The sequence below is a fragment of the Dendrobates tinctorius genome, unplaced genomic scaffold (assembly GCF_039654945.1).
Source record: "Dendrobates tinctorius isolate UK_male_01 unplaced genomic scaffold, ASM3965494v1 ptg000028l, whole genome shotgun sequence".
NCBI classification, from domain to species: domain Eukaryota; kingdom Metazoa; phylum Chordata; class Amphibia; order Anura; family Dendrobatidae; genus Dendrobates; species Dendrobates tinctorius.
The window spans coordinates 95,933,657-96,177,449 of NW_027361696.1; the positions used below are offsets into that span (position 1 = coordinate 95,933,657).

General features: G+C 45.8%; 1 protein-coding gene across 1 annotated transcript; it reads right to left on the minus strand.

Moving 5' to 3' along the window:
• Nucleotides 1–13,715: 13,715 nt before the first annotated feature.
• On the minus strand, nucleotides 13,716–222,837 carry LOC141085646 (sulfotransferase 2B1-like). The gene is made up of 7 exons (XM_073571188.1): nucleotides 222,699–222,837; nucleotides 143,347–143,488; nucleotides 92,414–92,625; nucleotides 45,947–46,073; nucleotides 45,771–45,865; nucleotides 37,927–38,107; nucleotides 13,716–14,072 (listed from the first exon to the last, which is right to left on the minus strand). The coding sequence occupies exons 2-7, from the start codon at nucleotides 143,480–143,482 to the stop codon at nucleotides 13,948–13,950; spliced, it is 876 nt and encodes a 291-aa protein (XP_073427289.1). The 5' UTR covers nucleotides 143,483–143,488; nucleotides 222,699–222,837; the 3' UTR covers nucleotides 13,716–13,947.
• Nucleotides 222,838–243,793: the final 20,956 nt, after the last annotated feature.

Here is a 243,793-nt window from a genome sequence, read left to right on the forward strand (position 1 = left end):
GTACACATTCAAAATATATGTCTATACAGCATGAGGCAGGCTCAGACGGTGTTAGGCCCAGTATGGATTGCACGTCATTGCACAAAGGTTAGAAGGGGTACCATATCCCCGGATAACATGTATGGATAGCGTACACATTCAAAATATATGTCTATACAGCATGAGGCAGGCTCAGACGGTGTTAGGCCCAGTATGGATTGCACGTCATTGCACAAAGGTTAGAAGGGGTACCATATCCCCGGATAACATATATGGATAGCGTACACATTCAAAATATATGTCTATACAGCATGAGGCAGGCTCAGACGGTGTTAGGCCCAGTATGGATTGCACGTCATTGCACAAAGGTTAGAAGGGGTACCGTATCCCCGGATAACATGTATGGATAGCGTGCACATTCAAAATATATGTCTATACAGCATGAGGCAGGCTCAGACGGTGTTAGGCCCAGTATGGATTGCACGTCATTGCACAAAGGTTAGAAAGGATACCGTATCCCCGGATAACATGTATGGATAGCGTACACATTCAAAATATATGTCTCTACAGCATGAGGCAGGCTCAGACGGTGTTAGGCCCAGTATGGATTGCACGTCATTGCACAAAGGTTAGAAGGGGTACCGTATCCCCGGATAACATGTATGGATAGCGTACACATTCAAAATATATGTCTATACAGCATGAGGCAGGCTCAGACGGTGTTAGGCCCAGTATGGATTGCACGTCATTGCACAAAGGTTAGAAAGGGTACCGTATCCCCGGATAACATGTATGGATAGCGTACACATTCAAAATATATGTCTATACAGCATGAGGCAGGCTCAGACGGTGTTAGGCCCAGTATGGATTGCACGTCATTGCACAAAGGTTAGAAGGGGTACCGTATCCCCGGATAACATGTATGGATAGCGTACACATTCAAAATATATGTCTATACAGCATGAGGCAGGCTCAGACGGTGTTAGGCCCAGTATGGATTGCACGTCATTGCACAAAGGTTAGAAAGGGTACCGTATCCCCGGATAACATGTATGGATAGCGTACACATTCAAAATATATGTCTATACAGCATGAGGCAGGCTCAGACGGTGTTAGGCCCAGTATGGATTGCACGTCATTGCACAAAGGTTAGAAGGGGTACCGTATCCCCGGATAACATGTATGGATAGCGTACACATTCAAAATATATGTCTATACAGCATGAGGCAGGCTCAGACGGTGTTAGGCCCAGTATGGATTGCACGTCATTGCACAAAGGTTAGAAAGGGTACCGTATCCCTGGATAACATGTATGGATAGCGTACACATTCAAAATATATGTCTCAGGAGGCAGGCTCAGACGGTGTCAGGCACAGTATGGATTTGACGGCCCAGATTACACAGCGGAGGAGCAGGGAGAGGTAAAGATTGCAAATGCTGGGGCCCTGGCCAAGCAAGGGGGGCCCACTCGTGGGCGTTGGTACTGGCACTGGGCCCCTCATAGTACAGCGGTGTGTCTGACGGCGGGTGTGCACCACCACCGTCAGAGACACTTGATTGCACTATGAGGGACCCTGTGCCAGTGCCCGCGCCCAAGAGTCGGCCTACCCACCTGTCCAGGGCAACGGCACTCGCACGGTGTCGTGCGCTAGGTGGTGACCCCGGCCATGGGGGGGAGGCAGCACAGTTAGGGAGTTTTAGAAAGTGGCATATGTTGATGTTGGACATTCAGCTGATGCAAAAGGCGAAATAGGTGAAGTACCAGGAAGAGGTGGACCAAAGTAAGCCATTTTTCTGTCACCCTATGTGTCATCAGGGGAAGGTGGGACAAAATCCTTGGAAACCCATGCGTGGTTCATTTTAATGAAGGTTAGATCATCCACATTTTGGGTTGACAGACGGGTCCTTTTTTCTGTCAGGATTGATCCAGCTGCACTGAAGACTCTTTCCGATAGCACACTTGCAGCTGGGCAAGCGAGCTCCTGTAAGGCATATTGGGCCAATTCAGGCCAGGTGTCCAGTTTAGCGGCCCAATAGTCAAAGGGGAATGACCTGTGTGGGAGAACATCGATATGGGAGGAAAAGTAGTTTGTAACCATAGTTGACAACTGCTGTCTCCTGTCACTTTCCATCGATGCAGTATTACCAGTTGTGTGAGCGGTATTTGAAAAATCAGTCCACAACATTGTCATGAAACCCATGTCTCCAATGCCACTTCTGCTGTGTGCACCACGAACACCTCTGCCAAGCTGCCCCCGGCCCGTACGGCTCGTGTGAGAACCATCACCGCTGCTGTGTGCTGGGAATGCCTCAAGCAACCGATTTACCAGAGTTGCTTGTTTATTAGCCAAAATTAGGTCAAGGTTCTCCTGTGGCATGATGTTTTGTAATTTGCCTTTATAGCGTGGATCCAGGATGCTGGCCAACCAGTAGTCGTCATCGTTCATCATTTTGGCAATGCGGGGGTCCCTTTTTAGGATCCGCAAGGCATAATCTGACATGTGGGCCAATGTTCCCGGTGTCAATGATGCACTGCGAGTGCTGGATGGAGGAGCACTTTCTGGCAAATCCACATCCCTCCAGTCACGCACAAACCCTGTACCAGACCTTGCCACGCCAACATTTTCACTTGCCCCACGAGATGCATCCTCCTCCCCTAAGTAATCATCCCCATCATCCTCCTCCTCCTCCTCTTCTTCCTCCACCTCATCCAGGAGAGGTCCCTGAGCAGACAATGGCTGAATGTCATCAAGGATTCCCTCCTCCTCTTCCTCCTCATCAACATTGGCTGCAGACGCCTGCTCCTTAAGGTGCGTCAAAGTTTGCATGAGCAGACGCATAAGTGGGATGCTCATGCTTAGGATGGCGTCGTCTGCGCTTACCAGCTGTGTGCATTCCTCAAAACACTGAAGGACTTTACAAAGGTCTTTCAGCTTCGACCACTGCACGCCTGTCAACTCCATGTCTGCTCTCAAAGTGCCTGGCCGTGTATCCTCCCACAAATGCATTATGGCCTGCCTCTGCTCGCACAGCCGCTCCACCATGTGAAGGGTGGAGTTCCACCTTGTTGCAATGTCGATAATGAGGCGGTGGTTGGGAAGGTGGAGCAATCGCTGCAGCTTCTGCATACGAACGGAGTGTACAGGCGACCGGCGGATGTGCGCGCACAGTCTTCGCACCTTCTGGAGCAGGGCTGTTAACTCCAGATAATTTTTGAGGAAGCACTGCACCACCAGGTTCAAGGTGTGAGCCAAGCAAGGTATGTGGCTGAGTTTTGAAAGGGCTATGAAAGGGCTATGGCTGCCACAAAATTACGGCCGTTATCACTAACTACCTTGCCTGCCTCAAGATGTACACTGCCCAGCCATGACTCAGTTTGTCGCTTCAAGTACTCGGCCAGCACCTCGGCGGTGTGTCTGTCGCCCAAACACATCATCTGCAACACAGCCTGCTGACGCTTTCCACTAGCTGCTCGATAGGGGGACACATCGTGTGCAACAGTGGCAGCTGCAGATGGAGTGCTCGTACGACTGCGCTCTGTGGACGAGCTGTCGCTTCTGGAGGAGGAGGAGGAGGGTCGAACGCCTACAGTCAACTGTTTCCTATACCGTGGGCTAGGCAGCACTGTCCCACCACCGCTGTCCCCTGTGGACCCTGCATCCACCACATTAACCCAGTGTGCAGTGATGGACACGTAACGGCCCTGGCCATGCCGACTGGACCATGCATCAGTTGTGAGGTGCACCTTTCCGCTCACTGACTGCTTGAGTGCATGGACAATGCGGTCTTTCACATGATGGTGGAGGGCTGGGATGGCTTTGCGAAAGAAGAAGTGGCGACTGGGTAGGTCATAGCGTGGTACTGCATAGGCCATGAGTTCGCGGAAAGCTGTGCTTTCCACCAACCGAAAGGGCATCATCTCAAACGAGATTAGTTTGGCAATGTGGGCGTTCAAACCCAGTGTACGCGGATGAGAGACTGAGTACTTTCTTGACCTACTCATAGTGTCTGGGAGGGTGAGCTGGACTTGAGAGCTGCATATGGTGGAAGTAGCAGTGGACAGGGCGGACTGAGAGAGGGTTGATGATGGTGATGGAGTTGGTGTTCTTTCTGATGGCCTAGAATCAGTCTTTCGTTGATATAACAGTGGGATTCCCTGACTGCTGTGGCCTTGCAACGACACCTCAACATTTGCTGCTGTGCTAACCGGTGGGCTTACAGTGGGGGAAACAATGTAGCGTTGCTGACTACCTTCGTTGTGATCAGTTGCACATGTGGCACTTGAGGTTTGGTGTTGTGTCCACGCTTGCAAGTGCATGCTGGTTAAATGTCTAAGCATGCAACTGGTATTCAAATTTTTCAGATTTTTCCCTCGGCTAAAGGTCTTTGCGCACTTCTTACAGATAACCTTGGCCTGATCATGAGGATTTTGTTCAAAAAACTGCCACACTGCACTCTTCCTACTTTGGCAGACATTTTGCGGCCTAGCACGCTGTGATCTTTTGACCCTCTGGACAAGCTGTCCAGCAACTCTTTTGATGTTTGGAACCTGTCTTTGGAGTGCTCCGGGCCTGCTAGATAACAGCTGTTGCGATGTCGATGTCTGCTGTGGATGCTCCTCATCTGAGCTATTGGAAGCAGCACCCTCTTCCCCCAATGGATGCCAATCTGGGTCAACAACTGGGTCATCCATCACCTCCTCTTCTATGTCATGTGCACCTTTCTCTGTGTCACCGTGTATGGTGGTATAGTGTGCGGGAAGGGGCACCTGAGTCTCATCAGGGTCAAAATCTGGCTCTGTACACTGCGAGGACAATGTAGTGCTCTGAGTGAATGTACCAGCAGAATCATCCATCAGCGGCTGTGCATCAGTGCACTCCATGTCAGATTCATCTTGGCCTGGGTAATTCACCATTTCACTTGATAATCCAGGCATGGTATGTGAAAACAGCTCCATGGAGTAATCAGTAGTATGGCCTGCATCATCCTTCAATCTTGGTTGGGGTGAAGGACACAAGGAAAGGTGTGGTTCATGAACATGAGCCTCCAATGACGACTCAGTGCTTTTACTTTTTACAACTGAAGAAGAGGAGGCGATAGAGCTGGAGGCTGAGTCAGCAATGTAAGACAAAACTTTTTCCTGATGCTCTGCCTTTAAAAGCGGTTTGCCAACTCCTAGAAAACTAAGCATTCGAGGCCTTATGTAGCCAGACGATGACGCAGGGTCAGCACCTCCTGCATTCGGTCCTATTTTGCTCTTGCCACTACCATCAGATCCACCACCAACACAAACATTACCAGCTGCCAACCCCCGCCCAATTCCACGGCCTCTTCCACCAGCCTTCCTCATTTTTGGTAGAAATGTAGACAAAATCCAACAAACTATATAGTAATGTAAAACAAGGTACAAGGTGTCTATAGGACAGGGGAGTTTTAGAATTTCTGCACACACTTGTGGACAGTGGACACTTGTGGATTGTGTGCGGCCCACTGATATCTGAGCGCTATGTGACACGCTCGATGGCACAGCTGCCTGTGACCAAAGTGACGAGAGGATAATGGAGATTTTGAATCTCTGCGTACACTTGTGGACAGTGGACACTTGTGGATTGTGTGCGGCCCACTGATATCTGAGCGCTATGTGACACGCTCGATGGCACAGCTGCCTGTGACCAAAGTGACGAGAGGATAATGGAGATTTTGAATCTCTGCATACACTTTTGGACAGTGGACACTTGTGGATTGTGTGCGGCCCACTGATATCTGAGCGCTATGTGACACGCTCGATGGCACAGCTGCCTGTGACCAAAGTGACGAGAGGATAATGGAGATTTTGAATCTTTGCGTACACTTGTGGACAGTGGACACTTGTGGATTGTGTGCGGCCCACTGATATCTGAGCGCTATGTGACACGCTCGATGGCACAGCTGCCTGTGACCAAAGTGACGAGAGGATAATGGAGATTTTGAATCTCTGCATACACTTGTGGACAGTGGACACTTGTGGATTGTGTGCGGCCCACTGATATCTGAGCGCTATGTGACACGCTCGATGGCACAGCTGCCTGTGACCAAAGTGACGAGAGGATAATGGAGATTTTGAATCTCTGCGTACACTTGTGGACAGTGGACACTTGTGGATTGTGTGCGGCCCACTGATATCTGAGCGCTATGTGACACGCTCGATGGCACAGCTGCCTGAGACCAAAGTGATGAGAGGATAATGGAGATTTTGAATCTCTGCGTACACTTTTGGACAGTGGACACTTGTGGATTGTGTGCGGCCCACTGATATCTGAGCGCTATGTGACACGCTCGATGGCACAGCTGCCTGTGACCAAAGTGACGAGAGGATAATGGAGATTTTGAATCTCTGCGTACACTTTTGGACAGTGGACACTTGTGGATTGTGTGCGGCCCACTGATATCTGAGCGCTATGTGACACGCTCGATGGCACAGCTGCCTGTGACCAAAGTGACGAGAGGATAAGGGAGATTGGATTGCTTTTAAAAAAGCAGTTTGCGGAGCAGTGGGTAAACAGCAATGCCAGCGTGTCAGGAAGCCTTAAAAGGCAGCCCAACAACCGACACCACTGATACACCACAATATAGCCTCCCCTTGCACTGCACACACAGTGACTTGTGTGTTGTGCAGGCCAAATCGCTAGCAGCAGAAGCAGTTTTTTTGTCTTCTTCCCTGCCTAATGCTCTCCCTACAGAATCAGCAGCAACCTCTCCCTATACTAAGATCGGCAGAAGTAAGATGGCGGTCGGCGTGCACGCCCTTTTATACCCCCTGTGACGCCCACCAAAGCAAGCCAATCACTTGCATGCCCTTCTGAAAGATGGTGGTGACCCGTGCCTATGTCATCACGTTGCCCACAGTCTCCGTGGATCCTGATTGGCTGAAAAAGAGCACAAAACAAACTTTTGAAATGCGACTTTGGCGCGTAAGTCGCCGACCTCGTGGCCGACCTCATCCTAGGGTCGGGTTTCGTTTCATGAAACCCGACTTTGCCAAAAGTCGGCGACTTTTGAATTTTTTCGACCCGTTTCGCTCAACTCTAGTTATTACCTCATAAAGGGACAATGGTCAGAATTGTAAAAATTGGCCTTGTCATTAACATGCAAACCACCCTTGGGGGTAAAGGGGTTAAAGATTCAAATTCTTTCGCTAATTACAGCCATGTGACTTTGGGTCACTTTCCTTGTTTTAAAAACATGTAAAAAGAGTTTCTGACTCATTTGTTTGATTTGGTTCTATTGCAAAAATAATGAAAATTCTGAAGGGTTTACTGTACATACTTTAAAGCAGCACCATAACTGATCAACTCTGAAAATGCTACAGGCATTGTAGAGAGTAGAGATGAGCGAATAAAAACTAGTGGAATTTAATTTTACTAAAATTTGACAAAAATCTACATTTGGCAGAATTCATATTTTTTGTATTTTGCTTTTGCAAAGTTTCAGCAAAATAGGGACCATGGAAATGTAAGAAAAATTAAAAAATCCTTGTATTCACGTTACCACTCACCTATCAGGCCCCTCTGTGTCGCCCGTCCGGTCTTCATGTAGGCTTGAGCATCTTATTTGGGTGACAAAATCCATGAAGGTGGATTTGAATGTTTGGGAAATGTTTCTTAACTAAAATGGTCATACTTGTCAATCTAACGAAGTATATAATGCCGAATTGGAGCTATTTACTGACTTTGCTGGCTCCGACGGTTTTGGCACTATTTTTGCCCATTGAGTGGTTTGCAGATTTGTAGCCGGAGTCTTGGATCGGCTCCGCTTTGTGCAGCAACATTTCTTTCCTTGAGCTATTTCCCATCGTGTTAGTTGTCGAGCTCTGGGGCTTCAGGCAAATCAATTTCTGTACTGACAATTCTGGTGTAGCAACCATGTTTGAGAAAACCTTTTTGGATATTGGAGCCAAACTAGGTTTTCTCAAACATGGGTTATCACGCCGGTGCACTACCAAACACAATAAAGAATTTTAACATTTGATGATACTCGCCATAGAGCAGATTCCCCCAAATGTTCAGAAACACATTGAGCAGTTAAATTGGAAAGAAATCTTTTGGATCTACAAATTAAATACTCTCACCCCAAATGGACTTAATGAAATTGCAGATATATTCCTGTGTCCATTCTCACAATATCATAAGTTTTATCGTCATATGCATTTGGTATTTCTATTCATTTCGATTTTTAACACTTGCTCTTAGTATATGTAATATATTTTTACCATATCATGTCATGTTTCCCACTTTTTCATATACATAGATATTCTATTTTTTGCTCTTCCACGTCTCTCACCAATTTGTGTTTTTGATTCACCACCTAGTTTTTTTTGGTGTTTTCCTGGCCCGAGCACTCATCCACCTGATCCTCTTTCTGCGTCCTGAGAGATAGCTGAAGTTTCCTTGAGTGTCACATAATTAATTTATTCAATACACGCCTCTTCTCTTTCCCCTCTTCTATCAACTCATTCTGTAGACATGCTTGACTAGATCCCACGCTAGAAGCTTGTCTCAGATATTTGTTCACAAGCTTGTCCCGCATCATTGCAATAGCTGTGATCATGAATCAACATGCACCCTCTCAGTATTTGTAAGGAGGAAGACCGGGCTGCGGGTACCTGTGCTGTGTCAGATCCAGAACTATCAAGGTTGCGTCTTAGGTTGCCCAGGGGAAATGATAGTGAGTGACAAAGACCCAGTGACCTAGAGGCAGAGGGCGCAGCAAAAAAAGTATGCATGGCAGCAGACAGTTTTTGCGGGGACAAGCAGCGCCCAGCAGGCTGAGCAGCGTGCTCCATCCCTTGAGCACCGGCTGTGACAGTTTCTGGAGTGGACCCTCTGTGTTGTGACGCCCACCCACCTAGGGCGAGCTGACCTAGTGAGTACCACCGCCTATACAGGGAATGTCAGGGGCAAGCCCCAGTGGGTAAGCCACCATGACTGCTGGAACCAGGTGGCCGGCTCACAGGAGATATGAGAGAGTGTGTCTAGCAACAGGGTATGTGCAAGGTACAAGCGAGTGCAAAGCATAGTCACAGAGTTTCGCTAGGTACAAGACAGTACAAAACATAGTCACGAGGGCACGGTGGTTACGAAGCAGGGCATGTGCAGGTGGGCACACCAAGGTCCAAGGTATGGTGCGTGCTAGGAGGCATGCCAGGGTCCAAGGTTCAAGGCATAGTGCATGTTAGGAGGCACACCAGGGTTCAAGACATGGTGCATGTTAGGAGGCACACCAGGGTCCAAGGTTCAAGGCATGGTGCATGTTAGGAGGCACACCAGGGTCCAAGGTTCAAGGTATGGTGCGTGTTAGGAGACACGCCACGGTCCAAGGTTCAAGGCATAGTGCGTGTTAGGAGACACGCCAGGTTCCAAGTTTCAAGGCATGGTGCATGTTAGGAGACACGCCAGGGTTCAAGGCAAGGTACTGTGTGTGTTAGGAGGCAAGCCAGGGTTCAAGGCATGGTGCGTGCTAGGACATGTGCTAAGAAGCACAACAGAGCAGAGTGCAAGAATAAAGCTCAAGGCAGAGTACAGGCACAGAGCACAGGACCAAGTACGGTACAGAGCATGAAGCAGAGTATAGGCGCACAAGGCAGGGTACGGTACAGAGCACAAGGCGGAGTTCAGAGCTAAAGCGCGTGCTGGACAGCACGGCGAAGCGTAGTACAGAAACAGAGCTTGTGCAAGAGAGCACAACAGGGAAGAGTATAGAAATGTAGCTCAAGGAAAGGTACAGGCACAGAGCACAGGACCGAGTATGGTACAGTGCACGAAGCAAAGTACAGGCACGAGGCCCAAGGCAGGGTACAGTACAGAGCACAAGGCGGAGTACAGAGCTAAAGCACATGCTAGACAGCATGGTGAAGTGTAGTACAGAAACAGAGCTTGTGCAAGAGAGCACAACAGGGAAGAGTATAGGAAAGCAGAGCTTGTGCTAAAAGAGCACGATAGGGCAGAGTAAAGGAAAGACAGGGCATGTGCTAAGGAGCATGGCTGGACATGTACCAGGAGGAAAGACAGGACATGTGCTAGGAAACATGGCTGGACATGAACCAGGAGGAAAGACAGGACATGGGCTAGGAAGCACGATGGAGCAGAATATAAGAAAGAATCAAAAGGCAAGGTACAGGACACGAGGCAAAGTACAAGCACAGAGCATGTGCGAAGAAGCACAACAGAGCAGAGTGCAGGGGTGCTGAATACAGGGAGCGACCGAGCAGAGACCACACAGGTCTAGCAGGGAAGCACAACAAGATAATCAGGCCCCTCCCATAGGAAGAGGTGGCATTATATAGGGCATGTGCACTTGGACTTCTGGGTCAGGTCCTCCAGGACCATAGAGAGGACTTCCGTATCAGGTCCTCCAGGACCATAGAGAGGACTTCCGGGTCAGGTCCTCCAGAGCCATAGAGAGGACTTCCGGGTCAGGTCCTCCAGGACCATAGAGAGGAACAGCTTCAGGCAGAGCAGAGATGGGCGTGCACGCATGCTGGACATAGGCATCCAGCCAAAGAATCCAGCACAGGAGGTGCACATGCTCACCAGCAACGGCGTGCAGCCATAGGTTGAGATGCACATGCGCACTCGAGAGGGTCCCCGGAGCGGCCGCAGGGAATCGGCTCCGGGGGTCATGCGGTGCAAACGGCATGACAGGCATGACACCGGCGCTGCAAAGTTTTGTGCCCGCCGGATCCCACCGCTATCAGCGGGACCATGAGAGAGTGAGGTGCCGTGTGCTCCATGACCGTGAGTACAGTGCATGTGCAGAGTAGAGAAGGCCAGGTACCGGACATATACCTGCGGGCTTCCTTGCCAGTTAATATTGTCCAATCCATGTTAGACTTGGAGAATGCTGCGGCCTTATTTGCTTTGGCCGCCTCAGTTCATGAACTAGGGGCTCAGTGGAAGATACCAGAGACCGACTGTTGCCACCAGAAGATGGACCATCATTTCCAGGACCCCATCTGAGGACATCTCCCCGGACTCTGACGGCGCTACAAGCCCTGTGGGATCACCTGCTGAGGAGGAGCAAAAAGCACATGTTAAGTTCCTGGACTGCTATTGTTTTACTTCTGTTACCCTTATTATTCATCCTTTAACCACTTATCTCCCTGTGAGGAGTGAATACCCTGTTTGATTAAATTGTTACATTTGGTTAACCCTTGCTCTACCGTCTGTCTGTCACTGCATCCCGCAACCTGCTTACATATTCCCAATAAGCAGAACACAAACTTGTCTATCCAATTGACTAGAGAAAAAATGTTCCATTAGAATGGCACCAGGCGCCGCCACCGCCTACATGATGAATGTAATTTTTTTATTTTTTCAAACAATTACATATACTGTATGTAAATTAAGGGGCAGGTCACAGAGATGACTAACCTTTCATAAACCATAAGATTGAGTATGTAAGCACCACACATAGTCCCACCCACAGCACCACCCACAGGCCCAGAGCACGAGCATATCATTTAACTGAAAACTGCAGATAAAGATTAAACAACAACAACAAGACGGATTTCATCAACCAAGGTATCAATTTAATCAGTATAACGGCTCCAACCTGAAACTGTCTGTAGTTTACTGAGCACAATCCTGATGACAGGTTCACTTTAAATTTTCCTTATTTTATTCTCCCAAACCTGAGTCACAACAACACACCAACCTAACCGCTAAGTTCATTTTTTCACCCTTCCATCTTTCTAATCTTATAATTTCCATTCGTTAGAATGACTTCCTCTCTGTATGAAAAATCTATTCATTTTTCCTTACTTCTTACAGCACCATTCACTGCTCAAAATTCCATCTGAAAATATTTATCACACTCGTGTGCTACGCAAGCTCATCTCACAGCACCTTCACCTGAGTCCTGAAGATCTTCTCTTGAGTTTCTCACATCATTTCACTTGTAATTCTCTACTTATTCATTGCATCATAATTTTATTCTCCTTTTTCTCTTTTATAACTTACCACCATCTCCCAAGATTGCTCTTCTGGCAAATGTTCCTTCTGGCTCCTATTCACTGGCTCATCCTGAGTTCAAATCTTGTTTCTCCTGTACTCTAAATTTTAATCATTTCACTCCTTTCTTTTCAACACTTTTTGTTCTTCATATTTTTTACTTTTATATGTTAATATGTATATGTGGATTTTTTTGTTTTGTTTTTGTGTGTTTAATCTTTTTTGGTGGCTCCTCTGTTTAAAGGCCTCCTTCTGGTTCTTATTCATGGGTTCATCCTGGGTTCTAATCCCATTTCTACTGCACTCATCTTTTCAATACTTTGTCCTTTTATTCATCTATTTATATTTTATCATTTATATGTTTAGTTCCATTTTCTGTATCACCTTTTCCTCATCTATTTAGGTGGCTCCTCCATTAAATTTTCCCTTTCTTAAGGCCCCGTTACACATAACGATGTCCCAGCGATCCCACCAACGATCCGACATGTATGGGATCGCTGGGACATGATAGGCTGATAGCTGGTGAACTGTCACATAGACACAGGACCAGCTCCTAGAAACCCGCTGCTTACCTTGGAAACCAGCGTCACGCTGATATCCAACATACACATCCGGTTTCTAAGACCCCCGCGGCTCTTAGAAACCCGATGTTTACGTTGGATACCAGCGTGCAGCCTCGTTGATCACTGGCTCCCACTGCCACACGCAGCGATGCGCGCTGGCAGCAGGAGACCAACGATGAAAAAACGGCCCAGGACGGTCCAGCATGATCAGCGATACCCGGCAGGAGCGCCGTTCGCAGCTGGATGTCACACACAGCGATATCGCTGGAGAGATCGCTGATGTGTAACGGGGCCTTTACTCCTATTCACTGGCCCATCCTTGGTTTTTATCTTACTTCTACTACATTTCAATCATTTCTCCTCAACTCCTTATCCTCTATTTACATCTTATCACCAATAAGTATGGTCTCTTTTTTTTCTCTCTAACTTTAATCAGTTTGTAATTGAACTTCTCTCCCCTTCCCAATTTCCCTATTGGTTTAAGTGTTCCTGTCTGTGTTCCATATGTAATTGCCATCCATTTTGGCCTTTAAGAATACATCTGTTGTCATGTTTTGCACATTTTTCAACTTGATAGAGACTCCTGTACGGCATTGAAATGCGTTGTGAATAAAAAACCTTATTCTCATCATCATTTCTGAAGAATTGATTCCAGCTGTGCAGTCCACCTACGTGTTAATCCAACTGGATCCAATATCTCTGGAATTTATCTACCAGCCATGGGGCAGCAGAAGCTATCTTCCTTCATGCCTACTTAGGAGTCGTGTCTGTCACCACTCCACCAGATGAGCATAACCAGCCTTCTCCAACTCTCCCTCGAAAGGGTATCACCCTATTGTGCGCTCTGGTTCCCACTTCTGGATTTATTGATAGAAAATACTGAAGCATATGATCATTTCTTTGAAAATAACCTTCCCTGTCACTCATCACCTATTCCTGGCCAACACCTTACAGTTTGAAGCACTTGTCTAAAATAAATTAACACTTTTCATTTTTTACAAAACCAGAACCACATGTGTCTATGAGAAATGTCTGGTATGGTCGATCATCTATAAACAGATGGACTTCCATCAAGAACCTGGATAACAAATAAGAGATATACAAGGACAGTCATTACTAGCCACCAGCTGCAGGAACCAACCTGTTACCTGTAAAGTTTTGCTATATACAGATATGGAAACATGAATTCCACTCAAATGCAATAAATTTATTTAAAATATTGAAATTAACTCAGTACAGGCATAACATTCAGAAAACATCAATATCCTTTACTAGATCATTAATTTTATTCATAAAAAACAATGAATGTGTGAAGCTTTATGTGATCTTGCATAAAAAGTGTTAATTTGTAACCAATAATCATCACCGACTTTTAAATTTACTGCACTGAGAACATTTGGTCAGTTGGCAAAGCGCCATTATTCCGGTACGTTTGTATCCCAAGGAAACTTCACACTGAAGTCTTCTATTTCTGCCTTGTAGATCTTGTCAAAATATTCATTTTGTGCAACTGTAAAATGATTTTTCCAATCTCCGACCACCCCTGTAAATCACAAGTGGTGACAAAATATTTAAATTTATGTTTAAGAGATCTGTTATATGCACATAGTAACCCCTAAAATAGTAAACTTCCCAAAACCCAACACCTAGGAAAAATAAAGAATAAAATATGTAGAGATTGTGGCATAGTCCAGACAAAATTGGATAAGGTCAAAAAGAATTTCAGCAAATAAACATAAACTACATGTTTCTGAATTGTACTGATGCCTTCCACAGATATATCAGAATAAAGGGAGCTATAAGTGGGATAAAAAGATGAGACCACAGTCTAAAGTCTAATCATGAAATCAATAGTAGAACATTTCATACAGACTTAAATTACATCCTTGAAAAACAGTCAATATACAATAAAAAACACATGATCATGTAGAAATAGGCCATCAATATCTGATCAATAGGAGTTCAACAATATGGCCGACCAGCTGTTACTGTCACCGGCTGGAAGTTCTCAAATGATGGCCGGAATAAAGAAGCTCTGTAAAAATTACAGTGGCCACAGTCAGGTACTGCACATTGACCCCCTTTTCATTTAAATAGATGGCAAATCTGCAGTATAGAAATGAAGGAGTGGCTGTGTTTTGGCAGCGTCTGAGAACTTCCATCCACCGCTGATAACAGCTGATCGGTGTGGGTGCCGAGTATGGCACCCCTCAATCAGATATTGATGGCCTATTATAAGGTTAGGTCATCAATAAATAAGTAGTGGCCAACACATTTATTACATTGCAGTGATAGTAACATAGGCTCTACACATAAAAACATACTGAATAAATTCCTAAAAAAAAATCATGCCTTTCACCAAAAATGGGTGCAGGAAAAATTATATACATATAGGTCAGTGCTGGGGTCATAATGTGTGGAAGGGGTTCAAGATCTGAGTCCCTATCCCTGTGGTTATCTATATAGTTGTTGATGTGGATATATGACAGGGGCATTTAAATGAAGAAGTTGCCGGTGCACGTGCACTGCCTCTTGTCATCTCTCTGCAACATGACAGCTAGGGACCTGCTGTAGGTGACATTGCTGACATTTTGGCACTTATGTGAAGATGAGCCACAGGCTGAACTTATTAGGAGACTGCAATTTTCTCTATATACTGTAATTTTGTGGTATTGAAGATATGATATAAGCAATTAGATGACCACAAATTCAAGACCCCTAAGGGGATTAAAAATAGTAAAAAAAAGTTTAAAAATATTAAAATTCCAATCACAATATTTAAATTAAAAATAAACTTATTTGGTATTTCCATGTCCATAAAAGTCTGGTCTATTAAAATATAATCCATATAATCCATGTGGTAAATGCCATAAAGAGGAAAAAAATCAAAAATAATAACAGTTGGGAATACAATCATGGTATACATAATATATGTGGAAACCAAAAACTGGTTATTTACATAGCAAGATGATTAAAAAAATCATAAAGTACAAACCACATATAAATATTAATATTTAGGACTTTTAAGCACAACTGCAATCTTAATGAAGAGCAAACCAACAAACAAGCAGTCAAAGGTCCCATAAAAATAGAATTTTATTAGTAATGCATATAAAACATGGACTGTTATGATTGAGTCACCGTAGGAGGCAGACACAAAAATAGAAGCTACGTCCAGAAAACCAGAGAAGTTGGCAACTATCAGATTGCAGACCCCTGAACCTATCAACACAACTAGCAGTAGCCGTGGGGGGTTCCTATGATGCCCTAGACCCCTCGATCACAGCCGGAGAGGTAAATAGCCTAAAGACAGAAAAGGAAATCTAAACTGCCCCAGAGCAGACCCCAAAGTAAAAGGCAGCCCCCAACATATAATGACGGTGAAGCAAGATGAAAAAACACTCACACAGATAGAAAGATAGGCTGAGCAAACGATGGGGCCCAAGCTAACTAAGCAGAACAGGAAAGGAAGGTTGCTGTCTGCAATCTGCCAAAACCCTATCAAAGACATAAGCCAACAAACTGATATGGAAAAAGACCCTGAAGCAGCTAGGTTTCAAAAACTAAATCAGCACTCTGGTATTTTCAGAAGACAGAGCTAAAGGAATTCAGCTCACCCCAGCAGGGAATGGCAGAAATCCAGAAAAAAAAACAAAACAAAGTCAAAGCACAAATGCAAAAAGCCGAGCAGAAAACTTAACTTTAGAAGAGCAGGAATTCAGACTGGTCTCCAAGGATCCCACAGAGAAATCACCCGCAGGGCAGAAGGGCGTCGGCAGCCTTATATCCAGTCAGTAACTCCACTCAGCCAGTCATAATCAGGCTGAGGTGTTTGATAATCAGGCTCACTACCTTTCTTTACCAGAAGAGGGAGTTCCTCGGGCCTCAGTAGTGAAGGGGAAAATGAACTCACAACAGTACCTCCCCCTTGAGGAGGAGTCACCGAACCCTCAACCACCCCACCAGGGCGATCAGGGTGAGCCCGATGAAAGGCACGCACCAATCTTTTGGCATGAATATCAGAGGCAGAGACCCAGGAATTATCCTCCTGACCATAACCCTTCCACTTAACCAAATACTGGAGTCTCCGTCTAGCCAGACGGGAATCCAGTACTTTCTCTACCTCATATTCCATGTTACTTTCAACCAATACAGGGTCTGGAGGTGCCACTCCCGGAACAACAGGTTCAACAAACTTCTTCAACAAAGATTTATGGAACACATTATGGATTTTAAATGTGACAGGAAGAGCCAAATGAAAAGAGACCGGATTAATAATCTCCAAAATCTTGTAAGGTCCAATAAATCTAGGCTTAAACTTAGGAGAAGCCACCTTCATAGCAATATTTTTTGATGATAACCACACCATATCACCAACCTTAAACTGGGGACCAATGGTCCTATGTCGGTTGGAAAACCGCTGGGCCTTTTCCGGGGAGAGAGATAACTTATCCACCACTTGGTCCCAGATCTGGTGCATTCTCTCCACCACAGTGTCAACACCTGGGCAGGCAGAGGGCTCCACCTGCCCTGAAGAAAATCGAGGATGAAGCCCAAAGTTACAAAAAAAAGGTGACATCAAAGTGGCAGAACTAGCTCTATTATTTAAAGCAAATTCGGCCAAGGGCAAAAATGAAACCCAATCATTCTGATCAGCAGAAAGAAAACATCTCAAATATGACTCCAAGGTCTGGTTTGTTCTCTCTGTCTGCCCATTGGTCTGAGGGTGAAAAGCAGAGGAGAAGGACAAATGAATTCCCAGCTTGGAACAGAAAGTTCTCCAAAATCTAGACACAAACTGGACTCCTCTGTCAGATACAATGTTCTCAGGAATCCCGTGCAAGCGAACCACCTGTTGTAAAAACAGGGGCACTAACTCAGAGGAAGACGGCAACTTAGGGAGTGGTACAAGATGAGCCATCTTAGAGAACCTATCACAAATCACCCAAATAACAGTCATCCTTTGAGAGACAGGCATATCAGAGATGAAATCCATTGAAATATGGGTCCATGGCCTCTTGGGGACAGGCAAAGGCATCAACAACCCACTAGAGCGAGAACACGATTTAGACCAGGAGCACGTCCCACAGGACTGCACAAAATTCCTGACATCACGAGACAAGGAGGGCCACCAAAAAGACTGACTCTCACCAGATCTCTAGTACCAAAAATACCTGGATGACCAGCCAAAGCAGAGCAATGAACTTCAGACATCACTCTCTTCTTCCACTGGTCAGGAACATACAACTTTCCACTGGGACAACGCTCAGGTTTGTCCTCCTGGAACTCTTCCAGAGCACGTCTCAAATCGGGCGAGATGGCAGAAAGAACTACCCCTTCGCCTAAGATGGTAGCAGGCTTGGTCACCACAGGAGAATCAGCAAAGAAGCTCCTAGAGAGGGCGTCTGCCTTGACATTCTTAGTTCCAGGAAGAAAAGAAACCACAAAATCAAAACGTGTAAAAAACAAGGCCCACCTAGCCTGTCTAGGGTTCAAGCGCTTAGCCGACTCTAGGTAAATCAAATTCTTGTGGTCAGTGAGGACCACGACTTGATGCTTAGATCCCTCCAACCAATGTCTCCACTCCTCAAATGCCCATTTCATGGCCAACAGTTCCCGATTCCCCACATCATAGTTACGTTCAGATGGAGAAAACTTTTGGGAAAAGAAAGCACAGGGATTCATTTTAGATGTTACAGGATCCTTTTGGGACAAAACAGCTCCTGCCCCAATCTCAGAAGCATCCACCTCTACCAGGAACGGAAGTGAGACATCAGGTTGCCGCAAAACCGGGGCGGAGGTGAATCTTCGCTTCAGCTCCTGAAAGGAAGAAACAGCCTCCGAAGACCAATTTAACACATCAGCACCCTTCTTAGTCAAATCAGTCAATGGCTTGGCAATACTAGAAAATTTTGCTATAAATTTCCGATAAAAATTAGCAAAACCCAAAAACTTCTGAAGGGCCTTCAAAGAAGTGGGCTGAACCCAATCGTAAATGGCCTGTACCTTGGCCGGGTCCATTTCAATAGTTGACGGGGACAAAATAAATCCCAAAAAAGAAATCCTCTGTACTCCAAAAAGGCATTTAGATCCTTTGACATACAGGGAATTCTCCCTCAAGATCCGGAACACAGTCCGAATATGTTCCACATGAGAATCCCAATCCTTGAAGAAGATCAAAATATCATCCAGATAGATAATCAAAAATTTATCGACAAAATCTCGGAAAATATCGTTCATGAAGCACTGGAAGACAGAAGGGGCATTAGTGAGCCCAAAAGGCATCACCAGGTACTCAAAATGTCCCTCCGGAGTATTAAACGCCGTCTTCCATTCATCCCCATGCTTAATGCGAATAAGATTATACGCCCCCTGAGGTCAAGCTTGGTAAACCAGCAAGCACCTTTAACTCTGGAGAATAGATCAGAAATCAGGGGTAACGGATACTGATATTTAACAGTAATTTTGTTGAGGGCACGATAATCAATACAAGGTCTTAATGATCCATCCTTTTTGGCTACAAAAAAAAAAACGGCACCTAAGGGTGACGAGGATGGTCTAATATGACCCTTCTCCAATGCCTCCTTAATATAGGATCGCATAGCCTCATGCTCGGGTACAGATAAATTGAAGAGCTGACCCTTGGGAAATTTACACCCCGGGCTCAGTTCAATTGCACAGTCATAACTCCTATGAGGAGGCAGAGACGCAGACTCATTCTCACTAAATACATCATAAAAGTCCGCCAAATAATCAGGAACATCATGCGACTGAGGAGAGGTGAAAAACACCGGAGCCTCACTAAAGGCACACCGACAACCCCAACTCACCACAGACACAGATTTCCAATCCAAAACTGGATTATGAATTTGTAACCAGGGAAACCCCAGAACAATAGTATCATGCAGATTATGCAACACCAAAAATCTGCAATTTTCTTGATGGTCTGGGGCAACCCGCATTACCACCTGGGTCCAAAACTGAGGTTTATTTTTAGCCAAAGGAGTAGCATCAATCCCCCTCAAAGGGAAAGGCGTCTGCAGAGGTGTCATCGGAAATCCACAACGTTTAGCAAAATCCAAGTCCATTAGGTTTAGGGCTGCTCCCGAATCCACAAAAGCCTTGGCGGAAAATGTGGACAGGGAGCAGATCAGAGTAATAGCCAGAAGAAACTTAGGTTGAACACCACCAACAGAAAACGTGTGTGCAAAGCGTTTCTCTCGTTTAGGACAGACAGAAATAATATGCGAGGCATCTCCACTAGAGTTGAGCGAAACGGGTCGAACAGTTTCAAAAGTCGCTGACTTTTGGCAAAGTCGGATTTCATGAAACGAAACCCGACCCTAGGATGAGGTCGGCCACGAGGTCGGCGACTTACGCGCCAAAGTCGCGTCTCAAAAGTTTGTTTAGCGCTCTTTTTCAGCCAATCAGGATCCATGGACACTGTGGGCAACGTGATGACATAGGCAGGGGTCGCCACCATCTTTCAGAAGGGCATGCAAGTGATTGGCTTGCTTTGGTGGGCGTCACAGGGGTTATAAAAGGGCGTGCACGCCGACCACCATCTTACTTCTGCCGATCTTAGCATAGGGAGAAGTTGCTGATTCTGTAGGGAGAGCATTAGGCAGGGAAGAAGACAAAAAAACTGCTTCTGCTGCTAGCGATTTTGCCTGTGCAACACACCAGTCACTGTGTGTGCAGTGCAAGGGGAGGCTATATTGTGGTGGATCAGCGGTGTTGGTTGTTAGGCTGCCTTCTAAGGCTTCCTGACAGCTGCATTGCTGTTTCCCCACTGCTCTACAAACTGCTTTTTTAAAAGCAATCCCAATTTTTTTTTTGTCCTGCTAAGGTACTTAGCGTGCATTTATTCACACCATACAGCGGTGTATGCTCCTCACACAGTACCATGTAACGGCTGTTATCACAGCCACAGTGAAGCTATCTGTGTGTCACTGTGGAAGGATAAGTGGAGGACTTGTTCCGTTCTTACAGACCTACACTCTAGGGAGATTCCTACTCTGCCCAATTCTACAATTCACTTTTTTCACACCTGTGCCATCGAGCCTGTGACATAGCGCTCTGATATTCAGTGGGCCTCACACAATCCAAAAGTGTCCAGTGTCCACAAGTGTCTTCAGAAATTCAAAATCTCCCTTATCCTGTAGTCACTTTTTTCACACCTGCTGCATCGAGCCTGTGACATAGCGCTCTGATATTCATTGGGCCTCACACAATCCAAAAGTGTCCAGTGTCTGCAGAAATTCAAAATCTCCCTTATCCTGTAGTCACTTTTTTCACACTTGCTGCATCGATTCTGTGACATAGCGCTCTGATATTCATTGGGCCTCACACAATCCAAAAGTGTCCAGTGTCCACAAGTGTCTGCAGAAATTCAAAATCTCCCTTATCCTGTAGTCACTTTTTCCACACCTGTGCCATCGAGCCTGTGACATAGCGCTGTGATATTCAGTGGGCCTCACACAATCCAAGTGTCCAGTGTCCACAAGTGTCTGCAGAAATTTAAAATCTCCCTTATCCTGTAGTCACTTTTTTCACACCTGTGCCATCGAGCCTGTGACATAGCGCTGTGTTATTCAGTGGGCCTCACACAATCCAAGTGTCCAGTGTCCACAAGTGTCTGCAGAAATTCAAAATCTCCCAGAAATTCAAAATCTCCCTTATCCTGTAGTCACTTTTTTCACACCTGTGCCATCGAGCCTGTGACATAGCACTGTGATATTCAGTGGGCCTCACACAATCCAAGTGTCCAGTGTCCACAAGTGTCTGCAGAAATTCAAAATCTCCCTTATCCTGTAGTCACTTTTTCCACACCTGTGCCATCGAGCCTGTGACATAGCGCTGTGATATTCAGTGGGCCTCACACAATCCAAGTGTCCAGTGTCCACAAGTGTCTGCAGAAATTTAAAATCTTCCTTATCCTGTAGTCACTTTTTTCACACCTATGCCATCGAGCCTGTGACATAGCACTGTGATATTCAGTGGGCCTCACACAATCCAAGTGTCCAGTGTCCACAAGTGTCTGCAGAAATTCAAAATCTCCCAGAAATTCAAAATCTCCCTTATCCTGTAGTCACTTTTTTCACACCTGTGCCATCGAGCCTGTGACATAGCACTGTGATATTCAGTGGGCCTCACACAATCCAAGTGTCCAGTGTCCACAAGTGTCTGCAGAAATTCAAAATCTCCCTTATCCTGTAGTCACTTTTTTCACACCTGTGCCATCGAGCCTGTGACATAGCGCTGTGATATTCAGTGGGCCTCACACAATCCAAGTGTCCAGTGTCCACAAGTGTCTGCAGAAATTCAAAATCTCCCAGAAATTCAAAATCTCCCTTATCCTGTAGTCACTTTTTTCACACCTGTGCCATCGAGCCTGTGACATAGCACTGTGATATTCAGTGGGCCTCACACAATCCAAGTGTCCAGTGTCCACAAGTGTCTGCAGAAATTCAAAATCTCCCTTATCCTGTAGTCACTTTTTTCACACCTGTGCCATCGAGCCTGTGACATAGCGCTGTGATATTCAGTGGGCCTCACACAATCCAAGTGTCCAGTGTCCACAAGTGTCTGCAGAAATTCAAAATCTCCCAGAAATTCAAAATCTCCCTTATCCTGTAGTCACTTTTTTCACACCTGTGCCATCGAGCCTGTGACATAGCGCTGTGATATTCAGTGGGCCTCACACAATCCAAGTGTCCAGTGTCCACAAGTGTCTGCAGAAATTCAAAATCTCCCAGAAATTCAAAATCTCCCTTATCCTGTAGTCACTTTTTTCACACCTGTGCCATCGAGCCTGTGACATAGCGCTGTGATATTCAGTGGGCCTCACACAATCCAAGTGTCCAGTGTCCACAAGTGTCTGCAGAAATTCAAAATCTCCCAGAAATTCAAAATCTCCCTTATCCTGTAGTCACTTTTTCCACACCTGTGCCATCGGGCCTGTGACATAGCACTGTGATATTCAGTGGGCCTCACACAATCCAAGTGTCCAGTGTCCACAAGTGTCTGCAGAAATTCAAAATCTCCCTTATCCTGTAGTCACTTTTTCCACACCTGTGCCATCGAGCCTGTGACATAGCGCTGTGATATTCAGTGGGCCTCACACAATCCAAGTGTCCAGTGTCCACAAGTGTCTGCAGAAATTTAAAATCTTCCTTATCCTGTAGTCACTTTTTTCACACCTATGCCATCGAGCCTGTGACATAGCACTGTGATATTCAGTGGGCCTCACACAATCCAAGTGTCCAGTGTCCACAAGTGTCTGCAGAAATTCAAAATCTCCCAGAAATTCAAAATCTCCCTTATCCTGTAGTCACTTTTTTCACACCTGTGCCATCGAGCCTGTGACATAGCACTGTGATATTCAGTGGGCCTCACACAATCCAAGTGTCCAGTGTCCACAAGTGTCTGCAGAAATTCAAAATCTCCCTTATCCTGTAGTCACTTTTTTCACACCTGTGCCATCGAGCCTGTGACATAGCGCTGTGATATTCAGTGGGCCTCACACAATCCAAGTGTCCAGTGTCCACAAGTGTCTGCAGAAATTCAAAATCTCCCAGAAATTCAAAATCTCCCTTATCCTGTAGTCACTTTTTTCACACCTGTGCCATCGAGCCTGTGACATAGCACTGTGATATTCAGTGGGCCTCACACAATCCAAGTGTCCAGTGTCCACAAGTGTCTGCAGAAATTCAAAATCTCCCTTATCCTGTAGTCACTTTTTTCACACCTGTGCCATCGAGCCTGTGACATAGCACTGTGATATTCAGTGGGCCTCACACAATCCAAGTGTCCAGTGTCCACAAGTGTCTGCAGAAATTCAAAATCTCCCAGAAATTCAAAATCTCCCTTATCCTGTAGTCACTTTTTTCACACCTGTGCCATCGAGCCTGTGACATAGCGCTGTGATATTCAGTGGGCCTCACACAATCCAAGTGTCCAGTGTCCACAAGTGTCTGCAGAAATTCAAAATCTCCCAGAAATTCAAAATCTCCCTTATCCTGTAGTCACTTTTTTCACACCTGTGCCATCGAGCCTGTGACATAGCGCTGTGATATTCAGTGGGCCTCACACAATCCAAGTGTCCAGTGTCCACAAGTGTCTGCAGAAATTCAAAATCCCCCAGAAATTCAAAATCTCCCTTATCCTGTAGTCACTTTTTTCACACCTGTGCCATCGAGCCTGTGACATAGCGCTGTGATATTCAGTGGGCCTCACACAATCCAAGTGTCCAGTGTCCACAAGTGTCTGCAGAAATTCAAAATCTCCCAGAAATTCAAAATCTCCCTTATCCTGTAGTCACTTTTTTCACACCTGTGCCATCGAGCCTGTGACATAGCGCTGTGATATTCAGTGGGCCTCACACAATCCAAGTGTCCAGTGTCCACAAGTGTCTGCAGAAATTCAAAATCTCCCAGAAATTCAAAATCTCCCTTATCCTGTAGTCACTTTTTTCACACCTGTGCCATCGAGCCTGTGACATAGCACTGTGATATTCAGTGGGCCTCACACAATCTAAGTGTCCAGTGTCCACAAGTGTCTGCAGAAATTCAAAATCTCCCTTATCCTGTAGTCACTTTTTTCACACCTGTGCCATCGAGCCTGTGACATAGCACTGTGATATTCAGTGGGCCTCACACAATCCAAGTGTCCAGTGTCCACAAGTGTCTGCAGAAATTCAAAATCTCCCTTATCCTGTAGTCACTTTTTTCACACCTGTGCCATCGAGCCTGTGACATAGCACTGTGATATTCAGTGGGCCTCACACAATCCAAGTGTCCAGTGTCCACAAGTGTCTGCAGAAATTCAAAATCTCCCAGAAATTCAAAATCTCCCTTATCCTGTAGTCACTTTTTTCACACCTGTGCCATCGAGCCTGTGACATAGCGCTGTGATATTCAGTGGGCCTCACACAATCCAAGTGTCCAGTGTCCACAAGTGTCTGCAGAAAATCTAAATCTCCCCTGTCCTATAGACACCTTGTACCTTGTTTTACATTACTATATAGTTTGTAGGATTTTGTCTCCATTTCTACCAAAAATGAGTAAGGCTGGTGGAAGAGGCCGTGGAATTGGGCGGGGGTTGGCAGCTGGTAATGATGGTGTTGGTGGTGGATCTGATGGTAGTGGCAAAAGCAAAATAGGACCGAATGCAGGAGGTGTTGAGCCTGCGTCATCGTCTGGCTCCATAAGGCTTCGAAGGCTTAGTTTTCTAGGAGTTGGCAAACTGCTTTTAACGCCAGAGCATCAGGAAAAAGTTTTGTCTTACATTGCTGACTCAGCCTCCAGCTCTATCGCCTCCTCTTCTTCAGTTGTAAAAAGTAAAAGCACTGAGTCGTCATTGGAGGCTCATGTTCATGAACCACACCTTTCCTTGTGTCCTTCACCACAACCAAGATTGAAGGATGACGCAGGCCATACTACTGATTACTCCATGGAGCTGTTTTCACATACCATGCCTGGATTATCAAGTGAAATGGTGAATTACCCAGGCCAAGATGAATCTGACATGGAGTGCACTGATGCACAGCCGCTGATAGATGATTCTGCTGGTACATTCACTCAGAGCACTACATTGTCCTCGCAGTGTACAGAGCCAGATTCTGACCCTGATGAGACTCAGGTGCCCCTTCCCGCACACTATACCACCATAAACGGTGACACAGAGGAAGGTGCACATGACATTGAAGAGGAGGTGATGGATGACCCAGTTGTTGACCCAGATTGGCATCCATTGGGGGAAGAGGGTGCTGCTTCCAATAGCTCAGATGAGGAGCATCCACAGCAGACATCAACATCGCAACAGCTGTTATCTGGCAGGCCCGGAGCACTCCAAAGACAGGTTCCAAAAATCAAAAGAGTTGCTGGACAGCTTGTCCAGAGGGTCAAAAGATCACAGCGTGCTAGGCCGCAAAATGTCTGCCAAAGTAGGAAGAGTGCAGTGTGGCACTTTTTTGAACAAAATCCTCATGATCAGGCCAAGGTTATCTGTAAGAAGTGCGCAAAGACCTTTAGCCGAGGGAAAAATCTGAAAAATTTGAATACCAGTTGCATGCTTAGACATTTAACCAGCATGCACTTGCAAGCGTGGACACAACACCAAACCTCAAGTGCCACATGTGCAACTGATCACAAAGAAGGTAGTCAGCAACGCTACATTGTTTCCCCCACTGTAAGCCCACCGGTTAGCACAGCAGCAAATGTTGAGGTGTCGTTGCAAGGCCACAACAGTCAGGGAATCCCACTGTTATATCAACGAAATACTGAATCTAGGCCATCAGAAAGAACACCAACTCCATCACCATCATCAACCCTCTCTCAGTCCGCCCTGTCCACTGCTACTTCCACCATATGCAGCTCTCAAGTCCAGCTCACCCTCCCAGACACTATGAGTAGGTCAAGAAAGTACTCAGTCTCTCATCCGCGTACACTGGGTTTGAACGTCCACATTGCCAAACTAATCTCGTTTGAGATGATGCCCTATCGGTTGGTGGAAAGCGCAGCTTTCCGCGAACTCATGGCCTATGCAGTACCACGCTATGACCTACCCAGTCACCACTTCTTCTCTCGCAAAGCCATCCCAGCCCTCCACCATCATGTGAATGACCGCATTGTCCATGCACTCAAGCAGTCAGTGAGTGGAAAGGTGCACCTCACAACTGATGCATGGTCCAGTCGGCATGGCCAGGGCCATTACGTGTCCATCACTGCGCACTGGGTTAATGTGGTGGATGCAGGGTCCACAGGGGACAGCGGTGGTGGGACAGTGCTGCCTAGCCCACGGTATAGGAAACAGTTGGCTGTAGGCGTTCCACCCTCCTCCTCCTCCAGAAGCGAAAGCTCGTCCACAGAGCGCAGTCGTACGAGCACTCCATCTGCAGCTGCCACTGTTGCACACGAGGTGTCCCCCTATCGAGCAGCTAGTGGAAAGCGTCAGCAGGCTGTGTTGCAGATGATGTGTTTGGGCGACAGACACACCGCCGAGGTGCTGGCCGAGTACTTGAAGCGACAAACTGAGTCATGGCTGGGCAGTGTACATCTTGAGGCAGGCAAGGTAGTTAGTGATAATGGCCGTAATTTTGTGGCAGCCATAGCCCTTTCAAAACTCAGCCACATACCTTGCTTGGCTCACACCTTGAACCTGGTGGTGCAGTGCTTCCTCAAAAATTATCCGGAGTTAACAGCCCTGCTCCATAAGGTGCGAAGACTGTGCGCGCACATCCGCCGGTCGCCTGTACACTCCGTTCGTATGCAGAAGATGCAGCGATTGCTCCACCTTCCCAACCACCACCTCATTATCGACATTGCAACAAGGTGGAACTTCACCCTGCACATGGTGGAGCGGCTGTGCGAGCAGATGAAGGCCATTGTGGGAGGATACACGGCCAGGCACTTTGAGAGCAGACATGGAGTTGACAGGTGTGCAGTGGTCGAAGCTGAAAGACCTCTGTAAAGTCCTTCAGTGTTTTGAGGAATGCACACGGCTGGTAAGCGCAGACGACGCCATCCTAAGCATGAGCATCCCACTTATGCGTCTGCTCATGCAAACTTTGACGCACCTTAAGGAGCAGGCGTCTGCAGCCAATGTTGACGAGGAGGAAGAGGTGGAGGGAATCCTTGATGACATTCAGCCATTGTCTGCTCAGGGACCTCTCCTGGACGAGTTGGAGGAAGAAGAGGAGGAGGAGGATGATGATGGGGATGATTACTTAGGGGAGGAGGATGCATCTCATGGGGCAAGTGAAAATGTTGGCGTGGCAAGGTCTGGTACAGGGTTTGTGCGTGACTGGAGGGATGTGGATTTGCCAGAAAGTTCTCCTCCAACCAGCACTCGCAGTGCATCATTGACACCGGGAACATTGGCCCACATGTCAGATTATGCCTTGCGGATCCTAAAAAGGGACCCCCGCATTGCCAAAATGATGAACGATGACGACTACTGGTTGGCCAGCATCCTGGATCCACGCTACAAAGGCAAATTACAAAACATCATGCCACAGGAGAACCTTGACCTAATATTGGCTAATAAACAAGCAACTCTGGTAAATCGGTTGCTTGAGGCATTCCCAGCACACAGCAGCGGTGATGGTTCTCACACGAGCCGTACGGGCCGGGGGCAGCTTGGCAGAGGTGTTCATGGTGCACACAGCAGAAGTGGCGTTGGAGACAGGGGTTTCATGACAATGTTGTGGACTGATTTTTCAAGTACCGCTCACACAACTGGTAATACAGCATCGATCGAAAGTGACAGGAGACAGCAGTTGTCAACTATGGTTACAAACTACTTTTCCTCCCATATCGATGTTCTCCCACACAGGTCATTCCCCTTTGACTATTGGGCTGCTAAACTGGACACCTGGCCGGAATTGGCACAATATGCCTTACAGGAGCTCGCTTGCCCACCTGCAAGTGTGCTATCGGAAAGAGTCTTCACTGCAGCTGGATCAATCCTGACAGAAAAAAGGACCCGTCTGTCAACCCAAAATGTGGATGATCTAACCTTCATTAAAATGAACCATGCATGGGTTTCCAAGGATTTTGTCCCACCTTCCCCTGATGACACATAGGGTGACAGAAAAATGGCTTGCTTTGGTCCACCTCTTCCTGGGACTTGACCTATTTCGCCTTTTGCATCAGCTGAATGTCCAACATCAACATATGCCACTTTCTAAAACTCCCTAACTGTGCTGCTTCCCCCCCCATGGCCGGGGTCACCACCTAGCGCATGACACCGTGCGAGTGCCGTTGCCCTGGACAGGTGGGTAGGCCGACTCTTGGGCGCGGGCACTGGCACAGGGTCCCTAATAGTGCAATCAAGTGTCTCTGACGGTGGTGGTGCACACCCGCCATCAGACACACCGCCGTACTATGAGGGGCCCAGTGCCAGTACCGACGCCCACGAGTGGGCCCCCCTTGCTTGGGCAGGGCCCCAGCATTTGCAATCTTTACCTCTCCCTGCTCCTCCGCTGTGTAGTCTGGGCCTTCAAATCCATACTGTGTCTGACACCTTTTGAGCCTGCCTCCTGATGTATAGACATATCTTTTGAATGTGTACGCTATCCATACATGTTATCCGGAGATACGGTACCCTTTCTCACCTTTGTGCAATCACTTGCAAGCCATACTGGGCCTTACACCATCTGAGCCTGCCTCCTGATGTATAGACATATCTTTTGAATGTGTACGCTATCCATACATGTTATCCGGGGATACGGTACCCTTTCTCACCTTTGTGCAATCACTTGCAAGCCATACTGGGCCTTACACCATCTGAGCCTGCCTCCTGATGTATAGACATATCTTTTGAATGTGTACCCTATCCATACATGTTATCCGGGGATACGGTACCCTTTCTCACCTTTGTGCAATCATGTGTAACCCATACTGGGCGTGAGAACGGCTGGCGAGCTGCTAAGCAAGCTACAGCACCTGTGGTTTGCACACGTAAGTTTTTCATTTTTTTCAGGAATGACGTTAGGCCTAATTCCGGAACTGCGGTTGACCTGCACTTATTGGGAAATCATCGTTCGCGAGTAATAATTGTAATCAGTGATCCCCATCACTAACGTTGTTCAGCGGGTTATCTGCACCTGTAAGCGACAAACGCTGGCCTTTTCAGTGTAGCGCACATGCAGCCACGGACATGTAAGGGCATGACACACCAGTTATTGGCCAATCTCATGTGCCAGAGCCTCATGTGTCCCTCTAGTAAGCCGGACTCGGACCGCGGGGCATGACGGAGTCTCGTTCGTTAACGGAATTAAGCTTGCAATGTGTGCATCTGTTCTGTAGCTGACATGTTTGAGGTTGCCCGTGTTGAGTCAAATTACGCCGTAGGCTCCACTCCTGGTGGTGCCCTTCTGGACATTCCTTTAAGGTTCAGCTTTGCAACCATACTGCCCACGTAAAACAAACACTTTGCCTTCATGAACGCTGTTTGGAGGGTCATGACTCGTGGGAATAACGCCGCCCAATTAGTTAACCTGCTAGAGAGATCCTTCATTGCTCCCAAGCATGACATCACACTCCCTAGGAGGAAGGTAATGCCACTGTGGTGACCGTACTCCTGGGGGCGACACAAGTGCACTGATGCCCAGCCACTGCTCGATGAATCTGCTGGTACATTGAACCAGACCACTACATTCCCCTCGCACGCTACCCGGCCTGAATCTGACCCTGATGAAACTCAGGTTACCCTTCCCATATACAGTTCCATCTTACACGGTGACAAAGAGGAAGCTGCAGATGAAAGTGCAGGTTCGGCCCACCCTCCATCAGACACACCACCGTACTATCAGGGGCCCTGTGCCAGTGCCGTCGCCAACGAGTGGGCCCCCCCTGCTTGCTCAGGATCACAGCACTTGCAAGGTTGAAATACTGTGCAGTGAGATGGAAGATGGGGACGACGAGGAGTCCAGACTAGTACAGGGATTCCCTAACGAGGAGACTTATTTCATTGTTTTCAATGTTGGGACAGCAATTTTTGGGGAGCACTATACTCTGGAGAATGATAGATGGGGCCCACCATACACTGGAACATTCCAAAGGTGGACATCAGACACTGGAGCAGCATTTACAGGGCCCATTATACACTAGAGCATTAGAAATGGGGCCCATTATGTTTGGAGCATTATTTGGGCCCATAAGACAGTGGAGCTTCATCCATGGGGACCAACATATACTGTAGCATTATGTGGAGCTCATCATATACTGTTTCAAACATTATATGGAACCAATGATTCTGTATGGAGAAATAGATGGGCCTCGTCATGAGATGTAAAAAGTGAAGTATTTTTCATTGTACTATACCGCTATTTCTCTGCCGTATCGGAGCATGATGAGTTGTGGTGTTATGTGTTAAAGGGGCGCTCTTTCGCCCAGGGCACATGAAAACCTGGAGCCAGCCCTACCCCCCACAACTTTAGCCAAATAACCCCCATTTTTCAGTGCGTAACTTGTATTATGAAGTTAATTAAGGTTGACCAGCTTAAGTAAGAAGAATTGATGCTTTTGGCATTCAAATGAGCACTGTACGTGTGTTTCCTGTCCTCCTCTCACTGCCGACTTTTCCCCATTGACTTACATTGGGTTTCGTGTTTCGGGATGACCCCGACTTTTCCCTATAATCGGCCGATCTTGCTCGACCCGACTTTTGGAAAAGTCGGGTTTCACGAAACGAAACTCGACCATAAAAAAACAAAAGTCGCTCAACTCTTATCTCCACAGAAAAAACACAACTTATTATGCCTTCTGAACTCCTGACGCTGCTCTCTGGAAAAAACTCTATCACATTGCATAGGTTCAGACATTTGTTCAACAGGTGGCAACACCTCTCGTGCAGCTTTGCGTTCGCACAAACGCCGATCAACCTGAATGGCTAATGACATAGAATCGTCAAGACCAGAGGGAACAGGAAATCCCACCATAGTATATCTGCTATTAGAAGTGGAAAGGAAGAACAAAGACGAAAGAATCTAATTAATAAAAATATTGGAGAAAGAGAAACCAATCACAAACTAAAATGTTTCTATACTAATGCACAAAGCATGGGCAACAAACAAGGAGAATTGGAACTACTAACAAAGGAAAAGAAATATGATGTCATTGGAATCACTGAAACTTGGTGGGACAATACACATGATTGGAATACAAGACTAGAAGGATACAACTTATTTGCAAGAAACAGACTTGATAAACGAGGAGGGGGTGTCACATTGTATGTTAGAAATGCATATATCTGCACAGAGATTGAAGCTTCAGAGACTGGGAGTTCTGTGGAAACTGGGTAAGAATACAAGGACAGAACAATGGAAAGGACACCATTGTAGGCATTTACTACAGGCCGCCTGTGCAAGCTGCAGATATGGATGAACTCTTTATGCATCAAATGGCCAAGTTCTCCAAAAAATATGACATAGTTGTCATGGGAGATTTCAACTATCCAGACATTTGTTGGGAATCTCTCTCAGGCAAAACTAACAGGTCAAGGAAATTCTTATCCTCTCTTGCTGACAACTTTATCTTCCAAAAGGTAAAGGAGAAAACAAGGGGACCTGCTACCTTGCATCTAATCCTTATAAACAGGGAGGAAATGGTTGAGGAGGTAAAAGTGGCTGGGACCCTAGGAGGTAGCGACCATGCTATTTTAGAATTTTGGATAACTAGAGGCGGAAGACCTGTGAAGACTCAGACGTCAAGGTTAGATTTCAGACAGGCAGATTTTAAGGGATTCAGAAAGAGAATTGGAGGGATCCAATGGCTGGATATCCTTAAAGACAAAAATGTCCAGGAAGGATGAGAAATCTTGAAAAATGAAATTCTCAAAGCACAGTTGTTAACAATTCCGAAAAGAGGGAAGAATAGGAAGCATTTAAGGAAACCAGGATGGATGAACACAGAACTTAAGCACAAGCTAAAAAGGAAGAAAAAAGTTTATAAAATGGAAAGAGGGAGGCATATCTAAAGAAGAATATAATGCTGTCTGCAGAACCTGCAGGGCACAAATCAGATTAGCTAAAGTTGAAAATGAATTGAGGCTTGCAAGAGATGTCAAAAGCAATAATAAAGGATTTTGGGGATATGTCAAAAGTAAAAGAAAAGTCAAAAATGCTATAGGATTTTTACAGGATGAAAATGATGAAATGGTAAGACAGGATGTTGAGAAGGCTGAACTTTTAAATTCCTATTTTGCATCTGTTTTCTCTCAGAAAGGAAATGTAACATCAACTGTTATTCACTGTCCTATTAAGGGAATAGAAGAATCCAGGATATCTATAAACAGAAAGATAGTGAGGAAACACTTAGCTAACCTAAATGAATTCAAGTCTCCAGGTCCAGATGAATTACACCCCAGAGTACTGAAGGAGATAGCAGAAGAAATTTTTGAACCCCTCTCCATAATCTTTGAAAATTCTTGGAGAACAGGAGAAGTGCCAGAAGACTGGAGAAGAGCAAATGTTGTTCCTATCTTCAAAAAGGGGAAGAAGGTGGACCCAGGCAACTATAGGCCGGTGAGTCTGACTTCTATACCAGGAAAGATCTTTGAACAAATTATTAAACAACATGTATGTCAATACCTGGATAAGAATGAAGTGATTAAACAGAGTCAGCATGGGTTTGTAACTAATAAGTCATGTCAGACTAATTTAATTTCCTTCTATGACGGTATTACTGATTGGGTGGATCAAGGAAATGCTGTAGATATAGTATATCTTGACTTCAGCAAAGCATTTGACAAAGTCTCTCATACAATCCTTATTGAAAAAATGACTAAGTATGGAATGGACAAGGCAACTGTTAGGTGGATTTATAACTGGCTTAGTGATCGGACCCAAAGAGTGGTCGTAAATGGCTGCACATCCAGTTGGAAGAATGTCTCAAGTGGGGTACCACAGGGCTCTGTCCTGGGCCCTGTATTGTTCAACATCTTTATCAACGATTTAGATGAAGGAATTGAGGGTAAACTGATTAAATTTGCTGATGACACAAAGCTAGGAGGGATAGCTAATACTAGAGAAGAGAGAGAGAGGATTCAAAAAGATTTAAATAAACTGGAGAAGTGGGCAGCAACTAACAGAATGGTTTTTAACAGGGAGAAATGCAAAGTACTACATCTGGGCAATAAAAATGAAAAAAGCATATATAGAATGGGAGGAATAGGGCTAAGTGACAGCACATGTGAAAAAGACTTGGGTATACTAATAGATCACAGACTGAATATGAGTCAACAGTGTGATGCAGCAGCAAAAAAGGCAAATGCAATTCTAGGATGTATTAACAGAAGCATACAGTCTAGTTCACGTGAAGTAATTATTTCCCTCTACTCCTCTTTGGTCAGACCTCATCTGGAATATTGTGTCCAATTTTGGGCACCACATTTTAAAAAAGACATTAACAAACTGGAGCAAGTTCAGAAAAGAAGGACCAGAATGGTGACCGGTCTGCAAACCCTGTCTTATGAGGAAAGGTTGCAGGATTTGGGAATGTTTAGTTTTCAAAAGAGAAGACTGAGAGGAGACTTAATAGCTGTCTACAAATATCTAAAGGGCTGTCACATTGTAGAAGGATCAACTTTATTCTCATTTGCACAAGGAAAGACTAGAACCAATGGGATGAAGCTGAATGGGAGGAGACACAGATTAGATATTAGAAAAAACTTTTTGACAGTTAGAGTGATCAATGAGTGGAACAGGCTGCCACGAGAAGTGGTGAGTTCTCCTTCAATGGAAGTCTTCAAACAGAGGCTGGACAGACATCTAACTGGGATGATTTAGCGAATCCTGCTTTGAGCAGGGGGTTGGACCAGATGGCCCAGGAGGTCCCTTCCAACTCTACGATTCTATGATTCTATGATTCTATGATTCTATGATCTTTTACGGCTTCTAACAACCCCTTCCGAAAGAGAGCAGCCAAGGCATTATCATTCCAGGTAGTAAGTACTGTCCACTTTCGGAATTTTTAACAGTACAATTCTGCAGAATCACGACCCTGGTTCAATGCCAGCAGGGTCTTTTCAGCCTGATCAATGGCATTAGATTCGTCATACAACAACCCCAAGGCCTGAAAAAATGCGTTCACATTAGTCAGAATAGGATCATCTGGTTTCAAAGAAAACGCCCAATCCTGGGGATCGCCACGCAGCAAAGAGATGACAATTTTAACCTGCTGCGCGGAGCTCCCTGACGAGTTAGGCTTCAAGGCAAAAAATAATTTACAATTATTTTTGAAATTCAAAAATTTAGACCGATCCCCAAAAAATACATCAGGTGTAGGAATCTTTGGTTCAGCAGCATGTGAATGAGCAAGGTAGGTGGAAATTCCCCGCACTTCCACAGCGAGCTGCTCCACATGATCAGACAATTGCTTTATCTCCATTGAGAGAAAAAAAAAATTCCCCCTACGGCCTCAGAGATATTGAGGAAAAAATATACACACTTTTTTTTTTTTTTACAATTCTTTCCTGCTATTGAGTACCCTATGATCTGCGGTATGGCGGGTGATTCTGTTATGATTGAGTCACCGTAGGAGGCAGACACAAAAATAGAAGCTACGTCCAGAAAACCAGAGAAGTTGGCAACTATCAGATTGCAGACCCCTGAACCTATCAACACAACTAGCAGTAGCCGTGGGGGGTTCCTACGATGCCCTAAACCCCTCGATCACAGCCGGAGAGGTAAATAGCCTAAAGACAGAAAAGGAAATCTAAACTGCCCCAGAGCAGACCCCAAAGTAAAAGGCAGCCCCCAACATATAATGACGGTGAAGCAAGATGAAAAAACACTCACACAAATAGAAAGATAGGCTGAGCAAACGATGGGGCCCAAGCTAACTAAACAGAACAGGAAAGGAAGGTTGCTGTCTGCAATCTGCCAAAACCCTATCAAAGACATAAGCCAACAAGCTGATATGGAAAAAGACCCTGAAGCAGCTAGGCTTCAAAAACTAAATCGGCACTCTGGTATTTTCAGAAGACAGAGCTAAAGGAATTCAGCTCACCCCAGCAGGGAATGGCAGAAATCCAGAAAAACAAAGCAAAACAAAGTCAAAGCACAAATGCAAAAAGCCGAGCAGAAAACTTAGCTTTAGAAGAGCAGGAATTCAGACTGGTCTCCAAGGATCCCACAGAGAAATCACCCGCAGGGCAGAAGGGTGTCGGCAGCCTTATATCCAGTCAGTAACTCCACTCAGCCAGTCATCATCAGGCTCAGGTGTTTGATAATCAGGCTCACTACCTTTCTTTACCAGAAGAGGCAGTTCCTCGGGCCTCAGTAGTGAAGGGGAAAATGAACTCACAACAATGGACACTACGGTACATGGAAACGGGGAAAAAAGACAAGCATGCACAATGGCATATGGAAGCAGGATACACCACCTGCACAGGCCCAAGTTAGCCAGCCCTATAAAATATCATGGACAGTATTAAGGTAAAAACCTTTATAAGAGGTCCAAGGGCACATATATCAGAAGCCAGTAATTACACAATCTGTATAGCATGTGCCAAAAAGACAGACATAGAGCAAGTGCTCATATTCACAACCGGTAGCTAACAGGACTCTCCAATGTGGCAACAGAGATGCAATCATACAGCAAATGCTCATATCAAAACCAGCAGTTGAAGGATCTTTAGCTTGCAGCATTACCTGGGAGCAGTGAAGGCAGAGTGATGCCGGCATACCCCGGCGCGCGTTTCGGAGCGCTAAGCTCCTTCCTCAGGGGGCGTGGCTAAGGGGCGCATCTTGCATGCATTTATATCGCGCCCACCGGAAGTCCCGTGGACGCGCAAACTGCCAGTCATGCCACAAAGCAGTGCCTCCCCTGTGATGAAGCCGGAAACACACGGCGTCATACAACAGGAGGAGTCCACCGTCGGGCTGAAAGACAGTGCGCGTGCGCATAACCGAGGATGCACCAACAGCCATTTTGGAAAAGGGCAAAATTAAGGGAAATGCACAAATGTAAAAATAATTAAATAAGGTGTTACACTGTATACTCAAATAGGCTAGCCATATATCTGGATGCATAAGAAGCACCACCAATTACCACTTTAACAGAATATATATATATATATATATATATATGCATATGCACATATAGATATATTAAGGATGGCAATATAGAACAAAGAAGATAATACATCAAATGATGATAGGGCAAGCCATATTTATGGATACATATACATACAAATACATGACAAACAGACAACATATAGCAAAAAACAGACAATGTATATATATACACACGTACAACAATCACCATATATAGAAAAATACAACGAATATATTGGCACAATTCCATTTTTTCAAAGCTTAGGAAGCCTTTTTACTAAATCTGAGGAAAATGCCTAACTTGCCAGACCCTTTTCAGAATATTTAAGATTTTCCAGATTTGTCTTTGTCGACACTGGCTAAGAGAAGGGAATTAGAGAATGTAGCTAAAAAGTTATAGATAGTTATATATAGATGGGACTTCCCAGTTAAAATGATGATTCTTTATTCAGGAACAACACATGTATGCCAGTCACTGGCACAAGAGAAACATCTGTTATATAAATGGAACCTACTGTCTTCTATGCCTGAGAATAAAGCCCGAAACAGCGGCAGTCAGAAGAAATTGGACCTGGACTGGCTAAAGATTTAAATATGGAGAGGTCCAGGAGTCTTGCTGGACCTTTAGGTTTTAGTTAGGACTGGGGTTTTCAGCAAGTTCGAAATATGCAACTTGTGCATGACACTTCAGGATTCTCAATCACTTTGCTTGCATCAGGAATGCCTTCAAGTTTTGTGACAAATCTGTGCAGCAAAAACAATGTACTGATTTTGCTGTTATCCTATTTACAATAGATGATTATAGGGTCAGTGTGTTGTACGTTGCACACATGGACAACACAAAGACTGAAAATACAGCAGTTTGAACAGGGCCATATATACCACCTGAATTAGTGTTCGACTAAAGCCCCCATATGCTTCTGATAGCTGTCAGATTGTTCATCTAGCAGTTAGCTTATCTTGCACTATCCCCTCACTTTGTGGAGTGCTCCTCTGTTTTCTTTGAGAGAGCTGCAGGGAACATTTCTAGTGGCAACTTATCTGTTAGAGAATGAAAGGATCTACAATCTGAAATAGGACACACTGGATTCTTATTTCCCCCAACAGTCATCAGACAGAGGCGCCCATATATACTACACTGTCAGCTGAACCTTTTGATATTGGCCGGTTTGGCCACTGTTAGTCTTATGTTAATTTGTGACTTTTAGGGTATCGGCACCATTAGAGTATGTGCACACTATGTCTTTTAAATGTCTGTGAACCCGACAAACTTTTCAGGTGGAAGACGTTTCAGGACATGCCCTGAAGAGTCTTATTTTGCATCTCTTCTTTTTTCATCAGTTTTTCCTCAACATCTTTTGTTTGCCCATTTTGGACCAGTCACTTCTTTTAACCTCTTGACATCTTTAGAAGCCCAAAACAGTTAATCGAAGCTCAACAGCAAACCGTTTCCACATTGCAGTGCATATGTTCAGACCTTTAGAGTTTATTTTTTCAGGCAGTTTATACAGCGTACCAACTGAAAAAGGTAAAAAAAGCTTGGGCCACCTGAATATTGGGCTTTTTCTATCTTTTTGCCACTTCATGGTTACAAATGATGGGACCTATGAACAGCAAGTTATTTTGACATTGCTGCGCATAAGTTAATTTTTTTTTTTCAGGTTTTCAGGCACGTTTCAGGCGGAATCTTCCAGATAAAAAACACTGTGTGCGCATACCTACAAACTGACTTGCCAGGAGAAGGCATGACAGAAAGTGACTAGTGCAGAATGAATGCAAGATATGACCTTGATTATACATATATTTTTTTCTCAATATGGTGTTCAGTTTTTACCTTTTCTCAAGAATGGGCTTTTCTCCTGGTCCATATAAACCGATGGCCACGTACTGTAATTTGCCATATTGTTCTGTTTCATGTTCTTAAAGGAAGCATTTTTCACCACAGAGTCCACTGCTTCATCATCTAACTCCTTTCCAATAAATTTGCAAATCTTAATCACGCTTCCTCGTAGGTCCTGTTGCCAATTAAGAAAATCCAATATTTAGCATAATAAATATGCAGCATGAAATTAAATATTTATGTTTCTACTTTTATGGTGAGACCACACACTGTGACTGGACACATGAGGCTAAAACTCCGCTCATGCTTTTTGCCAATTGCTGCATAATTTTATTTAAAAATAGTGTAGACATTGGCCAACCGGTGCCAGAAGGAGCCTCAATGCATGATGAGCCACAGAGTGTAGCTGCATCCTAAGACTGCACTTACATCTTACAAGTTACTACTTTCATTACTGCATGTTTAGCTTTATTCTTGCTCTGCTCCATGATGGCGTGCTATGATGTAACACATCAGCTATTCAGATTGTCTATCTGAATTTTGAAGAAGTCTAAAAGCTATTTCCATCGTCATTAGGGATAAGTGGATCCATGGAGGTTCAGGTTCTGGTACCCAACTGAACTCCCTCTTTTTCCTCTCTTTCTCACTTTTCCTCTCTTTCTCTCTCTCCAGACTCCCAAAATGTAAAAAAGGAGTTCCAGGAGAAGTCCGTATTCGGAGTTCAGACACTAGTTGTCCAGTAAGAACTCCAAACTTTACTGCTCGAGTTTTCTCATCTCTAATCTTTGTCATCATATGTTCATGCTGCAGCTTTGTTTCTCAATGTTCACATTAGTCACAATTTTACTAGGAATTTGATGCATGGAGATTTTGTTATATTGGATATAGAATGAATCCAACTAGCAAAAAGGACTATCAGCAATAAATATGCATAACTAGAGTTGCATTCACTTTTGACAAATAATCAACAATTTTTTCTTTTGATTATGGTGGCAGAGATCAACGATTATGATTATGGGACAACCTCTTTAACCCCTTCATGACTTTTTTTTTTTGGTTTTGCATTTTTGTTTTTTGCTCCCTTTATCCCCAGAGCCATAACTTTTATATTTTTCTGTCTATATGGCCATGTGAGGACTTGTTTTTTGCGGGATGAGTTGTATTTTTTAAATGACACCATTGGTTTTAACATATCATGTACTAGAAAACATGCAATCCCACAGTTGTTTTTTGTTTTGCTTTTTTACTAGATTCACTAAATGCTAAAACGTCTTGGTTCTTTTTTATCTAAATGGTGAAAAAAAATTCCAAAACCTTGTTTTATATTTTTAAAAACATTTTTTTCTTCACTTTAACATGCTTCAATAGTCTCCATTGGAGACTAGAAGCTGCCATAACCCGATTGGCTCTGATACATACAGGCGATGATCAGATCACCTGTATGTAGCAGAATACCTCACTTGCTACAAGCAGAGAGGCTTTTAATTAGAGATGGACGGACTCCTGGATGTTCGGGTCTGGCAGGCTAATCTTTGCGAATGACGTGTGAATCAAGCCGAATACAAGGTTATCCTGGAAAAACAGTTGTTTCCTTCTGCTCAGGCAATGTTCCCCAACTCTGAGGACTGGTTTTTACTGCAGGACAATGCGCCATGCCACACAGCTAGGTCAATCAATGTGTGGATGAAGGACCACCACATCAAATCCCTGTCATGGCCAGCCCAATCTCCAGACCTGAACCCCATTGAAAACCTCTGGAATGTAATCAAAAGGAAGATGGATAGTCACAAGCCATCAAACAATGAAGAACTGCTTACATTTTTGTACCAGGAGTGGCACAAAGTCACCCAAAAGCAGTGTGAAAGAAATTGTAGAGGCATTAGAGAATTTTTTCCAATGTTCCACATCCAATTTAATATTAAGGTCTGATTCCCATTTCTGTATATAGGCATTTTTAACAAATTCAGTATCATCATTAAAGAAGGAGTAGACATTCTTGAGGCTCCAAATCGTCTTGTGGTTGATATTTGTAAACATGGAGGCAATTATTCCAAGATATAAGGCTCTGCTGTTTAATAGTTTCTGCAGGACTTCTTTCAGGATAAGATAAGATGGGAATTAGGTAAATGGAATGTTAAATTTACTTTTAATCTCACTGAAGGGTAAGACGTGTTGGCCATCACATATATCCCCAATTCTACTAATTCTTGACTGAAACCACATTTCTGGGATTGGACACTTATAAAACATAAGTAGCAATTTTAGAGGAAAATTTTTTATGCTGTTCTGTCTGTTAACGTTCTTTTTTAATTTTGTTATATCCCTCCAAGCGGCGAAAATAGAATTCAGAATTGGATGGTGATGGTCATTAATTGTAGGTGATAAAAAATGTCTGAAAAATATGTCTGAAATAGATTTATCCCCACATTGATCTAATTCTAAATGTAACCAGAGAGGAGATTCATTCTCTCGAAACCATTGATGGCTCTGTATGATGCCTGGAAGTAGGCTCGGATGTTCGGGAGTGCCAGGCCTCCATTACACTTTTCTTTTATAGAGAATTTTTATAGCGACTCTGGGTTTTCCCCCTTTCCATACAAAGGAATTAATTATTTTTTGGATTCTTACTAGGAATGAGGAGTGGGTGGTGAGAGGTATGTTTCTGAATAGAAAAAGTATTTTAGGTAGTATATATGATTTTATCACTAGTATTCTTCTCATCAAGGACAGGTCACACCTGTTGGAGAGATCTTTAGAGAGTACTCCAAAGAGATGTTCTACGTTCTTAAAGGAAATAGATTTTAAGTCTTTAGGAAAAATTATTCCCAGATAATTCAGCTCTTTTTCTTCCCATTGGAAGGTTGTTTATTTTCTAAGAGCTTCGGATTCTAGAGAACTTACATTAAATTGTAATATTTTGGATTTTTGGGCATTTATTTTAAAGTAAGAGACCTTGGAGAAACCTTCTAGTACTGTCATAAGAGCATCAAGAGAGTTTGCAGGGTCGGTGACCGATACAAGGAGATCATCAGCGAACAGGCTCAGTTTATGGTGATATTTCTTAGTTTTGAAGCCCACAATAGAATTGTTCTGTCTAATCTTTTCAGCTAGGGGTTCAATTGCTATGGCGAGCAATAAGGGTGATAGGGGACACCCTTGCCTTGTTCCATTAGCTATGTAAAATTGTTTGGAGAGGTGGTTGTTGATGTAAGTTTTTGCATTAGGGTTGGAATATAACGCAAAAACCGATGAAATAAATTTGTTATCGAACCCAAATTTTAACAAAGTAGTCTTTAGATAGACCCAGTTCACCCTATCAAAGGCTTTCTGGGCATCTAATGAAATAAACAGAGAGGGAGACATAGAAATTTTAGCCATAGTAAATAAGTTCAAGACCCTTCTCGTGCCATCCGTAACCTGTCCACCGCAGATGAAACCTACTTTGTCGTTCTTAATGAGATAAGGTAAAAAGTTCTTTAAGCGGTCTGCCAGGATCTTTGAGTATATATATCAGTGTTTATTAGAGATATCGGACGATAGTTCTAAACCTCTTCTGGGTCTCCACTTTCTTTGGGGATCATTATTATGGAAGCCTCCATCATTTCCTTCGGGAGTGATCCGAGTTGTGAAGCATGGTTGAATAATGACCTTAAATGAGGGGAGATGATATTTGCATATGTTTTAAAATATTCGTTGGTGAACCCATCAGGTCCTGGGGATTTATTTTGTTTAAGTTTATTGATGATTTTTATGATTTCCTCTACTTTAAATGGCTGGTTTAGTAAATTTAAGTCTATATTTTCTATTTGGGGGAGGTTCAGGTCAGAAAAAAAAGGTCACTCTCCTTCCTGCTAAGGGTAGTGGTCGATGGGTCGTTTTTCAGATTATAGAGGTTTTGGAAGTATTCAGCAAAGATTTTCGCGATATTCGAAGGATGATACTTCGTTTCTCCTGAAGGGGATTTGATTTTAACGATCTTCCTGTTTATCCAAGATTGTTTTATTTTGTTTGTCATATATTTAGTGGGTTTATTTATTGAAGCGTAGGTTTTAAATTTTGATGCCCTGATGATAGAGTCATACTCTGATATAATCTCAGATCTCAATTCTTGCCTTAGTCGCAGGATCTCTAAGTGAATCTCCTGTGATGGGACAGATAAGTTATTTTGTTGTTTTTCTTTAGAGGCAATCTGGGTTTGGAGATTGGTTATCTTTTCTCTTTTTTCTTTTTTGTACCTTGCAGATATTTGTATGAGACACCCTCTAAGGACTGCTTTGTGGGCGTTCCATAGGGTGAAGGGGTCGGTCTCCTCCAAAGAGTTCTCGTTAAAGTAGTTGTTAATCATATCTTTTATGATGTCTCTATTAGTGTTGAGCGATACCATCCGATATCGTGAAATATCGGATCGGATTGGATCGGACCGATACCCAAAAAGTATCGGATATCGCCGATTCCGAAACCGGAAACCAATGCAAGTCAATGGGACAGAAATATCGGAATTAAAATAAACCCTTTCTTTCCTTGTAGGTTAATTCTACATGAAGAAAAACAACTAATAATAATATAGAATGTATTGGGGGAGGTGGAGGAGACATTAAAGGCATAGAGGTTTAGCCCAATCAAATGGAATAGCAGGAATACATTTTTTTGTTAAAGACGTTCGGAGTTACAAAGATATTGACTATGTTAACCTTTTTTATATTTTGTCAGATATGTATGTTTCACTACTTCCATGCTCTTCACCTTCTTTTTACTTCTCCCACACTTTCTCCTTCATGATCCTCAGCAGCAGCAGCAGCATCTTTTTCATCAACTTCTTCTTCACCTTATTCATCTTCTTCTTCTTCGCCTTCTTCCTATAATTCTTTTTTTTACATTCTTCATATTCTTCTTATTCAACTATTATTCTTCTTCATATTCCACTTCTTCATCTTCTTCTTATTCTTCTTCTTCATCATATTCTTATTTGTGACAGGCATTCCTGTAGTTGTTATCTATAAAAGTTTGAAGATTACACCTTCCGTTCTGCCTGTCACAAAAGATTTACAACAGGATTTGTACGCGTTCAGTTTGGCCTGCAGCAGCAGGCATTTTCCAGGGGCACCATGAGGAGGAACGGACTCACCCCCATACACTGCTTAGTCTTCTTCTGCTTATAATTTAGATAATATCTTTTGCTCTGATTTTTAGTCTTATGCTTAATGTTCTTCTGCTTTTTGTTCTTCTGCTTCTTGGTCTTCTGCTTCTTGGTCTTCTGTCTCTTGTTGTTCTGTATCTTGGTGGTTGACTTCATGTTCTTTGTCCTCTTGGTCATCTTCTTCAGGGTCATCTTTTTGGTCTTCTTCGGGGTGGTCTTCCGGGTCATCGTCTTCAGAGTTCTCGTTTTCGTGGTCGTTGTCTTCATTGGGGTGGTCTTCAGGGTTGTCGTCTTCAGGGTCGTCGTCAGGGAGATCCAGAGTGATAACCAAAAACCATTTCCAAAAGCTTGAACTTGGAAATGTAGCAGAAGGTACAAGAAGGCTGAGGAACTGCCGAGAACCAGCTGACGGTACTGGAACCCGGATGGGTAGCAGAAGGAACAAGAGCCAATGGAACTACTGAGGACCAGCTGATGGTACTGGAAACCGGTTACTAAGCAGGAGGTACCTGTGCTAGAAAGCACTACCAAGGACCAGCAGACGTTGCTGGAACTCGGATACCGAGAAAGAGGCACCTCAGCCAAAGGCACTGCCGAGAACCAGCTGACGGTGCTGGAACCCGGATGGGTAGCAGAAGGTACCCATGAAAATCAAAGTTGCAAGGCCGCGAGCCGGCCGCAGTTACCGAAACCCACAGACCTACAGGGGGTGCTTGTCCTATTGGCACTACGGAACCAGCCTTTGTTGCCAGATCCCGCAGCCCACATAGGAAGCCCATAAACTGCAGGCACCATAGATTCGGCTAACCTGACCGCAACACGACAGGACAACGTATTGGTGGCAAAGTGACGTTGACACTACCCGGAAACAGCAGGCGTGCTGGAACCAGGCTGGGCAGGAGGGAGTACCCGCGCCAAAGACACTGCCGAGAACCAGCTGACGGTGCTGGAACCCGGATGGGTAGCAGAAGCTACAAGAGTCAATGGAACTACCGAGGACCAGCTGACGGTGCTGGAACCCAGTTACTAAGCAGGAGGTACCTGTGCTAGAAAGCACTACCAAGGACCAGCAGACATTGCTGGAACTTGGATACCGAGAAGGAGGCACCTCAGCCAAAGGCACTGCCGAGAACCAGCTGACAGTGCTGGAACCCGGATGGGTAGCAGAAGGCACCCATGAAAAACAAAGTTGCAAGGCCGCGAGCCGGCCACAGTTACCGAAACCCACAGTCCTACATGGGGTGCTTTTCCTATTGGCACTACGGAACCAGCCTTTGTTGCCAGATCCCACAGCCCACATAGGAAGCCCATAAACTGCAGGCACCATAGACTCGCCTAACCTGACCACAACACGACAGGACAATGTACTGGTGGCAAAGTGACATTGACACTACCCGGAAACAGCAGGCGTGCTGGAACTAGGCTGGGTAGGAGGGAGTACTTGTGCGAAAGACAATGCCGGGAAACAGCTGGCGGTGCTGGAACCCAGGGAAAATACTACAAACAGAGTGGAGGCAGAGGCCTAATTGGAGCAAGTTTAAAATCTGTAGTTGTGTGAGTGTGGACAGAGCAGGAGAAATTGCCGGACACACAGCTGGGGATCAGATGACATTTCTGAACCTCAATAACACTGGAGCATATGTTGACTGTGCAGATGGCACTTCTGAGCAGCAACTTGCAACTAGAAGTGGGAATGTGGACAGAGAAGGAGACATTGCCGGACACACATCAGGGGATCAGCTGATGTTACTGAATCCCAGTAACACAGGAACAAGTGTTGATTGTGCAGACGGCACTCCTGAGCAGCAACTGGCGGTGTTAGAGGTCAGGGAAAATACTAGAGACAGAGTGGAGCCAGAGGCCTAATTGGAGCAAGTTTGAAATCAGTAGTAGTGTGAATGTGGAGGCAGCAGTAGACATTGCCGGACAGACAGCAGGGGAGCAGCTGACGTTACTGAACCCCACTAACACTGGAGCATGTGTTTTTCTGTGTGCAGACGGCACTTCTGAGCAACAACTGGCGGTGTTGGAACCCAGGGATTACAGTTCAGGTGGTAGAAACATGAACACAACAGGAGACCTGGATACTCTTGCCAACCAATTATTTATTCTAGAAGAGGACTGGCAAATTCCGGCGAGATCCAGGCCTTGTTCATTTTCAGAAAAGTTAGCCGGTCAACGTTATCAATTACTTCGATCGCTATGTTTGCGCTTGCACTTGATTTTGTATGATCTAATGTCTGTTGCGTCAATTAATGACTCGATGTTATTGTCTTGTTTTGTTTTGTTTTGAAAAAGAATAAAACTTTGAAAAAGAAACACCACTTCAGAAAGAGGAAGCAAGCAAAGGAGCCAGAGATTCCGACAGTGAGGAGAACATCCATTGCACAGTTCTGTCCCCTGTACAATTGTGATTAAACAAGAAAGTGGATTTCTTGACTAAAGATATTAATGTAATCAGTATTACTGCGCTATTACAGCCATGTATTTACTTTACATTACAAAATCGTGCTAAGAGGTTCTATTTAATCACACATTTGGATGATATAACATCCATTCTACTGATATTTTGGTTTTACAAAGGTGAAATTTAAATCTATTAAATGCTTAACCTTTTTAATGAGGTTTATTTCTATACTTAAAATGGATATTCATAAGATTGTTTCCTCTACATATCAATAAATTCATATTAAAGATTTACCTTCTTAAGATCCTCATAGGTCTGAAACATAAAGTTATCTTTTCCCAGCAATCCCATCCACCCCTTGACGTGATTAAACCAAGATCCATATGGAACTGCAATGGATATAATATGACAGTGGAGAATATGCTTTTAAATGACAATTTTGTAAGTTTAGATTAATTTTAATTACTTACTATTTTCAGTTAAAAATTCTTTTAGAAAAGTATCCATATTTTCTGGATCTTTGAAGTATGTACTCATTATTGAAAAATAATAAAGGGACACGGCGGCATCTTTAGGATTTCTGATTGTATATATGATCTAAAACAAACATTTCAAAAACAAGAAATAAAAAATTAATATTGCAATATGATTGTTTATACAATTTTATGTATGACTACTTACTTTTAAGATGTATTTCCTCTATAAAAGAAGGGATTGGATTTTTTTCAAAATGGTGTCAAAACCAAATTAATCCAGCACAGAGGGTTAGAGTTGTCAGGTGATATAGTAATTCGTCTTGATATTAATAACTGGCTTCCATATAATCTATTATGATGTTTTACCTAATGCAGAACCAAAACGCAACACTGGATCACAACAGTTTAACCCCTTAGTGACGGAGCCAATTTGCAGCTTAATGACCAGGCCAATTTTTACAATTCTGACCACTGTCAATTTATGAGGTTATAACTCTGGAACGCCTTAATGGATCCAACTGATTCTGAGACTGTTGTTGCGTGACATAATTTAACTTCATGGTAGTAGTAAAATTTCTTCAATATGACTTGCGTTTATTTATGAAAAATACGGAAATATGGCAAAAATATTTAACATTTTGCAATTTTCAAAATTTAATTTTTATGCCCTTAAATCAGAGAGATATGTCACAAAAATACTTAATAAATAACATTTCCCACATGTCTGCTTTACATCAGCACAATTTTGGAAACAAATTTTTTTGGGTTAGGAAGATAAGGGTTAAAAGTTGACGAGCGAGTTCTCATTTTTACAAAAAAATTTACAAAACCATTTTTTAGGGATCACTTCACATTTGAAGTCACTTTGAGAGGTCAATATGACAGAAAAAAAACAAAATTGACACCATTATAAAAACTGCACCCCTCAAGGTGTTCAAAAACACATTCAAGAAGTTTATTAACCCTTTATGCGTTTCACAGGAACTGATGCAATGTGGAAGGAAAAAATTTACATCTAACTTTTTTTTGCAAACATTTTATTTCAGAACCATTTTTCTTATTTTCACAAATGTGAAAAGAGAAAATGAACCACAAACTTTTTTGTGCAATTTCTCCTGAATACACCGGTACCCCATATGTGTGAGTAAACCACTGTTTGGGCGCATGGCAGGGCTTGTAACAGAAGCAGCGCCGTTTGACTTTTTCAATGCAGAATTGGCTGGAATTGATATCGGACGCCAGGTTGCATTTGGAGAGCTTCTGATGTGCCTAAACAGTAGAACCCCCCCACAAGTGACACCATTTTGAAAACTAGTCCCTTTAAGGAACTTATCTAGATGTGTGGTGAGCACTTTGAACCTCCATGTGTTTCACAGAAGTTTATAACGTAGAGCCGTGAAAATTAAAAATCATATTTTTTTCCACAAAAATGATTTTTTTGCCCCCAAATTTTTATTTTCCCAAAGGTAACAGGAGAAATTAGACCCCAGAAGTTGTTGTGCAATTTGTCCTGAGTACTCCGATACCCCATATGTGGGGGTAAACCACTGTTTAGGCGCTAGCACAGCTCAGAAGGGAATGAGCGCCGTTTGACTTTTTCAATGCAGAATTGGCTGGAATTGAGATTGGATGTCATGTCACATTTGGAGAGCCCCTGATGCGCCTAAACAGTAGAAATCCCCCCACAAGTGACACCATTTTGGAAACTAGACCCCTTAAGGAACTTATCTAGATGTGTAGTGAGCACTTTGAACCCCCAAGTGCTTCACAGAAGTTTATAACGCAGAGCCGTGAAAAAAAATCATTTTTTTCCACAAAAAAGATTTTTTAGCCCCCAATTTTTTTATTTTCCCAATGGTAACAGGAAAAATTAGACCCCCAAAGTCGGTGTGCAATTTGTCCTGAAAACACTGATGCACCTTATGTTGGGGTAAACCACACTTTGGGCACAAGTCGGTGTGGTCGGAAGGAAGGGAGCACCATTTGACTTTTTGAACTCAAAATTGGCTGGAATAAATGGTGGAGCCATGTCGCATTTGGAGACGTTGATGTGCCTAAATATTGGGAACCCCTCAATTCTAGCTCCAACCGTAAACCAAACACACCCCTAACCCTAATCCCAACCCTAACCCCAACCCTAACCCTAATCCCTAACCCTAATTCTAACCCTAATCTTACTTCATTATTTTCCCCTACCTATGGGAGTGATAAAGGGGGGTATATTTACTATTTTTTTTATTTTGATCACTGTGATAGGATCTGTAATAGTGGCCAAAATTAACCAATAGGAAAAATCTTCCTACTGTTGCCGGATACTGGCCGGCATATCTCCGAAGAAAATGGCGGTGCTCATGGAGGGGAAGCACGCAGACCGAGGACCACTGGGAGGTACTGGGGGGATCGGGGACCCTATTTCTCTCTCCACTGATGTACCAATCACATCAGAGGAGAGAAAAATTAAATGGCACATCGGACTAATAACGGCGGTCACAAAATAATGGCGATTGCAAAAGCGGGGTCAGTAAAAACCGACCCGAATCATGTTCTCTGGGGTCCCGGCTACCCCCGGCAGCCAAGACTCTGGAGAAAATCTGACTCTGGGGAGCGCTATACACTTTCTTCACAGCGCTGTTAATTAATAGCGCTGTGGTTTAAGAACCCTTAACTACCGCCGTTAAAAGGTGTATTGGTCGTTAAGGGGTTAAAAAAGTACAAAACAGGAACTGATGCCAATTATAAAAAAGATGTTGTGATATGATGCACAACTTTAGGCTGGTGTCACACTACTGTAGAATACGGACGAGTACTATGCAAAAAAACATCGCATAGCACTCGGACCAATGTTAATCTATGGGGCAGCACACATTACTGTATTTTTTTCTTGGGCATATTCTATGTGCGTGTAAAATTGCAGCATGCTGCATATATTGCAGATATTCTTTTGTAACCTTGTCCAGATCTGTGCCTTGCCACAATTCTGTCTCTGAGCTCCTTGGCCAGTTCCTTTGACCTCATGATTCTCACTTGGTCTGACATGCACTGTGAGGTCTTAAATAGACAGGTGTGTACCTTTCCAAATTATGTCATATCAGTTTAATTAAACACATTTGGACTCTCATGAAGGAGTAGAACCATCTCAAGGAGGATCAAAAGGAAATGGACAGCATGTGACTTAAATATGAGTGTCTGAGCAAAGGGTCTGACTACTTATGACCATGTGATATTTCAGTTTTTATTTTTTAATACATTTGCAAAAATGTCTACATTTCTGTTTTTTTTTCAGTCAAGATGGGGTGCACAATGTACATTAATGAGAAAAAATGAACTTTAGCCAAGTCTGAGGTCCATAGACGAGGTTTTCATTCAAGATATCTCTGTACATGGCCGCATTCATGTTTCCTTCAATTACAAGCAGTCGTTCTGTCCCTGCAGCTGAAAACACCCCATAGCATGATGCTGCCACCACCATGTTTCACTGTTGGGATTGTATTGGGCAGATGATGAGCAGTGCCTCTTTTTATCCACACATACCGTTTAGAATTATCACCAAAAAGGTCTATCTTAATCTCATCAGACCAGAGAATGTTATTTATCATAGTCTGCGAGTCCTTCATGTGTTTTTTTTTTAGCAAACTCTATGCAGGCTTTCATATGTCTTGCACTGTGGAGAGGCTTCCATTGGGTCACTCGGCCATAAATGCCCAACTAGTGGAGAACTGCAGTGATAGTTGACTTTGTGGAACTTTCTCCATTCTCCCTACTGCATCTCTGGATCTCAGCCACAGTGATCTTGGGATTCTTCTTTACCTCTCTCACAAGGATATTTGTCACGTTACTGCTATGCAGGTAGATGCAGCTCCACTAGATGGCAATAGAGTGGAGGGAGGACTGCACACAACAGGAGCAGACCTGCAGCTCAGCAGCGAGACTACCACCTGGTGGCAGCGGAATAGTAAATCAAGCCGGGTCGATATTAGTCAGTAGCACAGTACCGAAAGGAATAAACAAACACAAAGTCAGAAACAAGCCAAATGGGTCATTATCGGTCAAGAGCAGATATGCTATAAACAGGAGACAAACAGCAGGTCAGGATCCAAGCCAAGTCAAATACCAGGGAGTCAGAACACAAGAAGGGGAACACAGGAGTGCCCGCAGCAGATACTCTTGCCAAGGGATTTTTGCAAATTTGGAAGGAAACCAGGGAGGCGCTCGAGAATGCCAGTGCCCGAATCAAGAAACATGCGGACAAGAGATGGAAGGATGTTCCTCCGTACCATCCTGGTGACAAAGTCTGGCTTTCAACCAAACATATCCGCTTGAAAGTCCCTTCTTACAAGTTAAGCCCCCGGTATATCGGGCCTTTTGAAGTGATTGGACGCATTAATGAAGTGGCTCATAAACTGAGGTTGCCTGCTTCGCTCCAGGTTCCCAACGCCTTCCATGTCTCGCTCCTGAAACCTGTGGTTCTGAATCGGTTCCAACCACCTTCCACTGCCTCTCCTTCACCAATTGGCTTGGACGACATCTTTGAAGTAAAAAACATTTTGGCCATGAAAAGAGTCAGGGGAAAAACCCTTTTTCTTATCGATTGGAGGGGTTTTGGTCCTGAGGAGAGGTCCTGGGAGCCTCGAGAGAATGTCAATGCCCCCCTTATCATGAAAAGATTTCTGGCCAATCTCAGAAGGGGAGGACGTAAGGAGGGGGGTACTGTGACATCGGCGGCCATGACCGCTGATGCCCCTTCAGCGGCGGCGCCCGCCGCAGCATCTCCTCGCCTGCACGTCCGCGTGCACACCCGCTCTGCCTTCTGCCCTGCTTCGGGCACACGCGCCGGCCTTAGGTTGCAGGCGTGCGTCCTCCCGCTCTCTTCCTCTGGTGGGGGGCGTCGCTGAGGGGCGGGGCTGGAGGACGTACTTCCTGCCTCTAGGATATTTCAGGCGTCCTCTCTATGTGGAGGGCGCCTGGTGATCGTGTGGTAACCCTGCACCTTTCTGGCCGCTACAGTTCTCTGTAGTTTACACTTTCCGTGCATTCCTGTCTTCCGTTGGTTCTGCCTCTGTCCCTGTTCTGGTGCCTCCTCTTCCCTGCCTTGCCCTGCTCTGTCCGTGCGTCCCCCAGTGTCCTCCCAGTCTGTCAGCTGTGTTTGTTCCTCTCCGCAAGTCTCTCTATACCTTTCCTGCTGTTATTATTGCTCCTCCTTCCCTGCCCAGGTACTCCTGCTCTGGTTCCTTAAGTTCCGTCTGTCTCCCTCAGCCTTGCTGTCCTCTGAGCCGCCCCTCTTGGTCCCGGCTGTCGCGCTTCTGCCCCCTGTGGTCCTGCCCCTAACGATCCCTGTATAGGGGTCGGTCTTCACCTGGCGTGCTCGCCCCAGGGGCTCCAGATCCGCGATCCAGAGGGTCCACTCTTGGACATAACCTGCTCCTAATTGTCACAGAAGCAAAGCGTGAAAAATTTAAAGGGGTCTGAATACATTATGTACCACTGTATATATTGTAAGGATTGTACTCGCGCAGGTGCAATGTGTGGCAATCAGGAGGCACGTTTCTTTTAAGTTCATGGGGTTTATAGCTTCACAAACCCTCAAAAACAAAAGAGAACAAAAGAAATAGCCTTTAGCTCAGGCAAAGCAAAATACAAATGTCCAGTACTTTAGGCTCAGTCCTGGAGCCTCAACTCATGGCGGCACCCTGGATTGTTTCAGCGGCCTCTTAGCGCTGCAGCCCCTTGCAGACACTGCTCCATACAGCGCTGCCACTCTCTCCCTAAGGCCTGCTTCATCCAATCATATTGTATCCAGCTCCTTTGATAGACTCGAGCTCCTGCTATTACAAAATAAACAGTATTATGGGATTTCATTCCTGCCTTAGGATATCTTTTACCCTACTGTATCTCTTACAGTCTACTCTAAAGAAACAAAAAGACCTTTCTGATGAAGGTCCGTTGTTGGACCGAAAACGTTCATATGATATGAGTCTATTTTTGTCTGGATGCACTATAAAGATAAAATTGCTTCTCTGATTTTGAGTGCCAAGTATTTTTGTATATGTCTATGGGTTGGAAACCTTACTTGAGCACCTATTCTCCACTGTTTTTCTCTGGAGTGCCATGTTTTTTTGTATACTGGAACCTCCCCACATACAGCCCTGTGTTAAGCAGTAGTCTACATTATATAGGTATAGCCGCACCCATGAACCCACCACCTGACTAGTCACGTGACTGTGACATCACTACAGGTCCTAAAACGCATAGAGGTATGGTGATGTCCCTTAGAGCAAGCCATCTCTGAGACATATACCTCCCATCGACTATACAACCCTTAGCCATGCCACATACCTCCCCCCTCTGCCCACAGCCGTGGGGATTGGCACTTTCCCCCACTAGACAAGGGATTCTTGAGAGGGTATCGGCATTACCATGTAGCTTCCCTGCCCTATGTTATACAATGAAGCTGAAGTCTTGCAGGGCTAAGAACCAGCGGGTGACCCTAGCATTTTCACCCCTTGTTTCCCTCATCTATTGAGTGCGGCATGGTTGAATATCAACCTAAACTTACGTCCCACCGGATAGTACCGTAACATATCCACTGCCCCCTTTATGGCCAAGCACTCCTTCTCTATGACTGAGTAATTCCTTTCACATGAAGATAGCTTCCTACTCAGGTAGAGAACACGATACTCTTCCCCATGTATCTTCTGGGAAAGGGCTGGTCCTACCTTGACATCTGAGGTGTCTGTCAGAAGAATAAACTCTTAAAGTCATCAGAATGGGTTGCTTACATAGAGCCCCTTTCATTTCTTGGAAGGCTGACTCTGCCTCTTCGGACCATCTGACCATTACTGATTTTGTCCCCTTAAGATGATCGGTTAGAGGCGCAGCCACCATGGTGAAGTTTGGAATGAACCCACGATCCCCAGGAAGGCTTTAACTTGCTTTTTGGACAAAGGTCTCGGCCATGTTTGAATTGCCTCCACTTCACTGACTTGGGGTTTTATTTTGCCTCAACCCACTACATATCCCAGGTACCTGGCTTCTTCTTTACCCAAGGCAAACTTCTTCGGGTTTATTGTAAACCCCGCCTCCCTTAGAGCATCAAACACTGCTTGGATCTTTTCCAGGTGAGTCTCTGTAGTTCGAATATAAAAATGACTATTTTGAGTCCATATAGAAATATACAGAATGCATTCGCCATTACCATTACATCACCATTACATAGCTGCATTTCTTGTCAAGCATTTAGATAGACAGACAATGCTCACAGTGACACAAGCTTGAGAAATGTTTGTTTATTCACTTCACAAACAGTTCTAAGTTTCTATAGATTTGTTGTTTGTTATTGTGAAACATTAAGGTTTACTTAACCTCTGCCTGTAGTGGTTTTATCTAAATCCTTGTGGCTTTTATATCTAAGGGTCTACAGCCCATTGTCTGATGATTCCATAATATCTCAGTTTCATCCGACCTTGAAAGCTGGCCACTTGAAGGGCAGGGTGAAACTAGAATTACACATAGTGTAAATTACTATATAAGATCAGAGTAGCATGACTAACGCAGAAGCAAAAGCTTGGATACCTGTAGTGTACAGTGTTGATACCTGCATAATTGGGGACGCCCGTGCAGTGTTGTTTGTGAATCTCCCAGGGGTTTGGATATTCCAGACAGATGATGTTTAAAAGCCTCTTGGTGATGATGTGAGTATACTGTATGTAGTTAATCTTTATATGTACTTAATCATTATATGTACTTAATCATTATATGTATTTAATCTTTATATATACTTAACCTTTGTACCTTAAAATATACAAAAGTGTACGCAATCATACTATTCAATCATACTATTCCTTTAATTTTGTACTTTCAAATAAAATTGCGTTATATTGAAAGTAGTGTTGAGCGATACCATCCGATGTCGTGAAATATTCGATCGGATTGGATCGGACCGATACCCAAAAAGTATCGGGTATCGCCGATTCCGATACCGGAAACCCATGCAAGTCAATGGGGTACAAATATCGGAATGAAAATAAACCCTTTCTTTCCTTGCACATCCAGTTCGGGAGGGGGGAGAGTGTGGGCAGTGCGTGGGCGGACACTGTGCGTGTCTGTGTGCGGGCGGGGTCTGTACAGGGCTCGGGGGTCTGTGCGGGCCTCGGGGGTCTGTGCAGGCCTGCTGGGGTCTGTGCGGGCCTGCCGGGGGTCTACGGGCTGCCGGGGCTCTGCGGGCCTGCCGGGGGTCTGTATGGGCCTGCCGGAGGTCTGTGCGGGCTGCTGGGGGGTCTGTACGGGCCTGCCGGGGGTCTGTGCGGGCCTGCCGACGGTCTGTGCGGGCCTGCCGAGGGTCTGTGCGGGCCTGCCGGGGGTCTGTGCGGGCCTGCCGGGGGGTCTGTGCGGGCCTGCCAGGGGTCTGTGCAGGCCTGCCGGGGTTCTGTGCGGGGCTGCCGGGGGTCTGTGTGGGCTGCCAGGGGTCTGTGCTGGCCTCCCGGGGGTTGTGTGTGTGTGCAGGCATCGTCCGATGGGACTACAAGTCCCATCGGGCTATGCCTGCTACAATGACAGTGATTGACACATTAGCCAATGATGGGACAGTAGTAATCCCATCATCCAGCTAATGTGTTGAATGTAAAAAAAAACACCACACATACTACATACATACTACATATATACAACATTCATACAACATACATACATACTACATACATACTTCATATATACAACATTCATACAACATACATACATACTACATACATACTACATTCATACAACATTCATACAACATACATACTACATAATACATACATACTACATATATACTACATTCATACAACATACATACAGTCATGGCCAAAAGTATTGACACCACTGCAATTCTGTCAGATAATATTCAGTTTCTTCCTGAAAATGATTGCAAACACAAATTCTTTGGTATTATTATCTTCATTTAATTTGTCTTAAATGAAAAAACACAAAAGAGAATGAAGCAAAAAGCAAAACATTGATAATTTCACACAAAACTCCAAAAATGGGCCGGACAAAAGTATTGGCACCCTCAGCCTAATACTTGGTTGCACAACCTTTAGCCAAAATAACTGCGACCAACCGCTTCCGGTAACCATCAATGAGTTTCTTACAATGCTCTGCTGGAATTTTAGACCATTCTTCTTTGGCAAACTACTCCAGGTCCCTGATATTTGAAGGGTGCCTTCTCCAAACTGCCATTTTTAGATCTCTCCACAGGTGTTCTATGGGATTCCGGTCTGGACTCATTGCTGGCCACCTTAGAAGTCTCCAGTGCTTTCTCTCAAACCATTTTCTAGTGCTTTTTGAAGTGTGTTTTGGGTTATTGTCCTGCTGGAAGACCCATGACCTCTGAGGTAGACCCAGCTTTCTCACACTGGGCCCTAAATTATGCTGCAAAATTTGTTGGTAGTCTTCTGACTTCATAATGCCATGCACACGGTCAAGCAGTCCAGTGCCAGAGGCAGCAAAGCAACCCCAAAACATCAGGGAACCTCCGCCATGTTTGACTGTAGGGACCGTGTACTTTTCTTTGAATGCCTCTTTTTTCTCCTGTAAACTCTATGTTGATGCTTTTGCCCTAAAAGCTCTACTTTTGTCTCATCTGACCAAAGAACATTCTTCCAAAATGTTTTAGGCTTTTTCAGGTAAGTTTTGGCAAACTCCAGACTGGCTTTTTTATGTCTCGGGGTAAGAAGTGGAGTCTTCCTGGGTCTCCTACCATACAGTCCCTTTTCATTCAGATGCCGACGGATAGAACGGGTTGACACCGTTGTACCCTCGGACTGCAGGGCAGCTTGAACTTGTTTGGATGTTAGTGGAGGTTCTTTATCCAACATCCGCACAATCTTGCGTTGAAATCTCTTGTCAATTTTTCTTTTCCAGCCACATCTAGGGAGGTTAGTCACAGTGCCATGGGCTTTAAACTTCTTGATGACACTGCGCACGGTAGACACAGGAACGTTCAGGTCTTTGGAGATGGACTTGTAGCCTTGAGATTGCTCATGCTTCCTCACAATTTGGTTTCTCAAGTCCTCAGACAGTTCTTTGGTCTTCTTTCTTTTCTCCATGCTCAATGTGGTACACACAAGGACACAGGACAGAGGTTGAGTCAACTTTAATCCATGTCAACTGGCTGCAAGTGTGATTTAGTTATTGCCAACACCTGTTAGGTGCCACAGGTAAGTTATAGGTGCTGTTAATTACACAAATTAGAGAAGCATCACATGATTTTTCGAACAGTGCCAATACTTTTGTCCACCCTCTTTGTTATGTTTGGTGTGGAATTATATCCAATTTGGCTTTAGGACAATTCTTTTTGTGTTTTTTCATTTAAGACAAATTAAATGAAGATAATAATACCAAAGAATTTGTGTTTGCAATCATTTTCAGGAAGAAACTGAGTATTTTCTGACAGAATTGCAGGGGTGTCAATACTTTTGGCCATGACTGTACATACTACATATATACTACATACATACTGTACATACATACTACATACATACTACACATATACTACATTCATACAACATACTACATGTAACGCTCTCGGCCGTGCTCGGCCTCGCCTACGCTCCGGTGGCGCCAGCTGTTACCACCTCCCACCGGCACCCTCGCCGCAGCGCGATCTCTCACCCAGCTCTCTGTCCTCCGACGTCCCTGCGGCACCTCCTTAGGTCGCGGGCGCGCGCCAGCGCTCTCTCTTCTGTCGGTGGTGGGCGGCGCTGAGGGCGGTGCGTACCGCCCACTTCCGGGTCCTATGATATTTCAGGCGTTCTCTCTGTAGAGAGGATGCCTGAGGATAGTGTGTTACCTTACGCTCTGTTCTGGCCCCCTCTGTCTTTACAGGGATCTAGTTTAGGTCCTCTTCCTGTCTCCCTGCTGGTCTCCGTTCTGTCTCGCCCTCTCCTTGTCTCTCCCTCTTCCCGCTCCCTAGGTCTCGTATGTAACCCGTCCCTGTACTTTCATCTGTGTCCTCCTGGTGTGCACTCCCTCTGCTCCGGTGCCTCCTCCTGTGTCCCTACTAGTAGCGGCTGCCTGCCTTCTCCTCATCCTACAACCCTGCTCGGGTTCTCTACACCTCTTTCCAGTGTTCTTGCTCACGCTGTTGCTCCGTGTCCCTGAGCCGTCCCTCCTGGTACCGGCTGTCGCGGTTCTATCCTCTGCGGTTTTGCCCCTAACGATCCCTGTATAGGGGTCGGTCATCACCTGGCGCTCGACCCAGGGGATCCAGATCCGTGACCAGGGGGTCCACTCTCGGACATTGTCCATTCCCTGTCCGTTACAGGATCCTCAGGCCATGGACCCCGCCGGTGCCGCGGCCGCTACGCAGAAGGAACTGCTGTTCCTGCGTGAAAATCAGACCAGGATAATGTCCTTCATGAAGTCCATGGACACCCGGTTGTCTGCTCTGCAAACCTCTGACCCAGGGCACGCCCCCCTTCTAGTCAGCCTTCAGCAGGAGCTCGCGCAGCAGCGCGATGCCCAGTCCCACATTTTGGGGGTTATATGGTGTCCGTTGATGACCGACTGCTTGCCTTGCAGTCCGGCGCGGCCGCCGCTAACCCACCCAGGGACGCAGCCTCGTCTCTGCCCCCCGACTGGGAAAGCCTCCCCGGTATAGCGGAGATCCTAAGCTATGTCGGGGATTTTTAAATCAGTGCAGACTGCACTTTGAGCTCTTGCCCCAACAATACCCCACTGATCGCCCCAAGGTGGCGTTCATTGTTTCCCATCTTGAGGGAGAAGCCCTGGCCTGGGTGAATCCTCTATGGGAGAGGGACGATCCTGTCGTGTCTAGTATTCAAAACTTTCTGGAAACATTCCGCAAAGTTTTTGATGAGCCCGGACGCTTAGCGTCTACTACAGAGGCCCTCTTTAACCTCCGCCAGGGGTCCCTTACGGTGGGACAGTACACCATCCGCTTTCGGACTTTGTCGTCGGAACTTGGATGGAATAATGAGGCACTTGTGGGGGCCTTCTGGAGAGGACTCTCAAGTAAAATTAAGGATGAACTTGCCGGTCGGGATACCCCAACCACCCTGGAGGATCTCATATCCCTGGCCACGCGCATAGACCTGCGGTTTCTGGAGCGCGCTCGAGAATCGGTTAGGGAGCGCAGACCCTTCAGGCTGTATCAAGCGCCCATTCCGCGCTCCTCAGCTCCCTCTACTAGTACTGGTCCCGAGCCTATGCAGGTAGATCGGATTAGGTTGACTGAGCAGCGTCGCAGGGAGAGGATGACGAACGGGCTCTGCCTGTACTGCGGTGGAGCCAATCACTTTGTGCGCACCTGTCCGGAGAGACCGGGAAACGCCTCCACCTAGGTCAGGTAAGAGGGGTCTCCCTAGGTGATCATAATTCCTCTCTGCCCCTTACCCTTTCAGCTTTAATTATTTCAGGTCGGGAGCGCAGATCTGTGGAGGCGTATGTGGACTCGGGTGCGGCAGGTAATTTTATCCGGCAAGATGAGGTGGATAAACTCCAGATTCCGGTGGTCATCTTAAAGGATCCGCGTGCTATCACCTCCGTCGATGGAAAACCTCTTCCCGAGCTCGTCACCATGGTTATGGCCGAAGTAGACCTACAAATTGGAGCGCTTCATGTTGAAAGAATTGCCTTCTATGTCCTGCCTAATTTGTCCCACGCTGTCCTCTTGGGATTACCCTGGCTCCGGCTGCACAAGCCAGTCGTCGACTGGCGATCTGGGGAGATCCTACGCTGGGGTCATTCCTGCCACGCACGATGTTTGCTGCCCATCCTTCTTCCTCGTTCCCTGCCTATGCCAGCCAATCTTCCGGGTCTTCCCGCACCGTACTACGCGTACGCCGACGTTTTTAGTAAAAAAGAAGCCGATTCCCTGCCCCGCATTGGGCCTATGACTGCCCCATCAACCTGATTCCTGGAGCCACGCCGCCCAGAGGGAGAACGTATCCCTTGTCCCCAGCTGAGACCACGGCCATGACTGAGTACATACAAGAGAACTTGGCCAAGGAAATCCGCGTCCCCAGCAGGCGCAGGCTTTTTCTTCTTTCGGAAGAAGGACGGATCCCTCAGACCATGTATCGACTACCGGGGTCTGAACAATATCACGGTTAAGAATCGATACCCGCTCCCGCTGATTCCGGAATTGTTCGACCGGCTGAGAGGGGCTCGGATCTTCACGAAGCTGGATCTACGGGGAGCCTACAATTTGATCCGGATCCGCGCAGGGGATGAGTGGAAGACGGCCTTCAATACCCGTGACGGCCATTATGAGTATTTGGTCATGCCGTTTGGTCTCTGCAATGCTCCAGCCGTGTTCCAGGAGTTCGTTAATGAAGTGTTTCGGGATCTCCTGTATTCGTGCGTAGTAGTGTACCTGGATGATATTCTTATCTTTTCGCCTGACTTATCCTCTCATCGGAGAAGCGTACGCATGGTTCTGCACCGACTCCGGGAGAATCACCTCTACGCCAAAATTGAAAAGTGTCTCTTCGAACAGACCTCGCTACCCTTCTTGGGGTATATTATCACAGACTCCAGTCTAAAGATGGATCCCGAGAAACTCTCTGCGGTACTCAAGTGGCCCCGTCCTGTCGGTATAAAGGCCATCCAGCGTTTCCTTGGATTCGCGAATTATTACCGACAGTTCGTGCCGCATTTTTCCACGGTGACGAAACCCCTCACGGCCCTGACCCGGAAAGCCAAACAGCTGGTCTCCCGAGGCTGAAGACGCTTTTCTGGTGCTAAAACGCTCCTTTGCCTTTGCGCCGGTCTTACATCGGCCAGTGGTCAGTAGGCCTTTTGTTCTAGAAGTGGACGCCTCTTCCACCGGAGCTGGGGCGGTTCTCTCTCAGCAAGCCTCCTCAGGACAACTGGTGCCCTGCGGGTTCTTTTCCAGATCCTTCTCACCTGCAGAGTGCAACTACTCCATTGGAGACTGGGAATTGCTGGCCATTAAGATGGCTCTAGAAGAATGGCGATACTTGCTCGAGGGGGCGGTGCATCCCTTTACTATCTTCACGGACCACAAAAATTTGGCCTATCTGCAGTCCGCACAGAGGCTCAACTCCAGACAGGCCAGATGGGCCTTGTATTTTTCTCGGTTTGATTTCAAGCTGCACTTCCGGGCCGGCGATAAGAACGTCAAGGCGGATGCACTCTCCAGGTCTTTACAGTCGCCTGAGGAGGACGAGGGTCCATCATATATTATTGAGCCTACCAAAATGATCACTGTGGCCCATGTGAACTTTTCTGCCCCTCCACCAGGCAAGACCTTCGTGCCTAGGAATAAGCATCTGGAGGTATTACGCTGGGGGCACTCCTCCAAGGTTGCTGGGCACGTCGGGACCAAGAAGACCCTCTCGCTTCTCGCCCGTTATTACTGGTGGGCCACCCTCCGCCAAGACGTGGTGGATTATGTTGCTTCTTGCACAACCTGTGCTCGGAACAAGGTCCCAAGAACCCTTCCCTCCGGCCTTCTCCATCCGTTGCCTGTTCCAGAGGCTCCATGGCAGCAAATTGCTATGGATTTCGTGACTGACTTGCCTCGCTCAGCCGGTTGCACCACCATCTTAGTCGTAGCGGACCGCTTCTCTAAGATGGCTCATTTTGTCCCCCTGGCCGGATTGCCATCAGCTCCGGAGTTGGCCGAGATCTTCATCCACCAGATCTTCAGGTTACATGGTCTCCCCCTACGGATTGTGTCTGATCATGGGGTTCAGTTTACGGCTCGCTTTTGGAGGGCTCTCTGCCGACTTATGGGTACATCCACCGATTTCTCCTCTGCTTATCATCCACAGACCAACGGGCAAGTGGAACGGATAAATCAGGGCCTGACAACCTATCTGCGTCACTTTTCCAATGCTCATCAGGACAACTGGGTCTCACTTCTACCTTGGGCAGAATTCGCCCATAACAACCACCCCAGTGAGTCGACCACCAAATCTCCGTTCTTTGTGGTCTCTGGCCGCAATCCGGGTGTTCCACTGCCCTTTATCACGTCATCAGGAGTTCCCGCAGCTGATGCTCTCGCCATAGAATTTTCAAAGATTTGGAAGGAGACCAGAGAGTCCCTCGTGAATGCCAGTGCTCGAATCAAGAAACATGCGGACAAGAGACGAAGGGACCTTCCTCCGTACCGTCCTGGCGACAAGGTCTGGCTCTCGACCAAGCACATCCGCTTGAAAGTTCCTTCCTATAAGTTGAGTCCTCGTTACATCGGCCCCTTCGAGGTGCTAAAACGCATCAATGAGGTGGCTTATAAACTGAGATTGCCGGCTTCACTCCGGGTCCCCAACGCCTTTTATGTCTCGCTCCTGAAACCTGTAGTTCTGAATCGGTTCCAACCGGTCTCCATTGCCCCTCCTTCGCCTGTTGGCTCGGATGACATCTTTGAAATAAGGGACATTTTAGCCATGAAAAAGGTCAGGGGGAGATCCCTCTTTCTTATTGATTGGAAGGGGTTTGGCCCTGAGGAGAGGTCCTGGGAGCCTCGAGAAAACATCAACGCCCCCCTAATATTGAAAAGATTTCTGGCCAATCTCAGAAAGGGGGGATGTAAGGGGGGGTACTGTAATGCTCTCGGCCATGCCCGGCCTCGCCTCCGCTCCGGCGGCGCCAGCTGTTACCACCTCCCACCGGCACCCTCCCCGCAGTGCGATCTCTCACCCAGCTCTCTGTCCTCTGACGTCCCTGCGCCCCCTCCTTAGGTCGCGGGCGCGCGCCAGCGCTCTCTCTTCTGTCGGTGGTGGGCGGCGCTGAGGGCGATGCATACCGCCCACTTCCGGGTCCTATGATATTTCAGGCGTTCTCTCTGTAGAGAGGACGCCTGAGGATAGTGTGTTACCTTACGCTCTGTTCTGGCCCCCTCTGTCTTTACAGGGATCTAGTTTAGGTCCTCTTCCCGTCTCCCTGCTGGTCTCCGTTCTGTCTCGCCCTCTCCTTGTCTCTCCCTCTTCCCGCTCCCTAGGTCTCGTATGTAACCCGTCCCTGTACTTTCATCTGTGTCCTCCTGGTGTGCACTCCCTCTGCTCCGGTACCTCCTCCTGTGTCCCTACTAGTAGCGGCTGCCTGCCATCTCCTCATCCTACAACCCTGCTCTGGTTTTCTACACCTCTTTCCAGTGTTCTTGGTCACGCTGTTGCTCCGTGTCCCCGAGCCGTCCCTCCTGGTACCGGCTGTCGCGGTTCTGTCCTCTGCGGTTTTGCCCCTAACTATCCCTGTATAGGGGTCGGTCATCACCTGGCGCTCGACCCAGGGGCTCCAGATCCGTGACCCAGAGGGTCCACTCTCGGACATTGTCCATTCCCTGTCCGTTACACTACATACATACTTCATATATACTACATTCATACAGCATACATACATACTGCATACATACTACATATATACTACATTCATACAACATACATACTACATAATACATACTACATATATACTACATTCATACAACATGCATACATACATACTACATATATACTACATTCATACAACATACATACTACATAATACATACATACTACATATATACTACATTCATACAACATACATACTACATAATACATACATCTAATATATAAAGCTCAAAGTGTGTATGTATGTGTGTATGTATGTGTGTGTGTGTGTGTGTATGTTTGTATGTCCGGGATAGGCATCCGCACCGTCGCAGCTACAGCCACAAAATTTGACACAGTCGCACGTCTGGACCCCGAGAGCTTCTTAAGCTATGTTGTGAGGCGAAATTTTAACCCCGCGCGTTCCAATTCACCAAACAATTTTGCCCCTATCTACATACTGGGGGAAAAAGTGTGTGCGCGTCAAGCCCCGCCCCTCATTGTGATGTCACAATGCCCCTGTTTGCATACTGGGGAAGCAGTGTGCGCGTATCAAGCCCCGCCCCTCATTATGATCTCACAATGGTTGCCATGGCGATGCTCATGTCATGAAAGGTAGCAAGCCCTGCCGCCGCTCATTATGATGTCATAATGGTTGACTATGGAATGGAGGATGTGTGATGAGTATATGGGCACCGGACTATGGGATGGTGGATATGTATGACAGGTATATGGGCACGGGACTATGGGATGGAGGATATGTATATGGGCACGGGACTATGGGATGGAGGATATGTATGATGGGTATATGGGCACGGAACTATGGGATTGCGGTTATGTATATGGGCACGGGAGTATGGGAAGGAGGATGTGTGACAGGTATATGGGCACGGAACTATGGGATGGAGGATATGTATGATGGGTATATGGGCACGGAACTACGGGATGGCGGATATGTATATGGACATGGGACTATGGGATGGAGGATAATTATAATTTTCTATAACTTACCACAGTTAGTTACTATGCCCGGGCAGCGCCGGGCTCTTCAGCTAGTACTACATATATACTACATTCATACAACATACATACATACTACATATAACTACATATATACTACATTCATACAACATACATACTACATAATACATACATACTACATATATACTACATTCATACAACATACATACATACATATATACTACATACATACTGTACATACATACTGCATACATACTACATACAGTATATACTACATTCATGCAACATACTACATACATACTACATTCGTACAGCATACATACATACTGCATACATACTACATATATACTACATTCATACAACATACATACTACATAATACATACATACTACATATATACTACATTCATACAACATACATACTACATAATACATACATACTACATATATACTACATTCATACAACATACATACATACATACATACATACTACATATATACTACATTCATACAACATACATACAACATACATAAAACATGCTACAGACATGCAACATACATACTACACACATACTACATACAATACATTCATACAATACATACATATAGACATACAGTACATATAACATAGAGTACATACTCACCATCACTTGTCACTTTGATCCCCGAAGCCAGTGTCATCTGTAAAAAATATTAAAATAACAAACAACCAATATACTCCCTGATCTGCAGAAATCCATGAGTGTCCCATGATGATCTCCCATGGAGAACAGCCGCATCAGCTGATGTGACCGCTGTCTAGGGGCCCCAGGAATACAATGACAGGAGGTAGGTATCCTTCCGCACTGTATTCCTCCGCCACTGTGAAAAAATAGTCCCTAGTCTCACTTTTGGCATTGTTGTGTGAGAAAGTTCCCATGCAGCTTTTGCCATAAAGTGAGACCAGTGAACTATAGTAACCTCTCAGTGATGCACTGCAGGAGATCATTGTGGGACACTCGTGGATTTCTGCAGATCAGGGAGTATATCGGTTGTTTGTTATTTTAATATTTTTACAGTGAGATGACACTGGCTTCGGGGATCAAAGTGACAAGTGATGGTGAGTATGTACTCTGTTATATGTACTGTATGTCTATATGTATGTATTGTATGAATGTATGAATGTATTGTATGTAGTATGTATGTAGTATGTATGTTGTATGTAGTATGTATGTATGCAGTATGAATGTAGTATGTATGTAGTATGTATGTATGTATGTATGTTGTATGTATGTAGTATATATGTAGTATGTATGTGTTATGTAGTATGTATGTATGCTGTATGAATGTAGTATATATGCGCCACCTATATACCACCACCAGAGTCACCCTACTTCAATCCAGACTGCTTTGAGATCTTACAAAGAGAAGCCACCCACTATCAAGGCCTGGGCAAAGTTCTCATCTTTGAAGATCTCAATGCAAGAACAGGGAGAGAAAACAACTTCCTGACCACGGATGGGAACATCTACATATTTGGATCAGAGAATGATGGCCAAGATTCAGTAGTCACAGAGAGAAACAGCTATGACAGTACAGTCAACAAAAGTGGTAAAAAGCTCCTGAACGTATGCAGAAGATTAAGACTTCATATTCTTAATGGACGAACCAAAGGAGACTCCTTAGGGAGGTGTACACTAAACTCCCATGTAGGGAGAAGTGTAGTAGATTATGCCATTACAGATATGAACCTGGCAAATATCAGCACCTTCATAGTCTCCCCACAAACGCACCTGTCAGACCACAGCCAACAACTTCTGTACTTGAAATCTACAGAGAAACCATCCACTTAAAAGCCACAGCAGAGCGGCCTCTTCACCCGCCCTCCATCCTATAAATGGCACAAAATGTTGGCATTAAAGTATAAAGAGGCTCCCAGCAGACCTGAAATACAGCTGATGCTCCACCACTTCTAAAACTCCGAATACCAGCCTAACCAAAAGGGAGTGAGTCAAGCTGCAAAAGATCTCAACAATATATTCCAAGCAATGGCCAGACTGTCCGACCTTAAAGTCAACTACAAGAGACAAAAAGAAAAACAGATCAACGGATGGTTTGACGAAGAATGTAAAGCCGTACGAAAGACCCTGAGAACAGCCTCAAACAAGAAACATAGAGACCCCAACCACCTGGGTCTGAGGGAAGCCTATGAAACCATACAAAGGCAGTACAAAGCCATCCTCAGGAGGAAGAAGTAGAGTTACATCTCTACCAAGCTTAACCAACTCCAAGATGCCCTCCAAGACAACTCCTTCTGGGAACTATGGAACCACATGGACACAAAAGACAAGAAAAACAACATACATATCCAAAATGGCAACATCTGGCTCCAGTACTTCAGAGACCTCTATAAAGACATTCCAAAGGAAGAACTAAGCCAAGAACAGGAAAGCATAATGGCAAAACTAAAAGCAATGGAGGAAAAAGTAAAAAAATTCCAAAACCCCATGGATGCACCTTTTACATTACAGGAAGTAGCAGAGAGAATCTCTTCCATAAGATGTAGAAAAGCCAGTGGCCTGGACGGAATCCTACCAGAAATGCTGAAGTACAGCCCACCAGAAATACAGGCTGCAATGGTTAAACTCTTCAATGTTGTGCTAAGTGCCGGCTACTTCCCTCGCACCTGGAATCAAGGCCTCATCACACCCATCCACAAGAATGGGGACAGGTATGACCCAGCCAACTACAGAGGCATATGTGTCAGCAGCAACCTGGGAAAACTGTTCAACAGCATCCTGAACAAGAGGATCCTCAGTTTCCTCACTGAGCACAATGTCCTCAGCAAGAGCCAAGCAGGGTTCATGCCAAACCACCGCACTACTGACCACATCTACACCCTGCACAGCCTCATTCAGAGCCACGTGCACAATACAAAGAACGGGAAGATAAACGCCTGTTTCGTGGACTTTAAAAAGGCCTTTGATTCGGTATGGCACCCAGGCTTATTCCTGAAACTGCTGTATAGAGGAATAGGAGGAAAGACCTATGATGTTATCAAAAGCTCCTACACCGAGAACCTCTGCAGTGTGAGTGTGAACGGCAGAAGAACGGCTTATTTCCAGCAGAGCCGAGGAGTCAGACAAGGCTGCAGCCTAAGCCCAACGCTCTTCAGCATTTACATCAACGAGCTGGCTACCGCTCTGGATTCTTCCACAACACCAGGTCTCACCCTCCATGACGTGCAGGTGAAATTCCTGCTGCATGCAGATGACCTGCTGCTTCTGTCACCAACCGAGAAAGGCCTCCAAGACAACCTGAAAATCTTAGAGAAATTCAGCTCCACCTGGGCTCTACCGGTCAACCTAAAGAAAACCAACATCATGGTGTTCCAGAAGAGAAAGAGAAAATCAGACCAGCACCCTTCATTTGTCCTCAACAACTGTGCCCTTACAGGAACGGACAAATATACCTACCTGGGCCTCGAGATTCACCGGTCAGGGAGCTTCTAACAAGCCATAGAGACCCTGAAAGACAAGGCCTGCAAAACCTTCTATGCCATCCAAAGGAAACTGTAGCATCTGAAGCCACCAGTGAGGGTCTGGTTAAAAATCTTCGACTCTATCATTGCCCCAATCCTCCTGTATAGCAGCGAAATCTGGGGTCCTCACACCTACCCAGACTGGTCAAGGTGGGATTCCAGCCCAACAGAAATATTCCACCTGGAATTCTGCCAGCACCTTCTCAAAGTCCATCGGAGCACCTCCAACAGTGCTTGCCGGGCCGAGCTGGGCAGATTCCCTCTTCACCTAATGGTTCTAAAGAGGGCACTGTCATTCCGGGCTCACCTACGTAGGAGCAATCCAAGCTCCTATCACCATAAAGCCCTGACACATGTAGGTGAAACAGAAAAACCAGGTCCCTCGAAACAGCTCACCCAAACCCAACCTGACCAAAACACCAATCACAGCAACCTGACAAAAGCCGGAATCAGGAAGATGGTAGATGAAGGCCAGGAGAGGTACGTAAGTGACTGGAAGAACGACATCATCAGCTCACAGAAACTGACCATGTACCAGAGTCTACAGAGAGACTACAGACTGGCTCCATACCTGGAGAAACTCCTGGACCCCAGAGACCGCAAGATCCTGAGCCGGTATAGACTCAGTGCCCACAGTCTGGCCATCGAGGTCGGCCGACCCAGGCAGAGCTACAAGCCCAGAGAGGAAAGACTGTGCCAACACTGTGACCAGGAGGCCCTGGAGGATGAGACCCACTTCCTGCTACACTGCCCCAAATACTCAGCAGTGAGGGACACTCACTTCAGGAGACTCTCACATCTCTTCCCGGATTTCATCACCATGAAGGAGGAAGAGAAAACATACATCCTGCTGGGGGAAGAAGAGAGAGCAGTGGAGATAGCAGCGCATATGTGAGCTGAGCGCATGCCATAGGCTGCGAGAAAGAGAACTATGATATGCCATGGACTTCTATGGCCCCCACCCTGGATATGCCCCATCCCCCCATCCACCTTCCCTATGCCATGGACTTCTATAGCCCCAACCTGGATCTGCCCCATCCACCTTCCCTATGCCATGGACTTCTATAGCCTCATCCTGGATCTGCCCCCATCCCCCATCCACCTTCCCTATGCCATGGACTTCTATAGCCCCATCCTGGATCTGCCCCATCCACCTTTCCTACAACCCCTACCCAACATCCCTACAGTCCCTAACCCCATTCCCTTCTGTACACTTGCTATGGCAAAACTAATGTGTATTTAGTCCTGCCAATAAAGCTTCTTTGAATTTGAAAAATTTGAATTTATATGTAGTATGTATGTAGTATGTAGTATGTATGTATGTTGTATGAATGTAGTATATATGTAGTATGTATTATGTAGTATGTATGTATGCTGTATGAATGTAGTATACACTCACTGGCCACTTTATTAGGTACACCATGCTAGTAAGGGGTTGGACCCCCTTTTGCCTTCAGAACTGCCTCAATTCTTCGTGGCAGAGATTCAACAAGGTGCTGGAAGCATTCCTCAGAGATTTTGGACCATATTGACATGATGGCATCACACAGTTGGCGCAGATTTGTCGGCTGCACATCCCTGATGCGAATCTCCCGTTCCACCACATCCCAAAGATGCTCTATTGGATTGAGATCTGGTGACTGAGGAGGCCATTTGAGTACAGTAAACTCATTGTCATGTTCAAGAAACCAATCTGAGATGATTCGAGCTTTATGACATGGCGCATTATCCTGCTGAAAGTAGCCATCAGATGTTGGGTACATTGTGGTCATAAAGGGATGGACATGGTCAGCAACAATACTCAGGTAGGCTGTGGCGTTGCAACGATGCTCAATTGGTACCAAGGGGCCCAAAGAGTGCCCAGAAAAAATTCCCCACACCATGACACCACCACCACCAGCCTGAACCGTTGATACAAGGCAGGATGGATCCATGCTTTCATGTTGTTTACGCCAAATTCTGACCCTACCATCCGAATGTCGCAGCAGAAATCGAGACTCATCAGACCAGGCAACGTTTTTCCAATCTTCTACTGTCCAATTTCGATGAGCTTGTGCAAATTGTAGCCTCAGTTTCCTGTTCTTAGCTGAGAGGAGTGGTACCCAGTGTGGTCTTCTGCTGCTGTAGCCCATCTGCCTCAAAGTTCGACGCACTGTGCGTTCAGAGATGCTCTTCTGCCTACCTTGGTTGTAACGGGTGGCAATTTGAGTCACTGTTGCCTTTCTATCAGCTCGAACCAGTCTGCCCATTCTCCTCTGACCTCTGGCATCAACATGGCATTTCCGGCCACAGAACTGCCGCTCACTGGATTTTTTTTCTTTTTCGGACCATTCTCTGTAAACCCTAGAGATGGTTGTGCGTGAAAATCCCAGTAGATCAGCAGTTTCTGAAATTCTCAGACCAGCCCTTCTGGCACCAACAATCATGCCACGTTCAAAGGCACTCAAATCACCTTTCTTCCCCATACTGATGCTCGGTTTGAACTGCAGGAGATTGTCTTGACCATGTCTACATGCCTAAATGCACTGAGTTGCCGCCATGTGATTGGCTGATTAGAAATTAAGTCTTAACACACAGTTGGACAGGTGTACCTAATAAAGTGGCCAGTGAGTGTATATGTAGTATGTATGTAGTATGTATACTGTATGAATGTAGTATATATGCATCACCTATATACCACCACCAGAGTCACCCTACTTCAATCCAGACTGCTTCGAGATCTTACAAAGAGAAGCCACCCATCCACCTTCCCTATGCCATGGACTTCTATAGCCCCAACCTGGATCTGCCCCATCCACCTTCCCTATGCCATGGACTTCTATAGCCTCATCCTGGATCTGCCCCCATCCCCCCATCCACCTTCCCTATGCCATGGACTTCTATAGCCCCATCCTGGATCTGCCCCCATCCCCCATCCACCTTCCCTATGCCATGGACTTCTATAGCCCCATCCTGGATCTGCCCCATCCACCTTTCCTACAACCCCTACCCAACATCCCTACAGTTCCTATCCCCATTCCCTTCTGTACACTTGCTTTGGCAAAACTAATGTTTATTTAGTCCTGCCAATAAAGCTTCTTTGAATTTGAAAAATTTGAATTTATATGTAGTATGTACAGTCATGGCCAAAAGTATTGACACCCCTGCAATTCTGTCAGATAATACTCAGTTTCTTCCTGAAAATGATTGCAAACACAAATTCTTTGGTATTATTATCTTCATTTAATTTGTCTTAAATGAAAAAACACAAAAAGAATTGTCCTAAAGCCAAATTGGATATAATTCCACACCAAACATAACAAAGAGGGTGGACAAAAGTATTAGCACTGTTCGAAAAATCATGTGATGCTTCTCTAATTTGTGTTATTAACAGCACCTATAACTTACCTGTGGCACCTAACAGGTGTTGGCAATAACTAAATCACACTTGCAGCCAGTTGACATGGATTAAAGTTGACTCAACCTCTTGTGTCCTTGTGCGTACCACATTGAGCATGGAGAACAGAAAGAAGACCAAAGAACTGTCTGAGGACTTGAGAAACCAAATTGTGAGGAAGCATGAGCAATCTCAAGGCTACAAGTCCATCTCCAAAGACCTGAATGTTCCTGTGTCTACCGTGCGCAGTGTCATCAAGAAGTTTAAAGCCCATGGCACTGTGGCTAACCTCCCTAGATGTGGCCGGAAAAGAAAAATTGACAAGAGATTTCAACCCAAGATTGTGCGGATGTTGGATAAAGAACCTCCACTAACATCCAAACAAGTTCAAGCTGCCCTGCAGTCCGAGGGTACAACGGTGTCAACCCGTACTATCCGTCAGCATCTGAATGAAAAGGGACTGTATGGTAGGAGACCCAGGAAGACTCCACTTCTTACCCCGAGACATAAAAAAGCCAGGCTGGAGTTTGCCAAAACTTACCTGAAAAAGCCTAAAACATTTTGGAAGAATGTTCTTTGGTCAGATGAGACAAAAGTAGAGCTTTTAGGGCAAAAGCATCAACATAGAGTTTACAGGAGAAAAAAGAGGCATTCAAAGAAAAGTACATGGTCCCTACAGTCAAACATGGCGGAGGTTCCCTGATGTTTTGGGGTTGCTTTGCTGCCACTGGCACTGGACTGCTTGACCGTGTGCATGGCATTATGAAGTCAGAAGACTACCAACAAATTTTGCAGCATAATTTAGGGCCCAGTGTGAGAAAGCTGGGTCTACCTCAGAGGTCATGGGTCTTCCAGCAGGACAATAACCCAAAACACACTTCAAAAAGCACTAGAAAATGGTTTGAGAGAAAGCACTGGAGACTTCTAAGGTGGCCAGCAATGAGTCCAGACCTGAATCCCATAGAACAGCTGTGGAGAGATCTAAAAATGGCAGTTTGGAGAAGGCACCCTTCAAATATCAGGGACCTGAAGTAGTTTGCCAAAGAAGAATGGTCTAAAATTCCAGCAGAGCATTGTAAGAAACTCATTGATGGTTACCGGAAGCAGTTGGTCGCAGTTATTTTGGCTAAAGGTTGTGCAACCAAGTATTAGGCTGAGGGTGCCAATACTTTTGTCCGGCCCATTTTTGGAGTTTTGGGTGAAATGATCAATGTTTTGCTTTTTGCTTCATTCTCTTTTGCGTTTTTTTATTTAAGACAAATTAAATGACGATAATAATACCAAAGAATTTGTGTTTGCAATCATTTTCAGGAAGAAACTGAATATTATCTGACAGAATTGCAGGGGTGTCAATACTTTTGGCCATGACTGTATGTAGTATGTAGTATGTATGTATGTATGTATGTTGTATGAATGTAGTATATATGTAGCATGTATGTATTATGTAGTATGTATGTATGCTGTATGAATGTAGTATATATGTTGTATGTATGTAGTATGTATGTATGTATGTTGTATGAATGTAGCATATATGTAGTATGTATGTAGTATGTATGTATGCTGTATGAATGTAGTGTATATGAAGTATGTATGTAGTATGTATGTATGTTGTATGAATGTTGTATATATGTAGTATGTATGTATTATGTAGTATGTATGTATGCTGTATGAATGTAGTATGTATGTAATATGTATGTAGTATGTATGTATGTTGTATGAATGTAGTATATATGAAGCATGTATGTAGTATGTAGTATGTATGTATGTTGTATGAATGTTGTATATGTGTAGTATGTATGTAGTATGTATGTAGTATGTTTTTTTTTTTTACATTCAACACAGCCGGATGATGGGACTACTACTGTCCCATCATTGGCTAATGTGTCAATCACTGTCATTGTAGCAGGCATAGCCCTATGGGACTTGTAGTCCCATCGGACGATGCCTGTACACACACAACCCCCGGCAGGCCCGCACAGACCCCCGGCAGGCCTGCACAGACCCCCAGCAGGCCCGCACAGACCCCCGGCAGGCCCGCACAGACCGCGCATCATGATGACATCATTTCAGCAGCCAATCACAGCCATGCCATTAGTTAACATGGCTAACACAACTGGCGCATTGCATTATGAGAACTTCCGATTCCGGTATTCAATAATGTAAAAATATCGATACAGCGAATATCGGCCGATACCCAATATTTGCAGTATCGGAATGCTCAACACAAAAGTAGTAGCCTTCTTTAATGCCGTATCTGAACCTTAGTGTTAAAATCTTGGCAATACATAATTTGGTGTAGTCGGCAGGATACGCAGAAGGCTCAGAAGTTTTTATTAATATTAACAGGACTCTGTGCATGCTTACAGAAAATGAAAGTGGAGAAAGGTAAAGAGTTGGTCGCTGTTGGTAGGCGCGGATGGATATTGTTGTTTGCATATAGAAAACAGCATAAGGAAATAATAAGTATGTTAGCAAAAGTACAGGATTTGGAAAAACAAGGCCCAGAATGCATTGGTTATAGCACAATGTCAGAACACGTTATTAATGGAAAGATGTGATGATATCAGCATGTTGCAGAAAAGGCTGCCGTACATATAGCAGAGTATAAGAACATAAGGAGGAAAGGCAAGGTTAATAAAAAGAGAGGAGCTTTGGCCATAGCCAAAGCAGGGATAGTGTGGAACCCTGATCAGTGGGATGGTGATGTGTGGAATTCAACAAACTCCGAAAACATCACCGATCCCGAGTCTGAGGATGAACATTTCCATGGAAAGAGGGAAATTGCTCCTCCTCTTAACCCAGTGAAAGTTCATCCTATATATCGGAGACGGATTGTAGAGACAGCTACAGGTAAACGGAATGAGAATGCGGTAGAGGATTACAGTCAGAAGGATATTAATGATCTTCATGATGGTTATTCTCAAAAGCCAACTGAATCCCTGATAGCTTGGGCTGTCAGATTATGGGAGATGGGAGCTCAGGAAGTACAGGTGGATGGTGTGGATGGCCCAAAATTTGTACAACTCAGTCATGAGCCTGTAGGGAAGGAGGCATTCCATACCTTGATAATCCAGCAACCACATGTGGTGTGTAGTATGCTTGATGTTGTGGCTATGGCACTGCAGCGTAAATGCCCAATGAAAAACCATGGTTTACGTTAAAAGATTGTGCTCAGAGGTTAAAGGAGGAGGTCATGAAAAATGCTATTTCAGCAAACACCTATGATGATTATATGCAAGTTGGTGTAAGTGTATCTGTTAGAAATCGTATCATTATAAATGCCCCTCCAGCTTATTTGTGGTGCCCCTGAGGGTTCAGTCGCCACAGAGGTACCGCACCTCCTCCTGAGATGTGGTACCCCACCATCCAGGTAAGGTGGAGACCCCTGACCACACTCCAACACCTGCATGCCACACAACATAGTAGTGTAGCAAAGCACCCTTTGGTGGCTCGCTGCTTGGAACACGAAGCGTGCTGGGAGGCGGGTGGAGTTTAGTCTGCACCAAAAGAGTGGGAAGAGTTTAGGATTTAGTCAGTCTGACAGAGTCAGTGGAAGAGTGAAGATCCCCTGAGTGGAATGGATGAAGGAAGTGCTGCAGCCGACCTCAGTGACCTGGGTCCGCTGGCACAGGAAGGAGACATTGATGGAAAGCCTGACTCTCTCCATAAGAAGGAAGGATTAGTACGGAACGTAAGGAGAGGAGGACTAAGGATTAGGGTTAGAGCAGAACCCTTCCCAAGTTCACAGCGCAAGGCCGGGGTCCGGTCCCCGAGGTTGTATGGATACTAATGGTCCTGCAGCAGACACCAGAGGAATAGACGTTGTCACCAATTTATTCCCACACAAGACTTGGGGGCACAACAGCAATGATAGTGAGCCGGGACTTGGTAGCAAGGAGTCCCAGAAGCAGGCTACAGCTGTCTGCCGTACAAGTAGAGTTCATAGGAACATCTGACAGGAGGAACTCCAGTGTAACCCAGTACTGAGAGTACTTCACGATAGGCGTAAAAGGGAGACATTCAGAAAAGGCATATATGTTGTCGGAGTGTTGGAACGGAGTGCTTCATCTTGCCTGGAGGTTGACTGAGCTCCTGACCTGGAGGACACGACACGGATGTGGGCACCTGTATGCACAACAGACTGTGGGTAAAGCTTTGGAACTACATGCCCTTGTGTCCTCCACATATTCTTGCGCCAACACATTCACCATTGCTACATCTTGGTGCCAGACACTACACTACCTGTGGAGGGCTACACCATCATTGCTGCACCACACCATCTGTCCCAGAGGATCTGTCTGCAGCGTCGGCTTGGCATCTTCGTTGGCGAACACCACGGGTGGCGTCGCGAATCATTTACTCATAAACTTTGTTCCAACATCACCCTTCACCCCCCTTCTGCAATGGATGCCCAGGGCCACGGACTGGGTCATAGCTGCCGTGACAATTCCCATTGAAATCAACGGGCCCGGCTCCAAGTACCCCGCCTACCCTGGCGAACCCTGGGGGCGATCCATATAAACATATGATGACATTTATGGTAAATCAGACTGGGAAAACAATCGCTAATACATTGGAGGCAATTCGAGAGTTAAGGGATCTGGGAGATTGGGGTCCCAAACAAATGGGTAATTTTCCCTCTGAAGAGCAGCATTACGATGTCAAAAGTCATTGCAATCCTAGATCAGGTATTACCCGGAAATATATTTTTAGGGCCTTAATAAAGGATGGCGTCCACAGGGATAACAGACGGGATTGGTACTGACGACGAAATGTGGAAATTATATCAAAAGAGAGGAATTAATAAAGAGCCAGGTGTTTCACATAATAAAAAGGTTACAGTAAAAGATTCTAAATCTCCATAGCAGAGGCAAGACAGGACATGGGGAGAGAGAGGGCCCACTCCCTTTCTGTCTTCATCAAAGCCCACAGCATCGGGGATTGAGGATCTTTATGCTGAAATGAAATCCTTGATACAGGAATTCAAAGCCCAACTGAAGGGTCTATCATTTTATCTTTCAAAGATGTCATCATCTAAAATGGAGGATCAATGGGGGGGGGGAAGATAAGAGTTATTGACTTGCTGGCCATGCCCCACAAATGGATAGATGCCCCATGTAGATTTGGTGATTAACTGAAAAATAAAAACAGCCAACATGATAAAGCTTTGGTAGATACAAGGGTGGAGGCCAATTTGATTTATGTAAATCCAAACAATTCAGTGGGCGCAAGGCTATAATTACAGGATTAGGAGGAGACCGGTGTGCACGTGCTTACTATTGCTGAATGAAACAATCTGTAATGTTAGGAAAAAAGTTGTGGTAATATATCTGGCAATTGTACAAAGAATTAAAGTGACTGTGTTTAATGTTGATGGTTATTGTTCTTCAGGTACACTGGAAATACTTTTCAACTTATTAGCAGAGGAACATTCCAAAATATCACTCGCTGAATCCAGTTCAAAGACTGACACCACTGGGGGCTGCTCGAATTGACTCAGTGGGCACACCAGAAACATGGACACCTGGGAGAAATAGCTGCTTACCAAAGGGCACAGACCAGAGGATTGCCCATCAAGTTAGATTTGATAAAGGATTTGGATCTTCATATCCTATGAATGATGGTGCAAAAATCTGGAGGGACAAAGGTCATCCAGAACCTGCTAAAATAATTGTTCGTGGAGCAGATAATGCGCTGATAGTTATGAAACCCGGGCAAAAGAAATAGGAACACGTCCCAACTGACAGGTATTATCTCAGAGAATAATATTTTCCCTTTAGATATTTTTCTCTTTAGATCAAAATCTGGAAATGGTGCATCATTGCAGCCACAGTGTCATGGTCCTTTCAACTTCTGCCACTACCTAAGAGATCTTCAGATGAAAAACCGAGAGAACAACCACGGAAAATGGGGCTCTATGGAAAACCAAACAGAATCTAGGGATTTACTTTGCTTAGCCGATGAACACTAGTCATTTTGGTATGACAAAGACTGCTACCAATATATTAGAAACTTGTTTGGTGGTGGTACCAACCTCTTTGCAGTTATGGAGAAAGCTGATAGGGGTATCTATTCAAGATGAAGACATACAAGAAGAAAATATGACCCAGAACTTCACATACAATAGTAATTTTTGCAATAATTTGTGCATGCATTATTTTATGTTGTTGTATACAGTGTACATTTCCATTATTATCCTTATGCCAATCATCCACTAAAACCATCCCCTTAGGATATGGTACCTTGTATAGATAATGTTTAGCTCAAAATAGCCAAGGGTGGATTGTAGTGCGAATATAAAAATGACTATTTTGAGTCCATATTGAAATATACAGAATGCATTCAGACCATTACATAGCTGCATTTCTGGTCAAACATTTATATAGACAGACAATGCTCACAGTGACACAAGCTTGAGAACTGTTTGTTTATTCACTTCACAAACAGTTCTAAGTTTCTATATGTTTGTTGTTTGTTACAATAAAACATTAAGGTTTACTTAACCTCTGCCTGTGGTGGTTTCAGCTAAATCCTTGAGGCTTTTATATCTAAGGATCTACGGCCCATTGTCTGATGATTCCATGATATCACAGTTTCATCCAACCTTGAAAGCTGGCCACTTGAAGGGCAGGGTGAAACTAGAATTACACATAGTGTAAATTATTATATAAGATCAGAGAAACATGACTAAAGCCCCCTTCACACATAGCAAGATCGCTAGCGATATCGCTAAAGCGTCACCGATTTTGTGACGCAATAGCGATATTGGTAGCGATCTCGCTGCATGTGACACTCACCTCCGACCGGCCCCCCAGCTGTATATCTCTGATTGCACGAGATTGGCCTGGTCCATTTCTCGTCGCCGGCTTCCTGCTGGTGCCGACGAGCGACTCCATGGACGCAGGCGGAAGACGTCACCCTCGCTGCTTGTGACAGGTAAGTATCGACCGCCGACCACTGCTGCATCGCTAGTGAGATCTGCCTGTTTGGCAGCTCACTAGCAACCATTTAGCGATGCACCAGCAATCCTGACCGGGTCATATCGTGGTCTGGATCGCTGGTGCATCTCTAAATGTAACGGGGCCTTAAGACAGAAGCAAAAACTTGGTTACCTGTAATGTACAGTGTTGATACCTGCATAATTGGGGACACCCGTGCAGTGTTGTTTGTGAATCTCCCAGGGGTTCTGATATTCCAGACGGATGATGTTTAAAAGTCTCTTGGTGGTGATGTGAGTATACTGTATGTAGTTAATCTTTATATGTACTTAATCATTATATGTATTTAATCTTTAAATGTACTTAACCTTTGTACCTTAAAATATACAAAAGTGTACACAATCGTACTATTCAATCATACTATTCCTTTAATTTTGTACTTTCAAAAAAAATTGTGTTATATCGCAAGTAGTAGCCTTCTCTAAAGCCGTATCTGAACCTTAGTGTTAAAAACTTGGCAATACAGTCTCCCAGTCCAGGCTAAAGATGACGATATCATCCAGGTACGCAATGACGTATAGCTTATGAGGTGCAAGGATTCTATCCATAGCCCTCTGGAAGGTCGCCGGAGCTCCCTGCAGGCCAAACGGCATTCGGACAAACTGGAAGCATCTAGTGTAGAAAATGTAGTCTCCTTGGCTTCCTGTGCCATGGGGATCTGCCAATATCCCTTTGTGAAATCCAAGGTGGTTATGTACCTGGTGGGCCCAAGTCTTTCGATGATCTCATCAACGTGTGGCATGGGATATGCGTCGAACTTGGAGACCTCATTCAACTTCCCATAGTCATTGCAGAATCTCCATTCACCATCAAGTTTTGGGACCAGGACAATCGGGCTCGACCAACCGCTCTTGAATTCCTCAATGACCCCGAGCTTCAACATACACTGCACCTCCTTGGAGATTACTTCTAGACTGGCCACAGGAATTCGATAAGGCTTCACGTTCACCCGCACATGTGGCTCTGTCAGAACTTTGAGCTCAACAACCTTCGTGCACCCTGACAACTCTGAAAACAGGTCCCTATTCTTCTGGGGCAACTCCCGGCACTGCTGATTCTGGGCCTTCGATAGCATCTTCGCTATAGTAACCGCTCCAACCTCACCTTCTGGGTTGCCCAGCAAATATGGAGTTACCGCTGGCTCTCTATGTTGCCTTGGCTTGATGAGATTGACATGGTAAACCTGGTTTGGTTTCCATCTTCCTGGTTGGTGAATCTTATAATTTACCTCACCAAGCTTCGCCACCACCTCATACGGCCCTTGCCATTTGGCCAAGAACATGCTCTCCACCATCGGAATTAGCACGAGAACTCGGTCTCCAGGATTGAACTGCCTCACTCTTGCTGACCAGTTGTAGAACCTGGCCTGAGCCTTTTGTGCCTGGCAGAGGTGTTCTTTCACGATGGGCATCACCTTCACAATCCTCTGCTGCATCAGTGCCACATGCTCAATGACGCTTCTTTGGGGTGTGACCAGCTACACGGGATTCCTTGGCTATAGCCAGGAGACCTCATGGATATCAGCCATACAGAAGCTCGAAGGGCAAGAACCCCGTGGAGGCATGTGGAAAACAGCAAATATGGTAATAGACAGTCCCAGTATCTACCATGTTTCTCTATGTCTTTTCTTAGCATATTCTTCAGTGTCTTGTTAAATCTATCAACCAGGCCATCTGACTGAGGATGGTACACTGAAGTCCTCAAGTGGGAGATTTGCAGGACCTTGCACGACTTCCTCATCACCTTGCTCATAAAAGGTGTCCTGTTATGATTGAGTCACCGAGAAGGAAAAACCAAAAGAAGCTAAGCCACTGAAAACCAGAGAGTTTGGTAACTAAGTGGATTGCAGACCCCAGATCCTATCCACACAACTAGCAGTAGCCATGGAACGTACCTACGATGATCCTAGACACCTCGTCACAGCCGGAGAACTAAAAAAGCCTAAATCAAGAAAAGGGGAAATCTAAACTGCCCCAGAGCAGACCCCAAAGCAATAGACAGCCCCCAAACATGTATTGTCCATGAGACAAGATGAAAACACAAACACGGATAGAAAAATAGGCTGAGCAAACGATGGAGCCCACACTAACTAGAAAGGACAGGAAAGGAAAGATGCTGTCTGTAATCACGCACAAAACCCTGCCAAAAAAGTCCAACACTTTCTGATAACAAAAACCCTGAAGTCACTAGACTTCAATTCCCTATATCAGCACTCTGGTATATTCTGAAGACAGAGCAAAAAGAGACCAATCTGATCAGGGACAAAAAGCAAACTGGCATAAACAGAGACATAAGAATGGAAATTCAGCACAGCCCCAGCAGGGGCTGGCTGACCACAAAAACTGAGTAAACCAGACCAAATCTCATGTGAAAAAATAGCAGAGCACACTTAGCTTGAGAAGGCAGGAACAGAACTGGAAACCAGAACCTCAGGGCAGGAAAAAATCACCAGCACAAAATTAGGGAGTCGGCTGACTTAAATCCAGTCAGAGACTCCTGATGTCCACTCACAGTCCTCCTCCTCAGGTGGCAGGTCTCTGCTGTTTAGATCTGCTTCATTACCTACTGTCACCACTAGAGGGAGCCCAGATGGAGAACTCATGACTCCTCTGTCAACACAGCCAGCTCCACCACCCTCACCAGAAGCCAGAGGTAAACCAGAAAATGAATTCACAACAGTGTCCCCTGGTCGGTCAGGATCTCCTTCAGCAAACCTGTCTGAGAAAACACATGAACCAACTCATGGGCTATACTCTTTGTGAGGGAATTTCTCAGGGGAATTGCCTCAGGATAGCGTGTGGCATAGTCCAGGATGACTAATATACACTGATGGCCCCGGGCTGATTTAATTAGGGGACAGACCAAGTCCATGGCAATTCTCTCAAATGGTACCTCAATAATGGGCAATGGTACAAGGGGGCTCCGTAAGTGAGGAGTCAGGGCAGTTAACTGACATATAGGCATGACCTGCAATAGTTTACTATTTTCCGGTGACACCCAGGCCAATAGAACCTCTGCACCACCCGTTCATGCATTTTTTCCACCCCCAGGTGTCCCCCCAAGACGTGTGAATGGGCCATGGGACATGGGCTCTACCAACTCCACCCTTATTTTCATGACCCGGTATAACAACTCCCCACTCATCATAAAATAGGGACATCTTGTGTCAGCCCCCGGCTCCTGTGCAACCCCATTAATGAGGGTGACATTGTTGAAGGCTTCCCTCAGAGTTGGGTCCCTATGCTGGACAGTCCCAAAATTCCCACTGGCCACCCCTAACTCTGGAATGTCAGATACAGGGGACACTTCCTCCTCATCTCCTACAAGGACACAAAAAGGAAACCCATCTGCCTCTGGTTGTGGCGATACCTTATTAGGATTCATTGGTTCCCTACTCTTGCTAGTGACCTCAGAACCCTTTCCCCACAGATCCCAAAACAAACAGAAATCCCAGCCTCTAATTATAGGATGCAACAAGTCCTGAATGATGCCGACTTCATGGGACTCCATGCCATGCGACGTTTCAATGTCCACGCTGGCCATAGGGTAGTCTGTTGCATCACCATGTATGCACTGAATGCTGACCTTTTTCCCGGGAGTAGATTGAGAGGAAGAGTGGCCCTCACAAGGGTCACCAAACTCCCGGAGTCTAGCAGTGTCATTACTGCTTGACCTTTCACCTTCACAGGACATGATTGAGACCCCTCGTTAGGTGGAGAGTTCACACTGCAGGCCATCTGCTCACTGGTCTGGGGACAACGAGCAGCTATGTCCTGGCCCGTGGCACCTCCAGCAAATAACATCACCTGTGGGGACCTTGGGCACCATCTCCCTGCCTCTTTTGACCTTGGATGCCCCACCTCTATTTATGACTCTGCCCCCTGCTGGGACTTCGAATACGGAATGGGCTGCACAAGGAGCGTTCCATTCCCTGGTATCTCTCGACCTGTACGACCAGTTCATCGGCATTCTGGGGATCACCCTGGGCAACCCAAGTCTGTAGGGGTCTCGGCACAGAATGCACAAACCGATCCATCACTACTCGTTCTACCATCTGTGCAGGTGTAGAAGACTCTGGCTGCAGCCATTTCTGGACCAGGTGCAACAGGTTGAACATTTGGGAGCGAGGCAGTTTGTCCCGGTGATGGGCCCAGCAGTGAACGTGCTGTGCCCGGACAGTCGTTGTCACCCCCAAACGTGTGAGAATCTCAGCTTTTAGTTTGGGACACGCCTTGGCGTCTTGCAAAGTCAAGTCATAGTATGCCTTATGGGGCTTCCCCGTCAGGTATGGCACCAGTACCTCTGCCCACTGCTCTGGCTGAAGTTTTTCCCACTCAGCCACCCTCTCAAACACCATCGGGAAGGCCTCAACATCATTCTCAGGGGTCATTTTCTGTAATGCGCATCTTACCGCCTTCCTGACGTAGGTGTCATCAGCCAGACCTGGGGTTGGGGTGCTCGTCCTGCCCTGGATGGCGGTTGCCAAAAGCTGCATCTGCTGCCATTGCTCCCGATAGCTCTGTTGTATCTGTTGCAACAACAACCTGTTGGTCTGCTGCTTCTGTGACTGTGACTGGACCAAGTGTTTCAGCAGGTCCTCCATTTTTCCCGGCAATGCTTGCTGGCTTGCTACAGACTTGACCCAGGACATGCAGTAACACTCTGATGTCTATGCTGGGAACACTGCCCGCACATCTAGCACCAATTATAGGGAATGTACTCAGGTGCAACGGGTGGCAATCAGGAGGCACATTCCTTTTAAAGTTCATGGGGTTTATTGCTTCACAGACCCACAGAACAAAAGAAATAGCCTTTAGCTTAGGCAAAACAAAGTACAAATTTCCAGTACTTTAGGCTCAGTCTAGGAGCCTCAACACACACAGGAGGCTTCCCCCTCCCCACATACAGCCCTGTGTTAAGCAGTAGCTCACACTATATAGGTATAGCCACCACCTGACTAGTCACGTGACTGTGACATCACCACAGGTCCTAAAACACATATAGAGGTACAGTGATGTCCCTTAGTGCTTATGTGCAGTAAAGAAAACACTCCAGACTACATCACAGAGACAAGCCATCTCTGAGACACACAGTATATAAATATCTGTAATAGGCAGCAGCAGAAAGTACTGGAATGAACCCTCTTGCTATATGCATTGAAGTTTGCCACATACACTGTCTGCCTAGTTTAACAAGGTGACTCGTGGGGTAGCTATGGCCGAGTTGCTTAAAGGCTCAGTCCACAGACAGAGTCCACTAAGCAAACAGTCAGCGAGAACCCCCAGCCCCTTGTACATAAATAGACAAGAATGACACCGCTTCTTCCCACGGTTTGCCTTTTTTTTCTAGCCACTGTAGGCTGGCAGTCAAAATACAGGGTCACCGCTGTGATCCAACAGGGATAACTTTATTTTGTTTTGCAATAGTAACAAAGTAGGAAAAAACATTAGAAAAGAAGATACAGAACTGACTTCCCACTCTTTTCCTGACACTATCCCTACCTACAATGGCCACGGTAGCCAACATCAGGCAATCAGTCTACTCGCTGTAATCTGGACATTTATAGTCCCTTCATCTGGGGCCCATCCGAAGTCCTGGGGCCCATGTTGTGGTCCTTTAGTCCTTAATCCTTAGTCTGGGGCAGCAGATTTCCTTCTTCCTGGGAGTCTGGCAATGCTACGTTGTGTCCTTTGGCCGGGGCAGAAGATCCTCTCCCTCCTGGGAGTCTGCCAGTGCCCCGGCTGCAGCCACACATCTGTTCAGGGCTAACATGCCAGAGCTTCTGACAGGAAGCAGGAGCTCTCTGCTCTCTTGAGGCTGCAAGTACAGCCCACAACATTAGCTAGTTACCTTCCCTAACTCTAACACAAAGGAGACTATGGAAACAGTACTCATGTCATTATACAGCACATACGTTACCTTAATGCACAAAATATAAATAATACAGGCATTTAGCGGTACATTGCAGGTTCACACATTGCAAACACAGCATAATACAACGAAAGCACATTCCAAAAATAACAAGACAAATACATAAGAAGGGTCATATAGGTCTATGGGGAGGGGCAAATGAGGTTTATGCCACCTCCTTACACTAGTACTGATATCTATATAGCCACATACACTGCCTGCTTGCCTAGCACTGATATCTATATACACCTTGGTAAGTTCTTAGAAGGACTGTTGGTTGAGATGGATTTGTGTATTACAGATACTTTACCCACACTTACTAATAAAATTGAAAATTTCTCCCTATCTCAGCAGCAACTCTCCCAACACTGCCTGAGTCTGGAGCAGACTGTGACCAGCAGGGCTGCGGCATTACAGTGTGTGGCAGATAATCCCTGCATGTCAGGTCCCCGCTAAAGAGCGCCAAACATGCAGGGTGGGGACCTGAACTCTGGAAATATTCGGCAAGCACTGCAATGCTCAGGTGCGCACCGAGTAGTGACGAGCATGCTCGCTCATGACTAGTGAACACCATATAAAAATCAGTAAAAACAAACGGTAAATAAAAATGCTTTATCACGATACCACAGAACAAAAAGTGGAATCAAACATGATCAAAAAGGCAAATATAAATAAACATAGCACCTCTTAAAACGGCATCTTGCCCTGCAAAAAACAAGCCATATACAACTCCATTAGCGGAAAGCTATAAAAGTTATAGCTCTCAGAATAAAGTGATGCAAAAATATTTTTTTCTATTAAATAGCTTTTATTGTGTAAAAGCACCAAAACATAAAAAACTATGTAAATGTGGTATCACTGGTATCATACTGACCAGAAGAATAAAATTGCCTTATTAATTTTACCACAAGCAGAACGACATAAAAAAATCCCTAATTTTCTGTTTTTTGTTAATCTGCCTCCAAAAAAATCGGAATTGAAAGCGACAAAAAAGTAATGTGTCTGAAAATGGTATCAAATAAAATCGTCAACTTGTCCTGTAAAAGACAAGCCCTCACATGACTCTGTCAGCCGAAATATGGAAAAATGATAGCTCTCAAAATATGGTGATGCATAAAAGTGGTTTTTAATGTGTGACAGCAGCCAAACATAAAAAAACTATATAAATCTGGTATCACTGTTATCGCACCGACCCAAAGAATAAAGTTGCCCTATCACTTTTACCACAGGAGGAACGGCATAAAAAAATAAAGCCAATTCTTCACTTGCTGTTGATTTGTTCATCTGCCTCCCAAAGGCAGTAAGGCTCGGCGCACATTTATACTGTACCGTGCGCTGAGCACTTATACCGCATTTTCCATGAATCTCTGAAATACATGATTCAGAAGGAAACCCCGTCGGCCACAGTTTTGAGCATTACTGAAAAGAAGGACACCGCTAAACAGAGGCCAGACGGAGTCCAGAGTAACTCTGCTGCCTCATTATAGTGGAAGGATCACGTCACTAAAAGATTTAGGTGGAAATCCCGATGTACATGCTCAGTGTAGAGTGCTGGATAAATGTGATCCCAAATGTTATGTTAATTGTTCCTAACAAAAGATTCAATGCAATCCACAAAAAAAGGAGTCCCCGCTCAGGTCTGTCATCTGTCAACAGAACAATAGGGGCTTCAACGTTAATGGTAGCACAAAGGCTCTAGAAAAGCGAAATGGCTCCTCGCTCCACAAAAGAAAATCAGCAAATTCTGAGCTTGCAAATCCAAATGACTCCTCCCTTCTGAGCCCCAGTGTGTCTAAACCATATTTAGTGTCCACAAGTTTGGCATTTCTGAAGCTATTAGAGCCTGACTAACTTACGGGTGCATGTCTGCAGGAGCATGAGATGGGCATAACGAACTGGTCATTATAAGGTACTGGTCACTCACAAGAGCAGTTTGCAATTTTTACTCGGCAACATTCATTGCTGCTTGTTTCTGGAATACACCCATATAGCCAAAATCGTCACTACACCTGCAGATTAATTCCCAAAGGTGTATAATTCCAAAATGGGGTCACTTGAGGGAGGGACTCTGCTCTTCTAGCAAATAGGAACTCTGTATACGGAGTCCACAAACTATTATAAGAAAATCTGTGCTTCAGGAGGCAAATAGCTTTCCGTCCCTTCTGAGTCTCTCCATACGGCTATGCATTACTGTACAGCCAAATATGGGGTATTGCCACTTCAGTTGAAATTCTGGGACAAATTATGGTGCCATATTTACTCACTAATTTTGTTAAAATGTAAAATCTGGGGATAAAACAAAATTTTGTGGATAAAAGGGAATTTTTTTTTTCTTCTCTGCACAATGGTATAAAATTGTGAGATACAGTCTTGGTGTCAACATGATCACTGCACCCCTTGATGAATTCATTGAGAGGTGTAGTTTGCAAAATGGGGTCACTTTTGAGGGTTTCTACTGTTTTGGCACCTCGGGGGCTTTCCAAGTGGGTCATGGTAACCGCAAACCATAACAGTAAAATCTGCACTATAGTATAGTGCTGTTTCAATTCTGAGCAGTATAAATGTGCCTGAAAAATATTTCCCGATTACATATAGGGTACTGGCGCACTCAGGAAAAAATGGACCTCAGTTTATTGTAAAAAGAAAACTCCTATTAGCCCTTAGAAAAATTAAAAACTTGGTGTCAGGCGTCAAGTTCCCAACACTGCACAGGGTGAATCTCAAGCCATCTCCTCTGCTGTCTCCCATTTTTCTGCAGACGCAGAAGTCCCTGCTCAGCGGAGATGTTGGTCCTAGCATCTTGCTTAGGCTAATGCTATGTGTCTGTTTCCTGCTGCTGCCACAGGTTCAGCTGTAGCCCATCGCTACTACATACTGGGTGGCATCTAACTCACTTGTGTCCAGTGTGATACCGCCATTTATTGTCCGCCATTACCGAGCAGCAGTTAACATATCTGCACTGTGGATGTCAGGCTGCAAATGCACCTTATTACCATCTTTAAATTATTTGGTGCGTTCTGCCAGCCCTAACATTATACTATTGCCAGGGTCTGACTAGTAATGGTGGATGAACAGCGACTACAGAGGTACATCCAGCAGCTGGAGGACAGGTTGTCAGCGCTCAAGCTTACAACCTCAGCCGTGGATGTTACCACAGTAGCTGTTCAGGCTGCTAGTGTGGCTGTAGCTAGCTTGTCCACTGCCACCCCTGTTCCGACCTTATCCCGCCTCCCGCTGCCAGATAAGTTTTCTGGTGATAGCAGGTAATGTAGGGAGCTTGTGAGCCAGTGTGCTATACACCTTGAGCTCCTGGCTGCACGTTTTCCCTCAGAGCAGGCCAAAGTGGGATTCATAATATCCCTCCTGTCGGACAGGGCGTTGAAGTGGGCAATGCCACTGTGGGACCATGACGATCATGTGATGCAGATTGCTCCGCGGTTCATGAGCACTCTGAAGCAAGTCTTTTTTGTGCCTCGAGTCACCCATGATATGGCGCTCCAACTGCTGGCACTGACACAGGGCTCATCCATGGTCAGTCAATTTGCCGTCTACTTCCAAACTTAAGCATCTGAGCTGGAGTGGCCAGACAAAGTCCTTTTCCCTGTATTTTGGAGGGGACTGGCTGACCATGTGAAAGACGTTTTAGCCACTAGGGAGATTCCCGCAACAGTGGAGGAGCTAATAGCGGTATCAACTCGCATCGACCTTCGTTTTAATGAGAGGAGGTTGGAGCGAGCCCAGTGTAGGCAGAGGTTTTGGCTGGCTCCCACCTTTGCCAAACCTCTGAAATCTCTGGGCCAGGCGTCCGAGCCACATGAGGCCATGGAGGTGTCACGAGCGGGATCTAAGTCCCGGACCGCTTGTGCACTCAAGGTCTGTCATGTCTGTCGGAAGTTAGGACATCTTGCCTCCCGATGTCCTCAGTGGTCGGGAGAGCATCCCGGTTTAGTGACTGCAGGAGGTGGTTCACTAAACGCAGGGGCACTTTCCTCCAAACTGTCCTGCAAGGGCACAATTACCATTGGCCCATCCACCCATATGGTAGAGGTTTGTATGGATTCCGGGCGGAGTGCAACTATGTATGTCTTCTGCCTTCGCCCATCGACATGCAATTCCTCTGGTGATGCTCACCAAACCACTGACCATACGGGTGATAAATGGGTCGACACTGTCCTCACAGATAACTCATCAGACCATCCCATTTACTCTATCCATCTCTCCATCCCATCAGGAGATCATCTCCCTGTTAGTCATTCCCAAGGGAATTGATGAGGTCCTCTTAGGGATACCATGGCTACGCTACCACTCCCCTCATATAGAGTGGTCCTCAGGAAGAATTCTGGGATGGAGTAAATTCTGTGAGGGTAGATGTCCGAGAGAGTGCGTTCAGGTTGCTACTACAGAGGTACCCGCAGATCTTTCATCTCTCCCCAAATACTATTGGCCCTATGCCTCACCGCCCCTATAACTTCCCTATTGACCTCTTGCCTGGTGCTGATCCTACCCGGGGTCGAGTTTATCCACTATCTCTCCCAGAGACGGAGGCAATGACTCAGTACATCCAGGAGAATCTGGCAAGAGGATTCATTAGGAAGTCAGTGTCACTTGCAGGGGTGGGGTTCTTCTTCGTGTAGAAGAAGTACAGAGAACTACGTGCATGCATAGATTACAGGGGTCTTAGCACCATCACCGGTAAGAACAAGTACCCTCTGCCCCAGATATCTGAGCTATTTGATAGGTTGCGGGGAGCGAGGGTTTTACTAAATTTGATCTGCGGGGTACTTACAACCTGATTCGCATCCGTGAGGGGGACGAATGAAAGACGGTATTTAACACCAGGGATGGGCACTATGAATACCTGGTGATGCCAGATATAGACTCCCACTGGAGAGATGTTTGCAAAGTCTTTGACCTCCTACAGGCAAACTCCTATGCCAAGTTGGAGAAGTGTGTGTTTGAGCAGGAGTCCTTGCCTTTCCTGGGCTATTTCATTTCCGCTCAGGGATTGGCCATGGATCCTGCCAAGCTACAGGCGGTGATCAATTAGCAGGAGCCCCATTCCCTTAAAGTGGTGCAGCGCTTCATAGTATTCATTAACTATTATTGCCAATTCATTCCCCACTTCTCAACTTTGGTAGCTCCCTTGTTTGCCCTCACCAAGAAGGGAGCAAATCCCAAATTGTGGTCGGAAGAGGTCTCCAAGACCTTCCTCTCTATCAAGTCACACTTTGCTATTGCTCCCATCTTACATAGCCCCGATGTAGATAAACCATTTATTATGGAGGTGGATTCCTCATCCGTCGGTGCTGGAGCAGTCCTGTTCCAAAAGGATACTCAAGGTCGGAAGCATCCTTGCTTCTTCTTTTCTAAGACCATCTCACCAGCAGAGAGGAACTACTCCATTGGGGACAGGGACTTGCTAGCCATGAAGTTGGCCTTTTTCGGAGTGGAGACACCTGGAAGGGGCCGCTATCCCTTCCAAGTGTACAAAAATTTGCTTTATTTGCAAACTGCCCAGTGGGCTAAACTCTCGCCAGGCTAGATGGTCCTTGTTTTTCTCCCGATTCCACATTCATGCCGATGCTCTCTCCCGCTCTGTAGTGTCATCATCATCATCAGAGGAGCATCGGCTAATTGTCCCTTCTGAGAGCCTGAGGACCGTGGCCCCGGTTTCGCTTGAGTCTGTGCCCCCAGGCAAGACTTTTGTGCCACCTAATTTGCAACTGGAGGTTCTCTCTTGGGCTCACTCGTCCAGGGTAAGTGGACATTTTGGGACCAAGAGGATATCTGAGCTTCTGGCATGGATGTTCTTGTTGCTGCATATGGCCCATGATGTCGGAGACTATATTCGGGCATGTGTCTCCTTGGGAAATGGTCAGGATGGACTTTGTGGTGGGCTTACCCAAGTCCCGTAGCTGCACAGTCATCTGGATAGTCACCGACCATTTTTCAAAAATGGTGCACCTGGTGCCCCTTCCGCGGGTACCTTCTGCACGGGTCTTGGTGGCATTGTTCATTAAGCACATTTTTCGCCTGCACAGTATGCTTGACAAAATTGTCAGTGACCGGTGTCCCCAGTTTGCGTCTCCGTTCTGGAGAGAGCTTTGTCACTCACTCAGCATTGAGTTGAATCTCTCCTCAGCTTACCATTCCGAGATGAATGGGTTGGTAGAGAGGGCCAACAAGACCCTGTTCACATATCTGTGACATTTTGTTTCGGCCAGGCAGGATGACTGGGCATCCTTGCTACCGTGGGCAGAGTATGCACTGAACAATGCCGTAGCCAGTTCCACTGGACAAACCCCATTCCTCCTTAAGTATGGCCAGCATCCGAGGGTTCCTGTGCCGATGCCCGTGTCTTCCACCGACTCTAGGGTGGCAGACTGGGCGTTGGAGGCATGTGACATTTGGGACCACACACAGGATGCTATCCGGGCCTCCAAGGAGAGAATGAGGGTTTCCGCTGATGTTCACCGGTGCCCCCGTCCTACCTTTGCTCCTGGTGACTTAGTGTGGCTCTCCACCCAAAATATCAGGCTGCGAGTTGAGTCCAGTAAGTTTGTGCCTCGCTATATGGGTCCCTTGAAGGTCTTGGAACAAGTTAACTAGGTGTTCTATCATTTGGCCCTTCCTCCATGCCTAAGTATCACCGAAACCTTTCATGTGTCCCTCCTAAAACCGGTTCACATGTCTCGGTTTTCCGAGTCATCTGCTGGGACATTGGGCTCATCTATGGACGATTATGAGGTGAACGCTATTGTTGGGTGCAAGGTGGTAAAAAGTACTATCTGGTGGACTGGAAGGGTCATGGCCCAGAAGACAGGACTTGGAAACCTATTGAGCACATTTGTGCTCCTCAGCTCATTGCAACCTTTGAGCGTAGCAAGGCCCAAGGAAGAGGGGTAATGTTAGGTGTTAAATTCCCACCACTGCACAGGGTGAATCTCAAGCCATCTCCTCTGCGATCTCCCATTCTTCTGCAGCCGCAGAGGTTCCTGCTCAGCAGAAACGTCAGTCTTAGCATCTTGCTCAGGCTAATGCCATGCGTCTGGTTGCTGCTGTCACCCCAGGTTCAGCTATAGCATTCAGCATTAGTCAGTGGCGAGCAGACACTCTTGGGACTAAGTCCTGCTTTTCTCCTTCTGAACATGCCCGTGAGATGACCGCTCATTGGTTGTTGGCGGTCACATGCTCAGGTCATCAAGCAGCTCGGATTGTGCCATCAGCAAGGTCCTGGAAGGCTGCGGTTATATAAGGATCGCACAGCTGCATGGCCGTGCGCTAGTATAGTCCATGTGGAGTGAGTGTTGTATGCACGTATGAATGTCTCTGGTGAATGACTCATTATGAAACCCCTACCCTTGGTACGCATGTGTTGTTCAGCCTTGCCAGTTAGTGTCTAGGCTGATAGTGCAGGTAGGAGGCGAGTCAGGGACTAGCTTCATCTCCAAGTAGTGGCTTGCCTGTACGCCACTGTGCACTTGGTCTGCACTCCACAGTAGCCAGCGCCTATTAGTGGCGTTGGCAGGTGCAATGCCGTGCGCTTAGTGGGTCTATAGAGACTCTTACCCAAAGTCCTTGGAGCAGAGTCTTGTGACCATACACTAGCGCTGACTCAGCTGTGCCCTGTCACAGTCAACAGGGTACGGCCTCTGTGTTATGCGGTACTGTGGCTCTGTGAAGCAACATAGACCGTCGCTACTACATACTGGGTGGTGTATAACCCACGTGTGTCCAGTGCGATACCGCCATTTAGTGTCTGCCATTACCGAGCGCAGTTAACATCTCTGCACGGTGGACCCCGCGAACACACCTTATTACCATCTTTATATTATTTGGTGCATTCCGCCAGCCCTAACACTTGGGGCTAAAACAACATATTAGCGGTAAAAATGTAATTTATTCTTTCTGCACCGCTCAGTAGTATAAAATTCTATGAGGCACAAGTGGTGTCAATATGATCACTGCACCCCTAGATGAATTCATTGGGGAGTGTAGTTGGTAAAATGATTTCACATATGGGGGGTTTCTGTTGTTCTGGCACCTCAGGGGTACTGCCAATGTGACATGGCACCCTCAAACCATTGCAGAAAAATCTGAACTCCAATATGGAGGTTTTTCCCCTCTGAGATTTGCATTATGCCTCAAAAGTAATATTTCCCCACATATGTGCTATCAGCATACTCAAGAGAAATTGCACAACGAATTGCATGGTGCAATTTTTCCATTTATCGTTGTGAAAATAAAAAATGGTTCTAAATTAACATTTTTGTGGGAAAATGTGATTTTTTTTATTTTCACAGCTCAACATTATATACGTCTGTGAAGCACATTGAGGTTCAATGTGCTCAACACACATCTAAATATATTCCTTGTGGGGTCAAGCTTCTATAATGGGGTAACTTGTGGGGGTTTTCCATTGTTTAGGTACATTAGGGGCTTTCCAAACTGGACATGGCATCCACTAATGATTCCAGCAAATTTTGCGTTCAAAAAGTCAAATGACACTCCTTCTCTTCCGTGATTTGCTGTGTGCCCTAACATTGGTTTTCCCCACATATGGGGTATTAGCATGCTCAGGAGATATTGCACAGCAAATTTTGTTGAGGGGTGCAGTTTTTAGGATGGTGTCACTCTTGGGTATTTTCTTTCATATAAGTCGCTCAAAGTCACTTCAAATGTGAGGTAGTCCCTAAAATAATAGTTTTGTAAATTTTGTTGGAAAATTGAGAAATCGCTGGTTTAACTTTTTACCCTTATAAGTTCTTAAAAAGAAAAATCTGTTTAAAAAAATTGTTCTGATGTAAAGTAGACGTGTGGGAAATGCTATTTATTAACTATTTTGTGTGACATATCTCTATGATTAAAGGGCATAAGAATTCAAAGTTTGAAAATTGCAAACTTTGCCAAATTTTCGCAAAATTTCTGTTTTTTTTCCACAAATAAATGCAAGTTATATCAAATAAATTTTTCCACTTTCACAAAGTACAAAATGTCACAAACAACCAGTCTCAGTATCAGTGGGATTTGTTGAAGCGTTTCAGAGTTATTACCTCAGAAATTGACAGTGGTCAGAATTGTAAAAATTTGGCTGGTCACTAAAGTGCAAACCACCTTGGAGGTAAAAGGGTTAATGTTTGCACACATTTTAGTACTTACATGGTGCTTCTGCACTCTTTAGTTTGCACTTTTTACATTATATATTTGATCTACCTATTACATCTAGTTGTTATGTACTTCTCATTTTGACACAATAATCGTATTCATAAATATAATATTAACAATACAAACGTGATCACTCTAAAGCATTGCAGAAAGTTTTTGGTGATTTTTTTGTGTAATAATTTACCTTTGCCTTAGAACCATTAAATGATTTCATAAACATGTGTCTGGGCATGTGGCTGGTAATTAGGCGAGGGTGTTCCTCACTTTGTTGTAGCTTTTTGGCATAATCCAACTCTTCAATCCAAGGTACTCTCTCCCAGTTTGGTACAGTATTGCTCCAAGTCGGGTCTCCATTCTTTTGAATGAGGCTTAAAATCTCAATCATCCATGTGGTACCTAATAATGTTATTAAAAGCAAAAAGAAAAAAAAATATAATTTTAACATTTGAGAAATTCTAGGTATTCAAGATGATCTCTGAGCATTTACATTTATGGGGCCAGATCTGAATATATCTTATATGACTCATGCAAAAAATGTATTAAATGACACCAAGAATTACAATAAAACAATACACAACTACAAATAAGATACATGGAAGCAGCCAATTTGAACTCAGGAATGCGTTTTCTTACTTGTAAACCATTTGTGATCTCACATTTTTTTCATTGAGGATGTACAATGTTTGTTGACATCAAAGCTTTATTAAGAACAGAATGATTGGAGCCGAGACAAATTCAAAACCTTAGGCCGGCGTCACACTAGAGAGAAATACGGACGAGTGAGAGGCGCAAAAACAACGCATTGCACTCGGAACAATGTTTCTCTATGGGGCAGCTCCCATCAGCCGTATATTTCTCGGCCGTATTTTACGGGCTGAGAAAATCGCAGCATGCTGCAATTGTCAGCGTATTCCTCCAAAAATACGCCAATGCAAGTCAATGAGGGCGAGAAAAATACGGATTACACATGGACCAGACGTGTGACTTCTGAGAAATACGCACCGGTGTCCTTTAACAAAAGCCGGCAATTCATTTTGCGAAACAGTGAAATCACACTGACATGTTTAATAAAGAATAGAAAGAATAGATATAGACACATTGAATACATATATATATATATATATATATATATATATATATATAAGCTGAAGAGCCCGGCGCTGTATCTATTCCTAGCCTGTGTGATACTGACTGCTGAGCTGTGTATCTAATCCTATCCTGTGTGATACTGACTGCTGAGCTGTGTATCTAATCCTATCCTGTGTGATACTGCCTGCTGATACATGTGTCTAATCCTCTCCTGTGTGATACTGACTGCTGAGCTGTGTATCTAATCCTATCCTGTGTGATAATGACTGCTGAGCCGTGTATCTAATCCTATCCTGTGTGATACTGGGCTCCCCCTGCAGTCTGTGTCAGATGGTGGTCTGTGTTGGCACAGTAATAAATTGTGTTATTTCCAGCTTTACAGAAGGACAATAACACCATAGAAATGATAAGAATAATAGGCCTCAGTTACCACAACTGTCTACAAAGAAAACTGTTGCTGATAGCAACCAATCACAGCTCATTTTTCATCTTTAAAACAGCTCTGGGACAGCGTGGCGAGTTTTGAGTGGCGACTTTTGTGTTTCAACTTTTATGTGGTGAGATTGGTGTATGTGTGGTGAAATGTGTGCTGAGGGTGGTATATGTGTTGAAGCACATGGTAGTGTGTGGCGCATTTTGTGTGTGTGTTCATATCCCTGTTTGTGGTGAGTATCTCATGTCAGGGCCCCACCTTAGCAACTCTACGGTATATACTCTTTGGCGCCATCACTCTCATTCGTTAAGTCCCCCTTGTTCACATCTGGCAGCTGTCAATTTGCCTCCACAACTTTTCCTTTCACTTTTTCCCCATTATGTAGATAGGGGCAAAATTGTTTGGTGAATTGGAACGCGCGGGGTAAAATTTTGCCTCACGACATAGCCTATGACGCTCTCGGGGTCCAGATGTGTGACTGTGCAAAATTTTCTAGCTGTAGCTACAACAGTGCAGATACCAATGCATTCACTTTTTCTCCATTATATAGATAGGGGCAAAATTGTTTGGTGAAATGGAACACGCAGGTTTAAAATTTTGCCTCACAACATAGCCTTTGTTATGAATGAGTCACCGAAGGAGGAAAAAACAAAAATACAAGCTAAGTCCAGAAAACCGGATTGCAGACCCCTGATCCTATTCATCACAACTAACAGTAGCCGTGGGGGGTTCCTACGGTGCCCTAGACCCCTCGTTCACAGCCGGAGAACTAAATAAGCCTAAAGAAAGAAAGGGGAAATCTAAACTCCCCCAGAGCAGACGCCAAAGCAATAGACAGCCCCCAACATGTACTGTTGGTGAAAAGCAGATGAAAACACAAACACAGACAGAAAGACAGGTTGAGCAAACGATGGGGCCCAACTAACTAAATAGGAAAGGACAGAAAAGATGCTGGCTGCAATCCGCAAAAAACCCTACCAAAAATGTCCCAACCGTCTGATAGGGAAAAAGGCCCTGAAGTCGCTAGACTTCAAAATCACTATATAAGCACTCAGTTATATTCTGAAAACAGAGCAAAGAGATAAACTGATCAGAGACAAAAATGGAGCTCAGCCCATCCCAACAAAGGCAGGCTGAACACAAAACACGAAGCAAACAGACAAAATCTCATGGAAAAATAAGAGAGCAAAAACTTAGCTTTCAGTAGACAGGACTAACTGGTTGCAAGAGCTCAGAGCAGAAAGGATCACCAGCACCCCTTTTGGGGCGTCGGCTGCCTTATATCCACTCAGTGATTCCAGGTGTCCAATCAGGCTCCACCTGTTCAGATGACAGGTTCTTCTCTACCCAATCAATTTCACTACCTCTCTTCACCAGCAGAGGGAGTTAATCAGACATCAACTGTGAAGGGGAAAATGAACTCACAACAGCCTTTGACGCTCTCGGGGACCGGATGTGTGACTGTGACAAATTTTGTGGCTGTAGCTGCCACAGTGCGGATGCAAATCCCGGACATACATACATACACACATACACACACACATTGTGTTAGGGCTGGCGGAACGCACCAAATTATAAAATAATAGTAGGTGCGTTTGCAGCCCGGGGTCCACCGTGCAGAGGTGGTACACTGCTGCTAGGTAATGGCGGAAGAATAGAGCGGCGTAAAAACAGTCACACGTGGGTTACGTCACCCAATGTGAGTCGCACAACCGCTGAACGTAGATGCTGGAGCCTGTTTAGCTCACTGTGCCCGGCCAAAACAGTGCACAGTGTACGGCCACAGAACTCTTCCCCAAGGACACAGGGTAAGAGTCCCTCTAGGCCCACTGAGCGCGCGGCGTCGCTGCCGTGAGCGCCGCTATAGACGCTGGCTATGAAGTGGAGCACGTGCACTGAGGCGTGCCGAGTCCATGGTGAGGACTGATGCCTGACTCAACCTCTGTCCTACCTACACCTAAGCCTGGGTGCTAGCAGGCTAGGCTGCACAACACATGCGTACCAAGGGTAGGGGTTTCTAAATGAGTCACCAGAGACATTCATACGTGCATACATCACTCACTCCACATAGTCTGTAAATACAGTCTATCCTAGCGCATGGCCGAGCGGCCATGCGAACCTTTTATAGCCGCGAGCGTCCGGGACTTTCCTGGCTTCTCGGATGGGCCAATATGAACACAAGCAGGACCTGAGCATGTGACCTTCGATCTCCAATGGGAGATCACTCCACGGGCATGCTCAGTGGCCTGACATGGGGACTTAGTCCCTGGAGAATCTCGCTGCTGAGCAGTATGTATTGCCATAAATGTGCCAGAGGTGGCAGCAGCAAGCAAACCCATGGAGCTGGTCTAGGCAGAGCACCCGAACCGATGAGCCTGCCGAGCAGCCTCCTCTGCGGCTGGAGAGGAACGGGAGACCGCTGGAAGCAAGGCTCGGGATTCTCGCTGTGCAGCGACAGAAATCCGACGCCTAACACATTGAGCTTTATATATTAGACTAGCTGAAGAGCCTGGCGTTGCCTGGGCATAGTAACCAACTGTGGTTAGTTATAACAAATTATAATGATTATATTGCACAAAAAACTGTGCATCTAATCCTATCCTGTGTGATACTGACTGCTGAGCCGTGTATCTAATCCTATTCTGTGTGACACTGTCTGCTGAGCCGTGTATCTAATCCTGTTCTGTGTGATACTGCCTGCTGAGCTGTGTATCTAATCCTATGCTGTGTGATACTGCTTACTGAGCCATGTGTCTAATCCTATCCTGTGTGATACTGACTGCTGAACTGTGTATCTAATCCTATCCTGTGTGATACTGGGCTCCCCTTGCAGTCTGTGTCAGAGGGTGGTCTGTGTTGGCACAGTAATAAATTGTGTTATTTCAAGCTTTACAGAAGGACGATAACACCATAGAAGTGATAAGAATAATAGGCTGATAGCAACCAATCACAGCTCATTTTTCATCTTTTAAACAGCTCTGGGACAGCGTGGCTAGCTTTGAGTGGTGACTTTTGTGTTTCGACTTTTATGTGGTGAGGTTGGTGTATGTGTGGTGAAATGTGTGCTGAGGGTGGTATATGTGTTGAAGCACGTGGTAATGTGTGGCGCATTTTGTGTGTGTGTTCATATCCCCGTTTGTGCTGAGTATCCCATGTCAGGGCCCCACCTTAGCATATACTCTTTGGCGCCATCACTCTCATTCTTTAAGTCCCCCTTGTTCACATCTGGCAGCTGTCAATTTGCCTCCAACACTTTTCCTTTCACTTTCTCCCCATTATGGGCAAAATTGTTCGGAGAATTGGAACACGCGGGGTTAAAATTTCGCCTCACAACAAAGCCTATGATGCTCTCGGGGTCCAGACATGTGACTGTGCAAAATTTTGTGGCTGTAGCTACGACGGTGCAGATGCCAATACATACATACACTTTTTCCCCATTATGTAGATAGGGGCAAAATTGTTTGGTGAATTGGAATGCGCAGGGTTAAAATTTCACCTCACAGCATAGCCTATGACGCTCTCGGGGTCCAGACGTGTGACTTTGCATAATTTTGTGGCTGTAGCTGCGACGGTGCAGATGCCAATCCCGGACATACATACATACATACAGTCATATGTTAAAGTTTGGGCACCCCTATTAATGTTAACCTTTTTTCTTTCTAAAATTTTGGTTTTTGCAACAGCTATTTCAGTTTCATATATCTAATAACTGATGTACTCAGTTATATTTCTGGATTCAAATGAGGTTTATTGTACTAACAGAAAATGTGCAATCTGCATTTAAACAAAATTTGACCGGTGCAAAAGTATGGGCGCCTCAACATAAAAGTGACATTATTATTTTGTAGATCCGCCTTTTACAAAAATAACAGCCTCTAGTCGCTTCCTGTACCTATTAATGAGTTCCTGGATCCTGGATGAAGGTATTTGTGACCATTCCTGTTTACAAAACAATTCCAGTTCAGTTAAGTTTGATGGTTGCCGAGCATGGACAGCCCGCTTCAAATCATCCCACAGATGTTCAATGATATTCAGGTCTGGGGACTGGGATGGCCATTCTAGAACATTGTAATTGTTCCTCTGCATGAATGCCTGAGTAGATTTGGAGCGGTGTTTTGGATCATTGTCTTGCTGAAATATCCATCCCCTGCGTAACTTCAACTTCGTCACTGATTCTTGCACATTATTGTCAAGAATCTGCTGATACTGAGTTGAATCCATGCAACCCTCAACTTTAACAAGATTCCCGATGCCGGCATTGGCCACACAGCCACAAAGCATGATGGAACCTCAACCAAATTTTACTGTGGGTAGCAAGTGTTTTTCTTGGAATGCTGTGTTTTTTGCCTTCATGCATAACGCCTTTTTGTATGACCAAACAACTCAATCTTTGTTTAATCAGTCCACAGGACTTTCTTCCAAAATGTAACTGGCTTGTCCAAATGTGCTTTTGCATACCTCAGGCGACTCTGTTTGTGGCGTGCTTGCAGAAACGGCTTCTTTTGCATCACTCTCCCATACAGCTTCTCCTTGTGCAAAGTGCGCTGTATTGTTGACCGATTAACAGTGACACCATCTGCAGCAAGATGATGCTGCAGGTCTTTGGAGGTGGTCTGTGGATTGTCCTTGACTGTTCTCACCATTCTTCTTCTCTGCCTTTCTGATATTTTTCTTGGCCTGCCACTTCTGGGCTTAACAAGAACTGTACCTGTGTTCTTCCATTTCCTTATTATGTTCCTCACAGTGGAAACTGACAGGTTAAATCTCTGAGACAACTTTTTGTATCCTTCCCCTGAAAAGCTATGTTGAATAATCTTTGTTTTCACATCATTTGAGAGTTGTTTTCAGGAGCCCATGATGCCACTCTTCATAGGAGAATCAGATTGAACATTTTCTGTTAGTACAATAAACCTCATTTGAATCCAGAAATATCACTGAGTCCATCAGTTATTAGATATATGAAACTGAAATAGCTGTTGCAAAAACCAAAATTGTTATAAAGAAAAAAGGTTAACATTAATAGGGGTGCCCAAACTTTTACATATGACTGTACATACAAACTCACATTGAGCTTTATACATTAGACTAGCTGAAGAGCCCGGCGTTGCCTGGGCATAGTAACCAACTGTGGTTAGTTATAACAAATTATAATGATTATATTGCACATAAAAACCGTGCATCTAATCATAGAATTCTACATAGCAGAATAGCCACTAAATCAATTGCCGGCTTCTGTAAAATCATTCCAAAACCCAACATGAAATGACACATGGTTTACATACAGTAAACCATTTCATTTCATTTAGTTTTTTTTATATGTCTTTGACTAATAATTAGATTAGTGTATGTGTGTAATATTAGGGACATGTATTCCCATTGCCCTGTAGCAGTGGCTAATGGGTTAATAATAATGGGTTAATGTCACCTTGCTATTGGAAGGTGACATTAAGTCAGGTTAATAATAGAGAGGTGTCAATAAGACACCTCTCCATTATTAACCCTAGAATAGTAAAGGGAATTAACCCTAGAATAGTAAAGGGTTAAAAAAGCACACAGACATTAATTAAAAATTATTTTAATGAAAAAACACACCAAGTTTTTGACCGAATTTATTCATCTTCTAATGAAAAAAAACCAAGGATCTGTAAAAAAAAATAAAATAAAAAAAGCAACAATACACATACCTCTCCGCTGTTCAATCAGGTCCCCCACTGCAATGCATCAGAAGGGGTTAACTGGTTTACAATGGGGACTGATACTAATGCGACCGGCCCTGTTGTAAACCACTGCCGAATAAATTAGCTCATCTCGGCACAGCCTTCCTGGAGATGAATTAATGAGATGAACTAATGACAGGAGATGCACTAATGAGCGTGGGAAAGTTTCTGAACCTTTACTATTCTAGGGTTCCACATGAGAATCCCAATCACTAGAAAAGATTTTTTGATCATCTATCTGGATGATATTTTACTTATCCACAAAGTCACGGAAAATATCATTCATAAAGGACTGGAAGACAGAAGGGGCATTAGTGAGCCCAAAAGGCATCACCAGGTACTCAAAATGTCCCTCCGGAGTATTAAACGCCGTCTTCCATTCATCCCCGTGCTTGATGTGAATAAGATTATACGCCCCCCTGAGGTCAAGCTTAGTAAACCAGCAGGCACTCTTAACTCTGGAGAATAAATCAGACATCAGAGGTAACGGATACTGATATTTAACCGTCATCTTGTTAAGGGAACGATGATCAATACACGGTCTTAATGAACCTTCTTTCTTGGCCACAAAAAAAAAAACAGCGCCTAAAGGTGACGAGGATCGTCTAATATGACCCTTCTCCAATGACTCCTTAATATAGGATCGCATAGCATCATGTTCGGGTACTGATAAGTTGAAAAGCCGACCCTTGGGAAATTTACACCCAGGCATCAACTCAATTGCACAGTCATAACTTCTATGAGGAGGCAAAGACGCAGACTTGCTCTCACTAAATACATCAGAAAAATCGGCTAGATAATCAGGAATATCATGAGACTGGGGAGAGGTGGAGAAAACAGGAGCGTCCCTAAGAACACACTGACAACCCCAACTCACAACAGACCCAGATTTCCAATCCAAAACTGGATTATGAGTTTGCAACCAAGGAAAACCCAGAACAATAGTATCATGCAAATTATGCAGCACCAAAAATTTACAATTTTCTTGGTGGTCTGGGGCAATCCGCATCGTCACCTGGGTCCAAAACTGAGGTTTATTCTCCGCCAAAGGAGTAGCATCAATACCCCTCAAAGGAATAGGCGTCCGCAGAGGCGTCATGGAAAAACCACAACGTTTAGCAAAGTCCAAATCCATCAGATTCAACGCTGCCCCTGAATCCACAAAAGCCTTCGTGGAAAATGTGGATAAGGAGCAGATCAGAGTAATTGCCAAAAGAAGCTTAGGTTGTATACTGCCCACAACAAATGTGTGTGCAAAATGTTTCTCTCGTTTTGGGCAGACAGAAATAATATGAGAGACGTCTCCACAGAAAAAACACAGCTTATTAAGCCTTCTAAACTCCTGATGTTGCGCCCTAGACAAAACTCTATCACATTGCATAGGTTCAGACAATTGTCCAAAAGGTGGCAACTCCTCTCGTGTAGCTTTGCGTTCACGTAAATGCCGATCAATTTGAATGGCTAATGACATAGAATCGTCAAGACCAGAGGGAACAGGAAATTCCACCATAGTATCTTTTACGGTTTCTGACAAACCCTTCCGAAAGAGAGCTGCCAAGGCACCATCATTCCAGGTAGTAAGGACCGCCCACTTTCGGAAATTTTGACAGTATAACTCTGCAGGATCCTGACCCTGGTTCAATGCCAATAGGGCTTTCTCAGCTTGATCAATAGCATTAGGTTCATCATACAACAACCCCAAGGCTTGAAAAAATGCATCCACATTAGTCAGAATAGGATCTTCAGGTGTTAAAGAAAACGCCCAATCCTGGGGATCGCCACGCAGCAAAGAGATGACAATTTTAACCTGCTGCGCAGAGCTCCCCGATGAATTAGGCTTCAAGGCAAGAAATAATTTACAATTATTCTTAAAATTCAAAAATTTAGACCAATCCCCAAAAAACACATCAGGAGTAGGGATCCTTGGTTCAGCAGCATGTGAATGAGCGAGATAGGCGGAAATTCCCCGTACTTCAGCAGTGAGCTGCTCCACACGATCAGACAATTGCTTAATCTCCATTAAAAAAATAACCCTCCTACGGCCCCAAAGAAAAAGAGGAAAAAATATATATATAAAAAAAAAAATTATGACACTTTTTTTTTACAATTCTTTCCTGCTTTTGAGTACCCTAGAATCTGCGGTATGGCTGGTGATTCTGTTATGAATGGGTCACCAAGGAGAGAAAAGCAAAACAAGCTAAGCCACAGAAAACCAGAGTGGTTGGTAATAGGGATGAGCGATATTGCCCGATATCGTATCGGAATTCTGATTTCCGATATTGAAAAAATATCGGATATCGGAATTTCCGATTTCCAATATCAATGCAAGTCAATGGGAGAAAAAAATTGGAATTGCAAAATGACTAATACAGTGCTATATAATGGATAAAATGGAGGGGAAACACCTCAGGATAATGGAGAAGGAGTTTGCTGAGGCAGAGGAGCAAAAAAAATCGCTAGAAAAATGCACAGAGCGAAAGCTGTAGCAGGAAAACTGGTCACCATCTTCTTAACAGTGGTGATTAGAGTTGAGCGATACCGTCCGATACTTCAAAGTATCGTATCGGATGGTATCGGCCGATCTTTAAAAAAAGTATCGGTATCGCCGATTCCGATACCGGAAGTCCCATTCAAGTCTATGGGACTTCCGGTATCGGAATAAGAAAAACCCTTTCCTGCCCTTGTACAGCCTCTCTGGGGTCTGTACGGGCCTTTCGGGGGGCTGTGCCGGCCTGCCAGGGGGTCTGTGCAGGCTCCGGTGGTCTGTGCCGGCCTGCCGGTGGTCTGTGCAGGCTCCGGGGGGCTGTGCCGGCCTGCCGGGGGGCTGTGCCGGCCTGCCGGGGGGCTGTGCAGGCTCCGGGGGGCTGTGCCGGCCTGCCGGGGGGCTGTGCCGGCCTGCCGGGGGGCTGTGCCGGCCTGCCGGGGGGCTGTGCAGGCTCCGGGGGTCTGTGCAGGCATCGTCCGATGGGACTACAAGTCCCATCGGGCGATGCCTGCTACCATGACAGTGATTGACACATTAGCCAATGATGGGACAGTAGTAGTCCCATCATCCGGCTAATGTGTTAAATGTAAAAAAAAAAAAAAAAAAAAAAAATTACATGCTACATACATACAACATGCATACTACATACATGCTACATTCATACTACATACTACATACATGCTACATTCATACTACATAAATACTACATGCAACATACATACTACATATATACTACATGCATGCTACATACATACTGCATGCTACATACATACCACATATATACTACATACATACTACATGCATGCTACATGCATGCTACATGCTACATACATAACACATATATACTACATGCATGCTACATACATACTACATGCTACATACTACATGCATGCTACATACATACTACATGCTACATACTACATATATACTACATGCATGCTACATACATACTACATACATACTACATATATACTACATGCATGCTACATGCTACATACTACATGCATGCTACATACATACTACATGCTACATACTACATATATACTACATGCATGCTACATACATACTACATGCTACATACTACATATATACTACATGCATGCTACATACATACTACATGCTACATACATACTACATATATACTACATGCATGCTACATACTACATGCTACATACATACTACATATATACTACATTCATACTACATACTACATATATACTACATACATACTACATACATACTACATGCATGCTACATGCATGCTACATGCATGCTACATACATACTACATGCATGCTACATACATACTACATACATACTACATGCATACCACATATATACTACATACATACAATACATTCATACAATACATACATAGACATACAGTACATATAACATAGAGTAACATACTTACCAATACTTGTCACATTGTTCCCCGAAGCCATTGTCTATTCCGGGATAAATATTAACATAACAAACCACAAAAATACTCACCCACGATCCGAAGCAGTCCACGAGTGTGTCCCACGACGATCTTGGGTAGAGAACTGCAGCATCAGATGATGCTGCCGTTCTCTACGGGCTGCAGGAATCCAATGACGGAAGGTAGGTATCCTTCCGCACTGTATTCCTCCGCCACTTAAAAAAAAAAAAGTCCCTAGTCTCACTTTATGCCATTGCTGTGTGGGAATTTCCCACACAGCAATGGCATAAAGTGAGACTAGGGACTTTTTTTTTTTTAAGTGGCGGAGGAATACAGTGCGGAAGGATACCTACCTTCCGTCATTGCATTCCTGCAGCCCGTAGAGAACGGCAGCATCAGCTGATGCTGCAGTTCTCTACCCAAGATCGTCGTGGGACACACTCGTGGACTGCTTCGGATCGTGGGTGAGTATTTTTGTGGTTTGTTATGTTAATATTTATCCCGGAATAGACAATGGCTTCGGGGAACAATGTGACAAGTATTGGTAAGTATGTTACTCTATGTTATATGTACTGTATGTCTATGTATGTATTGTATGAATGTATTGTATGTATGTAGTATATATGTGGTATGTATGTAGCATGTGGTATGTATGTAGCATGCATGTAGTATGTATGTAGCATGCATGTAGTATGTATGTAGCATGCAGTATGTATGTAGTATGTATGTAGTATGTATGTAGCATGCATGTAGCATGCATGTAGTATGTATGTAGCATGCAGTATGTATGTAGCATGTATGTAGTATGTATGTAGTATGTATGTAGCATGCAGTATGTATGTGGTATGTATGTAGTATATATGTAGTATGTATGTAGCATGCATGTAGTATGTATGTAGTATGTATGTAGCATGCAGTATGTATGTAGCATGTATGTAGTATATATGTAGTATGTATGTAGCATGCATGTAGTATGTATGTAGCATGCAGTATGTATGTAGTATGTATGTAGTATATATGTAGTATGTATGTAGCATGCATGTAGTATGTATGTAGTATGTATGTAGCATGCAGTATGTATGTAGCATGTATGTAGCATGCATGTAGTATGTATGTAGCATGCATGTAGTATGTATGTAGCATGCAGTATGTATGTAGCATGTATGTAGCATGCATGTAGTATGTATGTAGCATGCATGTAGTATGTATGTAGTATTTTTTTTTTTTTTTTTTTTTTAACATTTAACACATTAGCCGGATGATGGGACTACTACTGTCCCATCATTGGCTAATGTGTCAATCACTGTCATGGTAGCAGGCATCGCCCGATGGGACTTGTAGTCCCATCGGACGATGCTTGCAGAGACCCCCGGACATCAGCACAGCCCCCCGGCAGGCCGGCACAGCCCCCCGGCAGGCCGGTACAGACCCCCACAGGGTGCACAGACCACCGGCAGGCCGGCACAGCCCCCCGGCAGGCCGGTACATACCCCGGGCAGTCCACACAGCCCCCCGGCAGGCCGGCCCAGCCCCCCGGCAGGCCGGCAGAGACCCCCGGAAGGCCCGAAATGACGGCGCATCATGATGCGCACACACCGCGCATCATGATGACGTCAGGCCGTCAATCAACTGAACTTCCGATTCCGATGCCGAATTCCGATATTGAAAAAATATCGGAAGTCGGTATCGGAATTCCGATACAGCAAGTATCGGCCAATACCCGATACTTGCGGTATCGGAATGCTCAACACTAGTGGTGATTTTTCTTTGGGTTAGGATTAGTTGGGGTAGGGTTAGGGTTTATGGTTAGTAGGGTAAGGTTTAGGGTTTAGGGTTAGTAGGGTTAGGGTTAGTTAGGGTTATGGTTAGTGTTAGTAGGGTTAGGGTAAGGGTTAGGGGTTAGGGTTAGTTAGGGTTAGGGTTATGCTTATGGATAGTAGGGTTAGGGTTAGTTAGGGTTAGGGTTATGCTTATGGTTAGTAGGGTTAGGGTTAGTAGGGTTAGGGTTAGGGGTTAAGGTTTAGGGTTAGGGTTAGAGTTAGTGTTAGGGGATAGGGTTAGCTAGGGTTAGGGTTATGCTTATGGTTAGTAGGGTTAGGGTTATTAGGGTTAGGGGTTATGGTTAGTAGGGTTAGGGGCTAGGGTTAATAGGGTTAGGGTTATGCTTATGGTTAGTAGGGTTAGGGTTATTAGGGTTAGGGGTTATGGTTATGGTTAGTAGGGTTAGGGGTTAGGGTTAGTAGGGTTAGGGGTTAGGATTAGTAGGGTTATGGTTAGGGTTCAGAATTAGGGTTAGTAGGGTTAGGGTAAGGGTTAGGGGTTAGGGTTAGTTAGGGTTAGTAGAGTAAGGGTTTACGGTTAGGGTTATGCTTATAGTTAGTAGGGTTAGGGTTAGTAGGGTTAGGGTTTAGGGTTATACTTATGATTAGTAGGGTTAGGGGTTAGGGTTAGTAGGGTTAGGGTTACGGTTATGCTTATGGTCAGCATGGTTAGGGGCTAGGGTTAGGGTTAGTAGGGTTAGGGTAAGGGTTAGGGGTTAGGGTTAGTGGTTAGGGTTAGTTAGGGTTAGTGGTAAGGGTTAAGGGTTAGGGGTTAGGGATAGTTAGGGTAAGGGTTAGTGATTTTACATTATTAAATTAAAACTGCCAGTGGTGGTGTCAATATGCCCTTTGACTGACATGTGTCTGCGTTCAGCTCACCTTTCTTTGCAGGGAGTTTCCAGGAGCACCACGTGGAGGAATAGATACACTCCCTTTAAAGCATGCTTAGTCTTCTGCTTTCCGATTTCCGATGTGAAAAAAATATCGGAATCGGAAATCGCAAATATCGGGCCGATTTCCGATATTTCAATATCGGAAAGCTCATCCCTAGTTGGTAACTATGCAGATTGCAGATCCCTGATCTTACCACACAACTAGCAGTAGCAGTGGAGCGTGCCTACGATGAACCCAGACGCCTCGTCGCGGCCGGAGGACTACATAAGCCTAAAGCAAGAAAAGGGAAAACTAACTGCCCCAGAGCAGACCCCAAAGGAATAGATAGCCCCCACACATGTATTGACGGTGAAACAAGATGAAGGCACAAACACAGGCAGGAAAATAGGCTGAGCAAATGATGGGGCCCAAGCTAACTAGACAGGAAAGGAAAGTGAAGACACTGTCTGCATCCTGCAAAAAACCCTACAAAAATAATGTCCAACACTTCTGATAGCAAAATTAACCCTGAAGTCACTAGACTTCTCCCACTATATCAGCACTCTGAAATATTCTGAGACAGAGCAAAAAGAGACCGTACTAGTAAGGGACAAAAAGCCAATTGGCAAAATACTGATAAATAAGAGTGGAAATTCAGCTCAGCCCCCAGCCGGGGCTGGCAGACCACACAAAAAACTGAATAGACCAACAAAATCAAGTGTGAACATTAGCAGAAAAACTTAGCTTTAGATGACTGGAACAGAGCTGAAAACCAAGAGCTGACAAGCCAGAAGGAATCACCAGCAACTGAATAGGGCGTCGGCTGTCTTAAATCCAATCTGAGAATCCTGAGATCCAATCGTCATCCTCATTCTCAGGTGGCTAATCTCCACCGATCAAACCAGCCGCACCACCTCCCGTCATCACCAGAGGGAGTCCAGAAGAGGAACTCACAACTGGTGAACACGAGAACGAACTCACAACAGATGACATTCTCATTTGTCAATATCAACTATAATCAAACCTTGCAACTGCAATTCTACTCGGCCAATCTTGATGGTCACCTCTTTATATCCCAACTGAGGCAAGGACTGACCATTGCTGGCAAGAATGGCAAGGTCTTTATCTGGGCTATGAGTAATGTCTGAATCAGCCCAGTACTGCTTAAAGAGAACATATGGCATCGTTGTCACCTGGGAGCCGGTGTCCAGTAAAGCATTCATCGGGAAGCCATCAATCACGACGGGCAGGACCGGCCATCCTCCTACATACTTGTCCCGCCAATTTGGGGGGCCTGGTCATCTTACTTCTGAGGGTTGGCCCTTTGCCCCAGGGGTTGCTTGTTTAAATAACAGAATCTTCTCGCCAAGGAACTTGCAGTCCCCTGTACTCCAGATTCGGCTCTCAGGGCATACAGGTCCTCCCAGCCAAGGACTCTGGCATCCCTTTTTATATCAGTGCTTCACTCTGGGGTCTTTTATATGCAATTTTAGTTCCCCCAGAGCCTCTTGTCCCTGCTCCTGTCCCTTCCCTCTTCACAGACCAACTCCCACTCTCTCTAACTGTCTTGTCATGAGCTCAAGCTGCACCCGTTTCCATGACAACTCCCTTGTTTACTCTCTCAGTTAACTTATTACTGGCTCACTAACCCCACCTGCTGGCCAGAATTTATAAAGAAGCTCCCCTTTCTGGCCCGCGCAGGAATTGTCATGTAACCTGTGTTACCTGACAAGGGGACCCCCCTCCTGCCTCTAGGCATGACATCACCCCTTAGAGGGAGGCAATGTCAATATGGCAGCCAGACTCTGGAATGTCACATTTGCCTATGCAGTGAGTGGCCGGGCTGATCAAAAGTTTGATACACTCCAATACACCTTTGACTAGCCGTACAGGAGGGCAGACTTTAATGGAATGGTCTGCGGGCGTCATGTTCCATTTGCAGAGCCCCTGATGTGCCAGGGTAACAGGAGAAATTGGACCCCAAAAGTTGTTGTTCAATTTGTCCTGAGTACGCTGGTACCCCATATGTGGGAGAAAACTACTGTTTGGGCACACATCGGAGCTCGGAAGGGAAGTAGTGATGTTTTGGAATGCAGACTGTGATCGAATGATCTGCGAGCATTATGTACTGTTTTCAGAACACCTGATGTGCCTAAACAGTAGAAACCCCCCACAAGTGACCTCATTTTAGAAACTAGACGCCCTAAGGAACTTATCTAGAGTTGTGGTAAGAACTTTGAACCCACAAGTGTTTCACTAAAGTTTATAATGCCCGGGCGTGAAAATAAAAAATCCTATTTTTTGCCCACAAAAATGATCTTTTAGTCCCCAATTTTTTATTTACTCAAGGGAAACAGCAGAAATCCCCCACAAATGACCCCATTTTGGAAACTAGATGAAGAGATTTTGAATAAATAGAGATCGGGCAGGGATCAGGGATCAACACTTATGGTTGTAGTCTCTCCTTCCTTTTTTATTCTTTCTTCTGTCTTCATTCTTCAGCAGGGATTGTAGTGTCACAGGCTGCTATGGCACCACAAATCCCAGCACAGGAGGAGCTCTGGCAGTGTGACTGCTCTGCAGGAATCCTCAGCTAGTGTAAGGATCCATGCAGAGCAGCAGGTCACATACAGGTGACAGACTGGTCATAGAACGCTCATACCGCAGCTGTGACCTGTCATTGGTGGGATTGATCATAACATCGATCCCACAAATCAGAGCTTTTCTGGTGACGCTGGAAACTGCCCTAGGATCGCTCCAATCCTAGGCAGGTCACAGCCAGGTCACCAGCAGGACACAGTTTGGTCACACCACAGCTGTGCCCTGTGATTTGCATGATCGACGATGACATCGATTTTGCCATTCAGCTCTTGCAGGCCTAGCCAGGCCTGTCTTAGGCACCGGCCTAGGATTGGTGCTATTACAGCACCGATCCAGGCCACTGCTGTGCCCTGCGATTGGCGCAGCATGTTCATTAATTTTGCAGAATCGTGGCGATTCCACCGCCATGAACTTACATTGGAACGATTGAAATGCGCAAATATGAAAAATGTTTGTGGATTTCAAGCGCATTTGCTGCAGTTTTGTAAATCAAAACCGCATCAAATGGTAAGTGACATCATGGGAGGCATTCGTGCCATCCCATGAGCATCCCATAATCCAGGAAGACTATATTGTCCCCTATTTTTTTAATTTTTGGCACATATATTGTTTGTCTATAGATTTTTTTTTAAATAATGCCCCTACATTTTTTTGCTCCCCCTTATTTTTTAAAAATATATTTCCCCTATATTTTTTTTTTGCCTGCCCCAATATTATTATTTTGTCCCTTTTTTATGTCCCCCTTTTTTATTTTTTTTTATTTGTCCCCAGAAATAAATTTCATTGGTGGCCAGTGGTTACCTGTGGAAATAAGTTATACTTACCTGTCCCCACCGATCGCCACCTAAAATAAAATAAATTAAAAAAAAATAGCATATAATCACATAGACGCCTAATTCCCCGAAGCCCCTGAAAAAAGTAAAATAACAAACCACAAAAGATACCTACCCTCCATAGAATCCATTTAATCGAGTGTCTCACAATGATCTAAAGTTTAGAGCAGCCACATTACATGTGGTTGCTCTAAACCGCCGCTGCTGATACAATGAACGGGGCCGTAAAGCCCCATTATGGACCCAAAGACCGTGAGAAATTCTCACGGTACAGCAGGGCCGTGAATGAGGTCACCGAAGCAGCGCAAGTTCAATGCACTCCGGTGACCTAATTCGGAGGCTCACGCTGCCGGGAGCAGATGTGTTCCTGGCAGTGTGAGCATGCAGGAGCCATGACTGCTGCCACATCTGCAGATGTGACAGCTGTCATGGGAGATCATCGCAGGAACGTGGACAGGTAAATTTTTTTTAGTCAATTAAGAATCAAATAAAATATTTTTTTCTGGTTGTTGTGTCTTTTTTAAACTCTTTGTAGGTTAGTAATGGGGGTATCTTATAGATGCCCCTCATTACTAACCTGGGCTTCTTGAAGGCTGGCGCTGCCATGAACCCCACCGCCATTACCCCCTGCCACCGTACCAGGGCAGTGTGGAAGAGAGGGGCTAAGCACCAGATTTGGCGCACAAATATGATGTGCCAAATCTGGGGCAGCTGGTGGCTGATATTATAGCCTGGGGGGGGACTACAACCATGACTCCTCTTTAGGATATTAATATCAGGTTGCAGCTGTCCACTTAGCCTTTGCTGGCTACAATTTATAGGGGGACCCAACATCATTTTTTGGGGGTCTCCCTGTATAGTAGCCATAAAATGCAAAGCAGCTAGCTTTTGCTGGTTTTTAATTTGCAGGGGGATCCCATGTCATTTTTTTGGGGGGGTCCACCTGTAGAATGGCCAACAAAGGCTAAGCTTACTGCTGCGGCCTGGTATTAATAGCCAAGGAAGGGGCCATGGTCATTGGCTGCTTACCAGACTATAATAAAAAATTATTAGTAAAACTGTGTTTGTGGTCATTTTTTCTAAAAAAAAAATGGAGTATATGCTTAACTACAGTTAGGGTACTGCCAATGGAAAATGGGATCATAAAAGTGTGCCCCTGATGCAAAAATCTGCTTATTTTCTTGGCTGAAACGCCGCTAGGGGCTGCACTTGTGGCATCCTGAATACAATAAGAAAAAAAATGGAGAAGAAGGGTTGAACTAGGAAATGACCTCATAGGAGGCTTGTTTTTTTTTGACCCAACTTTATTTGTGCTCATAAACACTTAAAAAAGGTTACAAAATGCTTAGAAAAATGCATGAAAAACGTGTCAAAAACACATCAAAATCTGCATGCGTTTTTCCTGGCAAGGGGGTGCGGATTTGCTGAGGAAAAATCTGCTTCAATTCTGCAACATGGGCACATAGCCTGAAAGTTCTCCTTGTATCGTTGGTCTAAAAGTGTCACCAACCAGTAATGAGTGTCACTGAAAATTTGAAAAGGCGAGGCTCACGGAAAAGGCAACACAACATGAAGTCAGCCATGCGGGCCAGACTGCTAACAAGCAAGACTTCTATGTCCTCACCAAGAGGACGACTGACCATGCTCTCCTCCTCCTTGTCCTTGGCTATCCGCGACTTTTGACTAACCTCTGCACTAGCATTGTAAATACACCCCTGTACTTTGTAAATGCCCCACCACATTGAAGATTGTAAACTCTCACGAGTAGAGTTGAGCGAAACGGGTCGAAAAATTTCAAAAGTCGCTGACTTTTGGCAAAGTCGGGTTTCATGAAACGAAACCCGACCCTAGGATGGGGTCGGCCACGAGGTCGGCGACTTACGCGCCAAAGTCGCGTTTCAAAAGTTTGTTTTGCGCTCTTTTTCAGCCAATCAGGATCCACAGACACTGTGGGCAACGTGATGACATAGGCACGGGTCACCACCATCTTTCAGAAGGGCATGCAAGTGATTGGCTTGCTTTGGTGGGCGTCACAGGGGGTATAAAAGGGCGTGCACGCCGACCGCCATCTTACTTCTGCCAATCTTAGCATAGGGAGAGGTTGCTGCTGATTCTGTAGGGAGAGCGTTAGGCAGGGAAGAAGAAAAAAAAACTGCTTCTGCTGCTAGCGATTGTGCCTGTACAACACACCAGTCACTGTGTGTGCAGTGCAAGGGGAGGCTATATTGTGGTGTATCAGTGGTGTTGGTTGTTGGGCTGCCTTCTAAGGCTTCCTGACAGCTGCATTGCTGTTTACCCACTGCTCTGCAAACTGCTTTTTTAAAAGCAATCCCAATTTTTTTTTTTTGTCCTGCTGAGGTACTGAGCTGCAAACTGCTTTTTTAAAAGCAATCCCAATTTTTTTTTTGTCCTGCTGAGGTACTGAGCGTGCATTTTTTCACACCATACAGCGGTGTACTCTCCTCACACAGTACCGTGTAACGGCTGTTATCACAGCCATAGTGAAGCTATCTGTGTCACTCTGTGAGAATAAGTCGAGGACATGTTCCGTTCTTACAGACCTGCACTCTAGGGAGATTCCTACTCTGCCCAATTCTACATACACATTGTAGTTTGTGATACACTAGCCAATTTCTGCCTGTGACATAGCGCTGTGATATTCAGTGGGCCTCACACAATCCAAAAGTGTCCAGTGTCCACAAGTGTCTGCAGAAATTCAAAATCTCCCTTATCCTCTAGTCACTTTGGTCACAGCTGTGCCATCGAGCCTGTGACATAGCGCTCAGATATTCAGTGGGCCTCACACAATCCAAAAGTGTCCAGTGTCTGCAGAAATTCAAAATCTCACTTATCCTCTAGTCACTTTGGTCACAGCTGTGCCATCGAGCCTGCGACATAGCGCTCAGATATTCAGTGGGCCTCACACAATCCAAAAGTGTCCAGTGTCCACAAGTGTCTGCAGAAATTCAAAATCTCCCTTATCCTCTAGTCACTTTGGTCACAGCTGTGCCATCGAGCCTGTGACATAGCGCTCAGATATTCAGTGGGCCTCACACAATCCAAAAGTGTCCAGTGTCTGCAGAAATTCAAAATCTCCCTTATCCTCTAGTCACTTTGGTCACAGCTGTGACATCAAGCCTGTGACATAGCGCTCAGATATTCAGTGGGCCTCACACAATCCAAAAGTGTCCAGTGTCTGCAGAAATTCAAAATCTCCCTTATCCTCTAGTCACTTTGGTCACAGCTGTGCCATCGAGCCTGTGACATAGCGCTCAGATATTCAGTGGGCCTCACACAATCCAAAAGTGTCCAGTGTCTGCAGAAATTCAAAATCTCCCTTATCCTCTAGTCACTTTGGTCACAGCTGTGCCATCGAGCCTGTGACATAGCGCTCAGATATTCAGTGGGCCTCACACAATCCAAAAGTGTCCAGTGTCTGCAGAAATTCAAAATCTCCCTTATCCTCTAGTCACTTTGGTCACAGCTGTGCCATCGAGCCTGTGACATAGCGCTCAGATATTCAGTGGGCCTCACACAATCCAAAAGTGTCCAGTGTCTGCAGAAATTCAAAATCTCCCTTATCCTCTAGTCACTTTGGTCACAGCTGTGCCATCGAGCCTGTGATATAGCGCTCAGATATTCAGTGGGCCTCACACAATCCAAAAGTGTCCAGTGTCCACAAGTGTCTGCAGAAATTCAAAATCTCCCTTATCCTCTAGTCACTTTGGTCACAGCTGTGCCATCGAGCCTGTGACATAGCGCTCAGATATTCAGTGGGCCTCACACAATCCAAAAGTGTCCAGTGTCTGCAGAAATTCAAAATCTCACTTATCCTCTAGTCACTTTGGTCACAGCTGTGCCATCGAGCCTGTGACATAGCGCTCAGATATTCAGTGGGCCTCACACAATCCAAAAGTGTCCAGTGTCTGCAGAAATTCAAAATCTCCCTTATCCTCTAGTCACTTTGGTCACAGCTGTGCCATCGAGCCTGTGACATAGCGCTCAGATGTTTAGTGGGCCTCACCCAATCCAAAAGTGTCCAGTGTCCACAAGTGTCTGCAGAAATTCAAAATCTCCCTTATCCTCTAGTCACTTTGGTCACAGCTGTGCCATCGAGCCTGTGACATAGCGCTCAGATATTCAGTGGGCCTCACACAATCCAAAAGTATCCAGTGTCTGCAGAAATTCAAAATCTCACTTATCCTCTAGTCACTTTGGTCACAGCTGTTCCATCGAGCCTGTGACATAGCGCTCAGATATTCAGTGGGCCTCACACAATCCAAAAGTGTCCAGTGTCTGCAGAAATTCAAAATCTCACTTATCCTCTAGTCACTTTGGTCACAGCTGTGCCATCGAGCCTGTGACATAGCGCTCAGATAATCAGTGGGCCTCACACAATCCAAAAGTGTCCAGTGTCTGCAGAAATTCAAAATCTCACTTATCCTCTAGTCACTTTGGTCACAGCTGTGCCATCGAGCATGTGACATAGCGCTCAGATATTCAGTGGGCCTCACACAATCCAAAAGTGCCTAGTGTCTGCAGAAATTCAAAATCTCCCTTATCCTCTAGTCACTTTGGTCACAGCTGTGCCATCGAGCCTGTGACATAGCGCTCAGATATTCAGTGGGCCTCACACAATCCAAAAGTGTCCAGTGTCTGCAGAAATTCAAAATCTCCCTTATCCTCTAGTCACTTTGGTCACAGCTGTGCCATCGAGCCTGTGACATAGCGCTCAGATATTCAGTGGGCCTCACACAATCCAAAAGTGTCCAGTGTCTGCAGAAATTCAAAATCTCCCTTATCCTCTAGTCACTTTGGTCACAGCTGTGCCATCGAGCCTGTGACATAGCACTCAGATATTCAGTGGGCCTCACACAATCCAAAAGTGTCCAGTGTCTGCAGAAATTCAAAATCTCCCTTATCCTCTAGTCACTTTGGTCACAGCTGTGCCATCGAGCCTGTGACATAGCGCTCAGATATTCAGTGGGCCTCACCCAATCCAAAAGTGTCCAGTGTCTGCAGAAATTCAAAATCTCACTTATCCTCTAGTCACTTTGGTCACAGCTGTGCCATCGATCCTGTGACATAGCGCTCAGATATTCAGTGGGCCTCACACAATCCAAAAGTGTCCAGTGTCCACAAGTGTCTGCAGAAATTCAAAATCTCCCTTATCCTCTAGTCACTTTGGTCACAGCTGTGCCATCGAGCCTGTGACATAGCGCTCAGATATTCAGTGGGCCTCACACAATCCAAAAGTGTCCAGTGTCTGCAGAAATTCAAAATCTCCCTTATCCTCTAGTCACTTTGGTCACAGCTGTGCCATCGAGCCTGTGACATAGCGCTCAGATATTCAGTGGGCCTCACACAATCCAAAAGTGTCCAGTGTCTGCAGAAATTCAAAATCTCCCTTATCCTCTAGTCACTTTGGTCACAGCTGTGCCATCGAGCCTGTGACATAGCGCTCAGATATTCAGTGGGCCTCACACAATCCAAAAGTGTCCAGTGTCTGCAGAAATTCAAAATCTCACTTATCCTCTAGTCACTTTGGTCACAGCTGTGCCATCGATCCTGTGACATAGCGCTCAGATATTCAGTGGGCCTCACACAATCCAAAAGTGTCCAGTGTCCACAAGTGTCTGCAGAAATTCAAAATCTCCCTTATCCTCTAGTCACTTTGGTCACAGCTGTGCCATCGAGCCTGTGACATAGCGCTCAGATATTCAGTGGGCCTCACACAATCCAAAAGTGTCCAGTGTCTTCAGAAATTCAAAATCTCCCTTATCCTCTAGTCACTTTGGTCACAGCTGTGCCATCGAGCCTGTGTCATAGCGCTCAGATATTCAGTGGGCCTCACACAATCCGAAAGTGTCTAGTGTCTTCAGAAATTCAAAATCTCCCTTATCCTCTAGTCACTTTGGTCACAGCTGTGCCATCGAGCCTGTGACATAGCGCTCAGATATTCAGTGGGCCTCACACAATCCAAAAGTGTCCAGTGTCTGCAGAAATTCAAAATCTCCCTTATCCTCTAGTCACTTTGGTCACAGCTGTGCCATCGAGCCTGTGACATAGCGCTCAGATATTCAGTGGGCCTCACACAATCCAAAAGTGTCCAGTGTCCACTAGTGTGAGCAGAAATTCAAAATCTCCCCTGTCCTATAGACACCTTGTACCTTGTTTTACATTACTATATAGTTTGTTGGATTTTATCTACATTTCTACCAAAAATGAGGAAGGCTGGTGGAAGAGGCCGTGGAATTGGGCCGGGGTTGGCAGCTGGTAATGATGGTGTTGGTGGTGGATCTGATGGTAGTGGCAAGAGCAAAATAGGACCGAATGCAGGAGGTGTTGAGCCTACGTCATCGTCTGGCTCCATAAGGCTTCGAAGGCTTAGTTTTCTAGGAGTTGGCAAACCGCTTTTAAAGCCAGAGCATCAGGAAAAAGTTTTGTCTTACATTGCTGACTCAGCCTCCAGCTCTATCGCCTCCTCTTCTTCAGTTGTAAAAAGTAAAAGCACTGAGTCGTCATTGGAGGCTCATGTTCATGAACCACACCTTTCCTTGTGTCCTTCACCCCAACCAAGATTGAAGGATGACGTAGGCCATACTACTGATTACTCCATGGAGCTGTTTTCACATACCATGCCTGGATTATCAAGTCAAATGGTGAATTACCCAGGCCAAGATGAATCTGACATGGAGTGCACTGATGCACAGCCGCTGATAGATGATTCTGCTGGTACATTCACTCAGAGCACTACATTGTCCTCGCAGTGTACAGAGCCAGATTCTGACCCTGATGAGACTCAGGTGCCCCTTCCCGCACACTATACCACCATACACGGTGACACAGAGGAAGGTGCACATGACATTGAAGAGGAGGTGATGGATGACCCAGTTGTTGACCCAGATTGGCATCCATTGGGGGAAGAGGGTGCTGCTTACAATAGCTCAGATGAGGAGCATCCACAGCAGACATCGACATCGCAACAGCTGTTATCTGGCAGGCCCGGAGCACTCCAAAGACAGGTTCCAAAAATCAAAAGAGTTGCTGGACAGCTTGTGCAGAGGGTCAAAACATCACAGCGTGCTAGGCCGCAAAATGTCTGCCAAAGTAGGAAGAGTGCAGTGTGGCACTTTTTTGAACAAAATCCTCATGATCAGGCCAAGGTTATCTGTAAGAAGTGCGCAAAGACCTTTAGCCGAGGGAAAAATCTGAAAAATTTGAATACCAGTTGCATGCTTAGACATTTAAACACCATGCACTTGCAAGCGTGGACACAACACCAAACCTCAAGTGCCACATGTGCAACTGATCACAACGAAGGTAGTCAGCAACGCTACATTGTTTCCCCCACTGTAAGCCCACCGGTTAGCACAGCAGCAAATGTTGAGGTGTCGTTGCAAGGCCACAGCAGTCAGGGAATCCCACTGTTATATCAACGAAAGACTGATTCTAGGCCATCAGAAAGAACACCAACTCCATCACCATCATCAACCCTCTCTCAGTCCGCCCTGTCCACCGCTACTTCCACCATATGCAGCTCTCAATTCCAGCTCACCCTCCCAGACACTATGAGTAGGTCAAGAAAGTACTCAGTCTCTCATCCGCGTACACTGAGTTTGAACGCCCACATTGCCAAACTAATCTCGTTTGAGATGATGCCCTTTCGGTTGGTGGAAAGCGCAGCTTTCTGCGAACTCATGGCCTATGCAGTACCACGCTATAACCTACCCAGTCGCCACTTCTTCTCTCGCAAAGCTATCCCAGCCCTTCACCATCATGTGAAAGACCGCATTGTCCATGCACTCAAGCAGTCAGTGAGCGGAAAGGTGCACCTCACAACTGATGCATGGTCCAGTCGGCATGGCCAGGGCCGTTACGTGTCCATCACTGCGCACTGGGTTAATGTGGTGGATGCAGGGTCCACAGGGGACAGCGGTGGTGGGACAGTGCTGCCTAGCCCACGGTATAGGAAACAGTTGGCTGTAGGCGTTCGACCCTCCTCCTCCTCCTCCTCCTCCAGAAGCGAAAGCTCGTCCACAGAGCGCAGTCGTACGAGCACTCCATCTGCAGCTGCCACTGTTGCACACGAGGTGTCCCCCTATCGAGCAGCTAGTGGAAAGCGTCAGCAGGCTGTGTTGCAGATGATGTGTTTGGGCGACAGACACACCGCCGAGGTGCTGGCCGAGTACTTGAAGCGACAAACTGAGTCATGGCTGGGCAGTGTACATCTTGAGGCAGGCAAGGTAGTTAGTGATAACGGCCGTAATTTTGTGGCAGCCATAGCCCTTTCAAAACTCAGCCACATACCTTGCTTGGCTCACACCTTGAACCTGGTGGTGCAGTGCTTCCTCAAAAATTATCCGGAGTTAACAGCCCTGCTCCAGAAGGTGCGAAGACTGTGCGCGCACATCCGCCGGTCGCCTGTACACTCCGTTCGTATGCAGAAGCTGCAGCGATTGCTCCACCTTCCCAACCACCGCCTCATTATCGACATTGCAACAAGGTGGAACTCCACCCTGCACATGGTGGAGCGGCTGTGCGAGCAGAGGCAGGCCATAATGCATTTGTGGGAGGATACACGGCCAGGCACTTTGAGAGCAGACATGGAGTTGACAGGTGTGCAGTGGTCGAAGCTGAAAGACCTCTGTAAAGTCCTTCAGTGTTTTGAGGAATGCACGCGGCTGGTAAGCGCAGACGACGCCATCCTAAGCATGAGCATCCCACTTATGCGTCTGCTCATGCAAACTTTGACGCACCTTAAGGAGCAGGCTTCTGCAGCCAATGTTGATGAGGAGGAAGAGGAGGAGGGAATCCTTGATGACATTCAGCCATTGTCTGCTCAGGGACCTCTCCTGGACGAGGTGGAGGAAGAAGAGGAGGAGGAGGAGGAGGATGATGGGGATGATTACTTAGGGGAGGAGGATGCATCTCGTGGGGCAAGTGAAAATGTTGGCGTGGCAAGGTCTGGTACAGGGTTTGTGCGTGACTGGAGGGATGTGGATTTGCCAGAAAGTGCTCCTCCAACCAGCACTCGCAGTGCATCATTGACACCGGGAACATTGGCCCACATGTCAGATTATGCCTTGCTGATCCAAAAAAGGGACCCCCACATTGCCAAAATGATGAACGATGACGACTACTGGTTGGCCAGCATCCTGGATCCACGCTATAAAGGCAAATTACAAAACATCATGCCACAGGAGAACCTTGACCTAATATTGGCTAATAAACAAGCAACACTGGTAAATCGGTTGCTTGAGGCATTCCCAGCACACAGCCGCGGTGATGGTTCTCACACGAGCCTTACGGGCCGGGGGCAGCTTGCCAGAGGTGTTCGTGGTGCACACAGCAGAAGTGGCGTTGGAGACAGGGGTTTCATGACAATGTTGTGGACTGATTTTTCAAGTACCGCTCACACAACTGGTAATACTGCATCGATGGAAAGTGACAGGAGACAGCAGTTGTCAACTATGGTTACAAACTACTTTTCCTCCCATATCGATGTTCTCCCACACAGGTCATTCCCCTTTGACTATTGGGCCGCTAAACTGGACACCTGGCCTGAATTGGCACAATATGCCTTACAGGAGCTTGCTTGCCCAGCTGCAAGTGTGCTATCGGAAAGAGTCTTCAGTGCAGCTGAATCAATCCTGACAGAAAAAAGGACCCGTCTGTCAACCCAAAATGTGGATGATCTAACCTTCATTAAAATGAACCACGCATGGGTTTCCAAGGATTTTGTCCCACCTTCCCCTGATGACACATAGGGTGACAGAAAAATGGCTTGCTTTGGTCCACCTCTTCCTGGGACTTGACCTATTTCACCTTTTGCATCAGCTGAATGTCCAACATCAACATATGCCACTTTCTAAAACTCCCTAACTGTGCTGCCTCCCCCCATGGCCGGGGTCACCACCTAGCGCACGACACCGTGCGAGTGCCGTTGCCCTGGACAGGTGGGTAGGCCGACTCTTGGGCACGGGCACTGGCACAGGGTCCCTCATAGTGCAATCAAGTGTCTCTGACGGTGGTGGTGCACACCCGCCGTCAGACACACCGCCGTACTATGAGGGGCCCAGTGCCAGTACCGACGCCCACGAGTGGGCCCCCCTTGCTTGGGCAGGGCCCCAGCATTTGCAATCTTTACCTCTCCCTGCTCCTCCGCTGTGTAGTCTGGGCCGTTAAATCCATACTGTGCCTGACACCGTTTGAGCCTGCCTCCTGATGTATAGACATATATTTTGAATGTGTACGCTATCCATACATGTTATCCGGGGATACGGTACCCTTTCTAACCTTTGTGCAATCACGTGCAATCCATACTGGGCCTAACACCGTCTGAGCCTGCCTCCTGATGTATAGACATATATTTTGAATGTGTACGCTATCCATACATGTTATCTGGGGATACGGTACCCTTTCTAACCTTTGTGCAATCATGTGCAATCCATACTGGGCCTAACACCGTCTGAGCCTGCCTCCTGATGTATAGACATATATTTTGAATGTGTACGCTATCCATACATGTTATCCGGGGATACGGTACCCTTTCTAACCTTTGTGCAATCACGTGCAATCCATACTGGGCCTAACACCGTCTGAGCCTGCCTCCTGATGTATAGACATATATTTTGAATGTGTACGCTATCCATACATGTTATCTGGGGATACGGTACCCTTTCTAACCTTTGTGCAATCATGTGCAATCCATACTGGGCCTAAAACCGTCTGAGCCTGCCTCCTAATGTATAGACATATACTGTATTTTGAATGTGTACGCTATCCATACATGTTATCTGGGGATACGGTACCCTTTCTAACCTTTGTGCAATCATGTGCAATCCATACTGGGCCTAACACCGTCTGAGCCTGCCTCCTGATGTATAGACATATATTTTGAATGTGTACGCTATCCATACATGTTATCCGGGGATACGGTACCCTTTCTAACCTTTGTGCAATCACGTGCAATCCATACTGGGCCTGACACTGTTTGAGCCTGCCTCCTGATGTATAGACATATATTTTGAATGTGTACGCTATCCATACATGTTATCTGGGGATATGGTACCCTTTCTCACCTTTGTGCAATCACGTGTAATCCATACTGGGCGTGAGAACGGCTGGCGAGCTGTTAAGCAAGCTACAGCACCTGTGGTTTGCACACGTAAGTTTTTCATTTTTTCAGGAATGACGGTTAGGCCTAATTCCGGAACTGCGGTTGACCTGCACTTACTGGGAAATCATTGTTCGCGGGTAATAATTGTAATCAGTGATCCCTATCACTAACGTTGTTCAGCGGGTTATCTGCACCTGTAAGCGACAAACGCTGGCCTTTTCAGTGTAGCACACATGCAGCCACGGACATGTAAGGGCATGACACACCAGTTATTGGCCAATCTCATGTGCCAGAGCCTCACGTGTCCCTCTAGTAAGCTGGACTCGGACCGCGGGGCATGACGGAGTCTCGTTCGTTAACAGAATTAAGCTTGCAATGTGTGCATCTGTTCTGTAGCTGGCATGTTTGAGGTTTCCCAGGTGGAGTCGAATTTAACCTTAGGCTCCACTCCTGGTGGTGCCCTTCTGGACATTCCTTTAAGGTTCAGCTTTGCAACCATACTGCCCACGTAAAACAAACACTTTGCCTTCATGAACGCTGTTTGGAGGGTCATGACTCGTGGGAATAACGCCGCCCAATCAGTTAACCTGCTAGAGAGATCGTTCGTTGCTCCCAAGCATGACATCACACTCCCTAGGAGGAAGGTAATGCCACTGTGGATGGGGCCCACCATACACTGGAACATTCCAAAGGTGGACATCAGACACTGGAGCAGCATTTTCAGGGCCCATTATACACTAGAGCATTAGAAATGGGGCCCATTATGTTTGGAGCATTATTTGGGCCCATAAGACAGTGGAGCTTCATCCATGGGGACCAACATGTACTGTAGCATTATGTGGAGCTCATCATATACTGTTTCAAACATTATATGGGCCAATGATTCTGTATGGAGAAATAGATGGGCCTCGTCATGAGATGTAAAAAGTGAAGTATTTTTCATTGTACTATACCGCTATTTCTCTGCCATATCGGAGCATGATGAGTTGTGGTATGTGTTAAAGGGGCGCTCTTTCGCCCAGCGCACATGAAAACCTGGAGCCAGCCCTCCCCCCCACAACTGTAGCCAAATAACCCCCATTTTTCAGTGCGTAACTTGTATTATGAAGTTAATTAAGGTTGACAAGCTTAAGTAAGAAGAATTGATGCTTTTGGCATTCAAATGGGCACTGTAGGTGTGTTTCCTGTCCTCCTCTCATTGCCGACTTTTATTCCCCATTGACTTACATTGGGTTTCGTGTTTCGGGATGACCCCGACTTTTCCCTATAATCGGACGATCTTGCTCGACCCGACTTTTGGAAAAGTCGGGTTTCACGAAACGAAACGCGACCCTAAAAAAACAAAAGTCGCTCAACTCTACTCACGAGCAGTGTCATTATCATTATCTTTTGATTTAATTATTGTATTATTGTTAACTGTGTTATTGTTACTTTGGAATGCTGTGTTTGAAAATGTTAAACTGTAAATATGTTTGCGCTGTATAAATAACGATTAGTAGTATTATTAGAACACAAAGAAGCAGGATGGTGGATACCTCAAAGTTTTAGAGGATGGTACATATGTATGTCTGACATACATGTCCACTCCTTCGATCTTATGTTTAAAGTCTGAACTGAATACTGACGGTCTTGTTGATGCTGGTAGGCAACAACTGCCCTCTTCTGCTCACAAATCGTTTACAACATCTGCAGTGAAGAGTTCCAATGTGTGAGGACATCACACATCAGTCTATGAGCCGGAAGCTGCAAACGCTGCTGAAGCACGTCAAGGGCGGATGAGGCTGTAGCTGACTTTCTGAACTGGGCATGCATGGCGGCGTACTTTCACAAGCAGATCCGGCAGCTCCGAGTCGCTTTTCAGAAACCCTTGAACAACGAGTTTAAACACATGTACCAGGCATCGTATGTGTGTGAGCTCGCCTCAGAGCTGCCACCAGGTTCCGGCTATTGTCACATGCTACCATGCCTGGCTGTAGATTCATCGGTGTCAGCCACAGATCTGCCTGCTCTTTCAGAGCTGTCCACAACTTTTGAGCATTGTGTGGTTTCTCATCTAAGCATATTAGCTTCAGTACAGCCTGTTGACGCTTGGCTGAGACAGTGCTGCAGTGCTTCCAGCTTGTGACTGATGTGGTCATTTTGGAGATGGAGGCTGAAGAGGAGGAGGAGGATGAGGTGTATGAGCTGTAGACTGTGGTTTTAACCCTGATTGACGTAGGGCCCGCAATTCAAGGTCCGTCTGGGTCCCGGCTTCCACTATGCTAACCCAGTGTGCCATCAGCGAGATGTACAAACCCTGCCCACAAGCACTTGTTCACATATCCATGGCTAGGCGGAAACAGAAGAGAAATGTGTGAATTTATTACTGGGTTCTTTGGGGCTGGATATTTCCGCTTGCGTTCCAAGGACTGGGGTATGGACAACAGACCACTGCGCTGGGACAAGGACATGGACATGCTTGTTGATGGTGCTATTTGAGTGAGTTTGTGTGCAACGACAGATGCAGGGCAGGAGGCATCTTCGCATGCACTATGGACAGGGGATTTGCTTGCACACACAACAGTGGAAGACACAGTGGTATCACCCACAGACACTGTTCCTGGATCCTGGTGTTCGGCCCACAAAGTCGGGTGCTTTGCTGCCATGTGCCTGATCATGCTGGTGGTGGACAAGCTGGTATTTTCGCTACCACTGCTGATGCGGGCATTGCCAGTGGTGCAAATGGCCTGTTTGAGGTTATTGGCAGAGTCTTTAAGAAAAACACGAGACTCGGGAACACCTAACAGTTGTACTGGCAACTTCTGTCTTGTTGGTGTTACGGGGACATTCAGTGTCTCACTCTCCCACACCACCTCCTCACCTCACTCCCTGTGTTTTGGGGTTCTCCAAGGCTCAGTTCTAGGACCCCTACTCTTCTCCATCTCCACCTTCAGCCTGGGACAGCTCATAGAATCCCACGGTTTGCAATATCATCTCTACGATGATGACACGCAGATCTGCCTATCTCGACCTGACATCACCTCCTTACTGACCAAAATCACACAATGTCTGTCCGCAATTTCATCATTATTTTCTGCTTTTTCTAAAAGTGAACATGGACAAAACAGAATTCATCATCATCTTTCAACCATCTCACTGTACCCCTCTACCAGAACTAAACATCAATGTTAATGGCTGATCACTTTCCTCAGTCCCGCATGACCGGTGCCTCGGGGTAATCCTCAACTCTGCCCTTTCTTTCAAGCCACATATCCAAGCCCTTGCCTCCTCCTGCCGACTCCAACTCAAAAAACATTTCCCAAATCCTTACATTCCTTGACCAAGAAACTGCACAAACGATTTTGCACGCCCCCATCATCTCCTGCCTCAACAATTGCAACCTTCTACTCTCTGGCCTCCCCTATAGCACTCTTGCACCACTTCAATCAATCCTAAACTATGCTGCCCGACTAATCCACCTGTCTCCCAGTTATTCCCCAGGCTTTTCTCTGTAAGCCCTAAAACTATGACATACAAAGCCATCCACAACCTGTCCTACATAAATCTGTCACATGATCTCATTGGACTTACCTACATGCAACCTTCAAACCTCTCAACATATTCTTCTATACTCCCCTCTTATCTCTTCTTCCCCCAACTGCATAGAAGACTTCTCCCATGCTTCACCCATACTCTGTAACTCTCTATCCCAACAAATCAGACTACCGCCTACCATCGACACGAACCTGAAGAACAACCTCTTCCGACAAGCCTACAACCTCCAGTGATCCTCAGTCTACTGAACCGCATGACCAGCTCTATCCTCTCCTACTGTATCTACACCCATCCCCTGTAGACTGAGCCCTCGCGGGAAGAGTCCTCTTTCCTTCTATACTTGCGTGTGCCTTTTATTGCTCAAGTTTAGTGTATTTGTCTATGTCTGCCCCTTTTTAACATGTACAGCGCCATGGAATAAATGGCGCTATACAGATGATTAATAATAAAAATATCATCCACCAACTCGTCTTCCACTTCCGCACCCTGGTCCTCCTCTTAACTTTCTGGCAATTGTGTCACATCATCGTCCACCTCTTGTGACACGTTTCCACCATCACCTTTGTGTGACCGAGGCTGCTCAAATATTTGGGCAGTACTACATGCGATATCATCTTGACCTGCTTCAAGTGTACCGTGCGAGAGGCCCGAATCTATAAATGGTAAAGTGAACAGCTCTTGGGAGTGTCCAAGTGTGAGATCAGTTGTCTACAGGCAATCAGCATGGTGGGAGGAAGGAGGATCAGGGTGAGGAATATGCGGTCGAGACTCACGGTTACTCAAACTTGACCGTGTGGAAGACAAGGTGCCGGTGGTGGTGGCAAAGTGACTAGTCATGGCAAAGTGACTGGAAGCATTATCCGTTATCCAACCAACAACCTTTTGACGCTGCTGTGGGTTCAATACGTGGTGTGCTGATGCATTCCCCTCGTAATTGTGACAGGAAGGTCGAGCGAGAAAATGTGGGTGTTTGTTGTGGCCCAAATTCAGCTTGCCAACAGCCTCAGCCTCTTCATGCACCATCATCATCACGCCCACTTCCCTGTCCCTTGCCATACACTTTGCCCCTTTTAAATGTACTACATTATTTTCCACGTTCACTCCAAATTGCATAATTTTTAGTGAACTTATATGTTATGCGTGTGTGTGAAACCCACAGTTTAAAATATCTGGCCTGTAGTTAAAAAAAATTTTGGCATCAAACTGTTGTCAATAACTTTAGTAAGAGACAGGAAAAACAGTTCGATGGAGGGCTCAAATTCCACAATTTGTTGCACACAGATAGATGAGGCATCTGATGGAGACAGTCCACTCTCAAATATCTTGCCTGTATTTTGTTATTTTTGTGACAGAAAAATTTTGGGAATAAATAGGCTAAGAGTGACACAGCCAAAATCTAGGCCTCATACCTTATGCATATTAAAACAGAGCTGGGTCACCTGATAAAGCCAGGGAGAAGATTAACCCTTTTTGTGCTGCTTGTCAGCAGGTCTCTTAATGTTTCTAAAATTACCCGTCCACATAAAAATGTAGAGCATTTATATGAAAACGCACAATATATACAGTATCCCATAGAAATGGCTTCTTAGTGGGATAACATACATCCTCCACATCTCTTCAGACATCACCAGTAGAACACCAGGGTGAACGTGTTCCGTTATGCCACAGCCACATTATTGTTTGCAAAGGGATGTATGTGGTCTTAGCAGAGTTCACCTATCGTTTCTTGTATGTCCCCCCACTCCCAATGACAGCTAACTATCAATTATGAAAAAATGATAGGGTTGTACAGGAAGAGCAAATAGATAGTCGTGGTATTGCACTGCGCCCTGTCAACACTAGAGCACCTTTCGTTTAATTACCAGCATTACATAAAAATTTTCAAATGCAGATGAAGTTGCTAGAAAACCACAATCTATGTCCTTCCAGCATTCCCCTGCACACATCTCAGTATTTTGATCACTATTAGCGTGATCTATGTCCCTTTAACATTTCTCGGTCTTCAGATCAGATCAGCAGAACATGCTTCAGCCGCAGGTCAACGAGTCTGGCCTATGATAGAACAGTCCTGGATGACATTTTTACAGTGTGAAACATTAATTAGTCCTAAATAAAATTATTTCTCTAGAACACAGTCAGTGGACACTTATTAATTCCTCCCCCCCTCCCATTTAGTGGGATATGAAGGTCTTGCGATCCATTTGTAAGAATCCAGACATTAAAGGTACCAAACAACAAACATTATCTTTTAAGTTTAAACAGATTATTGAGGACATTTCAACAAGTTAATCAACATTTATTAGCCTCCCTTGACAGAACAGTAGAACCATAATTGTGCTGTATCACAATACTAGATCAAGGGGAAAAAAGAAATTCTTGATGCAATAACGCAACTGCCCCACAACAAAGGTGAACTTGTACTACAATGCTGTAAAAAGGATAAATTGTCCAATGTCTGATGCCACACTGCTTGAAACATCAAGTACCTGCCAGTGTTCATCACCAGCGTTAAACTAAAACACAAAACAATTTATTTTTTTTTTAAAGGAGTCTCTGGGCCCATGTGTGAAGTGTGAATCTCTGTTATTACAGTCTCCAAGTTGTGTTTGTGTCCTCAGAACTTAATCTTAAATGCAGGTGGTTGGATGATTGCTGATTACCCTGAGGATTTAAAGAGTGCTTTTAAGATAGTATCAGGATCAACTTCAGCTGGAGGATTTTAAGTAACACAGAAGGATGAATAGGTTGTGTTTCTCCGACATTTACTTTCCTTCTTTGATGGGTTGTCACTTAATCTTAGAAGTATGGGGTGGTCTGATGTTATCACACTACCATTCAAAGGAAGTATTAGGGCTGGCGGAATGCACTAAATAATAAAGATGGTAATAAGGTGCGTTCGCAGCCCGGGGTCCACCGTGCAGGGGTGGTAAGCTGCTGCTCAGTAATGGCGGATGCTATATGGCGGTATACTAAAGAAACACATGCGAGTTAACATCACCCGGTGGGTACAGGGGCGGACACTTGCTTCACAGAGCCGCACTACCGCTGAACATAAATGCCGGAGCCTGTATGTGCTCACAGAGCTGGGCTATAGGAGCACTAGTGTATGGCCACAGGACTCGACCTCCGAGACGCTGGGAGGAGTCCGTCTAGAGCCACGAGTGCTCGACACTGCAACTGCGGAGTCAGGAAATTAATATTAATTGCACCAGGTGTGCACTGCACCGCCTCGGCGGACGCCACTAACCTCCAGAGCGGGGGGAAAGCACTTAACTTGCGCACGGCGCCGCTATAAGGAACGCGGCTGCTAGAGCGGTGCAAAGGTGCCTTGTGCTGAATGGCACTATGACGCTAACGCTCTTATGGAGAGCGGGGTGTTCCGTGGCACATGGACTAGGCCACTGCTGGCGCTGACTTTAACTACTAATTCCCTAACCACATTCATAATATCCAAGGGAGGGGAATCATAATAAGTCAGTCACCAGTCTCATGCATCCATCTTCACTCACACACATAATAACAAGAGTCTATACTAGCGCATGGCCGGGCGGCCATGCAAACCTTTTGTAGCCGAGACCTTCCAGAAGCTTCCAGATCCCTGTGATGGTCCAATCAGATCTGGAGAAGGACCTGTGCATGTGACTCCCGATCCCCAATGGGAGATCGTCCCCTGAGCATGCTCAGTAGAGTGACGGAACGACTTAGACTCTGGCCCAGAGGTGGCAGCAGCAACCAGACCCACAGAGCTGGTCTGAGCAGAGCGCCGGGAACGACGAGTTTGCTGTGCAGGCTCCACTGCGGCCGGAGGAGAATGGGAGTCCGACGAGTGCAAGGCTCTAGATTCCTGCTGTGCAGTGGCAGGAACCCGACGCCTAACAGGAAGATTGCATTTCATTGGTTGTCCATCTAGGTATCCGTTGTATTTGTTGTAGGCACCAACTGCATCTTCCTTTCTTACAAACACAACCTCTGCAACTCCGGAACTCAACAAGCAGGTGCATTTCAAGGCACCGCATACACAGAAAAGCTCCACGCTTATCTTCCTCGGTGACTCTTGAATGCAAATTATTAATGGTAATTTCTGTGCCTTCTAGAGAGTAAAAGACAGATTTTTTATGAGTGGGCCCTACTGATGAACTGGCCTCCTTTGTCACAAGTGTCTGTGAAACGTTGGTTACAGTCTTTGAGTGCAATAAAGGTGGCGATTGGCGAAGTGTCATGCTGAGTAGACATGGGAGCTGTGTATGCCTCATTGTGTAACACTTTAGTAAAAGGCAAAGTTTGCCCCAGAGAAAATGAATTTCCAGACAATCACGGCCTTTTTTTTAACTTTGTTTGCAGCTGTGATCTTCATCTTCTTGGTGGGGTTGTGTTAAAGTTCCAAGTCATCATCAATACCATAATCATCCATATCTTGTAAAGAGGAAATCAGTTGTTTCGCAGGTTCATGGTTAACTACATTTATTGGTATTCCTTTAACAGTGTTCGTTACATTGGAACAAATATTTATCGGCTGTGACATATGGATATTATTTGTAATATGTATGGGTGAAGATGAAGAAACTTGTGCCAGGGGTGTGTGTTGTGAGTTAATTTTCCCCTTCGTCACTGAGGTCTGGTGAACTCCCTATTCTGGTAAAGGAAGGTAATGAGCCTGATTATCAGGCACCTGAGACTAATGAGGATGACTGGCTGAGTGGAGTCACTGACTGGATATAAGGCTGCCGACGCCCTTCTGCCCTGCAGGTGATTTCTCTGTGGACTTCTAGGACACCAGTCTGATTCCTGCTTCCCTAAAGCTAAGTTTTCTGCTTTGCCTGTTTGCATTTATGTTTAGTTTTTGTTTTCCTTGCTTGTCTGGATTCTGCCATTCCCTGCTGGGGTGAGCTGAATCTCCTTTTGCCTGTTGCTCTGTCTTCAGAATATTCCTGAGTACTGACATAGCTTTTTTGAAGCCTAGCGTCTTCAGGGCCTTTTTCACTGTCAGTCTGTTGGCTCTTATTTTCATAGGGTTTTTCACGGATTGCAGACAGCAGCCTTCCTGTCCTTTCCTATCTAGGTAGTTTGGGCCCCGTCTTTGCTCAGTCTATCTTTCTGTCTGTGTTAGTGTTTTCATCACCGTCATTATATGTTGGGGGCTGCCTATTGCTTTGGGGTCTGCTCTGGGGCAGTTTAGATTTCCCCTTTCTTTCTGTAGGCCTATTTAATTCTCCGGCTGTGATCGAGGGGTCTAGGGCATCGTAGGAACCCCCCACGGCTACTGTTAGTTGTTGTGATAGGATCAGGGGTCTGTGTTGTGAGTTCATTTTCCCCTTCATTACTGAGGCCCGAGGAACTCCCTCTTCTGGTAAAGAAAGGTAGTGAGCCTGATTATCAAACACCAGAGGCTGATGATGATGACTGGCTGAGTGGAGTTACTGACTGGATATAAGGCTGCCGACGCCCTTCTGCCCTGCAGGTGATTTCTCTGTGGGATCCTTGGAGACCAGTCTGAATTCCTGCTCCTCTAAAGCTAAGCTTGCTGCTCGGCCTTTTACTTTGGTGCTTTGACTTTGTTTTGCTTTGTTTTTCTGGATTTCTGCCATTCCCTGCTGGGGTGTGCTGAATTCATTTAGCTCTGTCTTCTGAAAATACCTGAGGGCTGATTTAGTTTTTGAAGCCTAGCTGTTTCAGGGCCTTTTTCATATCAGCTTGTTGGCTTATGTCTTTGATAGGGTTTTTGCAGATTGCAGACAGCAGCCTTCCTGTCCTTTCCTATATAGGTAGTTTGGGCCCCGTCTTTGCTCAGTCTATCTTTCTGTCTGTGTTATTATTTTCATCTTGCTTCACCGTCATTATATGTTGGGGGCTGCCTATTGCTTTGGGGTCTGCTCTGGGGCAGTTTAGATTTCCCCTTTCTTTCTTTAGGCCTATGTAATTCTCCGGCTGTGATCGAGGGGTCTAGGGCATCGTAGGAACCCCCCACGGCTACTGCTAGTTGTGTTGATAGGTTCAGGGGTCTGCAATCTGATAGTTGCCAACTTCTCTGGTTTTCTGGACTTAGCTTGTATTTCTGCTTTTGCCTCCTACGGTGACTCATTCATAACAGAATCACCCGCCATACCGCAGATCCTAGGGTACTCAATAGCAGGAAAGAATTGTAAAAAAAAACAAAAAACCAAAAAAAGGGTGTATATTTTTTCCTCTATATCTCTGAGGCCGTAGGGGGATTTTTTTTTTTTCTCTCAATGGAGATAAAGCAATTGTCTGATCGTGTGGAGCAGCTCGCTGCGGAAGTGCGGGGAATTTCCGCCTACCTTGCTCATTCACATGCTGCTGAACCAAAGATTCCTACACCTGATGTATTTTTTGGGGATCGGTCTAAATTTTTGAATTTCAAAAATAATTGTAAATTATTTTTTGCCTTGAAGCCTAACTCGTCAGGGAGCTCCGCGCAGCAGGTTAAAATTGTCATCTCTTTGCTGCGTGGCGATCCCCAGGATTGGGCGTTTTCTTTGAAACCAGATGATCCTATTCTGACTAATGTGAACGCATTCTTTCAAGCTTTGGGGTTGTTGTATGACGAATCTAATGCCATTGATCAGGCTGAAAAGACCCTGCTGGCATTGAACCAGGGTCGTGATTCTGCAGAATTGTACTGTCAAAAATTCCGAAAGTGGGCAGTACTTACTACCTGGAATGATAATGCCTTGGCTGCTCTCTTTCGGAAGGGGTTGTCAGAAGCCGTAAAAGATACTATGGTGGGATTTCCTGTTCCCTCTGGTCTTGACGATTCTATGTCATTAGCCATTCAGGTTGATCGGCGTTTGCGCGAACGCAAAGCTGCACAAGAGGTGTTGCCACCTGTTGAACAAATGTCTGAACCTATGCGATGTGATAGAGTTTTTTCCAGAGAACAGCGTCAGGAGTTCAGAAGGCGTAATAAGTTGTGTTTTTTCTGTGGAGATGCCTCGCATATTATTTCTGTCTGTCCTAAACGAGAGAAACGCTTTGCACACACGTTTTCTGTTGGGGATGTTCAACCTAAGTTTCTTCTGGCTATTACTCTGATCTGCTCCCTGTCCACATTTTCCGCCAAGGCTTTTGTGGATTCGGGAGCAGCCCTAAACCTAATGGACTTAGATTTTGCTAAACGTTGTGGATTTCCGATGACACCTCTGCAGACGCCTATCCCTTTGAGGGGCATTGATGCTACTCCTTTGGCTAAAAATAAACCCCAGTTTTGGACCCAGGTGGTAATGCGGGTCGCCCCAGACCATCAAGAAAATTGCAGATTTTTGGTGTTGCATAATCTGCATGATACTATTGTTCTGGGGTTTCCCTGGTTACAGATTCATAATCCAGTTTTGGATTGGAAATCTGTGTCTGTGGTGAGTTGGGGTTGTCGGTGTGCCTTTAGTGAGGCTCCGGTGTTTTCAACCTCTCCTCAGTCGCATGATGTTCCTGATTATTTGGCGGACTTTTATGATGTATTTAGTGAGAATGAGTCTGCCTCTCTGCCTCCTCATAGGAGTTATGACTGTGCAATTGAACTGAGCCCGGGCTGTAAATTTCCCAAGGGTCGGCTCTTCAATTTATCTGTACCCGAGCACGAGGCTATGCGACCCTATATTAAGGAGGCGTTGGAGAAGGGTCATATTAGACCATCCTCATCACCCTTAGGTGCCGGTTTTTTTTTTGTAGCCAAAAAGGATGGATCATTAAGACCTTGTATTGATTATCGTGCCCTCAACAAAATTACTGTTAAATATCAGTATCCGTTACCCCTGATTTCTGATCTATTCTCCAGAGTTAAAGGTGCTTGCTGGTTTACCAAGCTTGACCTCAGGGGGGCGTATAATCTTATTCGCATTAAGCATGGGGATGAATGGAAGACGGCGTTTAATACTCCGGAGGGACATTTTGAGTACCTGGTGATGCCTTTTGGGCTCACTAATGCCCCTTCTGTCTTCCAGTGCTTCATGAACGATATTTTCCGAGATTTTGTCGATAAATTTTTGATTATCTATCTGGATGATATTTTGATCTTCTCCAAGGATTGGGATTCTCATGTGGAACATATTCGGACTGTGTTCCGGATCTTGAGGGAGAATTCCCTGTATGTCAAAGGATCTAAATGCCTTTTTGGAGTACAGAGGATTTCTTTTTTGGGATTTATTTTGTCCCCGTCAACTATTGAAATGGACCCGGCCAAGGTACAGGCCATTCACGATTGGGTTCAGCCCACTTCTTTGAAGGCCCTCCAGAAGTTTTTGGGTTTTGCTAATTTTTATTGGAAATTTATAGCAAAATTTTCTAGTATTGCCAAGCCATTGACTGATTTGACTAAAAAGGGTGCTGATGTGTTAAATTGGTCTCCGGAGGCTGTTTCTTCCTTTCAGGAGCTGAAGCGAAGATTCACCTCCGACCCGGTTTTGCGGCAACCTGATGTCTCACTTCCATTCCAGGTAGAGGTGGATGCTTCTGAGATTGGTGCAGGAGCTGTTTTGTCCCAAAAGGATCCTGTAACATCTAAAATGAATCCCTGTGCTTTCTTTTCCCGAAAGTTCTCTCCATCTGAACGTAACTATGATGTGGGGAATAGGGAACTGTTGGCCATGAAATGGGCATTTGAGGAGTGGAGACATTGGTTGGAGGGAGCTCAGCATCAAGTCGTGGTCCTCACTGACCACAAGAATTTGATTTACCTAAAGTCGGCTAAGCGCTTGAACCCTAGACAGGCTAGGTGGGCCTTGTTTTTTACACGTTTTGATTTTGTGGTTTCTTTTCTTCCTGGAACAAAGAATGTCAAGGCAGACGCCCTCTCTAGGAGCTTCTTTGCTGATTCTCCTGTGGTGACCAAGCCTGCTACCATCTTAGGCGAATGGGTAGTTCTTTCTGCCATCTCGCCCGATTTGAGACGTGCTCTGGAAGAGTTCCAGGAGGACAAACCTGAGCGTTGTCCCAGTGGAAAGTTGTATGTTCCTGACCAGTGGAAGAAGAGAGTGATGTCTGAAGTTCATTGCTCTGCTTTGGCTGGTCATCCAGGTATTTTTGGTACTAGAGATCTGGTGAGTCGTTTTTTTTGGAGGCCCTCCTTGTCTCGTGATGTCAGGAATTTTGTGCAGTCCTGTGGGACGTGCTCCCGGTCTAAATCGTGTTCTCGCTCTAGTGGGTTGTTGATGCCTTTGCCTGTCCCCAAGAGGCCATGGACCCATATTTCAATGGATTTCATCTCTGATATGCCTGTCTCTCAGAGGATGACTGTTATTTGGGTGATTTGTGATAGGTTCTCTAAGATGGTTCATCTTGTACCACTCCCTAAGTTGCCGTCTTCTTCTGAGTTGGTGCCGCTGTTTTTACAACAGGTGGTTCGTTTGCACGGGATTCCTGAGAACATTGTATCTGACAGAGGAGTCCAGTTTGTGTCTAGATTTTGGAGAACTTTCTGTTCCAGGCTGGGAATTCAGTTGTCCTTCTCCTCTGCTTTTTACCCTCAGACCAATGGGCAGACAGAGAGAACAAACCAGACCTTGGAGTCATATTTGAGATGTTTTATTTCTGCTGATCAGGATGATTGGGTTTCATTTTTGCCCCTGGCCGAATTTGCTTTAAATAATAGAGCTAGTTCTGCCACTTTGATTTCACCTTTTTTTTGTAACTTTGGGTTTCATCCTCGATTTTCTTCAGGGCAGGTGGAGCCCTCTGCCTGCCCAGGTGTTGACACTGTGGTGGAGAGAATGCACCAGATCTGGGACCAAGTGGTGGATAAGTTATCTCTCTCCCAGGAAAAGGCCCAGCGGTTTTCCAACCGACATAGGACCATTGGTCCCCAGTTTAAGGTTGGTGATATGGTGTGGTTATCATCAAAAAATATTGCTATGAAGGTGGCTTCTCCTAAGTTTAAGCCTAGATTTATTAGACCTTACAAGATTGTGGAGATTATTAATCCGGTCTCTTTTCATTTGGCTCTTCCTGTCACATTTAAAATCCATAATGTGTTCCATAAATCTTTGTTGAAGAGGTTTGTTGAACCTGTTGTTCCGGGGGTGGCACCTCCAGACCCTGTATTGGTTGAAGGTAACATGGAATATGAGGTAGAGAAAGTACTGGATTCCCATCTGGTTAGACGGAGACTCCAGTATTTGGTTAAGTGGAAGGGTTATGGTCAGGAGGATAATTCCTGGGTCTCTGCCTCTGATATTCATGCCAAAAGATTGGTGCGTGCCTTTCATCGGGCTCACCCTGATCGCCCTGGTGGCGTAGTTGAGGGTTCGGTGACCCCTCCTCAAGGGGGAGGTACTGTTGTGAGTTCATTATCCCCTTCATTACTGAGGCCCGAGGAACTCCGTCTTCTGGTAAAGAAAGGTAGTGAGCCTGATTATCAAACACCTGAGGCTGATGATGATGACTGGCTGAGTGGAGTTACTGACTGGATATAAGGCTGCCGACGCCCTTCTGCCCTGCGGGTGATTTCTCTGTGGGATCCTTGGAGACAAGTCTGAATTCCTGCTCCTCTAAAGCTAAGTTTGCTGCTCGGCCTTTTACTTTGGTGCTTTGACTTTGTTTTGCTTTGTTTTTCTGGATTTCTGCCATTCCCTGCTGGGGTGTGCTGAATTCATTTAGCTCTGTCTTCTGAAAATACCTGAGGGCTGATTTAGTTTTTGAAGCCTAGCTGCTTCAGGGCCTTTTTCATATCAGCTTGTTGGCTTATGTCTTTGATAGGGTTTTTCACGGATTGCAGACAGCAGCCTTCCTGTCCTTTCCTATCTAGGTAGTTTGGGCCCCGTCTTTGCTCAGTCTATCTTTCTGTCTGTGTTAGTGTTTTCATCTTGCTTCACCGTCATTATATGTTGGGGGCTGCCTATTGCTTTGGGGTCTGCTCTGGGGCAGTTTAGATTTCCCCTTTCTTTCTGTAGGCCTATTTAATTCTCTGGCTGTGATCGAGGGGTCTAGGGCATCGTAGGAACCCCCACGGCTACTGTTAGTTGTTGTGATAGGATCAGGGGTCTGCAATCCGATAGCTGCCAACTGCTCTGGTTTTCTGGACTTAGCTAGCATTTCTGTTTTTGCCTCCTACAGTGACTCAATCATAACAGGTGTGTTGATAGTTACGGCCGGTGCACTGCTCTTTAAATTTAGTTTTCCATGAGCATCCATCAGTTTGTTTGGTTTCCCTCCAAAACTGATCTGCTTTGTATAATTCTGTAACTCACGAGCATGTTGCACTTTTCTCTTTATACGGACACGTGCGTATTTGGCAACGTAGTTCTTACGGGCATCTTTTATGCACAGCTTCAGACACGCATCTGTTACACCGATCTTCTGACAGGCATGAAAGGCATTCTGCTAATTGGTGGTGGGTGGCTACACGACTAATCATTGTAGGCTGTATCCTGGATTTCATACCTCCCATAGCCACCGCTGTTATTAATCCTGTACGTTCCCATTCCTGCCGTCACCATGCCCCTTTTCCTGATCACTTTATCCAACAATTAGTCTGACATATTTTTGCTAAAAACCTTCACCTTCCCAGCAGCAACTGTAGGAAACCATGTTACTGTTTTTCAGGGTGTTTATGATGCCCGTTAAAGTAAAAAGTTTACACACTATGTTGATTTTCGGGGGGAAATGTTTGTCAGCCCAAACAATTAGTGTATGGGCAGTCCAAGTATAGGAGACACACTCCTTTGTAATGGGAAAAAATGTTTCTGCGGACCTCCTACATGTAAATTCCAAGGGGGATTGGGATGCATGCAAATGTGCGCCAGGCCTTGCATTCGCTTCATGGGCAAACTTTATAGTATAAAAAAAAGAATAATGGGAACTTGTTTCATGTAGCCACCCAGTACCTCATTTCAAAGAGTTATTGGGGTGCGTGTAACTTTGTGGCAAGGCAGGCCTTGCATTCCATGCATAGGCTAACAGTATGGCATTACCAAAAGAATAATGTGAACTGGGTTTTCCTGTGTCCATCCAGTACCTGGGTTCAAAAGCTTATTGGATGCATGTAACATTGGTGAAGGACGGGCCTTGCATTCAACGCATAGGCTAACAGTATGGCAGTACCAAAAGAATAATGTGAACTTGGTTTTCCTGTGGCCTTCCAGTTCATGGGTTCAAAGGCTTAAAGGGATGCATGTAACTTTGGTGCAGGGCAGGCCTTGCATTCAATGCATAGGCTAACAGTATGGCAGTGCCAAAAGAATAATGTGAACTTGGTTTTCCTGTGGCCTTCCTGTTCGTGTGTTCAAAGGCTTATTGGTCTACATGGGACTTTGTGGCAGGACGGGCCTTGCATTCGATGCATAGGCTAACAGTATGGCAGTACCAAAGTAATAATGTAAACTTGGTTTTCCTGTGGCCTTCCAGTACGTGGGTTCAAAGGCTTATTGGGGTGCATGTGACTTTGTGGCAGGACAGACCTTGCATTCGATGCATAGGCTAACAGTATGGCAGTACCAAATGAAAAATAATGGAAACTTTTGTTTCATGTGGCCAGCCAGGACGTCTGTTCCAACGGTTATTGGAGTGCGTGTAACTTTGGGGAAAGGCAGCCCTTGCATTCAATGCATAGGCAAACACTATGGGAGACCCACTTTCTTATAATGGGAATATTTTTTCAGGAGGCCCTCCTGTACGTCTCAAGAAAGGGATATTGGGGTGCGTTCTAATTTTTGGCAGCCCAGCCACTCAATGCATAGGCAATAACAGTACAGGACACCCACTGTTTTATAATGGCCCTTTAAGAACAGTAATGCCGACTGATGCCCCTATAAAAATAGGCTTTGTGAATTTAAGAGTCACTCCTTCATAAATTAAACAAGATGTGTCTGATGATGTATCACACACCACATGGCCAGCTAAGGTTGTTAAATTCTACAATGGCATTTCCCAGTAAATACATTAGTTTTGGTTGAAAGCAATGGTAACGTTGAAAAACGCATCAAAAACGCTACATGTGAACACAGCCAAAGTGGTGGAGGAGCATTTTTTTGGGGGGTTATTTTTTTGGCTTACATACTAGTTATTACCCTGGAAAGGATGTTCCTTAACATATTTCCCTGTAAAATCCATTTTGGTTTCGTTTTTGCATGTTTTACTGAGCACCTGTAAAAGTGGCGTCACACTCTGACACCTTTGGTCACAGCAGTGACCTAGGAGTCAGAAATGCTTCCAGTGGCATTCCCCATGGTGTTCTCATGTCATTTGTGCACTGTCCCCATACATTTCCAAAGTTTTGATACCCTAGAAAGACCTCCGGGGGGCTCATTGCTCGGGTCGAGTACCCGAGTATTCCAATTTGCTCGACCTGAGCAACGAGCACCCGAGCATTTTAGTGCTCGCTCATCACTTATAAACACCCTTTAAAAAAATGATGTGGGTGTTGCATCACGTACCACGGTCACCCTGGTGATATGGTGGTGGAGGATGAGGATGAGGAGAAGATGGAGGACAACAGCAAATGGCCATAATCAGGAAGTGTATACCCATGTGTGGGTGTGAAGAGGTGCATGGGAATAAACTTCCCAAAAAAAGCCACTGGATTCGAGTTTATGTTATGCTGCTATCACTCGGTGGTGTTGAGAAGTCTGGCCCAATCCAAGTGTCAGCCTGTCAGCATTTTCAGTTGACAGGCGGATGCGCTTATCAGTTATAATTCCACCAGCAGCACTAAAAACCTGCTGTGACAAAACGCGAGTGGCTGGGTCGGCCAGGTACTCCAATAATTATAAGGCACAGAGGAATCACGGGGGATGTTGGTACGGTCAGCAAGATACTCCCTCAGCATCTTCCAAAACTTTGCACTCCTTGTGAGAGTACCCCAGAACTTTGACAGTGTCCTCCTGCCTCTGCTCAATTGGAGTTGTGTCTCTCTCGCCTGTACTCCTTGGTTGTCCAATGAACTGTGACTTCTGCTGCCACTGTTTTCAGATGGGAATTTTTTTAATAATTCCGCAACAAGGGCCTTCTGGTACTGCCCCATTTTAGTAGACCTGTTCGCCTCAGGAATAAGAGATAGAAGGTTCTCTTTGTAGCATGGGACTAGAAGTGTCAGCAACCAGTAATGACTGTCACTCAAAGTTTTGAGAACGTGAGGGTCACGAAAATGGCAGCATAACATACTGTAAACTCAGCCATGTTCACCTCCTCCTCCTTCTCCCTGTCCTCAGGCCATCCATGCTGAACAGACGGTATGACAGTTGTGCACGTAGTACCGCCTATAGCGCATGAAACTAGCGCCTGTTCTTCATCCTCTTCCTCATTGTCACCCAATACAAGTTGGAATGAGATGAGGCTGGGCTGTGTGTAATCGTCCTGTATGGTTCCTTGCTCCATCTCATTGTGCTCCTCCTGCAATGCATCCTTTTTGATTGTGAGCAGAGAGCATTGCAGAACACATAGAAGCGGGATGGTGATGCTAATTATGGTGTCATCGCTGCTCACCATCTTGGTGGAGTCCTCAAAGTAGGAAGGTACATTTGTCTGACATCAATGTCCACTCCTGAGGTCTTATGTGTGGAGTCTGAAACTGAATACCGATGGCCTTGTTGATGTTGGTAGTGAACAACTGCCCTCTTCTGCTCACAAATCCTTTCCAACATCTGCATTGTAGAGTTCCAAAGTATGGGGACATCACAGTCGGTGAGACGGTGAGGCGAAAGCTGCAAACGATGCTGAAACACTGCAAGGGCGGTGGAAGCTGTAGCTGTCTTTCTAAAATGGATATACAGGTGACGTACTTTGACAAGCAGATCTGACAGCTTCGGGTAGGTTTTGAGAAACCTCTGAACCATGAGGTTAAGCACATGGGCAAGGCATGGTACATGTGTGAGCTTGCCTTGCCTCAGAGCCACCACCAGGTTCCGGCCATTGTCACACACAACCATGCCTGGCTGTTGGTTCAGCAGTGTCAGCCACAGATCTCCCTGCTCTTTCAGAGCTGTCCACATCTCTTCAGCATTGTGCGGTTTGTCACCTAAGCATATTAGCTTCAGCACAGCCTGAGGCAGTGCTGCAGTGCTTCCAGCTTGTGACTGATGTGGTCATTTCAGAGATGGAGGCTGAAGAGGAGGAGAATGAGCTGTAGACTTTAGGGGCAACCCTGATTGAACTAGGGACTGCAATCTTCGGCGTCGCGAGGACTTGTTCCATCCCAAGGTCCGACTGGGTCCGGGCTTCCCTATGTTAACATAGTGTGCCGTCAGCGAGTTGTACCATACCTTCCATCAAGCACTTGTCCACATATCCATGGTTAGGTGGACTTTCCCAGTAACTGCATTGTTGAGGGCATGGCTAATGTTGTTGGACACGTGCTTGTGTAATGTGTGAACGGCACACCGGGAGAAATATTGGCGGCTGGGGACCGAGTACCGAGGGACGGCCGCCGCCATCAGCTTCAGTCTCCACGAGCCTAAAAGGCAACATTTCGAGTGCAAGCAGTCGCGAAATGTGGGAATTTAGTAGTGTGGCCTGTGGGGTGTTAGCTGCGTATATGGGTTTGTGCTCCAAGGACTGGGAAATGGACAACTGAACGCTGCTCTGGGACATGGACATGAACGTGCTTGCTGATGGTGCTAGTTGAGCTTGTGCAATGACAGGTGCATGGCAGGAGGCATCTTCGCATGAACCATGGACAGGGGATTGGCTTTCACGCACAACAGCAGAAGAAGCAGTGGTGTCACCCACAGACACTGCTCATGGACCCTAGGGTTCGACCCACAAAGTCGGGTGCTTTTCTGACATGTGCCTGATCATGCTGGTGGTGTTCAAGCTGGTAGTTTTGCTACCCCTGTTGATGCTGGCCTGGCAGGCAGTGCAAATGGCCTTTTTGGGGTTATCGGCAGAGTCTTTAAAAAATAACCAAACTGAGGATGACCTAACAGCTGGACTGGAAACTTCCGTCATGTTTGTGCTACGGGGAAAGGATGACCGCCTTGTGTCTGTGGCCACCACACTGCTTCCTTCTTCCCACCTCATATTCCACTTCCTCATCCTGGTCCTCCTATTGACTTTCTGGCAATTGTCATCATTGTCCACCTCTTGTGACACTTTCCCATCATCGCCTTCATGTTACCGTGGCTGCTCAAATATTTGGGCATCGCTACATGTGATTGCCTCTTGCCTTGCTTCAAGTGGACAGGGCAAGTGGCCCGAATCAATAAATGGAAAAGTGAACAGCTCTTTGAGGCTACTTTCACACTTGCTATTTTTTGCAGCGCGTTTTTCCCACAAAAAAACGCATGGAAAAAACGCATACAAACGCATACAAATGCTGCGCTTTTTTCAAGCATTTTTATGCGCATGCATGAAAGAAACGGAGCGTTTTTATGCGTTTGTTTGTGTTTTTAGTGCGTTTTTACCGCGTTTGCATTTTTTTCCAACATTAGATGACCGCACCAAAAAAATCAAGATAGGGTTAGGATTAACACTAACCCAAACCATGACTTTACTAACCCTAACCCTTAACCAAACCATACTAACCCTAACCCTTAACCAAACCCTACTAACCCTAACCCAAACCCTAACCCTAAACCCCCTTAACTAACCCTAACTCTAACCCAAACCCCTTATTTCCATTGTCTAACCAATGGTCAACAAAAAAACGCATGTGCAAAAAAACACATACATGAGCATGCCAATGCGCGCCCATAGACTTACAATGGGTGTCTTGCTGTAAAAAAAACGCATTGCGCGCGCATGCGTTTTTTTGAGGCAAGTCGGACACCCAAAAAATGCAACAGGATGCATTTTGTGTGCCCGAGCGCACACCACAAAAAAACGCATGCGCGTAAAAACGCATACAAACGCATGTGTATGCGCACATAAGCGCATCCCATGCAAAATATAGGAAAAAAGCACATGCGTTTTTTAGCGCTAAAATACAGCACAAAAAAACGCAAGTGTGAAACCAGCCTGAGTGTCCAAGTGTGAGATCAGTTGTCTCCAGGCACTCAGCATGGTGGGAGGGAGGAGGATCAGGGTGAGAAATATGCGGCCCAGGTTCACGGCTACTGAGACTTGACAGTGTGGCAAAGTGACTGGAAGCATTATCCGCTATCCAACCAACAACTTTTGACACTTCTCTGAGTTCAATAGTGGTGTGCTGCGGTCCTCTAGTAATTCGGGCAGGAACGTCAGGTGAGAAGATGTGGGTGTTTGTTGTGGCACAATTTCAGCATACCCACGGCCACTGCCTCGGCCTCTGCATGCAACATCACCTCCAGTTCCCCGTCCCTTGTCACGCACCTTGCCCATTTTAAAAGGATAATATTTTCCACGTTCACTACAATTGGCTGAATTTGGAGCAAGCTTATATGTGATCCGTATGACGGACAAACCACAATTTGAAATAGCTGACCTGTAGATAACTATTTTTACCAGCAAACTTTTGTCAATAACTTCGCTAATACACTGCAACAAAAATTAAATGGAGGGCAGAAATGTCAGAATTTTGAGCGCAGTTATATGTGATACATGTTTCGGACAAATCACAGTTTGAAATAGCTGGCCTGTAGGTAACTATTTTTACCAGCAAACTGGTGTCAATAACTTCAGTAACACACTGCAACTAAATTTAATGGGAGGCCAGAAATGGCAGAATTTTGAGTGCGCTTTTTATCTCTGATCCATGTGACAGACAAACCACAGTTGTAAATAGCTGGCCTGTAAAAAAAAAAAATATTCCTGGCCCCTGATGCCTGGGGCTATGTCCAGGAATATCTTTAACAGCAGTAACAACAGACAGAACTGGAATGGACCCTCTTGCTTTATGCACTGCAGTCTGCCACATACACTGCCTGCCTGCCTAGCACTGATATCTATGCAGCTTTATTAGTCCTCAGAAGGGCTGTTAGTTGAGATGGATATGTGTACTATATATGGTGTACCCACACTAAGAACCAAGCAAATCTATCCCTAGCTCAGCAGAAACTCTCCCTACACTGCCTGATTACAGAGCAGACTGTGACGAGCATGGCGATGCCAGGTCTGATATAGACCTGATGATGCTTTGCAGCCAGCCAATCACTGTAATGCCACAACCAACATGGCTGCAGCATTACATTGTGTGGCAGACAATCCCTGCATGTTCATTGGCTCTCTAAAGAGCACCAAACATGCAGGGCGGGGACTGAGTATCTTGAGCAGTGAGATGCTCGAGCGAGCACCGAGTAGTGGCAAGCATGCTTGCTCATCACTACTCCTGATGTCTTTCTCTCTGAAGAGGTTCTTTTCATTGACTGCTATTACACAAAGACAAAAACAGGTTTTAATCAGTTGTAAAACATGAATGCTCCGCATTCAAAATAATTCTGTATTTTGGGCCTGACACCTTTATTAATTGATCCTTAGATGTTTTTATTTGTTTACCAATTTGTTGTTTGCCAATTGTTGCCCTTGTTTTTTGATTAATAGAGTTAATTTTAGGCCGGAGTCACACTTGCGAGAAACTCACATGAGTCTCGCATCTCAATACTCGTCACTGGCAGTCGGGACCAGAGTGTGCGGCTGAATGTACAGTATTGCTATGCAGCTGAGCAATCCAGTCCGAGTGCTTGTGGTAGTGCCTGGTATTGAGACTTGAGACTCGTGCGAGTTTCTAGCAAGTGTGACCCCGGCCTTAACACACATATCAGCATTATTTTTCTCACTTTGTTGTCTCATATTCATAATCTCTCCATTTGATGCCTCCAAGTTAAGCACCAAGATTTATTTCACAAGCCAACGGTTTTAAACAGGCTTGAACTGGCCAGCAAGGAAACAGGATAATTCTCTGGTAGGCCCTGCTGAATAAGTACTGATGAGCACTTGACTCACTACTAGTTATAGAAAAAAAGACATCATCTAATCATTCAGTAAATGGTCTAGTCAAATTAATATTATATAGAAGCAAAAGTAAATTTGCATGCTAGGGTCAGGTCAATTTTGCACGTGGCTGAACAGTGGGGCCAAATGGTCAATGTTATTGGTCGGCCTTTGTCAACCCAGTCTGACACTAGTTTTAAATATTTGTGGAAATGTTGTCAAAGTCAGAACCACACATTAGCCTGTAAATGAAATACAATTCCTTAATTTGTAGATAAAATATAGCATAAGAAAAAGAGAAAACATAAAAACAAAGTGAAAAAAACACTGACAATGCAGAAGAACCGTATTATTTAAAATGAAATGATTTGTATTCAAACTTTGACTTTAATAATCCTTTACCTGATTTCGGATACGTTATACTAAAGATGTCATCATCTCTAACTTGAAATTCATTTTCCGCAAACTCCAGACCTTCAACAGAGGCTGCATCCTTAGGGAAAAGGACTCCCTTGTATTCAAAGTAAGGATCCGACATGTTTTACTTTAAAAGAGATAAAAGATGAGGTCACAATAAGGTATTATGCATACTTCGAGATACTGAAAAGGAACACAACGTTCACAGAGTAATTTCCTTTAGACTTTAGAATAGAAACTGTCAGTTACCATACCCCAACTTAATTGCTAACATCAGTTACTGGGTGTAAAATGCAAATATGATCAATATTTATCGGTTGCACAATTCGCTTACTGGGCATGAGAGGCTAGATTACTAAACAGGCATCTTGTCAGGTACCATGAAGATATCATTGGCTGGTACTTATGTCTTACCTGAAGCTGGTATGAGTGTTTTTTACCACCATAAATTTATTACTGGTTAATTTTAAGTCACTTTATTTGAGTTTTCAGTCAAAGCCATCTGTTCCTGAGGCACTTTGAAACTATATCTTAGGCCTTCTTCACATATCTGTTTTGTATGTCCGTATGCAGTCCGTTTTTTAAGGACCGCAAATAGGACATACGCACACCCATTGTATTTAATGGTGGTGTGAACATGTCAGATTTTTCACACAGACCACATATCTGCATCGAAAATCTGCAGAAATGACATTTTCCTCTGCGCACCACAGACAATATGTGTGCTGCACACGTGCACTTTGATAACACATGGATGATAGATCAGCGTAACCATGAGACAATGATGGAAGTTGTATTCAGCAGCTGGCGCCTGAGAGAAAAGGTACAGTTCACGCTGATCCTAGGCATCGGCAGCTGCTGAAGGCAGCATTTATCATTGTCTCCTATCCATAACAAAATTCGGTGATTGTGGTGATCTCCTTGAGGTCACCACAGTTCATCGGGCCACTCACAGTGAAGTGTGGGAACTCTATGACATCACCAATCATCAATAAAGCTGCGCTTGCAGCATCTCATTGTATCCTGCTCCTCAGCCTGAACGGTCGCATCTTGGCACAGTCGAGGTTGTAAAGCACTTATCGCTGAGAGCTGAGATGGTATACGGTGTGGAACAGTATGTCGGACAGGTGAGAGATATGGTGTTTTATTATTTTTCTGTTTCTACAGAAGACAAGGGCTTCAATGGAATGGGCATAAGGTGAATATATGTTGATTTCTTTTTTCTGCTTTTTACAGGAGACGAGGATTTCAATGGAATAAGCGTAGGGTGAGTATAAATCTGTTTTTTTAATTTTTAAATACATATGTTAAACAGGGTGTTTTGTATTCTTTTAAACAAAGGATTTTAATCTTGCTGGGTCTTCATTTACAATATGAATATGGGGTTAGTAATGGAGAGGCATCTGATACACACCTCTCCATTACTAATTACTGGGCTTGATGTCACCTGACAATACAAAGGCGACATCAACCCCCCAACCCTACTACCCCACTTGCTACCACCATAGGGCAAGTGGGAAGGTCGAGGATAAGGGCCAGATTTTGTGCATCTTGTGGGTGTGACATTTCTGAGGTGACAGAGGGCTGAGGTTGGTAGCTTGGGGGAGCAATATCTCTGACCTCTTCCCAGGCTTCTAATATCAAGCCACAGCTGTCATAGAATCATAAAATTATGGAATCATAGAATAGTAGAGTTGGAAGGTACCTTCTGGGTCATTTGGTCAATCCTCCTGCTCATAGCAGGAATCACTAAATCATCCCAGATGTCTGTCCAGCACCTGTTTGAAGACTTCCATTGAAGGAGAACTCACCACGTCTCGTGGCTCCTGTTCAACTCACTAACTGTCTGTTTAGCATTTGCTGGTCCGAATTTATAGAGGGACCCTATGTCTTTTTTTCTGGGGTCCGCCCATAAATTTACCAGGAAATGCTGAGGAAACATCTGTGAGCTGTTATTAATAGCCTGGGAACCTTATGGGATATTGTCCCTTGTCCCAGGTTATTAACATAAGGAGCCCACACCATTTTTCTTTTTAACTATTTATTTTACACAGGAGGTACACAACGGGGCCAGAATATAACTTTCAGCATTTTCTCCTGGTCGCGCTGATATCAGTGCGAGCTGGAGACAATGATGACAGCAGCCTTCAGCAACAGCCGGCGCTTGTCAAATGGATGTGACACACAGACACACGGTCATACGGACAGCAAACACAGACACACGGATGGCACATGGATGCACACAGATGTCACATACGTAGACATGAACGCAGACCATAGATCTCACCAGCACTGTTTTTTTCTGTACAGGATTCATCAGGATGTGTGAAGGTAGCCTTACAAGCAGTACTGCACGAATCTGAGGAAGCTCTGGGGCTATGAGAGGGACTAAATTGCATGATTGCAGCAGGGTACTGAATCTATCCAATCTCACTGATCCACAAATTTCAACATTTGCTATTCAACTAATTGCAGTTACAGCTACTTTTACTTAGCAGAAGGTTAATGGCATCATCAAGATTTAAAATCTGTACGTTGGCCAGAAGCAGATTGAAGGAGCAATCATTCCTGACTGCTGCAAACTTTCTTGTCTTTTCTTGATACACTGCAAACTAAAGTAGTGCCATGCTGCTGATAATCCACATTGCAAATCTGTCTCTTACATTATCCCAGAACAAGGTAAAATATTATATGGTCTAAGTCAGGGTAGGCAATTAATTTTCCAGAAGTACCATAATAGAGACCATGACTGTTGAGGAGGGCCAAACTAATAGGCCATCTGCTCAATAGTAGTATGAATATATTAATTATAATTATTTTATATTAATATTAATTGAATCACATAAAACTGAGCAGAATTAAGTATGCTGACACCTCCCTATATATGGTATGAGCTTGTGTACAGTCCCCTATATAGTGTATGAGCCGACACACAGCCCCTATGTACAGTATGATACCCCACATAGCTCCCTACATGCAGTTGCTTGCAAAAATATTCTCCCCCTTGGCTTTTTACCTATTTTGTTAAATAACAACCTGTGTTTAAATATTTTTGTAATCTGATCTGCGTGATACATCAGCACTAAATAGTCGAAGTTGGTGAAGTGAAGTGAGAAAAATATAGGCATAAATGACATTTATTTGAGGAAATAACTAAAAATTAGTATGTGCATATGTATTCACTCCTTTTGCTATTAAGCCCCTAAAGATTTCTGATACTCATACAATTAATTACCTTCATAAGTCACATGCTCAGTTAAAGGAGATCCATCTCTGTGCAATCTACAGTAAATGTCACATGGTCTGTCAGCATACACACACTTGTTCAGAAAGACCACAGAAGCTGCAACACCATAAGGCCTCATCATGGTGCTCTCGGTGATCTCATTGAGGTCACCACAGTTCATCGAGCCGCTCACAATGAAATGTGAGAACGCAGCTTTAATGACCAGCGGTAACCTCTATGATGTCACCGCTCATCACTGAATCTGTGCTCACAGCATCTCATTGTATCCTGGTGTCATGATCCGGACTAGGTTTTGAGTCCTGTCTTTCCATGTTCCCGGTCTGGTCATTTCAGGGGTTAACCTTTCTCAGGTTCTATTTCCCAATCTGTCAATCAAAAATTATAAGTTAAACCGCACCTCATATAGCCAGAGTCCTACAGGACACTAAGTAAGACACACGTCATATCCAGGGAGTTCATCCCGGAAAAAAGTCCATACCAAATAGTAGAAAAGACAGCGCCTCAAACGTTGGTGAAAAGAATTCACATTTTATTCTGCCTCCGGTGGCAACGTTTCGATCCAAAGATCTTTCTCAAGCACAGTACAGGAGTGTTTCAACCCAAACTATATAGTGCAAACCCCTCCCCTCACAAAGTTCAGAAAAAATTCCATTAAGAAATTGATGGAAAGCATCCAGGTCTTCCCTGCTACCATCCCATAAAAGAATATCGTCGATGTAACACCGCCAGCCCCTAACATGGCACCAATAGGCAGACCTGTACACATGTTCACCCTCTAGGACAGCCATGTAGACGTTAGCATATGTAGGGGCCACATTGGATCACAGGGCTGTCCCACGACGCTGCAGGTAAAAATCATCCCCAAAGAGAAAAAATTCCTCCTCAGGATGAATTCCAACAGCGTCAGGGCGAACCGTACACAGTTTGGCACCATGTTGGAGCTGGACAGCATCACACCGACCGCTTGTAGTCCCCTGGAATGTTCAATTGAAGTATATAATGATGTTACATCAAAGGAAATTAAAAAAGTGGACTCCTCCACCTGTACACCCTCCAAAGACTTAATAAAATCACCAGTATCTCTAACGTATGATGGTGTCTCCATAGCAAATCTACGTAACAGGAGATCCCGAAAAATCGACACTTTGTTGAATAGAGAACCTCTTCCTGAGACGATTGGACGTCCAGGTGGGTTATATAGGTCTTTATGGATCTTAGGGAGGGTGTACAAAATAGGAACAATGGGATGCTCAACTTTCAGATAACTGACCAGCTTCGTGTCTATTAATCCACTACATAAGGCATCACTGATAATACCCTCCAATTCCACTTTAAATTTCTGAGTAGGGTTAACAGTTTCTCATACACATCAAGATCAGACAATTGTCTCATAATTTCATTACGATAAAGGAGAGTGTCCATCACCACCACAGCCCCGCCTTTGTCGGCGGGCTTGATGGTGATGGACTTATCCTCCTTCAACATTTTCACCGCCTCTCTCTCAGAAGCATTCAAATTAGGCCTTCCACCCCTCAGATTACTCTTTCTTAATTTTGCTACATCATTTTTAACAAATCTAGAAAACATTTCAATAATGGGATCATATTCAGGGGGGACAAAGTCGCTCCTGTTATATAATCCCAAACCATCGAGAGAAAGACCACTTCCCATTGTTACAACCATGGATCTAACTTTGTCTGAAAAGAATGTAGTTAGCCGTAAATGTCTACAAACCTTAAGAGATCATTATCGAGGTTAAACCAATCAATCTTACTCGAGGGGCAAAACGACAGTCCTTTTGATAATACTTGTATTTGGATATCAGACAAAGAAGCAGAGGAGATATTTACCACCAAAGAAATAGACTCCATCACTTCTTCTTCATCTTGGACCTTGTCGTCCAACCATGGTTCCCTTCTTTGCTTCCTACCACCTCTGTGTCCTGTCCGTCTCCTCGGGTTCCACCCCCACGGGGTCTGGCTAAAAAATTAGAGGTACCAGGGAGCACTCTACTGCCGTCATCTGTGGAATCTGATTCACCACCTGTAAAGCCAAAATTTGAATGTGCAGCAGGTGGCTTCTGGGGTCTCTTAAATCTCTTATACTTCTCCTTAGAGCGGCTGGAGCCTGAGGTAGGGTTATATGGCGGCACTGTGGAGTTTCTGAATTGACAACTGAACACTCTACCATTATTATAGTCCTCTTGGTCCCTTAACCATTTGGATCATTTGGTATCCTCAAGATCACCTTAATATTTTCGAAGATTCTCATCAATCTTGGAATCAATCACACAATTCCTCCTCAAAGGCAATGTTGACAAGCAGACCTCTGGTATCACTCTGTTTTACTTTCAAGGTGTCCATTTCTCTCTTCAAAAATTCTATATTTAGCAACATCACATCAAATGCATATTTGTTACTAATAACAGAATATTATAGGTAGATGGTTGACCCAGCTTAGGGGAAGGAATTTTTTTTCCCTATGGAGAAAATTGGTTTCTACTCTGTGGGTTTTTTGCCTTCCCCAGGATCAACAATGCAGAACAGCTGCACTAAAAATAGGCTGAACTAGATGGACATAGGGTCTTCCATCAGCCTTCAAAACTATGTTACCACTCTGTTAGCCTCAAATTTTGCACAAAATTGAGCATTGTTTGGTAAGAGCGTTGGACGTCAATTCAGCCTTAATCCTCGAGGGATCCTCTTGGCCTTATAATATTCCACCAGTGTCCCAGCATGCAGCTCTAATGAAATTAATTTCCTTCTTTCAGACTCCCATCTTGTTTTAAGCATCTCAATTGATGGTTGATTCAAAATGGTATTATCAGTCCCAGCATCAGAAATAATCCTCGCAGCATCCTCAAAGGTATGATAAAAAAAGGCAGATACTGGTTCACCAACATCCTTACCAGTAAAAATTTCCATAGTAGTAAGGCAGAGATGCCGGTAAAACAAAAAACTCCCAAACAGTCAATCAAAAATTATAAGTTAAACCGCACCTCATATAGCCAGAGTCCTACAGGACACTAAGTAAGACGCACGTCACATCCAGGAAGTTCATCCTGGAAAAAAGTCCATACCAAATAGTAGAAAAGACAGCGCCACAAACGTTGGTGAAAAAGAATTCACATTTTATTCTGCCTCCTGTGGCAATGTTTCGATTCAAAGATCTTTCTCAAGCACAGTACAGGAGTGTTTCAACCCAAACTATATAGTGCAAACCCCTCCCCTCACTTTAACATGCACCAATGAAAACTAGACGTAATAAGCCTCTATACACATATAGACATTCAACAGTTAAAAATAGCCCCACATTTCTCCAGACTGCCTGCTAACAAATCACCAGAAAATACACCAACCCAGATTGCTAATATACAAACAGGCAGATAATATAACTGCAGATCAGTAGCGTAGCTACCGGGGGGCAGAGGGGGCGGTCACCCCGGGCCCCGAGCTCTGAAGGGGCCCACCAGAGCTACGCTACTGTAACTGTATCAGCGTGCACAGCGCGCCCATAGAGTTAAATTCTGCGGCAGAGCAGGGAGAATCGATCTCCCTACTCTGCCGCCCATTCGCTATGGGCCTCTGAGAAGGCAGTGGGGAGCCCCTGTGCCAGCAGTGGGCCCCCCACCTCACAGCCAGCAATGTCGTCCTGAGCTTTTCTGTGCGCACAGGACCTGTGATGAGGTCACAGGAGGGGCGGAGTCAGGGGGTCACATGATCAGGGGCTTCAGCACAGGGCTCTGCTGTGCTGGTTGTCATGGTGCTGGATGAGGTGAAGTAAGTTTCTGTGTGGGGTCAGGATTGGTTTACAGGGTAGATGTAGCAGAGCTGTGTGTGTATGAGGTGTACAGAGCGGAGCCGTGTGTGTAGAAGGTGTATGGAGCAGAGATATGCATGTATGAGGTGTAGAGAGCCGTGTGTGTATGGAGTGAGCAGAGCTGTTTGTGTATGGAGCGGAGCCAAGTGTGTACGGGGTGTACAGAGCAGAGCCGTGTGTGTACGGGATGTACAGAGCAGAGCCGTGTGTGTACGGGGTGTACAGGGCAGAGCCGTGTGTGTGCGGCATGTACGGAGTAGAGCCGTGTGTGTACAAGGTGTACGGAGCGCAGCCAGGTATGTACAAGGTGTACGGAGCGGAGCTGTTTGTGTACAAGGTGTACAGAGCAGAGCCAGGTGTGTACAAGGTGTATGGAGCAGAGCCGCATGTGTACAGCATGTACGGAGCAGAGCCGTGTGTGTATAGGGGGTGTGGAGCAGAGCCGTGTGTGTATAGGGGGTATCAGGTGCAGTAATAGGGACACATACGGCAGCAGTGGCTCAGTATTGGGGCATCAGGTGCAGTAATAGGGACACATATGGCAGCAGTGGCTCAGCATTGGGGTATCAGGTGCAGTAATGGGGACACATACGGCTGCAGCGGCTCAGTATTGGGGTATCAGGTGCAGTAATAGGGACACGTATGGCAGCAGAGGCTCAGTATTGGGGTATAGAGTGCAGTAATGGGAACACATACGGCAGCAGTGGCTCAGTATTGGGTATCAAGTGCAGCAATAGGGACATATATGGCAGCAGCGGCTCAGCATTGGAGTATCAGTTGCAGTAATAGGGACACATACGGCAGCAGCAGCTCAGTATTGGGGTTTCAGGTGCAGTAATAGGGACACATACGGCAGCAGAGGCTCAGTATTGGGGTATCAAGTGCAGTAATAGGAACACATACGGCAGCAGCGGCTCAGTATTGAGGTATCAGGTGCAGTAATAAGGGCACATACGGCAGCAGAGGCTCAGTATTGGGGTATCAGGTACAATAGTAGGGACACATACGGCAGCAGCAGCTCAGTATTGGGGTATCAAGTGCAGTAATAGGGACACATATGGCAGCAGAGGCTCAGTATTGGGGTATCAAGTGCAGTAATAGGGACACATATGGCAGCAGCAGCTCAGTATTGGGGTATCAGGTGCAGTAATAGGGACACATACGGCAGCAGCGGCTCAGTATTGGGGTATCAGGTGCAGTAATAAGGACACATACGGCAGCAGAGGCTCATTATTGGGGTTTCAGGTGCAGTAATAGGGGCTCATACGGCAGCAGCGGCTCAGTATTGGGGTATCAGGTGCAGTTAAAGGACACATACGGCAGCAGAGGCTCAGTATTGGGGTATCAGGTGCAGTAATAGGAACACATATGGCAGCAGCGGCTCAGCATTGGGGTATCAGGTGCTGTAATAGGGACACATACGGCAGCAGCGGCTCAGCATTGGGGTATCAGCAGGATGAGGGGTTTGTGCAGGTTGGGGATACATGGTGATGGGGCTGGAATATGAGAAGTGAAACGTGTCATTGTTGTTTTCTCTATAGCCGAATCATTGCTGGAGGAGTTGTCATATCGGTCTGGGCCAGATGAAAAGACGTGAAAAGTGACCGATTCCATCAGAAAGAACGTCAGAGGTAAGACACCAACTATACCTGTGCAGTAATCACATATGTTTGTAGGACTGGTATTTACCACTGACCATATTGCGGTAATATCCATGTTGGTCTTTATATAGGGATTATTTTCAGTAACAGCACAGTCATCTCCTACATCCACTATTAGGGTGTGTAACCGAGTTGTAATCAAAGTTACCTAGTTAGGGGCCCACTCAGAAGTTTCGCCCCCCCGAACCGAAACCCCAGCTACACCTCTGCTGCAGATATATGTCACCATGAAAAACGTTTGTAAACATTAGCAGCACCAATCAGCACGCAGCTCCTTCGTTGCCATAGCATCCACATTCTGACGTGGGCAAAAGGCACTCCTCCAAATGGCTCTGGGCCAATCCAGTCTCCTTCCATCTGAGCATGCTCCGGCGTCTGGATGTCATTGGACACCACATCTCTCCAAACACAGGCTCCTACAGCTTAGATCATTAGTGGGAACACGGGCTGACACACAGTGGGCCGTGCATATTCTAATCAAACAAATTGCTCAATGCGGCTGTGCTTTTACAAAAGGAGCCGACACACAGTAACAAACACCTCATAAATGACAAGAATTATACACATAGAAAAAAACATCCACAGTGCAAAAAAATCAAAGGGGAATACACCAACATATTAGCAGGCAATCAGGATCATCCATGGTACAATATAATAGGTGGATAATAGGCAATATAGATCACAAAAGCATCTTTAGGGAATAATGAACCCTGGGTAATCCTATAAAGTTAACCAGTAACCCAGATTATAAACAATATCAACCAATGCACAGATTGGATACTCCAAGGTGCATACATCCGTACAGTGCAGCACAGTACATACAATAAATATAAATGCACATATAGGATCCAAGCCGCAAGATGCCAGAGGAGGAAAACACAGTAAGTAGAGGCTATACTAAAAGTTCGAAACTCTGCCTTGGTCCCTGAAGGGATTAGAATAGCAGGAAGCTTACACCGAGTCACAGCAGAGGGAAGGATAACTCCCATTTTTCAAAGCAGACTGTAACCTGGTGAGAGTTGTAATATCTCCTCTGAACTGCATCTGAACTACAGTAAATGATAAAGTGACTGTCCTTGTCTCCTGCCTTATTACTTAGTGCCTTCTACTTCCATCATAATCTCTGGGGGTCAGCCCTGGTTGGAGAGGGTTTAACATCTGCACTGCCATCACCCTCTACTCCCCCAGGGATCATCTGCAGTGCCGGCTATACTGCAGTCGAACACTCCAACTGGCTTCATGAATCACTATATAAACTTTATTCCCTAATCAATACACCCCATTTACATGACTGCTTGGGCCCACGGACCGGGTCACTGCCACTGTGACATATCCCTTTAAGATGACTGGCCCGGTACCGAGTATCCCACAACCCCTGGGGCACGTCATTTTGGCATCATGAACAGGATTCGAACAGGATACTGTGCATGCCTAAAGTCCTACAGGAGCAACAACCTGCAGCAACTGAAGCGGTGAGTCTCACCCCTGCAAGGGTTAACTAGGGAGGAAGATGTCTAATCCCAGTTACACTCAGGGTGCAGCAGCTGCAGCTCCCATATTGCCTCTTACCATGCCTTATATACCGGGTGCTACATGGCTGCCACAGTATACTGGCGAATCGCACACCTTAAAGGGAACCTGTCACTGCCCCCCCCGGTCAAACTTCAGGTATGTTTGACCAATTTTAAAAACGATTATTTCTGAGGTGGAAGGGACGCTAAATAAAAGAGCCACCTTGAAAAAATGCAGCATTAGTGCTGCACAAGGTGGCTCTTTAACTTAACAATACCTGGGGGGTGTCAGGTTCCCTTTAAGTGACTTCAGAGGGAAGCTGCGCAGCATGTTTAAAATTTACCATATGTCAAAGGAGCAGAAAGTCAGTATACTTACAAGTCAGCTCAGTGGCGCTGCTCAGAGAGAAGTTCAATCTTGGCCAGCAACTGATAAAAAGACTGTAAAAGACATTTTTGCTAAATTAAAGGATACTTTTGACACCCGTACTGCTTCAGAAATAAAAATGTGATTTTTCAGCTGCAGACAGAAATCACAGGACACTATTAGAGACTATGCCTTAAACCTGCAAGAGGCGCTGCGCGCCATTAAACAAATTGATCCAGACAGTGTAAGAGATGAGAACAAAATGCTGAAAGAGCAGTTCATTGAAGGTCTTTTGTCTGATTCCAGTAAGGCACAACTGCGCATGATGTCATTGCAGAACCCTGACATGAACTTTGTTCAGTTTAAGGACAGATCCATCCGTATCTTAAGAGAATCTACCTATGTCTGCACTGAGCCAGATAAACAACCGGCAGTTACATACCACCAGGGTGCAGTATCCTCACCCCAGGTGCCTGCAGTACAGCATGTGCAGATTCCAGTTGATGATTCTACTGCAGATTTATGGCTGCAACTACAGGAATTGACTAAAATATGGCTGCTCTATGTAAAACTGTTCAGACTTGTTCCCCCACAGAGAGGATCCAACAAGCATCAAGCCTGGATGATCTCCCATGGCGACGGCCAAAGAGGATGCTGCAACATCAGCGACGACTGACTCGCTCCGGCAGGAGAACATCGGACCGATTTGACTCTTCTGTGAGACCCATCTGTAGATGGTGCCATAGGATTGATCATATTGAAAGAGAGTGTCCTTTAAATGGGCAACCCCGGGGGCCGAGGACCAACCCCCAGGAGTAAGACAATCTGGTCCAACTAACTGGAGAAACAGGTATGTTGGAGGACGTCCACTTATACCCGTGGTAGTGGATGGTATCCCCTTCACCGCCCTCGTGGACACTGGATCACAGGTAACCACATTGCCTCACACACTGTACCAGAGATATTGGACTGATGCTGATTTCACCCAACTTCCTGATGGTAACTTGTCCTTAATAGCAAGTAATGGTCAACCTCTGACACAGGTGGGGTTGAAAGAGGTTGTCATTAAAGTGGGAAAGGTGGAGCTCAAAGCTCAAGGTCTCATGGTGGTAGAGGTGGACAGAGCAGAGTGTCAATCTATCATAACATTGGGCACCAATGTGATTGAAAATTCCTTAAGTGAGGTCATCACCATTTTGAAAGACATAGCCGAGTCGGCCCCATACAAAGAACAGCATGCTCTCAATAAAGATATCAAGGCCCTTGTGCAGCAACAGCAGGTGGTGTTAACTGGTGGAGAGATTGGTAGCGTAAGGGTGAGTGATCTGTGGCGCCCCTGAGGGTTCAGTCACCACAGAGGTGCTGCACCTCCTCCTGAGGTGTGGTGCCCCATCATCCAGGTAAGGTGGAGACACCTGACCACACTCCAACACTTGCATCCCACACAACATAGTAGTGTAGCAAAGCACCTTTGGTGGCTCCCTGCTTGGAACACGAAGAGTGCTGGGAGGTGGGTGGAGCTTAGTTGCACAAGTGAGCGGGAGATGATTAGGACTAGGTCAGTCGGTGAGAGAAGATCCCCTGAGTGGGATGGATGGAGGGAGGTGCTGCAGCAGTCTCATGTGACCTGGAGCTGCTGGCACTGGAAAGAGATATAGAAAGCCTGATTCTCCATAAGGAAGAAAGTTTTGTACGGAACATAAGGAGAAGAAGAGAACTAAGGACTAGGGTCAGAGTAGAACCCTTCCTCAAGTTCTAAGCGCATGGCTGGGGTCAGGTCCCCGAGGTTGTATGGATACTAATGGTCCTGCAGCAGACACCAGAGGAATAGAAGTTGTCACCACTTTATTCCCCACAAGACTTGGGGGCACAACAGCAACGTGAGTGAGCCAGGACTTGGTAGTAAGGGGTTCCCGAAGCAGGCTACAGCTGTCTGCCGTACAAGTAGAGTTCAAAGGAACATCTTAAAGGAGGAACTTGGGTTTAACACACAACCACAAGTACTTCACTACAAGCGCTAGAAAGGAGACGTTCAGAGAAGGCATATGTTGGCGGAGTGTTGGAATGGAGTACTTCATCTTGCCTGGAGGTTGGCTGAGCCCCTGACCTGGAGGACACAGCACCGAGGTGGGCACCTGTATGCACAACAGACTGTGAGTAAAGCTTTGGAACTACATGCCCTGGTGTCCTCCGCTTATTCCTGCATCAACCCACTCAGCACTGATACATCTCTGAGCTTAACACTGCACCGTTACGCTCTCCTCACCATCTCCCCATTTACACTGCCCTGGGACTACAGCCCTACCTGTGGAGGGCTACAACATCATTGCTGCACCACACCATCTGTCCCAGAGAAGCAACCCGGCAGTGCTGGTCAAATTGACCAGAAACCACAGGTGGCGTCACGAATCATGCACTTATAAACTTTAATCAGCCATGCTTAACACCATCCCCTTTCACATGGACGCCCAGGGCCACTGACCGGGTCGCTGCTACTGTGACACTTCCCTCTGAGATACCGGCTCGGTACCGAGTACTCCACGGCCCTGGTGGGCGATCCAGATCCCTACTCCATTATGCTTCCCCCTAGGAGTGAGACTCTCATCTGATGCAGAGCAGCCATAGGAATCAGAGGACGGGACTACCAAACTCTCCTTGAACCAGTCTACTCAGATAGCAGATCTACTGTGCTGAAAGCCAGGGGAATTGTTGATGTTAAAAGGGGCAGGGTCCCGGTACATGTTCTGAACTGTGGAGAGGAGGAAGCTTGCTTGCCCCGTTATGCAACCGTAGCCAAACTATTCACAACAACAATGATATTCAGGCTGTAGAACCTTTGGATCCATCAGAAGCGACGGATGGCAATGGCTCTTTTGTTCAGACAGAGGAATGGTTCCAAAAGATACATGTTGGCACCGACTCCACTCCTGTACATCAGAAAAAAGGAGTGCGGCGGGTGGTACAAGAATGCGAGAGGATTTTCAGTAAGTATCCCTTGGATTTTGGGTAGGTAAAAGGGTTTCAACATAACATCCCCACAGGAGATCACCCACCTATCAAAGAAAGGTATCGTCCTGTACCTCCAGCTCATTATCAGTGTGCAAAAGGTATGCTAAGAGAAATGAAACAAGCAGTGGTAATTAGGGATACCTACAGTCCTTGGGCAGCTCCCCTGGTGTTAGTCAAAAAGAAAGATGGTACAATGCGCATGTGTATAGATTACAGCCAACTTAATAACATTACTCACAAAGATGCATACCCCTTGCCGCGCATAGAGGAGTCTCTAGCAGTGTTAATATCAGCTAGGTACTTCTCCCCTTTGGACTTAACCAGTGGGTACTGGCAGGTTCCTCTTGGTGAGGCAGACAAAGAAAAAACTGCGTTCACTACTTCTATGGGCTATGTTAATTTAATTACATGCCGTTCGGATTGAGCAGTGCTCCTGGGACCTTTCAGAGAATTATGGAATGTTGCCTGGGACAGATGAACTTTGAGACTGTGCTATCATACTTGAACGATGTGATTGTATATTCCAGGACCTATGAGGAACATCTGCAACACCTGGCAGAGGTCTTGGAGGCATTGTCCAACTTCGGTCTAAAGGTAAAACCATCTAAGTGTCATCTCCTAAAGCCCAAAGTGCAGTATTTAGGCCATGTCGTGAGTTCAGAAGGAGTAGCACCCGACCCAGACAAAGTGACTGTCATCAGAGACTGGCTGGTAACCACCAACATCCAAGAGGTCAAACAATTCATAGGCCTAGTGGGATACTACAGACGTTTTATCAAAGACTTTACTAAATTGGCAGCCACCCTTCAAGATCTCCTAGTTGGTCAACCCAAAAAGGCCAGATGCAAGAGCCCCCTGATTGAGTGGAATGCTAGGTTGGATGAGAAATTCAACAGCCTTAAGCAAGCGCTTACTGGAGAAGAGATCTTAGCGTATCCAGACTATGATCAGCCATTTATCCTGCACATTGATGCCAGCAATGTTGGGTTAGGAGCTGTCCTATTTCAAGGGCAGCAGGGTAAGGAGAAAGTCATTGCTTATGCCAGTCGGAACCTTCGTCCTACTGAGAGGAACTTCACCAACTATAGCTCCTTCAAGCTAGAATTCTTGGCTATCGTTTGGGCAGTGATCGAGAGGTTAAAGCACTATTTGGCCTCATCCAAATTTACCATCTATACGGACAACAATCCTTTAGCCCATCTGGAGACCGCCAGGCTTGGTGCCTTGGAACAAACATGGATGGCTCGGTTGTCCAATTCTGAGTTCGTCATTAAATACCGAGCTGGCACTAAAAACGCCAATGCTGATGCCTTGTCCCGTATGCCAAATGCTCCTGATCCAGCAGAAGATCTAGAAGACCTGGAAGAAATAGAGACGCCGGCATTCCACCAACACAGTGCCTCCCAAGACTCTAAGCACGTGACAGGGAGAAGTATTGCTATTCATGAAGTTTCCCTTAATCCACTACCTCACCATGGTTGGGCAGAGATGCAGAGCAGTGACCCGGCTATAGGTATGGTCAAAGAACTCCTTGGAGAAGCAGATTCATCTCCAGCTCCTGATGCACCTGCAGATGTCCAACAGTTGTGGAAAGAGAGAAAGAAGCTGTTCCTTTATGAAGGCAAGTTGATATGAAGAGCTATTAACCCACGCATGCATGAACTGGTAAGGCAGATCATGGTCCCCAAAAAAGATGTGCCCATGGTCTTGGAAGCTTACCACAATCAAGCGGGACACTTTGGTTGGAAAAAGCTGGAAGTAGTCATACGCGACCGCTTCTTCTGGACAGGTATGAGACAGTCCATTGAAGAGTGGTGTAGGGAATGCGGCCCATGTAATCTCAGAAGAAAGAATTCTGCCAATCAAAGGGCCCCCCTGAAGCCCATCATCACTAAACAACCTTTGGAACTGGTGGCCTTAGATCACATGCAAGTAACCCCAAGCCGATCAGGGTATACCTATGCCTTAACAATAGTAGATCACTATTCCTGCTTCTTAGTGGTCGTTCCGGTGAAAGACCAAACAGCAAGAACAGCTGCAAAGGTATTCCAAGAATATTTCTGCAGACCCCATGGCTACCCAGAGCAAGTGCTGAGAGAGATCCAGCCTTCGAAGCAGAAGTCTTCCAAGAATTTTGCTCCCTCTATCGATGTAAAAAGATCAGGACTACACCATACCATCCACAAGGCAATGGTCGTTGCGAAAAACAGAACCATCTGGTATTCAATTTATTACAGATCCTACCACTGGAAGAAAGGAACCAATGGCCTTAGAAATTGCCTGATTTGATTGAAATGTACAATCATATGCCAACCAGTGCAACAGGATATGCTCCAGCTTACTTGATGAATGCACGTCCAGGTAAACTCCCCATCAACCTGGAAATGGGAGTCCTAACTCCTGAAAGCATATCTGTTACGAATGGGTCACCGAGGAGGATGGCAGAAACAGGCTAAGCCACCAGGAATCCAGAGAGCATGAGGTACCAGCACAAAAACAGCAAAATTTCACGTATACAAACTCAGGAATACATAACAAAAGATACGGAGAAAGAATGAGTTTACCATATACAATGAAAGTATTTATTAATACAAAAAGTCCTACAATTACATAAGCAGTGAAATATACAGTAAAATATATTATATATCAATTAATATGTATGGATATAAATGATCCACAAGACTACTGGCCACAGACTGCAAGCATAGTAGCAGAACAGAGCAGAAAATAATTATGTCTGACCAATGGCAACTGAAAGGGTTAATTTACACACATCAAACAGCTGATCTACTCAGTGTAAGGTGGCACACATAGCCAACCATATAAACATGAGCTAAAATGAGTGTCCTTGAATAATGAACCCCACCATGGTGTCAATAGTGAATATATATGCACATATGCAAAGACCGCTACATAAAGAGAATAGAAATAAAAGGTTAACTACCCATAGTAATTGCCCGTGCTATGATCGTGTTCCCCGATGTGCGTTTCGCAAGATATTTTGTTGCTTCCTCAGGGGGCTTGGCCTCCGAGAGGCAGAAGTGAGCTATAAGTACAGGACCTTCCAGCTCACATGACCGCGGAAGGCCAATAGCTTGTATTGTTTTTCGCACATGCGCTCTGAAGCGCCAGAAAGGTCCTTCTACAAGCGGTCTCTCTCCCTCACACATACATAGCTACGGAGAGGCGGATGGCGCCAAACTGCACTGTCTGCAGCCACAATGGGGAGTAGAAAGAGAACGCTGGAAGGCCAAAGGTGCTGAAGAAACGCATAGCAAAATAAAATCATGAAATGGAAGGCAGGGGAATATGTTAAATGTAAATGTGAATAAAATAAAAGTGGGATATATTAAGTATGAATGAAGTGACTGAGTGAAATAAATACTGGATATATAATATTAATTAATGATAAGACGTCCGTGTACTGATGGTAGGATTTAGGAAGCGCGGAGAGATCCGCAGGCACTTCAGTGGAAGCCACCTGAAGACTGCCCTTCTGACACCTTCCTTCACAATCCTTGCTCCAAGCCAATATTTTCCCTGATGCCCACTCGATATGAGGAGAGTGGCCACGGAGCCAGGGAAGACCAAGTAGCACCTGGTCAATACCATCAGGAAAAATGAGCAGGGACAAGATCTTGATGGGAGGGAGAGATAGAAAGTCCGAGTGGAACTGTCTGATGGGTTACCTGAGTGGGCAAATGCACCCCATTAACCACCATGATGGTCAGTGGTTGAGGCAGCAACACCTGAGGGATAGCGTATTTCTGGGCGAAGGTTGAGGACCTAAAATTCCCTTCGGCCCTGGAATCCACGATAAGCTATGCCTCCCAGGTGAAGGGACCTCTGTCTAAGGTACCCCGGAATACCGGTTTGGGTGAGAAGGGTTTCATGTTGGGCTGACGACTTCATATGACGACAAGACATAGGCATTTTTTTCACCCGCAATGGACACGTGCTAGTCGAGTGACCAAATTGTCGGCACTGATAGCAGCGTATATAGCTTCGCACCGGTGGTGGCTTGGAGTCGGTGCGAGATACCTCCATAGGTTCAGAGGGTACGAGCTCCTGTGCAGGATAACTCAGCGGCTCAGTGAAAGTGGGAGCCAAATTAACCCTTCATCTGGATTGTGCACGTTCCAGCCCGCGCTCCGTAAACCGGAGGTCAATGCGGGTGGAAACTGCAATCAATTCCTCCAGACTTGTGGGAACTTCTCTAGTAGCTAGAGCATCTTTTACATGCGCAGCCAACCCTCTCCAAAACACCGGGACTAATGCTTTGTCCGGCCACTCTAATTCGGAAGCAAATGTCAAGAACCGGATGGCATAATGGCTGACCGAGAGTGACCCCTGTGTTAGGGACAGAAGTTGAAGAGAGGTGTCGTGGGTGATTCGTGGTCCCAAAAAGACCTGCTTCAGGGCCGCGAGGAACTGAGCAGCACCCTGAACCACAGGATCATCACGTTCCTACAACGATGTAGCCCACTGTAATGCCCGGCCAGACAAGAGTGACACAATAAAGCCCACCTTAGCCCGCTCTGTAGGAAACCGTGCAGCCAGTAACTCGAGCTGAATTGAGCACTGGCTCACGAATCCCCTACAGGTGGCGCTATCACCCGAAAACTTGTCAGGAAGCGGGAGGCGAGCAATTCTCGGCATGGGCAAAAGTGCGGGCACACGTGTGACAGCCTCAGCAACTGTCTGAGCAGCAGCTAGTGCAGTATTCGCAGCTGAGTTGGCGCTCTCAATAGCCGCCAACCTGCTCTCCAGGTGCTGAATATAGCGCTGCAACTGCTGCACGTCTGCCATTACCAGCCAGACCCTGGCGCTAGTGTAATGTTAGGGTCAGCAGAACGCACCAGATATAAATAATAGGAGGTGCATTCGCCGCCCGGGGTCCACCGTGCGGTAGATGGTAAGACCGCTGCTGGACAATGGCAGATGCACCAAAAGGTAAAGTACTGCGCTCGGGTTAACGTCACCCGAATGCTAAGAGCGGCTCTGTTAAGACACAGAGTCGCCTCACAATAAAGAATGTAAGGACGCTGGCCCTGTTAGCCTCACAGGATGACCAGCGAGTGGCGTTGCAGCCGCAACCGCCAATGGACGCTGCTACCGCGGCGTGGCAGTAACTATAGCCGTTGCACGACGGCGCCGGAAGACTGTACACCGTCGGACACTAGTGTGCAGTGCAGGAGGCACAGTGGCGTGTAGCTTGCCACAATCTGGCACTGACTAACCAACACTCTGTCACCATTCGTATTATCAGAGGGAAGGGGCTTCTTAATAAGTCAGTCACCAGTCCATGCATCCATCACCATACACACACAGCATAATATGCTACACTAGCGCATGGCCGAGCCGCCATGCTGGCTTTTTATAGCCATGCGCTTCCGGGACCTTCCAGTACCCTGGAAGGACCAATCAGATTCGACGCAGGACCTGAGCATGTGACCCCTTCTCTCCAGTGAGAGGTCACCTTGCGGGCATGCCCAGTAGCACAGCACAAGGACTTAGCCTCTGGAGCGGTTCCCTGCAGAGCAGGTTGCGCTACCATTGCTGCACCAGAGGTGGCAGCAACATCCAGGCTGTCAGAACAAGTCTGAGCAGCACCCAGAGCGGTCGGAGGAGAATGGGAGACCGCTGGACGTCTGGCACTGGATTCCTGCTGTGCAGTGTCAGGAATCCGACGCCTAACAGGTTCAGTATTATGGTATTCGTTTTGATGCCTATTTTGCATCTGGCTTTTATCTTTGATCTGTTACGTGCAGGAAGCGTATCCTATATCCCATCTATGGATCTCCTTTTGGAGATACCAATTTACTAGGTTACTTGTCCTAGCTTGTATAAGCCTAGAATCTAGTCCATGTGTGCATATTAGCATTCTATCTTTTTATTGCATGTGGGTTTTGGATGGCGCATGCACATATGTATCTATCTATTGTTCATCATTTCTTTTCTCGAGAAGCCATCCCTGCCCTCCACCTGCATGTGAAAGACCGCATTGTCCATGCACTAAAACAGTCAGTGAGTGGAAAGGTGCACCTCACAACATATGCATGGACCAGTAGGCATGGCCAGGGCCGTTACGTGTCCGTCACTGTGCACTGGATTAATGTGGTGGATGCAGGCTCCATAGGGGACAGCGGTGGTGGAACAGTGCTGCCTAGCCCACGGTATAGGAAACAGTTGGCTGTAGGCATTCGACCCTCCTCCTCCTGCAGAAGCGAAAGCTCATCGACAGAGCGCAGTCGCATGAGCACTCCATCCACATCTGTCAGTGTTGCACACGAGGTGTCCCACTATCAAAGAGCTAGTGCTAAGCGGCAGCAGGCTGTTTTAAAAATGATGTCTTTGGGCGACAGTAGACACACCGCGGAGGTACTGGCCAACTACTTGCATCGACAAACTGAGTCATGGCTAGGCAGTCTACATCTTGAGCCAGGCAAGGTAGTCAGTGATAATGGGCAGAATTTTGTGGCAGCCATAACCCTTTCAAAACTCACACACATACCTTGCCTGGCTCACACCTTGAACCTGGTGGTGCAGTGCTTCCTAAATCATTATCCTGAGTTAACAGCCCTACTCCATAAGGTACGAAGACTGTGCTTGCACATCTGTCGCTCAAATGTCCACTCCAGTCGTATGCAGAAGCTGCAGCGATAACTCAACCTCCCCAAGCACCGCCTAATCATAGACGTTGCTACAAGATGGAACTCCACCATGCACATGGTTGAGAGGCTGTGCGAACAGAGGCAGGCTGTAATGCATTTGTGGGAGGATACATGTGCAGGCAGTTTGAGGGCAGACATGGAATTGTCGGGTGTGCAGTGGTCAAAGCTGAAAGACCTCTGTAAAGTCCTTCAGTGTTTTGAGGAATGCACACGGCTGGTAAGCGCAGACGACGCCATCATAAGCATGAGCATACCACTTATGCGTCTGCTCATGCAAACTTTGACGCACATTAAGGATCAGGCGTCTGCAGCTGAGGAGCAACAGGAGGAAGAGGAGGAGGGAAGCCTTGATGACAGTCAGCCATTGTCTGGTCAGGGAACTGTCGTGGACGAGGTGGAGGAAGAAGAGGAAGATGAAGAGGAGGATGAGGGGGATGATTTTTTTGGTGGAGGAGGATGCCTCTCAGGGGGCAAGAGAACATGTTGGCGTGCCAAGGTCAGGTACAGGGTTTGAGCGTGACAGGAGCTAATATTGGCTAACAAATAAGCAACTCTGGTAAACAGGTTGTTTGAGGCATTCCCAGCACACAGCAGCGGAGTTGGTTCTCCCACAAGCCGTTGTGGGCAAAATGGAAGAGGTGTTCGTGGTGCACACAGCCGAACTGGCGTTGGAGACAGGGGTTTCCTGACCATGTTGTGGTCTGATTTCTCAAGTCCCGCGCACACAACAGCTAATACAGAATCAATTGCAAGTGACAGGAGACAGCAGTTGTCAACTATGATTACAAAACTACTTCTCCCATATCGAGGTTCTCCCTCACAGGTCATTCCCCTTTGATTATTGGGCCTCAAAACTGGACGCATGGCCTGAATTCGCACAATATGCCTTACAGGAGCTCACTTGCCCTGCTGGCAGTGTGTTATCTGAAAGAGTCTTCAGTGCTGCTGGATCAATCCTGACAGAAAAAATAACCTGTCTGTTGACCCAAAATGTTGATGATCTAACCTTCATTAAAATGAACCATGCATGAGTTTCAAAAGATTTTGTCCCACCCTCCCCTGATAACACATAGGTTGCCAGAGAAAAGGCTCGCTTTTGTCCTCCTCTTCCTCTGACTTCTCCAGTTCATCCATTTGCAGCAGCTGAAAGTCCAGCCTACACATCAACATCTGCCATTTTTTAAAACACCCTAAAAGGGCTGCCCCCCCCCCCCCAGGCCCGGGGTCAACACCTGCTGCACCCGGGCAAGTGCTGTTGCTCTGAACAGGTGTGTGGGCCCACCCTTGGGTGATGGCGTTGGCACAGGGCCTCTCATAGTACAATAAAGAGTCTCTGACGGTGGGGGGACCCACTCACCGTCAGACATACCGTCGTACTATGAGGGGCCCTTTGCCAGTGCCGTCGCCCATGAGTGGGCCCCCCATGCTTGCTCAGGGCCACAGCACTTGAAATACTTACCTCTCCCTGCTCCACCGCCGTGACGTCTTCCGCCTTTCCTGACAGTGACATTCAGGTTACAGAGCGCGATGACATCTCGTCTGTATGCCCTCTACCAAAACAGTACAAGTGCAGAGAGCTTTAAAATGGCAATGCTGAGGAGTCCAGAGTAGAGCAGCGACCAGCGAGGAGATGTATTTAATTTTTTTAAATGTTGGGAGCATTTTTTAGGGAGCAATAAACACTGGAGAATGATATATGGGGCCCATCATACACTGGAGCATCATCCATTTGGCCCATCATATACTGGAGCATTCCAAATGGGGGACATCAGACACTGGAGCAGCATTTATGGGGCCCATTATACTCTGGAGCATTAGAAATGGGTCCCATTATATATGGAGCATAATTTGGGCCCATAACACACTGGAGCATCGTTCATGGGGGCCAACATACACTGGAGTATTCCAAATGGGGGACATCAGACACTGGAGAAGCATTTACAGGGCACAGTATACACTGGAGCATTAAGAAATGGGGCCCATTATATATGGAGCATAATTTGGGCCCATAACACACTGGAGGATTGTTCATGCGGACCATCATATACTGGAGCATTCCAAATGGGGGACATCAGACACTGGAGCAGCATTTACGGGGCCCATTATACACTGGAGCATTAGAAATATGGCCCATTATATATGGAGCATAATTTGGGCCCATAACACTCTGGAGCATCGTCCATGGGGACCAACATATACTGGAGCATTCCAAATGGGGGACATTAGACACTGGAGCAGCATTTACAGGGCCCATATACACGAGCATTAGAAATGGGACCCATTATATATGGACTCTATGGAGCATTATTTGGGCCCATAAGACAGTTGAGCATCATCCATGGGGACCAAAATATACTGTAGCATTATGTGGAGCTCATCATATACTGTATGGAACACTATATGGGACCAATTATTCTGTATGGAGAAATATATGGGGCTCATTATTCTGTATGGCGCACTAGGTGGTGGCCATAATACTGTATGGAGTAATATACTGTCCGTTTTTTGAGCTATTGTAGAATTTTAATTTAGCTGTCATGTCATGTAAGCAGTGAAGCATTTTTCATTATACTATACCTATATTTCTGTGCCGTATTGGAGCATTATGAATTGTGGTATGTGTTAAAAGGGCTCACTGACACTCTTTGGCCCAGGGCACACGAAAACCTGCCACCAGCCCTACCCCCCCACAACTTGAGCCAAATAACTCCCAGTTTTCAAAACGTAACTATTATTATAAAGTAAATTAAGGTTGCCAAGCTTAAGTAATAAGAATTTATGTTGTTGGCATTGAAATGGGCACTGTAGGTGTGTTTACTGTGCTCCACTCCCTGCCGACTTCGCTTCCCCATTGACTTGCATTGGGTTTCGTGTTTCAGTCGGACCATGACTTTTCCCTATAGTCGGCCGATTTTGTTCGACCCGACTTTTAAGAAAATCGGGTTTCATGAAACCCGACTCGACCCGAAAAAAGGAAAAGTTGCTCATCTCTACTCACTATTCATCAAGAATAAGAGCACACTATGTTATATCAAATATCAGCTTACAAGTCAATATTCCAGGTTACACAAATAAAAGTCTGTTTTCTTGACTAATCAGAAATCGACACTTAAATCCAAAAGCCAACATACAGATAAAAAGTCAATTCTTCTTGGTTTGCTAAAAATAGTCGTCTTGGTAATTAAGATATAATCCGGTTTCTTCACAGCTTGTTAGAGGTGTACTCTTTCTTAAAATTTTAATGATGCCGTCCAGTTGTTGCCCTAAATGGTGTAAAGATGACCCTGCTTGTAATTTTTTGCAGGCTTTGCACTGTGCAGAACTTTTGAGTGGAGAGGTACCACAACTATACTTTGCTCAAAATATTTGAATGAGGTACTACAGTTGGTGCCTTCATGGTTATATGTATGACCCTGTTGTAAGTTTTGGCATGCTTTGCCTTTATGAGTCAAGGAGTACCAATGCATGACAATTTGAACAAAATGTGTATGAGGCCCTCCTTTATGTCTAATGCAGGCTGTATCTGAGTCCTTCTTACATCACATTTTTGGCAGTTCTTGCTTCAATCATAAATTACACTGAAATCTCCAATTTTTACTTTTTTGGCTTACGTAAAGTATTATTTTTTTAAAAATCCTTTTTAAATTTTGCTTTACATACAAGTCATAATAGAAACGAAAATGTTTCTTAACACTTTCATTCCTGTAAACAAGTTCTCTTTGATTTTGAATGCTTTATTGTCAGTCCTTAAAGTGGAGTGAAAGTGTGACACCATAGTTCTCTGCAGTGATCTGGGAGTCAGAGATGCTTCCATGGGTCGTCTCCATGCTGTTCTCCTTCCATTCAGCACTTTTTCCATCCTTTTCAACATTTTCACTGCCCCCTAGACCATGGACTAGGGGCTCAGTGGAAGGTATTGGAGACCGACCGCTGCCGCCAGAAGATAGATCCTCTTTGCCTACAGGACCCTCCTGGACAAGCTCCATGCCAGCTGTTGTTGGCACTATTGACTTCAAAGCCTGAGGAATTACTGCCACGTTGTGTTTCACAAGAACTGTGGTTACCTTATTCATTGTATCTTAACTTTGCATATCCTATCCCTGCGTGGAGTATTCCCTGTTAAGTAAAATTGTAAACCCTTGCTCTGCCTCCTGTCCATCACTGCATTCCGCAACCTGCTTACACACGCATAGACTCTGGCACCATTTTACTGAAGAATTCTACTACAACGTCAACTTAGCAGTGTGCACCCACCAGCCATTGCCATAATCCCTATGGCTGGTGCGTGCACACTGCTATGTTGATGTTGTAGTACAGTTGTGGCGCACCTGAGGCTCAGTCACCACAGAGGTACTGAACCTTCTCCTAAGGTGTGGTGCCCCACCATCCAGGTAAGATGGAGGCTCCTGACCACCCTCCAACACTCGCACCCCACACAATAGAGTAGTTCAGCAAAACCACATTGCGGCTCCTTGCTTAGAGAGAAGCAGAGCACCTTTGGTGGTTCCCTGCTTGGAACACTAAACGTGCTGGGAGGTGGGTGGAGTTGAGAATACACATAAATGAGCGGGAAGGTTTTAGGATGAGGTCAGTCGTTCAGTCAGTCAGACGGAGAGTCGGAGAGAGGAAGCCACTCGGAGAGGAGTGGGGATCCCTGCAAGAGGGATGGAGGAAGGAGGGCTGAGATATAGCGGAGAGGAGGAGCTCATCTCTGGAGAGAGCGCATGAACTGGAGCCTGGTCTCCACGGTTTTACGGATACTAACGGTCCTGCAACAGACACCAGAGGCGTAGGAGGCTGTAAATGCCCTACTCCCATCTAAGACTTGAGGTCACAATAGCAGCTTGGATAGTGAGCCGGGACTCAGGAGAGAGGAGTCCCCGAGATAGGCTTCAGCTGTCTGCCATGCAAGTGAGGTTCTTGAGAACATCTGAGAGGAGGAACTTCAGTTTAACTCGGTACTGGAGATCCAGCAAATAAGCGCTAGTAAGGAGACTGCACAACAAATCTGCTGAGAGAGAATTCCTGAATTGCTTCCAGGCTAGCCTGCTCCATTACCATCTGTAATCAGGACCCTGGACTGCAGTTATCAAGTAAAGGTACAGAAATTGCACCCCGCTGTGTCTTGTCTGCTTCCTACCTTTCTGGCACTGCTACATCCCCGTGCCAACCACATCTCCACTGCCCTGGGACTATAGCTTCACCTGTGGGGAGCTTTTACATCTTTGCTGCACCATACCATTAGTCCCAGCGGATCTGCATGCAGCGTCGGCTTAGCACCTCCCTTGCCGATCACCACAGGTGGCGTAACAAACTATTCATCTAACTACATTCCACCATTCACATCTCCCTATTACTTGGGCGCCCAGGGCCACGGTCCGGGTCACCGTTGCTGTGACACATCCCACTGATACCGGCCCAGTACCGAGTACCCCACAGCCCTGGGAGGGCGACCCACATTACTTCAATAAAATGGCACCGGAGTTAGCTCATGCACATACTGAGATCTTGAGATCTCCAATGCCATTTTATTGAAGACACTGTATAAATGTACCAATAAAAATGGTCGCCACCCGGGTGTAGAACTGGTTTAATAACTATTATTTAATAAATGGGATATGCGCCAAGACTTCCCAGGAGCATTAGCCAGGAGCTGGCTCCATTTGTTTTCATTTTGATAACATGTTATTATACATTAGATAGAATCACTGTGGTTCTGTTGAGTGCTTTCAGTGTTTTCTTTTGAGGCCTTTTAAGTTATGTAAATACTCAAATTCACAAAACTTTGTGAGAGTATGTGTTGCTCCCTTTTCCTTTTTGCAATCAACAGTCTAAGTGAACACACTTGCTTTGAATATGGCATTTTTAGGCCTTCCCAATCGCAAAGGCGCAAATCCCTGGTGTGTAATTATGATTTTAGTTCCTCCTGAACTTTGAAGTGTTTATACGTGACTCACAATATCTAGTACATGATAACCTTTAAACTTATTGCACAGCAAATAGTTAGAGTCAGAAATCTGATCTGTACAGATAAGCAAGTCTAATCATTTGTGTGCAGTAGATGAATAAAAAATACTATTAACTTTGAGTCTCAACTAACCTGAATTGAACTGTGAAGGTATTCTTCCTACTGCTTGAGGAGGTCCCTTTAGTGATCTCTTTGCGCTTTAATAAGAGTCCTCTGGAAAGTGGGAATATAAATAAGCTGTAATTGTTCTTCTACCTAATAGTTTCCAGGTGATACTTTCAATTGGTCATCCACAGTTAATGCCCATTGCCAGAAATATTAAGGCTAGCAACAGTGGTCTGATCAAAGAAATGTATGAAAGTCCTACCTGTGGACTGCAGAACGTGAGCCGGGTCAAACCTAATCCAAGTTTTTTTCTTAGGAAACAGGTTTACCCTTCCTGCCAATAGCTAGTTTTGCAGAAAGTTGTTATTCAACCTTTATGATCTCACTAATTTATGCAAGAAGGAAATGGAAACCATGAGGGAGCTCAGAGTATGGTTTGAGAAAGAGATGAGGGTTTTATTTTCTACCCTCTCTAGCTTGTAATGCCTGGAGAAAAAAAAAATCTTATGCTTCAGAGTAAAAGGAGAAGTAGACGTGTGACCGAGGTTCTTCTAAGTGTAGTCATAGAAAAATAATGATCAATCTTGGTCACTTCTGGAGTTGTCATAGAATAGCCATTCATAGTTAATACAAAGAGTGGTAAAAAGAGGCAAAATGAAAATAGCTGAGAGTTGGAGGGCAAGCATGAAAACAAAAAAGTAAACTTGAGAAACAAGGGGAAGAGGACAAATAAATGGTAAAAGACATTAGCATTTAATGTTGGTATGGTAGTGTAATAAGTGCCGGAAACAATTTTGCCTCCAAGTATTCACTATGATGCCCAACTGAGGAACATCCTACTTGGAGCAGAAGTTCAGCACCAGATATGTGGCTTTATTCCTCTGGCAGCAAGCAAAACAAATTTTGAAACATTAAGGCCAGGTTCACATGGCGTTAATACAGTCCGTTCAACGCATAGCATTGGCGGACTGCGTTAACGCTACTCCTCTAGCGCGATCACGTTATGCAATCCCACTAGCACAGATGCTTCATCTGCGCTAGCAGTGATGAACCCTTGGACGCTGCAGACCGTGTCGGAGGGTCCGTCACAGAATGACGGCACATCGCTAGCACATGACTATTATGACATGCGATAATGAGGTGCTCGTCTATAGCAGTCTATGGGTTTGTTAACGCATCCGTTACATAGCGTTAATGCCGCTATGTAACGGATGTGTTAAACGCAGCCCACAAACGCAATATGAACTCAGCCTAACAGAATTAACAGAAATAAAGTTATTTCTGAAAAATATATTTTGGTAAAGTACACTCAGCAAGTAATTTAGCATAACAAACACAATTGGTACAGAAAATCAGGAAAATCCAAAATCAGAATACATTCAAAATACATTTCTGAGTTTTATAATATCTAAGTTTAAAACATGTTATAAAGAACCAGAACCCAGACAGCTTGGCTTATATGTTCCGGATGGATGTAAGACAAGCTTTTCATACAGTAGTTTTTTTCTAAATTGTGCCGGAGTAAGATACTCTAAGCCCTGCCTCTTTTTTTTAGAATGGCAAAAGCAGTGGTAAATCAGAAAAAAAAACAAGTTTTGTATCAAATCAGACATGTTTTGACATGCCATAAAATCACTGAATATTTCTGTTCTGACATGTCATTGCAGTCACCTGACCACTGCAAGCAATTACAGGCTTCAGCGGTAGAGTTGAGTGAAACGGGTTGGCCAAATTAAGAATCCGCCGACTTTTGCTAAAGTCGGGTTTCTCCGATCGAAACCCGACCATAGCGTGAGGTCGGCCATGAGGTCACCGACTTGCGCGCCAAAGTCGCGTTTCCCACAATCCTTCCAGCGCCTATTTTCAGCCAATCATGAAGGACGCACACAGTGGGCAACGCGATTATATGGGCAGCGGTCTCCACCATGTTAGAGAAGGGCATGCAAGTGATTGGCTGGCTTTGTGTGGCATCACAGTGCCTATAAAAGGCCGTGACCGCCGACCGCCATCTTACTTCTGCCGATCTTAGCATAGGGAGATTTTGCTGCTAATCGTTCTCAATAGGGAAATTGTTTAGGCTGGGAAAAAGTAAAAAAAATTGCTTGTGCTGATAGCGAATGTCACTGTAAAACACAACTGTATAGTATGCAGTGACAGGGGACGATATATTTGTGTGCAGCAGCTCTGTTGGTGATTAGGCTGCCTTATAAGACTCCCTGATAGCTGCATTGCTGTTTGCACACTGCTGTGCAGACTGCTTTTTTAAAAGCAAAAATCCTTTTATTCCTTTTTTTCTGCACAGCAGATACTGAGCGTAAATATTTTCACACATCGTATAGAGGTGTACGCTCCTCACACACTACCGTGTTTTGGCTGGTATCATGGACAAATACATGCTATATGTGTGTGACTCCATAAAAATATACACGGAGATTAACATTTTTCCATACATACACCATATAGAGGTGTCCGATTCTCAAACAGTATCGGATATCTGCTGTTCTTATTACGGTCACATCTCCACAGAGTCAGCGTGTGTGTGACACTCCATAAATACATATATGGACATTTCCATTTCTCCATACACCGTATTGACTGCTGTCCAATTCTCAAACAGTATCGGATATCTGGTGTTCTTAGTTATTATGGTCACATCTCCACAGAGTCAGCGTGTGTGTGCGACACTCCGTAAATACATATACGGACATTTCCATTTCTCCATACACCGTATTGACTGCTTTCCGATTCTCAAACAGTATTGGATATCTGGTGTTCTTAGTTATTACGGTCACATCTCCACAGAGTCAGCGTGTGTGTGTGACACTCCGTAAATACATATATGGACATTTCCATTCCTCTATACACCGTATTGACTACTGTCCGATTATCAAACAGTATCGGATATCTGGTGTTCTTAGTTATTACGGTCACATCTCCACAGAGTCAGCGTGTGTGTGTGACACTCCGTAAATACATATACAGACATTTGTATTTCTCCATACACCGTATTGACTGCTATCCGATTATCAAACTGTATCGGATATCTGGTGTTCTTAGTTATTACGGTCACATCTCCACAGAGTCAGCGTGTGTGTGTGACACTCTGTAAATACATATACAGACATTTCCATTTCTCCATACACCGTATTGACTGCTGTCCGATTATCAAACAGTATAGGATATCTAGTGTTCTTATTACGGTCAGTACACATCTACACAGAGTCAGCGTGTGTGTGACACTCCGTAAAGACATATACGGAGATTGACATTTTCACCAACAATGTATACAGCTGCACACTTATGATACAGTACAGTATATCTGCTTGTTCGATTATGGTCAAATACATACTGGGTGAGCTTCTGTGACTCCCAAAATATATACGGTGATTTCACTTTTTACATACACCTTACACAGCTGTAAGCTCCTCATACAGTACCATTTCTCTGCTGGTATTTTAGGTACATTTTCCCAATCATGAGGAAGTCTGGTGGAAGAGGCCGCGGACGTGGGCAGGGGGGCGCAGCTAGTACTGATGGTGGTGATGGTGCATCTGCTGGTATTGCCAAAAGCACAATAGCAGCTAAGGCAGGAGGTGTTGAGCCTGCGTCATCATCTGGCACAAGAAGGCCTTTTCCCTTTTCTAGGAGTATGTAGACCGCTTTTAAATCTGGAGCATCAGGAACAGGTTTTGGCTTACATTGCCGAAACAGCCTCCAGCTCTATTGCCTCCTCTTCTGAAGTTACAAAAACTGCAAGCACAGAGTCATCAGTGCAGGCCTCTGGTCAGGAACAACACCTTTCCTTGTGTCCTTCACCCACACCAAAAGTGAAGGATGCTGCAGCACACACTTCTGATTACTCCATGGAGCTCTTTTCACATACCATTCCTGGGTTATCAAGTCAAATACTGAATTCCCCAGTCCAAGATCAATCTGACATGAAGTGCACTGATGCACAGCCACTGCTAGATGAATCTGCTGGTACATTCACCCACAGCACTACATTGCTCTCGCAGTCTACTGAGCCCGAATCAGACCCTGATGAAACTCAGGTGCCCCTTCCCGCATACTAAACCACCTTACACGGTGACACAGAGGAAGGTAAAGAGGAAGGTGCAGATGATATTGAAGACGAGGTCATGGATGACCTAGTTGTTGACCCGGATTGGCATCCATTGGGGGAAGAGGGTGCTGGTGACAATAGGTCAGAACAGGGGAAGGATCCGCAGTAGGCATCGTCATCGCAGAAGCGGATATCCGGCAGGCCCATAGCTGTCAAAAAACATGTTAAGAAAACTAAAAGAGTTGCAGGACAGCTTGGCCAGATGGTCAAATTAGCACAGCGTGCAAACCCTGAAAATTTGTACCATAGTAGGAAGAGTGCAGTGTGGCACTTTTTTGAACAAAATCCTACTGGTGACGCAAAGGTTATCTGTAAAAAGTGCTGAAGGACCTTTAGCAGAGGGAAAAATCTAAGAAATTTGAATACCACTTTCATGCTTAGACATTTAACCAACATGCACTTGCAAGCGTGGACGGACTACAAAACTTCAGGTAGCACAAGTGCACCTGCTCTGACTGAAGTTAGCCGGCAACACTCCATCGCTTCCCCCACTGTAAGGCCACCGCTAAGCACACGACCATCAAGAAATGTTGAGGTGTCATCGCTAGGCCAAACCAGTCAGGCAATCACAATATTTTAGCGAGGAAACACTGAATCTAGGCCATCAATACCCTCACCATCACCAACCCCTTCTCAATCCATCATGTCCAATGCTAGTTCCTCCATATGCAGCTCTCAAGTCCAGCTCACCCTACCAGACACTCTGAGTAGGACAAGAAAGTACTCATCCTCTCATCCGCGTACACTGGCTTTGAACGCCTACATTGCAAAACTGATCTCATTAGAGATGATGCCCTTCCATTTGGTAGAAAGCGAAGCTTTCAGAGAGCTCGTGGCCTACGCTGTCCCACGCTATGACCTACCCAGTCGGCACTTCTTTTCTCGAAAAGCCATCCCTGCCCTTCACTGGCATGTGAAAAACTGCATTGTCCATGCACTAAAACAATCAGTGAGTGGAAAGGTGCACCTCACATCAGATGCATGGACCAGTAGGCATGGCCAGGGCCGTTACATGTCCATCACTGTGCACTGGGTTAATGTGGTGGATGCAGGCTCCACAGGGGACAGCGGCGGTGGAACAGTGCTACCTAGTCCACGGTATAGGAAACTGTTGGCTGTAGGCGTTCGACTCTCCTCCTCCTCCAAAAGCGAAAGCTCGTCGACAGAGCGCAGTCGCACGAGCAGTCCATCCACTTCTGTCAGTGTTGCACACGAGGTGTCCCACTATTGAACAGATAGTGGTAAGCGGCAGCAGGTTGTTTTAAAAATGATGTCTTTGGGCGACAGTAGACACACTTCGGAGGTACTGGTCGACTACTTGTATCGACAAACTGAGTCATGGCTGCGCAGTCTACATCTTGAGGCAGGCAAGGTAGTCAGTGATAATGGGTGTAATTTTGTGGCAGCCATAGCCCTTTCAAAACTCACACACATACCTTGCCTGGCTCACACTTTGAACCTGGTGGTGCAGTGCTTCATAAATAATTATCCGGAGATTGAGAGAAGAAAGCTACTGACCATCAATGCAGGGATCACTGCAAAATTACAAATTTTATTGGTAACAGACAGACAGAAAGCTTTTTAAAAACATTTAAAAGTCATAAAATGATGTAAACAAAGCACAAGGCTCACAATAGAGCCAAACAAGACTCCCTCCAGTGGATAGAAACATGTACAGACGGCTCTAAAATGCGCTATGACAGGCCTGCAACAATATTACATTGTCAAGGATGTACATATCTACATAGGTCTTAATGGTCCTATACAGAGGTAGATCTATTAGAATTAAACATCATATATAACAGGCTATAGGCTATGCAAATGCAGACAAAAAAGAGCCATGTAAATGAGAGGAGCACAATGCAACCATGAAATACAAGAGGAATCAAGAACCTAAATAAGATATAGTGTATGAAGTGTAGCCCAATGAGCTGATGATGCAAAGATAGGATCCTGCCTGCATAGTCCCAATGTGGAACCACTTACAAGGGGGGAGCTTGTGGAGTGCCCGACGCGTGTCGCCACCGCAAGGTGGCTTCGTCAGGGGCTGAAGAGTCAGTCTATTACACTCATATAAATATACTAGATAATGAACAAATATAAAAAGCAGCTGCGGCGACATACCTAATTAGCCGCAATGGAAGCCAGAACTCGCAGACACGCCAAGGAACTGGGAGTGATCCGTGACTCATGGTGATTTCCAGGTTTAGAGCAATGTGACGTAACACAGCCCACTGCGCACGCGCAGACAAGGATAACTCAATAACATCACATGACTCATAATAGCTTCCAAGTGCAGAGCAGGGTAACGTCACACTATCCAATGCGCAGGCGCAAACACAGAGGGTTGCCATAGTGTCAGGCAAAGAGCGTCAAGGAAGCTGTATAAAGTGTGGATATGAAATGTGCTCGCAAAGTTAACAATGATGGCGGATATATTGCATTCAACACAGAGGGTTGCCATAGTGACAGGCAAAGGGCGTCAAAAAAGCTATATAACGTGTGAATATCAGATGCGCTTGCAAAGTTAACAATGATGACAAATATATTATATTCAATCCACAGTGTAGAAACGTGAAGAATATAACAAGCACGGTTATCTCAAATTATGTACCTAGATCGCTAGACTTAGCCGTCACATACCATCACAACATTAAAGGACATGCAATATACCAAATCGCATAGCGCAAGCGCGCAACCATTTCTGAATATATGGCTATATAGTCCCAAGTGTAGGGCATCAGAAAGGTTGTATAAGGTAATCGTGACCAAATGCGCGAAAGCAGTGGCAAAAATTGCCGCAGACGTAATATATATATATTATATTTGGCCCACAATGTAAGAGCACAAGATATAGAACGTAAGCGCAACCATCCAGGGCTGTATGCAATATTAATCAATACTGCACAAGTGCAAGCACACATCACCACACCAATAAAAGGTATATGTTGCACTAGATCATAGCCTACTAGCGCACAGCCCTTTCACAACATACAACTCTGTGCCATACCAATCCACACTGCGCTAACGTATCTAATTATCACAATGAAGTGCACGTAAAAATACCGCGAAAAATGTGCCAGCACAGCGGCAAAAAATGCTACAAATGCAACACATATGGGACTTAAGGTGCAAATTTTTCCGGCTTGGGAAGTGGATTGTTCTTTTCAGAAGACTTGGGAGGATGGTCTTTTTAAATGTTCAACCATTATCATGAACCTTCTAATTGAGCATGATCGTGTTTTGTAAGTAGAAACTAAGGATAAAATCAAAATCTGTGAAACTAAGTTACACACGTTTGACTCCAAACTATGGTTAAACCTTTTTTAAGCCGCCTCAAAAATATAATTGATCATTATGAAAAAGAGATCATCGGAGGCAAAAAGCGGAAGTTTAAACGCAACCAGATGGACTTTAAAAATGGAAAAGCCTATAGATGGGTGCATAGGTGTAATAAAAGACGACACGTACCTGATGCTAATACGAACAAGGATAACCCCTCAGCCAATGAATCGCAATCTAGTGATTTTTTACCGTCAGATGAGAGCGACCCAGAAGGCGCCATAGGAGAGGTAGACGTGGCACAAGAACCTGTAAGGAGAGGCAGGAGGTACCGCCAGTGGCCCCCCAGACAACGGAGGGACACAAGACAGAATCGCAGATATTGAATTGCCCTGCTACCATTCAGTCTGGCTTGTTGGATTGCTCCCGGAATGATGGGGATAAGCTGCCTATTATCAATCTGTCTACCTATCAATTATCGCCCAATGAAATCTCTATTTTGCAGCGTGGGTTATCATTTTGTCCTACAAATACCCTTGATAAATTTATCTTTGTTAAAGATCTGTATTTATTTTGCAGACAGTTAACGTTCAAACTTATGTACCATCAGCCATCCATTGTCGATACCCTGCCTATGGAGGACAGACAAATATTCAGGGACCTTCTTTCACTTTTGGAGGAGAATGAAAATCCCAGTACGAGAATGCATTTTACTGGACGTCTACCTTGCAAGCAACACCTAAGTTTTCCTTGTTCCTGGTGGTCCAAATCTTCTTTGATGTGGTATGAAGAGACCTACAGACATTGGACACCAAACCTAATTCTTTAAACAATGTAACAAACTCCGAAATAATGGCCATTAAAAAACTTGGTGGGAACAAAGAATTAGTGATCAGTGAGGCCGATAAGGGAGGTGATATTGTGATCTGGCCGGCCGACCTTTATGTTAGAGAAGCTAAAAGACAGCTGAGTAATCCTCCCTTCTACCAGGTACTTCCGTCTGACCCCACCACAGTGTTTAATTCTAAATTAGACCACCTTTTGAATTTGGCGCATATTCATCATGTCTTGAACAAAAAAGAAAAAGATTTCTTGACCTCCCACCATCCCAGAACTCCGACATTTTACATGTCACCCAAAGTGCACAAGTCCATTGTGGATCCGCCTGGTCGTCCAATCGTGTCGGGTATTGGTGGGATTTTTGAAAAACCTTGCGTTTATGTTGATTTTTTTCTTCAACCCTTGGTTTCCACTCTTGATTCTCATATTAAGGATACCTCACATTTATTGGTTTTTTGAAAGATCTTATTATTCCCCCTGGTACCTTTTTAGTTACCTTGGACGTTGAATCCCTGTATACCAATATCCGACACAATTTGGGGATGCAGGCAGTCACTTTTTTCTTGGACCAACATTCCACAATCGATCGACAACATGACTCTTTTATCATAGACCTGTTGCACTTCAATCTGGTAAGAATTATTTCATATTTGATCGGGTATTCTACAGGCAGGTGTCCGGCACCGCGATGGGTGCACGGTGTGTGCCCTGGTATGCCAATTTATTTTTGGGGTGGTGGGAGTTGACAAGAGTTTATGTGTCACCGGAATTTAAGGACCATGTCTTTAGATGGTGGCGCTATATTGATGATGTTCTGTTACTTTGGACGGGGCCTTTGGAGGAGTGTAAAAAATTTGTTGATGACCTTAATGACAATGTTTTTAATATTCATCTCACTGCTAATTTTGCAGGTTTGGCCACCGAATTTTTGGACTTAAATTTGGTCATTGAGGGATCGTCCATTCAAACCACTCTATTTCGGAAGCCGACTTCCACTAATAGTATTTTGCACTATTCAAGTTTACATCCTGAGCATTTGAGAAACGGAATTCCAAAAGGACAATTTTTTCGATTACAAAGAAACTGCTCTAAGCAGCAAGACTTTGTGACACAGGCCAAGGATCTGACGAGACATTTTCAAAACAGGGGATACCCACGCAAGGTAATATCTCGAGCTTTTCAAGCAGCCAGAGATAGGGATCGGGTAGATCTACTTGGTCCATGACTTCCCAAAGTTGACAAACCCCTAGGCTTGGTAACCACTTATAACAACCAGTGGCGGGATCTACGGGGTTTTCTTACCAAATATTGGGGTATGTTGGTTAATGAGCCTAAACTTTCACCTCATATAGCGTCATATCCCACCCTCATCGCTAGAAAGGCACAATCCCTTAAGGATGTTTTGTGCCACAGTCACTTCAAACGACCCGTATGTAATCTGAACAGGGGTGTACGCCTGTTGGGGACTTTTGCCTGTGGCCGATGTAATATCTGTCATCTAACTGTTGGTAGTGAAGGGGTAACTGTTCCTACTTTGACCTCTCCCATTGTCTCTAAGGCATTTTTCAATTGTATGTCCAAGAATCTTGTTTATGCCTTATTTTGTCAATGTCCGAAAATTTACGTGGGACAAACCACACAAGAACTTCGGAAGAGGGTTCAACAGCATCTTTCTAATATTAACACCGCAAGAACAGATCGCAAAAAAGGTAAACCTCTCACTTCAGTGGCTACACACTTTCTGTGTGAACACAATGGCCGCAGTACGGGCATCAGGGTCATGGGCCTCGAGGCAGTTCAGACCAATATTAGAGGGGGAAATATCACGCTGGAACTATTGAGGCGTGAATCCAGATGGATTTTCGATCTCCGTAGCCGGTCTCCTTTGGGATTAAACGAGGAGTTGCTATTTACTGGCTACTGTAAACAAATCTGACCTATTCAGGCAGTTAAATTCCTCTCCCTCGTTTCCTTTCAGGTTTTTGATTCAGCATCTTGGGGAATAATTGCTTGGACCCTCTACCTCTGCTGGTTGTTTCCTTGTCAGTTTGCATATTCCATGCTCATTATACCTCTGCAATATCTACGTGGATCAAGCTTCTTCTCGGATCTTTCTATTGTGAACTGAATCTTCCACCTCCTTTCTGGTTGGACTTATATAAAGAAAGCTCTACTCTTGAAGATATCTGGATACCAGCATGGATTTAGTGTGATTTTTCTATTCTGAATCTTGGACATGTTAGACTTAATTTTTTATGTCTTAAGAGTTTGTCCGTGTATTTGCACACTGTTTATATCATGTCCTTGCACGTTTTCTTGATATTATTGCCAGTACTATCTGTATTTGTATATGGATAAAGAAATGTTGACTGTTTAAACTTTTGGAAGTCCATTATGTGCTGACTCTGGGGTGGAGCATGTGGCGTTTTATTTCTATCTGTTCAATTTTTACTAGTAGACCAAAAATATTGTGAAGCAGTACAAGTCCAACTTACAAATTTCAAAAGCAGTGGAGCTTGTGGTGTATTATCTCCTACGTTTTGGTTCATGTACCAATCGGGAAAACAAGACCTTTTATTAATATAATTATGAGTGTGGGGTTCTATCTACCCTTCGTGTGTTTTTCTTGTATCTCCATACAGTTTTTGTGCAAGGTCAAATGATATTTTGATATCTAAAGAGAGTGTTAAATATGTGTGTCATGTTTGTGGCAATTTTTGCCACTGCATCTGGGCATTTTCTATGGTATTTATATATTCATTCCATTGTGACAATTAGGCACGCTAATGTAGTGTGGATTGGTATGGCATACAGTTGTATGTCTAGAAATAACTGTGCGCCAGCCGGCCGTGATTTTGTGCAACATATGTTTTTTGTTTTTGTGGTGATGTGAGTTTGCGCCTGTGTAGCGTTAATTAATATTGCATACAGCTCGGGATAGTTGCGCTTATTGTTCAATATTCTGTGCTCATATACTGTGGACCAAATAAAACATATGAGTTGCATTTGTGGCATTTTTTGCCGCTGTGCTGGCACATTTTTCACGGTATTTTTACGTGCACTTCATTGTGATAATTAGATACGTTAGCGCAGTGTGGATTGGTATGGTACACAGTTGTATGTTGTGAAAGGCCTGTGCGCTAGTAGGCTATGATCTAGTGCAACATATACCTTTTATTGGTGTGGTGATGTGTGCTTGCGCTTGTGCAGTATTGATTAATATTGCATACAGCCCTGGATGATTGCGCTTACGTTCTATATCTTGTGCTCTTACATTGTGGGCCAAATATAATATATATATTACGTCTGCGGCAATTTTTGCCGCTGCTTTCGCGCATTTGGTCACGATTACCTTATACAGCCTTTCTGATGCCCTACACTTGGGACTATATAGCCATATATTCAGAAATGGTTGCGCGCTTGCGCTATGTGTTTTGGTATATTGCATGTCCTTTAATGTTGTGACGGTATGTGACGGCTAAGTCTAGCGATCTAGGTACATAATTTGAGATAACCGTGCTTGTTATATTCTCCACGTTTCTACACTGTGGTAAGCACAGACGACGCCATCATAAGCATGAGCATACCACTTATGCGTCTGCTCATGCAAACTTTGACACACATCAAGGATCAGGCGTCTGCAGCTGAGGAGCAACAGGAGGAGGAGGAGGAGGGAAGCCTTGATGACAGTCAGCCATTGTCTGGTCAGGGAACTGGCTTGGACGAGGTGGAGGAAGAAGAGGAAGATGAGGAGGAGGATGAGGGGGATGATTATTTTGGGGAGGAGGATGCTTCTCAGGGGACAAGAGAATATGTGGGCATGCCAAGGTCAGGTACAGGGTTTGTGCGTGACTGGAGGGATGTGGATTTGCCAGAAAGTGCTCCTCCACCCACCACTAGCAGTGCAGCATTGACACCTGGCACTTTGGCCCACATATGTGACTATGCCTTGCGGATCCTAAAAAGGGACCCCCGCATTGCCAAAATGATGAGGGATGATGACTACTGGTTGGCCAGCATCCTCGATGCACGCTAGAAAGGCAAATTACACAACATCATGCCACAGGAGAACCTAAAGCTAATATTGGCTAAAAAACAAGCAACTCTGGTAAACAAGTTGTTTGAGGCATTCCCAGCACACAGCAGCGGAGCTGGTTCTCCCACGAGCCGTAGTGGGCAAAATGGAAGAGATGTTCGTGGTGCACACAGCCGAACTGATGTTGGAGACAGGGGTTTCCTGACCATGTTGTGGTCTGATTTCTCAAGTCCCACGCACACGACAGCTAATACAGAATTGATTGCAAGTGACAGGAGACAGCAATTGTCAACTATGGTTACAAACTACTTCTCCTCCCATATCGAGGTTCTCCCTCACAGGTCATTCCCCTTTTATTATTGGGCCTCAAAACTGGACACATGGCCTGAATTGGCACAATATGCCTTACAGGAGCTTGTTTGCCCTGCTGGTAGTGTGCTATCTGAAAGAGTCTTCAGTACTGCTGGATCAATCCTGACAGAAAAAAGACCCATCTGTCTACCCAAAATGTTGATGATTTAACCTTCATTAAAATGAACCATGCATGGGTTTGAAAATATTTTGTCCCTCCCTCCCCTGATAACACATAGGTTGCCAGAAAAAAGGCTCGCTTTTGTCCTTCCCTTCCTCTGACTTCTCCAATTCCTTCATTTGCAGCAGCTGAAAGTCCAGCCTACACATCAAAATATGCCACTTTTTAAGCCACCCGAAATGGGCTGCCCCCCCACCCCAGGCCCAGGGTCAACACCTCCCACACCCGGGCAAGTGCTGTTGCCCTGAACAGGTGTGTGGCCCCACCCTTTGGGTGACGGGACTGGCACAGGGCCTCTCATAGTACAATATAGTGTCTCTGACGGTGGGGGGGCCCACTCGCCATCCGACACACTGGCATACTATGAGGGGCCCTGTGCCAGTACCGGCGCCCACGAGTGGGTCCCCCCTGTTTACTCAGGGACACAGCACTTGCAATACTTACCTCTCCATGCTCCACCGCTGTGTAGTCTGGCTAGTTAAATCCATCACAGGGACGGCCACTACAAATTTGGTGTACTGATCGATGATTGTTAATATGTAGCTATGTCCTGTGCTGATGGCCTCTACCTTCAGATTACAAATGGCTACCACTTGTAATGGACATCAACTCCCAATTGGATGCAGTGGTGCTTTATGATCACCTTTCACATTTTTCATAGTCACAGACGTGTGACATTCCTGCCACCATTTATCAATGTCTCCTCTCATGGCAATCCAATAGAATCCCCTACGGCCTGTGGCTTGTATGTTTTGCACTGCAAACTGACCAGACAGATCATGATAGGCAGTGAGGACCATGTGTACAGCTGTGATCACAATTTGATGGAGACGAGTTACTGTGTTGGGATCGACGCTACTGCGATACAGCACCCCTTTCTTCACTATTTTGCGTTTTAGCTGTATCCACAGTTAAAGTTATTGAGGGTCAGCATCACCTCTGTGAATTCTCCCGGGAGGTTTTCCTGTGATTACAAATTCAAAAACATCTAAAATCACTCGACTTTACATCTGTACTTTTATCCATCTACCATCCTCTGGACTGGCAGACTGACACTGAAATATAAACAAAGATTTCAAAGTACTCCAACACTGTATACTGGTGTACGTTTCAAATACATTTCCCTTTTTCTCATTTTTATATTCGGGTGTAATCCATACTGAGCCTGTGAGAGTTTGTGTCTTACTCTGGTGAAATATAAGGAGATTTAAAATGACACTAACACTGTATGCAGCTGAACGATTGTAAAACATTACCCTTTTTCAAGTTTTTATATTCTTCTGCAATCCATACTGAGCCTGTGAGAGGCTGTGTGTTACTCTTGAAGTATATATGTAGATCACCAAATGACCCCAACACTGTATACAGCAGTACGCTTGGGATCCATTCCCCTTTTACTGCTTTTTATATTGTTGTGTAATCCATACTGGGCCTCAGAGCGTCTGTATCTGCCTCCTGAAATAAATACGGAGATTTTGAATGCTGAAAATATACTATATATACCTTGGGTCTGGTGATACTGTACCCTTTTGGGACTTTTTAGAATGTTGTCGAATCCATACTGGCCATGACAGCGTCTGCGTCTGCCTCCTCAAATATATACGTAGATTTATAATGTTGAAACTATACAATATATCCCTGTTATCTGGTGTTAAAATGAAACGCCACGCAGGGCCGGGGGTTGCTCAGTACCGGGCCTTTCAGGCTCTTTTAAAGGGGAAGTATGTCATGGTGTTGATTGGGAACCAGTCCGTGGCCCTGGGTGTCCAATAAAGAAGATGACAGTTCAGATGAGGGGGAAAATGGTATGATAATTAATATGGAAAAGGGGGATTGTGAAGCCACCCGTGGTACTCAGCTTGGGTAGCCGATGCTGCAATGCAGATCCTCTGGGGCGGTGTTAAAGCAGCCAAGATGATGAAGCTCTCCATGGGCAGAGCTGTATCCCAGGGCAGTTGAGATGATGTTTGTGAGCCATTGACGGTGATGGTGAGTGTAGTGTGTGTAGCAGGCGAGTTGTAAAAGCCACCAAGGACACAGTTGGGTCCAGTTTCTGAGTTTTTCCTCTAAAGTTTTGTGCACAAGATGACCCGATTGGTACTGTGTCATCTGAGGGAGGGGTCCGGCAAACTCCAAGGTAGATCAGGAACACCTTTTGAAGACTCCTCCTTGTGTATCCTTTCTAGGCCGTGTCTCTGCGCTGATCTCTCCCTTCCTTCCTGCTGTGCGCCTTCACAAATAGTGTCCCAAGCCGGCAGCCACGGATCACACCGGGCGATGTGGGTCAGCCTCCGGGGTCCTTTATTCAAGCTGCTGCCTTTTTGTGTATTGAATGCGGCTGCGACTGAGGCACTTAAAGTTACCTCAGCCTCCATCTTTCTAGCTGAGCCCTGTATTTCTCCACTACCTTCAGGAGCCACCTTCCCCAACGAGGCCTGGTCCTTCCTTCTCCAGAAATGGGCTTCACAGGTGGCTAATTGCACTTCCCGTGCCCCAAGGACCCCTTCCTTCCAGTCTATGAGCTTGGACAATATTTTTCTCTCTTCTCTGACCCTCAGCCCTCTCACAGCAATCCTGCTCTTACTCTGTCCTGTCACCGACTGACAACTCTCTAGAAAGATCCATTTACCTCAGAAAAGCTCCACCCATCAACTGTCAGCTTGCTCTCTCTGATTGGATGCCCACAATCACTCTACTACCTAAGCTCCTCCCACTGTACCTACTTTCCACACTAACCCCCAACACCCTTTCCTAGTCAGTCTGGGAAGAGGCCATCCTCCCGCCGGGTACACCCAGAAAGCACTGACTAACTAGTGTGTGTGTTGAGTGCAGGGTTAGGAGTCCTAAGTGATGATCCCTCCTTACCTGAGGGTGGGATACCACACCTTTGGATGAGGTGCAGTACCTCTGTGGCGACTGTACCCTCAGGGGCGCCATAGTACCTTTTCTCAACTTTCTATGTTGTTGTCGGATCCATACTGGGCCTGAGAGCGTCTGTGTTTGCCTCATGAAATGTATACGGAGATTCAGTATGTTTAAACTATACTATATATACACCTAGTGTTACTGTACCCTTTTGCAAATTTTTATATTATTGTCTAATCCATGCTGAGCCTGTGACCATCTGTGTCTGACTCATGAAATATATACGGAGATTTGCAATTATCCCTAGACTGTATAGAGCTGCCCGCTTCTGAAACAGTACCATATATTTGCTGGTATTTTTAGTCCATTTTCACAAAAATTATTACGTATGGTGGAAGAGGCCGCGGACGTGGGTGTGGGCGGGCCAGCTGGTACAGATGGTGGTGGTGGTGCATCTGCTGGTATTGCCAAAAGCACAATAGCAGCTAAGGCAGGAGGTGTTGAGCCTGCATCATCAGCTGGCACAAGAAGGCCTTTAAGGGTCCCTTTTCTGGGAGTAGGTAAACTGCTTTTAAAGCCGGAGCATCAGGAACAGGTTTTGGCTTACATTGCCGAAATAGCCTCCAGCTCTATTGCCTCCTCTTCTGAAGTTACAAAAACGGCAAGCACAGAGTCGGCAGTGCAGGCTTCTGGTCAGAAACCACCCCTTTCCTTTTCTCCTTCACCCCCACTAAAAGTGAAGGATGCGGCAGCCCACACTTCAGATTACTCCATGGAGCTCTTTTCACAGGAAATGCCTGTGTTATCTAGTGAAATTCTGAATTCCCCAGTCCAACATGAATCGGAGATGGAGTGCACTGATGCACAGCCACTGCTAGATGATTCTGCTGGTACATTGACCCACAGCACTACATTCCCCTCGTACTCTACAGAGCCAAAATGTGACACTGATGAAACATACCACCTTACACAGTGACACAGAGGAAGGTGCAGATGAAAGTGCCGGTTCCCTGAGCAGGTGGGGGGTCCTACTCGTGGGTGACGGCAGTGGCACAGGGCCCCTCATGGTACGCAAAAGTGTCTCTGCCGGTGGGAGGGCCCACTCGCCGTCAGACATACCGTCGTACTATGAGGGGCCCTGTGCCAGTGCCGTCGCCCACAAGTGGGCCCCCCATGCTTGCTCAGGGCCACAGCACTTGAAATACTTACATCTCCCTGCTCCACCGCCGTGACGTCTTCTGCCTTTCCTGACAGTGACATTCAGGTTACAGAGCGCGATGACATCACGTCTGTATGCCCTCTACCAAAACAGTACAAGTGCAGAGAGCTTTAAAATGGAAATGCTGAGGAGTGCAGAGTAGAGCAGTGCCCAGCGAGGAGAGGCATTTAATTTTTTTAAATGTTGGGAGCATTTTTTAGGGCGCAATATACACTGGAGAATGATATATGGGGCCCATCATACACTGGAGCATCATCCATTTGGTCCATCATATACAGGAGCATTCCAAATGGGGGACATCAGACATTGGAGCAGCATTTACGGGGCCCATTATACACTGGATGATTAGAAATGGGGCCCATTATATATGGAGCATAATTTGGGCCCATAACACACTGGAGCTTCGTCCATGGGGACCAACATATAATGGAGCATTCCAAATGGGGGACATCAGTCACTGGAGCAGCATTTATGGGGCCCATTATACATTACACTGGCGCATTAGAAATGGGGCCAATATATATGGACTCTATGGAGCATTATTTGGGTCCATAAGACAGTGGAGCATCAACTATGGGGACCAACATATACTGTAGCATTATGTGGAGCTCCTCATATACTGTATGGAACATTAAATGGGACCAATTATTATGTATGGAGAAATATATGGGGTTCATTATTCTTTATGGCGCACTAGGTGGTGGCCATACTACAGTATATGGAGTAATATACTGTCAGTTTTTTGAGCTATTGTAAAATTTAAAATAGATATCAGTCATGTCATGTAAGCAGTGAAGTATTTTTCATTGTACTATACCTATATTTCTGTGCCGTATCGGAGCATTATGAATTGTGATATGTGTTAAAAGGGCGCACTGACACTCTTTGGCCAAGGGCACACGAAAACCTGGTGCCAGCCCTACCCTCCCCACAACTTTAGCCAAATAACCCCCAGTTTTCAATGCGTAACTATTATTATAAAGTAAATTAAGGTCGCCAAGCTTAAGTAATAAGAATTGATGTCATTGGCATTGAAATGGGCACTGTAGGTGTGTTTACTGTGCTCCACTCCCTGCCGACTTCGCTTCCCCATTGACTTGCATTGGGTTTCGTGTTTCAGACGGACCCCGACTTTTCCCTATAATCGGCCGATTTCGTTCAACCGGACTTTTTAGAAAGTCGGGTTTCAAGAAACCTGACTCGACCAGAAAAAAGGCAAAGTCACTCATCTCTATTCAGTGGGCCAATGAAAGAGGAATCATGATTACAACCAACTGCAGTATTGTCTCAGACCACCAGACTGGCCTACACTTGATCCAAAGAGTGACAGCTGGTGTATATGCTAGATCTGTTAGCTTTACTTAATGCATGTCCACAGTAACTTTTTTCTAGATCATACAACCTTATTAATTATTTCAGAGATGTGCAGATTTAATACGCAGAGTTTGAGTCAAATTTCCTAAAATTTGCGGTTTCACGTTAATTTGAACATTTTGAAATTCGATTTGCAGTTTGACAAGAAAAAAACATGCCCAGCATCATTTTTCACACTGGTAAAGCATCAGAGAGTGGGCTACCATAATTTTGCATTAATGCACAGGCTTCCTTATAATCCCTTAGTAGCTATGACATCTAACGGATTATAGTCATTTTCTATATCCAGAATCATAATGTAAGCCTCTCTCTCTCTTGTAAAGTGTAAGCTTTTATGGACAGTGGGGTTCTCTCTCCTGTAGAGTGTAAGCTCTTATGATTGGCGGGATCCTCTCCCTCCTGTGGAGTGTAAGCTCTTATGACCAATGGGGTCTTCTTGCTTTCTCTCTCTTGTAGAGTGTAAACTCTTATGTTCAGCCGGTCTTCTCACTCTTTCTCCTGCAGAGTATAAGCTTTTATGGTCAGTGGAGTCCTCTCTCCATTAGAGCTTAAACTCTGCAGGAGAGAGGAGTCTACTGACCATAAGAGCTTACACTCTACAGGAGAGATAGAGGACCCCACTAATCATAAGAGCTTACACTCTACAAGAGGGAAGACTTCACTGACTGTAAGAGCTTACACTCTACAGGAGAGAGAGGACCCAACTGATCATAAGAGATTACACTGTACAGGAGAGAGAGAGGACCCCACTTACCATAAGAGATTACACTGTACAGGAGAGAGAGAGGACCCCACTTACCATAAGAGCTTACACTCTACAGAAGAGAGAGTACCCCACTGATCATAAGAGATTACACTGTACAGGAGAGAGCGAGGACCCCACTTACCATAAGAGCTTACACTCTACAGAAGAGAGAGTACCCCACTGACCATAAGAGCTTACATTCTACAGGAAAAAAATATGGGGTCCCACTGACCATAAGAGCTTACACTCTACAGGAGAGAGAAGACCCCACTTATCATAGGAGCTTAAACTTTACAGATTGATGGGGTCCTCTTGCTTGCTCTCTCCTGTAGAGTGTAAATTCTTATGGTGAGCGAGTACGTGCTCTTGTTCTCCTGTAGAGTATAAGCTTTTAAGGTCAGTGGGGTTCTCTTTCCTCTTCCCAACATGTATTTTCCAAGTAATAGCAAGATTTCAAAAATTGATATTTATTTGCTGCAAAAAATCTAATTTTGAGGGAAAATTAGTCAGAGTAGGTAAATTCAGATATCAAAAGATCCACAATTAAAGTCTGTAAGGAGGTAAAGGAGAGGAAATCTCAAGTGTTTTCTTTATTGCAGAGTAGACTTATAAAGGGTATTCCTTATTCGTCCTTTCTTAGGGTACACAAAAACGTTTTAATGTGAAAGTGCCAGGATACGTTAAGGAGTGTAAATGGGTCTTCTTTACCTAAGTTACTGCAACTAACATTCATAAATATAAGGCTTAAATTTATCCATTTATAGATTAAACCAATCAGTGTACATAATCCTCTTAGAGGCCCTTTTTTTGGCTAGATCACAAAGTAGAAAAATAGAGGATGAACATTATATTGGGTCTTCTATGATGGGAAGACTATTGTCAAATGTTTTTTTCTTCAGTGTTGTACTTCTTTTGAGTGACCATCTGGGAAAAATGTCCTAAATGCTTATGAGTGGAAGAGTGGAAAAGGAAACTTGTGCCATTGTAGTCGACGACTAGATGGGACAGGTGACCCCAGTTGTATTTTATTTGTCTCTAAGTCCTCAGCATTATTTGGAAAGCTTGCTTTAATTGAGCCTTCTTTAGTAAATTGTCCTTCAACCCATGAAAGTTATGAATATACACAGGACATCTATGTGGCCTTACCTGCACAAGAAGAGAGTCTACCAACCTGTGGATCCAGTAGTCTAGTGACTTGCAAGAAGCTGGTTGAATTAACTAGTCACTGTATGTTAAAGTTTTTTGTCCATAGAATTGGGGAATCTCTCCAACCTAATATTGTTATAGTTCCTTGCAAAGTAACATACAAGACTTTTGTAATCATTGGTACTACCTGTTCAGGACCTATGACTCTGCCCATAAAGTCAATCTCTAACATAAAGATATCAGTTTAGCAGTCCCAGCTCTTGTATGAGGAGATATAAGTCGATTCAGGAGGAGAAATGTTATCATCAAGCTTTAGTCCTCTTCTTTCTCACAACAGACATACTCCATAGAGAAGATAATGGCACTATTTGCCAATGTGGAGCAAAAAACCCATGGAAAGTTCTCAATGCTGTCCTGTACTGTGAGATGGTGGTGAATGGACTTGCAGTGTCAGTCTCCATCCACAAGAGGTCACTGTCGCCTGTTGACAGTATTGACCTCAGTGTTTTTCAGAACTAGGAGAGAGCTGACAGGAGGAGGAGGAGCGTGAGGGAGATCCGCTGCCATCCTTGGATCTCTGAGTTTGTTGTGTTCCAGAAACTGTCCAGACTTACTTTTTTTTGCACTGGTGTGCCACACGGCCAATCCTTGATTGTAGGCTGGCTGTTTCATTAGGTATTATTGCACCTGTGCAGTTGCCATTTTACTTGGGTCCGCTGCACCCTAATAGCGCATTTGTATTGAGGCCTGTCTATACAGGTAAGCATATCCTCCTGTTTTGGTTTTTACTTTGGGGGATGACTACAGTTGGATGTAGAATCAAATTCCCCCCAAACCATCTGCTGTGACATGGAGAGCCTGATGTTAATGTATCAGGCTAATTCACGCTTCGTACGACAAGACCCAGGGGCGCCGCTAGCATCATAGATCCGGGGCCGTTTTGCCCAAAGCCCCGGATGTCCTGCGACTGCCGCACTGAACTGTGTTGGCGTCACTTTGACACCAATACAGTTCAAAGTGGGCATAACGTGCAGGAGAAGAACACTGGCCAATGAGCATCAGATGGAGAGAAAAGCTGATTAGCCAGTGTTCCTGTCCTTCTGTGTGGCGTGACTCTGGGGGAGAGAGCCAGCAGCAATCAAGATGAAAGGTCAGCATACCTGTGTGTGCTCTCAGGTAGAGATAGTGAAGCGATGGCCGGGGACCACCACAATGAAGGGAGACTACAGTACACAAGATGAGGTGCAAACAACAAAGGGTTAATTTATTGACAGGCAAGGAATGCAGTGTTAGAGAAGTGCACAAAACAGGGGTATGCAATGAAAACAGGCAATTTACAAGAGTGATATTCTTTAGCTGGGCCGTCACAATGCATGGTGCACCAACTATCACAGATCAGGGTATTTATCCAACAGGCAAAGCAACACAGTAAAGTACAGTATGATGCTACTCTAACTTTAGACTATCTGGCCTCTGCTACACCGGTAACACAGCTGCGTGCTCTGTCTATAGCAGCCTATCCTAAACCCTAGCATGTGCACAGGAGGGGTTAACACTCACAGTAGCGTTCTCATCATTGCCAGTGATGTTTCTCCAAATCCTGGCCCTCCTCACCATATCCCCACAGTCATTTCTACCACCCATCCACGCTCTATCACACATTTCCATTACCTCTCTAGCCTTATACCAATTTGCCCATCCCCCGCTTCTCCAGTCTCACTAACAGGAGCTCTATGGAATGCTCGCCCTGTCTGCAACAAACTTTCCTACATCCATGATCTTTTTATTACTAACAAACTTTCTTTCCTCGCTATCACCGAAACTTGGCTCACCCCCTCTGACACAGCCTCTCCAGATGCACTTTCGTTTGCTGGATTCCACCTTTCCCACACACCCCCTCCCCAGCAGCAAGTCTGGCAGAGGAGTTGGTTTTATCCTGTCAGAAAGCTGTTCTTTCACCCCAATCCCACCGCCACCCTCTGTTACCCTCACTTCCTTTTGAGGAGCACTCGGTGCACATCTACTCCTCCACCAAACTCCAACTGGCTATCATTTTCTGCCCCCAGGGCCAGCCACCACCTTCTTCGACCACTTCACCACCTGTCTACCTCATTTCCTCTCTGCTGACATCCCCTCTATCATCATGGATGACTTGAACATCCCCATTGACACTTCCCTCTCAGCAGTCACAAAACTTCTATCTTCCACTTCCTCCTTAGGTCTCGCTCAATGGTTTTCTTCTCTGCCACTCACAAAGATGGAAACACACTGGACCTCACCTTCACCCACCTCTGCTCCCTATCTAACCACTCTAACTCACCGCTCCTTCTTTCTGACCACAATCTACTTACATTCTCGTCCCTCTCCTCTCCAGGTCCACAATCCCCACGCCACAAACTTGTACGCCTTCGCAGAGATCTCAAATAGTGATGGGTCGAGCAAATTGGAATGCTGGGGTGCTCGACACGAGCAGCAAGCCCAATGTAAGTCTATGGGAAACTCGAGCATTTTTCTTGTGGCCCCCCCCGGCCGTCTGCAGAGGGACTAGAAATTGCGGAAATCGATGGGAACAGTGCTCAGATGCCATGGGAACAGCATGGGGAAGACCCATGTCTTACACCACTTTTACATACACACAATAAAACATACAAAAATGAAACCAAAATGGATTTTCCTGGGAAATATGTTAAGGAACATCCTTTCCAGGGTAATGACTTATATATAAGGCAAAATAAATAGCTAAAACAAAAATGCTCCTCCACACCTTGGGCTATGTTCACACAGCGTTTTTGATGAATTTTTAAACTTTAGCATTGCTTTCAACCAAGACAAATGCATTCACTGGGAAAAGTCATTTTAACATTTCACAACCTTATCTGGCCATGTGGTGTGTGACTCATCATCAGACACATCCTGTTTCATTTATGAAGGAGGGACTCTGAAAGTCACAAATCCTTTTTTATAGAGCCATCAGGCGGCCTTTAGTATTCTTAAAGGGCCAGCAGTTGGCCCTCACTGTCCTTAGAGAGCTATCTTTTGTTGTTCCCATTATTAAACAGTGGGTCTCCTATACTGTTATTGCATATGCAGTGAGTGGCAGGGCTGCACAAAATTTGGATGCACCACAATACCCCATTGAAGAGACATACAGGAGGGCCTCCTGAAAACAACGTTCCCATTATTAGGAAGTGGGTCTCCCATACTGTTTGCCTATGCAGTGAATGCATGGGCTGCCAAAAATTTGGAGGCACACCAATGGCCCTTTGAAGAGACGTAGAGGAGGGCCGCATGAAAAAATATTCCCAATATTAGGAAGTGGGTCTTCCATAGTGTTGGTCTATGCAGTGAGTGGCAGGGCTGCCCAAAATATGGACGTATCCCAATACCCCTTTGAAGAGACATACAGGAGGGCCTCCTAAAAACAATGTTCCCATTATTAGGAAGTGGGTCTCCCATACTGTTTGCCTATGCAGTGAATGCAAGGGCTGCCAAAAGTTTGGAGGCACTCCAATGCCCCTTTGAAGAAACGTAGAGGAAGGCCTCATATGAAAAAGTTAGCATTATGTTAGCACCATGACGGCTTCCCGGCATGTCAGTTCACTCACCCGCGCTGCAGTTGGTCCCTCTCCCCCTCATGCTCTGCTTGCTCCCAGCAGCACTTCCAGACGGGCCTCTGGCCATGTTCTAAGGGCACGCGTGTGCACGCTCCCACCCTCTTAAAGGGCCAGTGCTCTTTCTTCCCCAGCCAATGGTTTTGACTCATTATGCATATATTGCTTCCTCTCCACTGGGGAGGTGCCTGAGCAACTTTCCTGTTACAGTATATGTTGTGAAAGGTCACACACCAGTGCAGGTCCTGCCTGCTCTACTCTAAGTACAAATCCTGCCAGCTGTACTCCAAGTACAAATCCTAATCATGCCTACTGTATTCTAACTGAAAATCCTGCTTGCTCCACTCTGAAGCAAATCCCACTTGCTGCACTTTGAAGCAAATCCCACTTGCTGCACTCTGAAGCATATGCCACTTTGTGCACTCTGAAGCAAATCCTGCTTTCTGCATTCTGAAGCAAATCCCGCTTGCTGCATTCTGAAGCAAATCCTGCTTACTGCACTCTGAAGCAAATCCTGCTTGCTGCGCTCTGAAACCAATTCTGCCTGTTGAACTCTGAAACAAATCCTGCTAGCTGCACGCTGGCGCAAAGTCTGTCTCTGACACAAAATCTATCTGCTCCACTCTGATACAAGCTCTGCCTGCTGCTCCATCCAGTCTGCCCTTTGGGTCCAGTTGCTGCACGACTGTTCATCTACCCTGGAGTGGTATCTGACGTTCATCGGGAGCCAATTCTAACCTCACCATCAGAGGCTCTAGTGAATAGTCAGGTGATCACTTAGTCACACCCCTCCAGTCCTTGTCACAGTGGTTCCACAAACCACGATTGTGACAGATTAGTAGGAAGTGAGTCTTCTATAGTGTTTGCCTATGCAGTGAGTGGCAGGGCTGGCCAAAATTTGGATAGACCATAATACCCCATTGAAGAGACATACAGGAGGGCCTCCTGAAAACAATGTTCCCATAATTAGGAAGTGGGTCTTCCATACTGTTTACCTATGCAGTGAATGCAAGGGCTACCAAAAATTTAGAGGCACTCCAATGCCCCTTTGAAGGGACGTAGAGGAGGGCCTCATGAAAAAATGTTCCCATTATTAGGAAGTAGGTCTCCCATAGTGTTTGCCTATGCAATGAGTGGCAGGGCTGGCCAAAATTTGGATGCACCTCAATACCTCTTTGAGTAGACGTACAGGGGGGCCTCATGAAAACAATGTTCCCATTATTAGGAAGTAGGTCTCCCATAGTGTTTGCCTATGCAGTGAATGCAAGGGCTGCCAAAAAATTGAAGGCGCTACAATGCCCCTTTGAAGAGACATAGAGGAGGGCCTTATGAAAAAATGTTCCCATTAGAAAGTCCGTCTCCTATACTTGTAGTGCCCATACACTAAGTGTATGAGCTGACAAACATTTACCCCTGGGGGGTATACATGTATAGGTAGGTGTGCCGACCGGGGGTGGCCCCTTTCTTCACCGCGAACAGACTGCGACAGAGACTGATGTGTGTCCAACAGGTCCTCCTTTATTGGCCGTACTCTCAATGACCGCAGCACCACACAGCAGCTGCACAACAAGCTCCACACATAGGCCCGGGTAGCTTTCCCTTTCTTCTGTCTTCCTGATTGACGTCCCTTGCAGCTCTTTCACTGTGCCTGCCGTAGGCCTACCACCACAGCGCTTCACCCGTCCGAGTCCATCCATTTGTGGTACCCCAGGCTCTCTTCGTCTGCTGCTTTTCCTGTCAGGGCCACCCCCCTGACCATCTCTCTCTCCAGTCCTTCCTGGAGCTCCTTCTCTGTCCACCTCTTCTTTCGCTCTTCTCCTCTCCTGAGCTCCTCTCCCTGGACTCATCTTCTGCAACTCTCTACTCCTTCTTATATATCCCCTCTCTGGGAATTCCCCTCTTGAGTTCCGGTAACCCTGCCCCCCATGACTGCGGTTTCGTAGCCGTAAGCTGATGTCAAGCCCTTTCCTCACTGCTTTCTACTGCCATCTTGTGGTCAAACTATAGTACTACACCATCTTATGTTTCCGCTGTCCTTGGTCTCCCCCTAGTGGCTAAACCCGATATTTCACCATTATTAGCTGTCTCCCACCTTCATACACAGAAGTCTACGTTCCAGCACACTGTACATTACCCTCCTGCAGCAGACAGGTCCATATGTCAGTCCACTTCCCCTACACATGAACACACTGTCTAACAAATGGGCATCATAAACACCCTTTTAAAAAAATGATAGGGGTGTTGTATCACGGACCACAGTCCCCTTGGTGATATGGTGGAGGAGGATGAGGAGAAGGTGGAGGACAGCAGTAAATAGCCAAAATCAGGAAGTGTATACCCATGTGTAGGTGTGAAGAGGTGCAAAGGAATAGACCTCCCAAAAAATGACACTGGATTTGAGTTTATGTTACTGGGTCGCCATCCCAGGGCTGTGGGGTACTCGGTAGAGTTTGCAGGAAGAAGGCAAGGACACAATAGGGTGCAGTTTCTTTACCTTTACTTTGCATGGAAAAAGCAGTCCAGGGTCCAGATTACAGATGGCACAGGAGCTGGCTAGCCTGGAAGCAACTTAGGAATCTCTCTATGCAGATGGGTTGTGTAGTCTCCTTCCTAGCGCTTATTTTTAGGTACTTGCAGTACTGTGTTACACTGAAGCTCCACTTGCTTATTCTCTTTAGAACTTCCTCATATGGCAGACAGCTGTAGCCTTCCTCCTCTGGCTCACACGTCGCTGTTGTGACTCCGAGTCTTATGTGGGAATAGAGCATTTACAGCTTTATATTCCTCCTGTTTCTGTTGCATTTCCATCAGTGTCCATACAGCCTTGGAGACCGGGCTCCAAATCATGCGCTATGGCTGGGAATTAGACTGAACTCCCTGCTCAATCTCCCAGATTTCCTCCTCCACGTCCACACACGTTGCCCTCATCACACGAACTCCCCAATTTCCCCTTCCAGGCCCCCAGAGAGCAGCTGCCCCCCCAGTTTTGGGTTCAGAGCTCCCTCTACTGGCCTGGAGTGGGAGCTGTGTTGTGTGTTGTGGTTAACTGCCAGAGAGATCCTTTATTGCTTCCAAGCATGACATCACACTCCCTAGGAGGAAGGTGATGCCACTGTGGCGACCATACTCCTGGGGGCGCCACATTCCCCCCTAGTGCAATTCAGTACTCCCGGACTGAAGAGAAAACATGTAAACATATAAACAATTATAAATATAACAAGACTTAAAAAAATGAAAAATACAAAAACCAAAGCTCAAAAATAGTCCTGATGACGATTAGTCCATGTGTCAATGTCCATGGTCCAATTCCTGAGTAAGTTGGCAAACTATTTACAAGTAGAGTTTTGATCACACATAGTCCTGTGGTCCAACTGTCCATTGAAACAAAAGAGAATATCCAAAAAGTCTTACAGAGTCTCTGTAGGCACAAAACTTGAAACGTTGCTTATTTACAGATTAATATTTACAAAACTTATCTATATGCGGAACCTTAGGGGTGGAATACCTTGGGTACTATGGACAGACCTATGTAGCACTTGTGTGGGTAAACTGGGTAGTAGTCATCTGTGAACTCTTAGACTCACCATGGGCATGACAGATTCGCCACTCGCAGGGCAAAGGTTCTCTGGCTTCACTGCTGGTGTAACATCCGCTGCTTGAACTTCCTGATTTTCAGAGTTCTCTTGAGTCTCTGCTACTTCAGTTGCAGTAGGCTGGGGAAAGATTAGGACAGGGACTACGATGGCTTGATCCATTCTTGTCCAGTTTGAAGGAAATTCTCCAAGTACAGTGCTGACCTTTTCTTCTTCTTCTATGGGTTGAAGGTTGTTTTGTTCTTCCATTCTTTTTCCTTTAGCTGGTCCGGGCACAGTTTCAGATGATCTCTCAACACTGCTGATGAGGTTTCTCCTCCATCCTTAGTGATAAGGCACACTTTGGTGTTGTCGAAGTTTGATGGTAAGACGGTGTAGGGTTCAGCTTCCCATTGGTCATCCAATTTAAGCATCCTTCTTTTCCTCTTTAGGACTTGTTCTCCTGGTGACAAGGGAACTGCAGGTGCATGTTGATTGTAGTTCTTCTCTTGTTTTTGTCTCTACAGTACTGATGCTGCCGTTCTGTATCCCAGTCAGCATCTGGTGATGTCACTTCAGGTGTAAGGACTCCCATATCCAAATCAATAGGCAGCTTGCCAGGCCTCGCTCTCATTAGGTAGGCCGGAGTGCAGTTGGTGGAATTCACAGGAATGTGATTGTAGAGGTCTACCAGATCTGGCAACTTCTCTGACCACAGATTCCTCTCTTCCAAAGGCAAGGTCTTCAGTAGATCGATCACCACCTGATTAATCTTTTCACACATGCCATTGGTCTGTGGATGGTACGGTGTTGTCCTGATCTTCTTGCAACCGTACAAGTTACAGAATTCCTGGAACACTTCAGCCTCAAAGGTTGGACCTTGATCTGTAAGCACTCGCTCGGGATATCCGTGTGGTCGACAAAAGTGCTGTTGGAATGCTCTGGATGCTGTCCTGGCTGTTTGATCCTTGACAGGCATGACTACCAGGAATCTCGAGTAGTGATCGACGATGGTAAGAGCATAAACGTAGCCTGAACGGCTTGGAACCAGCTTCACATGGTCCAGGGCGACCAACTCGAGTGGTTGTTTGGTTATTATTGGCTGCAAAGGAGCCCGTTGGCTGTTACGGTCCTTCCTGCGCAGGTTGCATTGTCCACACTCCCGACACCAATTTTCAATAGCCTTCCTCATACCAGCCAGGTAGAATCTGTCCCGGAGCAAGGCCTCCAACTTCATCCATCCGAAGTGTCCAGCTCCATTGTGGTATGCTTCCAAGACCATTGACGCCTCCCTCTTTGGGACTACCACTTGCCAGACCAACTCATGAGTGCGGGCATTGATACTCCTCCGACACAGCTTTCCCTCATAGATGAACAGCCGGCCTTTCTCCTTCCACAACTGCTGGGTTTCTTCAGGAGCATCTGGAGCAGGGCGTGAGTCAGCTTGTGATAGTAGCTCCTTTACCAGGTGGAATGTGGGGTCGCTATCCTGGGTTTCTGCCCAGTCATGATGAGGCAATGGATTTAGGGTGGCCTCTTTCACGCTAGATCGTCTGTTTCTCACTCCTTGGGCACGTTGGGCCACAATTGGCCGATGAAAGGCAGGTAACTCTATTTCTTCGAGTGCCTCAGGGTCTTCTCCTGCATCTGGCAGATTGGGCATTCTGGACAGCGCATCAGCATTGGAATTCTTGTGCCCCGCTCAGTACTTGATGGTGAATTCATAGTTAGACAGCCGGGCCATCCATCACTGCTCCAGTGTGCCTAGTTTTGCAGTTTCCAAGTGAGTCAACGGGTTGTTGTCCATGAAGATGGTAAACTTGGCTGAAGCTAGGTAATGCTTGAATCGTTCAGTCACAGCCCAGACTATGGCGAGGAACTCCAGTTTGAAGGAAGTGTAGTTGACAGGGTTCCTTTCAGTGGGACGAAGCTTCCTGCTGGCATAGGAGATCACTCTCTTTGCCATTCTGTACCTGTGACAGTACTGTTCCCAGTCCCACGTTGCTGGCATCAGTATACAGAACAAATGGTTGGTCATAATCTGGGTAGGCCAGAACTTCATCTCCTGTGAGAGCCATCTTCAGTCGAGTGAAAGACCTCTCCAGTTCCTCATTCCATTCAAATGTAGGACTCTTCTTCCTGGCCTTCTTGAGCTGGCCCACCAGAAGATTTTGCATAGGTGTGGCTATTTCAGTGAAGCCTTGGATGAACCTTCAGTAGTAGCCTACCAACCTGAGGATTTGACGTACTTCATGGAGGTTGCTGGGCTTCTGCCAGTCTCGGATGACAGTGACTTTGTCTGGATCCGGTGCCACACCTTCTGCACTCACTACATGACCGAGGTTCTGTACCTTGGGCTTCAGGAGGTGGCATTTGGAAGGCTTCACTTTCAGGCCAACGTTAGACAAGGCTTCAACACCTCAGCCAGGTGCTTCAGATGGTCTTCATAAGTCTTGGAGATAACAATGACATCATCAAGGTATAACAGAACTGTCTCGAAGTTCTTGTGTCCAAGACAGCACTCCATTAGCCGTTGAAATGTCCCTGGGGCGGTGCAGAGCCCGAATGGCATGTAGTTGAACTCGCAGAGCCCCATTGGTGTAGTAAACGCTGTTTTCTCCTTGTCTGCCTCTGCCACGGGAACCTTCCAGTATCCACTAGTGAGATCTAAGGTGGAAAAATAGTTAGCAGTTTTAAGTGCAGCTAATGACTCTTCAATTCTGGGTAATGGGTAGGCATCCTTATGTTTAATGCTGTTAATTTTTCGGTAATCAACACACATTCTCATGGTACCATCTTTCTTTTTCACAAAGACTATTGGAGCTGCCCAGGGGCTACAACTGTCTCTGATCACCCCAGCCTCCTTCATTTCCCGCAGCATACTTTTGGCACATTGATATTGTGTTGGGGGTATAGGCCGGTACCTTTCTTTAGTGGGTGGATGATCTCCAGTGGGCATATGGTGTCCCCTTTTGCCTTCCCAAAGTCTAGGGGGTGTTTACTGAATACCCGCTCATACTCCTGAGTCACTCGGTAAACCCCACTCTTTTGGTATGGAGGGGTGGAGTCAGTTCCCACCTGCAGTTGCTGACACCACTCCTCCAGCTGCTTTACAGAGCCATTGTCCTCCACCTGGTCGGATGAGACCAAGGGCTGTGCTGCCCGTATTGCATTGTTACTGACAGTAAGCCGCTTAGCAACTGTGGCATACCGAGGTATTGTGGCCTCCTCTTCCCCACAATTCAAGAGGCGTACAGGTACTCTCCCTTTGCGGACATCAACTACCCCTCTGGCTGTCAGGACAGTGGGCCGGCTATCAGAGTACACTGTATCCACCAATGCTTGGTAATCTTTTCCTCTGAGGCCTATGGCTGCCCGACACCAAATTAACATTTCACATCTGGAGGGTATCGCAATGGGGAAAGGATTACTCACTCTAACGCTGCCAATTTCTCCGCCAGACAGTTCTACCTTCTGTCTTTTGCATCAGGGCCTTGATCTCCTTCTGCAGGACTCGTTCACTGGAACCAGTAGTCTCGGCTACCTGTTGCAGCAAAACAATAACCTCGGCAAGACAATTTTCAATCACATTAGTACCACGGGTCATCATTGGGTTACATTCTCGTCGATCAATGTCTAAAATTATCAGACCTTGAGATTTTAACTCTATTCGCCCTACTTTAATAGTAATCTCTTTACATCCTACTTGTGGCAACGACTGACCATTGCTGGCAACTACAGTGAGTTCATCACTTGGGCCACGGGTAAGTTCAGAGTCAGCCCAATACCGCTTGTAAAGGATATATGGCATAGTTGTCACCTGAGAGCCAGTGTCCAGCAAAGCGTTAATGGGGATGCCGTCAATCACCACTGGGATTACCGGTCACCCTCCAACATATTTGGCTCGCCAGTTCCTTTGGCCTTGTGGTCCTACTCCTGGGGGTTGGCCCTCTGCCCCAGGGGTTGCTCATTTAAATAACAGAACTTGCAATGTGGCCTGCCTTGTGGCAGTGAGGACAGATGGGATGTCCGTCCAGGTCATAGCGATCGTTGTCTCTCCCTCGGCGTGGCGGGATCCTCTTCTTCCGTAGCCATGGGACATCCTCTGGACTGGAGGCCAGCTGGATTTTCTCCTTGGATGACACCTGCAGGGACTGCACAGTTTTGGCAAGTGCAGCCATATTTTTGGTCAGCTCCTGGACCTGAAGACGCAGTTCGGCAGAAGGGTCTTTGTCCAGAGTCTGTGCATCAGAGAGGAAAAGATGCTGCTTCTTGATGGTATGTGATTGCTGGGCGCCTAGGGGGTGCTGGACGGCTGACATTTGGTTCATGCAGCACCCGGATAGCCCTGTTTTTGAAGTCTGCAAAGTCTAGGTCAGGGTTCTGTAAGGCTATGATGCGCAGCTGTGCTCTGTGGGTACTGGATAAGAGTCCCTCCATAAATTGCTCCTTTAACAGTCGATCTCCATCTTTCACACTGTCTGGATCAATCTGATTGACGGCTTGAAGCGCCTCCTGCAGGTTAAGAGCATAGTCCCGTATACTATCCTGCACTCTTTGCTTACACCTCATTTTGATTTCAGCTGCAGTGCAGGTGTCAAAGGTGATTCTTAGCTTAGCCAGAATCTTTTTAACAGTCTCTTTATCAGTGTCCTGCCAGGCTTTTACTTCCCTTTGCGCTGCACCAGTTAGCTGCCCAATAAGGATGTTCACTTTCTGGCTTTCAGACAGTGGATACACCTCAAACAAACTGCACAGTCTGTTGTGAGTTCATTTTTCCCTTCACTGTTGAGGTCTGATGAACTCCCTCCTCTGATGAAGGAAGGTAGTGAGGCTGATTACCAAACACCTGGGCAGCTAGATGATGACTGGGTGGCTGGAATTGAGGACTGGATATAAGGCAGTCGACGCCCTTCTGCCTTGCTGGTGATCCTGCTGGATTCTTGGAGACCAGTCTGATTCCTGCGTCTCAAAGCTAAGTTTTTCTGCTCTGCTTTGTACACTTCAGTTTTGTTTTTGTTTTGCCTTGTTTTTTGGGAGTTCTGCCATCCCCGGCCGGGGGTGAGCTGAATTCCATTTTTTTCTCTGATCTTTTGATCTTTTGCTCTGTCTTCAGAATATACCTGAGTGCTGATTTACTCTTTTGAAGCCTAGCGTCTTCAGGGCCTGTTTTTCCTATCAGTCGGTTGGCACATTTTGGATAGGGTTTTTGCGGATGGCAGACAGCAGCTTTCCTATCCTGTCCTATTTTAGTTAGCTTGGGCCCCATCATTTGCTCAACCTATCTTTCTATCTGTGTTAGTGTTTTCATCTTGCTTCACCGTCATTATATGTTGGGGGCTGCCTATTGCTTTGGGGTCTGCTCTGGGGCAGTTTAGATTTTCCCCTTTCTGTCTTTAGGCTATGTAGTTCTCCGGCTGTGATCGAGGGGTCTAGGGCACCGTAGGAACCCCCCACGGCTACTGCTAGTTGTTGTGGATAGGTTCAGGGGTCTGCAATCCGATAGCTGCCAACCTCTCTGGTTTTTCTGGACTTAGCTAGTATTTTGTTTTTTCCTCCTTCAGTGACTCATCATAACAACAGTCTCTCTTTATATTCACTCAGGGTATGTGACTCCCCTGAGTACTGCGGTAGCCAGGCCGCTCCCGGTATATAGGGCATGGACAGCGGCATTATGGGGACTGCTGCGGTGGGCGCTGATTCTTGCGGTGCTCTGGAGGCAGCACTGGCTGCTGGATGCAGTGGTGCTATGGGAGCCGCAGCTGCGCTGGGCCCTGCAGCTTGTGGCACTGTGGGGTTTGCAGTGGCATCCGCCACTGCGTCTGCTCTTGCTTCAGACATTCTCTTCCCCCCTAGTTAATGTTTGTCCAGGCCCTGGGTTGCGCTGGCTTACCGGCTGCCGCTCTGCAGGCTGGATGATTGGGGGACGCCGGGACTGCAGGCCTCCGCTTCTCTCTTCCTGAGCAGCACTTCACTTTTTCGTGCTTTTTGGCTGGCTCCGCCCACGATGACCCGCCCCTCTGGTTTCCCGCACGTGCCAAGCAGCGGGGTAATGGTGGCGATGGCGCCGACAGTCTGTGGCACACAACACAGTCTCTGACACACAGGACCCGGGGACACCGGGCTCCGTAAATCCTGTTCGTGACACCAAAATGGGTCACCCTCCCAGGGCTGTGGGGTACTCGGTACCGGGATGGTCTCTCAGAGGGGAATTTCACAGCAGTGGTGACCCTGTCCGTGGCCCTGGTCGCCCATGTAAAAGGGATGAAGTGATGGAATAAAGTTTATGAGTGAATGATTCGTGACGCCACCTGTGGTGTTCGGCAATGATGTTATTAAGCCGACGCTGCAGACAGATCCTCTAGGATAGATCGTGGGGTGCAGCAATGATGGTGTAGCCCTCCACAGGCAGGGCTTTAGTCCCAGGACAGAGTAGATGAAGAGGGTAGGTGTTGAGGAAGAGAGTGTAGTGTTTGGCACAGAGATGTAGCAGTGCTGGAGAGTTTGCAGGAAGAAGGCAAGGACACAGTAGGGTGCAGTTTCTTTACCTTTACTTTGCTTGGCAAATGCAGTCCAGGGTCCAGATAACAGATGGCACAGGAGCTGGCTAGCCTGGAAGCAACTTAGGAATCTTTCTATGCAGATGGGTTGTGTAGTCTCCTTCTTAGTGCTTATTTTTAGGTACTTGCAGTACTGTGTTACACTGAAGTTCCACTTACTTATTCTCTTTAGAACTCCCTCATATGGCAGACAGCTGTAGCATTCCTCTTCAGGCTCACACGTCGCTGTTGTGCCTCCGAGTCTTATGTGGGAATAGAACATTTACAGCTTCCTATTCCTCCGGTTTCTGTGGCAGGACCATCAGTGTCCATACAGCCTTGGAGACCGGGCTCCAGATCATGCGCTATAGCTGGGAATGAGCCTGAACTCCCCGCTCAATCTCCCAGCTCTTCTCCTCCACGTCCACACACATTGCCCTCCTCACACAAACTCCCCAATTTCCCCTTCCTGTCCCCCAGAGAGCAGCTCCTCCCCCAGTTTTGGGTTCAGAGCTCCCTCTGCTGGCCTGGAGTGGGAGCTGTGTTGTGTGTTGTGGTTAACTGCCAGAGAGATCCTTTATTGCTTCCAAGCATGACATCACACTCCCTAGGAGGAAGGTAATGCCACTGTGGCGACCATACTCCTGGGTGCGCCCCATTACGATGCTATCATTCGGTTGTGTTGAGAAGTCTGGCCCAATCCAGCCCTTGTTCATTTTTATGAGTCAGCCTGCCTGCATTTTCAGTTGACAGGCGGATGTGCTTATCAGTTATAATTCCACCATCGGCAATAAAAACCTGCTCTGACAAAACGCTAGCGGAAGGGCAGGCCAGGACCTCCAAGGCATAGAGAACCAGTTCATGCCACGTGTCCAGCTTGGATACCCAATAATTAAAAGGCACAATGGAATCATGGAAGACATTTGTACAGTCAGCAAGGTACTCCCTCAGCATCTTCCCAAACTTTGCACTCCCTGTGAGAATACCCTGCGCCTCGGGGCCTGTGCGATGGGAGGCTCTGAGAAAATTCTCCCAGAGCTTTGAGTGTGTTCCCCTTCTTCTGCTGGATTGGAGTTGTGTCTCTCTGGCCTGTACTCTTTGGTTGTCCAATGAACTGTGACCTCTGCCGCAAGCGTTTTCAGATGGAAATTTTTTTAATAATTCCGCAACAAGGGCCTTCTGGTACTGCCCCATTTTAGTAGACCTGTCCACCTCGGGAATAAGAGCTAGAAAAATCTACTTGAATCATAGGTCTAGAAGTGTCACCAACCAGTTGTAACTGTCACCCAAAATTTTGAGAACGCAAGGGTCACGGGAAAGGCAGTGTCCGTGTCCTCACCAAGAGGATGCCAGATCATGCTCTCCTCCTCCTGCTCCTCCCCCTCCTTGTCCTCAGGCAATCCACGCTGAACAGACAGTATGACAGTTGTGCAGGTAGTATGATCTAAAACACATGAAACTAGCTCCTGTTCTTCCTCCTCCTCTTCCTCATTGTCACCCAATCCACATTGGGATGAGATGAGGCTGGACAGTGTGTAATCACCCTGTATGGTTCCTTGCTCCATCTCATCATGCTCCGCTTGCATTGCATCCTCTTTGATATTGAGCAGAATGTTTCAGAACACAGAGAAGCGGGATAGTGGCGCTAATTATGGCATCATCACCGCTCACCATCTTGGTGGAGTCCTTAAAGTTTTGGAGGATGGTACATATGTCTGACATCCATGTCCACTCCTGAGGTCTTATGTGTGGAGTCTGAACTGAATAACGACGGCCTTGTTGATGCTGGTAGTCAACAACTGTCCTCTTCTGCTCACAAATCCTTTCCAACATCGGCAGTCTAGAGTTCCAATGCGTGGGGACATCCCTCACCAGTCAGCGAGCCGGAAGCTGCAAACACTGCTAAAGCATGGCAAGGGCAATGGAAGCTGGAGCTGGCTTTCTAAAATGGGCGCACAGGCGGCGTTCTTTGACCAGCAGATCCAGAAGCTCCGGGTAGGTTTTGAGAAACCGCTGTTCCACGAGGTTAAGCATAAGGGCCAGGCATGGTATGTGTGTGAGCTCGCCTCTCCTCAGAGCCACCACCAGGTTCCGGCCGTTGTCACACATGACCATGCCTGGCTGTATGTTTAGCAGTATCAGCCACAGATCTGCCTGCTATTTCAGAGCTGTCCACAACTCTTCAGCATTTTGCAGTTTATCACCTAAGCATATAAGCTTCAGCACAGCCTGTTGCCACTTGGCTGATGCAGTGCTGCAGTGCTTCCAGCTTGTGACTGATGAGGTCATTTCAGAGATGGAGGCCGAAGAGGAGGAGAAGGAGGATGAGGTACAGGAGCTGTAGACTGTGGGAGCAACCCTGATTGACTCGGGTCCCGCAAAATTGGCGTCCGGAGGACGTGTTCCATCCCAAGGTCCGACTCGGTCCCGGCTTTCACTATGTTATTCTATAATGCTGTAGATAAGCCCCCGATATAACCTGAATGATAAGAAAAATAAGTTAGATTATACTCATCCCCCGGGGGGGGTCCGGTCCAATGGGTGTTGTCTTCCGGTCCGGCGACTCCTATCTTCATGCAATGACATCCTCTTCCTTGCTGCCTGTCGCGGCTCCTGTGCAGGCGGACTTTGTCGGCCCCCCCCAGCTGAGTATAATCTAACTTGTTTTTCTTATCTTTCAGGTTACATCGAGGTCTTATCTACAGCATTATAGAATGCTGCAGATAAGCCCCTGATGGCGGTGGCTGCAGCTTATATACGAAAAAATAGTTGACAGATTCCCTTTAAATGCATAAAGCATGTGGGAACATGATACGAGGAGCCTGGTTATGGTAAAAAATATTGAATAGGCAACACAGGGATGGTTAGATTAATGTGTTGAGGCAGTAGGCTAGTCTGAAGAAATGTGTTTTTAAGTCACACTTAAAACTGTGGGTATTGGGGATTAATCGAAGTGTCATGGGTAATGCATTCCAAAAAAATAGGCGCAGCACGTGAGAAGTCTTGGAGACAGGAGTGGGAGGTAATGACTAAAGATGTTAACCTCAGGTCATTAGAAAAATGGAGGGCATGGGTAGGGTGGTAGACTGAGACAAGGGAGGAGATGTAGGGTGATGCTGAACCATGGAGTGCTTTGTGGGTGATATTGATAAGTTTACATTGAACTCGCTGAAGAGCCCGGCGTTGCCCTGGCATAGTAACTAAGTGTGGTTAGTTATAACAAATTATAATGAGTATATTGCACATAAAAACATTTGACATCATATATTCAACACTACAGATTTGCAACACAAATTAACTAAACGATTACCTAAGTATTGATAGTATTTTCTTTTCAACTCAAACAAGAGCCTTTTGATAAATAACATTTTTTGTTTTTCCTTTCGGTGCAAAGATGAACAGATTTTTGGCAGTTCCAATTCTTCAACAGGCCATGTAAAGTTGTACATGAGAAAAGCATGGAGATTGCAAATTGATCCCTACTACTTTCATGGACTCTCCATGAGCCTTGTTAATGGACATTGCAAATGCCAGTCGAAGTGGAAACTGGAGGCATTTAAAATCCTTTCCTTTGGCACATTCTGTTGCTGAGCTGTGTATCTAATCCTATCCTGTGTGATACTGACTGCTGAGCCATCTATCTAATCCTCTCCTGTGTGATACTGTCTGCTGAGCCGTGTATCTAATCCTCTCCTGTTTGTTATTGTCTGCTGAGCCGTGTATCTAATCCTATCCTGTGTGATACTGGCTGCTGAGCTGTGTATCTAATTCTATCCTTTATGATACTGTGCTGAACCGTGTATCGAATCCTATCCTGTGTGATACTGTCTGCTGAGCCATGTATCTAATCCTATCCTGTGTGATACTGTCTGCTGACCTGTGTATCTGATCCTGTCCTGTGCGATACTGTCTGCTGAGCCATGTATCTAATCCTATCCTGTGTGATACTGTCTACTTAGCCGTGTATCTAAATCTGTCCTGTGTGTTACTGTCTGCTGTGCCGTGTATCTAATCCTCTCCTGTGTGATACTGTCTGCTGAGCCATGTATCTAATCCTATCCTGTGTGATACTGTCTGCTGAGCCGTGTATCTAATCCTATCCTGTGTTACTGTCTGCTGAGCTGTGTATCTAATCCTCTCCTGTGTGATGCAGTCTGCTGAGCCGTGTAGCTAATCCTATCCTGTGAATTCCTGTCTGCTGAGCCGTGTATCTAATCCTATCCTGTGTGATACAGTCTGGTGAGCCATGTATCTAATCCTATCCCGTGTGATAGTCTGCTGCGCCATGTATCTAATCCTATCCTGTGTGATACTGTCTGCTGAGCCGTGTATCTAATCATATCCTGTGTTACTGACTGCAGAGCTGTGTATCTAATCCTATCCTGTGTGATACTGTCTGCTGAGCCGTGTATCTAATCCTATCCTGTGTGATACTGTCTGCTGAGCCGTATATCTAATCCTATCCTGTGTTACTGACTGCTGAGCTGTGTATCTAATCCTTATCCTGTGTGATACTGGGCTCCCCTGCAGTCTGTGTCAGAGTGTGGTCTGTGTCAGCACAGTAAATAATTGTGTTATTTCCAGCTTTACAGAAGGACGAAACCACCATAGAAATGATAAGAATAATAGGCCTCAGTTACCACAACTGTCTACAATGAAAACTGTTGCTCATAGCAATCAATCAGGCTGAGTGCAGACGGAGTTTTGAGCCCTGCGGATTTTTCCGTGCAGAATGGAAGAAAAACGCAGGTCAAATGACCAGCATTTTTCCTGCGGATTTCTTCCATTTTTCACGTGGTTTTCATGCGGTTTTTGTGCGGTTTTCCATTGCGGGGAGATAGAAAACCGCACAAAAGAAGTAACATGCTGCGGATTTTGTACCGCAGGAAAACCGCGCGGAAAAATCCGCAGCGTCTGCACAGAGTTTTTTTTTTTTTTTCATTCATTTTAAAGGTACTGTACATCACAATGCGGATATGCAACGTTTCTGCGTGGTAAAATCCGCTGCGGAAACGCTGCAAATCTGCATCGTGTGCACATGGCCTCACAGCTCAGCTTCTTTTAAACAGCTTTGGTGAAATGAAAGATGCTTAGTGATTGGTTGCTATGTGGAGTGGATGTGGCTGATACACACACACATACATACACTCATTTTTATATATAGATTCTGGAGTGGATGGGTAACCAGTGCAATGACTGGCACAAGGTAGAGGCATCGGTGTAAGTATTGATAAGGAATATGATCCTGGCTGCAGCATTCAAGACAGATTGGACAAGGGAGAGTTTGGTAAGAGGGAGACCGATTAGTAGAGAGTTACAATAGTCCAGACGAGAATAAGTAAGAGCATCTGTAAGAGTTTTTGCAGAATCGAAAAAACTATAATAATAAATAATAATAAAATTGTACTGGGGGGACATAGGGATTCATAAGAGAGTTGTCTGAGTAGTGGACCTCCACTTGAATGCAAATTTTCAAGTCAAAAAATGCTTTTAACCTGCATATATGGGTGTAATCTGCAGGTTAATAACTTTGTAAAGGTGCCCTGCCGCCTGGAGGAAATTAACTTTATTTCTCTGATTTTCAGTTATAGGGGCGCCTTTAGTCACAGCTCAGCACATAGTGAGCGGCGATTGCACCATCACTGACTGACAGCCGGCTCTGTACTGAAGCACTGTATAGCAGTTGTCAATCAGTGCCAGGGGCTATGTACTGAGTGGTGACTGAAGCCGCATGGGCTGCTCCTGTATGATTGAAAACTGGAGGACTCTGAGATCAATAAAGTTCAAATTAATCCCATATCTGTAGAGTTAATAGAATTTTGGGATGTGACAAGTTCACTTTAAAGTTGTTGTGCCCCCAGCATGTTGAATAAAGTACAAGTGTACTTAATTCAGGACCAGTGCAGATGTCATGACATTGTTTATGGCACAAGAGTAGCCCGTTATCATCAAACTGTACTATGAAGGCTGCAGATCATCAATGTCCTCTGATAGTCTGCAGTGCTTATGTCCATAAAAAATGTCATGAGATTGCGGGGCGGGGACACAGCGCTCGGAGCGGAGGAGTCATCTGTCCAGCTGGTAAAAATACATTTTTTATTTTATTACATACACAAGGAGAATTCAAAAGGTGTTGTCTTCTAGTGAACTGTCCCTTTATGTGGATACAAAGCGTTTTGTGTGATCTTTGCTGTATTTTTTAACATAGTCTGCAGTGTGATAATAGCCTGCTGGCCGTCTATATTGAACTGATGTCTGTTCCCTCTATGGCCACTGCAGGTTTACACCTTTAAAGTGGTTGTTAAACACATTTGATTGGTGTAACAAGTAAAGTAAAAGTTGGCACAACCTGTAAGCATTCTACGATTTGAGTGAAGACACTCATTGTACAGTATGGGGGCTGGTGAAGTTTTTTTTTTGCCACACCTGCTTTTTGGTCCGACCCTCATCAGCGTACTCACGCAGGTGGCACGGCTCAGCTGGCTCAGATCACTGAGGCGGCTGCAGCACTCCTTCCTCCATCCCTCTTCCAGGGATCCTCACTCCTCTCCGAGTGACTCTCTCTCCCACTCCCTGACTGACTGACTCTTCCCGCTCTTTATGTATTCTAAACTCCATCCGCCTCCCAGCACGTTTCGTGTTCCAAGCAGGGAACCACCAAAGGTGCTCTGCTACTCTCTAAGCAAGGAGCCGCAATGTGGCTTTGCTGAACTACCATGTTGTGTGGGATGTGAGTGTTGGAGCGTGGTTAGGAGCTCCCACCTTACCTGGATGGTGGAGCACCACACCTCAGGAAGAGGTGCAGTGCCTCTGTGGCGACTGAAGCCTCAGGGGTGCCACATGGGCACCATCATACAATGCATAGAGAGCTGTGGGGACCATCATACCATGCATAGTGAGCTGTGACGACCATCATATGTGGCGCCCTGCGTCTTTACCACCACAAAATGGTCAAATATGTTCTCTATTGTATGTGTTTTGTAAATGATGGGAGTTATGTTTTCTCTGCTGGAGACAACTGCACACGCACAATTTTACCTCACTCCCTTACTTCCCTAAAGCTTAGAGCTTTGGAGGCATACCCTAACTGGGAGGGGGAGGAGTCGAGTTGTTGTTCTGTGAAGAAGACGGTGAGACAAGATGGAGATTGTTCAGGGAGCAGCGACATGTGCTCTCCCCTGAAACAATGCTGAGGAGAATCAGAGCTTCAGCCCCTAGGCCATCTATGCTTCTAGAGCCAGATGGTAAGATGAGAGACTGTGTGGGTTTATACAACCGACAGTGGTGTCTTCTCCCAGGAGAACTACAGCAACAAAAGAATCAGTGATGAATTGAGCAAGGATAAACTTGTGCTTTACACAGGATTCAAGCTGCGCGCTATCAAGGGGAGAAAACACAGTGAGTAAGAGGCTGTACTGGAAGTTTCAGACTCTGAGAAACCTTGGTCCCTGAAGGGATTAGAACAGCAGGAAGTTTACACTGAGTCATAGTAGAGAGAAGGATAACTCCCATCGTGCAGAGCAGACTGTAAATCTGGTGAGAGTAGTATTTGTCCTCTGAACTGCATCTGAACTTCAGTAAATGATAATGTGACTTTCCTTGTCTCCTGCCTTATTACTCCATGCCATCTACTTCCATCACAATCTCTGGGGGTCAGCCCTAGTTGGAGGGGCTTAAACACCTGCACTGCCATCACCATTTACCCCCCTAGGGATCATCTGCAGTGCTGGCTATCTTAGTCGAACACTCCAACTGGCGTCACAAATTCTTTTTCAAATTTATTTTATTTTTACTTTATTTTTCAACCCCCATTTAACTGTCCCTGAAGCACAGGCACCGGGTATGGCTGCCACCGAAGTGACCTCCTGAATCTAATGCTGCACGGTGACCTGAGTATCCTGCTCTCAGTGATACACATACAGTGCATAGAGAGCTGTGGAGACCATCATACAGTGCATAAAGAACTGTGATGACCATCATACAGTACTGTGCAAATTAATTGGGACAAATCATTTTTTTAAGTAAAATTGTAAGTTTGTTACCAGTCAGTGATTCAAACCAGTTTTAACTGCTTTGAACAAGCACTCACACCTGTCCAAAGCAGTTAAACTGGTTTGAATCACTGACTGTTAACCAACTTACGATTTTACTTAAAAAAATGCTTTGTCCCAATTAATTTGCACAGCACTGTACAGTGCATAGTAAGCTGTGACGACCTTCATATACTGCATAGGGAGCTATGTGGACCATCATACAGTGCGTAGGGAGCTATGGGGACCATCATACAGTGCATAAAGAGCTGTGACAACCACCATACAGTGCATAGAGAGAGTTGGGGACCGTCATACAGTGCAAAGGGAGCTGTGGCGACCATCATATAATGCATAGGGAGCTGTAGGACCATCATACATTGTGTAGGGAGCTGTGGAGACATTCATACTGTGTGTAGAGAGCTGTTAGGACCATCATGCAGTGCATAGAGTGCTATGGAGACCATCATACAGTGCATAGAGAGCGGTGGGGACCATCATACAGTGCACAGGGAGCTATGGGGACCATCATATAGTGCATAGAGAGCTGTGGAGACCATTATTCAGTGTATAGGGAGCTGTTGGGACCAACATACAGTGTACAGAGAGCTGTGGGGACCATCATACAGAGCATAGGGAGCTGTGGGGACCATCATACAGAGCATAGGGAGCTGTGGGGACCATTATACAGTGGATAGGGACCTGTGGAGACCATCATACAGTATATAAGAAGCTGTGGGGACATTCATACTGTGTGTAGGGAGCTGATGGGACCATCATACAGTGTGTAGGGAGCTGTGGGGACCATCAAACTCTGTGTAAGGAGTTGTTTTGACCATCATACAGTGTACACAGAGCTGTGGAGACCATCATACAGTGTATAGGCAGCTGTGGGGACATTCATGCTCTGTGTAAGGAGGTGTTTTGACCATCATACAGTGTACCCAGAGCTGTGGAGACCATCATACAGTGTATAGGCAGCTGTGGGGACATTCATGCTCTGTGTAAGGAGGTGTTTTGACCATCATACAGTGTACCCAGAGCTGTGGAGACCATCATACAGTGTATAGGCAGCTGTGGGGACATTCATGCTCTGTGTAATGAGGTGTTTTGACCATCATACAGTGTACACAGAGCTGTGGAGACCATCATACAGTGTATAGGCAGCTGTGGGGACATTCATGCTCTGTGTAAGGAGGTGTTTTGACCATCATACAGTGTACCCAGAGCTGTGGAGACCATCATACAGTGTATAGGCAGCTGTGGGGACATTCATGCTCTGTGTAAGGAGGTGTTTTGACCATCATACAGTGTACACAGAGCTGTGGAGACCATCATACAGTGTATAGGCAGCTGTGGGGACATTCATGCTCTGTGTAATGAGGTGTTTTGACCATCATACAGTGTGTAGGGAGCTGTGGGGCCATTACACAAGATTCTAGGGAGTTGTAGGGGCCATCATATCAGTTATAGTGATATGTGTGTGCCATCATTCTTGAGATAGGAAGCTGTGGGGATCATTATACAGTGTATAGGGTGCTGTGCAAATCATGATACAGAATATAGGAAACTGTGGGGATCATGATATAGTGTATAGGAAGCTGTTTGGCCATCATGTAGGGAGCTATGACAACCATCATATAGTGTGTGGACCATAATACAGTGTATAGGGAGCTGTGGGGATCATCATACAGTGGTTAGGGGCCTGTGGCGATTATCATACAGTGCATATGGAGCTGTGGGGATCATAACGCAGTGTTTATGGAGCTGTTGGGACCATCATACAGTGCATAGGGAGCTGTGGGGACAATCATACAGTGCATTGCAAGCTATGGTGACCATCATACAGTGCATAAGGAGCTGTGGGTATGATCCTACAGTGCATAGGCAGCTGTGGGGACCATCATACAGTATGTAGGGAGATGTGGGAACCATCAAACAATGTGCAGGGGGCTGTGAGGACCATCATACAGTGTGTAGGGAGTTGTTGGGACATCACACAGTGTGTAGTTATGTGTTGGGACCATCATAAAGTGTGTAGGCAACAACAGTGGGGACCATCATACAGTGTGTAGGGAGTCATTATAATAATATGTAGTCACTGTGGAGTGGTGATGGTAGAGGGCATTGTGTAGCAATATTATTTTGCTCTTGTATAGTAGGAATATTAGTTTTTTATAGTGTATTTTAGGTTAGCAACAGTAGTATACTGTAATTATATATGCATAGATCCTCTTTTAAGTGGTGGGGAGGTTTTATGAGGAAACACAGACTTTGGGACTTGGGCCCTTGATCTTTTAGGACCCCAGCAATGTCCCTGACAAGTCCACCATCTACCCCTCGGCTTCCCAACTAACAGGCGATTAGCCAGCCTCCTCAGCGATCAGGTTAGTCGATAAGTCCTGAGCTCAGGTCCTGCTACAGTGATCTTGATGGGAGGGTGCACGCAGACCTAGGGAGTTTGGTGCCAAATGTACATTCTCAGGCAGACAGATTATTTGCTAGCAGAACTGTATGAACTTGAGATATTTACTCACAGTATTAGAGAGACTTACAGTGGGGAAAAAAGCATTTAGTCAGCCACCAATTGTGTAAGTTCTCCCACTAAAAAAGATGAGAGAGGCCTGTAGTTGACAACATACTCTATTTTTAGACCCCTCTAGCCATTTATTTCCTAGTAGATACTTAATTGACCACACTTACATTTTCATTTTGGAAGGCTATTTTTTTTTTTTTTTATACAGTGGGGAAAATAAGTATTTGCTATAGTACTGATTTTGCAAGTTTTCCCACCTACAAAGAATAGAGAAGTCTGTAATTTATCATAGGTACACTTCAACTGTGAGAGACAGAATCTTAAAGAATTCAGAAAATCACATTGTATGATTTTTACATGTTTAATGCAATAAAATGCAAATTAAGTAATTATTGTAGAGTGATTCTTTTAACAGATATACACAGTTAATGATTGCACTGGTCAGGGGAATTGCTAAAGGGGGTTTTACACATAGCGATATCGCTAGCAATATCGCTAAAGCATCACCGATTTGATGACGCAGCAGCGATATCGCTAGCGATATCCCTATGTGTGCTATTTACCTCTGACCGGCTCCCCCGCTGTCTGTCGCTGATTGCGCAAGATCGCGCAGCTCCATTTCTCGTCGTCAGCTTCCTGCTGGGCTTCCTGCTGGCACCGACGAGCGACGCGTGGACGCGGGCGGGAGGACGTCAGGATCGCCCCGTCTGAAAGGTAAGTAACGACCGCTGTATTGCTGCTGCATCGCTGTGAGATCTGCCTGTGTGGCAGCTCACTAGCGACCATTTAGCGATGCACCAGCGATCGTTGTCGGGATCACTGGTGCATCGCTAAATGTGAAGGGGCCTTAAGGCTAGAAAAGATAAGAGGACAAAGCCCAAAGACAATATTTTGCCAACCCCATCTCTCCTCACCTGCCAAAAAAAACCACTGCAGATAACAAACTGATACCTCTGTGTAAAGTTAATGTAATAAATGTTACCTGCAGTTCTCTGTAACACCAAACTGTGTAGCTGTGTAATAGTGTTAGAACTGTGTTTTAACTCTGTAACCGTGTAATAGTCTTATAGCTGTGTTATAACTGTAGCTGTGTAATAGTGTTATAACTGCGATATAACTCTGTAACTGTGTAATAGTGTTATAACTGCGATATAACTCTGTAACTGTGTAATAGTGTTAGAACTGTGTTATTACTCTGTAACTGTGTATTAGTGTTATAACTGTGTTTTAACTCTGTAACTGTGTATTAGTGTTAAAACTGTGTTATAACTCTGTAACTGTGTATTAGTGTTATAGCTGTGCTATAACTCTGTAACTGTTTATTAGTGTTATAACCAGGGGTGGGATTTAGCCGGTTCTCCCAAGTTCGGTGGAACCGCTTGTTAAAAAAGCAGTCGGTTCCCCGAACCAGGGAGATTCAGAGCCGCGATCCATTACTGTGTGCGGCCGTGCCCTCTGCACTATGACGTGGCCGGCAGCAGACACAGCCGCCCGCGTCACAGTGTATTGGGCCAGGAGCTGTGCACGGCCGTCACCTTGACAGCTGCGCAGCTCCCGCTCCCTCTCTACTTCCAGGTCTGGTGTCGGGCCTGCATGATGACATCATCGTGCAGACGCCGACATGTACCTTGTTGCTGGATGCAGAGAGGCACTGCTGGGGGGCGGCTGTGAGGTAAGTATGGGAACGTTTTTTTTTTTAAATGAATTCTTTTGGCGAGGGAGCAGCATATGATGGAGGGGGGTGCGGGGGCTGTTCATGAGGGGGGTTTATGGGCTGAACATGATGGAGAGGGGTGCGGGGGCAGAGGCTGTACATGATGGAGGGTGGTGAAGGGGGCTGCATATGATGGAGGGGAGCGCGGGGGCTGTACATGATGGAAGGGGGTGCGGGGGCTGTACATGATGGAAGGGGGTGCGGGGGCTGTACATGATGGAGGGGGGTGAATGGGGCTGAACATGATGTAGGGGGGTGCGGGGGCTGTACATGATGGAGGGGGGTGCGGGGGCTGAGCCTGTACATGATGGAGGGGGGTGAATGGGGCTGCATATGATGGAGGGGGGTGCGGGGCTGTACATGACGGAGGGGGGATTATGGAGCTGTACATGATGGAGAGGGGTGCTGGGTAGAGCCTGTACATGGTGGAGGGGGGTGAATGGGGCTGCACATGATGGAGGGGGGTGCGGGGGCTGTACATGATGGAGGGGGGTGTGGAGGCTGTGCCTGTACATGATGGATAGGGGTGAATGGGGCTGCATATGATGGAGGGGGTGCGGGGGCTGAGCCTGTACATGATGGAGGGGGGTGAATGGGGCTGCATACGATAGAGGGGGGTGTGGGGGCTGTACATGATGGAGGGGGGTGCGGGCGCTGAGCCAGTACATGATGGAGGGGGGTGAATTGGGCTGCATATGATGGAGGGGGGTGCGGGGGCGGAGCCTGTACATGATGGAGTGGGGGTGAATGGGGCTGCATATGATGGAGGGGGGTGCAGGGGCTGTACATGATGGAGGGGGGTGAATGGGGCTGCATATGATGGAGGGGGGTGCGGGGGCTGTACATGATGGAGGGGGGTTTATGGGGCTGAACATGATGGAGAGGGGTGCGGGGGCAGAGGCTGTACATGATGGAGGGTGGTGAATGGGGCTGCATATGATGGAGGGGAGCGCGGGGGCTGTACATGATGGAAGGGGGTGCGGGGGCTGTACATGATGGAAGGGGGTGTGGGGGCTGTACATGATGGAGGGGTGAATGGGGCTGAACATGATGTAGGGGGGGTGTGGGGGCTGTACATGATGGAGGGGGGTGCGGGGGCTGAGCCTGTACATGATGGAGGGGGGTGAATGGGGCTGCATATGATGGAGGGGGGTGCGGGGCTGTACATGATGGAGGGGGGATTATGGAGCTGTACATGATGGAGAGGGGTGCGGGGTAGAGCCTGTACATGGTGGAGGGGGTGAATGGGGCTGCACATGATGGAGGGGGGTGCGGGGGCTGTACATGATGGAAGGGGGTGTGGAGGCTGCGCCTGTACATGATGGATAGGGGTGAATGGGGCTGCATATGATGGAGAGGGTGCGGGGGCTGAGCCTGTACATGATGGAGGGGGGTGAATGGGGATGCATACGAAAGAGGGGAGTGTGGGGGTTGTACATGATGGAGGGGGGTGCGGGCGCTGAGCCTGTACATGATGGAGGGGGGTGAATGGGGCTGCATATGATGGAGGGGGGTGCGGGGGGCTGAGCCTGTACATGATGGAGTGGGGTGAATGGGGCTGCATATGATGGAGGGGGGTGCAGGGGCTGTACATGATGGAGGGGGGTGAATGGGGCTGCATATGATGGAGGGGGGTGCGGGGGCTGTACATGATGGAGGGGGGTTTATGGGGCTGTACATGATGGAGAGGGGTGTGGGGGCAGAGCCTGTACATGATGGAGGGGAGGGGGTGAATGGGGCTGCATATGATGGAGGGGGGTGTGGGGGCTGTACATGATGGAGGAGGGTGAATGGAGCTGCCTGTACATGATGGAGGGGGTGAATGGATCTGCCTGTACATGATGGAGGGGCGGTGAATGGAGCTGCACATGATGGAGGGGGGGTGAATGGGGCTGCATATGATGGAGGGGGGTGCGGGGGCTGTACATAATGGAGGGGGGTGTGAGGGCTGTACATGATGGAGGGGGTGAATGAGGCTGCATATGATGGAGGGGGAGTGGGGCTGTACATGATGGAGTGGGGCTACATATGATGAAGTGGGGTGAGTGGGGCTGTACATGATGGAATGCGGTTACACTTAATGATGGGGGTAAGGGGGATTGCACATGATGAAGGGGGACTGCACAGGATGAAGTGGGGGGTAAGGGGGCTGCACAGGATGAAGTGGGGGGTAAAGGCGACTGCACATGATGAATTGGGTGGTAAGGGGGACTGCACATGAATTGGGGGGTAAAGGGGACTGCACATGATGTGGGGAAGGTGACTTGATGGACGGACTTGACTGGTAGTAGGCGGGGACGTTTGTGCACTAGGGGTGGAGACTGACAGGTTAGAAGGGTGACAGCTAGGAAAGGGAGATAGGAGAGTGCAGTACCGAGAAATGACCACAAGATGGCAGGGGAGAGAAGCTTTGGACTCAACAACAACTTATGGCTCGAGAAACGCACAGTCATGGGGGGCGGGGAGATAGGAACCCAGGAGGGGAATTCCTGATGAGAGAGGGGATAAGTAGGAGTGGTTGGGGTTCCAGAGAGTTCAGTCCCAAGAGGAGCTTAGTAGAGGAAGACAGAAGACGGGGAACAGAGCAAGCTCGACCAGGGGACTAACCGGAGAGGACAGTCAGGGGGGTGGCCCTGACACGACGTACCGCAGGACAGGTGAGGTGACGTACCGCAGGACAGGCAAGGTGACGTACCGCAGGACAAGTGAGGCCCTGGGAGTACCGACTGGATGGCGACCTCGGGCAGGTGAAGCGCTGGCGGTAGATGGGTCTAGGACAGCCCCAGTGAAAGATCCGTGAGGGACGCCAACACAACTAAATGAAAGGTGAAAAGGTACCCGGGCCTAGAAACGGAGAATTGTAAAGTGGCTATGGTGCGTGACAGTGGTCATCAGGAGGACGACGAATAAACCTGGAACTGTTACAACTGGATTCGGTCTCCGTCTCGTCTTTGCCTCGTCTGTTGAGCAGTGGACCACCCCCCAATCCCGGCCCCTACCACATGGAAGTAGGAGTGACTGCGCATGATGGGGGAGTGGGGCTGCACATGATGAAGTGGGGGGTAAGGGGGACTGCACATGATGAAATGGAAAGGGGACAGGGACTGCAAATGATGAAGGGGCACTGCAGATGAAGTGAGGGGTGATAGGGGACTGCAACGGATGAAGTAAGGGGACTTCAAATTAAAGTGGGGGGACTGCAAATGATGATGTGGAGGAGAGAACGGGGGACTGCAAATGATGAATTCAGTGTGAGTTACGGGGGCACAGGAATTTAATTGAAGGTGGGGGGGTGAGGATAGCAAATGATGAATAGAAGGTGGGGGGTGAGGAGAGCAAATGATCTATCTGGAGAACAAATAAAGAATTTTGAGTGTGGGGGAGTAAGTGATGTATTGAATGTGAGGTAGAGCAGTTGATAATAACTAGAGGGTGGGAGAGAAAGAAATGACAATGAACTGAGGCTGGAGGGGCATGTAAATATAATGAATCGGGATTAGGTTTAGAGCAGGAGGTACATAGTGGGGGGCGTTGAGGTTGAAGTGCCTGGTAATGATTTGGGGGAAACGGTACAGGTGCTAATTAATTTATATATTAAATGGGGAAAGTGGCATTTATAGTTAGTGAGTGCACGGTGGTGGATTATAATTTATATTTGGAATGGTGGGTTGCATAATAACCAATTATGTATTAATGGTGGGTGCACATCTGTATTCAGAAGTGTAGAAGAAAGGGAAAAAGTGGGGAACGTGCTCTGGAAGCTGTGCTCTGGGTAACTGTGTTATTTCATGCAGAGATGATTCCTGGCTGGAAGAAGTGATGGCGGTCTGTGTTGGAAGGAAAAGAAAAGCAAAGATGAAGGACTTCAGCTAGAGATGTCACTGGTGAGTCAGTGTGTTACCTGTACACTGACAGTAAATACAGAGTTCCTGTATACAATTGCACTTAGTATTGTGTTTTTAATTAATGATCAGTGTTGTGAATTCCCTCGCTCGGACTTCTGAGCCAGAGCTCCCTCTGGTAGTTGCTCGGAGTAGTGGAGCTGGCCAGGTTGATGGAAGTTTGCCACCTGATGACAATGATTGGGAATCTGGGACTGACTGGAGCATATAAGTGAGCTGGCTTCCCTTATTGGTTGCTGGTGATTTTCTCCTTGTGCATTTGGAGTTCCTCTATCTCCTGCCTGATCTGCATGGTTCAGTTAAGTGATTCTTTTGCTAATTCTTTGCATCTAATCTGGTTGTACCTTTGTTTGCTTTCTGCTTTGCTGCTAGTTTTCAGAGTACTCCCTGCTGGGGGCAGCGCTGGGCCCCACTCCTTATGTTACAGCTTGTATCAGTTTGTTCAGCCCCCTGTTATATTGGTATCTTTTTACTTTGCTTCCAGCTCATACCAGAGTGCTGATCTAGCGGGGGTGAGGTTGTGTGGCCTCAGGTTTTTTGTATATCAGATGTGTTGGATTTTTCAGGATTTTTCAGGATTTTTTGCTCAGTCTATTTTTCTGCCTGTGTTTGTTCTTCATCTTGTCTCACCGACAATATATGCTTGGGGGCTGTCTATTCCTTTGGGGATCTGCTCCGGGGCAGTTTAGATTTCACCTTTCTGGCTTTAGGCTTAGTTAGTTCTCTGGCTGTGCTGAGGCATCTAGGGCTTCGTAGGAACGCTCCACGGCTACTGCTAGTTGTGTTGATAAGATCAGGGGTATGCAATCCGCTCAGTTGTCAATCTCTCTGGTTTCCTGGTGGCTTAACCTGTTCCTGCCATCCTCCTCGGTGACCCATTCATAACAGATCAGTATTGTAGTATTCAGTCACTATCTAGTGGTAATATGTGGTCTGGCCATGGTGTGGCGCTATTTGTTCCTTGTATGTGGTATTATTCAGTCACTATGTGGTGGTAATATGTAGTCTGGCCATGGTGCGGCGATATTTGTCCCTTGTATGTGGTATTAATATTGTTTAAAAAATTGTAAATGTATGTGACTTATTCCCTTAAAGAAAAATACATAAATATATATTTATTTTTAATAGTTTAGAATAGAGTAGGGCCTGGCTGAAAGAGTCTACCGTGTCGTGGTATCAGCTTAAAAATTATTTTGGCCAGAACAAAAGCTGCTGGTTATATGTGTGATCTGATGTTTGATGGGAACTGTTAATATCAGAATGTAGTGCACAGACTGGCCAGCCTGTCAGTGAAGTGAGACAGCTGCATAGAAATATATGCAGCTGTCACACTCGGGTCAGGAGAGCCGCTGGCCAGAATCTGCACTGTTCTGATCTCATTCCAATTTATTTTATTTCAACTGTTTGACTGCGCCCCTTCTTGTATATGTTTGAGGAAAAGGTGTGTGTAAATGGGTGTGGCTTAAAAAATGGGTGTGACTTAAAAATAGATGTGGTTTTCCTACACATAAACACAGAACCTGTTGTTAAAAATTTGAATCCCACCCTCGGTTATAACTGCTATAACTCTGTCACTGTTTAATAGTGTTATAACTGTGTTATTACTCTGTAACTGTTATCACACAGTGTTCACTCGGAGTACAAGTAATGTAGTGTATGTGATCTGCAGTCCTATGTAGTATCACAGATAACACTGTGATAGCTCTCTGAGTTCAAGTAATGTAGTACATATGACCTGCAGTCCTATGTAACAGCACAGGTAACACCCACAGGTAGAATATTACAGAAACGTTTACATTTCATTTTAATAAACATTATCCCCCCATAAGATTCTATCACTTGACCCATCCAGCATTAGTAGATATGCCCCTTACAGTATAATCATCCTCAGTTCCCCATCCCCCTTGTGTAATTGTATAATCATACCATCATTTAACCTGCCTGTAAGGGAATCACTCGCACCACTTACAGTAAAATCAATGGAAGTAAGCAGGGTTTTTCAAATACCCATATACAATACTTGGAAATGAAACTGACAGATATTTGGGCATGTCACCTACATATTTAAAACTGCAGTATGTTATATTTGTGCTGATTTTTTTTTCTAAATTACAAGGAATGTCTATAATGCAGAATTAACCCTCCGACCTATACTACAAAAATTTATAGAAGAGCATAGTAAAATAACCTGTCCTGCACAATGTACTATAAAAAGGTAAATTGTGTGGTACACCATGTGGACTTAAAGGTGACAAATGCCACTGTATGGCATCCACTGGGGGTATGTCAGGAGCTAATGTCATATATACATCACCTTATATAAAATAGTCCTGCACCCCTGTCATGAAATAATGCTTTCTAATACACACATATGGACGTCTATTTTTTTAGGCACACACATTTACATACACAGAAATTCACTACATATGTGCACCTACTACATACACATATACAACATATATGCCCACACAGATGCAGACAATCTGCATTCCTCTATATACCCACACACATGTACATACATTCATACATGCATACACTTATGCTCACCTAAATACAAACTTTACATCCTGTACATACATAATAGGCAGCTTCTTACTTTTCAAGTTCGGTGCTGAAGTGTAGCAACAGGGACTAAAGTGAGAAGTGGTGGGAACTACAGTGAGTCAGATGGGTGGAAACAGACATTTCTATAAAGTAATCTTTATTTTGCCAGATAGGCAAACTTGAGAATCGGGACAATGCAATTAAGATTGGGACACAGGCTCTGAATCAAAGAGCTTAGTGATGTCTCTTACACTGGTCATTTCTAATCTCAACAGCATTGCATGATTATATATTCTATTCATTACCTTCTATTATAACAATGCGAAGTGGAACTGAGAGTTGTATAGAAATATAAAATGTACTTACATTCAGTAGAGTTTGAGCCGTGAGAAAAACACTCACTTTCTTATGTGTGAAAGGACCCAGTGGTCGTATGATCTGTCTGATGATCTCAGCATGAATAGGAGTTTTGTTCACAAAACATATGACATGACGATCCTGCACTCTGCAATCTTTTCTGCTGAATATCTCCACCCAATGGGCAAAACACATTTCACAAGGAGAAAAAAAAGCAACATCCAAATAACAGCAGGAAAATAATATTCACAGAGAAAATTAGACTCTGAAACATAACATTTATTATGGACTTAGGTTAATTTCTGTTGCACTATTATTTTTAATTAACAGTAACCAGAAAGTAGAGGACAAGTTGCACAGCCTACATTGCTTACAGTAACAGCAAATGTAGCACTGCATGGGGCGGTAGCTGTAGGCTAGGCCCTCGTCTTCACCTGTCATGCCCTGGTGCGCTGGGCTTTGGTGTTAGTGCTGTGAGGGCCTTGTGCTTGAGCAGGCTACCTGTATTTGGTGGTGTTGGCTGGTCAGGACCATGTGTTTCAAAGTTCAATAAAGGAGACTCCAGTTCTAAATCACAATCTTTACTAAACGGTAACTTGGTAAGGGTTTTATTGAAGAGGTAATGGGTACAAAGTCTTATGGACCTTTCCTTCACAGGATAAAGCATTTTCACACGGTTTCCTTCTACTGTAATCTACACTAGGGCCATTGAAGCACACTGTCTCACCTTACTTCTTCACAGCCTAGCTTGTTACCACACTCCTGGAGAGTAAAAGAGATGAGGGAACTTGTTCAGAAAACATTCATCAATCTCAAATTCAGTACGAATGTAGCTCGTATTTGGATTCCCAAGCATTTTCCCTCAAAGTCAGCAAAAATCGGATACAGTTCGTTAAATAGTCATATTTCCACTAATGCTTTTGTTAGGACTTTGGCCAGGATAGTGATGCTGTATGATGAGCGGGGGACGTGTTTTATGAGGGGAAGGGGTGGGTAGAGGTCAGAGGAGCAGTGGAGTGGGGTTTTTTTTCAATTAACTTAATGTGTGAGAATTCCGACAGCTAATCAAGGCGCAGAAACCATCCACAATGTACAGACACAAGGGCTTCTATCAATGGCTGCCGAAGTCACATGTCCCTCCCCATAGAAAAAGCAGACATGTTTGGCTAGCGTAATTTTCTTAGTGTAGCATCACAGAGCGCTGCTCCTGCTGCAAGGCGGGCATCCGTTCCTCGTAACACCAACACAACGGAAGTTGGCAATACAACTGTTAGGTCTTCCTGAGTCTGGTTGTTTTTTAAAGACTCTGCCGATAACCCCAAACAGTCCATTTGCACCACCTGCCATGCCCGCAACTGCAGGGGTAGCAAAACTACTAGCCTGACCAGCATGATCAGACACATGGCAACAAAGCACCCGACTTTGTGGGCCAAACCCCAGGCTCCAGAAACAGTGTCTGTGGGTGAAGACACTGCTTTTTCCACTATTTGTCCACGGTGCATGTGAAGATGCCTCCTGTCCTGCATCTGTCATTGCCCACACTCAACTACCACCATCATCAAGCACGTCCACGTCCTTGTCCCAGCGCAGCGTTCAGTTGTCCATACCCCAGTCATTGGAACGCAAACGTAAATATGCAGCCAACGCTCCACAGGCCGCAGTACTACATTCACACATTTCTCATCTGTTTGTGGTCGAAATGATGCCTTTTGGGCTTGTGGAGATGGAATCTTTCCACAACCTGATGGCGGCGGTCGTCCCAAGGTACTCGGTCCCCAGCCACCACTATTTCTCCTGGTGTGCCATCCCAGCATTACACAAACACGTGTCCCTCAACATTACCTTTGCTCTGAACAATGTTGTTATTGGGAAAATCCACCTAATCATGGACACATGGACAAAGTGCTTGTGGGCAGGGACGTTACATATTGCTGACGGCACACTGGGTTAACATAGTGGAAGCTAGGACCCAGACGAACCTTGGAATGGAACACGTCCTCCCGACGGCGAGGATTGCGAGCCCTACGTTAATCAGGCTTTTCCCCACCATCTACAGCTACAGTCTACAGATCCTGCACCTGCACCTTATCTTCCTCCTCCTCTCCTCCTCTTCAGCCTCCATCTCTGAAATGAGTACATCATTCACAAGCTGGAGGCACTGCAGCACTGCCTCGGCCAAGCATCAACAGGCTGTACTGAAGCTAATATGCTTAGATGACAAACCGCTCAATGCTGAAGAGTTGTGGACAGCTCTGAAAGAGCAGGCAGATGTGTGGCTGACACCGCTGAACCTATAGCGAGGCCTGGTCGTGTGTGACAATGGCCAGAATCTGGTTGCTTCTCTAAGGCAAGGCGCGCTCACATGTGTACCATGCCTGGCCCATGTGCTTAACCTCGCTCAACATTTTCTTAAAAGCTATCCAGAGCTGCCAGATCTGCTTGTGAAAGTACGCCGCCTGTGTGCCCATTTTAGAAAGTCAGTTCCAGCTTCCGCTGCCCTTGCTGTGCTTCATCATACCATGCCCGGCCCATATACTTAACCTCATGGAACAGCGGTTTCTCAAAACCTACCCGGAGCTTCTGGATCTGCTTGTCAAAGAACGCCACCTGTGCGCCCATTTTAGAAAGCCAGCTCTAGCTTCCACTGCCCTTGCCATGCTTTAGCAGTGTTTGCAGCTTCCTGCTCACCGACTGGTGTGTGATGTCCCCATGCGTTGGAACTCAAAACTGCATATGTTGGAAAGGATTTGTGAGCAGAAGAGGGCAGTTGTTGACTACCAGAATCAACAAAGCCGTTGTTATTCAGCTCAGAATCCACACATAAAACCTCAGGAGTGGACATGGATGTCAGACATATGTACCATCCTCCAAAACTTTGAGGAATCCACCAAGATGGTGAGCTGCGATGATGCCATAATTAGTGTCACCATCCCACTTCTCTGCATTCTGAAAAGCTTTCTGCTCACAATGAAAGAGGATGCATTGCATGCGGAGAGCGAGGACATGTAGCAATGAATCTTACAGGGTGATTACACACAGCCCAGCCTCCTGTCATCTCAACATGGATTGGTTGACAATGAGGAAGAGGAGGAAGTGGAAGAACAGGAGCTACTTTCATGCACTACGCTATAAATGGTATTACAAGCACAACTGTCATACTGTTTGTTAAGCGGGGATGGCCTGAGGACAGTAGGAGGAGGAGGACACCATGGCCAGTCGTCCTGATGGTGAGGACACAGAAGGCTTGCCTGTTACCAGTCTGGCACACATGGCTGACTTTATGTTGCGCTGCCTTTTCCATGACCCTCACATTATGAAAATTTACTTTGACACTCATTACAGGTTAGTGACACTTCTACCATGCTACAAGGATAACTATCAATCTCTTCTTCCAGAGGCAGACATGTCTATTAAAATGGTGCAGTGCAAGAGAGCCCTTGTTGCGGAATTATTAAAAAAATTCCCATCTGAAAACGCTGGTGGCAGACGTCACAGTTCGTTGGACAGCCAAGGAGTACAGGAGAGAGAGACACAACTCCAATCCAGCAGAGGCAGGGGACCACTGGCAAAGTTCTGGGAGAGTTTTCTCAGACCCTCCCTGGCCCTTAGGCAGGGGGGTAATGTCACAAGGAATGGAATGTTCTGGAAGATTCTGAGGGAATACCTAGCTGACAGTACCAACATCCTCCATGCCATTTAATTACTTGGTATCCAAGCTGTACACGTGGCATGAATTGGCTCTCTACGCCATGGAGGTCCTGGCCTGCCCTGCCACTAGCGTTTTGTCAGAGCGGGTCTTTATTACCGCTGGTGGAAAAATAGCTGATAAGCGCATTCGCCTGTCAACTGAAAATCGAGACAGGCTGACTCTTATAAAAATGAACAAGGGCTTCATTGGGCCAGGCTTCGCTACACCACCGAATGATAACAGCGAAACATAACCTCCAATACAGTGTGTTTTTTTGGGAGGTGTATTCCCATGCACCTCTTCACACCCACACATGGGTATATACTTCCTGATTTTTACCTATTTGGCGTCATCCTCCTCCTTCTCCTCATCCTCATCATCCACCAGACCACCACCACTAGAACATGAAGGTGACCGTGTTCCGTGCTGCTAAAGCCACTCTAGTTTTTTTAAAAGGTATTTATGATGCCCGTCAAAAAAATTAAAAATATATGTATCCCACAGGGGGATATGTTTGTCACCTCATACCCTTAGTGTATGGGCATTCCAAGTAAAGGAGACCCGCTTCTTTATAATGGGAACATTTTTTTATGAGGCTTTCCTCCACGTCTCATTCAAGGGGCATTGGAGTGACTCCTCATTTTTTGCAGGCCTTGCATTCAATGCATAGGCAAACACTATAGGAGACCCACTTTCTAATATTGGGAACATTGTTTTCAGGAGGCCCACCTCTACATCTGTTCCAAGGGTTATTGTGATGCATGTAACTTTGGTGCAGGGTAGGTCTTGCATTCAATGCATAGGCAAGCACTATGGGAGAGACACTTTCTTCTAATGGGAACATTTGTGTCATGAGGCCCTCAAGTAGGTCTGCTGAAAGACTTATTGTGGTGCGTGTTACTTTGGTGCAGGGCAGGTCTTGCATTCAATGCTTATTCAAACAGTATGGGAGTACCAAATGAACATTGTGAAGTGAGTTTTCTTGTGACCATCCAGTGCATGTGTTCAAAGGCTTATTGGGGTGCTTGTGAATTTGGTGCAGGGCAGGTCTTTCATTCAATGCATAGGCTAAAAATATGGCAGTACCAAATGAATAATGTGAACTTGGTTTTCCTGTGGCCATCCAGTACCTGGGTTCAATGGCTTATCGGGGTGCATGTGACTTTGTGGCAGAGCAGGCCTTGCATTCAATGTATAGGCCAACACTATGGGAGACCCACTTCCTTCTAATGGGAATATTTGTATCATGAGGCCCTCAACTACAGTATGTCTGTTGAAAGGCTTAGACTAGGTTCACATTTGCGTTCAGGAGGGCTGCGGATGGCTGCCTACTTCCTTCCTTCTTCCTCCCTGAAGCTCTGCCTATGCTCCACCTAGTTCTGTAGGCGTCCTGCATTTCCCTGCGTACATACCTTTAACATTGGGTACGCAGGGACATGCATTGTATGCGGATGCGTTGTATGCGGATGTGTCCGCATGCAGCGATTTGACTTGTGCGGCCACCACACGGAAACACAAAATTTTGCATTTCCGTTTGGCCGCCGCACACGTCACATCGCCGCATCCGCATACAACGCATCCGCATACAACATATGTCCCTGCGTACCCAATGTTAAACATAGGTTCGCAGGGAAACGCAGGACACATGCAGAAGTAGGCGAAGCTTCAGGGAGGAAGAAGGAGGGAAGTAGGCAGCCATCTGCAGCCCTCCTGAACGCAAATGTGAACCTAGCCTTATTTGGGTGCGTGTTACTTTGGTGCAAGGCAGGCCTTGCATTCAATGCATAGGCAAACACTATGGCAGTACAAAAAGAATAATGTGTTCTTGGTTTTCCTGTGGCCATCCAGGATGTTGTTTCAAAGGGTTATGGGGGTGCGCGTAACTTTGTGGCAAGGTGGGCCTTGCATTCAATGCATAGGCTAACAGTGTGTAAGAACCAAATGAATAATGTGAACTTGGTTTTCCTGTGGCCATCCAGTATGTGGGTTCAAAGTCTTTTTGGGTTGCATGTAACTTTGTGGCAGGGCAGGCCTTGCATTCTATGTAAAGGCAAACACTAAGGGAGACCCACTTCCTTCTAATGGGAACATTTTTGTCGAGGCCCTCAAGTACGTCTGTTGAAAGGCCAATTGGGGTGCATGCTACTTTGGTGCAGGCCTTGCATTCAATGCATTGGCTAACAGTATGGCAGTAGCAAATGAAAAATAATGGGAACTTTTGTTTCATGTGGCTATCCAGTACGTGGGTTCAAAGTCTTATTGGGGTGCGTGTGAATTTGATGCAAGGCAGGCCATGCATTCAATGCATAGGCTAACAGTATGGCAGTACCAAATGAATAATGTGAACTTGGTTTTCCTGTGGCCATCCAGTACCTGGATTCAAAGGCTTATTGGTGTGCATATGACTTTGTGGCAGGGCAGGCCTTGCATTCAATGTATAGGCAAACACTATGGGAGACCCATTTCCTTCTAATTGGAACATATGTGTCATGAGGCCCTCAAGTACGTCTGTTGAAAGGCTTTTTGGGGTGTGAGTTACTTTGGTGCAGGGCAGGCTTTGCATTCAATGCATAGGCAAACACTATGGGAGACACACTTTCTTCTAATGTGAACATTTGTGTCATGAGGCCCTCAAGTACGTCTGCTGAAAGGCTTATTGTGGTGCATGTAGCTTTGTAGTAAGGCTGGCCTTGCATTCAGTGCATAGGCTAACAGTATGGAAAAACCAAATGAATAATGTGAACTTGGTTTTCCTGTGGCTATCCAGCATGTTGGTTCAAAGGCTTATTGGGCTGCAAGTAACTTTGGTGCAGGGCAGGCTTTGCATTCAATGCATAAGCAACCAGTATGGCAGTACCAAAAGAATCATGTGAACTTGGCTTTCCTGTGGCCATCCGGTACATCGTTTCAAAGGGTTATTGAAGTGCGTGTAAGTTTGAGGCAAGGCGGCCCCTGCATTCAATGCATAGACTAACAGTATGGAAGAATGAAATGATTAATGTGAACTTTGTTTTCCTGTGGCCATCGAGTACGTGTGTTCAAAGGCTTATTGGGGTGTGTGTGAATATGGTGCAGGGCAGGCCTTGCATTCAATGCATAGGCTAACAGTATGGCAGTACCAAATGAAAAATAATGGGAACTTTGGTTTCATGTGGCCATCAAGGACGTCTGTTCTAAGGGTTGTTGGGGTGTGTGTAACTTTGGGGCAAGGCAGCCCTTGCATTCAGTGCATATGTAATCACTATGGGCGACCCACTTTCTTATAATGGGAACATTTTTTCAGGAGGCTCTCTTGTATGTCTCGTGAAAGGGGTATTGGGGTGCGTCCTAATTTTTGGCAGCCCAAACACTCAATGCATAGGCAATAACAGTATAGGAGACCCAATGTTTAATAATGGCCCTTTAAGAATAATAATGCTGACTGATGTTCTTATAAAAATAGGTTTTGTGACTTTAAGAGGTACTCCTTCATAAATGAAACAAGATGTGTCTGATGATGTGTCACACACCACAAGGGCAGCTAAGGTTGTTAAATGCTACAATGACATTTCCCAGTAAATGCATTTGTATTGGTTGAAAGCAATGGTATAGTTGAAAAACGCATCAAAAATTCTGAACATAGCCAAAGTGGTGAAGCATTTGTTGGGGTTATTTCTTTTGCCTTACATACTATTTATTACCCTGGAAAGGATGCTCCTTAACATATTACCCTGTGAAATCCTTTTTAGTTTCGTTTTTGTATGTTTTACTGCGTGTCTGTAAAAGAGGCATCACACTCTGACAACATTGGTCACAGCTGTGACCTAGAAGTCAAAAATGCTTACAGGGGCTTTTCCCATGATGTTCCCATGTTGTTTATGCAGAGTTCCCATACATTTCCGATGTTTTGATACCCTAGAAATACCACGGGGGGGGGGGGTTGCAGCAAAAATGCTTGGATTTCCCATAGACTAACATTGGGCTCGTCGCTCTGGTCGAGTACCTGAGTTCTCCAATTTGCTCGTCCAGAGCAACGAGCACCCGAGTATTTTAGTGCTCGCTCATCACTAATATTGAGCGCATAAAAAGACACGCATATGTACGATTCACAGAACATCTCAATGACATTAAGAAAAGTCTATCTGCACATATGTCACAAGCTGCAAAACACTTTGTAAAAATCCATAAGGGAAACACTAGCACGCTTAACTTCTATATAATTGAAAAAATTAAAAATAGGAGGAGAGGAGGGGATTTTGAGAAAACAATGTGGCACAGAGAAGCTTGGTGGATATTTCGGTTAGGCCGGGGTCAGACTAGCGAGAAACTTGGACGAGTCTCGCACATCAATGCCCGGCATTTTTTTCACAAATTTACTTTTGACCCGAACTTTTTTGTTTTCACAAGGGTAGCAGGGAAAAATTGACCAATTGTTGTGCAATTTCTTCTGAGTACGCTGATACCCCATATGTGGAGGAAATCTACTGTTTGTGTACATGGCAGGGCTCGAAAGGGAAGGAGCGCCACTTGACTTTTTGAATGTAAAATTTGCTGGAATAATTACCAGACGCCATGTCATGTTTGGAGAGTCCATGATGTGCCTGAACAGTGGAAACCCCCCACAGGTAACAACATTGTTGAAACCACACCCCTCAAGGGCTTTATTCAGGGTTAGGCCAGGATCACACATGCGAGAAACACAGCCGAGTTTCACATGTTAATACTCGGCACTCGGATCGGAGCGTGCAACCCCATTGTCACGTCGGCGGCGGTAGCCACCGCCGTCCCAGCAGCGGCGGAGCCTATACTCACCGGTGCCCGCCACGCCGTACTGTGCCCGCCTCCTCCTTCCCCTCTGTCTGGCGCGTGCCTGCTTTGTGCGGGCTCCTTAGGCCGCGGGCGCGCATTCTGCAGGTCTCTTAACCCTGCAGCGCCCGCACTGAAGCCTGAGCGCCAATCAGCCGGCAGCACGGGGTATATCAGGTGTCTCCAACATGGTGGAGATGACTGATTATCGTGTGCCTTTCCTTACGGTATCCTGGCCAAGTGTTTAGGGGTTTCCCCTTCTCACTCTCTCTCCTCAGTCCTGTACTCTAGTGCCCAGTCCTGTACTCTGTGTCTCCGTCCTGCACCCCAGTGCCCAGTCCTGTACTCCATGTCTCCAATCCGCCACCACACTTGGGGAAACCTCCCAGGTTTAGTGGTGACCCCAAGTTGTGTCGGGGGTTTTTAAACCAGTGTCGCTTGCACTTTGTGCTCCTGCCTCAGCAATACCCCTCTAATCGGGCCAAGGTAGCTTTCATTGTGTCCCATCTTGAGGGGGAAGCCTTAGCATGGGTAAATCCCCTGTGGGAGAGAGATGACCCGGTGGTATCAAGCATCCATAACTTCTTGGATACTTTTCGCAGGGTCTTTGATGAGCCTGGCCATGTGGCCTCCACCACTGAGGCTCTTTTCAATCTTCGCCAAGGTTCTCTCACCGTAGGACAGTATGCTATCCGCTTCCGGACACTGTCCTCTGAACTAGGGTGGAATAATGAGGCTTTGGTTGGGGCCTTTTGGAGGGGACTCTCCGGTAAAATAAAGGATGAGCTTGCCGGCCGAGACACTCCTACCACTCTGGAAGATCTTATATCCCTAGCTACCCGTATAGATTTACCTTTTCAGGAATGCACCCGGGAGTCAGTTAGGGAGAAGAAATCTTTTAGGCTATACCAAGCGACCATTCCCCGCTCTCCGGCGTATTCTAGTAATTCCACTCCTGAGCCCATGCAAGTAGACCGAGTAAGGTTGTCCGAGCAAGAACGCAGGGAGAGAAGGACGCAGGGCCTATGCCTATTGTGGTGGGGCTAATCATTTTGTGCGTATTTGCCCAGTGCGGCCGGGAAACGCCTCCGCCAAGGCCAGGTAAGAGAGGCCTTCCTAGGTGACACCGATTCCTCTCTGCCCCTTACTATTTTGGCTTTAATTGTTTTAGGTTGGGAGCGCAGATCTGTGGAGGCGTATGTGGACTCGGGTGCGGCTGGTAACTTCATCCGGCTCAAAGAAGTGGACCAGCTCCGAATTCCGGTTGTTACGTTAGAGAATCCACGCTCCATCGCCTCCGTGGATGGCAAACCACTACCTGAACCCATCACCATGGTCACTGTTGAGGTGGAGATACAAGTTGGAGCTCTCCACCGAGAAAAAAATCGCCTTTTATGTTTTGCCCAGTTTGTCCCACGCCGTGCTCCTCGGCTTACCCTGGCTTCGTCTACATGAGCCCCTTCTAGAATGGCGTTCCGGGGAGATCCTCCGCTGGGGACACTTCTGCCATGAACACTGTCTGTTGCCGGTATCTCGTCCAAGTCCGCAGCAAGCTCATATCGATCTTCCTGGGCTTCCTACGGCTTACCACTTGTACGCCGACGTCTTCAGTAAGAAGGAGGCTGAGACACTACCGCTGCATCGTGCCTACAACTATCCAATTGAGCTGTTGCCAAGAGCGATTCCTCCCAGGGGAAGAGTTTATCCTCTGTCTTCGGCAGAAACCGCGGCCATGTCTGAATATGTCCAGGAAAACTTGGCTCAGGGTTTTATTCAGAAGTCATCTTCTGCTGGAGCAGGGTTCTTTTTTGTCCGGAAGAAAGATGGATCCCTTCGGCCTTGTATTGACTATCGAGGCCTGAACAGTATCACGGTCAAAAATAGGTATCCCCTTCCGCTGATTCCAGAACTCTTTGACCGCTTGAGAGGGGCCTGGATCTTTACCAAATTGGATCTGCGGGGAGCCTATAACTTGATCCGAATCCGTGCCGGGGATGAATGGAAGACGGCCTTCAATACTCAGGAGAGCCATTACGAGTATTTGGTTATGCCTTTTGGTCTCTGTAATGCCCCGGCCCCCCGAAAAATTGTCTGCTGTGCTCAAATGGCCACGTCTGGTTGGAGTAAAAGCCATCCAACGGTTCCTGGGTTTCGTGAACTATTACAGACAGTTCGTTCCCTTCTTCTCCTCGGTGACCAAGCCCATCTCTGCTTTGACCCGGAAAGGGACCAAACCAAATGCCTGGACTCCAGAGGCTGAAGAGGCCTTTCTCGCCTTGAAACAGTCCTTTGCTACCGCTCCGACTTTACATCGGCCTTTAGTCAATAGGCCCTTCATCCTAGAGGTGGATGCCCCCTCCACTGATGCGGGAGTGGTCCTTTCTCAGCGGACAACTTCTGGTCAAGTGGTGCCTTGTGGGTACTTCTCTAAATGATTCTCTCCCGCAGAATGCAATTATGCAATTGGAGACTGGGAATTACTGGCCATTAAGATGGCTCTGGAGGAGTGGCGGTATCTTTTAGAAGGGGCAGTTCATCCATTCATAATCTTCACGGACCACAAGAATTTGGCGTATCTTCAGTCCGTGCAAAGGCTCAACTCCAGGCAAGCCAGGTGGTCGCTATATTTCTCCCGGTTTGACTTCAAACTCCATTTTCGACCTGGGGACAGAACCATCAAGGCAGATGCTCTATCCAGGTCCCTACAGTTACCTGAGGTTGAGGAGGGTTCATCTCACATCATTGAGCCTGCCAAAGTTATCACCGTGGCGCCCGTGACGCTCTCTCCCATTCCGCCAGGCAAGACCTTCGTCCCACAGAATAAGAGGTCGGAAGTCCTGGATTGGGGGCATTCCTCCAAGGTTGCGGGTCACGTCGGGATCAAGAAAACCCTCAGCCTTCTTTCGCGCTACTAGTGGAGGCCGTCCCTTCGCCAAGACGTTACCGATTTTATAGCCTCCTGCATGACTTGTGCTCTGAACAAGTTCCAAAAAGTCTGTCGTCCAGTCTGCTCCACCCTCTGTCTCCTCCTGAAGCCCCTTGGCGACAGATTGGTATGGATTTCATTACCGATCTACCACGCTCTTCCGGGTGTACTACCATCTTAGTAGTGGTCGATCGCTTCTCCAAAATGGCCCATTTCATCCCGCTGCCCGGGTTACCTACGGCATCTGAGCTGGCCAAGGTCTTCATACACCAGATCTTAAGGCTTCACGGACTCCCTCAACGAATTGTCTCCGATCGAGGGGTCCAGTTTACCTCCCGTTTCTGGAGGGCACTCAGCAAGCTCATGGGAATAACTCTGGACTTCTCCTCTGCTTATCACCCTCAGTCCAATGGGCAAGTGGAATGGATCAATCAGATATTAACAGCCTACCTGTGTCACTTCTCTAACACACATCAACACAACTGGGTGTCTCTTCTGCCGTGGGCAAAGTTTGCCCACAACAACCATCCTAATGAGTCCGCCACCAAAACGCCATTTTTCGTGGTTTCCGGCCAGAACCCTGGTCTTCCACTACCTCTCTCTACGCCTTCTGGTGTTCCTGCAGCAGATGCCCTCGCTACCGAATTTTCTCAAGTCTGGAAGGAGAGCAGAGAGGCACTTGAAAGATCCAGTATCCGGATTAAGAGACATGCAGGCAAGAGGCGCCGGGATCTTCCGCCATACCAACCTGGCGACAAAGTTTGGCTGTCAACTAAGTATATTCCCTTGAAGATACCTTCTTGCAAACTGGGTCCTTGGTACATCTGTCCGTTCGAGGTTTTGGGACGCATTAACAACGTGGCTTATAAATTGAAGCTGCCGACTTCGCTTCGGGTCCCTAACGCCTTCCATGTCTCGCTCCTCAAACCTGTTGTTCTGAATCGGTACTGCTCAGTCCCACCTCCTTCCCCTCAGCCAGTAGGGGCCGATGACGTCTTTGAGGTGAAAGAAATTCTTGCCGTGAAAAAAGTTCGGGGGCGTACCCTCTACCTCATTGATTGGAAGGGTTTTGGCCCCGAAGAGAGGTCCTGGGAACGCAAGCAGAATATTAATGCTCCTCTTCTTTTAAGGAGGTTTTTGTCCAACCTCAGGAGAGGGAGACGTAAAGGGGTGGTACTGTCACATCGGCGGCGGTAGCCGCCGCCGTCCCAGCAGTGGCGGGGCCCGCCACCACCTATACTCACTGGCGCCCACCACGCCGTACTGTGCCCGCCTCCTCCTCCTTCTCCTCTGTCCGGCGTGTGCCTGCTTCGTGTGGGCACCTTAGGCCGCGGGCGCGCGCTCTGCAGGTCTCTTAACCCTGTAGCACCCGCTCAGAAGCCTGAGCGCCCAGTCAGCTGGCAGCACGGGGTATATCAGGCGTTTCCAACATGGTGGAGACGCCTGATTATCGTGTGCCTTTCCTTATGGTATCCTGGCCAAGTGTTTAGGGGTTTCCCCTTCTCGCTCTCTCTTCTCAGTCCTGTACTCCAGTTCCCAGTCCTGTACTCCGTGTCTCCGTCCTGCACCCCAGTGCCCAGTCCTGTACTCCGTGTCTCCGTCCTGCACCCCAGTGCCCAGTCCTGTACTCCGTGTCTCCGTCCTGCACCCCAGTGCCCAGTCCTGTACTCCGTGTCTCCGTCCTGCACCCCAGTGCCCAGTCCTGTACTCTGTGTCTCTGTCCCGTACTCCCCTCTCTGTGCCTGGTCCTATACTCCGTGTTTCCACCCTTCTCTCCTCTCTGTACTTCCTACTCCCTTCTGCATTCCGTTCTCAGTCGTGCACCCCTCACTCAGTCCTTTGAGCCGCCCCTCTTGGTTCTAGCAGTCGTGGCATCTGTCTTCCGAGGGCCTGCCCCTAACGGCTGGCCCTGTATAGGGGTCGGCACCACCTGGCGAGCTCCAGTGCCGCGATCCAGAGGGTCCACTCTCGGACGTAACCTACCTTTCGTCACAGTATACGTCACACCCATAGCAATACATGGAACAGCACGCTCCACTCCCGAGAGTCGGCGGCAGTGCCGGGTATTGATGTGCAAGACTCAGCCGTGTTTCTCGCAGGTGTAATCCCGGTCTTATAGAGAGCATTTTGAACCCTCAGGTATAACACAGAATTTGATAACAATCTGATATATAATTGCCAATCGGCTCTGTCACAACTTCCGGCAATTTAGTCGCTATCCCACAATCCACCGTGGCCAGAACTACGCCGACCACCATATTGGAACACCCAAGTTATGGGTATTCCATTATGACAGCCGGGATTCAAATCTTTTTTTGTATGTGTGCAGTTTAATAGGGGGGACCATACATATCAGGATAGGGGGGTGAGAGGACCATGCATACCAGGATTGGGGGGTGAGGGGACCATGCATACCAGGATTGGGATGAGGGGGGACCATGCATATCAGGATTGGGGGGTGAGGGGACCATGCATACTAGGATTGGAGGATTGGGGGTGAGGGGACCATGCATACCAGGATTGGGGGGTGATGAGAGGGCAATGCATACCAGGATAGGGGGGTGAGAGGACCGTGCATACCAGGATAGGGATGAGGGGGGACCATGCATATCAAGATTGGGGGGTGAGAGGACCATGTATACCAGGATTGGGGGGTGAAGGGAACCATGCTTACCAGGATAGGGATGAGGGGGGACCATGCATATCAGGATTTGGGGGGTGAGAGGACCATGCATACCAGGATAGGGGGATGAGAGGACCATGCATACCAGGATAGAGGAGTGAGAGGACCATGCATACCAGGATAGGGGGGTGAGATGGCACTTACCACTTTGTAAGTACTGCCTTTGAACTTTGGAGAAACTTTATTTCCACATATACTCTATGCTGGTTTGCACTATGTTCTACTGAGTAATCTGCACTAGTCACCTTTTAAAACTCAACTCTTCATATTTGCTGTAATGATTATATTGGCAATTTAGTGGTCTGCATTATTACATATGCACTTTGCACTTTACATTTATTCTGTGGATTACTTATATGTCATACCTTTGAAATATACACAGCAAATAGGTATTATTTTGTTCTTATATATTTTGAGTACAGTCTGCAATTTTTTTTCATTTTTATTTTTCTTGAGAAAGCATCAGAGTTGTAACTGTGCATATAATTATGGTTACTCTTAACAAGCAAATTCCGAGTTAGTGTGTTTCCTCACGTTCTATAGCTTGAATTTTAACATTATTTTCTTCTTTTACAATGTCAGATTAACAATAAAGATTTGATTTTTAATCTTAGAAATTTGTGATTTACTGTCTTTCCTCACTTCATTAAATGAGGTTATGTATAATCATGTTGAAATAATAGACGCTTTTTGCTATAATAATTTCTTGAGACTGTATTAATGCACTGCAAACGATGAGCCAACTCCCATAATCTGCCAACTCTGTAAAAAAAGAACTAGTACAGGTAAAAATTGCAATAATTGGATTACTATATGTATGAACCTTCACATGTGCAATCAACATGCGTTAACAACCATCAACCGCCCCATCAATCGCATCTGCTGCTTCTTCCTCCTCCTCTGCTATCGTGCCAACTGTTGAGATGCAGGTCTTTGACCACAGAACCTCAGGATCTTTACCCGCTCCAGTCACACTGACTTAGAGCCCGCCTTCAGCTGTAACAAAAGCAGACACGCCTGCTGTTTTTGAGTGATCTCAGAGAACGAGCACACCACAAATTTCTTAATACACTGCAACAACTCCGCCTGCACCTCTGTCATGGCCCAGCAGTTTGTCTGGTTCACTGTACTCTGCCCTCTCTCAACACTACAGCCAGCCAACGGTTTCGCACTTGTGGAGGCATAAAAGATTGTTTCCTCCTATGCATGACAAAGCTAAGAGGTTGAACCCCACCATCTCCAATCTGTTGGCCAAGGAAATGCTGCTTTTCTGTCTGGCAGATAAAGTCAGTTTCCGAGAGCAGATGGCTGTCACAGTCCCCCAGTACCAATTGCCCAGTCGCCAATACTTTTCTAAGAAAACTGTACCTGCTCTACACCAGCATGTCACAGACAACATCATCCATTCCTTGACTAAATCTATGTCTGCCAGGGTGCATTTCACCACAGACACTTGGACGAGTAAGCATGGCCAAGGCCAATACATCTTGCTGACTGGGCACCGGGAGACTCTGGTGGCTGTGGGGGCAGGCGCTGCTCCACAAGTCTTGGAATTCCCAAGGCTCGCAGGACAAATGTCTACAGGGTGGGCCATTTATATGGATACACCTAAATAAAATGGGAATGGTTGGTGATATCAACTTCCTGTTTGTGGCACATTAGTATATGGGAGGGGGGAAACTTTTCAAGCTGGGTGGTTATCATGGTGGCCATTTTGAAGTTGGCCATTTTGGATCCAACTTTATTTTTTTCAATGTGAAGAGGGTCGTGTGACACATCAAACTTATTGAGAATTTCACAAGAAAAACAATGGTGTGCTTGGTGTTAAAGTAACTTTATTCTTTCATGAGTTATTTACAAGTTTATGACCACTTATAAATGTGTTCGAAGTGCTGCCCATTGTGTTGGATTGTCAATGCAACCCTCTTCTCCCACTCTTGATACACTGATAGCAACACCGCAGAAGAAATGCTAGCACAGGCTTCCAGTATCTGTTGTTTCAGATGCTGTACATCTCATATCTTCACAGCATAGGCAGTTGCCTTCAGATGACCCCAAAGATAAAATGCCACTGGATATCTGAAATTGCTACATTATGATGTGTTGCCCTCTTTATGCACTGAAGATGGCATATTCCCTGAGTTTTTCCATCAAGAGGGTGCACCACCATATTATTGGTGTCAGGTCCGAGCATTCCTATAAGGAATATGACCCCCTTAGACTAGCATTTCTTCTGCATCAGCAACTCTCCTGAGGTCTTAATAAATCTCCTTCACTCATGCCTCCTTCATGACCCAGCCTATTTTGACATTAATGACCTGGCCATTTTATGCAATTCTGACCAGTGTCCCTATATGAGGTAATAACTCAGGAGCGCTTCAACGGATCCTAACAATTCTGAGAATATTTTTTCGTGACATATTGGACTTCATGTTAGTGGTAAATTTGGGTCAATAATTTTTGCGTTTCCTTGTGAAAAAAAACAGAAATTTGGTGAAAATTTTGAAAATGTTGCAATTTTCAAATTTTGAATTTTTATTCTGTTAAACCAGAGAGTTATGCGACACAAAATAGTTAATAAATATGTTTATAAACATGTCTACTTTACATCAGCACAATTTTGGAAACAACATTTTTTTTGTTAGGAAGGGTTAAAAGTTGACCAGCAATTTCTCATTTTTACAACAAAATTTACAAAACCATTTTTTTACGGACCACCTCACATTTGAAGTCACTTTGAGGGGTCTATATGGTAGAAAATACCCAAAAGTGACACCATTCTAAAAACTGCACCCCTCAAGCTACTCAAAACTACATTCAAGAAGATTATTAACCCTTCAGGTGCGTCACAGGAACTAAAGCGACTTGGAAGGAAAAAATGGACATTTTAATTTTTCCAACAAAAATTTTATTTTAGCATCAATTTTTTCATTTTCACATGGGCAACAGGACAGAATGGATCCTAAAATTTGTTGGGCAATTTCTCCTGAGTACACCAATACCTTACATGTGGTCATAAACCACTGTTTGGGCGCACGGCAGGGCGTGGAAGTGAAGGACCATCATTTGACTTTTTGAATGGAAAATTTGCTCCAATCGTAAGCAGACACCATGTCGTGTTTGGAGAGCCCCTGTGTGCCTAAACATTGGAGCACCACCACAAGTGACGACATTTTGGAAACTAGACCCCCCAAGGAACTTATCTAGATGCATAGTGAGCACTTTCAACCCTCAGGTGCTTCACAAATTGATTCATTAAAAAAAAAGTACTTTTTTTTCACAAAAATTTTCTTTTAGCCTCAATTTTTTCATTTTCACATAGGCAACAGGATAAAATGGATCCTAAAATTTGTTGGGCAATTTCTCCTGAGTACACCGATTTCTCATATGTGGTCATAAACTACTGTTTGGGCGCACGGCAGGACCCAGAAGGGAAGGAGCGCCATTTGACTTTTTGAATGGAAAATTAGCACCATTCGTTAGCGTACACCATGTTGTATTTGGAGAGCCCCTGTGCGCCTAAACATTGGAGCACCCCCACAAGTGACCCATTTTGGAAACTAGGCACCCCAAGGAACTTAACCAGATGCATAGTGAGCACTTTGAACCCCCATATGCTTCACAAATTGACCTGTAAAAATGAAAAAGTACTTTTTTTCACAAAAATTTTCTTTTAGCCTCAATTTTTTCATTTTCACATAGGCAACAGGATGAAATGGATCCCAAAATTTGTTGGGCAATTTCTCCTGAGTACATCGATACCTCACAAGTGGTCATAAACCACTGTTTGGGCGTACGGCAGGGCACAGAAAGGAAGGAGTGCATTTGACTTTTTGAATGGAAAATATGCAGGAATATTTAGCAGTTGCCGTGTCGCATTTGGAGAGCCCTGTGAACCCCCAGGTACTTCACAAATTGATCCGTAAAAATTAAAAAGTACTTTTTTTTCACAAAAATTTTCTTTTAGCCCCAATTTTTTCATTTTCACATGGGAAACAGGATAAAATGGATCCTACAATTTGTTGGGCAATTTCTCCTGAGTACACTGATACCTCATATGTGGTCATAAACCACTGTTTGTGCGCACGGCAGGGTTCGGAAAGGAAGCAGCGCCGTTTGACTTTTTGAATGGAAAATCAGCTCCAATCTTTAGCAGACACCATGTAGCTTATGGAAAGTATGTAGTGTACATCAGGTTGGTGTGTGTGGTGTAGTATACACCACACACACACCAACCTGATGTACACTACGCCACACACACCAACCTGACATACACTATGCCACACATACCAACCTGACGAACACTACGCCACACCCACCAACCTGACGTACACTACATAGTGTATGTCAGGTTGGTGTGTGGTGTAATGTAGTTTAGTGTACGTCAGGTTGGTGTGTGGTATAGTATATATGACACACACACCGACCAGATGCACACTACGCCACAAACACCAACCTGATGCACACTACGCCACACACACCAACCTGCCACAATACATCAGGTTGGTGTGTATGGTGTAATGTATGTCAGGTTGGTGTTTGGTGTGGTGTAGTGTAGTGTACGTCGGTTTGGTGTGTGTGATACAGTATACACCACACACACACACCGACCTGACGTACACTACGCCACACACACCAACCTGTCACAATACATCAGGTTGGTGTGTATGGTGTAATGTATGTCAGGTTGGTGTTTGGTGTGGTGTAGTGTAGTGTACGTCAGTTTGGTGTGTGTGGTATAGTATACACCACACACACACCGACCTGACATACACTACGCCACACACACCAACCTGACGTACACTACACCACACACACCAACCTGCCACAATACATCAGGTTGGTGTGGTGTAGTGTAGTGTACGTCAGGTTGGTGTGTGTGGTGTAGTATGCAGAACACAAACACCAACCTGATGTACACTACTCCACACCCAACAGCCGGACGTACACTACACCACACATACTAACATGCCATACTACGTCAGGTTGGTGTGTGTGGCGTAGTGTATGCCAGGTTGGTGTGTGGTGTGATGTAGTGTAGTGTACATCATGTTGGTAGGTGTGGTGTAGTACACACACACCAACCTGACATACACTATGCCACACACACCAACCTGACGTACACTACGCCACACACACCAACCTGCCACACTATGTCAGGTTGGTGTGTGTCTGTGGTGTAGTGTATGTCAGGTTGGTGTGTGGTGTGGTGTAGTGTAGTGTACGTCAGGTTGGTGTGTGTGGTATAGTATATACCACACACACACCGACCGTACACTGCGCCACACACACCAACCTGACGTACGCTATACCACACCACACACCAACCTGAAGTACACTACGCCACACACACCAACCTGACATACTACATCAGGTTGGTGTGTGTGGTGTAGTGTACGTCAGGTTGGTGTGTGTGGTGTTGTGTATGTCAGGCTGGTGTGGGTGAGTTCTGTAGTGGAGTGTCAGGATGTGTTTAGTCCATGGACGTGTGATGAATTCTGAAGCCTTCATTCAAACACAGTCCAGGTTTGTCAGGACACGATTCACATTGAAAACGAGTTTCTCTTCTTGTCCCCCTTTTATAGCACACCCGACACCATTTTTTTTTCTCTCCTCACAGGGAAAATGTTGCCCTGGTACCATATGGGAAACTTGAATTCCAGGGGTGCTGAGGCGCGCTCCGTCCTCGTCTCCATAAATAATGGCCTTTATCACTGCCTCCTGAAACTGAAGGAAGGTGCTGTTGGTCTGGCCTGCACATCGTGATAGCACGTATGCGTTATACAGTGCCATTTGTACGATGTGCACAGTCAGTTTTTTATTCCACACCTTTGCCTTCAGCATGGCACTATAGGGCTGGTGGATTTGATCAGAAAGATCAACTCCCCCATGTGTTTGTTGTACCCCAGGGCACAGTCCGGTTTGTGGACCTGTGTTGGGGTACCTCAAACGGTGGTGGCCGTGGTGCCGGGACCATGGATTGTTGTCAAGAAAAAGACATCTCTTTTGTCTTTGAACCTGACCACAAGCATGTTGCAGCTGCATTGGGCTTGGCTCTCACCCTTTCGGAGAGGCTGCTCAATTAACGGCAAAGGGAGACCCCTCTGATTTCTGCGCACCGTACCACAAGCGATGGTAGCTCTGGCAGAGAGGGATTGAAACAGTGTGATGCTTGTAAAAAAGTTATCAACGTACAGATGGTAACCATTATCAAGCAGAGGGTAGACCAAATCCCACACTATTTTCCCACTCGCCCCCAGAGCAGATGGACATTATGGGGGCTGGATCCTACTGTCCTTCCCTTGGTAAACTCTAAAGCTGAGAGTGTACCTTGAGGTACTCTCACACAGATTATAGAGTTTTATCCCGTACCTTGCTCTTTTGCTGGGCAGGTACTGACAGAACTGAAGCCTCCCTTTTGAAGTGGATGAGGGATTCATCCACACAAATTTCCCTTTGGGGAATGTACACTTCAGCAAACTTGGGGAACAAAATCAGGAATCCATGGAGCAAAATATTCAGGGATGGAGGTCCAAGGGGGGCACTAGTGCTAGGTTGGGTGTGACTAGCACTAGGTTGGGGGAACTCACACTTGGCTGTGGGACTTCCTGCAAGGCCTCTGACTCTTCCACCTGGGCTCCGGACGATTTCTCGTCCTGCGACATCTTGGTGGTGGTAAGTCTGTGTCGCTGGAGGAGGAAGAGTGGGAGGAATAGAGAAAGGTGGGGTCCTTTCCCTCACTATCTGTTTTGGAGGCAATAATGTCATATGCCTCCTCAACTGAGTTGACCCTTTGTGACTGGGATGACTGGGTCATTGTGTGTGTAATGTGTGTGCGTGTGTTAAAAAAAGCTTTATTATAGTGTGCGTGTGTATGTGCCAGTGTTTGGTGAAACTTTTTACTGCAGGAGGGGGCTGTCAGGCACACGGGGGGCAGGAGGGGGCTGTCAGGCGTGCAGGGTCAGGAGGGGGCTGTCAGGCTTGCGGGGGGCAGGAGGGGGCTGTTAGGCGTGCGGGGCAGG

Bases quoted from the DNA above. Each gene is read 5' to 3' on its own strand.
- LOC141085646 (XM_073571188.1), bottom strand. From the start codon at position 143,482: ATGTCGGATCCTTACTTTGAATACAAGGGAGTCCTTTTCCCTAAGGAT. The intron at 45,866-45,946 runs GTAAGTAATTAA...TATCCATTGCAG, and splicing joins AGAATTTTTAACTGAAAATA to TTCCATATGGATCTTGGTTT. The intron at 14,073-37,926 runs GTAAAAACTGAA...TGTGATTTACAG, and splicing joins AAGCCCATTCTTGAGAAAAG to GGGTGGTCGGAGATTGGAAA.